Genomic DNA, 288,358 nt, shown 5'->3' on the forward strand with positions numbered 1-288,358 from the left:
AGCTGTCATTTATAACTCTGCAGGTTTGTGAATTACAGTGCCCCTGAGCTCCTTTCTTCAACTCGCTTTCTTGTGAGCTGGCCGCAACACCACAGGATGGCTTCAGGCCCTAGTCTTGTTCCGGCACGGCACGCTGAGCCTTTGGTTAATTCCTCTTCCTGGTGGGAAATGAGAGTTAAATTTGCCCGTCCAGACACCTCTAGCTAGTCTCTCATTGGTTCTCGCTATTCCTGTTCATCTTCCGCAGAAATTGCAAACTGGGCCAAACAGGAGGTTAAAGGGACTGACTCTCCAAGTCGGGAGAGTGTTAGTAAAGCGTCTGGAATGTTGCACCCGAGTACCAGGGTACGAAAACTGAGATATATTTGAACACGTCTCGCGATCACATGGTTGATCATACTCTAGGTTCCACATGCATGTTTTAGCTGAAGGAAGAATACCTTAAACCTGGGTAGTTGAAACCTGTGGAATGGGTACCATGCAATATGACTTCAAAGGGTCTTCATTTGCTCACCGAACCTCTCCAATCCTATCACTGCTGCGTTTATGCCCTTGTACACATGCTTGATTCTCTTTCGGAGACATAGCAATCCATAGGTTTTAAGATATTTACTAGTCAGGTACATTCTTAGGCATTTAATGTGCGGTGTTGAGTCCATTTCGTTGAGCAAGGAGTAGCTCTTGTCTATTCCATATTTGGCTTAAGGAACTTTATCTGTGCTCATTTCAGTCTCTGGTTTTATGCAGCACCCCAACTCACCTTCACCCTTAAGCAAGCATAAGTTGGTTTTCTAAATTTGAGACCCTGTTCTGTTCTGTAATTCAGTTCCTGTGTAGCCAAGTTTACATTCCGTGTATTACTGATATCTTATGATGTTTCTTTTTCTGTGTGACTTATTTCAGTTAGAATCATCATACCTGAATCCACTCATTGTGCTGCTAAGGGCCTGATGACATAGATTTCATTGCTGAGTGATATTCCTTTGTAAGTAAATACCACAACTTCTTTATCCATTTTTCACTTTCTGCGGTGTTGAACTTGTACTGTAAACGAGGTTCTTGTAAACAGAGGCGTCCCAAACTTTGGGGTGGCTGTGTCTTTTTGATTTTAATTTCCCTAAGCTATAGGACCATAAGTGGAAGTGCCCTAGGCTCTGTTGCTTTGTTTTTTAGATGTTTCAGGAAACACCATACACTTCTCCCGAGTGTCTGTTGGCAATTTACATCCCACCCATCAGCATAACAAGGCTCCCAGTTCTCCATGGCCTGTCCTGCCTTTCTGGATTTTACACTTTTTTCAGATGGCCCTTTTGACCTGGGGGAAGTGAGACTTCATTGTAGTGCAGATTTCCTTTGCAAGTTTGCTTGGTTGGCCAAAAAGGGCGTATGCGTTTTTTCCTGAATATATTCAGGAAAAAACGTATACGCCCTTTTGGGCCAAGTGCATCATTGTGGACGTTCTGCCTCTTTTCCTATGCTTTCAATGCAATTCCAGTCTACCTCCTGAAATCGGTTTCCTGCAATTCTGCCCCACTTTCAAGTCCTCTTGGCAGCCTTACTTCAGTATATTTTTGGACGATAGCTGTCATTTATAACTCTGCAGGTTTGTGAATTACAGTGCCCCTGAGCTCCTTTCTTCAACTCGCTTTTTGGTGAGCTGGCCGCAACACCGCAGGATGGCTTCAGGCCCTAATCTGGTTCCGGCATGGCACGCTGAGCCTTTGGTTAATTCCTCTTCCTGGTGGGAAATGAGAGTTAAATTTGCCCGTCCAGACACCTCCAGCTACTCTCTCATTGGTTCTCGCTATTCCTGTTCATCTTCCGCAGAAATTGCAAACTGGGCCAAACAGGAGGTTAAAGGGACTGACTCTCCAAGTCGGGAGAGTGTTAGTAAAGCGTCTGGAATGTTGCACCCGAGTACCAGGGTACGAAAACTGAGACATATTTGAACACATCTCGCGATCACATGGTTGATCATACTCTAGGTTCCACATGCATGTTTTAGCTGAAGGAAGAATACCTTAAACCTGGGTAGTTGAAACCTGTGGAATGGGTACCATGCAATATGACTTCAAAGGGTCTTCATTTGCTCACCGAACCTCTCCAATCCTATCACTGCTGCGTTTATGCCCCTGTACACATGCTTGATTCTCTTTCGGAGACATAGCAATCCATAGGTTTTAAGATACTTACTAGTCAGGTACATTCTTAGGCGTTTAATATGGGGTGTTGAGTCCATTTCGTTGAGCAAGGAGTAGCTCTTGTCTATTCCATATTTGGCTTAAGAACTTTATCTGTGCTCATTTCAATCTCTGGTTTTATGCAGCACCCCAACTCACCTTTCTCCTTAAGCAAGCATAAGTTCGTTTTCTAAATTTGAGACCCTGTTCTGTTTTGGAATTCAGTTCCTGTGTAACCAAGTTTACATTCCGTGTATTAGTGATATCTTATGATGTTTCTTTTTCTGTGTGACTTATTTCAGTTAGAATCATCGTACCTGAATCCACTCATTATGCTGCTACGGGCCTGATGACATAGATTTCATTGCTGAGTGATATTGCTTTGTAAGTAAATACCACAAATTCTTTATCCATTTTTCACTTTCTGCGGTGTTGAACTTGTACCGTAAATGAGGTTCTTGTAAACAGAGGCGTCCCAAACTTTGGGGTGGCTGTGTCTTTTTGATTTTAATTTCCCTAAGCTATAGGACCATAAGTGGAAGTGCCCTAGGCTCTGTTGCTTTGTTTTTTAGATGTTTCAGGAAACACCATACACTTCTCCCGAGTGTCTGTTGGCAATTTACATCCCACCCATCAGCATAACAAGGCTCCCAGTTCTCCATGGCCTGTCCTGCCTTTCTGGATTTTACACTTTTTTCAGATGGCCCTTTTGACCTGGGGGAAGTGAGACTTCATTGTAGTGCAGATTTCCATTGCAAGTTTGCTTGGTTGGCCAAAAAGGGCGTATGCGTTTTTTCCTGAATATATTCAGGAAAAAACGCATACGCCCTTTTGGGCCAAGTGCATCATTGTGGACGTTCAGCCTCTTTTCCTATGCTTTCAATGCAATTCCAGTCTACCTCCTGAAATCGGTTTCCTGCAATTCTGCCCCGCTTTCAAGTCCTCTTGGCAGCCTTACTTCAGTATATTTTTGGACGATAGCTGTCATTTATAATTCTGCAGGATTGTGAATTACAGTGCCCCTGAGCTCCTTTCTTCAACTCGCTTTCTGGTGAGCTGGCCGCAACACCGCAGGATGGCTTCAGGCCCTAATCTGGTTCTGGCATGGCACGCTGAGCCTTTGGTTATTTCCTCTTCCTGGTGGGAAATGAGAGTTAAATTTGCCCGTCAAGACACCTCCAGCTAGTCTCTCATTGGTTCTCGCTATTCCTGTTCATCTTCCGCAGAAATTGCAAACTGGGCCAAACAGGAGGTTAAAGGCGCTGACTCTCCAAGTGGGGAGAGTGTTAGTAAAGCGTCTGGAATGTTGCACCCGAGTACCAGGGGAGGAAAAGTGAGACATATTTGAACACGTCTCCCGTTCACACGGTTGATCATACTCTGGGTTCCACATGCATGTTTTAGCTGAAGGAAGAATACCTTAAACCTGGAGAGTTGAGACCCGTGTAATGGGTACCATGCAATATGACTTCAAAGGGTCTTCATTTGCTCACCGAACCTCTCCAATCCTATCACTGCTGCGTTTATGCCCCTGTACACACGCTTGATTCTCCTTTGGAGACATAGCAATCCATAGGTTTTAAGATACTTACTAGTCAGGTACATTCTTAGGCGTTTAATATCCGGTGTTGAGTCCATTTCGTTGAGTAAGGAGTAGCTCTTTTCTATTCCATATTTGGCTTAAGGAACTTTATCTGTGCTCATTTCAATCTCTGGTTTTATGCAGCACCCCAAATCACCTTTCCCCTTAAGTAAGCATAAGTTGGTTTTCTAAATTTGAGACCCTGTTCTGTTTTGGAATTCAGTTCCTGTGTAGCCAAGTTTACATTCCGTGTATTAGTGATATCTTATGATGTTTCTTTTTCTGTGTGACTTATTTCAGTTAGAATCATCGTACCTGAATCCACTCATTATGCTGCTACGGGCCTGATGACATAGATTTCATTGCTGAGTGATACTGCATTGTACGTAAGTACCACAAATTCTTTATCCATTTTTCACTTTCTGTGATATTGAACTTGCACGGTAAACGAGGTTCTTGTAAACAGAGGCGTCCCAAACTTTGGGGTGGCTGTGTCTTTTTGATTTTAATTTCCCTAAGCTATAGGACCATAAGTGGAAGTGCCCTAGGCTCTGTTGCTTTGTTTTTTAGATGTTTCAGGAAACACCATACACTTCTCCCGAGTGTCTGTTGGCAATTTACATCCCGCCCATCAGCATAACAAGGCTCCCAGTTCTCCATGGCCTGTCCTGCCTTTCTGGATTTTACACTTTTTTCAGATGGCCCTTTTGACCTGGGGGAAGTGAGACTTCATTGTAGTGCAGGTTTCCTTTGCAAGTTTGCTTGGTTGGCCAAAAAGGGCGTATGCGTTTTTTCCTGAATATATTCAGGAAAAAATGCATACGCCCTTTTTGGCCAAGTGCATCATTGTGGACGTTCTGCCTCTTTTCCTATGCTTTCAATGCAATTCCAGTCTACCTCCTGAAATCGGTTTCCTGCAATTCTGCCCCGCTTTCAAGTCCTCTTGGCAGCCTTACTTCAGTATATTTTTGGACGATAGCTGTCATTTATAACTCTGCAGGTTTGTGAATTACAGTGCCCCTGAGCTCCTTTCTTCAACTCACTTTCTTGTGAGCTGGCCGCAACACCGCAGGATGGCTTCAGGCCCTAATCTGGTGCCGGCACGGCACGTTGAGCCTTTGGTTAATTCCTCTTCCTGGTGGGAAATGAGAGTTAAATTTGCCCGTCCAGACACCTCCAGCTAGTCTCTCATTGGTTCTCGCTATTCCTGTTCATCTTCCGCAGAAATTGCAAACTGGGCCAAACAGGAGGTTAAAGGGACTGACTCTCCAAGTCGGGAGAGTGTTAGTAAAGTGTCTGGAATGTTGCACCCGAGTACCAGGGTATGAAAACTGAGACATATTTGAACACGTCTCGCGATCACATGGTTGATCATACTCTAGGTTCCACATGCATGTTTTAGCTGAAGAAAGAATACCTTAAACCTGGGTAGTTGAAACCCGTGGAATGGGTACCATGCAATATGACTTCAAAGGGTCTTCATTTGCTCACCGAACCTCTCCAATCCTATCACTGCTGCGTTTATGCCCCTGTACACATGCTTGATTCTCTTTCGGAGACATAGCAATCCATAGGTTTTAAGATACTTACTAGTCAGGTACATTCTTAGGCGTTTAATATGCGGTGTTGAGTCCATTTCGTTGAGCAAGGATTAGCACTTGTCTATTACATATTTGGCTTAAGGAACTTTATCTGTGCTCATTTCAATCTCTGGGTTTATGCAGCACCCCAACTCACCTTTCCCCTTAAGCAAGCATAAGTTGGTTTTCTAAATTTGAGACCCTGTTCTGTTTTGGAATTCAGTTCCTGTGTAGCCAAGTTTACATTCCGTGTATTAGTGATATCTTATGATGTTTCTTTTTCTGTGTGACTTATTTCAGTTAGAATCATCGTACCTGAATCCACTCATTGTGCTGCTAAGGGCCTGATGACATAGATTTCATTGCTGAGTGATACTGCATTGTACGTAAGTACCACAAGTTCTTTATCCATTTTTCACTTTCTGTGATATTGAACTTGTACGGTAAACGAGGTTCTTGTAAACAGAGGCGTCCCAAACTTTGGGGTGGCTGTGTCTTTTTGATTTTAATTTCCCTTAGCTATAGGACCATAAGTGGAAGTGCCCCAGGCTCTGTTGCTTTGTTTTTTAGATGTTTCAGGAAACACCATACACTTCTCCCGAGTGTCTGTTGGCAATTTACATCCCGCCCATCAGCATAACAAGGCTCCCAGTTCTCCATGGCCTGTCCTGCCTTTCTGGATTTTACACTTTTTTCAGATGGCCCTTTTGACCTGGGGGAAGTGAGACTTCATTGTAGTGCAGATTTCCTTTGCAAGTTTGCTTGGTTGGCCAAAAAGGGCGTATGCGTTTTTTCCTGAATATATTCAGGAAAAAACGCATACGCCCTTTTTGGCCAAGTGCATCGTTGTGGACGTTCTGCCTCTTTTCCTATGCTTTCAATGCAATTCCAGTCTACCTCCTGAAATCGGTTTCCTGCAATTCTGCCCCGCTTTGAAGTCCTCTTGGCAGCCTTACTTCAGTATATTTTTGGACGATAGCTGTCATTTATAACTCTGCAGGTTTGTGAATTACAGTGCCCCTGAGCTCCTTTCTTCAACTCACTTTCTTGTGAGCTGGCCGCAACACCGCAGGATGGCTTCAGGCCCTAATCTGGTTCCGGCACGGCACGTTGAGCCTTTGGTTAATTCCTCTTCCTGGTGAGAAATGAGAGTTAAATTTGCCCGTCCAGACACCTCCAGCTAGTCTCTCATTGGTTCTCGCTATTCCTGTTCATCTTCCGCAGAAATTGCAAACTGGGCCAAACAGGAGGTTAAAGGGACTTACTCTCCAAGTCGGAAGAGTGTTAGTAAAGCGTCTGGAATGTTGCACCCGAGTACCAGGGTATGAAAACTGAGACATATTTGAACACGTCTCCCGATCACATGGTTGATCATACTCTAGGTTCCACATGCATATTGTAGCTGAAGGAAGAATACCTTAAACCTGGAGAGTTGAGACCCGTGTAATGGGTACCATGCAATATGACTTCAAAGGGTCTTCATTTGCTCACCGAACCTCTCCAATCCTATCACTGCTGCGTTTATGCCCCTGTACACATGCTTGATTCTCTTTCGGAGACATAGCAATCCATAGGTTTTAAGATACTTACTAGTCAGGTACATTATTAGGCATTTAATATGGGGTGTTGAGTCCATTTCGTTGAGCAAGGAGTAGCTCTTGTCTATTCCATATTTGGCTTAAGGAACTTTATCTGTGCTCATTTCAATCTCTGGTTTTATGCAGCACCCCAACTCACCTTTCCCCTTAAGCAAGCATAAGTTGGTTTTCTAAATTTGAGACCCTGTTCTGTTTTGGAATTTAGTTCCTGTGTAGCCAAGTTTACATTCCGTGTATTAGTGATATCTTATGATGTTTCTTTTTCTGTGTGACTTATTTCAGTTAGAATCATCGTACCTGAATCCACTCATTATGCTGCTACGGGCCTGATGACATAGATTTCATTGCTGAGTGATACTGCATTGTACGTAAGTACCACAACTTTTTTATCCATTTTTCACTTTCTGTGATATTGAACTTGTATGGTAAACGAGGTTCTTGTAAACAGAGGCGTCCCAAACTTTGGGGTGTCTGTGTCTTTTTGATTTTAATTTCCCTAAGCTATAGGACCATAAGTGGGAATGCCCTAGGCTCTGTTGCTTTGTTTTTTAGATGTTTCAGGAAACACCATACACTTCTCCCGAGTGTCTGTTGGCAATTTACATCCCGCCCATCAGCATAACAAGGCTCCCAGTTCCCCATGGCCTGTGCTGCCTTTCTGGATTTTACACATTTTTCAGATGGCCCTTTTGACCTGGGGGAAGTGAGACTTCATTGTAGTGCAGATTTCCTTTGCAAGCTTGCTTGGTTGGCCAAAAAGGGCGTATGCGTTTTATCCTGAATATATTCAGGAAAAAACGCATACGCCCTTTTTGGCCAAGTGCATCATTGTGGACGTTCTGCCTCTTTTCCTATGCTTTCAATGCAATTCCAGTCTACCTCCTGAAATCGGTTTCCTGCAATTCTGTCCCGCTTTCAAGTCCTCTTGGCAGCCTTACTTCAGTATATTTTTGGACGATAGCTCTCATTTATAACTCTGCAGGTTTGTGAATTACAGTGCCCCTGAGCTCCTTTCTTCAATTCGCTTTCTGTTGAGCTAGCCGCAACACAACAGGATGGCTTCAGGCCCTAATGTGGTTCTGGCACGGCACGCTGAGCCTTTGGTTATTTCCTCTTCCTGGTGGGAAATGAGAGTTAAATTTGCCCGTCCAGACACCTCCAGCTAGTCTCTCATTGGTTCTCGCTATTCCTGTTCATCTTCCGCAGAAATTGCAAACTGGGCCTAACAGGAGGTTAAAGGCGCTGACTCTCCAAGTGGGGAGAGTGTTAGTAAAGCGTCTGGAATGTTACACCCGAGTACCAGGGGAGGAAAACTGAGACATATTTGAGCACGTCTCCCGTTCACACGGTTGATCATACTCTGGGTTCCACATGCATGTTTTAGCTGAAGGAAGAATACCTTAAACCTGGAGAGTTGAGACCCGTGTAATGGGTACCATGCAATATGACTTCAAAGGGTCTTCATTTGCTCACCGAACCTCTCCAATCCTATCACTGCTGCGTTTATGCCCCTGTACACACGCTTGATTCTCTTTTGGAGACATAGCAATCCATAGGTTTTAAGATACTTACTAGTCAGGTACATTCTTAGGCATTTAATGTGCGGTGTTGAGTCCATTTCGTTGAGCAAGGAGTAGCTCTTGTCTATTCCATATTTGGCTTAAGGAACTTTATCTGTGCTCATTTCAATCTCTGGTTTTATGCAGCACCCCAACTCACCTTTCCCCTTAAGCAAGCATAAGTTGGTTTTCTACATTTGAGACCCTGTTCTGTTCTGTAATTCAGCTCCTTTGTAGCCAAGTTTACATTCCGTGTATTACTGATATCTTATGATGTTTCTTTTTCTGTGTGACTTATTTCAGTTAGAATCATCGTACCTGTATCCACTCATTATGCTGCTAAGGGCCTGATGACATAGATTTCATTGCTGAGTGATATTGCTTTGTAAGTAAATACCACAACTTCTTTATCCATTTTTCACTTTCTGCGATGTTGAACTTCTACTGTAAATGAGGTTCTTGTAAACAGAGGCGTCCCAAACTTTGGGGTGGCTGTGTCTTTTTGATTTTAATTTCCCTAAGCTATAGGACCATAAGTGGAAGTGCCCTAGGCTCTGTTGCTTTGTTTTTTAGATGTTTCAGGAAACACCATACACTTCTCCCGAGTGTCTGTTGGCAATTTACATCCCGCCCATCAGCATAACAAGGCTCCCAGTTCTCCATGGCCTGTCCTGCCTTTCTGGATTTTACACTTTTTTCAGATGGCCCTTTTGACCGGGGGGAAGTGAGACTTCATTGTAGTGCAGATTTCCTTTGCAAGCTTGCTTGGTTGGCCAAAAAGGGCGTATGCGTTTTTTCCTGAATATATTCAGGAAAAAACGCATACGCCCTTTTTGGCCAAGTGCCTCATTGTGGACGTTCTGCCTCTTTTCCTATGCTTTCAATGCAATTCCAGTCTACCTCCTGAAATCGGTTTCCTGCAATTCTGCACCGCTTTCAAGTCCTCTTGGCAGCCTTACTTCAGTATATTTTTGGACGATAGCTGTCATTTATAACTCTGCAGGTTTGTGAATTACAGTGCCCCTGAGCTCCTTTCTTCAACTCGCTTTCTTTTGAGCTGGCCGCAACACCGCAGGATGGCTTCAGGCCCTAATCTGGTTCCGGCACGGCACGCACAGCCTTTGGTTATTTCCTCTTCCTGGTGGGAAATGAGAGTTAAATTTGCCCGTCCAGACACCTCCAGCTAGTCTCTCATTGGTTCTCCCTATTCCTGTTCATCTTCCGCAGAAATTGCAAACTGGGCCAAACAGGAGGTTAAAGGCGCTGACTCTCCAAGTGGGGAGAGTGTTAGTAAAGCGTCTGGAATGTTGCACCCGAGTACCAGGGGAGGAAAACTGAGACATATTTGAACACGTCTCCCGTTCACATGGTTGATCATACTCTGGGTTCCACATGCCTGTTTTAGCTGAAGGAAGAATACCTTAAACCTGGAGAGTTGAGACCCGTGTAATGGGTACCATGCAATATGACTTCAAAGGGTCTTCATTTGCTCACCGAACCTCTCCAATCCTATCACTGCTGCGTTTATGCCCCTGTACACACGCTTGATTCTCTTTCGGAGACATAGCAATCCATAGGTTTTAAGATACTTACTAGTCAGGTACATTCTTAGGCGTTTAATATGGGGTGTAGAGTCAATTTCGTTGAGCAAGGTGTAGCTCTTGTCTATTCCATATTTGGCTTAAGGAACTTTATCTGTGCTCATTTCAATCTCTGGTTTTATGCAGCATCCCAACTCACCTTTCCCCTTAAGCAAGCATAAGTTGGTTTTCTAAATTTGAGACCCTGTTCTGTTTTGGAATTCAGTTCCTGTGTAGCCAAGTTTACATTCCGTGTATTAGTGATATCTTATGATGTTTCTTTTTCTGTGTGACTTATTTCAGTTAGAATCATCGTACCTGAATCCACTCATTATGCTGCTACGGGTCTGATAACATAGATTTCATTGCTGAGTGATACTGCATTGTACGTAAGTACCACATGTTCTTTATCCATTTTTCACTTCCTGTGATATTGAACTTGTACGATAAATGAGGTTCTTGTAAACAGAGGCGTCCCAAACTTTGGGGTGGCTGTGTCTTTTTGATTTTAATTTCCCTAAGTTATAGGACCATAAGTGGAAGTACCCTAGGCTCTGTTGCTTTGTTTTTTAGATGTTTCAGGAAACACCATACACTTCTCCCGAGTGTCTGTTGGCAATTTACATCCCGCCCATCAGCATAACAAGTCTCCCAGTTCTCCATGGCCTGTCCTGCCTTTCTGGATTTTACACTTTTTTCAGATGGCCCTTTTGACCGGGGGGAAGTGAGACTTCATTGTAGTGCAGATTTCCTTTGCAAGTTTGCTTGGTTGGCCAAAAAGGGCGTATGCGTTTTTTCCTGAATATATTCAGGAAAAAACGCATACGCCCTTTATGGCCAAGTGCATCATTGTGGACGTTCTGCCTCTTTTCCTATGCTTTCAATGCAATTCCAGTCTACCTCCTGAAATCGGTTTCCTGCAATTCTGCCCCGCTTTCAAGTCCTCTTGGCAGCCTTACTTCAGTATATTTTTGGACGATAGCTGTCATTTATAACTCTGCAGGTTTGTGAATTACAGTGCCACTGAGCTCCTTTCTTCAACTCGCTTTCTTGTGAGCTGGCCGCAACACCGCAGGATGGCTTCAGGCCCTAATCTGGTTCCGGCATGGCACGCTGAGCCTTTGGTTAATTCCTCTTCCTGGTGGGAAATGAGAGTTAAATTTGCCCGTCCAGACACCTCCAGCTAGTCTCTCATTGGTTCTCGCTATTCCTGTTCATCTTCCGCAGAAATTGCAAACTGTGCCAAACAGGAGGTTAAAGGGACTGACTCTCCATGTCGGGAGAGTGTTAGTAAAGCGTCTGGAATGTTGCACCCGAGTACCAGGGTACGAAAACTGAGACATATTTGAACACGTCGCCCGATCACATGGTTGATCATACTCTAGGTTCCACATGCATGTTTTAGCTGAAGGAAGAATACCTTAAACCTGGGTAGTTGAAACCTGTGGAATGGGTACCATGCAATATGACTTCAAAGGGTCTTCATTTGCTCACCGAACCTCTCCAATCCTATCACTGCTGCGTTTATGCCCCTGTAAACATGCTTGATTCTCTTTCGGAGACATAGCAATCCATAGGTTTTAAGATATTTACTAGTCAGGTACATTCTTAGGCATTTAATGTGCGGTGTTGAGTCCATTTCGTTGAGCAAGGAGTAGCTCTTGTCTATTCCATATTTGGCTTAAGGAACTTTATCTGTGCTCATTTCAGTCTCTGGTTTTATGCAGCACCCCAACTCACCTTTACCCTTAAGCAAGCATAAGTTGGTTTTCTAAATTTGAGACCTTGTTCTGTTCTGTAATTCAGTTCCTGTGTAGCCAAGTTTACATTCCGTGTATTACTGATATCTTATGATGTTTCTTTTTCTGTGTGACTTATTTCAGTTAGAATCATCATACCTGAATCCACTCATTGTGCTGCTAAGGGCCTGATGACATAGATTTCATTGCTGAGTGATATTGCTTTGTAAGTAAATACCACAACTTCTTTATCCATTTTTCACTTTCTGCGATGTTGAACTTGTACTGTAATCGAGTTTCTTGTAAACAGAGGCGTCCCAGACATTGGGGTGGCTGTGTCTTTTTTATTTTAATTTCCCTAAGCTATAGGACCATAAGTGGAAGTGCCCTAGGCTCTGTTGCTTTGTTTTTTAGATGTTTCAGGAAACACCATACACTTTTCCCGAGTGTCTGTTGGCAATTTACATCCCGCCCATCAGCATCACAAGGCTCCCAGTTCTCCATGGCCTGTCCTGCCTTTCTGGATTTTACACTTTTTTCAGATGGCCTTTTTGACCGGGGGGAAGTGAGACTTCATTGTAGTGCAGATTTCCTTTGCAAGCTTGCTTGGTTGGCCAAAAAGGGCGTATGCGTTTTTTCCTGAATATATTCAGGAAAAAACGCATACGCCCTTTTTGGCCAAGTGCATCATTGTGGACGTTCTGCCTCTTTTCCTATGCTTTCAATGCAATTCCAGTCTACCTCCTGAAATCGGTTTCCTGCAATTCTGCCCGGCTTTCAAGTCCTCTTGGCAGCCTTACTTCAGTATATTTTTGGACGATAGCTGTCATTTATAACTCTGCAGGTTTGTGAATTACAGTGCCCCTGAGCTCCTTTCTTCAACTCGCTTTCTTGTGAGCTGGCCGCAACACCGCAGGATGGCTTCAGGCCCTAATCTGGTTCCGGCAGGGCACGCTGAGCCTTTGGTTATTTCCTCTTCCTGGTGGGAAATGAGAGTTAAATTTGCCCGTCCAGACACCTCCAGCTAGTCTCTCATTGGTTCTCGCTATTCCTGTTCATCTTCCGCAGAAATTGCAAACTGGGCCAAACAGGAGGTTAAAGGCGCTGACTCTCCAAGTGGGGAGAGTGTTAGTAAAGCGTCTGGAATGTTGCACCCGAGTACCAGGGGAGGAAAACTGAGACATATTTGAACACGTCTCCCGTTCACATGGTTGATCATACTCTGGGTTCCACATGCATGTTTTAGCTGAAGGAAGAATACCTTAAACCTGGAGAGTTGAGACCCGTGTAATGGGTACCATGCAATATGACTTCAAAGGGTCTTCATTTGCTCAACGAACCTCTCCAATCCTATCACTGCTGCGTTTATGCCCCTGTACACATGCTTGATTCACTTTCGGAGACATAGCAATCCATAGGTTTTAAGATACTTACTAGTCAGGTACATTCTTAGGCGTTTAATATGGGGTGTTGAGTCCATTTCATTGAGCAAGGAGTAGCTCTTGTCTATTCCATATTTGGCTTAAGGAACTTTATCTGTGCTCATTTCAATCTCTGGTTTTATGCAGCACCCCAACTCACCTTTCCCCTTAAGCAAGCATAAGTTGGTTTTCTAAATTTGAGACCCTGTTCTGTTCTGTAATTGAGTTCCTGTGTAGCCAAGTTTACATTCCGTGTATTAGTGATATCTTATGATGTTTCTTTTTCTGTGTGACTTATTTCAGTTAGAATCATCGTACCTGAATCCACTCATTATGCTGCTACGGGCCTGATGACATAGATTTCATTGCTGAGTGATACTGCATTGTACGTAAGTACCACAAGTTCTTTATCCATTTTTCACTTTCTGTGATATTGAACTTGTACGGTAAACGAGGTTCTTGTAAACAGAGGCGTCCCAAACTTTGGGGTGGCTGTGTCTTTTTGATTTTAATTTCCCTAAGCTATAGGACCATAAGTGGAAGTGCCCTAGGCTCTGTTGCTTTGTTTTTTAGATGTTTCAGGAAACACCATACACTTCTCCGGAGTGTCTGTTGGCAATTTACATCCCGCCCATCAGCCTAACAAGGCTCCCAGTTCTCCATGGCCTGTCCTGCCTTTCTGGATTTTACAATTTTTTCAGATGGCCCTTTTGACCGGGGCGAAGTGAGACTTCATTGTAGTGCAGATTTCCTTTGCAAGCTTGCTTGGTTGGCCAAAAAGGGCGTATGCGTTTTTTCCTGAATATATTCAGGAAAAAACGCATACGCCCTTTTTGGCCAAGTGTATCATTGTGGACGTTCTGCCTCTTTTCCTATGCTTTCAATGCAATTCCAGTCTACCTCCTGAAATCGGTTTCCTGCAATTCTGCCCTGCTTTCAAGTCCTCTTGGCAGCCTTACTTCAGTATATTTTTGGACGATAGCTGTCATTGATAACTCTGCAGGTTTGTGAATTACAGTGCCCCTGAGCTCCTTTCTTCAACTCGCTTTCTTGTGAGATGGCCGAAACACCGCAGGATGGCTTCAGGCCCTAATCTGGTTCCGGCACGGCACGCTCAGCCTTTGGTTATTTCCTCTTCCTGGTGGAAAATGAGAGTTAAATTTGCCCGTCCAGACACCTCCAGCTAGTCTCTCATTGGTTCTCCCTATTCCTGTTCATCTTCCACAGAAATTGCAAACTGGGCTAAACAGGAGGTTAAAGGCGCTGACTCTCCAAGTGGGGAAAGTGTTAGTAAAGCATCTGGAATGTTGCACACGAGTACCAGGGGAGGAAAACTGAGACATATTTGAACACGTCTCCCGTTCACACGGTTGATCATACTCTGGGTTCCACATGCATGTTTTAGCTGAAGGAAGAATACCTTAAACCTGGAGAGTTGAGACCCGTGTATTGGGTACCATGCAATATGACTTCAAAGGGTCTTCATTTGCTCACCGAACCTCTCCAATCCTATCACTGCTGCGTTTATGCCCCTGTAAACACGCTTGATTCTCTTTTGGAGACATAGCAATCCATAGGTTTTAAGATACTTAGTAGTCAGGTACATTCTTAGGCGTTTAATATGCGGTGTTGAGTCCATTTCGTTGAGCAAGGAGTAGCTCTTGTCTATTCCATATTTGGCTTAAGGAACTTTATCTGTGCTCATTTCAATCTCTGGTTTTATGCAGTACCCCAAATCACCTTTACCCTTAAGCAAGCATAAGTTGGTTTTCTAAATTTGATTCCCTGTTCTGTTTTGGAATTCAGTTCCTGTGTAGCCAAGTTTACATTCCGTGTATTAGTGATATCTTATGATGTTTCTTTTTCTGTGTGACTTATTTCAGTTAGAATCATCGTACCTGAATCCACTCATTATGCTGCTACGGGCCTGATGACATAGATTTCATTGCTGAGTGATACTGCGTTGTACGTAAGTACCACAAGTTCTTTATCCATTTTTCACTTTCTGTGATTTTGAACTTGTACGGTAAACGGGGTTCTTGTAAACAGAGGCGTCCCAAACTTTGGGGTGGCTGTGTCTTTTTGATTTTAATTTCCCTAAGCTATAGGACCATAAGTGGAAGTGCCCTAGGCTCTGTTGCTTTGTTTTTTAGATGTTTCAGGAAACACCATACACTTCTCCCGAGTGTCTGTTGGCAATTTACATCCCGCCCATCAGCATAACAAGGCTCCCAGTTCTCCATGGCCTGTCCTGCCTTTCTGGATTTTACACTTTTTTCAGATGGCCCTTTTGACCTGGGGGAAGTGAGACTTCATTGTAGTGCAGATTTCCTTTGCAAGCTTGCTTGGTTGGCCAAAAAGGGCGTATGCGTTTTTTCCTGAATATATTCAGGAAAAAACGCATACGCCCTTTTTGGCCAAGTGCATCATTGTGGACGTTCTGCCTCTTTTCCTATGCTTTCAATGCAATTCCAGTCTACCTCCTGAAATCGGTTTCCTGCAATTCTGCCCCGCTTTCAAGTCTTCTTGGCAGCCTTACTTCAGTATATTTTTGGACGATAGCTGTCATTTATCACTCTGCAGGTTTGTGAATTACAGTGCCCCTGAGCTCCTTTCTTCAACTCGCTTTCTGTTGAGCTGGCCGCAACACCACAGGATGGCTTCAGGCCCTAATGTGTTTCTGGCACGGCACGCTGAGCCTTTGGTTATTTCCTCTTCCTGGTGGGAAATGAGAGTTAAATTTGCCCGTCCAGACACCTCCAGCTAGTCTCTCATTGGTTCTCGCTATTCCTGTTCATCTTCCGCAGAAATTGCAAACTGGGCCAAACAGGAGGTTAAAGGCGCTGACACTCCAAGTGGGGAGAGTGTTAGTAAAGCGTCTGGAATGTTGCACCCGAGTACCAGGGTATGAAAACTGAGACATATTTGAACACGTCTCCCGATCACATGGTTGATCATACTCTAGGTTCCACATGCATGTTTTAGCTGAAGGAAGAATACCTTAAACCTGGGTAGTTGAAACCCGTGGAATGGGTACCATGCAATATGACTTCAAAGGGTCTTCATTTGCTCACCGAACCTCTCCAATCCTATCACTGCTGCGTTTATGCCCCTGTACACATGCTTGATTCTCTTTCGGAGACATAGCAATCCGTAGGTTTTAAGATACTTACTAGCCAGGTACATTCTTAGGCGTTTAATATGCAGTGTTGAGTCCATTTCGTTGAGCAAGGAGTAGCTCTTGTCTATTCCATATTTGGCTTAAGGAACTTTATCTGTGCTCATTTCAATCTCTGGTTTTATGCAGCACCCCAACTCACCTTTCCACTTAAGCAAGCATAAGTTGGTTTTCTAAATTTGAGACCGTGTTCTGTTCTGTAATTCAGTTCCTGTGTAGCCAAGTTTACATTCCGTGTATTACTGATATCTTATGATGTTTCTTTTTCTGTGTGACTTATTTCAGTTAGAATCATCATACCTGAATCCACTCATTGTGCTACTAAGGGCCTGATGACATAGATTTCATTGCTGAGTGATATTGCTTTGTAAGTAAATACCACAACTTCTTTATCCATTTTTCACTTTCTGCGATGTTGAACTTGTACTGTAAACGAGGTTCTTGTAAACAGAGCCGTTCCAAACTTTGGGGTGGCTGTGTCTTTTTGATTTTAATTTCCCTAAGCTATAGGACCATAAGTGGAAGTGCCCTAGGCTCTGTTGCTTTGTTTTTTAGATGTTTCAGGAAACACCATACACTTCTCCCGAGTGTCTGTTGGCAATTTACATCCCGCCCATCAGCATAACACGGCTCCCAGTTCTCCATGGCCTGTCCTGCCTTTCTGGATTTTACACTTTTTTCAGATGGCCCTTTTGACCGGGAGGAAGTGAGACTTCATTGTAGTGCAGATTTCCTTTGCAAGCTTGCTTGGTTGGCCAAAAAGGGCGTATGCGTTTTTTCCTGAATATATTCAGGAAAAAACGCATACGCCCTTTTTAGCCAAGTGCATCATTGTGGACGTTCTGCCTCTTTTCCTATGCTTTCAATGCAATTCCAGTCTACCTTCTGAAATCGGTTTCCTGCAATTCTGCCCCGCTTTCAAGTCCTCTTGGCAGCCTTACTTCAGTATATTTTTGGACGATAGCTGTCATTGATAACTCTGCAGGTTTGTGAATTACAGTGCCCCTGAGCTCCTTTCTTCAACTCGCTTTCTTTTGAGCTGGCTGCAACACCACAGGATGGCTTCAGGCCCTAATGTGGTTCTGGCACGGCACGCTGAGCCTTTGGTTATTTCCTCTTCCTGGTGGGAAATGAGAGTTAAATTTGCCCGTCCAGACACCTCCAGCTAGTCTCTCATTGGTTCTCGCTATTCCTGTTCATCTTCCGCAGAAATTGCAAACTGGGCCAAACAGGAGGTTAAAGGCGCTCACTCTCCAAATGGGGAGAGTGTTAGTAAATCGTCTGGAATGTTGCACCCGAGTACCAGGGTATGAAAACTGAGACATATTTCAACACGTCTCCCGATCACATGGTTGATTATACTCTAGGTTCCACATGCATATTGTAGCTGAAGGAAGAATACCTTAAACCTGGAGAGTTGAGACCCGTGTAATGGGTACCATACAATATGACTTCAAAGGGACTTCATTTGCTCACCGAACCTCTCCAATCCTATCACTGCTGCGTTTATGCCCCTGTAAATATGCTTGATTCTCTTTTGGAGACATAGCAATCCATAGGTTTTAAGATACTTACTAGTCAGGTACATTCTTAGGCGTTTAATATGCGGTGTTGAGTCCATTTCATTGAGCAAGGAGTAGCTCTTGTCTATTCCATATTTGGCTTAAGGAACTTTATCTGTGCTCATTTCAATCTCTGGTTTTATGCAGCACCCCAACTCACCTTTCCCCTTAAGCAAGCATAAGTTGGTTTTCTAAATTTGAGACCCTGTTCTGTTTTGGAATTTAGTTCCTGTGTAGCCATGTTTACATTCCGTGTATTAGTGATATCTTATGATGTTTCTTTTTCTGTGTGACTTATTTCAGTTAGAATCATCGTACCTGAATCCACTCATTATGCTGCTACGGGCCTGATGACATAGATTTCATTGCTGAGTGATACTGCATTGTACGTAAGTACCACATGTTCTTTATCCATTTTTCACTTTCTGTGATATTGAACTTGTATGGTAAACGAGGTTCTTGTAAACAGAGGCGTCCGAAACTTTGGGGTGGCTGTGTCTTTTTGATTTTAATTTCCCTAAGCTATAGGACCATAAGTGGGAGTGCCCTAGGCTCTGTTGCTTTGTTTTTTAGATGTTTCAGGAAACACCATACACTTCTCCCGAGTGTCTGTTGGCAATTTACATCCCGCCCATCAGCATAACAAGGCTCCCAGTTCTCCATGGCCTGTCCTGCCTTTCTGGATTTTACACTTTTTTCAGACGGCCCTTTTGACCTGGGGGAAGTGAGACTTCATTGTAGTGCAGATTTCCTTTGCAAGTTTGCTTGCTTGGCCAAAAAGGGCGTATGCGTTTTTTCCTGAAAATATTCAGGAAAAAACGCATACGCCCTTTTTGGCCAAGTGCATCATTGTGGACGTTCTGCCTCTTTTCCTATGCTTTCAATGCAATTCCAGTCTACCTCCTGAAATCGGTTTCCTGCAATTCTGCCCCGCTTTCAAGTCCTCTTGGCAGCCTTACTTCAGTATATTTTTGGACGATAGCTGTCATTTATAACTCTGCAGGTTTGTGAATTACAGTGCCCCTGAGCTCCTTTCTTCAACTCGCTTTCTGTTGAGCTGGCCGCAACACCACAGGATGGCTTCAGGCCCTAATGTGGTTCTGGCACGGCACGCTGAGCCTTTGGTTATTTCCTCTTCCTGGTGGGAAATGAGAGTTAAATTTGCCCATCCAGACACCTCCAGCTAGTCTCTCATTGGTTCTCGCTACTCCTGTTCATCTTCCGCAGAAATTGCAAACTGGGCCAAACAGGAGGTTAAAGGAACTGACTCTCCAAGTGGGGAGAGTGTTAGTAAAGCGTCTGGAATGTTGCACCCGAGTACCAGGGGAGGAAAACTGAGACATATTTGAACACGTCTCCCGTTCACACGGTTGATCATACTCTGGGTTCCACATGCATGTTTTAGCTGAAGGAAGAATACCTTAAACCTGGAGAGTTGAGACCCGTGTATTGGGTACCATGCAATATGACTTCAAAGGGTCTTCATTTGCTCACCGAACCTCTCCAATCCTATCACTGCTGCGTTTATGCCCCTTTAAACACGCTTGATTCTCTTTTGGAGACATAGCAGTCCATAGGTTTTAAGATACTTAGTAGTCAGGTACATTCTTAGGCGTTTAATATGCGGTGTTGAGTCCATTTCGTTGAGCAAGGAGTAGCTCTTGTCTATTCCATATTTGGCTTAAGGAACTTTATCTGTGCTCATTTCAATCTCTGGTTTTATGCAGTACCCCAAATCACCTTTCCCCTTAAGCAAGCATAAGTTGGTTTTCTAAATTTGAGACCCTGTTCTGTTTTGGAATTCAGTTCCTGTGTAGCCAAGTTTACATTCCGTGTATTAGTGATATCTTATGATGTTTCTTTTTCTGTGTGACTTATTTCAGTTAGAATCATCGTACCTGAATCCACTCATTATGCTGCTACGGGCCTGATGACATAGATTTCATTGCTGAGTGATACTGCATTGTACGTTAGTACCACAAGTTCTTTATCCATTTTTCACTTTCTGTGATTTTGAACTTGTACGGTAAACGGGGTTCTTGTAAACAGAGGCGTCCCAAACTTTGGGGTGGCTGTGTCTTTTTGATTTTAATTTCCCTAAGCTATAGGACCATAAGTGGAAGTGCCCTAGGCTCTGTTGCTTTGTTTTTTAGATGTTTCAGGAAACACCATACACTTCTCCCGAGTGTCTGTTGGCAATTTACATCCCGCCCATCAGCATAACAAGGCTCCCAGTTCTCCATGGCCTGTCCTGCCTTTCTGGATTTTACACTTTTTTCAGATGGCCCTTTTGACCGGGGGGAAGTGAGACTTCATTGTAGTGCAGATTTCCTTTGCAAGCTTGCTTGGTTGGCCAAAAAGGGCGTATGCGTTTTTTCCTGAATATATTCAGGAAAAAACGCATACGCCCTTTTTGGCCAAGTGCATCATTGTGGACGTTCTGCCTCTTTTCCTATGCTTTCAATGCAATTCCAGTCTACCTCCTGAAATCGGTTTCCTGCAATTCTGCCCCGCTTTCAAGTCCTCTTGGCAGCCTTACTTCAGTATATTTTTGGACGATAGCTGTCATTTATCACTCTGCAGGTTTGTGAATTACAGTGCCCCTGAGCTCCTTTATTCAACTCGCTTTCTGTTGAGCTGGCCGCAACACCACAGGATGGCTTCAGGCCCTAATGTGGTTCTGGCACGGCACGCTGAGCCTTTGGTTATTTCCTCTTCCTGGTGGGAAATGAGAGTTAAATTTGCCCGTCCAGACACCTCCAGCTAGTCTCTCATTGGTTCTCGCTATTCCTGTTCATCTTCCGCAGAAATTGCAAACTGGGCCAAACAGGAGGTTAAAGGCGCTGACACTCCAAGTGGGGAGAGTGTTAGTAAAGCGTCTGGAATGTTGCACCCGAGTACCAGGGTATGAAAACTGAGACATATTTGAACACGTCTCCCGATCACATGGTTGATCATACTCTAGGTTCCACATGCATGTTTTAGCTGAAGGAAGAATACCTTAAACCTGGAGAGTTGAGACCCGTGGAATGGGTACCATGCAATATGACTTCAAAGGGTCTTCATTTGCTCACCGAACCTCTCCAATCCTATCACTGCTGCGTTTATGCCCCTGTACACATGCTTGATTCTCTTTCTGAGACATAGCAATCCGTAGGTTTTAAGATACTTACTAGTCAGGTACATTCTTAGGCGTTTAATATGCAGTGTTGAGTCCATTTCGTTGAGCAAGGAGTAGCTCTTGTCTATTCCATATTTGGCTTAAGGAACTTTATCTGTGCTCATTTCAATCTCTGGTTTTATGCAGCACCCCAACTCACCTTTACCCTTAAGCAAGCATAAGTTGGTTTTCTAAATTTGAGACCGTGTTCTGTTCTGTAATTCAGTTCCTGTGTAGCCAAGTTTACATTCCGTGTATTACTGATATCTTATGATGTTTCTTTTTCTGTGTGACTTATTTCAGTTAGAATCATCATACCTGAATCCACTCATTGTGCTACTAAGGGCCTGATGACATAGATTTCATTGCTGAGTGATATTGCTTTGTAAGTAAATACCACAACTTCTTTATCCATTTTTCACTTTCTGCGATGTTGAACTTGTACTGTAAACGAGGTTCTTGTAAACAGAGCCGTTCCAAACTTTGGGGTGGCTGTGTCTTTTTGATTTTAATTTCCCTAAGCTATAGGACCATAAGTGGAAGTGCCCTAGGCTCTGTTGCTTTGTTTTTTAGATGTTTCAGGAAACACCATACACTTCTCCCGAGTGTCTGTTGGCAATTTACATCCCGCCCATCAGCATAACACGGCTCCCAGTTCTCCATGGCCTGTCCTGCCTTTCTGGATTTTACACTTTTTTCAGATGGCCCTTTTGACCGGGAGGAAGTGAGACTTCATTGTAGTGCAGATTTCCTTTGCAAGCTTGCTTGGTTGGCCAAAAAGGGCGTATGCGTTTTTTCCTGAATATATTCAGGAAAAAACGCATACGCCCTTTTTAGCCAAGTGCATCATTGTGGACGTTCTGCCTCTTTTCCTATGCTTTCAATGCAATTCCAGTCTACCTTCTGAAATCGGTTTCCTGCAATTCTGCCCCACTTTCAAGTCCTCTTGGCAGCCTTACTTCAGTATATTTTTGGACGATAGCTGTCATTGATAACTCTGCAGGTTTGTGAATTACAGTGCCCCTGAGCTCCTTTCTTCAACTCGCTTTCTTTTGAGCTGGCCGCAACACCACAGGATGGCTTCAGGCCCTAATGTGGTTCTGGCACGGCACGCTGAGCCTTTGGTTATTTCCTCTTCCTGGTGGGAAATGAGAGTTAAATTTGCCCGTCCAGACACCTCCAGCTAGTCTCTCATTGGTTCTCGCTATTCCTGTTCATCTTCCGCAGAAATTGCAAACTGGGCCAAACAGGAGGTTAAAGGCGCTCACTCTCCAAATGGGGAGAGTGTTAGTAAATCGTCTGGAATGTTGCACCCGAGTACCAGGGTATGAAAACTGAGACATATTTCAACACGTCTCCCGATCACATGGTTGATCATACTCTAGGTTCCACATGCATATTGTAGCTGAAGGAAGAATACCTTAAACCTGGAGAGTTGAGACCCGTGTAATGGGTACCATACAATATGAATTCAAAGGGACTTCATTTGCTCACCGAACCTCTCCAATCCTATCACTGCTGCGTTTATGCCCCTGTAAATATGCTTGATTCTCTTTTGGAGACATAGCAATCCATAGGTTTTAAGATACTTAATAGTCAGGTACATTCTTAGGCGTTTAATATGCGGTGTTGAGTCCATTTCATTGAGCAAGGAGTAGCTCTTGTCTATTCCATATTTGGCTTAAGGAACTTTATCTGTGCTCATTTCAATCTCTGGTTTTATGCAGCACCCCAACTCACCTTTCCCCTTAAGCAAGCATAAGTTGGTTTTCTAAATTTGAGACCCTGTTCTGTTTTGGAATTTAGTTCCTGTGTAGCCATGTTTACATTCCGTGTATTAGTGATATCTTATGATGTTTCTTTTTCTGTGTGACTTATTTCAGTTAGAATCATCGTACCTGAATCCACTCATTATGCTGCTACGGGCCTGATGACATAGATTTCATTGCTGAGTGATACTGCATTGTACGTAAGTACCACATGTTCTTTATCCATTTTTCACTTTCTGTGATATTGAACTTGTATGGTAAACGAGGTTCTTGTAAACAGAGGCGTCCGAAACTTTGGGGTGGCTGTGTCTTTTTGATTTTAATTTCCCTAAGCTATAGGACCATAAGTGGGAGTGCCCTAGGCTCTGTTGCTTTGTTTTTTAGATGTTTCAGGAAACACCATACACTTCTCCCGAGTGTCTGTTGGCAATTTACATCCCGCCCATCAGCATAACAAGGCTCCCAGTTCTCCATGGCCTGTCCTGCCTTTCTGGATTTTACACTTTTTTCAGACGGCCCTTTTGACCTGGGGGAAGTGAGACTTCATTGTAGTGCAGATTTCCTTTGCAAGTTTGCTTGCTTGGCCAAAAAGGGCGTATGCGTTTTTTCCGGAAAATATTCAGGAAAAAACGCATACGCCCTTTTTGGCCAAGTGCATCATTGTGGACGTTCTGCCTCTTTTCCTATGCTTTCAATGCAATTCCAGTCTACCTCCTGAAATCGGTTTCCTGCAATTCTGCCCCGCTTTCAAGTCCTCTTGGCAGCCTAACTTCAGTATATTTTTGGACGATAGCTGTCATTTATAACTCTGCAGGTTTGTGAATTACAGTGCCCCTGAGCTCCTTTCTTCAACTCGCTTTCTGTTGAGCTGGCCGCAACACCACAGGATGGCTTCAGGCCCTAATGTGGTTCTGGCACGGCACGCTGAGCCTTTGGTTATTTCCTCTTCCTGGTGGGAAATGAGAGTTAAATTTGCCCATCCAGACACCTCCAGCTAGTCTCTCATTGGTTCTCGCTACTCCTGTTCATCTTCCGCAGAAATTGCAAACTGGGCCAAACAGGAGGTTAAAGGGACTGACTCTCCAAGTGGGGAGAGTGTTAGTAAAGCGTCTGGAATGTTGCACCCGAGTACCAGGGGAGGAAAACTGAGACATATTTGAACACGTCTCCCGTTCACACGGTTGATCATACTCTGGGTTCCACATGCATGTTTTAGCTGAAGGAAGAATACCTTAAACCTGGAGAGTTGAGACCCGTGTATTGGGTACCATGCAATATGACTTCAAAGGGTCTTCATTTGCTCACCGAACCTCTCCAATCCTATCACTGCTGCGTTTATGCCCCTGTAAACACGCTTGATTCTCTTTTGGAGACATAGCAATCCATAGGTTTTAAGATACTTAGTAGTCAGGTACATTCTTAGGCGTTTAATATGCGGTGTTGAGTCCATTTCGTTGAGCAAGGAGTAGCTCTTGTCTATTCCATATTTGGCTTAAGGAACTTTATCTGTGCTCATTTCAATCTCTGGTTTTATGCAGTACCCCAAATCACCTTTCCCCTTAAGCAAGCATAAGTTGGTTTTCTAAATTTGAGACCCTGTTCTGTTTTGGAATTCAGTTCCTGTGTAGCCAAGTTTACATTCCGTGTATTAGTGATATCTTATGATGTTTCTTTTTCTGTGTGACTTATTTCAGTTAGAATCATCGTACCTGAATCCACTCATTATGCTGCTACGGGCCTGATGACATAGATTTCATTGCTGAGTGATACTGCATTGTACGTAAGTACCACAAGTTCTTTATCCATTTTTCACTTTCTGTGATTTTGAACTTGTACGGTAAACGGGGTTCTTGTAAACAGAGGCGTCCCAAACTTTGGGGTGGCTGTGTCTTTTTGATTTTAATTTCCCTAAGCTATAGGACCATAAGTGGAAGTGCCCTAGGCTCTGTTGCTTTGTTTTTTAGATGTTTCAGGAAACACCATACACTTCTCCGGAGTGTCTGTTGGCAATTTACATCCCGCCCATTAGCATAACAAGGCTCCCAGTTCTCCATGGCCTGTCCTGCCTTTCTGGATTTTACACTTTTTTCAGATGGCCCTTTTGACCGGGGGGAAGTGAGACTTCATTGTAGTGCAGATTTCCTTTGCAAGCTTGCTTGGTTGGCCAAAAAGGGCATATGCGTTTTTTCCTGAATATATTCAGGAAAAAACGCATACGCCCTTTTTGGCCAAGTGCATCATTGTGGACGTTCTGCCTCTTTTCCTATGCTTTCAATGCAATTCCAGTCTACCTCCTGAAATCGGTTTCCTGCAATTCTGCCCCGCTTTCAAGTCTTCTTGGCAGCCTTACTTCAGTATATTTTTGGACGATAGCTGTCATTTATCACTCTGCAGGTTTGTGAATTACAGTGCCCCTGAGCTCCTTTCTTCAACTCGCTTTCTGTTGAGCTGGCCGCAACACCACAGGATGGCTTCAGGCCCTAATGTGGTTCTGGCACGGCACGCTGAGCCTTTGGTTATTTCCTCTTCCTGGTGGGAAATGAGAGTTAAATTTGCCCGTCCAGACACCTCCAGCTAGTCTCTCATTGGTTCTCGCTATTCCTGTTCATCTTCCGCAGAAATTGCAAACTGGGCCAAACAGGAGGTTAAAGGCGCTGACACTCCAAGTGGGGAGAGTGTTAGTAAAGCGTCTGGAATGTTGCACCCGAGTACCAGGGTATGAAAACTGAGACATATTTGAACACGTCTCCCGATCACATGGTTGATCATACTCTAGGTTCCACATGCATGTTTTAGCTGAAGGAAGAATACCTTAAACCTGGGTAGTTGAAACCCGTGTATTGGGTACCATGCAATATGACTTCAAAGGGTCTTCATTTGCTCACTGAACCTCTCCAATCCTATCACTGCTGCGTTTATGCCCCTGTACACATGCTTGATTCTCTTTCGGAGACATAGCAATCCGTAGGTTTTAAGATACTTACTAGTCAGGTACATTCTTAGGCGTTTAATATGCAGTGTTGAGTCCATTTCGTTGAGCAAGGAGTAGCTCTTGTCTATTCCATATTTGGCTTAAGGAACTTTATCTGTGCTCATTTCAATCTCTGGTTTTATGCAGCACCCCAACTCACCTTTACCCTTAAGCAAGCATAAGTTGGTTTTCTAAATTTGAGACCGTGTTCTGTTCTGTAATTCAGTTCCTGTGTAGCCAAGTTTACATTCCGTGTATTACTGATATCTTATGATGTTTCTTTTTCTGTGTGACTTATTTCAGTTAGAATCATCATACCTGAATCCACTCATTGTGCTACTAAGGGCCTGATGACATAGATTTCATTGCTGAGTGATATTGCTTTGTAAGTAAATACCACAACTTCTTTATCCATTTTTCACTTTCTGCGATGTTGAACTTGTACTGTAAACGAGGTTCTTGTAAACAGAGCCATTCCAAACTTTGGGGTGGCTGTGTCTTTTTGATTTTAATTTCCCTAAGCTATAGGACCATAAGTGGAAGTGCCCTAGGCTCTGTTGCTTTGTTTTTTAGATGTTTCAGGAAACACCATACACTTCTCCCGAGTGTCTGTTGGCAATTTACATCCCGCCCATCAGCATAACACGGCTCCCAGTTCTCCATGGCCTGTCCTGCCTTTCTGGATTTTACACTTTTTTCAGATGGCCCTTTTGACCGGGAGGAAGTGAGACTTCATTGTAGTGCAGATTTCCTTTGCAAGCTTGCTTGGTTGGCCAAAAAGGGCGTATGCGTTTTTTCCTGAATATATTCAGGAAAAAACGCATACGCCCTTTTTAGCCAAGTGCATCATTGTGGACGTTCTGCCTCTTTTCCTATGCTTTCAATGCAATTCCAGTCTACCTTCTGAAATCGGTTTCCTGCAATTCTGCCCCGCTTTCAAGTCCTCTTGGCAGCCTTACTTCAGTATATTTTTGGACGATAGCTGTCATTGATAACTCTGCAGGTTTGTGAATTACAGTGCCCCTGAGCTCCTTTCTTCAACTCGCTTTCTGTTGAGCTGGCCGCAACACCACAGGATGGCTTCAGGCCCTAATGTGGTTCTGGCACGGCACGCTGAGCCTTTGGTTATTTCCTCTTCCTGGTGGGAAATGAGAGTTAAATTTGCCCGTCCAGACACCTCCAGCTAGTCTCTCATTGGTTCTCGCTATTCCTGTTCATCTTCCGCAGAAATTGCAAACTGGGCCAAACAGGAGGTTAAAGGCGCTCACTCTCCAAATGGGGAGAGTGTTAGTAAATCGTCTGGAATGTTGCACCCGAGTACCAGGGTATGAAAACTGAGACATATTTCAACACGTCTCCCAATCACATGGTTGATCATACTCTAGGTTCCACATGCATATTGTAGCTGAAGGAAGAATACCTTAAACCTGGAGAGTTGAGACCCGTGTAATGGGTACCATACAATATGACTTCAAAGGGACTTCATTTGCTCACCGAACCTCTCCAATCCTATCACTGCTGCGTTTATGCCCCTGTAAATATGCTTGATTCTCTTTTGGAGACATAGCAATCCATAGGTTTTAAGATACTTACTAGTCAGGTACATTCTTAGGCGTTTAATATGCGGTGTTGAGTCCATTTCATTGAGCAAGGAGTAGCTCTTGTCTATTCCATATTTGGCTTAAGGAACTTTATCTGTGCTCATTTCAATCTCTGGTTTTATGCAGCACCCCAACTCACCTTTCCCCTTAAGCAAGCATAAGTTGGTTTTCTAAATTTGAGACCCTGTTCTGTTTTGGAATTTAGTTCCTGTGTAGCCATGTTTACATTCCGTGTATTAGTGATATCTTATGATGTTTCTTTTTCTGTGTGACTTATTTCAGTTAGAATCATCGTACCTGAATCCACTCATTATGCTGCTACGGGCCTGATGACATAGATTTCATTGCTGAGTGATACTGCATTGTACGTAAGTACCACATGTTCTTTATCCATTTTTCACTTTCTGTGATATTGAACTTGTATGGTAAACGAGGTTCTTGTAAACAGAGGCGTCCGAAACTTTGGGGTGGCTGTGTCTTTTTGATTTTAATTTCCCTAAGCTATAGGACCATAAGTGGGAGTGCCCTAGGCTCTGTTGCTTTGTTTTTTAGATGTTTCAGGAAACACCATACACTTCTCCCGAGTGTCTGTTGGCAATTTACATCCCGCCCATCAGCATAACAAGGCTCCCAGTTCTCCATGGCCTGTCCTGCCTTTCTGGATTTTACACTTTTTTCAGACGGCCCTTTTGACCTGGGGGAAGTGAGACTTCATTGTAGTGCAGATTTCCTTTGCAAGTTTGCTTGCTTGGCCAAAAAGGGCGTATGCGTTTTTTCCTGAAAATATTCAGGAAAAAACGCATACGCCCTTTTTGGCCAAGTGCATCATTGTGGACGTTCTGCCTCTTTTCCTATGCTTTCAATGCAATTCCAGTCTACCTCCTGAAATCGGTTTCCTGCAATTCTGCCCCGCTTTCAAGTCCTCTTGGCAGCCTTACTTCAGTATATTTTTGGACGATAGCTGTCATTTATAACTCTGCAGGTTTGTGAATTACAGTGCCCCTGAGCTCCTTTCTTCAACTCGCTTTCTGTTGAGCTGGCCGCAACACCACAGGATGGCTTCAGGCCCTAATGTGGTTCTGGCACGGCACGCTGAGCCTTTGGTTATTTCCTCTTCCTGGTGGGAAATGAGAGTTAAATTTGCCCGTCCAGACACCTCCAGCTAGTCTCTCATTGGTTCTCGCTATTCCTGTTCATCTTCCGCAGAAATTGCAAACTGGGCCAAACAGGAGGTTAAAGGCGCTGACACTCCAAGTGGGGAGAGTGTTAGTAAAGCGTCTGGAATGTTGCACCCGAGTACCAGGGTATGAAAACTGAGACATATTTGAACACGTCTCCCGATCACATGGTTGATCATACTCTAGGTTCCACATGCATGTTTTAGCTGAAGGAAGAATACCTTAAACCTGGGTAGTTGAAACCCGTGGAATGGGTACCATGCAATATGACTTCAAAGGGTCTTCATTTGCTCACTGAACCTCTCCAATCCTATCACTGCTGCGTTTATGCCCCTGTACACATGCTTGATTCTCTTTCGGAGACATAGCAATCCGTAGGTTTTAAGATACTTACTAGTCAGGTACATTCTTAGGCGTTTAATATGCAGTGTTGAGTCCATTTCGTTGAGCAAGGAGTAGCTCTTGTCTATTCCATATTTGGCTTAAGGAACTTTATCTGTGCTCATTTCAATCTCTGGTTTTATGCAGCACCCCAACTCACCTTTACCCTTAAGCAAGCATAAGTTGGTTTTCTAAATTTGAGACCGTGTTCTGTTCTGTAATTCAGTTCTTGTGTAGCCAAGTTTACATTCCGTGTATTACTGATATCTTATGATGTTTCTTTTTCTGTGTGACTTATTTCAGTTAGAATCATCATACCTGAATCCACTCATTGTGCTACTAAGGGCCTGATGACATAGATTTCATTGCTGAGTGATATTGCTTTGTAAGTAAATACCACAACTTCTTTATCCATTTTTCACTTTCTGCGATGTTGAACTTGTACTGTAAACGAGGTTCTTGTAAACAGAGCCGTTCCAAACTTTGGGGTGGCTGTGTCTTTTTGATTTTAATTTCCCTAAGCTATAGGACCATAAGTGGAAGTGCCCTAGGCTCTGTTGCTTTGTTTTTTAGATGTTTCAGGAAACACCATACACTTCTCCCGAGTGTCTGTTGGCAATTTACATCCCGCCCATCAGCATAACACGGCTCCCAGTTCTCCATGGCCTGTCCTGCCTTTCTGGATTTTACACTTTTTTCAGATGGCCCTTTTGACCGGGAGGAAGTGAGACTTCATTGTAGTGCAGATTTCCTTTGCAAGCTTGCTTGGTTGGCCAAAAAGGGCGTATGCGTTTTTTCCTGAATATATTCAGGAAAAAACGCATACGCCCTTTTTAGCCAAGTGCATCATTGTGGACGTTCTGCCTCTTTTCCTATGCTTTCAATGCAATTCCAGTCTACCTTCTGAAATCGGTTTCCTGCAATTCTGCCCCGCTTTCAAGTCCTCTTGGCAGCCTTACTTCAGTATATTTTTGGACGATAGCTGTCATTGATAACTCTGCAGGTTTGTGAATTACAGTGCCCCTGAGCTCCTTTCTTCAACTCGCTTTCTGTTGAGCTGGCCGCAACACCACAGGATGGCTTCAGGCCCTAATGTGGTTCTGGCACGGCACGCTGAGCCTTTGGTTATTTCCTCTTCCTGGTGGGAAATGAGAGTTAAATTTGCCCGTCCAGACACCTACAGCTAGTCTCTCATTGGTTCTCGCTATTCCTGTTCATCTTCCGCAGAAATTGCAAACTGGGCCAAACAGGAGGTTAAAGGCGCTCACTCTCCAAATGGGGAGAGTGTTAGTAAATCGTCTGGAATGTTGCACCCGAGTACCAGGGTATGAAAACTGAGACATATTTCAACACGTCTCCCGATCACATGGTTGATCATACTCTAGGTTCCACATGCATATTGTAGCTGAAGGAAGAATACCTTAAACCTGGAGAGTTGAGACCCGTGTAATGGGTACCATACAATATGACTTCAAAGGGACTTCATTTGCTCACCGAACCTCTCCAATCCTATCACTGCTGCGTTTATGCCCCTGTAAATATGCTTGATTCTCTTTTGGAGACATAGCAATCCATAGGTTTTAAGATACTTACTAGTCAGGTACATTCTTAGGCGTTTAATATGCGGTGTTGAGTCCATTTCATTGAGCAAGGAGTAGCTCTTGTCTATTCCATATTTGGCTTAAGGAACTTTATCTGTGCTCATTTCAATCTCTGGTTTTATGCAGCACCCCAACTCACCTTTCCCCTTAAGCAAGCATAAGTTGGTTTTCTAAATTTGAGACCCTGTTCTGTTTTGGAATTTAGTTCCTGTGTAGCCATGTTTACATTCCGTGTATTAGTGATATCTTATGATGTTTCTTTTTCTGTGTGACTTATTTCAGTTAGAATCATCGTACCTGAATCCACTCATTATGCTGCTACGGGCCTGATGACATAGATTTCATTGCTGAGTGATACTGCATTGTACGTAAGTACCACATGTTCTTTATCCATTTTTCACTTTCTGTGATATTGAACTTGTATGGTAAACGAGGTTTTTGTAAACAGAGGCGTCCGAAACTTTGGGGTGGCTGTGTCTTTTTGATTTTAATTTCCCTAAGCTATAGGACCATAAGTGGGAGTGCCCTAGGCTCTGTTGCTTTGTTTTTTAGATGTTTCAGGAAACACCATACACTTCTCCCGAGTGTCTGTTGGCAATTTACATCCCGCCCATCAGCATAAGAAGGCTCCGAGTTCTCCATGGCCTGTCCTGCCTTTCTGGATTTTACACTTTTTTCAGACGGCCCTTTTGACCTGGGGGAAGTGAGACTTCATTGTAGTGCAGATTTCCTTTGCAAGTTTGCTTGCTTGGCCAAAAAGGGCGTATGCGTTTTTTCCTGAAAATATTCAGGAAAAAACGCATACGCCCTTTTTGGCCAAGTGCATCATTGTGGACGTTCTGCCTCTTTTCCTATGCTTTCAATGCAATTCCAGTCTACCTCCTGAAATCGGTTTCCTGCAATTCTGCCCCGCTTTCAAGTCCTCTTGGCAGCCTTACTTCAGTATATTTTTGGACGATAGCTGTCATTTATAACTCTGCAGGTTTGTGAATTACAGTGCCCCTGAGCTCCTTTCTTCAACTCGCTTTCTGTTGAGCTGGCCGCAACACCACAGGATGGCTTCAGGCCCTAATGTGGTTCTGGCACGGCACGCTGAGCCTTTGGTTATTTCCTCTTCCTGGTGGGAAATGAGAGTTAAATTTGCCCATCCAGACACCTCCAGCTAGTCTCTCATTGGTTCTCGCTACTCCTGTTCATCTTCCGCAGAAATTGCAAACTGGGCCAAACAGGAGGTTAAAGGGACTGACTCTCCAAGTGGGGAGAGTGTTAGTAAAGCGTCTGGAATGTTGCACCCGAGTACCAGGGTACGAAAACTGAGACATATTTGAACACGTCTCCCGATCACATGGTTGATCATACTCTAGGTTCCACATGCATGTTTTAGCTGAAGGAAGAATACCTTAAACCTGGGTAGTTGAAACCCGTGGAATGGGTACCATGCAATATGACTTCAAAGGGTCTTCATTTGCTCACCGAACCTCTCCAATCCTATCACTGCTGCGTTTATGCCCCTGTACACATGCTTGATTCTCTTTCGGAGACATAGCAATCCGTAGGTTTTAAGATACTTACTAGTCAGGTACATTCTTAGGCGTTTAATATGCGGTGTTGAGTCCATTTCGTTGAGCAAGGAGTAGCTCTTGTCTATTCCATATTTGGCTTAAGGAACTTTATCTGTGTTCATTTCAATCTCTGGTTTTATGCAGCACCCCAACTCACCTTTACCCTTAAGCAAGCATAAGTTGGTTTTCTAAATTTGAGACCCTGTTCTGTTCTGTAATTCAGTTCCTGTGTAGCCAAGTTTACATTCCGTGTATTACTGATATCTTATGATGTTTCTTTTTCTGTGTGAATTATTTCAGTTAGAATCATCATACCTGAATCCACTCATTGTGCTACTAAGGGCCTGATGACATAGATTTCATTGCTGAGTGATATTGCTTTGTAAGTAAATACCACAACTTCTTTATCCATTTTTCACTTTCTGCGATGTTGAACTTGTACTGTAAACGAGGTTCTTGTAAAGAGAGCCATTCCAAACTTTAGGGTGGCTGTGTCTTTTTGATTTTAATTTCCCTAAGCTATAGGACCATAAGTGGAAGTGCCCTAGGCTCTGTTGCTTTGTTTTTTAGATGTTTCAGGAAACACCATACACTTCTCCTGAGTGTCTTTGGCAATTTACATCCCGCCCATCAGCATAACAAGGCTCCCAGTTCTCCATGGCCTGTCCTGCCTTTCTAGATTTTACACTTTTTTCAGATGGCCCTTTTGACCTGGGGGAAGTGAGACTTCATTGTAGTGCAGATTTCCTTTGCAAGCTTGCTTGGTTGGCCAAAAAGGGCGTATGTGTGTTTTCCTGAATATATTCAGGAAAAAACGCATACGCCCTTTTTGGCCAAGTGCATCATTGTGGACGTTCTGCCTCTTTTCCTATGCTTTCAATGCAATTCCAGTCTACCTCCTGAAATCGATTTCCTGCAATTCTCCAGCGCTTCCAAGTCCTCTTGGCAGCCTTACTTCAGTATATTTTTGGACGATAGCTGTCATTGATAACTCTGCAGGTTTGTGAATTACAGTGCCCCTGAGCTCCTTTCTTCAACTCGCTTTCTTTTGAGCTGGCCGCAACACCACAGGATGGCTTCAGGCCCTAATGTGTTTCTGGCACGGCATGCTGAGCCTTTGGTTATTTCCTCTTCCTGGTGGGAAATGAGAGTTAAATTTGCCCGTCCAGACACCTCCAGCTAGTCTCTCATTGGTTCTCGCTATTCCTGTTCATCTTCCGCAGAAATTGCAAACTGGGCCAAACAGGAGGTTAAAGGTGCTGACTCTCCAAGTGGGGAGAGTGTTAGTAAAGCGTCTGGAATGTTGCACCCGAGTACCAGGGGAGGAAAACTGAGACATATTTGAACACGTCTCCCGATCACATGGTTGATCATACTCTAGGTTCCACATGCATATTGTAGCTGAAGGAAGAATACCTTAAACCTGGAGAGTTGAGACCCGTGTAATGGGTACCATACAATATGTCTTCAAAGGGACTTCATTTGCTCACCGAACCTCTCCAATCCTATCACTGCTGCGTTTATGCCCCTGTAAACACGCTTGATTCTCTTTTGGAGACATAGCAATCCATAGGTTTTAAGATACTTAGTAGTCAGGTACATTCTTAGGCGTTTAATATGCGGTGTTGAGTCCATTTCGTTGAGCAAGGAGTAGCTCTTGTCTATTCCATATTTGGCTTAAGGAACTTTATCTGTGCTCATTTCAATCTCTGGTTTTATGCAGCACCCCAACTCACCTTTCCCCTTAAGCAAGCATAAGTTGGTTTTCTAAATTTGAGACCCTGTTCTGTTTTGGAATTTAGTTCCTGTGTAGCCAAGTTTACATTCCTTGTATTAGTGATATCTTATGATGTTTCTTTTTCTGTGTGACTTATTTCAGTTAGAATCATCGTACCTGAATCCACTCATTATGCTGCTACGGGCCTGATGACATAGATTTCATTGCTGAGTGATACTGCATTGTACGTAAGTACCACATGTTCTTTATCCATTTTTCACTTTCTGTGATATTGAACTTGTATGGTAAACGAGGTTCTTGTAAACAGAGGCGTCCCAAACTTTGGGGTGGCTGTGTCTTTTTGATTTTAATTTCCCTAAGCTATAGGACCATAAGTGGGAGTGCCCTAGGCTCTGTTGCTTTGTTTTTTAGATGTTTCAGGAAACACCATACACTTCTCCCGAGTGTCTGTTGGCAATTTACATCCCGCCCATCAGCATAACAAGGCTCCCAGTTCTCCATGGCCTGTCCTGCCTTTCTGGATTTTACACTTTTTTCAGATGGCCCTTTTGACCTGGGGGAAGTGAGACTTCATTGTAGTGCAGATTTCCTTTGCAAGTTTGCTTGCTTGGCCAAAAAGGGCGTATGCGTTTTTTCCTGAATATATTCAGGAAAAAATGCATACGCCCTTTTTGGCCAAGTGCATCATTGTGGACGTTCTGCCTGTTTTCCTATGCTTTCAATGCAATTCCAGTCTACCTCCTGAAATCGGTTTCCTGCAATTCTGCCGCGCTTTCAAGTCCTCTTGGCAGCCTTACTTCAGTATATTTTTGGACGATAGCTGTCATTTATAACTCTGCAGGTTTGTGAATTACAGTGCCCCTGAGCTCCTTTCTTCAACTCGCTTTCTTTTGAGCTGGCCGCAACACCGCAGGATGGCTTCAGGCCCTAATCTGGTTCCGGCACGGCACGCTGAGCCTTTGGTTATTTCCTCTTCCTGGTGGGAAATGAGAGTTAAATTTGCCCGTCCAGACACCTCCAGCTAGTCTCTCATTGGTTCTCCCTATTCCTTTTCATCTTCCGCAGAAATTGCAAACTGGGCCAAACAGGACGTTAAAGGCGCTGACTCTCCAAGTGTGGAGAGTGTTAGTAAAGCGTCTGGAATGTTGCACCCGAGTACCAGGGGAGGAAACCTGAAACATATTTGAACACGTCTCCCGTTCACACGGTTGATCATACTCTGGGTTCCACATGCAAGTTTTAGCTGAAGGAAGAATAACTTAAAACTGGAGAGTTGAGACCTGTGTAATGGGTACCATACAATATGTCTTTAAAGGGACTTCATTTGCTCACCGAACCTCTCCAATCCTATCACTGCTGCGTTTATGCCCCTGTAAACACGCTTGATTCTCTTTTGGAGACATAGCAATCCATAGGTTTTAAGATACTTAGTAGTCAGGTACATTCTTAGGCGTTTAATATGCGGTGTTGAGTCCATTTCATTGAGCAAGGAGTAGCTCTTGTCTATTCCATATTTGGCTTAAGGAACTTTATCTGTGCTCATTTCAATCTCTGGTTTTATGCAGCACCCCAACTCACCTTTCCCCTTAAGCAAGCATAAGTTGGTTTTCTAAATTTGAGACCCTGTTCTGTTTTGGAATTTAGTTCCTGTGTAGCCAAGTTTACATTCCGTGTATTAGTGATATCTTATGATGTTTCTTTTTCTGTGTGACTTATTTCAGTTAGAATCATCGTACCTGAATCCACTCATTATGCTGCTACGGGCCTGATGACATAGATTTCATTGCTGAGTGATACTGCATTGTACGTAAGTACCACATGTTCTTTATCCATTTTTCACTTTCTGTGATATTGAACTTGTATGGTAAACGAGGTTCTTGTAAACAGAGGCGTCCGAAACATTGGGGTGGCTGTGTCTTTTTGATTTTAATTTCCCTAAGCTATAGGACCATAAGTGGGAGTGCCCTAGGCTCTGTTGCTTTGTTTTTTAGATGTTTCAGGAAACACCATACACTTCTCCCGAGTGTCTGTTGGCAATTTACATCCCGCCCATCAGCATAACAAGGCTCCCAGTTCTCCATGGCCTGTCCTGCCTTTCTGGATTTTACACTTTTTTCAGACGGCCCTTTTGACCTGGGGGAAGTGAGACTTCATTGTAGTGCAGATTTCCTTTGCAAGTTTGCTTGCTTGGCCAAAAAGGGCGTATGCGTTTTTTCCTGAAAATATTCAGGAAAAAACGCATACGCCCTTTTTGGCCAAGTGCATCATTGTGGACGTTCTGCCTCTTTTCCTATGCTTTCAATGCAATTCCAGTCTACCTCCTGAAATCGGTTTCCTGCAATTCTGCCCCGCTTTCAAGTCCTCTTGGCAGCCTTACTTCAGTATATTTTTGGACGATAGCTGTCATTTATAACTCTGCAGGTTTGTGAATTACAGTGCCCCTGAGCTCCTTTCTTCAACTCGCTTTCTGTTGAGCTGGCCGCAACACCACAGGATGGCTTCAGGCCCTAATGTGGTTCTGGCACGGCACGCTGAGCCTTTGGTTATTTCCTCTTCCTGGTGGGAAATGAGAGTTAAATTTGCCCATCCAGACACCTCCAGCTAGTCTCTCATTGGTTCTCGCTACTCCTGTTCATCTTCCGCAGAAATTGCAAACTGGGCCAAACAGGAGGTTAAAGGGACTGACTCTCCAAGTGGGGAGAGTGTTAGTAAAGCGTCTGGAATGTTGCACCCGAGTACCAGGGTACGAAAACTGAGACATATTTGAACACGTCTCCCGATCACATGGTTGATCATACTCTAGGTTCCACATGCATGTTTTAGCTGAAGGAAGAATACCTTAAACCTGGGTAGTTGAAACCCGTGGAATGGGTACCATGCAATATGACTTCAAAGGGTCTTCATTTGCTCACCGAACCTCTCCAATCCTATCACTGCTGCGTTTATGCCCCTGTACACATGCTTGATTCTCTTTCGGAGACATAGCAATCCGTAGGTTTTAAGATACTTACTAGTCAGGTACATTCTTAGGCGTTTAATATGCGGTGTTGAGTCCATTTCGTTGAGCAAGGAGTAGCTCTTGTCTATTCCATATTTGGCTTAAGGAACTTTATCTGTGTTCATTTCAATCTCTGGTTTTATGCAGCACCCCAACTCACCTTTACCCTTAAGCAAGCATAAGTTGGTTTTCTAAATTTGAGGCCCTGTTCTGTTCTGTAATTCAGTTCCTGTGTAGCCAAGTTTACATTCCGTGTATTACTGATATCTTATGATGTTTCTTTTTCTGTGTGAATTATTTCAGTTAGAATCATCATACCTGAATCCACTCATTGTGCTACTAAGGGCCTGATGACATAGATTTCATTGCTGAGTGATATTGCTTTGTAAGTAAATACCACAACTTCTTTATCCATTTTTCACTTTCTGCGATGTTGAACTTGTACTGTAAACGAGGTTCTTGTAAAGAGAGCCATTCCAAACTTTAGGGTGGCTGTGTCTTTTTGATTTTAATTTCCCTAAGCTATAGGACCATAAGTGGAAGTGCCCTAGGCTCTGTTGCTTTGTTTTTTAGATGTTTCAGGAAACACCATACACTTCTCCCGAGTGTCTTTGGCAATTTACATCCCGCCCATCAGCATAACAAGGCTCCCAGTTCTCCATGGCCTGTCCTGCCTTTCTAGATTTTACACTTTTTTCAGATGGCCCTTTTGACCGGGAGGAAGTGAGACTTCATTGTAGTGCAGATTTCCTTTGCAAGCTTGCTTGGTTGGCCAAAAAGGGCGTATGTGTGTTTTCCTGAATATATTCAGGAAAAAACGCATACGCCCTTTTTGGCCAAGTGCATCATTGTGGACGTTCTGCCTCTTTTCCTATGCTTTCAATGCAATTCCAGTCTACCTCCTGAAATCGATTTCCTGCAATTCTCCGGCGCTTCCAAGTCCTCTTGGCAGCCTTACTTCAGTATATTTTTGGACGATAGCTGTCATTGATAACTCTGCAGGTTTGTGAATTACAGTGCCCCTGAGCTCCTTTCTTCAACTTGCTTTCTTTTGAGCTGGCCGCAACACCACAGGATGGCTTCAGGCCCTAATGTGGTTCTGGCACGGCACGCTGAGCCTTTGGTTATTTCCTCTTCCTGGTGGGAAATGAGAGTTAAATTTGCCCGTCCAGACACCTCCAGCTAGTCTCTCATTGGTTCTCGCTATTCCTGTTCATCTTCCGCAGAAATTGCAAACTGGGCCAAACAGGAGGTTAAAGGTGCTGACTCTCCAAGTGGGGAGAGTGTTAGTAAAGCGTCTGAAATGTTGCACCCGAGTACCAGGGGAGGAAAACTGAGACATATTTGAACACGTCTCCCGATCACATGGTTGATCATACTCTAGGTTCCACATGCATATTGTAGCTGAAGGAAGAATACCTTAAACCTGGAGAGTTGAGACCCGTGTAATGGGTACCATACAATATGTCTTCAAAGGGACTTCATTTGCTCACCGAACCTCTCCAATCCTATCACTGCTGCGTTTATGCCCCTGTAAACACGCTTGATTCTCTTTTGGAGACATAGCAATCCATAGGTTTTAAGATACTTAGTAGTCAGGTACATTCTTAGGCGTTTAATATGCGGTGTTGAGTCCATTTCATTGAGCAAGGAGTAGCTCTTGTCTATTCCATATTTGGCTTAAGGAACTTTATCTGTGCTCATTTCAATCTCTGGTTTTATGCAGCACCCCAACTCACCTTTCCCCTTAAGCAAGCAAAAGTTGGTTTTCTAAATTTGAGACCCTGTTCTGTTTTGGAATTTAGTTCCTGTGTAGCCAAGTTTACATTCCGTGTATTAGTGATATCTTATGATGTTTCTTTTTCTGTGTGACTTATTTCAGTTAGAATCATCGTACCTGAATCCACTCATTATGCTGCTACGGGCCTGATGACATAGATTTCATTGCTGAGTGATACTGCATTGTACGTAAGTACCACATGTTCTTTATCCATTTTTCACTTTCTGTGATATTGAACTTGTATGGTAAACGAGGTTCTTGTAAACAGAGGCGTCCCAAACTTTGGGGTGGCTGTGTCTTTTTGATTTTAATTTCCCTAAGCTATAGGACCATAAGTGGGAGTGCCCTAGGCTCTGTTGCTTTGTTTTTTAGATGTTTCAGGAAACACCATACACTTCTCCCGAGTGTCTGTTGGCAATTTACATCCCGCCCATCAGCATAACAAGGCTCCCAGTTCTCCATGGCCTGTCCTGCCTTTCTGGATTTTACACTTTTTTCAGATGGCCCTTTTGACCTGGGGGAAGTGAGACTTCATTGTAGTGCAGATTTCCTTTGCAAGTTTGCTTGCTTGGCAAAAAAGTGCGTATGCGTTTTTTCCTGAATATATTCAGGAAAAAATGCATACGCCCTTTATGGCCAAGTGCATCATTGTGGACGTTCTGCTTCTTTTCCTATGCTTTCAATGCAATTCCAGTCTACCTCCTGAAATCGGTTTCCTGCAATTCTGCTCCGCTTTCAAGTCCTCTTGGCAGCCTTACTTCAGTATATTTTTGGACGATAGCTGTCATTTATAACTCTGCAGGTTTGTGAATTACAGTGCCCCTGAGCTCCTTTCTTCAACTCGCTTTCTTTTGAGCTGGCCGCAACACCGCAGGATGGCTTCAGGCCCTAATCTGGTTCCGGCACGGCACGCTGAGCCTTTGGTTATTTCCTCTTCCTGGTGGGAAATGAGAGTTAAATTTGCCCGTCCAGACACCTCCAGCTAGTCTCTCATTGGTTCTCCCTATTCCTGTTCATCTTCCGCAGAAATTGCAAACTGGGCCAAACAGGACGTTAAAGGTGCTGACTCTCCAAGTGTGGAGAGTGTTAGTAAAGCGTCTGGAATGTTGCACCCGAGTACCAGTGGAGGAAACCTGAAACATATTTGAACACGTCTCCCGTTCACACGGTTGATCATACTCTGGGTTACACATACATGTTTTAGCTGAAGGAAGAATAACTTAAACCTGGAGAGTTGAGACCTGTGTAATGGGTACCATGCAATATGACTTCAAAGGGTCTTCATTTGCTCACCGAACCTCTCCAATCCTATCACTGCTGCGTTTATGCCCCTGTACACACGCTTGATTCTCTTTTGGAGACATAGCAATCCATAGGTTTTCAGATACTTACTAGTCAGGTACATTCATAGGCGTTTAATATGGGGTGTTGAGTCCATTTCGTTGAGCAAGGATTAGCTCTTGTCTATTCCATATTTGGCTTAAGGAACTTTATCTGTGCTCATTTCAATCTCTGGTTTTATGCAGCACCCCAACTCACCTTTCCACTTAAGCAAGCATAAGTTGGTTTTCTAAATTTGAGACCCTGTTCTGTTTTGGAATTCAGTTCCTGTGTAGCCAAGTTTACATTCCGTGTATTACTGATATCTTATGATGTTTCTTATTCTGTGTGACTTATTTCAGTTAGAATCATCATACCTGAATCCACTCATTGTGCTGCTAAGGGCCTGATGACATAGATTTCATTGCTGAGTGATATTGCTTTGTAAGTAAATACCACAACTTCTTTATCCATTTTTCACTTTCTGCGATGTTGAACTTGTACTGTAAATGAGGTTCTTGTAAACAGAGCCGTTGCAAACTTTGGGGTGGCTGTGTCTTTTTGATTTTAATTTCCCTAAGCTATAGGAGCATAATTGGGAGTGCCCTAGGCTCTGTTGCTTTGTTTTTTAGATGTTTCAGGAAACACCATACACTTCTCCGGAGTGTCTGTTGGCAATTTACATCCCGCCCATCAGCATAACAAGGCTCCCAGTTCTCCATGGCCTGTCCTGCGTTTCTGGATTTTACACTTTTTTCAGATGGCCCTTTTGACCGGGGAGAAGTGAGACTTCATTGTAGTGCAGATTTCCTTTGCAAGCTTGCTTGGTTGGCCAAAAAGGGCGTATGCGTTTTTTCTTGAATATATTCAGGAAAAAACGCATACGCCCTTTTTGGCCAAGTGCATCATTGTGGACGTTCTGCCTCTTTTCCTATGCTTTCAATGCAATTCCAGTCTACCTCCTGAAATCGGTTTCCTGCAATTCTGACCCGCTTTCAAGTCCTCTTGGCAGCCTTACTTCAGTATATTTTTGGACGATAGCTGTCATTTATAACTCTGCAGGTTTGTGAATTACAGTGCCCCTGAGCTCCTTTCTTCAACTCGCTTTCTTGTGAGATGGCCGAAACACCGCAGGATGGCTTCAGGCTCTAATCTGGTTCCGGCACGGCACGCTCAGCCTTTGGTTATTTCCTCTTCCTGGTGGAAAATGAGAGTTAAATTTGCCCGTCCAGACACCTCCAGCTAGTCTCTCATTGGTTCTCCCTATTCCTGTTCATCTTCCACAGAAATTGCAAACTGGGCTAAAGAGGAGGTTAAAGGCGCTGACTCTCCAAGTGGGGAAAGTGTTAGTAAAGCATCTGGAATGTTGCACCCGAGTACCAGGGGAGGAAAACTGAGACATATTTGAACACGTCTCCCGTTCACACGGTTGATCATACTCTGGGTTCCACATGCATGTTTTAGCTGAAGGAAGAATACCTTAAACCTGGAGAGTTGAGACCCGTGTATTGGGTACCATGCAATATGACTTCAAAGGGTCTTCATTTGCTCACCGAACCTCTCCAATCCTATCACTGCTGCGTTTATGCCCCTGTACACACGCTTGATTCTCTTTTGGAGACATAGCAATCCATAGGTTTTAAGATACTTACTAGTCAGGTACATTCTTAGGCATTTAATATGGGGTGTTGAGTCCATTTCGTTGAGCAAGGAGTAGCTCTTGTCTATTCCATATTTGGCTTAAGGAACTTTATCTGTGCTCATTTCAATCTCTGGTTTTATGCAGCACCCCAACTCACCTTTCCCCTTAAGCAAGCATAAGTTGGTTTTCTACATTTGAGACCCTGTTCTGTCTTGGAATTCAGTTCCTCTGTAGCCAAGGTTACATTCCGTGTATTAGTGATATCTTATGATGTTTCTTTTTCTGTGTGACTTATTTCAGTTAGAATCATCGTACTTGAATCCACTCATTATGCTGCTATGGGCCTGATGACATAGATTTCATTGCTGAGTGATACTGCATTGTACGTAAGTACCACAAGTTCTTTATCCATTTTTCTCTTTTTGTTATACTGAACTTGTACGGTAAACGAGGTTCTTGTAAACAGAGGCGTCCCAAACTTTGGGGTGGCTGTGTCTTTTTGATTTTAATTTCCCTAAGCTATAGGACCATAAGTGGAAGTGCCCTAGGCTCTGTTGCTTTGTTTTTTAGATGTTTCAGGAAACACCATACACTTCTCCGGAGTGTCTTTGGCAATTTACATCCCGCCCATCAGCATAACAAGGCTCCCAGTTCTCCATGGCCTGTCCTGTCTTTCTGGATTTTACACTTTTTTCAGATGGCCCTTTTGACCGGGAGGAAGTGAGACTTCATTGTAGTGCAGATTTCCTTTGCAAGCTTGCTTGGTTGGCCAAAAAGGGCATATGCGTGTTTTCCTGAATATATTCAGGAAAAAACGCATATGCCCTTTTTGGCCAAGTGCATCATTGTGGACGTTCTGCCTCTTTTCCTATGCTTTCAATGCAATTCCAGTCTACCTCCTGAAATCGATTTCCTGCAATTCTCCGGCGCTTCCAAGTCCTCTTGGCAGCCTTACTTCAGTATATTTTTGGACGATAGCTGTCATTGATAACTCTGCAGGTTTGTGAATTACAGTGCCCCTGAGCTCCTTTCTTCAACTCGCTTTCTTTTGAGCTGGCCGCAACACCACAGGATGGCTTCAGGCCCTAATGTGGTTCTGGCACGGCACGCTGAGCCTTTGGTTATTTCCTCTTCCTGGTGGGAAATGAGAGTTAAATTTGCCCGTCCAGACACCTCCAGCTAGTCTCTCATTGGTTCTCGCTATTCCTGTTCATCTTCCGCAGAAATTGCAAACTGGGCCAAACAGGAGGTTAAAGGTGCTGACTCTCCAAGTGGGGAGAGTGTTAGTAAAGCGTCTGGAATGTTGCACCAGAGTACCAGGGGAGGAAAACTGAGACATATTTGAACACGTCTCCCGATCACAGGGTTGATCATACTCTAGGTTCCACATGCATATTGTAGCTGAAGGAAGAATACCTTAAACCTGGAGATTTGAGACCCGTGTAATGGGTACTATACAATATGTCTTCAAAGGGACTTCATTTGCTCACCGAACCTCTCCAATCCTATCACTGCTGCGTTTATGCCCCTGTAAACACGCTTGATTCTCTTTTGGAGACATAGCAATCCATAGGTTTTAAGATACTTAGTAGTCAGGTACATTCTTAGGCGTTTAATATGCGGTGTTGAGTCCATTTCGTTGAGCAAGGAGTAGCTCTTGTCTATTCCATATTTGGCTTAAGGAACTTTATCTGTGCTCATTTCAATCTCTGGTTTTATGCAGCACCCCAACTCACCTTTCCCCTTAAGCAAGCATAAGTTGGTTTTCTAAATTTGAGGCCCTGTTCTGTTTTGGAATTTAGTTCCTGTGTAGCCAAGTTTACATTCCTTGTATTAGTGATATCTTATGATGTTTCTTTTTCTGTGTGACTTATTTCAGTTAGAATCATCGTACCTGAATCCACTCATTATGCTGCTACGGGCCTGATGACATAGATTTCATTGCTGAGTGATACTGCATTGTACGTAAGTACCACATGTTCTTTATCCATTTTTCACTTTCTGTGATATTGAACTTGTATGGTAAACGAGGTTCTTGTAAACAGAGGCGTCCCAAACTTTGGGGTGGCTGTGTCTTTTTGATTTTAATTTCCCTAAGCTATAGGACCATAAGTGGAAGTGCCCTAGACTCTGTTGCTTTGTTTTTTAGATGTTTCTGGAAACACCATACACTTCTCCGGAGTGTCTGTTGGCAATTTACATCCCGCCCATCAGCATAAGAAGGCTCCGAGTTCTCCATGGCCTGTCCTGCCTTTCTGGATTTTACACTTTTTTCAGACGGCCCTTTTGACCTGGGGGAAGTGAGACTTCATTGTAGTGCAGATTTCCTTTGCAAGTTTGCTTGCTTGGCCAAAAAGGGCGTATGCGTTTTTTCCTGAAAATATTCAGGAAAAAACGCATACGCCCTTTTTGGCCAAGTGCATCATTGTGGACGTTCTGCCTCTTTTCCTATGCTTTCAATGCAATTCCAGTCTACCTCCTGAAATCGGTTTCCTGCAATTCTGCCCCGCTTTCAAGTCCTCTTGGCAGCCTTACTTCAGTATATTTTTGGACGATAGCTGTCATTTATAACTCTGCAGGTTTGTGAATTACAGTGCCCCTGAGCTCCTTTCTTCAACTCGCTTTCTGTTGAGCTGGCCGCAACACCACAGGATGGCTTCAGGCCCTAATGTGGTTCTGGCACGGCACGCTGAGCCTTTGGTTATTTCCTCTTCCTGGTGGGAAATGAGAGTTAAATTTGCCCATCCAGACACCTCCAGCTAGTCTCTCATTGGTTCTCGCTACTCCTGTTCATCTTCCGCAGAAATTGCAAACTGGGCCAAACAGGAGGTTAAAGGGACTGACTCTCCAAGTGGGGAGAGTGTTAGTAAAGCGTCTGGAATGTTGCACCCGAGTACCAGGGTACGAAAACTGAGACATATTTGAACACGTCTCCCGATCACATGGTTGATCATACTCTAGGTTCCACATGCATGTTTTAGCTGAAGGAAGAATACCTTAAACCTGGGTAGTTGAAACCCGTGGAATGGGTACCATGCAATATGACTTCAAAGGGTCTTCATTTGCTCACCGAACCTCTCCAATCCTATCACTGCTGCGTTTATGCCCCTGTACACATGCTTGATTCTCTTTCGGAGACATAGCAATCCGTAGGTTTTAAGATACTTACTAGTCAGGTACATTCTTAGGCGTTTAATATGCGGTGTTGAGTCCATTTCGTTGAGCAAGGAGTAGCTCTTGTCTATTCCATATTTGGCTTAAGGAACTTTATCTGTGTTCATTTCAATCTCTGGTTTTATGCAGCACCCCAACTCACCTTTACCCTTAAGCAAGCATAAGTTGGTTTTCTAAATTTGAGACCCTGTTCTGTTCTGTAATTCAGTTCCTGTGTAGCCAAGTTTACATTCCGTGTATTACTGATATCTTATGATGTTTCTTTTTCTGTGTGAATTATTTCAGTTAGAATCATCATACCTGAATCCACTCATTGTGCTACTAAGGGCCTGATGACATAGATTTCATTGCTGAGTGATATTGCTTTGTAAGTAAATACCACAACTTCTTTATCCATTTTTCACTTTCTGCGATGTTGAACTTGTACTGTAAACGAGGTTCTTGTAAAGAGAGCCATTCCAAACTTTAGGGTGGCTGTGTCTTTTTGATTTTAATTTCCCTAAGCTATAGGACCATAAGTGGAAGTGCCCTAGGCTCTGTTGCTTTGTTTTTTAGATGTTTCAGGAAACACCATACACTTCTCCTGAGTGTCTTTGGCAATTTACATCCCGCCCATCAGCATAACAAGGCTCCCAGTTCTCCATGGCCTGTCCTGCCTTTCTAGATTTTACACTTTTTTCAGATGGCCCTTTTGACCTGGGGGAAGTGAGACTTCATTGTAGTGCAGATTTCCTTTGCAAGCTTGCTTGGTTGGCCAAAAAGGGCGTATGTGTGTTTTCCTGAATATATTCAGGAAAAAACGCATACGCCCTTTTTGGCCAAGTGCATCATTGTGGACGTTCTGCCTCTTTTCCTATGCTTTCAATGCAATTCCAGTCTACCTCCTGAAATCGATTTCCTGCAATTCTCCAGCGCTTCCAAGTCCTCTTGGCAGCCTTACTTCAGTATATTTTTGGACGATAGCTGTCATTGATAACTCTGCAGGTTTGTGAATTACAGTGCCCCTGAGCTCCTTTCTTCAACTCGCTTTCTTTTGAGCTGGCCGCAACACCACAGGATGGCTTCAGGCCCTAATGTGTTTCTGGCACGGCATGCTGAGCCTTTGGTTATTTCCTCTTCCTGGTGGGAAATGAGAGTTAAATTTGCCCGTCCAGACACCTCCAGCTAGTCTCTCATTGGTTCTCGCTATTCCTGTTCATCTTCCGCAGAAATTGCAAACTGGGCCAAACAGGAGGTTAAAGGTGCTGACTCTCCAAGTGGGGAGAGTGTTAGTAAAGCGTCTGGAATGTTGCACCCGAGTACCAGGGGAGGAAAACTGAGACATATTTGAACACGTCTCCCGATCACATGGTTGATCATACTCTAGGTTCCACATGCATATTGTAGCTGAAGGAAGAATACCTTAAACCTGGAGAGTTGAGACCCGTGTAATGGGTACCATACAATATGTCTTCAAAGGGACTTCATTTGCTCACCGAACCTCTCCAATCCTATCACTGCTGCGTTTATGCCCCTGTAAACACGCTTGATTCTCTTTTGGAGACATAGCAATCCATAGGTTTTAAGATACTTAGTAGTCAGGTACATTCTTAGGCGTTTAATATGCGGTGTTGAGTCCATTTCGTTGAGCAAGGAGTAGCTCTTGTCTATTCCATATTTGGCTTAAGGAACTTTATCTGTGCTCATTTCAATCTCTGGTTTTATGCAGCACCCCAACTCACCTTTCCCCTTAAGCAAGCATAAGTTGGTTTTCTAAATTTGAGACCCTGTTCTGTTTTGGAATTTAGTTCCTGTGTAGCCAAGTTTACATTCCTTGTATTAGTGATATCTTATGATGTTTCTTTTTCTGTGTGACTTATTTCAGTTAGAATCATCGTACCTGAATCCACTCATTATGCTGCTACGGGCCTGATGACATAGATTTCATTGCTGAGTGATACTGCATTGTACGTAAGTACCACATGTTCTTTATCCATTTTTCACTTTCTGTGATATTGAACTTGTATGGTAAACGAGGTTCTTGTAAACAGAGGCGTCCCAAACTTTGGGGTGGCTGTGTCTTTTTGATTTTAATTTCCCTAAGCTATAGGACCATAAGTGGGAGTGCCCTAGGCTCTGTTGCTTTGTTTTTTAGATGTTTCAGGAAACACCATACACTTCTCCCGAGTGTCTGTTGGCAATTTACATCCCGCCCATCAGCATAACAAGGCTCCCAGTTCTCCATGGCCTGTCCTGCCTTTCTGGATTTTACACTTTTTTCAGATGGCCCTTTTGACCTGGGGGAAGTGAGACTTCATTGTAGTGCAGATTTCCTTTGCAAGTTTGCTTGCTTGGCCAAAAAGGGCGTATGCGTTTTTTCCTGAATATATTCAGGAAAAAATGCATACGCCCTTTTTGGCCAAGTGCATCATTGTGGACGTTCTGCCTGTTTTCCTATGCTTTCAATGCAATTCCAGTCTACCTCCTGAAATCGGTTTCCTGCAATTCTGCCGCGCTTTCAAGTCCTCTTGGCAGCCTTACTTCAGTATATTTTTGGACGATAGCTGTCATTTATAACTCTGCAGGTTTGTGAATTACAGTGCCCCTGAGCTCCTTTCTTCAACTCGCTTTCTTTTGAGCTGGCCGCAACACCGCAGGATGGCTTCAGGCCCTAATCTGGTTCCGGCACGGCACGCTGAGCCTTTGGTTATTTCCTCTTCCTGGTGGGAAATGAGAGTTAAATTTGCCCGTCCAGACACCTCCAGCTAGTCTCTCATTGGTTCTCCCTATTCCTTTTCATCTTCCGCAGAAATTGCAAACTGGGCCAAACAGGACGTTAAAGGCGCTGACTCTCCAAGTGTGGAGAGTGTTAGTAAAGCGTCTGGAATGTTGCACCCGAGTACCAGGGGAGGAAACCTGAAACATATTTGAACACGTCTCCCGTTCACACGGTTGATCATACTCTGGGTTCCACATGCAAGTTTTAGCTGAAGGAAGAATAACTTAAAACTGGAGAGTTGAGACCTGTGTAATGGGTACCATACAATATGTCTTTAAAGGGACTTCATTTGCTCACCGAACCTCTCCAATCCTATCACTGCTGCGTTTATGCCCCTGTAAACACGCTTGATTCTCTTTTGGAGACATAGCAATCCATAGGTTTTAAGATACTTAGTAGTCAGGTACATTCTTAGGCGTTTAATATGCGGTGTTGAGTCCATTTCATTGAGCAAGGAGTAGCTCTTGTCTATTCCATATTTGGCTTAAGGAACTTTATCTGTGCTCATTTCAATCTCTGGTTTTATGCAGCACCCCAACTCACCTTTCCCCTTAAGCAAGCATAAGTTGGTTTTCTAAATTTGAGACCCTGTTCTGTTTTGGAATTTAGTTCCTGTGTAGCCAAGTTTACATTCCGTGTATTAGTGATATCTTATGATGTTTCTTTTTCTGTGTGACTTATTTCAGTTAGAATCATCGTACCTGAATCCACTCATTATGCTGCTACGGGCCTGATGACATAGATTTCATTGCTGAGTGATACTGCATTGTACGTAAGTACCACATGTTCTTTATCCATTTTTCACTTTCTGTGATATTGAACTTGTATGGTAAACGAGGTTCTTGTAAACAGAGGCGTCCGAAACATTGGGGTGGCTGTGTCTTTTTGATTTTAATTTCCCTAAGCTATAGGACCATAAGTGGGAGTGCCCTAGGCTCTGTTGCTTTGTTTTTTAGATGTTTCAGGAAACACCATACACTTCTCCCGAGTGTCTGTTGGCAATTTACATCCCGCCCATCAGCATAACAAGGCTCCCAGTTCTCCATGGCCTGTCCTGCCTTTCTGGATTTTACACTTTTTTCAGACGGCCCTTTTGACCTGGGGGAAGTGAGACTTCATTGTAGTGCAGATTTCCTTTGCAAGTTTGCTTGCTTGGCCAAAAAGGGCGTATGCGTTTTTTCCTGAATATATTCAGGAAAAAACGCATACGCCCTTTTTGGCCAAGTGCATCATTGTGGACGTTCTGCCTGTTTTCCTATGCTTTCAATGCAATTCCAGTCTACCTCCTGAAATCGGTTTCCTGCAATTCTGCCGCGCTTTCAAGTCCTCTTGGCAGCCTTACTTCAGTATATTTTTGGACGATAGCTGTCATTTATAACTCTGCAGGTTTGTGAATTACAGTGCCCCTGAGCTCCTTTCTTCAACTCGCTTTCTGTTGAGCTGGCCGCAACACCACAGGATGGCTTCAGGCCCTAATGTGGTTCTGGCACGGCACGCTGAGCCTTTGGTTATTTCCTCTTCCTGGTGGGAAATGAGAGTTAAATTTGCCCGTCCAGACACCTCCAGCTAGTCTCTCATTGGTTCTCCCTATTCCTTTTCATCTTCCGCAGAAATTGCAAACTGGGCCAAACAGGACGTTAAAGGCGCTGACTCTCCAAGTGTGGAGAGTGTTAGTAAAGCGTCTGGAATGTTGCACCCGAGTACCAGGGGAGGAAACCTGAAACATATTTGAACACGTCTCCCGTTCACACGGTTGATCATACTCTGGGTTCCACATGCAAGTTTTAGCTGAAGGAAGAATAACTTAAAACTGGAGAGTTGAGACCTGTGTAATGGGTACCATACAATATGTCTTTAAAGGGACTTCATTTGCTCACCGAACCTCTCCAATCCTATCACTGCTGCGTTTATGCCCCTGTAAACACGCTTGATTCTCTTTTGGAGACATAGCAATCCATAGGTTTTAAGATACTTAGTAGTCAGGTACATTCTTAGGCGTTTAATATGCGGTGTTGAGTCCATTTCATTGAGCAAGGAGTAGCTCTTGTCTATTCCATATTTGGCTTAAGGAACTTTATCTGTGCTCATTTCAATCTCTGGTTTTATGCAGCACCCCAACTCACCTTTCCCCTTAAGCAAGCATAAGTTGGTTTTCTAAATTTGAGACCCTGTTCTGTTTTGGAATTTAGTTCCTGTGTAGCCAAGTTTACATTCCGTGTATTAGTGATATCTTATGATGTTTCTTTTTCTGTGTGACTTATTTCAGTTAGAATCATCGTACCTGAATCCACTCATTATGCTGCTACGGGCCTGATGACATAGATTTCATTGCTGAGTGATACTGCATTGTACGTAAGTACCACATGTTCTTTATCCATTTTTCACTTTCTGTGATATTGAACTTGTATGGTAAACGAGGTTCTTGTAAACAGAGGCGTCCGAAACATTGGGGTGGCTGTGTCTTTTTGATTTTAATTTCCCTAAGCTATAGGACCATAAGTGGGAGTGCCCTAGGCTCTGTTGCTTTGTTTTTTAGATGTTTCAGGAAACACCATACACTTCTCCCGAGTGTCTGTTGGCAATTTACATCCCGCCCATCAGCATAACAAGGCTCCCAGTTCTCCATGGCCTGTCCTGCCTTTCTGGATTTTACACTTTTTTCAGACGGCCCTTTTGACCTGGGGGAAGTGAGACTTCATTGTAGTGCAGATTTCCTTTGCAAGTTTGCTTGCTTGGCCAAAAAGGGCGTATGCGTTTTTTCCTGAAAATATTCAGGAAAAAACGCATACGCCCTTTTTGGCCAAGTGCATCATTGTGGACGTTCTGCCTCTTTTCCTATGCTTTCAATGCAATTCCAGTCTACCTCCTGAAATCGGTTTCCTGCAATTCTGCCCCGCTTTCAAGTCCTCTTGGCAGCCTTACTTCAGTATATTTTTGGACGATAGCTGTCATTTATAACTCTGCAGGTTTGTGAATTACAGTGCCCCTGAGCTCCTTTCTTCAACTCGCTTTCTGTTGAGCTGGCCGCAACACCACAGGATGGCTTCAGGCCCTAATGTGGTTCTGGCACGGCACGCTGAGCCTTTGGTTATTTCCTCTTCCTGGTGGGAAATGAGAGTTAAATTTGCCCATCCAGACACCTCCAGCTAGTCTCTCATTGGTTCTCGCTACTCCTGTTCATCTTCCGCAGAAATTGCAAACTGGGCCAAACAGGAGGTTAAAGGGACTGACTCTCCAAGTGGGGAGAGTGTTAGTAAAGCGTCTGGAATGTTGCACCCGAGTACCAGGGTACGAAAACTGAGACATATTTGAACACGTCTCCCGATCACATGGTTGATCATACTCTAGGTTCCACATGCATGTTTTAGCTGAAGGAAGAATACCTTAAACCTGGGTAGTTGAAACCCGTGGAATGGGTACCATGCAATATGACTTCAAAGGGTCTTCATTTGCTCACCGAACCTCTCCAATCCTATCACTGCTGCGTTTATGCCCCTGTACACATGCTTGATTCTCTTTCGGAGACATAGCAATCCGTAGGTTTTAAGATACTTACTAGTCAGGTACATTCTTAGGCGTTTAATATGCGGTGTTGAGTCCATTTCGTTGAGCAAGGAGTAGCTCTTGTCTATTCCATATTTGGCTTAAGGAACTTTATCTGTGTTCATTTCAATCTCTGGTTTTATGCAGCACCCCAACTCACCTTTACCCTTAAGCAAGCATAAGTTGGTTTTCTAAATTTGAGGCCCTGTTCTGTTCTGTAATTCAGTTCCTGTGTAGCCAAGTTTACATTCCGTGTATTACTGATATCTTATGATGTTTCTTTTTCTGTGTGAATTATTTCAGTTAGAATCATCATACCTGAATCCACTCATTGTGCTACTAAGGGCCTGATGACATAGATTTCATTGCTGAGTGATATTGCTTTGTAAGTAAATACCACAACTTCTTTATCCATTTTTCACTTTCTGCGATGTTGAACTTGTACTGTAAACGAGGTTCTTGTAAAGAGAGCCATTCCAAACTTTAGGGTGGCTGTGTCTTTTTGATTTTAATTTCCCTAAGCTATAGGACCATAAGTGGAAGTGCCCTAGGCTCTGTTGCTTTGTTTTTTAGATGTTTCAGGAAACACCATACACTTCTCCCGAGTGTCTTTGGCAATTTACATCCCGCCCATCAGCATAACAAGGCTCCCAGTTCTCCATGGCCTGTCCTGCCTTTCTAGATTTTACACTTTTTTCAGATGGCCCTTTTGACCGGGAGGAAGTGAGACTTCATTGTAGTGCAGATTTCCTTTGCAAGCTTGCTTGGTTGGCCAAAAAGGGCGTATGTGTGTTTTCCTGAATATATTCAGGAAAAAACGCATACGCCCTTTTTGGCCAAGTGCATCATTGTGGACGTTCTGCCTCTTTTCCTATGCTTTCAATGCAATTCCAGTCTACCTCCTGAAATCGATTTCCTGCAATTCTCCGGCGCTTCCAAGTCCTCTTGGCAGCCTTACTTCAGTATATTTTTGGACGATAGCTGTCATTGATAACTCTGCAGGTTTGTGAATTACAGTGCCCCTGAGCTCCTTTCTTCAACTTGCTTTCTTTTGAGCTGGCCGCAACACCACAGGATGGCTTCAGGCCCTAATGTGGTTCTGGCACGGCACGCTGAGCCTTTGGTTATTTCCTCTTCCTGGTGGGAAATGAGAGTTAAATTTGCCCGTCCAGACACCTCCAGCTAGTCTCTCATTGGTTCTCGCTATTCCTGTTCATCTTCCGCAGAAATTGCAAACTGGGCCAAACAGGAGGTTAAAGGTGCTGACTCTCCAAGTGGGGAGAGTGTTAGTAAAGCGTCTGAAATGTTGCACCCGAGTACCAGGGGAGGAAAACTGAGACATATTTGAACACGTCTCCCGATCACATGGTTGATCATACTCTAGGTTCCACATGCATATTGTAGCTGAAGGAAGAATACCTTAAACCTGGAGAGTTGAGACCCGTGTAATGGGTACCATACAATATGTCTTCAAAGGGACTTCATTTGCTCACCGAACCTCTCCAATCCTATCACTGCTGCGTTTATGCCCCTGTAAACACGCTTGATTCTCTTTTGGAGACATAGCAATCCATAGGTTTTAAGATACTTAGTAGTCAGGTACATTCTTAGGCGTTTAATATGCGGTGTTGAGTCCATTTCGTTGAGCAAGGAGTAGCTCTTGTCTATTCCATATTTGGCTTAAGGAACTTTATCTGTGCTCATTTCAATCTCTGGTTTTATGCAGCACCCCAAGTCACCTTTCCCCTTAAGCAAGCATAAGTTGGTTTTCTAAATTTGAGACCCTGTTCTGTTTTGGAATTTAGTTCCTGTGTAGCCAAGTTTACATTCCTTGTATTAGTGATATCTTATGATGTTTCTTTTTCTGTGTGACTTATTTCAGTTAGAATCATCGTACCTGAATCCACTCATTATGCTGCTACGGGCCTGATGACATAGATTTCATTGCTGAGTGATACTGCATTGTACGTAAGTACCACATGTTCTTTATCCATTTTTCACTTTCTGTGATATTGAACTTGTACGGTAAACGAGGTTCTTGTAAACAGAGGCGTCCCAAACTTTGGGGTGGCTGTGTCTTTTTGATTTTAATTTCCCTAAGCTATAGGACCATAAGTGGGAGTGCCCTAGGCTCTGTTGCTTTGTTTTTTAGATGTTTCAGGAAACACCATACACTTCTCCCGAGTGTCTGTTGGCAATTTACATCCCGCCCATCAGCATAACAAGGCTCCCAGTTCTCCATGGCCTGTCCTGCCTTTCTGGATTTTACACTTTTTTCAGATGGCCCTTTTGACCGGGGGGAAGTGAGACTTCATTGTAGTGCAGATTTCCTTTGCAAGTTTGCTTGCTTGGCCAAAAAGGGCGTATGCGTTTTTTCCTGAATATATTCAGGAAAAAATGCATACGCCCTTTTTGGCCAAGTGCATCATTGTGGACGTTCTGCCTGTTTTCCTATGCTTTCAATGCAATTCCAGTCTACCTCCTGAAATCGGTTTCCTGCAATTCTGCCGCGCTTTCAAGTCCTCTTGGCAACCTTACTTCAGTATATTTTTGGACGATAGCTGTCATTTATCACTCTGCAGGTTTGTGAATTACAGTGCCCCTGAGCTCCTTTCTTCAACTCGCTTTCTTTTGAGCTGGCCGCAACACCGCAGGATGGCTTCAGGCCCTAATCTGGTTCCGGCACGGCACGCTGAGCCTTTGGTTATGTCCTCTTCCTGGTGGGAAATGAGAGTTAAATTTGCCCGTCCAGACACCTCCAGCTAGTCTCTCATTGGTTCTCCCTATTCCTGTTCATCTTCCGCAGAAATTGCAAACTGGGCCAAACAGGACGTTAAAGGCGCTGACTCTCCAAGTGTGGAGAGTGTTAGTAAAGCGTCTGGAATGTTGCACCCGAGTACCAGGGGAGGAAACCTGAAACATATTTGAACACGTCTCCCGTTCACACGGTTGATCATACTCTGGGTTCCACATGCAAGTTTTAGCTGAAGGAAGAATAACTTAAAACTGGAGAGTTGAGACCTGTGTAATGGGTACCATACAATATGTCTTTAAAGGGACTTCATTTGCTCACCGAACCTCTCCAATCCTATCACTGCTGCGTTTATGCCCCTGTAAACACGCTTGATTCTCTTTTGGAGACATAGCAATCCATAGGTTTTAAGATACTTAGTAGTCAGGTACATTCTTAGGCGTTTAATATGCGGTGTTGAGTCCATTTCATTGAGCAAGGAGTAGCTCTTGTCTATTCCATATTTGGCTTAAGGAACTTTATCTGTGCTCATTTCAATCTCTGGTTTTATGCAGCACCCCAACTCACCTTTCCCCTTAAGCAAGCAAAAGTTGGTTTTCTAAATTTGAGACCCTGTTCTGTTTTGGAATTTAGTTCCTGTGTAGCCAAGTTTACATTCCGTGTATTAGTGATATCTTATGATGTTTCTTTTTCTGTGTGACTTATTTCAGTTAGAATCATCGTACCTGAATCCACTCATTATGCTGCTACGGGCCTGATGACATAGATTTCATTGCTGAGTGATACTGCATTGTACGTAAGTACCACATGTTCTTTATCCATTTTTCACTTTCTGTGATATTGAACTTGTATGGTAAACGAGGTTCTTGTAAACAGAGGCGTCCCAAACTTTGGGGTGGCTGTGTCTTTTTGATTTTAATTTCCCTAAGCTATAGGACCATAAGTGGGAGTGCCCTAGGCTCTGTTGCTTTGTTTTTTAGATGTTTCAGGAAACACCATACACTTCTCCCGAGTGTCTGTTGGCAATTTACATCCCGCCCATCAGCATAACAAGGCTCCCAGTTCTCCATGGCCTGTCCTGCCTTTCTGGATTTTACACTTTTTTCAGATGGCCCTTTTGACCTGGGGGAAGTGAGACTTCATTGTAGTGCAGATTTCCTTTGCAAGTTTGCTTGCTTGGCAAAAAAGTGCGTATGCGTTTTTTCCTGAATATATTCAGGAAAAAATGCATACGCCCTTTATGGCCAAGTGCATCATTGTGGACGTTCTGCTTCTTTTCCTATGCTTTCAATGCAATTCCAGTCTACCTCCTGAAATCGGTTTCCTGCAATTCTGCTCCGCTTTCAAGTCCTCTTGGCAGCCTTACTTCAGTATATTTTTGGACGATAGCTGTCATTTATAACTCTGCAGGTTTGTGAATTACAGTGCCCCTGAGCTCCTTTCTTCAACTCGCTTTCTTTTGAGCTGGCCGCAACACCGCAGGATGGCTTCAGGCCCTAATCTGGTTCCGGCACGGCACGCTGAGCCTTTGGTTATTTCCTCTTCCTGGTGGGAAATGAGAGTTAAATTTGCCCGTCCAGACACCTCCAGCTAGTCTCTCATTGGTTCTCCCTATTCCTGTTCATCTTCCGCAGAAATTGCAAACTGGGCCAAACAGGACGTTAAAGGTGCTGACTCTCCAAGTGTGGAGAGTGTTAGTAAAGCGTCTGGAATGTTGCACCCGAGTACCAGTGGAGGAAACCTGAAACATATTTGAACACGTCTCCCGTTCACACGGTTGATCATACTCTGGGTTCCACATACATGTTTTAGCTGAAGGAAGAATAACTTAAACCTGGAGAGTTGAGACCTGTGTAATGGGTACCATGCAATATGACTTCAAAGGGTCTTCATTTGCTCACCGAACCTCTCCAATCCTATCACTGCTGCGTTTATGCCCCTGTACACACGCTTGATTCTCTTTTGGAGACATAGCAATCCATAGGTTTTCAGATACTTACTAGTCAGGTACATTCATAGGCGTTTAATATGGGGTGTTGAGTCCATTTCGTTGAGCAAGGATTAGCTCTTGTCTATTCCATATTTGGCTTAAGGAACTTTATCTGTGCTCATTTCAATCTCTGGTTTTATGCAGCACCCCAACTCACCTTTCCACTTAAGCAAGCATAAGTTGGTTTTCTAAATTTGAGACCCTGTTCTGTTTTGGAATTCAGTTCCTGTGTAGCCAAGTTTACATTCCGTGTATTACTGATATCTTATGATGTTTCTTATTCTGTGTGACTTATTTCAGTTAGAATCATCATACCTGAATCCACTCATTGTGCTGCTAAGGGCCTGATGACATAGATTTCATTGCTGAGTGATATTGCTTTGTAAGTAAATACCACAACTTCTTTATCCATTTTTCACTTTCTGCGATGTTGAACTTGTACTGTAAATGAGGTTCTTGTAAACAGAGCCGTTGCAAACTTTGGGGTGGCTGTGTCTTTTTGATTTTAATTTCCCTAAGCTATAGGAGCATAATTGGGAGTGCCCTAGGCTCTGTTGCTTTGTTTTTTAGATGTTTCAGGAAACACCATACACTTCTCCGGAGTGTCTGTTGGCAATTTACATCCCGCCCATCAGCATAACAAGGCTCCCAGTTCTCCATGGCCTGTCCTGCGTTTCTGGATTTTACACTTTTTTCAGATGGCCCTTTTGACCGGGGAGAAGTGAGACTTCATTGTAGTGCAGATTTCCTTTGCAAGCTTGCTTGGTTGGCCAAAAAGGGCGTATGCGTTTTTTCTTGAATATATTCAGGAAAAAACGCATACGCCCTTTTTGGCCAAGTGCATCATTGTGGACGTTCTGCCTCTTTTCCTATGCTTTCAATGCAATTCCAGTCTACCTCCTGAAATCGGTTTCCTGCAATTCTGACCCGCTTTCAAGTCCTCTTGGCAGCCTTACTTCAGTATATTTTTGGACGATAGCTGTCATTTATAACTCTGCAGGTTTGTGAATTACAGTGCCCCTGAGCTCCTTTCTTCAACTCGCTTTCTTGTGAGATGGCCGAAACACCGCAGGATGGCTTCAGGCTCTAATCTGGTTCCGGCACGGCACGCTCAGCCTTTGGTTATTTCCTCTTCCTGGTGGAAAATGAGAGTTAAATTTGCCCGTCCAGACACCTCCAGCTAGTCTCTCATTGGTTCTCCCTATTCCTGTTCATCTTCCACAGAAATTGCAAACTGGGCTAAAGAGGAGGTTAAAGGCGCTGACTCTCCAAGTGGGGAAAGTGTTAGTAAAGCATCTGGAATGTTGCACCCGAGTACCAGGGGAGGAAAACTGAGACATATTTGAACACGTCTCCCGTTCACACGGTTGATCATACTCTGGGTTCCACATGCATGTTTTAGCTGAAGGAAGAATACCTTAAACCTGGAGAGTTGAGACCCGTGTATTGGGTACCATGCAATATGACTTCAAAGGGTCTTCATTTGCTCACCGAACCTCTCCAATCCTATCACTGCTGCGTTTATGCCCCTGTACACACGCTTGATTCTCTTTTGGAGACATAGCAATCCATAGGTTTTAAGATACTTACTAGTCAGGTACATTCTTAGGCATTTAATATGGGGTGTTGAGTCCATTTCGTTGAGCAAGGAGTAGCTCTTGTCTATTCCATATTTGGCTTAAGGAACTTTATCTGTGCTCATTTCAATCTCTGGTTTTATGCAGCACCCCAACTCACCTTTCCCCTTAAGCAAGCATAAGTTGGTTTTCTACATTTGAGACCCTGTTCTGTCTTGGAATTCAGTTCCTCTGTAGCCAAGGTTACATTCCGTGTATTAGTGATATCTTATGATGTTTCTTTTTCTGTGTGACTTATTTCAGTTAGAATCATCGTACTTGAATCCACTCATTATGCTGCTATGGGCCTGATGACATAGATTTCATTGCTGAGTGATACTGCATTGTACGTAAGTACCACAAGTTCTTTATCCATTTTTCTCTTTTTGTTATACTGAACTTGTACGGTAAACGAGGTTCTTGTAAACAGAGGCGTCCCAAACTTTGGGGTGGCTGTGTCTTTTTGATTTTAATTTCCCTAAGCTATAGGACCATAAGTGGAAGTGCCCTAGGCTCTGTTGCTTTGTTTTTTAGATGTTTCAGGAAACACCATACACTTCTCCGGAGTGTCTTTGGCAATTTACATCCCGCCCATCAGCATAACAAGGCTCCCAGTTCTCCATGGCCTGTCCTGTCTTTCTGGATTTTACACTTTTTTCAGATGGCCCTTTTGACCGGGAGGAAGTGAGACTTCATTGTAGTGCAGATTTCCTTTGCAAGCTTGCTTGGTTGGCCAAAAAGGGCATATGCGTGTTTTCCTGAATATATTCAGGAAAAAACGCATATGCCCTTTTTGGCCAAGTGCATCATTGTGGACGTTCTGCCTCTTTTCCTATGCTTTCAATGCAATTCCAGTCTACCTCCTGAAATCGATTTCCTGCAATTCTCCGGCGCTTCCAAGTCCTCTTGGCAGCCTTACTTCAGTATATTTTTGGACGATAGCTGTCATTGATAACTCTGCAGGTTTGTGAATTACAGTGCCCCTGAGCTCCTTTCTTCAACTCGCTTTCTTTTGAGCTGGCCGCAACACCACAGGATGGCTTCAGGCCCTAATGTGGTTCTGGCACGGCACGCTGAGCCTTTGGTTATTTCCTCTTCCTGGTGGGAAATGAGAGTTAAATTTGCCCGTCCAGACACCTCCAGCTAGTCTCTCATTGGTTCTCGCTATTCCTGTTCATCTTCCGCAGAAATTGCAAACTGGGCCAAACAGGAGGTTAAAGGTGCTGACTCTCCAAGTGGGGAGAGTGTTAGTAAAGCGTCTGGAATGTTGCACCAGAGTACCAGGGGAGGAAAACTGAGACATATTTGAACACGTCTCCCGATCACAGGGTTGATCATACTCTAGGTTCCACATGCATATTGTAGCTGAAGGAAGAATACCTTAAACCTGGAGATTTGAGACCCGTGTAATGGGTACTATACAATATGTCTTCAAAGGGACTTCATTTGCTCACCGAACCTCTCCAATCCTATCACTGCTGCGTTTATGCCCCTGTAAACACGCTTGATTCTCTTTTGGAGACATAGCAATCCATAGGTTTTAAGATACTTAGTAGTCAGGTACATTCTTAGGCGTTTAATATGCGGTGTTGAGTCCATTTCGTTGAGCAAGGAGTAGCTCTTGTCTATTCCATATTTGGCTTAAGGAACTTTATCTGTGCTCATTTCAATCTCTGGTTTTATGCAGCACCCCAACTCACCTTTCCCCTTAAGCAAGCATAAGTTGGTTTTCTAAATTTGAGACCCTGTTCTGTTTTGGAATTTAGTTCCTGTGTAGCCAAGTTTACATTCCTTGTATTAGTGATATCTTATGATGTTTCTTTTTCTGTGTGACTTATTTCAGTTAGAATCATCGTACCTGAATCCACTCATTATGCTGCTACGGGCCTGATGACATAGATTTCATTGCTGAGTGATACTGCATTGTACGTAAGTACCACATGTTCTTTATCCATTTTTCACTTTCTGTGATATTGAACTTGTATGGTAAACGAGGTTCTTGTAAACAGAGGCGTCCCAAACTTTGGGGTGGCTGTGTCTTTTTGATTTTAATTTCCCTAAGCTATAGGACCATAAGTGGAAGTGCCCTAGACTCTGTTGCTTTGTTTTTTAGATGTTTCTGGAAACACCATACACTTCTCCGGAGTGTCTGTTGGCAATTTACATCCCGCCCATCAGCATAACAAGGCTCCCAGTTCTCCATGGCCTGTCCTGCCTTTCTGGATTTTACACTTTTTTCAGATGGCCCTTTTGACCTGGGGGAAGTGAGACTTCATTGTAGTGCAGATTTCCTTTGCAAGTTTGCTTGCTTGGCCAAAAAGGGCGTATGCGTTTTTTCCTGAATATATTCAGGAAAAAACGCATACGCCCTTTTTGGCCAAGTGCATCATTGTGGACGTTCTGCCTCTTTTCCTATGCTTTCAATGCAATTCCAGTCTACCTCCTGTAATCGGTTTCCTGCAATTCTGCCCCGCTTTCAAGTCCTCTTGGCAGCCTTACTTCAGTATATTTTTGGACGATAGCTGTCATTTATAACTCTGCAGGTTTGTGAATTACAGTGCCCCTGAGCTCCTTTCTTCAACTCAATTTCTTGTGAGCTGGCCGCAACACCGCAGGATGGCTTCAGGCCCTAATCTGGTTCCGGCACGGCACGCTGAGCCTTTGGTTAATTGCTCTTCCTGGTGGGAAATGAGAGTTAAATTTGCCCGTCCAGACACCTCCAGCTAGTCTCTCATTGGTTCTCGCTATTCCTGTTCATCTTCCGCAGAAATTGCAAACTGGGCCAAACAGGAGGTTAAAGGGCCTGACTCTCCAAGTCGGGAGAGTGTTAATAAATCGTCTGGAATGTTGCACCCGAGTACCAGGGTATGAAAACTGAGACATATTTGAACACGTCTCCCGATCACATGGTTGATCATACTCTAGGTTCCACATGCATATTGTAGCTGAAGGAAGAATACCTTAAACCTGGAGAGTTGAGACCCGTGTAATGGGTACCATACAATATGACTTCAAAGGGACTTCATTTGCTCACCGAACCTCTCCAATCCTATCACTGCTGCGTTTATGCCCCTGTAAACACGCTTGATTCTCTTTTGGAGACCTAGCAATCCATAGGTTTTAAGATACTTACTAGTCAGGTACATTCTTAGGCGTTTAATATGCGGTGTTGAGTCCATTTCGTTGAGCAAGGAGTAGCTCTTGTCTATTCCATATTTGGCTTAAGGAACTTTATCTGTGCTCATTTCAATCTCTGGTTTTATGCAGCACCCCAACTCACCTTTCCCCTTAAGCAAGCATAAGTTGGTTTTCTAAATTTGAGACCCTGTTCTGTTTTGGAATTTAGTTCCTGTGTAGCCAAGTTTACATTCCGTGTATTAGTGATATCTTATGATGTTTCTTTTTCTGTGTGACTTATTTCAGTTAGAATCATCGTACCTGAATCCACTCATTATGCTGCTACGGGCCTGATGACATAGATTTCATTGCTGAGTGATACTGCATTGTACGTAAGTACCACATGTTCTTTATCCATTTTTCACTTTCTGTGATATTGAACTTGTATGGAAAACGAGGTTCTTGTAAACAGAGGCGTCCGAAACTTTGGGGTGGCTGTGTTTTTTTGATTTTAATTTCCCTAAGCTATAGGACCATAAGTGGGAGTGCCCTAGGCTCTGTTGCTTTGTTTTTTAGATGTTTCAGGAAACACCATACACTTCTCCCGAGTGTCTGTTGGCAATTTACATCCCGCCCATCGGCATAACAAGGCTCCAAGTTCTCCATGGCCTGTCCTGCCTTTCTGGATTTTACACTTTTTTCAGATGGCCCTTTTGACCTGGGGGAAGTGAGACTTCATTGTAGTGCAGATTTCCTTTGCAAGTTTGCTTGCTTGGCCAAAAAGGGCGTATGCGTTTTTTCCTGAATATATTCAGGAAAAAACGCATACGCCCTTTTTGGCCAAGTGCATCATTGTGGACGTTCTGCCTGTTTTCCTATGCTTTCAATGCAATTCCAGTCTACCTCCTGAAATCGGTTTCCTGCAATTCTGCCGCGCTTTCAAGTCCTCTTGGCAGCCTTACTTCAGTATATTTTTGGACGATAGCTGTCATTTATAACTCTGCAGGTTTGTGAATTACAGTGCCCCTGAGCTCCTTTCTTCAACTCGCTTTCTTTTGAGCTGGCCGCAACACCGCAGGATGGCTTCAGGCCCTAATCTGGTTCCGGCACGGCACGCTGAGCCTTTGGTTATTTCCTCTTCCTGGTGGGAAATGAGAGTTAAATTTGCCCGTCCAGACACCTCCAGCTAGTCTCTCATTGGTTCTCCCTATTCCTGTTCATCTTCCGCAGAAATTGCAAACTGGGCCAAACAGGACGTTAAAGGCGCTGACTCTGCAAGTGGGGAGAGTGTTAGTAAAGCGTCTGGAATGTTGCACCCGAGTACCAGGGGAGGAAACCTGAAACATATTTGAACACGTCTCCCGTTCACACGGTTGATCATACTCTGGGTTCCACATGCATGTTTTAGCTGAAGGAAGAATAACTTAAACCTGGAGAGTTGAGACCTGTGTAATGGGTACCATGCAATATGACTTCAAAGGGTCTTCATTTGCTCACCGAACCTCTCCAATCCTATCATTGCTGCGTTTATGCCCCTGTACACACGCTTGATTCTCTTTTGTAGACATAGCAATCCATAGGTTTTAAGATACTTAGTAGTCAGGTACATTCTTAGGCGTTTAATATGCGGTGTTGAGTCCATTTCGTTGAGCAAGGAGTAGCTCTTGTCTATTCCATATTTGGCTTAAGGAACTTTATCAGTGCTCATTTCAATCTCTGGTTTTATGCAGCACCCCAACTCACCTTTCCCCTTAAGCAAGCATAAGTTGGTTTTCTAAATTTGAGACCCTGTTCTGTTTTGGAATTTAGTTCCTGTGTAGCCAAGTTTACATTCCGTGTATTAGTGATATCTTATGATGTTTCTTTTTCTGTGTGACTTATTTCAGTTAGAATCATCGTACCTGAATCCACTCATTATGCTGCTACGGGCCTGATGACATAGATTTCATTGCTGAGTGATATTGCTTTGTAAGTAAATACCACAACTTCTTTATCCATTTTTCACTTTCTGCGATGTTGAACTTGTACTGTAAACGAGGTTCTTGTAAACAGAGCCGTTCCAAACTTTGGGGTGGCTGTGTCTTTTCGATTTTAATTTCCCTAAGCTATAGGACCATAAGTGGAAGTGCCCTAGGCTCTGTTGCTTTGTTTTTTAGATGTTTCAGGAAACACCATACACTTCTCCCGAGTGTCTGTTGGCAATTTACATCCCGCCCATCAGCATAACAAGGCTCCCAGTTCTCCATGGCCTGTCCTGCCTTTCTGGATTTTACACTTTTTTCAGATGGCCCTTTTGACCGGGGGGAAGTGAGACTTCATTGTAGTGCAGATTTCCTTTGCAAGCTTGCTTGGTTGGCCAAAAAGGGCGTATGCGTTTTTTCCTGAATATATTCAGGAAAAAACGCATACGCCCTTTTTGGCCAAGTGCATCATTGTGGACGTTCTGCCTCTTTTCCTATGCTTTCAATGCAATTCCAGTCTACCTCCTGAAATCGGTTTCCTGCAATTCTGCCCCGCTTTCAAGTCCTCTTGGCAGCCTTATTTTAGTATATTTTTGGACGATAGCTGTCATTTATGACTCTGCAGGTTTTTGAATTACAGTGCCCCTGAGCTCCTTTCTTCAACTCGCTTTCTTGTGACCTGGCCGCAACACCGCAGGATGGCTTCAGGCCATAATCTGTTTCTGGCACAGCACGCTGAGCCTTTGGTTAATTCCTCTTCCTGGTGGAAAATGAGAGTTAAATTTGCCCGTCCAGACACCTCCAGCTAGGCTCTCATTGGTTCTCGCTATTCCTGTTCATCTTCCGCAGAAATTGCAAACTGGGCCAAACAGGAGGTTAAAGGGACTGACTCTCCAAGTAGGGAGAGTGTTAGTAAAGCGTCTGGAATGTTGCACCCGAGTACCAGGGGAGGAATCCTGAGACATATTTGAACACGTCTCCCATTCACATGGTTGATCATACTCTGGGTTCCACATGCATGTTTTAGCTGAAGGAAGAATACCTTAAAGCTGGGTAGTTGAAACCCGTGGAATGGGTACCATGCAATATGACTTCAAAGGGTCTTCATTTGCTCACTGAACCTCTCCAATCCTATCACTGCTGCGTTTATGCCCCTGTACACATGCTTGATTCTCTTTCGGAGACATAGCACTCCATAGGTTTTAAGATACTTACTAGTCAGGTATATTCTTAGGCGTTTAATATGCGGTGTTGAGTCTGTTTAGTTGAGCAAGGAGTAGCTCTTGTCTATTCCATATTTGGCTTAAGGAACTTTATCTGTGCTCATTTCAATCTCTGGTTTTATGCAGCACCCCAACTCACCTTTCCCCTTAAGCAAGCATAAGTTGGTTTTCTAAATTTGAGACCCTGTTCTGTTCTGTAATTCAGTTCCTGTGTAGCCAAGTTTACATTCCGTGTATTACTGATATCTTATGATGTTTCTTTTTCTGTGTGACTTATTTCAGTTAGAATCATCATACCTGAATCCACTCATTGTGCTGCTAAGGGCCTGATGACATAGATTTCATTGCTGAGTGATATTGCTTTGTAAGTAAATACCACAACTTCTTTATCCATTTTTCACTTTCTGCGGTGTTGAAGTTGTACTGTAAACGAGGTTCTTGTAAACAGAGCCGTTGCAAACTTTGGGGTGGCTGTGTCTTTTTGATTTTAATTTCCCTAAGCTATAGGACCATAAGTGGAAGTGCCCTAGGCTCTGTTGCTTTGTTTTTTAGATGTTTCAGGAAACACCATACACTTCTCCCGAGTGTCTGCTGGCAATTTACATCCCGCCCATCAGCATAACAAGGCTCCCAGTTCTCCATGGCCTGTCCTGCCTTTCTGGATTTTACACTTTTTTCAGATGGCCCTTTTGACCAGGGGGAAGTGAGACTTCATTGTAGTGCAGATTTCCTTTGCAAGCTTGCTTGGTTGGCCAAAAAGGGCGTATGCGTTTTTTCCTGAATATATTCAGGAAAAAACGCATACGCCCTTTTTGGCCAAGTGCATCATTGTGGACGTTCTGCCTGTTTTCCTATGCTTTCAATGCAATTCCAGTCTACCTCCTGAAATCGGTTTCCTGCAATTCTGCCGCGCTTTCAAGTCCTCTTGGCAGCCTTACTTCAGTATATTTTTGGACGATAGCTGTCATTTATAACTCTGCAGGTTTGTGAATTACAGTGCCCCTGAGCTCCTTTCTTCAACTCGCTTTCTTTTGAGCTGGCCGCAACACCGCAGGATGGCTTCAGGCCCTAATCTGGTTCCGGCACGGCACGCTGAGCCTTTGGTTATTTCCTCTTCCTGGTGGGAAATGAGAGTTAAATTTGCCCGTCCAGACACCTCCAGCTAGTCTCTCATTGGTTCTCCCTATTCCTGTTCATCTTCCGCAGAAATTGCAAACTGGGCCAAACAGGACGTTAAAGGCGCTGACTCTCCAAGTGGCGAGAGTGTTAGTAAAGCGTCTGGAATGTTGCACCCGAGTACCAGGGGAGGAAACCTGAAACATATTTGAACACGTCTCCCGTTCACACGGTTGATCATACTCTGGGTTCCACATGCATGTTTTAGCTGAAGGAAGAATAACTTAAACCTGGAGAGTTGAGACCTGTGTAATGGGTACCATGCAATATGACTTCAAAGGGTCTTCATTTGCTCACCGAACCTCTCCAATCCTATCATTGCTGCGTTTATGCCCCTGTACACACGCTTGATTCTCTTTTGGAGACATAGCAATCCATAGGTTTTAAGATACTTAGTAGTCAGGTACATTCTTAGGCGTTTAATATGGGTTGTTGAGTCCATTTCGTTGAGCAAGGAGTAGCTCTTGTCTATTCCATATTTGGCTTAAGGAACTTTATCTGTGCTCATTTCAATCTCTGGTTTTATGCAGCACCCCAACTCACCTTTCCCCTTAAGCAAGCATAAGTTTGTTTTCTAAATTTGAGACCCTGTTCTTTTTTGGAATTCAGTTCCTGTGTAGCCAAGTTTACATTCCGTGTATTAGTGATAACTTATGATGTTTCTTTTTCTGTGTGACTTATTTCAGTTAGAATCATCGTACCTGAATCCACTCATTGTGCTGCTACGGGCCTGATGACATAGATTTCATTGCTGAGTGATACTGCATTGTACGTAAGTACCACAAGTTCTTTATCCATTTTTCACTTTCTGCGATTTTGAACTTGTACTGTAAACGAGGTTCTTGTAAACAGAGCCGTCCCAAACTTTGGGGTGGCTGTGTCTTTTTGATTTTAATTTCCCTAAGCTATAGGACCATAAGTGGAAGTGCCCTAGGCTCTGTTGCTTTGTTTTTTAGATGTTTCAGGAATCACCATACACTTCTCCCTAGTGTCTGTTGGCAATTTACATCCCGCCCATCAGCATAACAAGGCTCCCAGTTCTCCATGGCCTGTCCTGCCTTTCTGGATTTTACACTTTTTTCAGATGGCCCTTTTGACCGGCGGGAAGTGAGACTTCATTGTAGTGCAGATTTCCTTTGCAAGTTTGCTTGGTTGGCCAAAAAGGGCGTATGCGTTTTTTCCTGAATATATTCAGGAAAAAACGCATACGCCCTTTTTGGCCAAGTGCATCATTGTGGACGTTCTGCCTCTTTTCCTATGCTTTCAATGCAATTCCAGTCTACCTCCTGAAATCGGTTTCCTGCAATTCTGCCCCGCTTTCAAGTCCTCTTGGCAGCCTTACTTCAGTATATTTTTGGACGATAGCTGTCATTGATAACTCTGCAGGTTTGTGAATTACAGTGCCCCTGAGCTCCTTTCTTCAACTCGCTTTCTGGTGAACTGGCCGCAACACCGCAGGATGGCTTCAGGCCCTAATCTGGTTCCGGCATGGCACGCTGAGCCTTTGCTTAATTCCTCTTCCTGGTAGGAAATGAGAGTTAAATTTGCCCGTCCAGACACCTCCAGCTAGTCTCTCATTGGTTCTCGCTATTCCTGTTCATCTTCCGCAGAAATTGCAAACTGGGCCAAACAGGAGGTTAAAGGGACTGACTCTCCAAGTCGGGAGAGTGTTAGTAAAGCGTCTGAAATGTTGCACCCGAGTACCAGGGTACGAAAACTGAGACATATTTGAACACGTCTCCCGATCACATGGTTGATCATACTCTAGGTTCCACATGCATGTTTTAGCTGAAGGAAGAATACCTTAAACCTGGGTAGTTGAAACCTGTGGAATGGGTACCATGCAATATGACTTCAAAGGGTCTTCATTTGCTCACCGAACCTCTCCAATCCTATCACTGCTGCGTTTATGCCCCTGTACACACGCTTGATTCTGTTTTGGACACATAGCAATCCATAGGTTTTAAGATACTTACTAGTCAGGTACATTCTTAGGCGTTTAATATGGGGTGTTGAGTCCATTTCGTTGAGCAAGGAGTACCTCTTGTCTATTCCATATTTGGCTTAAGGAACTTTATCTGTGCTCATTTCAATCTCTGGTTTTATGCAGCACCCCAACTCACCTTTCCCCTTAAGCAAGCATAAGTTTGTTTTCTAAATTTGAGACCCTGTTCTGTTTTGGAATTCAGTTCCTGTGTAGCCAAGTTTACATTCCGTGTATTAGTGATAACTTATGATGTTTCTTTTTCTGTGTGACTTATTTCAGTTAGAATCATCGTACCTGAATCCACTCATTATGCTGCTACGGGCCTGATGACATAGATTTCATTGCTGAGTGATATTGCTTTGTAAGTAAATACCACAACTTCTTTATCCATTTTTCACTTTCTGCGATGTTGAACTTGTACTGTAAACGAGGTTCTTGTAAACAGAGCCGTCCCAAACTTTGGGGTGGCTGTGTCTTTTTGATTTTAATTTCCCTAAGCTATAGGACCATAAGTGGAAGTGCCCTAGGCTCTGTTGCTTTGTTTTTTAGATGTTTCAGGAAACACCATACACTTCTCCCGAGTGTCTGTTGGCAATTTACATCCCGCCCATCAGCATAACAAGGCTCCCAGATCTCCATGGCCTGTCCTGCCTTTCTGGATTTTACACTTTTTTCAGATGGCCCTTTTGACCGGCGGGAAGTGAGACTTCATTGTAGTGCAGATTTCCTTTGCAAGCTTGCTTGGTTGGCCAAAAAGGGCGTATGCGTTTTTTCCTGAATATATTCAGGAAAAAACGCATACGCCCTTTTTGGCCAAGTGCATCATTGTGGACGTTCTGCCTCTTTTCCTATGCTTTCAATGCAATTCCAGTCTACCTCCTGAAATCGGTTTCCTGCAATTCTGCCCCGCTTTCAAATCCTCTTGGCAGCCTTACTTCAGTATATTTTTGGACGATAGCTGTCATTTATAACTCTGCAGGTTTGTGAATTACAGTGACCCTGAGCTCCTTTCTTCAACTCGCTTTCTTTTGAGCTGGCCTCAACACCGCAGTATGGCTTCAGGACTTAATCTGGTTCCGGCACGGCACGCTGAGCCTTTGGTTATTTCCTCTTCCTGGTGGGAAATGAGAGTTAAATTTGCCCGTCCAGACACCTCCAGCTAGTCTCTCATTGGTTCTCCCTATTCCTGTTCATCTTCCGCAGACATTGCAAACTGGGCCAAACAGGAGGTTAAAGGCGCTGACTCTCCAAGTGGGGAGAGTGTTAGTAAAGTGTCTGGAATGTTGCACCCGAGTACCAGGGGAGGAAAACTGAGACACATTTGAACACGTCTCCCGTTCACACGGTTGATCATACTCTGGGTTCCACATGCATGTTTTAGCTGAAGGAAGAATACCTTAAACCTGGAGAGTTGAGACCCGTGGAATGGGTACCATGCAATATGACTTCAAAGGGTCTTCATTTGCTCACCGAACCTCTCCAATCCTATCACTGCTGCGTTTATGCCCCTGAACACACGCTTGGTTCTCTTTTGGAGACATAGCAATCCATAGGTTTTAAGATACTTACTAGTCAGGTACATTCTTAGGCGTTTAATATGGGGTGTTGAGTCCATTTCGTTGAGCAAGGAGTAGCTCTTGTCTATTCCATATTTGGCTTAAGGAACTTTATCTGTGCTCATTTCAATCTCTGGTTTTATGCAGCACCCCAACTCACTTTTCCCCTTAAGCAAGCATAAGTTGGTTTTCTAAACTTGAGACCCTGTTCTGTTTTGGAATTCAGTTCCTGTGTAGCCAAGTTTACATTCCATGTATTAGTGATATCTTATGATGTTTCTTTTTCTGTGTGACTTATTTCAGTTAGAATCATCGTACCTGAATCCACTCATTATGCTGCTACAGGCCTGATGACATAGATATCATTGCTGAGTGATACTGCATTGTACGTAAGTACCACAACTTCTTTATCTATTTTTCACTTTCAGTGATATTGAACTTGTACGGTAAACGAGGTTCTTGTAAACAGAGGCGTCCCAAATTTTGGGGTGGCTGTGTCTTTTTGATTTTAATTTCCCTAAGCTATAGGACCATAAGTGGAAGTGCCCTAGGCTCTGTTGCTTTGTTTTTTAGATGTTTCAGGAATCACCATACACTTCTCCGGAGTGTCTGTTGGCAATTTACATCCCGCCCATCAGCATAACAAGGCTCCCAGTTCTCCATGGCCTGTCCTGCCTTTCTGGATTTTACACTTTTTTCAGATGGCCCTTTTGACCGGGGGGAAGTGAGACTTCATTGTAGTGCAGATTTCCTTTGCATGCATGCTTGGTTGGCCAAACAGGGCGTATGCGTTTTTTCCTGAATATATTCAGGAAAAAACGCATACGCCCTTTTTGGCCAAGTGCATCATTGTGGACGTTCTGCCTCTTTTCCTATGCTTTCAATGCAATTCCAGTCTACCTCCTGAAATCGGTTTCCTGCAATTCTGCCCCGCTTTCAAGTCCTCTTGGCAGCCTTACTTCAGTATATTTTTGGACGATAGCTGTCATTTATAACTCTGCAGGTTTGTGCATTACAGTGCCCCTGAGCTCCTTTCTTCAACTCGCTTTCTGGTGAACTGGCCGCAACACCGCAGGATGGCTTCAGGCCCTAATCTGGTTCCGGCATGGCACGCTGAGCCTTTGCTTAATTCCTCTTCCTGGTAGGAAATGAGAGTTAAATTTGCCCGTCCAGACACCTCCAGCTAGTCTCTCATTGGTTCTCGCTATTCCTGTTCATCTTCCGCAGAAATTGCAAACTGGGCCAAACAGGAGGTTAAAGGGACTGACTCTCCAAGTCGGGAGAGTGTTAGTAAAGCGTCTGAAATGTTGCACCCGAGTACCAGGGTACGAAAACTGAGACATATTTGAACACGTCTCCCGATCACATGGTTGATCATACTCTAGGTTCCACATGCATGTTTTAGCTGAAGGAAGAATACCTTAAACCTGGGTAGTTGAAACCTGTGGAATGGGTACCATGCAATATGACTTCAAAGGGTCTTCATTTGCTCACCGAACCTCTCCAATCCTATCACTGCTGCGTTTATGCCCCTGTACACACGCTTGATTCTGTTTTGGACACATAGCAATCCATAGGTTTTAAGATACTTACTAGTCAGGTACATTCTTAGGCGTTTAATATGGGGTGTTGAGTCCATTTCGTTGAGCAAGGAGTAGCTCTTGTCTATTCCATATTTCGCTTAAGGAACTTTATCTGTGCTCATTTCAATCTCTGGTTTTATGCAGCACCCCAACTCACCTTTCCCCTTAAGCAAGCATAAGTTTGTTTTCTAAATTTGAGACCCTGTTCTGTTTTGGAATTCAGTTCCTGTGTAGCCAAGTTTACATTCCGTGTATTAGTGATAACTTATGATGTTTCTTTTTCTGTGTGACTTATTTCAGTTAGAATCATCGTACCTGAATCCACTCATTATGCTGCTACGGGCCTGATGACATAGATTTCATTGCTGAGTGATATTGCTTTGTAAGTAAATACCACAACTTCTTTATCCATTTTTCACTTTCTGCGATGTTGAACTTGTACTGTAAACGAGGTTCTTGTAAACAGAGCCGTCCCAAACTTTGGGGTGGCTGTGTCTTTTTGATTTTAATTTCCCTAAGCTATAGGACCATAAGTGGAAGTGCCCTAGGCTCTGTTGCTTTGTTTTTTAGATGTTTCAGGAAACACCATACACTTCTCCCGAGTGTCTGTTGGCAATTTACATCCCGCCCATCAGCATAACAAGGCTCCCAGATCTCCATGGCCTGTCCTGCCTTTCTGGATTTTACACTTTTTTCAGATGGCCCTTTTGACCGGCGGGAAGTGAGGCTTCATTGTAGTGCAGATTTCCTTTGCAAGCTTGCTTGTTTGGCCAAAAAGGGCGTATGCGTTTTTTCCTGAATATATTCAGGAAAAAACGCATACGCCCTTTTTGGCCAAGTGCATCATTGTGGACGTTCTGCCTCTTTTCCTATGCTTTCAATGCAATTCCAGTCTACCTCCTGAAATCGGTTTCCTGCAATTCTGCCCCGCTTTCAAGTCCTCTTGGCAGCCTTACTTCAGTATATTTTTGGACGATAGCTGTCATTTATAACTCTGCAGGTTTGTGAATTACAGTGCCCCTGAGCTCCTTTCTTCAACTCGTTTTCTTGTGAGCTGGCCGCAACACCGCAGGATGGCTTCAGGCCCTAATCTGGTTCCGGCACGGCACGCTGAGCCTTTGGTTATTTCCTCTTCCTGGTGGGAAATGAGAGTTAAATTTGCCCGTCCAGACACCTCCAGCTAGTCTCTCATTGGTTCTCCCTATTCCTGTTCATCTTCCGCAGACATTGCAAACTGGGCCAAACAGGAGGTTAAAGGCGCTGACTCTCCAAGTGGGGAGAGTGTTAGTAAAGCGTCTGGAATGTTGCACCCGAGTACCAGGGTACGAAAACTGAGACATATTTGAACACGTCTCCCGATCACATGGTTGATCATACTCTAGGTTCCACATGCATGTTTTAGCTGAAGGAAGAATACCTTAAAACTGGGTAGTTGAGACCCGTGGAATGGGTACCATGCAATATGACTTCAAAGGGTCTTCATTTGCTCACCGAACCTCTCCAATCCTATCACTGCTGCGTTTATGCCCCTGTACACATGCTTGATTCTCTTTCAGAGACATAGCAATCCGTAGGTTTTAAGATACTTACTAGTCAGGTACATTCTTAGGCGTTTAATATGCGGTGTTGAGTCCATTTCGTTGAGCAAGGAGTAGCTCTTGTCTATTCCATATTTGGCTTAAGGAACTTTATCTGTGTTCATTTCAATCTCTGGTTTTATGCAGCACCCCAACTCACCTTTACCCTTAAGCAAGCATAAGTTGGTTTTCTAAATTTGAGACCGTGTTCTGTTCTGTAATTCAGTTCCTGTGTAGCCAAGTTTACATTCCGTGTATTAGTGATATCTTATGATGTTTCGTTTTCTGTGTGACTTATTTCAGTTAGAATCATCGTACCTGAATCCACTCATTGTGCTGCTAAGTGCCTGATGACATAGATTTCATTGCTGAGTGATACTGCATTGTACGTAAGTACCACAAGTTCTTTATCCATTTTTCACTTTCTGTGATATTGAACTTGTACGGTAAACGAGGTTTTTGTAAACAGAGGCGTCCCAAACTTTGGGGTGGCTGTGTCTTTTTGATTTTAATTTCCCTTAGCTATAGGACCATAAGTGGAAGTGCCCTAGGCTCTGTTGCTTTGTTTTTTAGATGTTTCAGGAAACACCATACACTTCTCCCGAGTGTCTGTTGGCAATTTACATCCCGCCCATCAGCATAACAAGGCTCCCAGTTCTCCATGGCCTGTCCTGCCTTTCTGGATTTTACACTTTTTTCAGATGGCCCTTTTGACCGGGGGGAAGTGAGACTTCATTGTAGTGCAGATTTCCTTTGCAAGCTTGCTTGGTTGGCCAAAAAGGGCGTATGCGTTTTTTCCTGAATATATTCAGGAAAAAACGCATACGCCCTTTTTGGCCAAGTGCATCATTGTGGACGTTCTGCCTCTTTTCCTATGCTTTCAATGCAATTCCAGTCTACCTCCTGAAATCGGTTTCCTGCAATTCTGCCCCGCTTTCAAGTCCTCTTGGCAGCCTTACTTCAGTATATTTTTGGACGATAGCTGTCATTTATAACTCTGCAGGTTTGTGAATTACAGTGCCCCTGAGCTCCTTTCTTCAACTCGCTTTCTTTTGAGCTGGCCGCAACACCGCAGGATGGCTTCAGGCCCTAATCTGGTTCTGGCACGGCACCCTGAGCCTTTGGTTAATTCCTCTTCCTGGAGGGAAATGAGAGTTAAAATTGCCCGTCCAGACACCTCCAGCTAGTCTCTCATTGGTTCTCCCTATTCCTGTTCATCTTCCGCAGAAATTGCAAACTGGGCCAAACAGGAGGTTAAAGGCGCTGACTCTCCAAGTGGGGAGAGTGTTAGTAAAGCGTCTGGAATGTTGCACCCGAGTACGAGGGGAGGAAAACTGAGACATATTTGAACACGTCTCCCGTTCACACGGTTGATCATACTCGGGGTTCCACATGCATGTTTTAGCTGAAGGAAGAATACCTTAAACCTGGAGAGTTGAGACCCGTGTAATGGGTACCATGCAATATGACTTCAAAGGGTCTTCATTTGCTCACCGAACCTCTCCAATCCTATCACTGCTGCGTTTATGTCCCTGTACACACGCTTGATTCTCTTTTGGAGACATAGCAATCCATAGGTTTTAAGATACTTACTAGTCAGGTAGATTCTTAGGCATTTAATATGGGTTGTTGAGTCCATTTCGTTGAGCAAGGAGTAGCTCTTGTCTATTCCATATTTGGCTTAAGGAACTTTATCTGTGCTCATTTCAATCTCTGGTTTTATGCAGCACCCCAACTCACCTTTCCCCTTAAGCAAGCATAAGTTTGTTTTCTAAATTTGAGACCCTGTTCTTTTTTGGAATTCAGTTCCTGTGTAGCCAAGTTTACATTCCGTGTATTAGTGATAACTTATGATGTTTCTTTTTCTGTGTGACTTATTTCAGTTAGAATCATCGTACCTGAATCCACTCATTATGCTGCTACGGGCCTGATGACATAGATTTCATTGCTGAGTGATACTGCATTGTACGTAAGTACCACAAGTTCTTTATCCATTTTTCACTTTCTGCGATTTTGAACTTGTAGTGTAAACGAGGTTCTTGTAAACAGAGCCGTCCCAAACTTTGGGGTGGCTGTGTCTTTTTGATTTTAATTTCCCTAAGCTATAGGACCATAAGTGGAAGTGCCCTAGGCTCTGTTGCTTTGTTTTTTAGATGTTTCAGGAAACACCATACACTTCTCCCGAGTGGCTCTTGGCAATTTACATCCCGCCCATCAGCATAACAAGGCTCCGAGTTCTCCATGGCCTGTCCTGCCTTTCTGGATTTTACACTTTTTTCAGATGGCCCTTTTGACCTGGGGGAAGTGAGACTTCATTGTAGTGCAGGTTTCCTTTGCAAGCTTGCTTGGTTGGCCAAAAAGTGCGTATGCGTTTTTTCCTGAATATATTCAGGAAAAAACGCATACGCCCTTTTTGGCCAAGTGCATCATTGTGGACGTTCTGCCTCTTTTCCTATGCTTTCAATGCAATTCCAGTCTACCTCCTGAAATCGGTTTCCTGCAATTCTGCCCCGCTTTCAAGTCCTCTTGGCAGCCTTACTTCAGTATATTTTTGGACGATAGCTGTCATTTATAACTCTGCAGGTTTGTGAATTACAGTGCCCCTGAGCTCCTTTCTTCAACTCATTTTCTTGTGAGCTGGCCGCAACACCGCAGGATGGCTTCAGGCCCTAATCTGGTTCCGGCACTGCACGTTGAGCCTTTGGTTAATTCCTCTTCCTGGTGGGAAATGAGAGTTAAATTTGCCCGTCCAGACACCTCCAGCTAGTCTCTCATTGGTTCTCGCTATTCCTGTTCATCTTCCGCAGAAATTGCAAACTGGGCCAAACAGGAGGTTAAAGGGACTTACTCTCCAAGTCGGAAGAGTGTTAGTAAAGCGTCTGGAATGTTGCACCCGTGTACCAGGGTATGAAAACTGAGACATATTTGAACACGTCTCCCGATCACATGGTTGATCATACTCTAGGTTCCACATGCATATTGTAGCTGAAGGAAGAATACCTTAAACCTGGAGAGTTGAGACCCGTGTAATGGGTACCATGCAATATGACTTCAAAGGGTCTTCATTTGCTCACCGAACCTCTCCAATCCTATCACTGCTGCGTTTATGCCCCTGTACACATGCTTGATTCTCTTTCGGAGACATAGCAATCCATAGGTTTTAAGATACTTTCTAGTCAGGTACATTCTTAGACATTTAATATGGGGTGTTGAGTCCATTTCGTTGAGCAAGGAGTAGCTCTTGTCTATTCCATATTTGGCTTAAGGAAGTTTATCTGTGCTCATTTCAATCTCTGGTTTTATGCAGCACCCCAACTCACCTTTCCCCTTAAGCACGCATAAGTTGGTTTTCTAAATTTGAGACCCTGTTCTGTTTTGGAATTTAGTTCCTGTGTAGCCAAGTTTACATTCCGTGTATTAGTGATATCTTATGATGTTTCTTTTTCTGTGTGACTTATTTCAGTTAGAATCATCGTACCTGAATCCACTCATTATGCTGCTACGGGCCTGATGTCATAGATTTCATTGCTGAGTGATACTGCATTGTACGTAAGTACCACATGTTCTTTATCCATTTTTCACTTTCTGTGATATTGAACTTGTATGGTAAACGAGGTTCTTGTAAACAGAGGCGTCCCAAACATTGGGGTGGCTGTGTCTTTTTGATTTTAATTTCCCTAAGCTATAGGACCATAAGTGGGAGTGCCCTAGGCTCTGTTGCTTTGTTTTTTAGATGTTTCAGGAAACACCATACACTTCTCCGGAGTGTCTGTTGGCAATTTACATCCCGCCCATCAGCATAACAAGGCTCCGAGTTCTCCATGGCCTGTCCTGCCTTTCTGGATTTTACACTTTTTTCAGATGGCCCTTTTGACCTGGGGGAAGTGAGACTTCATTGTAGTGCAGATTTCCTTTGCAAGTTTGCTTGGTTGGCCAAAAAGTGCATATGCGTTTTTTCCTGAATATTTTCAGGAAAAAACGCATACGCCCTTTTTGGCCAAGTGCATCATTGTGGACGTTCTGCCTCTTTTCCTATGCTTTCAATGCAATTCCAGTCTACCTCCTGAAATCGGTTTCCTGCAATTCTGCCCCGCTTTCAAGTCCTCTTGGCAGCCTTACTTCAGTATATTTTTGGACGATAGCTGTCATTTATAACTCTGCAGGTTTGTGAATTACAGTGCCCCTGAGCTCCTTTCTTCAATTCGCTTTCTGTTGAGCTGGCCGCAACACCACAGGATGGCTTCAGGCCCTAATGTGGTTCTGGCACGGCACGCTGAGCCTTTGGTTATTTCCTCTTCCTGGTGGGAAATGAGAGTTAAATTTGCCCGTCCAGACACCTCCAGCTAGTCTCTCATTGGTTCTCGCTATTCCTGTTCATCTTCCGCAGAAATTGCAAACTGGGCCTAACAGGAGGTTAAAGGCGCTGACTCTCCAAGTGGGGAGAGTGTTAGTAAAGCGTCTGGAATGTTGCACCCGAGTACCAGGGTACGAAAACTGAGACATATTTGAACACGTCTCCCGATCACATGGTTGATCATACTCTAGGTTCCACATGCATGTTTTAGCTGAAGGAAGAATACCTTAAAACTGGGTAGTTGAAACCCGTGGAATGGGTACCATGCAATATGACTTCAAAGGGTCTTCATTTGCTCACCGAACCTCTCCAATCCTATCACTGCTGCGTTTATGCCCCTGTACACATGCTTGATTCTCTTTCAGAGACATAGCAATCCGTAGGTTTTAAGATACTTACTAGTCAGGTAAATTCTTAGGCGTTTAATATGCGGTGTTGAGTCCATTTCGTTGAGCAAGGAGTAGCTCTTGTCTATTCCATATTTGGCTTAAGGAACTTTATCTGTGTTCATTTCAATCTCTGGTTTTATGCAGCACCCCAACTCACCTTTACCCTTAAGCAAGCATAAGTTGGTTTTCTAAATTTGAGACCGTGTTCTGTTCTGTAATTCAGTTCCTGTGTAGCCAAGTTTACATTCCGTGTATTAGAGATATCTTATGATGTTTCTTTTTCTGTGTGACTTATTTCAGTTAGAATCATCGTACCTGAATCCACTCATTGTGCTGCTAAGTGCCTGATGACATAGATTTCATTGCTGAGTGATACTGCATTGTACGTAAGTACCACAAGTTCTTTATCCATTTTTCACTTTCTGTGATATTGAACTTGTACGGTAAACGAGGTTCTTGTAAACAGAGGCGTCCCAAACTTTGGGGTGGCTGTTTTTTTTGATTTTAATTTCCCTTAGCTATAGGACCATAAGTGGAAGTGCCCTAGGCTCTGTTGCTTTGTTTTTTAGATGTTTCAGGAAACACCATACACTTCTCCCGAGTGTCTGTTGGCAATTTACATCCCGCCCATCAGCATAACAAGGCTCCCAGTTCTCCATGGCCTGTCCTGCCTTTCTGGATTTTACACTTTTTTCAGATGGCCCTTTTGACCTGGGGGAAGTGAGACTTCATTGTAGTGCAGATTTCCTTTGCAAGTTTGCTTGGTTGGCCAAAAAGGGCGTATGCGTTTTTTCCTGAATATATTCAGGAGAAAACGCATACGCCCTTTTGGGCCAAGTGTATCATTTGGACGTTCTGCCTCTTTTCCTATGCTTTCAATGCAATTCCAGTCTACCTCCTGAAATCGGTTTCCTGCAATTCTGCCCCGCTTTCAAGTCCTCTTGGCAGCCTTACTTCAGTATATTTTTGGACGATAGGTGTCATTTATAACTCTGCAGGTTTGTGAATTACAGTGCCCCTGAGCTCCTTTCTTCAACTCACTTTCTTGTGAGCTGGCCGCAACACCGCAGGATGGCTTCAAGCCCTAATCTGGTTCCGGCACGGCACGCTGAGCCTTTGGTTAATTGCTCTTCCTGGTGGGAAATGAGAGTTAAATTTGCCCGTCCAGACACCTCCAGCTAGTCTCTCATTGGTTCTCGCTATTCCTATTCATCTTCCACAGAAATCGCAAACTGGGCCAAACAGGAGGTTAAAGGCGCTGACTCTCCAAGTGGGGAGAGTGTTAGTAAAGCGTCTGGAATGTTGCACCCGAGTACCAGGGGAGGAAAACTGAGACATATTTGAACACATCTCCCGTTGACACGGTTGATCATACTCTGGGTTCCACATGCATGTTTTAGCTGAAGGAAGAATACCTTAAACCTGGAGATTTGAGACCCGTGTTATGGGTACCATGCAATATGACTTCAAAGGGTCTTCATTTGCTCACCGAACCTCTCCAATCCTATCACTGCTGCGTTTATGCCCCTGTATACACGCTTGATTCTCCTTTGGAGACATAGCAATCCATAGGTTTTAAGATACTTACTAGTCAGGTACATTCTTAGGCGTTTAATATGGGGTGTTGAGTTCATTTCGTTGAGTAAGGAGTAGCTCTTTTCTATTCCATATTTGGCTTAAGGAACTTTATCTGTGCTCATTTCAATCTCTGGTTTTATGCAGCACCCCAACTCACCTTTCCCCTTAAGCAAGCATAAGTTGGTTTTCTAAATTTGAGACCCTGTTCTGTTTTGGAATTCAGTTCCTGTGTAGCCAAGTTTACATTCCGTGTATTAGTGATAACTTATGATGTTTCTTTTTCTGTGTGACTTATTTCAGTTAGAATCATCGTACCTGAATCCACTCATTGTGCTGCTAAGGGCCTGATGACATAGATTTCATTGCTGAGTGATACTGCATTGTACGTAAGTACCACAACTTCTTTATCCATTTTTCACTTTCAGTGATATTGAACTTGTACGGTAAACGAGGTTCTTGTAAACAGAGGCGTCCCAAATTTTGGGGTGGCTGTGTCTTTTTGATTTTAATTTCCCTAAGCTATAGGACCATAAGTGGAAATGCCCTAGGCTCTGTTGCTTTGTTTTTTAGATGTTTCAGGAAACACCATACACTTCTCCCGAGTGTCTGTTGTCAATTGACATCCCGCCCATCAGCATAACAAGGCTCCCAGTTCTCCATGGCCTGTCCTGCCTTTCTGGATTTTACACTTTTTTCAGATGGCCCTTTTGACCGGGGGGAAGTGAGACTTCATTGTAGTGCAGATTTCCTTTGCAAGCTTGCTTGGTTGGCCAAAAAGGGCGTATGCGTTTTTTCCTGAATATATTCAGGAAAAAACGCATACGCCCTTTTTGGCCAAGTGCATCATTGTGGACGTTCTGCCTCTTTTCCTATGCTTTCAATGCAATTCCAGTCTACCTCCTGAAATCGGTTTCCTGCAATTCTGCCCCGCTTTCAAGTCCTCTTGGCAGCCTTACTTCAGTATATTTTTGGACGATAGCTGTCATTTATAACTCTGCAGGTTTGTGAATTACAGTGCCCCTGAGCTCCTTTCTTCAACTCGCTTTCTTTTGAGCTGGCCGCAACACCGCAGGATGGCTTCAGGCCCTAATCTGGTTCTGGCACGGCACCCTGAGCCTTTGGTTAATTCCTCTTCCTGGTGGGAAATGAGAGTTAAATTTGCCCGTCCAGACACCTCCAGCTAGTCTCTCATTGGTTCTCCCTATTCCTGTTCATCTTCCGCAGAAATTGCAAACTGGGCCAAACAGGAGGTTAAAGGCGCTGACTCTCCAAGTGGGGAGAGTGTTAGTAAAGCGTCTGGAATGTTGCACCCGAGTACCAGGGGAGGAAAACTGAGACATATTTGAACACGTCTCCCGTTCACACGGTTGATCATACTCGGGGTTCCACATGCATGTTTTAGCTGAAGGAAGAATACCTTAAACCTGGAGAGTTGAGACCCGTGTAATGGGTACCATGCAATATGACTTCAAAGGGTCTTCATTTGCTCACCGAACCTCTCCAATCCTATCACTGCTGCGTTTATGTCCCTGTACACACGCTTGATTCTCTTTTGGAGACATAGCAATCCATAGGTTTTAATATACTTACTAGTCAGGTAGATTCTTAGGCATTTAATATGGGTTGTTGAGTCCATTTCGTTGAGCAAGGAGTAGCTCTTGTCTATTCCATATTTGGCTTAAGGAACTTTATCTGTGCTCATTTCAATCTCTGGTTTTATGCAGCACCCCAACTCACCTTTCCCCTTAAGCAAGCATAAGTTTGTTTTCTAAATTTGAGACCCTGTTCTTTTTTGGAATTCAGTTCCTGTGTAGCCAAGTTTACATTCCGTGTATTAGTGATAACTTATGATGTTTCTTTTTCTGTGTGACTTATTTCAGTTAGAATCATCGTACCTGAATCCACTCATTATGCTGCTACGGGCCTGATGACATAGATTTCATTGCTGAGTGATACTGCATTGTACGTAAGTACCACAAGTTCTTTATCCATTTTTCACTTTCTGCGATTTTGAACTTGTAGTGTAAACGAGGTTCTTGTAAACAGAGCCGTCCCAAACTTTGGGGTGGCTGTGTCTTTTTGATTTTAATTTCCCTAAGCTATAGGACCATAAGTGGAAGTGCCCTAGGCTCTGTTGCTTTGTTTTTTAGATGTTTCAGGAAACACCATACACTTCTCCCGAGTGGCTCTTGGCAATTTACATCCCGCCCATCAGCATAACAAGGCTCCCAGTTCTCCATGGCCTGTCCTGCCTTTCTGGATTTTACACTTTTTTCAGATGGCCCTTTTGACCTGGGGGAAGTGAGACTTCATTGTAGTGCAGGTTTCCTTTGCAAGCTTGCTTGGTTGGCCAAAAAGTGCGTATGCGTTTTTTCCTGAATATATTCAGGAAAAAACACAATCGCCCTTTTTGGCCAAGTGCATCATTGTGGACGTTCTGCCTCTTTTCCTATGCTTTCAATGCAATTCCAGTCTACCTCCTGAAATCGGTTTCCTGCAATTCTGCCCCGCTTTCAAGTCCTCTTGGCAGCCTTACTTCAGTATATTTTTGGACGATAGCTGTCATTTATAACTCTGCAGGTTTGTGAATTACAGTGCCCCTGAGCTCCTTTCTTCAACTCATTTTCTTGTGAGCTGGCCGCAACACCGCAGGATGGCTTCAGGCCCTAATCTGGTTCCGGCACTGCACGTTGAGCCTTTGGTTAATTCCTCTTCCTGGTGGGAAATGAGAGTTAAATTTGCCCGTCCAGACACCTCCAGCTAGTCTCTCATTGGTTCTCGCTATTCCTGTTCATCTTCCGCAGAAATTGCAAACTGGGCCAAACAGGAGGTTAAAGGGACTTACTCTCCAAGTCGGAAGAGTGTTAGTAAAGCGTCTGGAATGTTGCACCCGTGTACCAGGGTATGAAAACTGAGACATATTTGAACACGTCTCCCGATCACATGGTTGATCATACTCTAGGTTCCACATGCATGTTTTAGCTGAAGGAAGAATACCTTAAACCTGGAGAGTTGAGACCCGTGTAATGGGTACCATGCAATATGACTTCAAAGGGTCTTCATTTGCTCACCGAACCTCTCCAATCCTATCACTGCTGCGTTTATGCCCCTGTACACATGCTTGATTCTCTTTCGGAGACATAGCAATCCATAGGTTTTAAGATACTTACTAGTCAGGTACATTCTTAGGCATTTAATATGGGGTGTTGAGTCCATTTCGTTGAGCAAGGAGTAGCTCTTGTCTATTCCATATTTGGCTTAAGGAAGTTTATCTGTGCTCATTTCAATCTCTGGTTTTATGCAGCACCCCAACTCACCTTTCCCCTTAAGCACGCATAAGTTGGTTTTCTAAATTTGAGACCCTGTTCTGTTTTGGAATTTAGTTCCTGTGTAGCCAAGTTTACATTCCGTGTATTAGTGATATCTTATGATGTTTCTTTTTCTGTGTGACTTATTTCAGTTAGAATCATCGTACCTGAATCCACTCATTATGCTGCTACGGGCCTGATGACATAGATTTCATTGCTGAGTGATACTGCATTGTACGTAAGTACCACATGTTCTTTATCCATTTTTCACTTTCTGTGATATTGAACTTGTATGGTAAACGAGGTTCTTGTAAACAGAGGCGTCCCAAACATTGGGGTGGCTGTGTCTTTTTGATTTTAATTTCCCTAAGCTATAGGACCATAAGTGGGAGTGCCCTAGGCTCTGTTGCTTTGTTTTTTAGATGTTTCAGGAAACACCATACACTTCTCCGGAGTGTCTGTTGGCAATTTACATCCCGCCCATCAGCATAACAAGGCTCCGAGTTCTCCATGGCCTGTCCTGCCTTTCTGGATTTTACACTTTTTTCAGATGGCCCTTTTGACCTGGGGGAAGTGAGACTTCATTGTAGTGCAGATTTCCTTTGCAAGTTTGCTTGGTTGGCCAAAAAGTGCATATGCGTTTTTTCCTGAATATTTTCAGGAAAAAACGCATACGCCCTTTTTGGCCAAGTGCATCATTGTGGACGTTCTGCCTCTTTTCCTATGCTTTCAATGCAATTCCAGTCTACCTCCTGAAATCGGTTTCCTGCAATTCTGCCCCGCTTTCAAGTCCTCTTGGCAGCCTTACTTCAGTATATTTTTGGACGATAGGTGTCATTTATAACTCTGCAGGTTTGTGAATTACAGTGCCCCTGAGCTCCTTTCTTCAATTCGCTTTCTGTTGAGCTGGCCGCAACACCACAGGATGGCTTCAGGCCCTAATGTGGTTCTGGCACGGCACGCTGAGCCTTTGGTTATTTCCTCTTCCTGGTGGGAAATGAGAGTTAAATTTGCCCGTCCAGACACCTCCAGCTAGTCTCTCATTGGTTCTCGCTATTCCTGTTCATCTTCCGCAGAAATTGCAAACTGGGCCTAACAGGAGGTTAAAGGCGCTGACTCTCCAAGTGGGGAGAGTGTTAGTAAAGCGTCTGGAATGTTGCACCCGAGTACCAGGGTACGAAAACTGAGACATATTTGAACACGTCTCCCGATCACATGGTTGATCATACTCTAGGTTCCACATGCATGTTTTAGCTGAAGGAAGAATACCTTAAAACTGGGTAGTTGAAACCCGTGGAATGGGTACCATGCAATATGACTTCAAAGGGTCTTCATTTGCTCACCGAACCTCTCCAATCCTATCACTGCTGCGTTTATGCCCCTGTACACATGCTTGATTCTCTTTCAGAGACATAGCAATCCGTAGGTTTTAAGATACTTACTAGTCAGGTACATTCTTAGGCGTTTAATATGCGGTGTTGAGTCCATTTCGTTGAGCAAGGAGTAGCTCTTGTCTATTCCATATTTGGCTTAAGGAACTTTATCTGTGCTCATTTCAATCTCTGGTTTTATGCAGCACCCCAACTCACCTTTCCCCTTAAGCAAGCATAAGTTTGTTTTCTAAATTTGAGACCCTGTTCTTTTTTGGAATTCAGTTCCTGTGTAGCCAAGTTTACATTCCGTGTATTAGTGATAACTTATGATGTTTCTTTTTCTGTGTGACTTATTTCAGTTAGAATCATCGTACCTGAATCCACTCATTATGCTGCTACGGGCCTGATGACATAGATTTCATTGCTGAGTGATACTGCATTGTACGTAAGTACCACAAGTTCTTTATCCATTTTTCACTTTCTGCGATTTTGAACTTGTAGTGTAAACGAGGTTCTTGTAAACAGAGCCGTCCCAAACTTTGGGGTGGCTGTGTCTTTTTGATTTTAATTTCCCTAAGCTATAGGACCATAAGTGGAAGTGCCCTAGGCTCTGTTGCTTTGTTTTTTAGATGTTTCAGGAAACACCATACACTTCTCCCGAGTGGCTCTTGGCAATTTACATCCCGCCCATCAGCATAACAAGGCTCCGAGTTCTCCATGGCCTGTCCTGCCTTTCTGGATTTTACACTTTTTTCAGATGGCCCTTTTGACCTGGGGGAAGTGAGACTTCATTGTAGTGCAGGTTTCCTTTGCAAGCTTGCTTGGTTGGCCAAAAAGTGCGTATGCGTTTTTTCCTGAATATATTCAGGAAAAAACGCATACGCCCTTTTTGGCCAAGTGCATCATTGTGGACGTTCTGCCTCTTTTCCTATGCTTTCAATGCAATTCCAGTCTACCTCCTGAAATCGGTTTCCTGCAATTCTGCCCCGCTTTCAAGTCCTCTTGGCAGCCTTACTTCAGTATATTTTTGGACGATAGCTGTCATTTATAACTCTGCAGGTTTGTGAATTACAGTGCCCCTGAGCTCCTTTCTTCAACTCATTTTCTTGTGAGCTGGCCGCAACACCGCAGGATGGCTTCAGGCCCTAATCTGGTTCCGGCACTGCACGTTGAGCCTTTGGTTAATTCCTCTTCCTGGTGGGAAATGAGAGTTAAATTTGCCCGTCCAGACACCTCCAGCTAGTCTCTCATTGGTTCTCGCTATTCCTGTTCATCTTCCGCAGAAATTGCAAACTGGGCCAAACAGGAGGTTAAAGGGACTTACTCTCCAAGTCGGAAGAGTGTTAGTAAAGCGTCTGGAATGTTGCACCCGTGTACCAGGGTATGAAAACTGAGACATATTTGAACACGTCTCCCGATCACATGGTTGATCATACTCTAGGTTCCACATGCATGTTTTAGCTGAAGGAAGAATACCTTAAACCTGGAGAGTTGAGACCCGTGTAATGGGTACCATGCAATATGACTTCAAAGGGTCTTCATTTGCTCACCGAACCTCTCCAATCCTATCACTGCTGCGTTTATGCCCCTGTACACATGCTTGATTCTCTTTCGGAGACATAGCAATCCATAGGTTTTAAGATACTTACTAGTCAGGTACATTCTTAGGCATTTAATATGGGGTGTTGAGTCCATTTCGTTGAGCAAGGAGTAGCTCTTGTCTATTCCATATTTGGCTTAAGGAAGTTTATCTGTGCTCATTTCAATCTCTGGTTTTATGCAGCACCCCAACTCACCTTTCCCCTTAAGCACGCATAAGTTGGTTTTCTAAATTTGAGACCCTGTTCTGTTTTGGAATTTAGTTCCTGTGTAGCCAAGTTTACATTCCGTGTATTAGTGATATCTTATGATGTTTCTTTTTCTGTGTGACTTATTTCAGTTAGAATCATCGTACCTGAATCCACTCATTATGCTGCTACGGGCCTGATGACATAGATTTCATTGCTGAGTGATACTGCATTGTACGTAAGTACCACATGTTCTTTATCCATTTTTCACTTTCTGTGATATTGAACTTGTATGGTAAACGAGGTTCTTGTAAACAGAGGCGTCCCAAACATTGGGGTGGCTGTGTCTTTTTGATTTTAATTTCCCTAAGCTATAGGACCATAAGTGGGAGTGCCCTAGGCTCTGTTGCTTTGTTTTTTAGATGTTTCAGGAAACACCATACACTTCTCCGGAGTGTCTGTTGGCAATTTACATCCCGCCCATCAGCATAACAAGGCTCCGAGTTCTCCATGGCCTGTCCTGCCTTTCTGGATTTTACACTTTTTTCAGATGGCCCTTTTGACCTGGGGGAAGTGAGACTTCATTGTAGTGCAGATTTCCTTTGCAAGTTTGCTTGGTTGGCCAAAAAGTGCATATGCGTTTTTTCCTGAATATTTTCAGGAAAAAACGCATACGCCCTTTTTGGCCAAGTGCATCATTGTGGACGTTCTGCCTCTTTTCCTATGCTTTCAATGCAATTCCAGTCTACCTCCTGAAATCGGTTTCCTGCAATTCTGCCCCGCTTTCAAGTCCTCTTGGCAGCCTTACTTCAGTATATTTTTGGACGATAGGTGTCATTTATAACTCTGCAGGTTTGTGAATTACAGTGCCCCTGAGCTCCTTTCTTCAATTCGCTTTCTGTTGAGCTGGCCGCAACACCACAGGATGGCTTCAGGCCCTAATGTGGTTCTGGCACGGCACGCTGAGCCTTTGGTTATTTCCTCTTCCTGGTGGGAAATGAGAGTTAAATTTGCCCGTCCAGACACCTCCAGCTAGTCTCTCATTGGTTCTCGCTATTCCTGTTCATCTTCCGCAGAAATTGCAAACTGGGCCTAACAGGAGGTTAAAGGCGCTGACTCTCCAAGTGGGGAGAGTGTTAGTAAAGCGTCTGGAATGTTGCACCCGAGTACCAGGGTACGAAAACTGAGACATATTTGAACACGTCTCCCGATCACATGGTTGATCATACTCTAGGTTCCACATGCATGTTTTAGCTGAAGGAAGAATACCTTAAAACTGGGTAGTTGAAACCCGTGGAATGGGTACCATGCAATATGACTTCAAAGGGTCTTCATTTGCTCACCGAACCTCTCCAATCCTATCACTGCTGCGTTTATGCCCCTGTACACATGCTTGATTCTCTTTCAGAGACATAGCAATCCGTAGGTTTTAAGATACTTACTAGTCAGGTACATTCTTAGGCGTTTAATATGCGGTGTTGAGTCCATTTCGTTGAGCAAGGAGTAGCTCTTGTCTATTCCATATTTGGCTTAAGGAACTTTATCTGTGCTCATTTCAATCTCTGGTTTTATGCAGCACCCCAACTCACCTTTCCCCTTAAGCAAGCATAAGTTTGTTTTCTAAATTTGAGACCCTGTTCTTTTTTGGAATTCAGTTCCTGTGTAGCCAAGTTTACATTCCGTGTATTAGTGATAACTTATGATGTTTCTTTTTCTGTGTGACTTATTTCAGTTAGAATCATCGTACCTGAATCCACTCATTATGCTGCTACGGGCCTGATGACATAGATTTCATTGCTGAGTGATACTGCATTGTACGTAAGTACCACAAGTTCTTTATCCATTTTTCACTTTCTGCGATTTTGAACTTGTAGTGTAAACGAGGTTCTTGTAAACAGAGCCGTCCCAAACTTTGGGGTGGCTGTGTCTTTTTGATTTTAATTTCCCTAAGCTATAGGACCATAAGTGGAAGTGCCCTAGGCTCTGTTGCTTTGTTTTTTAGATGTTTCAGGAAACACCATACACTTCTCCCGAGTGGCTCTTGGCAATTTACATCCCGCCCATCAGCATAACAAGGCTCCGAGTTCTCCATGGCCTGTCCTGCCTTTCTGGATTTTACACTTTTTTCAGATGGCCCTTTTGACCTGGGGGAAGTGAGACTTCATTGTAGTGCAGGTTTCCTTTGCAAGCTTGCTTGGTTGGCCAAAAAGTGCGTATGCGTTTTTTCCTGAATATATTCAGGAAAAAACGCATACGCCCTTTTTGGCCAAGTGCATCATTGTGGACGTTCTGCCTCTTTTCCTATGCTTTCAATGCAATTCCAGTCTACCTCCTGAAATCGGTTTCCTGCAATTCTGCCCCGCTTTCAAGTCCTCTTGGCAGCCTTACTTCAGTATATTTTTGGACGATAGCTGTCATTTATAACTCTGCAGGTTTGTGAATTACAGTGCCCCTGAGCTCCTTTCTTCAACTCATTTTCTTGTGAGCTGGCCGCAACACCGCAGGATGGCTTCAGGCCCTAATCTGGTTCCGGCACTGCACGTTGAGCCTTTGGTTAATTCCTCTTCCTGGTGGGAAATGAGAGTTAAATTTGCCCGTCCAGACACCTCCAGCTAGTCTCTCATTGGTTCTCGCTATTCCTGTTCATCTTCCGCAGAAATTGCAAACTGGGCCAAACAGGAGGTTAAAGGGACTTACTCTCCAAGTCGGAAGAGTGTTAGTAAAGCGTCTGGAATGTTGCACCCGTGTACCAGGGTATGAAAACTGAGACATATTTGAACACGTCTCCCGATCACATGGTTGATCATACTCTAGGTTCCACATGCATATTGTAGCTGAAGGAAGAATACCTTAAACTTGGAGAGTTGAGACCCGTGTAATGGGTACCATGCAATATGACTTCAAAGGGTCTTCATTTGCTCACCGAACCTGTCCAATCCTATCACTGCTGCGTTTATGCCCCTGTACACATGCTTGATTCTCTTTCGGAGACATAGCAATCCATAGGTTTTAAGATACTTTCTAGTCAGGTACATTCTTAGACATTTAATATGGGGTGTTGAGTCCATTTCGTTGAGCAAGGAGTAGCTCTTGTCTATTCCATATTTGGCTTAAGGAAGTTTATCTGTGCTCATTTCAATCTCTGGTTTTATGCAGCACCCCAACTCACCTTTCCCCTTAAGCACGCATAAGTTGGTTTTCTAAATTTGAGACCCTGTTCTGTTTTGGAATTTAGTTCCTGTGTAGCCAAGTTTACATTCCGTGTATTAGTGATATCTTATGATGTTTCTTTTTCTGTGTGACTTATTTCAGTTAGAATCATCGTACCTGAATCCACTCATTATGCTGCTACGGGCCTGATGACATAGATTTCATTGCTGAGTGATACTGCATTGTACGTAAGTACCACATGTTCTTTATCCATTTTTCACTTTCTGTGATATTGAACTTGTATGGTAAACGAGGTTCTTGTAAACAGAGGCGTCCCAAACATTGGGGTGGCTGTGTCTTTTTGATTTTAATTTCCCTAAGCTATAGGACCATAAGTGGGAGTGCCCTAGGCTCTGTTGCTTTGTTTTTTAGATGTTTCAGGAAACACCATACACTTCTCCGGAGTGTCTGTTGGCAATTTACATCCCGCCCATCAGCATAACAAGGCTCCGAGTTCTCCATGGCCTGTCCTGCCTTTCTGGATTTTACACTTTTTTCAGATGGCCCTTTTGACCTGGGGGAAGTGAGACTTCATTGTAGTGCAGATTTCCTTTGCAAGTTTGCTTGGTTGGCCAAAAAGTGCATATGCGTTTTTTCCTGAATATTTTCAGGAAAAAACGCATACGCCCTTTTTGGCCAAGTGCATCATTGTGGACGTTCTGCCTCTTTTCCTATGCTTTCAATGCAATTCCAGTCTACCTCCTGAAATCGGTTTCCTGCAATTCTGCCCCGCTTTCAAGTCCTCTTGGCAGCCTTACTTCAGTATATTTTTGGACGATAGCTGTCATTTATAACTCTGCAGGTTTGTGAATTACAGTGCCCCTGAGCTCCTTTCTTCAATTCGCTTTCTGTTGAGCTGGCCGCAACACCACAGGATGGCTTCAGGCCCTAATGTGGTTCTGGCACGGCACGCTGAGCCTTTGGTTATTTCCTCTTCCTGGTGGGAAATGAGAGTTAAATTTGCCCGTCCAGACACCTCCAGCTAGTCTCTCATTGGTTCTCGCTATTCCTGTTCATCTTCCGCAGAAATTGCAAACTGGGCCTAACAGGAGGTTAAAGGCGCTGACTCTCCAAGTGGGGAGAGTGTTAGTAAAGCGTCTGGAATGTTGCACCCGAGTACCAGGGTACGAAAACTGAGACATATTTGAACACGTCTCCCGATCACATGGTTGATCATACTCTAGGTTCCACATGCATGTTTTAGCTGAAGGAAGAATACCTTAAAACTGGGTAGTTGAAACCCGTGGAATGGGTACCATGCAATATGACTTCAAAGGGTCTTCATTTGCTCACCGAACCTCTCCAATCCTATCACTGCTGCGTTTATGCCCCTGTACACATGCTTGATTCTCTTTCAGAGACATAGCAATCCGTAGGTTTTAAGATACTTACTAGTCAGGTACATTCTTAGGCGTTTAATATGCGGTGTTGAGTCCATTTCGTTGAGCAAGGAGTAGCTCTTGTCTATTCCATATTTGGCTTAAGGAACTTTATCTGTGTTCATTTCAATCTCTGGTTTTATGCAGCACCCCAACTCACCTTTACCCTTAAGCAAGCATAAGTTGGTTTTCTAAATTTGAGACCGTGTTCTGTTCTGTTATTCAGTTCCTGTGTAGCCAAGTTTACATTCCGTGTATTAGTGATATCTTATGATGTTTCGTTTTCTGTGTGACTTATTTCAGTTAGAATCATCGTACCTGAATCCACTCATTGTGCTGCTAAGTGCCTGATGACATAGATTTCATTGCTGAGTGATACTGCATTGTACGTAAGTACCACAAGTTCTTTATCCATTTTTCACTTTCTGTGATATTGAACTTGTACGGTAAACGAGGTTCTTGTAAACAGAGGCGTCCCAAACTTTGGGGTGGCTGTGTCTTTTTGATTTTAATTTCCCTTAGCTATAGGACCATAAGTGGAAGTGCCCTAGGCTCTGTTGCTTTGTTTTTTAGATGTTTCAGGAAACACCATACACTTCTCCCGAGTGTCTGTTGGCAATTTACATCCCGCCCATCAGCATAACAAGGCTCCCAGTTCTCCATGGCCTGTCCTGCCTTTCTGGATTTTACACTTTTTTCAGATGGCCCTTTTGACCGGGGGGAAGTGAGACTTCATTGTAGTGCAGATTTCCTTTGCAAGCTTGCTTGGTTGGCCAAAAAGGGCGTATGCGTTTTTTCCTGAATATATTCAGGAAAAAACGCATACGCCCTTTTTGGCCAAGTGCATCATTGTGGACGTTCTGCCTCTTTTCCTATGCTTTCAGTGCAATTCCAGTCTACCTCCTGAAATCGGTTTCCTGCAATTCTGCCCCGCTTTCAAGTCCTCTTGGCAGCCTTACTTCAGTATATTTTTGGACGATAGCTGTCATTTATAACTCTGCAGGTTTGTGAATTACAGTGCCCCTGAGCTCCTTTCTTCAACTCGCTTTCTTTTGAGCTGGCCGCAACACCGCAGGATGGCTTCAGGCCCTAATCTGGTTCTGGCACGGCACCCTGAGCCTTTGGTTAATTCCTCTTCCTGGAGGGAAATGAGAGTTAAAATTGCCCGTCCAGACACCTCCAGCTAGTCTCTCATTGGTTCTCCCTATTCCTGTTCATCTTCCGCAGAAATTGCAAACTGGGCCAAACAGGAGGTTAAAGGCGCTGACTCTCCAAGTGGGGAGAGTGTTAGTAAAGCGTCTGGAATGTTGCACCCGAGTACGAGGGGAGGAAAACTGAGACATATTTGAACACGTCTCCCGTTCACACGGTTGATCATACTCGGGGTTCCACATGCATGTTTTAGCTGAAGGAAGAATACCTTAAACCTGGAGAGTTGAGACCCGTGTAATGGGTACCATGCAATATGACTTCAAAGGGTCTTCATTTGCTCACCGAACCTCTCCAATCCTATCACTGCTGCGTTTATGTCCCTGTACACACGCTTGATTCTCTTTTGGAGACATAGCAATTCATAGGTTTTAAGATACTTACTAGTCAGGTAGATTCTTAGGCATTTAATATGGGTTGTTGAGTCCATTTCGTTGAGCAAGGAGTAGCTCTTGTCTATTCCATATTTGGCTTAAGGAACTTTATCTGTGCTCATTTCAATCTCTGGTTTTATGCAGCACCCCAACTCACCTTTCCCCTTAAGCAAGCATAAGTTTGTTTTCTAAATTTGAGACCCTGTTCTTTTTTGGAATTCACTTCCTGTGTAGCCAAGTTTACATTCCGTGTATTAGTGATAACTTATGATGTTTCTTTTTCTGTGTGACTTATTTCAGTTAGAATCATCGTACCTGAATCCACTCATTATGCTGCTACGGGCCTGATGACATAGATTTCATTGCTGAGTGATACTGCATTGTACGTAAGTACCACAAGTTCTTTATCCATTTTTCACTTTCTGCGATTTTGAACTTGTACTGTAAACGAGGTTCTTGTAAACAGAGCCGTCCCAAACTTTGGGGTGGCTGTGTCTTTTTGATTTTAATTTCCCTAAGCTATAGGACCATAAGTGGAAGTGCCCTAGGCTCTGTTGCTTTGTTTTTTAGATGTTTCAGGAAACACCATACACTTCTCCCGAGTGGCTCTTGGCAATTTACATCCCGCCCATCAGCATAACAAGGCTCCCAGTTCTCCATGGCCTGTCCTGCCTTTCTGGATTTTACACTTTTTTCAGATGGCCCTTTTGACCTGGGGGAAGTGAGACTTCATTGTAGTGCAGGTTTCCTTTGCAAGCTTGCTTGGTTGGCCAAAAAGTGCGTATGCGTTTTTTCCTGAATATATTCAGGAAAAAACGCATACGCCCTTTTTGGCCAAGTGCATCATTGTGGACGTTCTGCCTCTTTTCCTATGCTTTCAATGCAATTCCAGTCTACCTCCTGAAATCGGTTTCCTGCAATTCTGCCCCGCTTTCAAGTCCTCTTGGCAGCCTTACTTCAGTATATTTTTGGACGATAGCTGTCATTTATAACTCTGCAGGTTTGTGAATTACAGTGCCCCTGAGCTCCTTTCTTCAACTCATTTTCTTGTGAGCTGGCCGCAACACCGCAGGATGGCTTCAGGCCCTAATCTGGTTCCGGCACTGCACGTTGAGCCTTTGGTTAATTCCTCTTCCTGGTGGGAAATGAGAGTTAAATTTGCCCGTCCAGACACCTCCAGCTAGTCTCTCATTGGTTCTCGCTATTCCTGTTCATCTTCCGCAGAAATTGCAAACTGGGCCAAACAGGAGGTTAAAGGGACTTACTCTCCAAGTCGGAAGAGTGTTAGTAAAGCGTCTGGAATGTTGCACCCGTGTACCAGGGTATGAAAACTGAGACATATTTGAACACGTCTCCCGATCACATGGTTGATCATACTCTAGGTTCCACATGCATATTGTAGCTGAAGGAAGAATACCTTAAACCTGGAGAGTTGAGACCCGTGTAATGGGTACCATGCAATATGACTTCAAAGGGTCTTCATTTGCTCACCGAACCTCTCCAATCCTATCACTGCTGCGTTTATGCCCCTGTACACATGCTTGATTCTCTTTCGGAGACATAGCAATCCATAGGTTTTAAGATACTTTCTAGTCAGGTACATTCTTAGACATTTAATATGGGGTGTTGAGTCCATTTCGTTGAGCAAGGAGTAGCTCTTGTCTATTCCATATTTGGCTTAAGGAAGTTTATCTGTGCTCATTTCAATCTCTGGTTTTATGCAGCACCCCAACTCACCTTTCCCCTTAAGCACGCATAAGTTGGTTTTCTAAATTTGAGACCCTGTTCTGTTTTGGAATTTAGTTCCTGTGTAGCCAAGTTTACATTCCGTGTATTAGTGATATCTTATGATGTTTCTTTTTCTGTGTGACTTATTTCAGTTAGAATCATCGTACCTGAATCCACTCATTATGCTGCTACGGGCCTGATGACATAGATTTCATTGCTGAGTGATACTGCATTGTACGTAAGTACCACATGTTCTTTATCCATTTTTCACTTTCTGTGATATTGAACTTGTATGGTAAACGAGGTTCTTGTAAACAGAGGCGTCCCAAACATTGGGGTGGCTGTGTCTTTTTGATTTTAATTTCCCTAAGCTATAGGACCATAAGTGGGAGTGCCCTAGGCTCTGTTGCTTTGTTTTTTAGATGTTTCAGGAAACACCATACACTTCTCCGGAGTGTCTGTTGGCAATTTACATCCCGCCCATCAGCATAACAAGGCTCCGAGTTCTCCATGGCCTGTCCTGCCTTTCTGGATTTTACACTTTTTTCAGATGGCCCTTTTGACCTGGGGGAAGTGAGACTTCATTGTAGTGCAGATTTCCTTTGCAAGTTTGCTTGGTTGGCCAAAAAGTGCATATGCGTTTTTTCCTGAATATTTTCAGGAAAAAACGCATACGCCCTTTTTGGCCAAGTGCATCATTGTGGACGTTCTGCCTCTTTTCCTATGCTTTCAATGCAATTCCAGTCTACCTCCTGAAATCGGTTTCCTGCAATTCTGCCCCGCTTTCAAGTCCTCTTGGCAGCCTTACTTCAGTATATTTTTGGACGATAGCTGTCATTTATAACTCTGCAGGTTTGTGAATTACAGTGCCCCTGAGCTCCTTTCTTCAATTCGCTTTCTGTTGAGCTGGCCGCAACACCACAGGATGGCTTCAGGCCCTAATGTGGTTCTGGCACGGCACGCTGAGCCTTTGGTTATTTCCTCTTCCTGGTGGGAAATGAGAGTTAAATTTGCCCGTCCAGACACCTCCAGCTAGTCTCTCATTGGTTCTCGCTATTCCTGTTCATCTTCCGCAGAAATTGCAAACTGGGCCTAACAGGAGGTTAAAGGCGCTGACTCTCCAAGTGGGGAGAGTGTTAGTAAAGCGTCTGGAATGTTGCACCCGAGTACCAGGGTACGAAAACTGAGACATATTTGAACACGTCTCCCGATCACATGGTTGATCATACTCTAGGTTCCACATGCATGTTTTAGCTGAAGGAAGAATACCTTAAAACTGGGTAGTTGAAACCCGTGGAATGGGTACCATGCAATATGACTTCAAAGGGTCTTCATTTGCTCACCGAACCTCTCCAATCCTATCACTGCTGCGTTTATGCCCCTGTACACATGCTTGATTCTCTTTCAGAGACATAGCAATCCGTAGGTTTTAAGATACTTACTAGTCAGGTACATTCTTAGGCGTTTAATATGCGGTGTTGAGTCCATTTCGTTGAGCAAGGAGTAGCTCTTGTCTATTCCATATTTGGCTTAAGGAACTTTATCTGTGTTCATTTCAATCTCTGGTTTTATGCAGCACCCCAACTCACCTTTACCCTTAAGCAAGCATAAGTTGGTTTTCTAAATTTGAGACCGTGTTCTGTTCTGTTATTCAGTTCCTGTGTAGCCAAGTTTACATTCCGTGTATTAGTGATATCTTATGATGTTTCGTTTTCTGTGTGACTTATTTCAGTTAGAATCATCGTACCTGAATCCACTCATTGTGCTGCTAAGTGCCTGATGACATAGATTTCATTGCTGAGTGATACTGCATTGTACGTAAGTACCACAAGTTCTTTATCCATTTTTCACTTTCTGTGATATTGAACTTGTACGGTAAACGAGGTTCTTGTAAACAGAGGCGTCCCAAACTTTGGGGTGGCTGTGTCTTTTTGATTTTAATTTCCCTTAGCTATAGGACCATAAGTGGAAGTGCCCTAGGCTCTGTTGCTTTGTTTTTTAGATGTTTCAGGAAACACCATACACTTCTCCCGAGTGTCTGTTGGCAATTTACATCCCGCCCATCAGCATAACAAGGCTCCCAGTTCTCCATGGCCTGTCCTGCCTTTCTGGATTTTACACTTTTTTCAGATGGCCCTTTTGACCGGGGGGAAGTGAGACTTCATTGTAGTGCAGATTTCCTTTGCAAGCTTGCTTGGTTGGCCAAAAAGGGCGTATGCGTTTTTTCCTGAATATATTCAGGAAAAAACGCATACGCCCTTTTTGGCCAAGTGCATCATTGTGGACGTTCTGCCTCTTTTCCTATGCTTTCAGTGCAATTCCAGTCTACCTCCTGAAATCGGTTTCCTGCAATTCTGCCCCGCTTTCAAGTCCTCTTGGCAGCCTTACTTCAGTATATTTTTGGACGATAGCTGTCATTTATAACTCTGCAGGTTTGTGAATTACAGTGCCCCTGAGCTCCTTTCTTCAACTCGCTTTCTTTTGAGCTGGCCGCAACACCGCAGGATGGCTTCAGGCCCTAATCTGGTTCTGGCACGGCACCCTGAGCCTTTGGTTAATTCCTCTTCCTGGAGGGAAATGAGAGTTAAAATTGCCCGTCCAGACACCTCCAGCTAGTCTCTCATTGGTTCTCCCTATTCCTGTTCATCTTCCGCAGAAATTGCAAACTGGGCCAAACAGGAGGTTAAAGGCGCTGACTCTCCAAGTGGGGAGAGTGTTAGTAAAGCGTCTGGAATGTTGCACCCGAGTACGAGGGGAGGAAAACTGAGACATATTTGAACACGTCTCCCGTTCACACGGTTGATCATACTCGGGGTTCCACATGCATGTTTTAGCTGAAGGAAGAATACCTTAAACCTGGAGAGTTGAGACCCGTGTAATGGGTACCATGCAATATGACTTCAAAGGGTCTTCATTTGCTCACCGAACCTCTCCAATCCTATCACTGCTGCGTTTATGTCCCTGTACACACGCTTGATTCTCTTTTGGAGACATAGCAATCCATAGGTTTTAAGATACTTACTAGTCAGGTAGATTCTTAGGCATTTAATATGGGTTGTTGAGTCCATTTCGTTGAGCAAGGAGTAGCTCTTGTCTATTCCATATTTGGCTTAAGGAACTTTATCTGTGCTCATTTCAATCTCTGGTTTTATGCAGCACCCCAACTCACCTTTCCCCTTAAGCAAGCATAAGTTTGTTTTCTAAATTTGAGACCCTGTTCTTTTTTGGAATTCAGTTCCTGTGTAGCCAAGTTTACATTCCGTGTATTAGTGATAACTTATGATGTTTCTTTTTCTGTGTGACTTATTTCAGTTAGAATCATCGTACCTGAATCCACTCATTGTGCTGCTAAGGGCCTGATGACATAGATTTCATTGCTGAGTGATACTGCATTGTACGTAAGTACCACAACTTCTTTATCCATTTTTCACTTTCAGTGATATTGAACTTGTACGGTAAACGAGGTTCTTGTAAACAGAGGCGTCCCAAATTTTGGGGTGGCTGTGTCTTTTTGATTTTAATTTCCCTAAGCTATAGGACCATAAGTGGAAGTGCCCTAGGCTCTGTTGCTTTGTTTTTTAGATGTTTCAGGAAACACCATACACTTCTCCCGAGTGGCTCTTGGCAATTTACATCCCGCCCATCAGCATAACAAGGCTCCCAGTTCTCCATGGCCTGTCCTGCCTTTCTGGATTTTACACTTTTTTCAGATGGCCCTTTTGACCTGGGGGAAGTGAGACTTCATTGTAGTGCAGGTTTCCTTTGCAAGCTTGCTTGGTTGGCCAAAAAGTGCGTATGCGTTTTTTCCTGAATATATTCAGGAAAAAACGCATACGCCCTTTTTGGCCAAGTGCATCATTGTGGACGTTCTGCCTCTTTTCCTATGCTTTCAATGCAATTCCAGTCTACCTCCTGAAATCGGTTTCCTGCAATTCTGCCCCGCTTTCAAGTCCTCTTGGCAGCCTTACTTCAGTATATTTTTGGACGATAGCTGTCATTTATAACTCTGCAGGTTTGTGAATTACAGTGCCCCTGAGCTCCTTTCTTCAACTCATTTTCTTGTGAGCTGGCCGCAACACCGCAGGATGGCTTCAGGCCCTAATCTGGTTCCGGCACTGCACGTTGAGCCTTTGGTTAATTCCTCTTCCTGGTGGGAAATGAGAGTTAAATTTGCCCGTCCAGACACCTCCAGCTAGTCTCTCATTGGTTCTCGCTATTCCTGTTCATCTTCCGCAGAAATTGCAAACTGGGCCAAACAGGAGGTTAAAGGGACTTACTCTCCAAGTCGGAAGAGTGTTAGTAAAGCGTCTGGAATGTTGCACCCGTGTACCAGGGTATGAAAACTGAGACATATTTGAACACGTCTCCCGATCACATGGTTGATCATACTCTAGGTTCCACATGCATATTGTAGCTGAAGGAAGAATACCTTAAACCTGGAGAGTTGAGACCCGTGTAATGGGTACCATGCAATATGACTTCAAAGGGTCTTCATTTGCTCACCGAACCTCTCCAATCCTATCACTGCTGCGTTTATGCCCCTGTACACATGCTTGATTCTCTTTCGGAGACATAGCAATCCATAGGTTTTAAGATACTTACTAGTCAGGTACATTCTTAGGCATTTAATATGGGGTGTTGAGTCCATTTCGTTGAGCAAGGAGTAGCTCTTGTCTATTCCATATTTGGCTTAAGGAAGTTTATCTGTGCTCATTTCAATCTCTGGTTTTATGCAGCACCCCAACTCACCTTTCCCCTTAAGCACGCATAAGTTGGTTTTCTAAATTTGAGACCCTGTTCTGTTTTGGAATTTAGTTCCTGTGTAGCCAAGTTTACATTCCGTGTATTAGTGATATCTTATGATGTTTCTTTTTCTGTGTGACTTATTTCAGTTAGAATCATCGTACCTGAATCCACTCATTATGCTGCTACGGGCCTGATGACATAGATTTCATTGCTGAGTGATACTGCATTGTACGTAAGTACCACATGTTCTTTATCCATTTTTCACTTTCTGTGATATTGAACTTGTATGGTAAACGAGGTTCTTGTAAACAGAGGCGTCCCAAACATTGGGGTGGCTGTGTCTTTTTGATTTTAATTTCCCTAAGCTATAGGACCATAAGTGCGAGTGCCCTAGGCTCTGTTGCTTTGTTTTTTAGATGTTTCAGGAAACACCATACACTTCTCCGGAGTGTCTGTTGGCAATTTACATCCCGCCCATCAGCATAACAAGGCTCCCAGTTCTCCATGGCCTGTCCTGCCTTTCTGGATTTTACACTTTTTTCAGATGGCCCTTTTGACCTGGGGGAAGTGAGACTTCATTGTAGTGCAGATTTCCTTTGCAAGTTTGCTTGGTTGGCCAAAAAGTGCATATGCGTTTTTTCCTGAATATTTTCAGGAAAAAACGCATACGCCCTTTTTGGCCAAGTGCATCATTGTGGACGTTCTGCCTCTTTTCCTATGCTTTCAATGCAATTCCAGTCTACCTCCTGAAATCGGTTTCCTGCAATTCTGCCCCGCTTTCAAGTCCTCTTGGCAGCCTTACTTCAGTATATTTTTGGACGATAGCTGTCATTTATAACTCTGCAGGTTTGTGAATTACAGTGCCCCTGAGCTCCTTTCTTCAATTCGCTTTCTGTTGAGCTGGCCGCAACACCACAGGATGGCTTCAGGCCCTAATGTGGTTCTGGCACGGCACGCTGAGCCTTTGGTTATTTCCTCTTCCTGGTGGGAAATGAGAGTTAAATTTGCCCGTCCAGACACCTCCAGCTAGTCTCTCATTGGTTCTCGCTATTCCTGTTCATCTTCCGCAGAAATTGCAAACTGGGCCTAACAGGAGGTTAAAGGCGCTGACTCTCCAAGTGGGGAGAGTGTTAGTAAAGCGTCTGGAATGTTGCACCCGAGTACCAGGGTACGAAAACTGAGACATATTTGAACACGTCTCCCGATCACATGGTTGATCATACTCTAGGTTCCACATGCATGTTTTAGCTGAAGGAAGAATACCTTAAAACTGGGTAGTTGAAACCCGTGGAATGGGTACCATGCAATATGACTTCAAAGGGTCTTCATTTGCTCACCGAACCTCTCCAATCCTATCACTGCTGCGTTTATGCCCCTGTACACATGCTTGATTCTCTTTCAGAGACATAGCAATCCGTAGGTTTTAAGATACTTACTAGTCAGGTACATTCTTAGGCGTTTAATATGCGGTGTTGAGTCCATTTCGTTGAGCAAGGAGTAGCTCTTGTCTATTCCATATTTGGCTTAAGGAACTTTATCTGTGTTCATTTCAATCTCTGGTTTTATGCAGCACCCCAACTCACCTTTACCCTTAAGCAAGCATAAGTTGGTTTTCTAAATTTGAGACCGTGTTCTGTTCTGTAATTCAGTTCCTGTGTAGCCAAGTTTACATTCCGTGTATTAGTGATATCTTATGATGTTTCGTTTTCTGTGTGACTTATTTCAGTTAGAATCATCGTACCTGAATCCACTCATTGTGCTGCTAAGTGCCTGATGACATAGATTTCATTGCTGAGTGATACTGCATTGTACGTAAGTACCACAAGTTCTTTATCCATTTTTCACTTTCTGCGATATTGAACTTGTACGGTAAACGAGGTTCTTGTAAACAGAGGCGTCCCAAACTTTGGGGTGGCTGTGTCTTTTTGATTTTAATTTCCCTTAGCTATAGGACCATAAGTGGAAGTGCCCTAGTCTCTGTTGCTTTGTTTTTTAGATGTTTCAGGAAACACCATACACTTCTCCCGAGTGTCTGTTGGCAATTTACATCCCGCCCATCAGCATAACAAGGCTCCCAGTTCTCCATGGCCTGTCCTGCCTTTCTGGATTTTACACTTTTTTCAGATGGCCCTTTTGACCTGGGGGAAGTGAGACTTCATTGTAGTGCAGATTTCCTTTGCAAGTTTGCTTGGTTGGCCAAAAAGGGCGTATGCGTTTTTTCCTGAATATATTCAGGAGAAAACGCATACGCCCTTTTGAGCCAAGTGCATCATTTGGACGTTCTGCCTCTTTTCCTATGCTTTCAATGCAATTCCAGTCTACCTCCTGAAATCGGTTTCCTGCAATTCTGCCCCGCTTTCAAGTCCTCTTGGCAGCCTTACTTCAGTATATTTTTGGACGATAGGTGTCATTTATAACTCTGCAGGTTTGTGAATTACAGTGCCCCTGAGCTCCTTTCTTCAACTCACTTTCTTGTGAGCTGGCCGCAACACCGCAGGATGGCTTCAAGCCCTAATCTGGTTCCGGCACGGCACGCTGAGCCTTTGGTTATTTCCTCTTCCTGGTGGGAAATGAGAGTTAAATTTGCCCGTCCAGACACCTCCAGCTAGTCTCTCATTGGTTCTCCCTATTCCTGTTCATCTTCCGCAGAAATTGCAAACTGGGCCAAACAGGAGGTTAAAGGCGCTGACTCTCCAAGTGGGAGAGTGTTAGTAAAGCGTCTGGAATGTTGCACCCGAGTACCAGGGGAGGAAAACTGAGACATATTTGAACACGTCTCCCGTTCACACGGTTGATCATACTCTGGGTTCCACATGCATGTTTTAGCTGAAGGAAGAATCCCTTAAACCTGGAGAGTTGAGACCCGTGGAATGGGTACCATGCAATATGACTTCAAAGGGTCTTCATTTGCTCACCGAACCTCTCCAATCCTATCACTGCTGCCTTTATGCCCCTGTACACACGCTTGGTTCTCTTTTGGAGACATAGCAATCCATAGGTTTTAAGATACTTACTAGTCAGGTACATTCTTAGGCATTTAATATGGGGTGTTGAGTCCATTTCGTTGAGCAAGGAGTAGCACTTGTCTATTCCATATTTGGCTTAAGGAACTTTATCTGTGCTCATTTCAATCTCTGGTTTTATGCAGCACCCCAACTCACCTTTCCCCTTAAGCAAGCATAAGTTGGTTTTCTAAATTTGAGACCCTGTTCTGTTTTGGAATTCAGTTCCTGTGTAGCCAAGTTTACATTCCGTGTATTAGTGATAACTTATGATGTTTCTTTTTCTGTGTGACTTATTTCAGTTAGAATCATCGTACCTGAATCCACTCATTATGTTGCTACGGGCCTGATGACATAGATTTCATTGCTGAGTGATATTGCTTTGTAAGTAAATACCACAACTTCTTTATCCATTTTTCACTTTCTGCGATGTTGAACTTGTACTATAAACGAGGTTCTTGTAAACAGATCCGTCCCAAACTATGGGGTGGCTGTGTCTTTTTGATTTTAATTTCCCTAAGCTATAGGACCATAAGTGGAAGTGCCCTAGGATCTGTTGCTTTGTTTTTTAGATGTTTCAGGAAACACCATACACTTCTCCCAAGTGTCTGTTGGCAATTTACATCCCGCCCATCAGCATAACAAGGCTCCCAGTTATCCATGGCCTGTCCTGCCTTTCTGGATTTTACACTTTTTTCAGATGGCCCTTTTGACCTGGCGGAAGTGAGACTTCATTGTAGTGCAGATTTCCTTTGCAAGTATGCTTGGTTGGCCAAAAAGGGCGTATGCGTTTTTTCCTGAATATATTCAGGAAAAAACGCATACGCCCTTTTTGGCCAAGTGCATCATTGTGGACGTTCTGCCTCTTTTCCTATGCTTTCAATGCAATTCCAGTCTACCTCCTGAAATCGGTTTCCTGCAATTCTGCCCCGCTTTCAAGTCCTCTTGGCAGCCTTACTTCAGTATATTTTTGGACGACAGGTGTCATTTATAACTCTGCAGGTTTGTGAATTACAGTGCCCCTGAGCTCCTTTCTTCAACTCACTTTCTTGTGAGCTGGCCGCAACACCGCAGGATGGCTTCAGGCCCTAATCTGTTTCCGGCACGGCACTTTGAGCCTTTGGTTAATTCCTCTTCCTGGTGGGAAATGAGAGTTAAATTTGCCCGTCCAGACACCTCCAGCTAGTCTCTCATTGGTTCTCGCTATTCCTGTTCATCTTCCGCAGAAATTGCAAACTGGGCCAAACAGGAGGTTAAAGGGACTTACTCTCCAAGTCGGAAGAGTGTTAGTAAAGCGTCTGGAATGTTGCACCCGAGTACCAGGGTATGAAAACTGAGACATATTTGAACACGTCTCCCGATCACATGGTTGATCATACTCTAGGTTCCACATGCATATTGTAGCTGAAGGAAGAATACCTTAAACCTGGAGAGTTGAGACCCGTGTAATGGGTACCATACAATATGACTTCAAAGGGTCTTCATTTGCTCACCGAACCTCTCCAATCCTATCACTGCTGCGTTTATGCCCCTGTACACATGCTTGATTCTCTTTCGGAGACATAGCAATCCATAGGTTTTAAGATACTTACTAGTCAGGTACATTCTTAGGCATTTAATATGGGGTGTTGAGTCCATTTCGTTGAGCAAGGAGTAGCTCTTGTCTATTCCATATTTGGCTTAAGGAACTTTATCTGTGCTCATTTCAATCTCTGGTTTTATGCAGCACCCCAACTCACCATTCCCCTTAAGCAAGCATAAGTTGGTTTTCTAAATTTGAGACCCTGTTCTGTTTTGGAATTTAGTTCCTTTGTAGCCAAGTTTACATTCCGTGTATTAGTGATATCTTATGATGTTTCTTTTTCTGTGTGACTTATTTCAGTTAGAATCATCGTACCTGAAGCCACTCATTATGCTGCTACGGGCCTCATGACATAGATTTCATTGCTGAGTGATATTGCATTGTACGTAAGTACCACAACTTCTTTATCCATTTTTCACTTTCTGTGATATTGAACTTGTACCGTAAACGAGGTTCTTGTAAACAGAGCCGTCCCAAACTTTGGGGTGGCTGTGACTTTTTGATTTTAATTTCCCTAAGCTATAGGACCATAAATGGAAGTGCCCTAGGCTCTGTTGCTTTGTTTTTTAGATATTTCTGGAAACACCATACCCTTCTCCCTAGTGGCTGCTGGCAATCTACATCCCGCCCATCAGCATAACAAGGCTCCCAGTTCTCCATGGCCTGTCCTGGCTTTCTGGATTTTACACTTTTTTCAGATGGCCCTTTTGACCGGGGGGAAGTGAGACTTCATTGTAGTGCAGATTTCCTTTGCAAGCTTGCTTGGTTGGCCAAAAAGGGCGTATGCGTTTTTTCCCAGGAAAAAACGCATATGCCCTTTTTGGCCAAGTGCATCATTGTGGACGTTCTGCCTCTTTTCCTATGCTTTAAATGCAGTTCCAGTCTACCTCCTGAAATCGGTTTCCTGCAATTCTGCCCCGCTTTCAAGTCCTCTTGGCAGCCTTACTTCAGTATATTTTTGGACGATAGCTGTCATTTATAAGACTGCAGGTTTGTGAATTACAGTGCCCCTGAGCTCCTTTCTTCAACTCGCTTTCTTGTGAGCTGGCCGAAACACCGCAGGATTGCTTCAGGCCCTAATCTGGTTCCGGCACGGCACGCTGAGCCTTTGGTTAATTCCTCTTCCTGGTGGGAAATGAGAGTTAAATTTGCCCTTCCAGACACCTCCAGCTAGTCTCTCATTGGTTCTCCCTATTCCTGTTCATCTTCCGCAGAAATTGCAAACTGGACCAAACAGGAGGTTAAAGGCACTGACTCTCCAAGTCGGGAGAGTGTTCGTAAAGCGTCTGGAATGTTCCCCCCGAGTACCAGGGGATGAAAACTGAGACATATTTGAACACGTCTCCCGATCACACGGTTGATCATACTCTGGGTTCCACATGCATGTTTTAGCTGAAGGAAGAATCCCTTAAACCTGGAGAGTTGAGACCCGTGGAATGGGTACCATGCAATATGATTTCAAAGGGTCTTCATTTGCTCACCGAACCTCTCCAATCCTATCACTGTTGTGTTTATGCCCCTGTACACATGCTTGATTCTCTTTCGCAGACATAGCAATCCATAGGTTTTCAGATACTTACTAGTCAGGTACATTCTTAGGCGTTTAATATGGGGTGTTGAGTCCATTTCGTTGAGCAAGGAGTAGCTCTTGTCTATTACATATTTGGCTTAAGGAACTTTATCTGTGCTCATTTCAATCTCTGGTTTTATGCAGCACCCCGACTCACCTTTCCCTTAAGCAAGCATAAGTTCGTTTTCTAAATTTGAGACCCTGTTCTGTTTTGTAATTCAGTTCCTGTGTAGCTAAATTTACATTCCGTGTATTAGTGATATCTTATGATGTTTCGTTTTCTGTGTGACTTATTACAGTTAGAATCATCATACCTGAATCCACTCATGATGCTGCTATGTGCCTGATGACATAGATTTCATTGCTGAGTGATATTGCATTGTACGTAAGTACCACAACTTCTTTATCCATTTTTCACTTTCTGCGATATTGAACTTGTACCGTAAACGAGGTTCTTGTAAACAGAGCCGTCCCAAACTTTGGGGTGGCTGTGACTTTTTGATTTTAATTTCCCTAAGCTATAGGACCATAAGTGGAAGTGCCCTAGGCTCTGTTGCTTTGTTTTTTAGATATTTCTGGAAACACCATACCCTTCTCCCGAGTGGCTGCTGGCAATCTACATCCCGCCCATCAGCATAACAAGGCTCCCAGTTCTCCATGGCCTGTCCTTCCTTTCTGGATTTTACACTTTTTTCAGATGGCCCTTTTGACCGGGGGGACGTGAGACTTCATTATAGTGCAGATTTCCTTTGCAAGCTTGCTTGGTTGGCCAAAAAGGGCGTATGCGTTTTTTCCTGAATATATTCAGGTAAAAACGCATACGCCCTTTTTGGCCAAGTGCATCATTGTGGACGTTCTGCCTCTTTTCCTATGCTTTCAATGCAATTCCAGTCTACCTCCTGAAATCGGTTTCCTGCAATTCTGCCCCGATTTCAAGTCCTCTTGGCAGCCTTACTTCAGTATATTTTTGGACCATAGCTGTCATTTATAAGTCTGCAGGTTTGTGAATGACAATGCCCCTGTGCTCCTTTCTTCAACTCGCTTTCTTGTGAGCTGGCCGCAACACCGCAGGATTGCTTCAGGCCCTAATCTGGTTACGGCACGGCACGCTGAGCCTTTGGTTAATTCCTCTTCCTGGTGGGAAATGAGACTTAAATTTGCCCGTCCAGAAACCTCCAGCTAGTCTCTCATTGGTCCTCCCTGTTCCTCTTCATCTTCCGCAGACATTGCAAACTGGGCCAAACAGGAGGTTAAAGGCAGTGACTCTCCAAGTTGGGAGAGTGTTAGTAAAGCATCTGGAATGTTGTACCCGAGTACCAGGGGACGAAAACTGAGACATATTTGAACACGTCTCCCGATCACACGGTGGATCATACTCTGGGTTCCACATGCATGTTTTCGCTGAAGTAAGAATCCCTTAAACCTGGAGAGTTGTGACCCGTGGAATGGGTACCATGCAATATGACTTCAAAGGGTCTTCATTTGCTCACCGAACCTCTCCAATCCTATCACTGTTGTGTTTATGCCCCTGTACACATGCTTGATTCTCTTTCGCAGACATAGGAATCCATAGGTTTTAAGATACTTACTAGTCAGGTACATTCTTAGGCGTTTAATATGGGGTGTTGAGTCCATTTCGTTGAGCAAGGAGTAGCTCTTGTCTATTACATATTTGGCTTAAGGAACTTTATCTGTGCTCATTTCAATCTCTGGTTTTATGCAGCACCCCGACTCACCTTTCTCCTTAAGCAAGCATAAGTTGGTTTTCTAAATTTGAGACCCTGTTCTGTTTTGTAATTCAGTTCCTGTGTAGCCAAGTTTACATTCCGTGTATTAGTGATATCTTATGATGTTTGTTTTTCTGTGTGACTTATTTCAGTTAGAATCATCATACCTGAATCCACTCGTTATGCTGCTATGGGCCTGTTGACATAGATTTCATTGCTGAGTGATATTGCATTGTACATAAGTATCACAATTTCTTTATCCATTTTTCTCTTTCTGCGATATCGAACTTGTACCATAAAAGAGGTTCTTGTAAACAGAGCCGTCCCAAACTTTGGGGTGGCTGTGTCTTTTTGATTTTAATTTCCCTAAGCTATAGGACCATAAGTGGAAGTGCCCTAGGCTCTGTTGCTTTGTTTTTTAGATATTTCAGGAAACACCATACCCTTCTCCCCAGTGGCTTTTGGCAATTTACATCCCACACATCAGCATAACAAGGCTCCCAGTTCTCCATGGCCTGTCCTGCCTTTCTGGATTTAACACTTTTTTCAGATGGCCCTTTTGACCGGGGGGAAGTGAGACTTCATTGTAGTGCAGATTTCCTTTGCAAGCTTGCTTTGTTGGCCAAAAAGGGCGTATGCATTTTTTCCCAGGAAAAAACGCATATGCCCTTTTTGGCCAAGTGCATCATTGTGGACATTCAGCCTCTTTTCGTATGCTTTAAATGCAATTCCAGTCTACCTCCTGAAATTGGTTTCCTGCAATTCTGCTCCGCTTTCAAGTCCTCTTGGCAGCCTTACTTCAGTATATTTTTGGACGATAGCTGTCATTTATAAGTCTGCAGGTTTGTGAATTACAGTGCCCCTGAGCTCCTTTCTTCAACTCACTTTCTTGTGAGCTGGCCGCAACACCGCAGGATGGCTTCAGGCCCTAATCTGGTTCCGGCACGGCACGCTGAGCCTTTGGTTAATTGCTCTTCCTGGTGGGAAATGAGAGTTAAATTTGCCCGTCCAGACACCTCCAGCTAGTCTCTCATTGGTTCTCGCTATTCCTGTTCATCTTCCACAGAAATTGCAAACTGGGCCAAACAGGAGGTTAAAGGCGCTGACTCTCCAAGTGGGGAGAGTGTTAGTAAAGCGTTTGGAATGTTGCACCCGAGTACCAGGGGAGGAAAACTGAGACATATTTGAACACGTCTCCCGTTGACACGGTTGATCATACTCTGGGTTCCACATGCATGTTTTAGCTGAAGGAAGAATACCTTAAACCTGGAGAGTTGAGACCCGTGGAATGGGTACCATGCAATATGACTTCAAAGGGTCTTCATTTGCTCACCGAACCTCTCCAATCCTATCACTGCTGCGTTTATGCCCCTGTATACACGCTTGATTCTCCTTTGGAGACATAGCAATCCATAGGTTTTAAGATACTTACTAGTCAGGTACATTCTTAGGCGTTTAATATGCGGTGTTGAGTTCATTTCGTTGAGTAAGGAGTAGCTATTTTCTATTCCATATTTGGCTTAAGGAACTTTATCTGTGCTCATTTCAATCTCTGGTTTTATGCAGCACCCCAAATCACCTTTCCCCTTAAGCAAGCATAAGTTGGTTTTCTAAATTTGAGATCCTGTTCTGTTTTGGAATTCAGTTCCTGTGTAGCCAAGTTTACATTCCGTGTATTAGTGATAACTTATGATGTTTCTTTTTCTGTGTGACTTATTTCAGTTAGAATCATCGTACCTGAATCCACTCATTGTGCTGCTAAGGGCCTGATGACATAGATTTCATTGCTGAGTGATACTGCATTGTACGTAACTACCACAACTTCTTTATCCATTTTTCACTTTCAGTGATATTGAACTTGTACGGTAAACGAGGTTCTTGTAAACAGAGGCGTCCCAAACTTTGGGGTGGCTGTGTCTTTTTGATTTTAATTTCCCTAAGCTATAGGACCATAAGTGAAAGTGCCCTAGGCTCTGTTGCTTTGTTTTTTAGATGTTTCAGGAAACACCATACACTTCTCCCGAGTGTCTGTTGGCAATTTACATCCCGCCCATCAGCATAACAAGGCTCCCAGTTCTCCATGGCCTGTCCTGCCTTTCTGGATTTTACACTTTTTTCAGATGGCCCCTTTGACCGGGGGGAAGTGAGACTTCATTGTAGTGCAGATTTCCTTTGCAAGCTTGCTTGGTTGGCCAAAAAGGGCGTATGCGTTTTTTCCTGAATATATTCAGGAAAAAACGCATACGCCCTTTTTGGCCAAGTGCATCATTGTGGACGTTCTGCCTCTTTTCCTATGCTTTCAATGCAATTCCAGTCTACCTCCTGAAATCGGTTTCCTGCAATTCTGCCCCGCTTTCAAGTCCTCTTGGCAGCCTTACTTCAGTATATTTTTGGACGATAGCTGTCATTTATAACTCTGCAGGTTTGTGAATTACAGTGCCCCTGAGCTCCTTTCTTCAACTCGTTTTCTTGTGAGCTGGCCGCAACACCGCAGGATGGCTTCAGGCCCTAATCTGGTTCCGGCACGGCACGCCGAGCCTTTGGTTATTTCCTCTTCCTGGTGGGAAATGAGAGTTAAATTTGCCCATCCAGACACCTCCAGCTAGTCTCTCATTGGTTCTCCCTATTCCTGTTCATCTTCCGCAGAAATTGCAAACTGGGCCAAACAGGAGGTTAAAGGCGCTGACTCTCCAAGTGGGGAGAGTGTTAGTAAAGCGTCTGGAATGTTGCACCCGAGTACCAGGGGAGGAAAACTGAGACATATTTTAACACGTCTCCCGTTCACACGGTTGATCATACTCTGGGTTCCACATGCATGTTTTAGCTGAAGGAAGAATACCTTAAACCTGGAGAGTGGAGACCCGTGTAATGGGTACCATGCAATATGACTTCAAAGGGTCTTCATTTGCTCACCGAACCTCTCCAATCCTATCACTGCTGCGTTTATGCCCCTGTACACACGCTTGATTCTCTTTTGGACACATAGCAATCCATAGGTTTTAAGATACTTACTAGTCAGGTACATTCTTAGGCGTTTAATATGGGGTGTTGAGTCCATTTCGTTGAGCAAGGAGTAGCTCTTGTCTATTCCATATTTGGCTTAAGGAACTTTATCTGTGCTCATTTCAATCTCTGGTTTTATGCAGCACCCCAACTCACCTTTCCCCTTAAGCAAGCATAAGTTGGTTTTCTAAACTTGAGACCCTGTTCTGTTTTGGAATTCAGTTCCTGTGTAGCCAAGTTTACATTCCGTGTATTAGTGATATCTTATGATGTTTCTTTTTCTGTGTGACTTATTTCAGTTAGAATCATCGTACCTGAATCCACTCATTATGCTGCTACGGGCCTGATGACATAGATATCATTGCTGAGTGATACTGCATTTTACGTAAGTACCACAAGTTCTTTATCCATTTTTCACTTTCTGTGATATTGAACTTGTACTGTAAACTAGATTCTTGTAAACAGAGGCGTCCCAAACTTTGGGGTGGCTGTGTCTTTTTGATTTTAATTTCCCTAAGCTATAGGACCATAAGTGGAAGTGCCCTAGGCTCTGTTGCTTTGTTTTTTAGATGTTTCAGGAAACACCATACACTTCTCCCAAGTGTCTGTTGGCAATTTACATCCCGCCCATCAGCATAAGAAGGCTCCGAGTTCTCCATGGCCTGTCCTGCCTTTCTGGATTTTACACTTTTTTCAGATGGCCCTTTCGACCTGGCGGAAGTGAGACTTCATTGTAGTGCAGATTTCCTTTGCAAGTTTGCTTGGTTGGCCAAAAAGGGCGTATGCGTTTTTTCCTGAATATATTCAGGAAAAAATGCATACGCCCTTTTGGGCCAAGTGCATCATTGTGGACGTTCTGCCTCTTTTCCTATGCTTTCAATGCAATTCCAGTCTACCTCCTGAAATCGGTTTCCTGCAATTCTGCCCCGCTCTCAAGTCCTCTTGGCAGCCTTACTTCAGTATATTTTTGGACGATAGCTGTCATTTATAACTCTGCAGGTTTGTGAATTACAGTGCCCCTGAGCTCCTTTCTTCAACTCGCTTTCTTTTGAGCTGGCCGCAACACCGCAGGATGGCTTCAGGCCCTAATCTGGTTCCGGCACGGCACACTGAGCCTTTGGTTAATTCCTCTTCCTGGTGGGAAATGAGAGTTAAATTTGCCCGTCCAGACACCTCCAGCTAGTCTCTCATTGGTTCTCCCTATTCCTGTTCATCTTCCGCAGAAATTGCAAACTGGGCCAAACAGGAGGTTAAAGGCGCTGACTCTCCAAGTGGGAGAGTGTTAGTAAAGCGTCTGGAATGTTGCACCCGAGTACCAGGGGAGGAAAACTGAGACATATTTGAACACGTCTCCCGTTCACACGGTTGATCATACTCTGGGTTCCACATGCATGTTTTAGCTGAAGGAAGAATCCCTTAAACCTGGAGAGTTGAGACCCGTGGAATGGGTACCATGCAATATGACTTCAAAGGGTCTTCATTTGCTCACCGAACCTCTCCAATCCTATCACTGCTGCCTTTATGCCCCTGTACACACGCTTGGTTCTCTTTTGGAGACATAGCAATCCATAGGTTTTAAGATACTTACTAGTCAGGTACATTCTTAGGCATTTAATATGGGGTGTTGAGTCCATTTCGTTGAGCAAGGAGTAGCACTTGTCTATTCCATATTTGGCTTAAGGAACTTTATCTGTGCTCATTTCAATCTCTGGTTTTATGCAGCACCCCAACTCACCTTTCCCCTTAAGCAAGCATAAGTTGGTTTTCTAAATTTGAGACCCTGTTCTGTTTTGGAATTCAGTTCCTGTGTAGCCAAGTTTACATTCCGTGTATTAGTGATAACTTATGATGTTTCTTTTTCTGTGTGACTTATTTCAGTTAGAATCATCGTACCTGAATCCACTCATTATGCTGCTACGGGCCTGATGACATAGATTTCATTGCTGAGTGATATTGCTTTGTAAGTAAATACCACAACTTCTTTATCCATTTTTCACTTTCTGCGATGTTGAACTTGTACTATAAACGAGGTTCTTGTAAACAGATCCGTCCCAAACTATGGGGTGGCTGTGTCTTTTTGATTTTAATTTCCCTAAGCTATAGGACCATAAGTGGAAGTGCCCTAGGCTCTGTTGCTTTGTTTTTTAGATGTTTCAGGAAACACCATACACTTCTCCCAAGTGTCTGTTGGCAATTTACATCCCGCCCATCAGCATAACAAGGCTCCCAGTTATCCATGGCCTGTCCTGCCTTTCTGGATTTTACACTTTTTTCAGATGGCCCTTTTGACCTGGCGGAAGTGAGACTTCATTGTAGTGCAGATTTCCTTTGCAAGTTTGCTTGGTTGGCCAAAAAGGGCGTATGCGTTTTTTCCTGAATATATTCAGGAAAAAACGCATACGCCCTTTTTGGCCAAGTGCATCATTGTGGACGTTCTGCCTCTTTTCCTATGCTTTCAATGCAATTCCAGTCTACCTCCTGAAATCGGTTTCCTGCAATTCTGCCCCGCTTTCAAGTCCTCTTGGCAGCCTTACTTCAGTATATTTTTGGACGACAGGTGTCATTTATAACTCTGCAGGTTTGTGAATTACAGTGCCCCTGAGCTCCTTTCTTCAACTCACTTTCTTGTGAGCTGGCTGCAACACCGCAGGATGGCTTCAGGCCCTAATCTGTTTCCGGCACGGCACATTGAGCCTTTGGTTAATTCCTCTTCCTGGTGGGAAATGAGAGTTAAATTTGCCCGTCCAGACACCTCCAGCTAGTCTCTCATTGGTTCTCGCTATTCCTGTTCATCTTCCGCAGAAATTGCAAACTGGGCCAAACAGGAGGTTAAAGGGACTTACTCTCCAAGTCGGAAGAGTGTTAGTAAAGCGTCTGGAATGTTGCACCCGAGTACCAGGGTATGAAAACTGAGACATATTTGAACACGTCTCCCGATCACATGGTTGATCATACTCTAGGTTCCACATGCATATTGTAGCTGAAGGAAGAATACCTTAAACCTGGAGAGTTGAGACCCGTGTAATGGGTACCATGCAATATGACTTCAAAGGGTCTTCATTTGCTCACCGAACCTCTCCAATCCTATCACTGCTGCGTTTATGCCCCTGTACACATGCTTGATTCTCTTTCGGAGAGATAGCAATCCATAGGTTTTAAGATACTTACTAGTCAGGTACATTCTTAGGCATTTAATATGGGGTGTTGAGTCCATTTCGTTGAGCAAGGAGTAGCTCTTGTCTATTCCATATTTGGCTTAAGGAACTTTATCTGTGCTCATTTCAATCTCTGGTTTTATGCAGCACCCCAACTCACCATTCCCCTTAAGCAAGCATAAGTTGGTTTTCTAAATTTGAGACCCTGTTCTGTTTTGGAATTTAGTTCCTTTGTAGCCAAGTTTACATTCCGTGTATTAGTGATATCTTATGATGTTTCTTTTTCTGTGTGACTTATTTCAGTTAGAATCATCGTACCTGAATCCACTCATTATGCTGCTACGGGCCTGATGACATAGATTTCATTGCTGAGTGATATTGCATTGTACATAAGTACCACAACTTCTTTATCCATTTTTCACTTTCTGTGATATTGAACTTGTACCGTAAACGAGGTTCTTGTAAACAGAGCCGTCCCAAACTTTGGGGTGGCTGTGACTTTTTGATTTTAATTTCCCTAAGCTATAGGACCATAAGTGGAAGTGCCCTAGGCTCTGTTGCTTTGTTTTTTAGATATTTCTGGAAACACCATACCCTTCTCCCTAGTGGCTGCTGGCAATCTACATCCCGCCCATCAGCATAACAAGGCTCCCAGTTCTCCATGGCCTGTCCTGGCTTTCTGGATTTTACACTTTTTTCAGATGGCCCTTTTGACCGGGGGGAAGTGAGACTTCATTGTAGTGCAGATTTCCTTTGCAAGCTTGCTTGGTTGGCCAAAAAGGGCGTATGCGTTTTTTCCCAGGAAAAAACGCATATGCCCTTTTTGGCCAAGTGCATCATTGTGGACGTTCTGCCTCTTTTCCTATGCTTTAAATGCAGTTCCAGTCTACCTCCTGAAATCGGTTTCCTGCAATTCTGCCCTGCTTTCAAGTCCTCTTGGCAGCCTTACTTCAGTATATTTTTGGACGATAGCTGTCATTTATAAGACTGCAGGTTTGTGAATGACAGTGCCCCTGAGCTCCTTTCTTCAACTCGCTTTCTTGTGAGCTGGCCGAAACACCGCAGGATTGCTTCAGGCCCTAATCTGGTTCCGGCACGGCACGCTGAGCCTTTGGTTAATTCCTCTTCCTGGTGGGAAATGAGAGTTAAATTTGCCCGTCCAGACACCTCCAGCTAGTCTCTCATTGGTTCTCCCTATTCCTGTTCATCTTCCGCAGAAATTGCAAACTGGACCAAACAGGAGGTTAAAGGCACTGACTCTCCAAGTCGGGAGAGTGTTCGTAAAGCGTCTGGAATGTTCCCCCCGAGTACCAGGGGATGAAAACTGAGACATATTTGAACACGTCTCCCGATCACACGGTTGATCATACTCTGGGTTCCACATGCATGTTTTAGCTGAAGGAAGAATCCCTTAAACCTGGAGAGTTGAGACCCGTGGAATGGGTACCATGCAATATGACTTCAAAGGGTCTTCATTTGCTCACCGAACCTCTCCAATCCTATCACTGTTGTGTTTATGCCCCTGTACACATGCTTGATTCTCTTTCGCAGACATAGCAATCCATAGGTTTTCAGATACTTACTAGTCAGGTACATTCTTAGGCGTTTAATATGGGGTGTTGAGTCCATTTCGTTGAGCAAGGAGTAGCTCTTGTCTATTACATATTTGGCTTAAGGAACTTTATCTGTGCTCATTTCAATCTCTGGTTTTATGCAGCACCCCGACTCACCTTTCCCTTAAGCAAGCATAAGTTCGTTTTCTAAATTTGAGACCCTGTTCTGTTTTGTAATTCAGTTCCTGTGTAGCTAAATTTACATTCCGTGTATTAGTGATATCTTATGATGTTTCGTTTTCTGTGTGACTTATTACAGTTAGAATCATCATACCTGAATCCACTCATGATGCTGCTATGTGCCTGATGACATAGATTTCATTGCTGAGTGATATTGCATTGTACGTAAGTACCACAACTTCTTTATCCATTTTTCACTTTCTGCGATATTGAACTTGTACCGTAAACGAGGTTCTTGTAAACAGAGCCGTCCCAAACTTTGGGGTGGCTGTGACTTTTTGATTTTAATTTCCCTAAGCTATAGGACCATAAGTGGAAGTGCCCTAGGCTCTGTTGCTTTGTTTTTTAGATATTTCTGGAAACACCATACCCTTCTCCCGAGTGGCTGCTGGCAATCTACATCCCGCCCATCAGCATAACAAGGCTCCCAGTTCTCCATGGCCTGTCCTTCCTTTCTGGATTTTACACTTTTTTCAGATGGCCCTTTTGACCGGGGGGACGTGAGACTTCATTATAGTGCAGATTTCCTTTGCAAGCTTGCTTGGTTGGCCAAAAAGGGCGTATGCGTTTTTTCCTGAATATATTCAGGTAAAAACGCATACGCCCTTTTTGGCCAAGTGCATCATTGTGGACGTTCTGCCTCTTTTCGTATGCTTTCAATGCAATTCCAGTCTACCTCCTGAAATCGGTTTCCTGCAATTCTGCCCCGATTTCAAGTCCTCTTGGCAGCCTTACTTCAGTATATTTTTGGACCATAGCTGTCATTTATAAGTCTGCAGGTTTGTGAATGACAGTGCCCCTGAGCTCCTTTCTTCAACTCGCTTTCTTGTGAGCTGGCCGCAACACCGCAGGATGGCTTCAGGCCCTAATCTGGTTACGGCACGGCACGCTGAGCCTTTGGTTAATTCCTCTTCCTGGTGGGAAATGAGACTTAAATTTGCCCGTCCAGAAACCTCCAGCTAGTCTCTCATTGGTCCTCCCTGTTCCTCTTCATCTTCCGCAGACATTGCAAACTGGGCCAAACAGGAGGTTAAAGGCGCTGACTCTCCAAGTGGGGAGAGTGTTAGTAAAGCGTTTGGAATGTTGCACCCGAGTACCAGGGGACGAAAACTGAGACATATTTGAACACGTCTCCCGTTGACACGGTGGATCATACTCTGGGTTCCACATGCATGTTTTAGCTGAAGTAAGAATCCCTTAAACCTGGAGAGTTGAGACCCGTGGAATGGGTACCATGCAATATGACTTCAAAGGGTCTTCATTTGCTCACCGAACCTCTCCAATCCTATCACTGTTGTGTTTATGCCCCTGTACACATGCTTGATTCTCTTTCGCAGACATAGCAATCCATAGGTTTTCAGATACTTACTAGTCAGGTACATTCTTAGGCGTTTAATATGGGGTGTTGAGTCCATTTCGTTGAGCAAGGAGTAGCTCTTGTCTATTACATATTTGGCTTAAGGAACTTTATCTGTGCTCATTTCAATCTCTGGTTTTATGCAGCACCCCGACTCACCTTTCCCTTAAGCAAGCATAAGTTCGTTTTCTAAATTTGAGACCCTGTTCTGTTTTGTAATTCAGTTCCTGTGTAGCTAAATTTACATTCCGTGTATTAGTGATATCTTATGATGTTTCGTTTTCTGTGTGACTTATTACAGTTAGAATCATCATACCTGAATCCACTCGTGATGCTGCTATGTGCCTGATGACATAGATTTCATTGCTGAGTGATATTGCATTGTACGTAAGTACCACAACTTCTTTATCCATTTTTCACTTTCTGCGATATTGAACTTGTACCGTAAACGAGGTTCTTGTAAACAGAGCCGTCCCAAACTTTGGGGTGGCTGTGACTTTTTGATTTTAATTTCCCTAAGCTATAGGACCATAAGTGGAAGTGCCCTAGGCTCTGTTGCTTTGTTTTTTAGATATTTCTGGAAACACCATACCCTTCTCCCGAGTGGCTGCTGGCAATCTACATCCCGCCCATCAGCATAACAAGGCTCCCAGTTCTCCATGGCCTGTCCTTCCTTTCTGGATTTTACACTTTTTTCAGATGGCCCTTTTGACCGGGGGGACGTGAGACTTCATTATAGTGCAGATTTCCTTTGCAAGCTTGCTTGGTTGGCCAAAAAGGGCGTATGCGTTTTTTCCTGAATATATTCAGGTAAAAACGCATACGCCCTTTTTGGCCAAGTGCATCATTGTGGACGTTCTGCCTCTTTTCCTATGCTTTCAATGCAATTCCAGTCTACCTCCTGAAATCGGTTTCCTGCAATTCTGCCCCGATTTCAAGTCCTCTTGGCAGCCTTACTTCAGTATATTTTTGGACCATAGCTGTCATTTATAAGTCTGCAGGTTTGTGAATGACAATGCCCCTGTGCTCCTTTCTTCAACTCGCTTTCTTGTGAGCTGGCCGCAACACCGCAGGATTGCTTCAGGCCCTAATCTGGTTACGGCACGGCACGCTGAGCCTTTGGTTAATTCCTCTTCCTGGTGGGAAATGAGACTTAAATTTGCCCGTCCAGAAACCTCCAGCTAGTCTCTCATTGGTCCTCCCTGTTCCTCTTCATCTTCCGCAGACATTGCAAACTGGGCCAAACAGGAGGTTAAAGGCAGTGACTCTCCAAGTTGGGAGAGTGTTAGTAAAGCATCTGGAATGTTGTACCCGAGTACCAGGGGACGAAAACTGAGACATATTTGAACACGTCTCCCGATCACACGGTGGATCATACTCTGGGTTCCACATGCATGTTTTCGCTGAAGTAAGAATCCCTTAAACCTGGAGAGTTGTGACCCGTGGAATGGGTACCATGCAATATGACTTCAAAGGGTCTTCATTTGCTCACCGAACCTCTCCAATCCTATCACTGTTGTGTTTATGCCCCTGTACACATGCTTGATTCTCTTTCGCAGACATAGGAATCCATAGGTTTTAAGATACTTACTAGTCAGGTACATTCTTAGGCGTTTAATATGGGGTGTTGAGTCCATTTCGTTGAGCAAGGAGTAGCTCTTGTCTATTACATATTTGGCTTAAGGAACTTTATCTGTGCTCATTTCAATCTCTGGTTTTATGCAGCACCCCGACTCACCTTTCTCCTTAAGCAAGCATAAGTTGGTTTTCTAAATTTGAGACCCTGTTCTGTTTTGTAATTCAGTTCCTGTGTAGCCAAGTTTACATTCCGTGTATTAGTGATATCTTATGATGTTTGTTTTTCTGTGTGACTTATTTCAGTTAGAATCATCATACCTGAATCCACTCGTTATGCTGCTATGGGCCTGTTGACATAGATTTCATTGCTGAGTGATATTGCATTGTACATAAGTATCACAATTTCTTTATCCATTTTTCTCTTTCTGCGATATCGAACTTGTACCATAAAAGAGGTTCTTGTAAACAGAGCCGTCCCAAACTTTGGGGTGGCTGTGTCTTTTTGATTTTAATTTCCCTAAGCTATAGGACCATAAGTGGAAGTGCCCTAGGCTCTGTTGCTTTGTTTTTTAGATGTTTCAGGAAACACCATACCCTTCTCCCCAGTGGCTTTTGGCAATTTACATCCCACACATCAGCATAACAAGGCTCCCAGTTCTCCATGGCCTGTCCTGCCTTTCTGGATTTAACACTTTTTTCAGATGGCCCTTTTGACCGGGGGGAAGTGAGACTTCATTGTAGTGCAGATTTCCTTTGCAAGCTTGCTTTGTTGGCCAAAAAGGGCGTATGCATTTTTTCCCAGGAAAAAACGCATATGCCCTTTTTGGCCAAGTGCATCATTGTGGACATTCAGCCTCTTTTCGTATGCTTTAAATGCAATTCCAGTCTACCTCCTGAAATTGGTTTCCTGCAATTCTGCTCCGCTTTCAAGTCCTCTTGGCAGCCTTACTTCAGTATATTTTTGGACGATAGCTGTCATTTATAAGTCTGCAGGTTTGTGAATTACAGTGCCCCTGAGCTCCTTTCTTCAACTCACTTTCTTGTGAGCTGGCCGCAACACCGCAGGATGGCTTCAGGCCCTAATCTGGTTCCGGCACGGCACGCTGAGCCTTTGGTTAATTGCTCTTCCTGGTGGGAAATGAGAGTTAAATTTGCCCGTCCAGACACCTCCAGCTAGTCTCTCATTGGTTCTCGCTATTCCTGTTCATCTTCCACAGAAATTGCAAACTGGGCCAAACAGGAGGTTAAAGGCGCTGACTCTCCAAGTGGGGAGAGTGTTAGTAAAGCGTTTGGAATGTTGCACCCGAGTACCAGGGGAGGAAAACTGAGACATATTTGAACACGTCTCCCGTTGACACGGTTGATCATACTCTGGGTTCCACATGCATGTTTTAGCTGAAGGAAGAATCCCTTAAACCTGGAGAGTTGAGACCCGTGGAATGGGTACCATGCAATATGACTTCAAAGGGTCTTCATTTGCTCACCGAACCTCTCCAATCCTATCACTGCTGCCTTTATGCCCCTGTACACACGCTTGGTTCTCTTTTGGAGACATAGCAATCCATAGGTTTTAAGATACTTACTAGTCAGGTACATTCTTAGGCATTTAATATGGGGTGTTGAGTCCATTTCGTTGAGCAAGGAGTAGCACTTGTCTATTCCATATTTGGCTTAAGGAACTTTATCTGTGCTCATTTCAATCTCTGGTTTTATGCAGCACCCCAACTCACCTTTCCCCTTAAGCAAGCATAAGTTGGTTTTCTAAATTTGAGACCCTGTTCTGTTTTGGAATTCAGTTCCTGTGTAGCCAAGTTTACATTCCGTGTATTAGTGATAACTTATGATGTTTCTTTTTCTGTGTGACTTATTTCAGTTAGAATCATCGTACCTGAATCCACTCATTATGCTGCTACGGGCCTGATGACATAGATTTCATTGCTGAGTGATATTGCTTTGTAAGTAAATACCACAACTTCTTTATCCATTTTTCACTTTCTGCGATGTTGAACTTGTACTATAAACGAGGTTCTTGTAAACAGATCCGTCCGAAACTATGGGGTGGCTGTGTCTTTTTGATTTTAATTTCCCTAAGCTATAGGACCATAAGTGGAAGTGCCCTAGGCTCTGTTGCTTTGTTTTTTAGATGTTTCAGGAAACACCATACACTTCTCCCAAGTGTCTGTTGGCAATTTACATCCCGCCCATCAGCATAACAAGGCTCCCAGTTATCCATGGCCTGTCCTGCCTTTCTGGATTTTACACTTTTTTCAGATGGCCCTTTTGACCTGGCGGAAGTGAGACTTCATTGTAGTGCAGATTTCCTTTGCAAGTTTGCTTGGTTGGCCAAAAAGGGCGTATGCGTTTTTTCCTGAATATATTCAGGAAAAAACGCATACGCCCTTTTTGGCCAAGTGCATCATTGTGGACGTTCTGCCTCTTTTCCTATGCTTTCAATGCAATTCCAGTCTACCTCCTGAAATCGGTTTCCTGCAATTCTGCCCCGCTTTCAAGTCCTCTTGGCAGCCTTACTTCAGTATATTTTTGGACGACAGGTGTCATTTATAACTCTGCAGGTTTGTGAATTACAGTGCCCCTGAGCTCCTTTCTTCAACTCACTTTCTTGTGAGCTGGCTGCAACACCGCAGGATGGCTTCAGGCCCTAATCTGTTTCCGGCACGGCACATTGAGCCTTTGGTTAATTCCTCTTCCTGGTGGGAAATGAGAGTTAAATTTGCCCGTCCAGACACCTCCAGCTAGTCTCTCATTGGTTCTCGCTATTCCTGTTCATCTTCCGCAGAAATTGCAAACTGGGCCAAACAGGAGGTTAAAGGGACTTACTCTCCAAGTCGGAAGAGTGTTAGTAAAGCGTCTGGAATGTTGCACCCGAGTACCAGGGTATGAAAACTGAGACATATTTGAACACGTCTCCCGATCACATGGTTGATCATACTCTAGGTTCCACATGCATATTGTAGCTGAAGGAAGAATACCTTAAACCTGGAGAGTTGAGACCCGTGTAATGGGTACCATGCAATATGACTTCAAAGGGTCTTCATTTGCTCACCGAACCTCTCCAATCCTATCACTGCTGCGTTTATGCCCCTGTACACATGCTTGATTCTCTTTCGGAGACATAGCAATCCATAGGTTTTAAGATACTTACTAGTCAGGTACATTCTTAGGCATTTAATATGGGGTGTTGAGTCCATTTCGTTGAGCAAGGAGTAGCTCTTGTCTATTCCATATTTGGCTTAAGGAACTTTATCTGTGCTCATTTCAATCTCTGGTTTTATGCAGCACCCCAACTCACCATTCCCCTTAAGCAAGCATAAGTTGGTTTTCTAAATTTGAGACCCTGTTCTGTTTTGGAATTTAGTTCCTTTGTAGCCAAGTTTACATTCCGTGTATTAGTGATATCTTATGATGTTTCTTTTTCTGTGTGACTTATTTCAGTTAGAATCATCGTACCTGAATCCACTCATTATGCTGCTACGGGCCTGATGACATAGATTTCATTGCTGAGTGATATTGCATTGTACATAAGTACCACAACTTCTTTATCCATTTTTCACTTTCTGTGATATTGAACTTGTACCGTAAACGAGGTTCTTGTAAACAGAGCCGTCCCAAACTTTGGGGTGGCTGTGACTTTTTGATTTTAATTTCCCTAAGCTATAGGACCATAAGTGGAAGTGCCCTAGGCTCTGTTGCTTTGTTTTTTAGATATTTCTGGAAACACCATACCCTTCTCCCTAGTGGCTGCTGGCAATCTACATCCCGCCCATCAGCATAACAAGGCTCCCAGTTCTCCATGGCCTGTCCTGGCTTTCTGGATTTTACACTTTTTTCAGATGGCCCTTTTCACCGGGGGGAAGTGAGACTTCATTGTAGTGCAGATTTCCTTTTCAAGCTTGCTTGGTTGGCCAAAAAGGGCGTATGCGTTTTTTCCCAGGAAAAAACGCATATGCCCTTTTTGGCCAAGTGCATCATTGTGGACGTTCTGCCTCTTTTCCTATGCTTTAAATGCAGTTCCAGTCTACCTCCTGAAATCGGTTTCCTGCAATTCTGCCCTGCTTTCAAGTCCTCTTGGCAGCCTTACTTCAGTATATTTTTGGACGATAGCTGTCATTTATAAGACTGCAGGTTTGTGAATTACAGTGCCCCTGAGCTCCTTTCTTCAACTCGCTTTCTTGTGAGCTGGCCGAAACACCGCAGGATTGCTTCAGGCCCTAATCTGGTTCCGGCACGGCACGCTGAGCCTTTGGTTAATTCCTCTTCCTGGTGGGAAATGAGAGTTAAATTTGCCCGTCCAGACACCTCCAGCTAGTCTCTCATTGGTTCTCCCTATTCCTGTTCATCTTCCGCAGAAATTGCAAACTGGACCAAACAGGAGGTTAAAGGCACTGACTCTCCAAGTCGGGAGAGTGTTCGTAAAGCGTCTGGAATGTTCCCCCCGAGTACCAGGGGATGAAAACTGAGACATATTTGAACACGTCTCCCGATCACACGGTTGATCATACTCTGGGTTCCACATGCATGTTTTAGCTGAAGGAAGAATCCCTTAAACCTGGAGAGTTGAGACCCGTGGAATGGGTACCATGCAATATGACTTCAAAGGGTCTTCATTTGCTCACCGAACCTCTCCAATCCTATCACTGTTGTGTTTATGCCCCTGTACACATGCTTGATTCTCTTTCGCAGACATAGCAATCCATAGGTTTTCAGATACTTACTAGTCAGGTACATTCTTAGGCGTTTAATATGGGGTGTTGAGTCCATTTCGTTGAGCAAGGAGTAGCTCTTGTCTATTACATATTTGGCTTAAGGAACTTTATCTGTGCTCATTTCAATCTCTGGTTTTATGCAGCACCCCGACTCACCTTTCCCTTAAGCAAGCATAAGTTCGTTTTCTAAATTTGAGACCCTGTTCTGTTTTGTAATTCAGTTCCTGTGTAGCTAAATTTACATTCCGTGTATTAGTGATATCTTATGATGTTTCATTTTCTGTGTGACTTATTACAGTTAGAATCATCATACCTGAATCCACTCATGATGCTGCTATGTGCCTGATGACATAGATTTCATTGCTGAGTGATATTGCATTGTACGTAAGTACCACAACTTCTTTATCCATTTTTCACTTTCTGCGATATTGAACTTGTACCGTAAACGAGGTTCTTGTAAACAGAGCCGTCCCAAACTTTGGGGTGGCTGTGACTTTTTGATTTTAATTTCCCTAAGCTATAGGACCATAAGTGGAAGTGCCCTAGGCTCTGTTGCTTTGTTTTTTAGATATTTCTGGAAACACCATACCCTTCTCCCGAGTGGCTGCTGGCAATCTACATCCCGCCCATCAGCATAACAAGGCTCCCAGTTCTCCATGGCCTGTCCTTCCTTTCTGGATTTTACACTTTTTTCAGATGGCCCTTTTGACCGGGGGGACGTGAGACTTCATTATAGTGCAGATTTCCTTTGCAAGCTTGCTTGGTTGGCCAAAAAGGGCGTATGCGTTTTTTCCTGAATATATTCAGGTAAAAACGCATACGCCCTTTTTGGCCAAGTGCATCATTGTGGACGTTCTGCCTCTTTTCCTATGCTTTCAATGCAATTCCAGTCTACCTCCTGAAATCGGTTTCCTGCAATTCTGCCCCGATTTCAAGTCCTCTTGGCAGCCTTACTTCAGTATATTTTTGGACCATAGCTGTCATTTATAAGTCTGCAGGTTTGTGAATGACAATGCCCCTGTGCTCCTTTCTTCAACTCGCTTTCTTGTGAGCTGGCCGCAACACCGCAGGATTGCTTCAGGCCCTAATCTGGTTACGGCACGGCACGCTGAGCCTTTGGTTAATTCCTCTTCCTGGTGGGAAATGAGACTTAAATTTGCCCGTCCAGAAACCTCCAGCTAGTCTCTCATTGGTCCTCCCTGTTCCTCTTCATCTTCCGCAGACATTGCAAACTGGGCCAAACAGGAGGTTAAAGGCAGTGACTCTCCAAGTTGGGAGAGTGTTAGTAAAGCATCTGGAATGTTGTACCCGAGTACCAGGGGACGAAAACTGAGACATATTTGAACACGTCTCCCGATCACACGGTGGATCATACTCTGGGTTCCACATGCATGTTTTCGCTGAAGTAAGAATCCCTTAAACCTGGAGAGTTGTGACCCGTGGAATGGGTACCATGAAATATGACTTCAAAGGGTCTTCATTTGCTCACCGAACCTCTCCAATCCTATCACTGTTGTGTTTATGCCCCTGTACACATGCTTGATTCTCTTTCGCAGACATAGGAATCCATAGGTTTTAAGATACTTACTAGTCAGGTACATTCTTAGGCGTTTAATATGGGGTGTTGAGTCCATTTCGTTGAGCAAGGAGTAGCTCTTGTCTATTACATATTTGGCTTAAGGAACTTTATCTGTGCTCATTTCAATCTCTGGTTTTATGCAGCACCCCGACTCACCTTTCTCCTTAAGCAAGCATAAGTTGGTTTTCTAAATTTGAGACCCTGTTCTGTTTTGTAATTCAGTTCCTGTGTAGCCAAGTTTACATTCCGTGTATTAGTGATATCTTATGATGTTTGTTTTTCTGTGTGACTTATTTCAGTTAGAATCATCATACCTGAATCCACTCGTTATGCTGCTATGGGCCTGTTGACATAGATTTCATTGCTGAGTGATATTGCATTGTACATAAGTATCACAATTTCTTTATCCATTTTTCTCTTTCTGCGATATCGAACTTGTACCATAAAAGAGGTTCTTGTAAACAGAGCCGTCCCAAACTTTGGGGTGGCTGTGTCTTTTTGATTTTAATTTCCCTAAGCTATAGGACCATAAGTGGAAGTGCCCTAGGCTCTGTTGCTTTGTTTTTTAGATATTTCAGGAAACACCATACCCTTCTCCCCAGTGGCTTTTGGCAATTTACATCCCACACATCAGCATAACAAGGCTCCCAGTTCTCCATGGCCTGTCCTGCCTTTCTGGATTTTACACTTTTTTCAGATGGCCCTTTTGACCGGGGGGAAGTGAGACTTCATTGTAGTGCAGATTTCCTTTGCAAGCTTGCTTTGTTGGCCAAAAAGGGCGTATGCATTTTTTCCCAGGAAAAAACGCATATGCCCTTTTTGGCCAAGTGCATCATTGTGGACATTCAGCCTCTTTTCGTATGCTTTAAATGCAATTCCAGTCTACCTCCTGAAATTGGTTTCCTGCAATTCTGCTCCGCTTTCAAGTCCTCTTGGCAGCCTTACTTCAGTATATTTTTGGACGATAGCTGTCATTTATAAGTCTGCAGGTTTGTGAATTACAGTGCCCCTGAGCTCCTTTCTTCAACTCACTTTCTTGTGAGCTGGCCGCAACACCGCAGGATTGCTTCAGGCCCTAAACTGGTTCCGGCACGGCACGCTGAGCCTTTGGTTAATTCTTCTTCCTGGTGGGAAATGAGAGTTAAATTTGCCCGTCCAGACACCTCCAGCTAGTCTCTCATTGGTGCTCCCTATTCCTGTTCATCTTCCGCAGGAATTGCAAACTGGGCCAAACAGGAGGTTAAAGACACTGACTCTCTAAGTGGGGAGAGTGTTAGTAAAGCGTCTGGAATGTTGCACCCGAGTACCAAGGGACGAAAACTGAGACATATTTGAACACGTCTCCCGATCACACGGTGGATCATACTCTGGGTTCCACATGCATGTTTTAGCTGAAGGAAGAATCCCTTAAACCTGGAGAGTTGTGACCCGTGGAATGGGTACCATGCAATATGACTTCAAAGGTTCTTCATTTGCTCACCGAACCTCTCCAATCCTATCACTGTTGTGTTTATGCCCCTGTACACATGCTTGATTCTCTTTCGGAGACATAGCAATCCATAGGTTTTAAGATACTTACTAGTCAGGTACATTCTTAGGCGTTTAATATGGGGTGTTGAGTCCATTTCGTTGAGCAAGGAGTAGCTCTTGTCTATTACATATTTGGTTTAAGGAACTTTATCTGTGCTCATTTCAATCTCTGGTTTTATGCAGCACCCTGACTCACCTTTCCCCTTAAGCAAGCATAAGTTGGTTTTCTAAATTTGAGACCCTTTTCTGTTTTGTAATTCAGTTCCTGTGTAGCCAAGTTTACATTTCGTGTATTAGTGATATCTTATGATGTTTCTTTTTCTGTGTGATTTATTTCAGTTAGAATCATCATACCTGAATCCACTCATTATGCTGCTATGGGCCTGATGACATAGATTTCATTGCTGAGTGATATTGCATTCTACGTAAGTATCAGAACTTCTTTATCCATTTTTCTCTTTTTGCGATATTGAACTTGTACCTTGAACAAGGTTCTTGTAAACAGGGCCGTCCCAAACTTTCGAGTGGCTGTGTCTTTTTGATCTTAATTTCCCTAAGCTATAGGACCATAAGTGGAAGTGCCCTAGGCTCTGTTGCTTTGTTTTTTAGATGTTTCAGGACACACCATACACTTCTCCCGAGTGGCTGTTGGCAATTTACATCCCACCCATCAGCATAAAAAGGCTCCCAGTTCTCCATGGCCTGTCCTGCCTTTCTGGATTTTACAGTTTTTTCAGATGGCCCTTTTGACCGGGGGGAAGTGAGACTTCATTGTAGTGCAGATTTCCTTTGCAAGATTTCTTGGTTGGCCAAAAAGGGCGTATGCATTTTTTCCCAGGAAAAAACACATACGCCCTTTTTGGCCAAGTGCATCATTGTGGACATTCAGCCTCTTTTCGTATGCTTTAAATGCAATTCCAGTCTACCTCCTGAAATCGGTTTCCTGCAATTCTGCCCCGCTTTCAAGTCCTCTTGGCAGCCTTACTTCAGTATATTTTTGGACGATAGCTGTCATTTATAAGTCTGCAGGTTTGTGAATTACAGTGCCCCTGAGCTCCTTTCTTCAACTCGCTTTCTTGTGAGCTGGCCGCAACACCGCAGGATTGCTTCAGGCCCTAATCTGGTTCCGGCACGGCACGCTGAGCCTTTGGTTAATTTCTCTTCCTGGTGGGAAATGAGAGTTAAATTTGCCCGTCCAGACACCTCCAGCTAGTCTCTCATTGGTGCTCCCTATTCCTGTTCATCTTCCGCAGAAATTGCAAACTGGGCCAAACAGGAGGTTAAAGACACTGACTCTCTAAGTGGGGAGATTGTTAGTAAAGCGTCTGGAATGTTGCACCCGAGTACCAGGGGACGAAAACTGAGACATATTTGAACACGTCTCCCGATCACACGGTGGATCATACTCTGGGTTCCACATGCATGTTTTAGCTGAAGGAAGAATCCCTTAAACCTGGAGAGTTGTGACCCGTGGAATGGGTACCATGCAATATGATTTCAAAGGGTCTTCATTTGCTCACCGAACCTCTCCAATCCTATCACTGTTGTGTTTATGCCCCTGTACACATGCTTGATTCTCTTTCGCAGACATAGCAATCCATAGGTTTTAAGATACTTACTAGTCAGGTACATTCTTAGGCGTTTAATATGGGGTGTTGAGTCCATTTCGTTGAGCAAGGAGTAGCTCTTGTCTATTACATATTTGGCTTAAGGAACGTTATCTGTGCTCATTTCACTCTCTGGTTTTATGCAGCACCCCAACTCACCTTTCCCCTTAAGCAAGCATAAGTTGGTTTTCTAAATTTGAGACCATGTTCTGTTTTGTAATTCAGTTCCTGTGTAGCCAAGTTTACATGCCATGTATTAGTGATATCTTATGATGTTTCTTTTTCTGTGTGACTTATTTCAGTTAGAATCATCATACCTGAATCCACTCATTATGCTGCTATGGGCCTGATGACATAGATTTCATTGCTGAGTGATATTGCATTGTACGTAAGTATCAGAACTTCTTTATCCATTTTTCTCTTTTTGCGATATTGAACTTGTACCATGAACAAGGTTCTTGTAAACAGGGCCGTCCAAAACTTTGGGGTGGCTGTGTCTTTTTGATTTTAATTTCCCTAAGCTATAGGACCATAAGTGGAAGTGCCCTAGGCTCTGTTGCTTTTTTTTTTAGATATTTCAGGAAACACCATACCCTTCTCCCCAGTGGCTGTTGGCAATTTACATCCCAACCATCAGCATAACAAGGCTCCCAGTTCTCCATGGCCTGTCCTGCCTTTCTGGATTTTACACTGTTTTCAGATGACCCTTTTAACCGGGGGGAAGTGAGACTTCATTATAGTGCAGATTTCCTTTGCAAGCTTGCTTGGTTGGCCAAAAAGGGCGTATGCGTTTTTTCCTGAATATATTCAGGAAAAAACGCATACGCCCTTTTTGGCCAAGTGCATCATTGTGGACGTTCTGCCTCTTTTCCTATGCTTTCAATGCAATTCCAGTCTACCTCCTGAAATCGGTTTCCTGCAATTCTGCCCCGCTTTCAAGTCCTCTTGGCAGCCTTACTTCAGTATATTTTTGGACCATAGCTGTCATTTATAAGTCTGCAGGTTTGTGAATTACAGTGCCCCTGAGCTCCTTTCTTCAACTCGCTTTCTTGTGAGCTGGCCGCAACACCGCAGGATTGCTTCAGGCCCTAATCTGGTTCCGGCACGGCACGCTGAGCCTTTGGTTAATTTCTCTTCCTAGTGGGAAATGAGAGTTAAATTTGCCCGTCCAGACACCTCCAGCTAGTCTCTCATTGGTGCTCCCTATTCCTGTTCATCTTCCGCAGAAATTGCAAACTGGGCCAATCAGGAGGTTAAAAGCACTGACTCTCCAAGTCGGTAGAGTGTTCGTAAAGCATCTGGAATGTTGCACCCGAGGACCAGGGGACGAAAACTGAGACATATTTGAACACGTCTCCCGATCACACGGTTGATCATGCTCTGGGTTCCACATGCATGTTTTAGCTGAAGGAAGAATCCCTTAAACCTGGAGAGTTGAGACCCGTGGAATGGGTACCATGCAATATGACTTCAAAGGGTCTTCATTTGCTCACCGTACCTCTCCAATCCTATCACTGATGCGTTTATGCCCCTGTAAACTTGCTTGATTCTCTTTCGGAGACATAACAATCCATAGGTTTTAACATACTTACAAGTCAGGTACATTCTTAGGAGTTTAATATGGGATGTTGAGTCCATTTCATTGAGCAAGGAGTAGCTCTTGTCTATTACATATTTGGCTTAAGGAACTTTATCTGTGCTCATTTCAATCTCTGGTTTTATGCAGCACCCCGACTCACCTTTCCCCTTAAGCAAGCATAAGTTGGTTTTCTAAATTTGAGACCCTTTTCTGTTTTGTAATTCAGTTCCTGTGTAGCCAAGTTTACATTCCGTGTATTAGTGATATCTTATGATGTTTCTTTTTCTGTGTGATTTATTTCAGTTAGAATCATCATACCTGAATCCACTCATTATGCTGCTATGGGCCTGATGACATAGATTTCATTGCTGAGTGCTATTGCATTCTACGTAAGTATCAGAACTTCTTTATCCATTTTTCTCTTTTTGCGATATTGAACTTGTACCATGAACAAGGTTCTTGTAAACAGGGCCGTCCCAAACTTTGGAGTGGCTGTGTCTTTTTGATTTTAATTTTCCTAAGCTATAGGACCATAAGTGGAAGTGCACTAGGCTCTGTTGCTTTGTTTTTTAGATGTTTCAGGAAACACCATGCACTTCTCCCGAGTGGCTGTTGGCAATTTACATCCCACCCATCAGCATAACAAGGCTCCCAGTTCTCCATGGCCTGTCCTGCCTTTCTGGATTTTACACTTTTTTCAGATGGCCCTTTTGACCGGGGGGAAGTGAGACTTCATTGTAGTGCAGATTTGCTTTGCAAGCTTGCTTGGTTGGCCAAAAAGGGCGTATGCGTTTTTTCCTGAATATATTTAGGAAAAAACGCATACGCCCTTTTTGGCCAAGTGCATCATTGTGGACGTTCTGCCTCTTTTCCTATGCTTTCAATGCAATTCCAGTCTACCTCCTGAAATCGGTTTCCTGCAATTCTGCCCCGCTTTCAAGTCCTCTTGGCAGCCTTACTTCAGTATATTTTTGGACGATAGCTGTCATTTATAACTCTGCAGGTTTGTGAATTACAGTGCCCCTGAGCTCCTTTCTTCAACTCGCTTTCTTGTGAGCTGGCCGCAACACCGCAGGATGGCTTCAGGCCCTAATGAGGTTCCGGCACGGCACGCCGAGCCTTTGGTTATTTCCTCTTCCTGGTGGGAAATGAGAGTTAAATTTGCCCATCCAGACACCTCCAGCTAGTCTCTCATTGGTTCTCCCTATTCCTGTTCATCTTCCGCAGAAATTGCAAACTGGGCCAAACAGGAGGTTAAAGGCGCTGACTCTCCAAGTGGGGAGAGTGTTAGTAAAGCGTCTGGAATGTTGCACCCGAGTACCAGGGGAGGAAAACTGAGACATATTTGAACACGTCTCCCGTTCACACGGTTGATCATACTCTGGGTTCCACATGCATGTTTTAGCTGAAGGAAGAATACCTTAAACCTGGAGAGTGGAGACCCGTGTAATGGGTACCATGCAATATGACTTCAAAGGGTCTTCATTTGCTCACCGAACCTCTCCAATCCTATCACTGCTGCGTTTATGCCCCTGTACACACGCTTGATTCTCTTTTGGACACATAGCAATCCATAGGTTTTAAGATACTTACTAGTCAGGTACATTCTTAGGCGTTTAATATGGGGTGTTGAGTCCATTTCGTTGAGCAAGGAGTAGCTCTTGTCTATTCCATATTTGGCTTAAGGAACTTTATCTGTGCTCATTTCAATCTCTGGTTTTATGCAGCACCCCAACTCACCTTTCCCCTTAAGCAAGCATAAGTTGGTTTTCTAAACTTGAGACCCTGTTCTGTTTTGGAATTCAGTTCCTGTGTAGCCAAGTTTACATTCCGTGTATTAGTGATATCTTATGATGTTTCTTTTTCTGTGTGACTTATTTCAGTTAGAATCATCGTACCTGAATCCACTCATTATGCTGCTACGGGCCTGATGACATAGATATCATTGCTGAGTGATACTGCATTTTACGTAAGTACCACAAGTTCTTTATCCATTTTTCACTTTCTGTGATATTGAACTTGTACTGTAAACTAGATTCTTGTAAACAGAGGCGTCCCAAACTTTGGGGTGGCTGTGTCTTTTTGATTTTAATTTCCCTAAGCTATAGGACCATAAGTGGAAGTGCCCTAGGCTCTGTTGCTTTGTTTTTTAGATGTTTCAGGAAACACCATACACTTCTCCCAAGTGTCTGTTGGCAATTTACATCCCGCCCATCAGCATAACAAGGCTCCGAGTTCTCCATGGCCTGTCCTGCCTTTCTGGATTTTACACTTTTTTCAGATGGCCCTTTTGACCTGGCGGAAGTGAGACTTCATTGTAGTGCAGATTTCCTTTGCAAGTTTGCTTGGTTGGCCAAAAAGGGCGTATGCGTTTTTTCCTGAATATATTCAGGAAAAAACGCATACGCCCTTTTGGGCCAAGTGCATCATTGTGGACGTTCTGCCTCTTTTCCTATGCTTTCAATGCAATTCCAGTCTACCTTCTGAAATTGGTTTCCTGCAATTCTGCCCCGCTCTCAAGTCCTCTTGGCAGCCTTACTTCAGTATATTTTTGGACGATAGCTGTCATTTATAACTCTGCAGGTTTGTGAATTACAGTGCCCCTGAGCTCCTTTCTTCAACTCGCTTTCTTTTGAGCTGGCCGCAGCACCGCAGGATGGCTTCAGGCCCTAATGTGGTTCTGGCACGGCACACTGAGCCTTTGGTTAATTCCTCTTCCTGGTGGGAAATGAGAGTTAAATTTGCCCGTCCAGACACCTCCAGCTAGTCTCTCATTGGTTCTCCCTATTCCTGTTCATCTTCCGCAGAAATTGCAAACTGGGCCAAACAGGAGGTTAAAGGCGCTGACTCTCCAAGTGGGAGAGTGTTAGTAAAGCGTCTGGAATGTTGCACCCGAGAACCAGGGGAGGAAAACTGAGACATATTTGAACACGTCTCCCGTTCACACGGTTGATCATACTCTGGGTTCCACATGCATGTTTTAGCTGAAGGAAGAATACCTTAAACCTGGAGAGTTGAGACCCGTGGAATGGGTACCATGCAATATGACTTCAAAGGGTCTTCATTTGCTCACCGAACCTCTCCAATCCTATCACTGCTGCCTTTATGCCCCTGTACACACGCTTGGTTCTCTTTTGGAGACATAGCAATCCATAGGTTTTAAGATACTTACTAGTCAGGTACATTCTTAGGCATTTAATATGGGGTGTTGAGTCCATTTCGTTGAGCAAGGAGTAGCACTTGTTCTATTCCATATTTGGCTTAAGGAACTTTATCTGTGCTCATTTCAATCTCTGGTTTTATGCAGCACCCCAACTCACCTTTCCCCTTAAGCAAGCATAAGTTGGTTTTCTAAATTTGAGACCCTGTTCTGTTTTGGAATTCAGTTCCTGTGTAGCCAAGTTTACATTCCGTGTATTAGTGATATCTTATGATGTTTCTTTTTCTGTGTGACTTATTTCAGTTAGAATCATCGTACCTGAATCCACTCATTGTGCTGCTAAGGGCCTGATGACATAGATTTCATTGCTGAGTGATACTGCATTGTACGTAAGTACCACAACTTCTTTATCCATTTTTCACTTTCAGTGATATTGAACTTGTACGGTAAACGAGGTTCTTGTAAACAGAGGCGTCCCAAACTTTGGGGTGGCTGTGTCTTTTTGATTTTAATTTCCCTAAGCTATAGGACCATAAGTGGAAGTGCCCTAGGCTCTGTTGCTTTGTTTTTTAGATGTTTCAGGAAACACCATACACTTCTCCCGAGTGTCTGTTGGCAATTTATATCCCGCCCATCAGCATAACAAGGCTCCCAGTTCTCCATGGCCTGTCCTGCCTTTCTGGATTTTACACTTTTTTCAGATGGCCCTTTTGACCTGGGGGAAGTGAGACTTCATTGTAGTGCAGATTTCCTTTGCATGCATGCTTGGTTGGCCAAAAAGGGCGTATGCGTTTTTTCCTGAATATATTCAGGAAAAAACGCATACGCCCTTTTTGGCCAAGTGCATCATTGTGGACGTTCTGCCTCTTTTCCTATGCTTTCAATGCAATTCCAGTCTACCTCCTGAAATCGGTTTCCTGCAATTCTGCCCCGCTTTCAAGTCCTCTTGGCAGCCTTACTTCAGTATATTTTTGGACGATAGCTGTCATTTATAACTCTGCAGGTTTGTGAATTACAGTGCCCCTGAGCTCCTTTCTTCAACTTGCTTTCTGGTGAACTGGCCGCAACACCGCAGGATGGCTTCAGGCCCTAATCTGGTTCCGGCATGGCACGCTGAGCCTTTGCTTAATTCCTCTTCCTGGTAGGAAATGAGAGTTAAATTTGCCCGTCCAGACACCTCCAGCTAGTCTCTCATTGGTTCTCGCTATTCCTGTTCATCTTCCGCAGAAATTGCAAACTGGGCCAAACAGGAGGTTAAAGGGACTGACTCTCCAAGTCGGGAGAGTGTTAGTAAAGCGTCTGAAATGTTGCACCCGAGTACCAGGGTACGAAAACTGAGACATATTTGAACACGTCTCCCGATCACATGGTTGATCATACTCTAGGTTCCACATGCATGTTTTAGCTGAAGGAAGAATACCTTAAACCTGGGTAGTTGAAACCTGTGGAATGGGTACCATGCAATATGACTTCAAAGGGTCTTCATTTGCTCACCGAACCTCTCCAATCCTTTCACTGCTGCGTTTATGCCCCTGTACACACGCTTGATTCTGTTTTGGACACATAGCAATCCATAGGTTTTAAGATACTTACTAGTGAGGTACATTCTTAGGCGTTTAATATGGGGTGTTGAGTCCATTTCGTTGAGCAAGGAGTAGCTCTTGTCTATTCCATATTTGGCTTAAGGAACTTTATCTGTGCTCATTTCAATCTCTGGTTTTATGCAGCACCCCAACTCACCTTTCCCCTTAAGCAAGCATAAGTTGGTTTTCTAAATTTGAGACCCTGTTCTGTTTTGGAATTCAGTTCCTGTGTAGCCAAGTTTACATTCCGTGTATTAGTGATAACTTATGATGTTTCTTTTTCTGTGTGACTTATTTCAGTTAGAATCATCGTACCTGAATCCACTCATTATGCTGCTACGGGCCTGATGACATAGATTTCATTGCTGAGTGATATTGCTTTGTAAGTAAATACCACAACTTCTTTATCCATTTTTCACTTTCTGCGATGTTGAACTTGTACTGTAAACGAGGTTCTTGTAAACAGAGCCGTCCCAAACTTTGGGGTGGCTGTGTCTTTTTGATTTTAATTTCCCTAAGCTATAGGACCATAAGTGGAAGTGCCCTAGGCTCTGTTGCTTTGTTTTTTAGATGTTTCAGGAAACACCATACACTTCTCCAGAGTGTCTGTTGGCAATTTACATCCCGCCCATCAGCATAACAAGGCTCCCAGTTCTCCATGGCCTGTCCTGCCTTTCTGGATTTTACACTTTTTTCAGATGGCCCTTTTGACCGGCGGGAAGTGAGACTTCATTGTAGTGCAGATTTCCTTTGCAAGCTTGCTTGGTTGGCCAAAAAGGGCGTATGCGTTTTTTCCTGAATATATTCAGGAAAAAACGCATACGCCCTTTTTGGCCAAGTGCATCATTGTGGACGTTCTGCCTCTTTTCCTATGCTTTCAATGCAATTCCAGTCTACCTCCTGAAATCGGTTTCCTGCAATTCTGCCCCGCTTTCAAATCCTCTTGGCAGCCTTACTTCAGTATATTTTTGGACGATAGCTGTCATTTATAACTCTGCAGGTTTGTGAATTACAGTGCCCCTGAGCTCCTTTCTTCAACTCGCTTTCTTTTGAGCTGGCCTCAACACCGCAGTATGGCTTCAGGCCCTAATCTGGTTCCGGCACGGCACGCTGAGCCTTTGGTTATTTCCTCTTCCTGGTGGGAAATGAGAGTTAAATTTGCCCGTCCAGACACCTCCAGCTAGTCTCTCATTGGTTCTCCCTATTCCTGTTCATCTTCCGCAGAAATTGCAAACTGGGCCAAACAGGAGGTTAAAGGCGCTGACTCTCCAAGTGGGGAGAGTGTTAGTAAAGTGTCTGGAATGTTGCACCCGAGTACCAGGGTATGAAAACTGAGACATATTTGAACACGTCTCCCGATCACATGGTTGATCATACTCTAGGTTCCACATGCATATTGTAGCTGAAGGAAGAATACCTTAAACCTGGAGAGTTGAGACCCGTGTAATGGGTACCATGCAATATGACTTCAAAGGGTCTTCATTTGCTCACCGAACCTCTCCAATCCTATCACTGCTGCGTTTATGCCCCTGTACACATGCTTGATTCTCTTTCGGAGACATAGCAATCCATAGGTTTTAAGATACTTACTAGTCAGGTACATTCTTAGGCATTTAATATGGGGTGTTGAGTCCATTTCGTTGAGCAAGGAGTAGCTCTTGTCTATTCCATATTTGGCTTAAGGAACTTTATCTGTGCTCATTTCAATCTCTGGTTTTATGCAGCACCCCAACTCACCATTCCCCTTAAGCAAGCATAAGTTGGTTTTCTAAATTTGAGACCCTGTTCTGTTTTGGAATTTAGTTCCTTTGTAGCCAAGTTTACATTCCGTGTATTAGTGATATCTTATGATGTTTCTTTTTCTGTGTGACTTATTTCAGTTAGAATCATCGTACCTGAATCCACTCATTATGCTGCTACGGGCCTGATGACATAGATTTCATTGCTGAGTGATATTGCATTGTACGTAAGTACCACAACTTCTTTATCCATTTTTCACTTTCTGTGATATTGAACTTGTACCGTAAACGAGGTTCTTGTAAACAGAGCCGTCCCAAACTTTGGGGTGGCTGTGACTTTTTGATTTTAATTTCCCTAAGCTATAGGACCATAAGTGGAAGTGCCCTAGGCTCTGTTGCTTTGTTTTTTAGATATTTCTGGAAACACCATACCCTTCTCCCTAGTGGCTGCTGGCAATCTACATCCCGCCCATCAGCATAACAAGGCTCCCAGTTCTCCATGGCCTGTCCTGCCTTTCTGGATTTTACACTTTTTTCAGATGGCCCTTTTGACCGGGGGGAAGTGAGACTTCATTGTAGTGCAGATTTCCTTTGCAAGATTTCTTGGTTGGCCAAAAAGGGCGTATGCGTTTTTTCCCAGGAAAAAACGCATATGCCCTTTTTGGCCAAGTGCATCATTGTGGACGTTCTGCCTCTTTTCCTATGCTTTAAATGCAGTTCCAGTCTACCTCCTGAAATCGGTTTCCTGCAATTCTGCCCCGCTTTCAAGTCCTCTTGGCAGCCTTACTTCAGTATATTTTTGGACCATAGCTGTCATTTATAAGTCTGCAGGTTTGTGAATTACAGTGCCCCTGAGCTCCTTTCTTCAACTCGCTTTCTTGTGAGCTGGCCGCAACACCGCAGGATTGCTTCAGGCCCTAATCTGGTTCCGGCACGGCACGCTGAGCCTTTGGTTAATTTCTCTTCCTGGTGGGAAATGAGAGTTAAATTTGCCCGTCCAGACACCTCCAGCTAGTCTCTCATTGGTGCTCCCTATTCCTGTTCATCTTCCGCAGAAATTGCAAACTGGGCCAATCAGGAGGTTAAAAGCACTGACTCTCCAAGTCGGTAGAGTGTTCGTAAAGCATCTGGAATGTTGCACCCGAGGACCAGGGGACGAAAACTGAGACATATTTGAACACGTCTCCCGATCACACGGTTGATCATGCTCTGGGTTCCACATGCATGTTTTAGCTGAAGGAAGAATCCCTTAAACCTGGAGAGTTCAGACCCGTGGAATGGGTACCATGCAATATGACTTCAAAGGGTCTTCATTTGCTCACCGTACCTCTCCAATCCTATCACTGATGCGTTTATGCCCCTGTAAACTTGCTTGATTCTCTTTCGGAGACATAACAATCCATAGGTTTTAACATACTTACAAGTCAGGTACATTCTTAGGACTTTAATATGGGATGTTGAGTCCATTTCATTGAGCAAGGAGTAGCTCTTGTCTATTACATATTTGGCTTAAGGAACTTTATCTGTGCTCATTTCAATCTCTGGTTTTATGCAGCACCCCGACTCACCTTTCCCCTTAAGCAAGCATAAGTTGGTTTTCTAAATTTGAGACCCTTTTCTGTTTTGTAATTCAGTTCCTGTGTAGCCAAGTTTACATTCCGTGTATTAGTGATATCTTATGATGTTTCTTTTTCTGTGTGATTTATTTCAGTTAGAATCATCATACCTGAATCCACTCATTATGCTGCTATGGGCCTGATGACATAGATTTCATTGCTGAGTGCTATTGCATTCTACGTAAGTATCAGAACTTCTTTATCCATTTTTCTCTTTTTGCGATATTGAACTTGTACCATGAACAAGGTTCTTGTAAACAGGGCCGTCCCAAACTTTGGAGTGGCTGTGTCTTTTTGATTTTAATTTTCCTAAGCTATAGGACCATAAGTGGAAGTGCACTAGGCTCTGTTGCTTTGTTTTTTAGATGTTTCAGGAAACACCATACACTTCTCCCGAGTGGCTGTTGGCAATTTACATCCCACCCATCAGCATAACAAGGCTCCCAGTTCTCCATGGCCTGTCCTGCCTTTCTGGATTTTACACTTTTTTCAGATGGCCCTTTTGACCGGGGGGAAGTGAGACTTCATTGTAGTGCAGATTTGCTTTGCAAGCTTGCTTGGTTGGCCAAAAAGGGCGTATGCGTTTTTTCCTGAATATATTTAGGAAAAAACGCATACGCCCTTTTTGGCCAAGTGCATCATTGTGGACGTTCTGCCTCTTTTCCTATGCTTTCAATGCAATTCCAGTCTACCTCCTGAAATCGGTTTCCTGCAATTCTGCCCCGCTTTCAAGTCCTCTTGGCAGCCTTACTTCAGTATATTTTTGGACGATAGCTGTCATTTATAACTCTGCAGGTTTGTGAATTACAGTGCCCCTGAGCTCCTTTCTTCAACTCGCTTTCTTGTGAGCTGGCCGCAACACCGCAGGATGGCTTCAGGCCCTAATGAGGTTCCGGCACGGCACGCCGAGCCTTTGGTTATTTCCTCTTCCTGGTGGGAAATGAGAGTTAAATTTGCCCATCCAGACACCTCCAGCTAGTCTCTCATTGGTTCTCCCTATTCCTGTTCATCTTCCGCAGAAATTGCAAACTGGGCCAAACAGGAGGTTAAAGGCGCTGACTCTCCAAGTGGGGAGAGTGTTAGTAAAGCGTCTGGAATGTTGCACCCGAGTACCAGGGGAGGAAAACTGAGACATATTTGAACACGTCTCCCGTTCACACGGTTGATCATACTCTGGGTTCCACATGCATGTTTTAGCTGAAGGAAGAATACCTTAAACCTGGAGAGTGGAGACCCGTGTAATGGGTACCATGCAATATGACTTCAAAGGGTCTTCATTTGCTCACCGAACCTCTCCAATCCTATCACTGCTGCGTTTATGCCCCTGTACACACGCTTGATTCTCTTTTGGACACATAGCAATCCATAGGTTTTAAGATACTTACTAGTCAGGTACATTCTTAGGCGTTTAATATGGGGTGTTGAGTCCATTTCGTTGAGCAAGGAGTAGCTCTTGTCTATTCCATATTTGGCTTAAGGAACTTTATCTGTGCTCATTTCAATCTCTGGTTTTATGCAGCACCCCAACTCACCTTTCCCCTTAAGCAAGCATAAGTTGGTTTTCTAAACTTGAGACCCTGTTCTGTTTTGGAATTCAGTTCCTGTGTAGCCAAGTTTACATTCCGTGTATTAGTGATATCTTATGATGTTTCTTTTTCTGTGTGACTTATTTCAGTTACAATCATCGTACCTGAATCCACTCATTATGCTGCTACGGGCCTGATGACATAGATATCATTGCTGAGTGATACTGCATTTTACGTAAGTACCACAAGTTCTTTATCCATTTTTCACTTTCTGTGATATTGAACTTGTACTGTAAACTAGATTCTTGTAAACAGAGGCGTCCCAAACTTTGGGGTGGCTGTGTCTTTTTGATTTTAATTTCCCTAAGCTATAGGACCATAAGTGGAAGTGCCCTAGGCTCTGTTGCTTTGTTTTTTAGATGTTTCAGGAAACACCATACACTTCTCCCAAGTGTCTGTTGGCAATTTACATCCCGCCCATCAGCATAACAAGGCTCCGAGTTCTCCATGGCCTGTCCTGCCTTTCTGGATTTTACACTTTTTTCAGATGGCCCTTTTGACCTGGCGGAAGTGAGACTTCATTGTAGTGCAGATTTCCTTTGCAAGTTTGCTTGGTTGGCCAAAAAGGGCGTATGCGTTTTTTCCTGAATATATTCAGGAAAAAACGCATACGCCCTTTTGGGCCAAGTGCATCATTGTGGACGTTCTGCCTCTTTTCCTATGCTTTCAATGCAATTCCAGTCTACCTTCTGAAATTGGTTTCCTGCAATTCTGCCCCGCTCTCAAGTCCTCTTGGCAGCCTTACTTCAGTATATTTTTGGACGATAGCTGTCATTTATAACTCTGCAGGTTTGTGAATTACAGTGCCCCTGAGCTCCTTTCTTCAACTCGCTTTCTTTTGAGCTGGCCGCAGCACCGCAGGATGGCTTCAGGCCCTAATGTGGTTCTGGCACGGCACACTGAGCCTTTGGTTAATTCCTCTTCCTGGTGGGAAATGAGAGTTAAATTTGCCCGTCCAGACACCTCCAGCTAGTCTCTCATTGGTTCTCCCTATTCCTGTTCATCTTCCGCAGAAATTGCAAACTGGGCCAAACAGGAGGTTAAAGGCGCTGACTCTCCAAGTGGGAGAGTGTTAGTAAAGCGTCTGGAATGTTGCACCCGAGTACCAGGGGAGGAAAACTGAGACATATTTGAACACGTCTCCCGTTCACACGGTTGATCATACTCTGGGTTCCACATGCATGTTTTAGCTGAAGGAAGAATACCTTAAACCTGGAGAGTTGAGACCCGTGGAATGGGTACCATGCAATATGACTTCAAAGGGTCTTCATTTGCTCACCGAACCTCTCCAATCCTATCACTGCTGCCTTTATGCCCCTGTACACAGGCTTGGTTCTCTTTTGGAGACATAGCAATCCATAGGTTTTAAGATACTTACTAGTCAGGTACATTCTTAGGCATTTAATATGGGGTGTCGAGTCCATTTCGTTGAGCAAGGAGTAGCACTTGTCTATTCCATATTTGGCTTAAGGAACTTTATCTGTGCTCATTTCAATCTCTGGTTTTATGCAGCACCCCAACTCACCTTTCCCCTTAAGCAAGCATAAGTTGGTTTTCTAAATTTGAGACCCTGTTCTGTTTTGGAATTCAGTTCCTGTGTAGCCAAGTTTACATTCCGTGTATTAGTGATATCTTATGATGTTTCTTTTTCTGTGTGACTTATTTCAGTTAGAATCATCGTACCTGAATCCACTCATTTTGCTGCTAAGGGCCTGATGACATAGATTTCATTGCTGAGTGATACTGCATTGTACGTAAGTACCACAACTTCTTTATCCATTTTTCACTTTCAGTGATATTGAACTTGTACGGTAAACGAGGTTCTTGTAAACAGAGGCGTCCCAAATTTGGGGTGGCTGTGTCTTTTTGATTTTAATTTCCCTAAGCTATAGGACCATAAGTGGAAGTGCCCTAGGCTCTGTTGCTTTGTTTTTTAGATGTTTCAGGAAACACCATACACTTCTCCCGAGTGTCTGTTGGCAATTTACATCCCGCCCATCAGCATAACAAGGCTCCCAGTTCTCCATGGCCTGTCCTGCCTTTCTGGATTTTACACTTTTTTCAGATGGCCCTTTTGACCTGGGGGAAGTGAGACTTCATTGTAGTGCAGATTTCCTTTGCATGCATGCTTGGTTGGCCAAAAAGGGCGTATGCGTTTTTTCCTGAATATATTCAGGAAAAAACGGATACGCCCTTTTTGGCCAAGTGCATCATTGTGGACGTTCTGCCTCTTTTCCTATGCTTTCAATGCAATTCCAGTCTACCTCCTGAAATCGGTTTCCTGCAATTCTGCCCCGCTTTCAAGTCCTCTTGGCAGCCTTACTTCAGTATATTTTTGGACGATAGGTGTCATTTATAACTCTGCAGGTTTGTGAATTACAGTGCCCCTGAGCTCCTTTCTTCAACTCGCTTTCTGGTGAACTGGCCGCAACACCGCAGGATGGCTTCAGGCCCTAATCTGGTTCCGGCATGGCACGCTGAGCCTTTGCTTAATTCCTCTTCCTGGTAGGAAATGAGAGTTAAATTTGCCCGTCCAGACACCTCCAGCTAGTCTCTCATTGGTTCTCGCTATTCCTGTTCATCTTCCGCAGAAATTGCAAACTGGGCCAAACAGGAGGTTAAAGGGACTGACTCTCCAAGTCGGGAGAGTGTTAGTAAAGCGTCTGAAATGTTGCACCCGAGTACCAGGGTACGAAAACTGAGACATATTTGAACACGTCTCCCGATCACATGGTTGATCATACTCTAGGTTCCACATGCATGTTTTAGCTGAAGGAAGAATACCTTAAACCTGGGTAGTTGAAACCTGTGGAATGGGTACCATGCAATATGACTTCAAAGGGTCTTCATTTGCTCACCGAACCTCTCCAATCCTATCACTGCTGCGTTTATGCCCCTGTACACACGCTTGATTCTGTTTTGGACACATAGCAATCCATAGGTTTTAAGATACTTACTAGTCAGGTACATTCTTAGGCGTTTAATATGGGGTGTTGAGTCCATTTCGTTGAGCAAGGAGTAGCTCTTGTCTATTCCATATTTGGCTTAAGGAACTTTATCTGTGCTCATTTCAATCTCTGGTTTTATGCAGCACCCCAACTCACCTTTCCCCTTAAGCAAGCATAAGTTGGTTTTCTAAATTTGAGACCCTGTTCTGTTTTGGAATTCAGTTCCTGTGTAGCCAAGTTTACATTCCGTGTATTAGTGATAACTTATGATGTTTCTTTTTCTGTGTGACTTATTTCAGTTAGAATCATCGTACCTGAATCCACTCATTATGCTGCTACGGGCCTGATGACATAGATTTCATTGATGAGTGATATTGCTTTGTAAGTAAATACCACAACTTCTTTATCCATTTTTCACTTTCTGCGATGTTGAACTTGTACTGTAAATGAGGTTCTTGTAAACAGAGCCGTCCCAAACTTTGGGGTGGCTGTGTCTTTTTGATTTTAATTTCCCTAAGCTATAGGACCATAAGTGGAAGTGCCCTAGGCTCTGTTGCTTTGTTTTTTAGATGTTTCAGGAAACACCATACACTTCTCCAGAGTGTCTGTTGGCAATTTACATCCCGCCCATCAGCATAACAAGGCTCCCAGTTCTCCATGGCCTGTCCTGCCTTTCTGGATTTTACACTTTTTTCAGATGGCCCTTTTGACCGGCGGGAAGTGAGACTTCATTGTAGTGCAGATTTCCTTTGCAAGCTTGCTTGTTTGGCCAAAAAGGGCGTATGCGTTTTTTCCTGAATATATTCAGGAAAAAACGCATACGCCCTTTTTGGCCAAGTGCATCATTGTGGACGTTCTGCCTCTTTTCCTATGCTTTCAATGCAATTCCAGTCTACCTCCTGAAATCGGTTTCCTGCAATTCTGCCCCGCTTTCAAGTCCTCTTGGCAGCCTTACTTCAGTATATTTTTGGACGATAGCTGTCATTTATAACTCTGCAGGTTTGTGAATTACAGTGCCCCTGAGCTCCTTTCTTCAACTCGCTTTCTTTTGAGCTGGCCGCAACACCGCAGGATGGCTTCAGGCCCTAATCTGGTTCTGGCACGGCACCCTGAGCCTTTGGTTAATTCCTCTTCCTGGAGGGAAATGAGAGTTAAATTTGCCCGTCCAGACACCTCCAGCTAGTCTCTCATTGGTTCTCCCTATTCCTGTTCATATTCCGCAGAAATTGCAAACTGGGCCAAACAGGAGGTTAAAGGGACTGACTCTCCAAGTCGGGAGAGTGTTAGTAAAGCGTCTGGAATGTTGCACCCGAGTACCAGGGTACGAAAACTGAGACATATTTGAACACGTCTCCCGATCACATGGTTGATCATACTCTAGGTTCCACATGCATGTTTTAGCTGAAGGAAGAATACCTTAAACCTGGGTAGTTGAAACCTGTGGAATGGGTACCATGCAATATGACTTCAAAGGGTCTTCATTTGCTCACCGAACCTCTCCAATCCTATCACTGCTGCGTTTATGCCCCTGTACACATGCTTGATTCTCTTTCGGAGACATAGCAATCCATAGGTTTTAAGATATTTACTAGTCAGGTACATTCTTAGGCATTTAATGTGCGGTGTTGAGTCCATTTCGTTGAGCAAGGAGTAGCTCTTGTCTATTCCATATTTGGCTTAAGGAACTTTATCTGTGCTCATTTCAGTCTCTGGTTTTATGCAGCACCCCAACTCACCTTTCCCCTTAAGCAAGCATAAGTTGGTTTTCTAAACTTGAGACCATGTTCTGTTTTGGAATTCAGTTCCTGTGTAGCTAAGTTTACATTCCGTGTATTAGTGATATCTTATGATGTTTCTTTTTCTGTGTGACTTATTTCAGTTAGAATCATCGTACCTGAATCCACTCATTATGCTGCTACGGGCCTGATGACATAGATATCATTGCTGAGTGATACTGCATTTTACGTAAGTACCACAAGTTCTTTATCCATTTTTCACTTTCTGTGATATTGAACTTGTACTGTAAACTAGATTCTTGTAAACAGAGGCGTCCCAAACTTTGGGGTGGCTGTGTCTTTTTGATTTTAATTTCCCTAAGCTATAGGACCATAAGTGGAAGTGCCCTAGGCTCTGTTGCTTTGTTTTTTAGATGTTTCAGGAAACACCATACACTTCTCCCAAGTGTCTGTTGGCAATTTACATCCCGCCCATCAGCATAACAAGGCTTCGAGTTCTCCATGGCCTGTCCTGCCTTTCTGGATTTTACACTTTTTTCAGATGGCCCTTTTGACCGGGGGGAAGTGAGACTTCATTGTAGTGCAGATTTCCTTTGCAAGCTTGCTTGGTTGGCCAAAAAGGGCGTATGCGTTTTTTCCTGAATATATTCAGGAAAAAACGCATACGCCCTTTTGGGCCAAGTGCATCATTGTGGACGTTCTGCCTCTTTTCCTATGCTTTCAATGCAATTCCAGTCTACCTCCTGAAATCGGTTTCCTGCAATTCTGCCCCGCTTTCAAGTCCTCTTGGCAGCCTTACTTCAGTATATTTTTGGACGATAGCTGTCATTTATAACTCTGCAGGTTTGTGAATTACAGTGCCCCTGAGCTCCTTTCTTCAACTCGCTTTCTTGTGAGCTGGCCGCAACACCGCAGGATGGCTTCAGGCCCTAATCTGGTTCCGGCACGGCACGCTGAGCCTTTGGTTAATTGCTCTTCCTGGTGGGAAATGAGAGTTAAATTTGCCCGTCCAGACACCTCCAGCTAGTCTCTCATTGGTTCTCGCTATTCCTGTTCATCTTTCACAGAAATTGCAAACTGGGCCAAACAGGAGGTTAAAGGCGCTGACTCTCCAAGTGGGGAGAGTGTTAGTAAAGCGTCTGGAATGTTGCACCCGAGTACCAGGGGAGGAAAACTGAGACATATTTGAACACGTCTCCCGTTGACACGGTTGATCATACTCTGGGTTCCACATGCATGTTTTAGCTGAAGGAAGAATACCTTAAACCTGGAGAGTTGAGACCCGTGGAATGGGTACCATGCAATATGACTTCAAAGGGTCTTCATTTGCTCACCGAACCTCTCCAATCCTATCACTGCTGCGTTTATGCCCCTGTATACACGCTTGATTCTCCTTTGGAGACATAGCAATCCATAGGTTTTAAGATACTTACTAGTCAGGTACATTCTTAGGCGTTTAATATGGGGTGTTGAGTCCATTTCGTTGAGCAAGGAGTAGCTCTTGTCTATTCCATATTTGGCTTAAGGAACTTTATCTGTGCTCATTTCAATCTCTGGTTTTATGCAGCACCCCAACTCACCTTTCCCCTTAAGCAAGCATAAGTTGGTTTTCTAAACTTGAGACCCTGTTCTGTTTTGGAATTCAGTTCCTGTGTAGCCAAGTTTACATTCCGTGTATTAGTGATATCTTATGATGTTTCTTTTTCTGTGTGACTTATTTCAGTTAGAATCATCGTACCTGAATCCACTCATTATGCTGCTACGGGCCTGATGACATAGATATCATTGCTGAGTGATACTGCATTTTACGTAAGTACCACAAGTTCTTTATCCATTTTTCACTTTCTGTGATATTGAACTTGTACTGTAAACTAGATTCTTGTAAACAGAGGCGTCCAAAACTTTGGGGTGGCTGTGTCTTTTTGATTTTAATTTCCCTAAGCTATAGGACCATAAGTGGAAGTGCCCTAGGCTCTGTTGCTTTGTTTTTTAGATGTTTCAGGAAACACCATACACTTCTCCCAAGTGTCTGTTGGCAATTTACATCCCGCCCATCAGCATAACAAGGCTCCGAGTTCTCCATGGCCTGTCCTGCCTTTCTGGATTTTACACTTTTTTCAGATGGCCCTTTCGACCTGGCGGAAGTGAGACTTCATTGTAGTGCAGATTTCCTTTGCAAGTTTGCTTGGTTGGCCAAAAAGGGCGTATGCGTTTTTTCCTGAATATATTCAGGAAAAAATGCATACGCCCTTTTGGGCCAAGTGCATCATTGTGGACGTTCTGCCTCTTTTCCTATGCTTTCAATGCAATTCCAGTCTACCTCCTGAAATCGGTTTCCTGCAATTCTGCCCCGCTCTCAAGTCCTCTTGGCAGCCTTACTTCAGTATATTTTTGGACGATAGCTGTCATTTATAACTCTGCAGGTTTGTGAATTACAGTGCCCCTGAGCTCCTTTCTTCAACTCGCTTTCTTTTGAGCTGGCCGCAACACCACAGGATGGCTTCAGGCCCTAATCTGGTTCCGGCACGGCACACTGAGCCTTTGGTTAATTCATCTTCCTGGTGGGAAATGAGAGTTAAATTTGCCCGTCCAGACACCTCCAGCTAGTCTCTCATTGGTTCTCCCTATTCCTGTTCATCTTCCGCAGAAATTGCAAACTGGGCCAAACAGGAGGTTAAAGGCGCTGACTCTCCAAGTGGGAGAGTGTTAGTAAAGCGTCTGGAATGTTGCACCCGAGTACCAGGGGAGGAAAACTGAGACATATTTGAACACGTCTCCCGTTCACACGGTTGATCATACTCTGGGTTCCACATGCATGTTTTAGCTGAAGGAAGAATCCCTTAAACCTGGAGAGTTGAGACCCGTGGAATGGGTACCATGCAATATGACTTCAAAGGGTCTTCATTTGCTCACCGAACCTCTCCAATCCTATCACTGCTGCCTTTATGCCCCTGTACACACGCTTGGTTCTCTTTTGGAGACATAGCAATCCATAGGTTTTAAGATACTTACTAGTCAGGTACATTCTTAGGCATTTAATATGGGGTGTTGAGTCCATTTCGTTGAGCAAGGAGTAGCACTTGTCTATTCCATATTTGGCTTAAGGAACTTTATCTGTGCTCATTTCAATCTCTGGTTTTATGCAGCACCCCAACTCACCTTTCCCCTTAAGCAAGCATAAGTTGGTTTTCTAAATTTGAGACCCTGTTCTGTTTTGGAATTCAGTTCCTGTGTAGCCAAGTTTACATTCCGTGTATTAGTGATAACTTATGATGTTTCTTTTTCTGTGTGACTTATTTCAGTTAGAATCATCGTACCTGAATCCACTCATTATGTTGCTACGGGCCTGATGACATAGATTTCATTGCTGAGTGATATTGCTTTGTAAGTAAATACCACAACTTCTTTATCCATTTTTCACTTTCTGCGATGTTGAACTTGTACTATAAACGAGGTTCTTGTAAACAGATCCGTCCCAAACTATGGGGTGGCTGTGTCTTTTTGATTTTAATTTCCCTAAGCTATAGGACCATAAGTGGAAGTGCCCTAGGCTCTGTTGCTTTGTTTTTTAGATGTTTCAGGAAACACCATACACTTCTCCCGAGTGTCTGCTGGCAATTTACATCCCGCCCATCAGCATAACAAGGCTCCCAGTTCTCCATGGCCTGTCCTGGCTTTCTGGATTTTACACTTTTTTCAGATGGCCCTTTTGACCGGGGGGAAGTGAGACTTCATTGTAGTGCAGATTTCCTTTGCAAGCTTGCTTGGTTGGCCAAAAAGGGCGTATGCGTTTTTTCCCAGGAAAAAACGCATATGCCCTTTTTGGCCAAGTGCATCATTGTGGACGTTCTGCCTCTTTTCCTATGCTTTAAATGCAGTTCCAGTCTACCTCCTGAAATCGGTTTCCTGGCATTCTGCCCCGCTTTCAAGTCCTCTTGGCAGCCTTACTTCAGTATATTTTTGGACGATAGCTGTCATTTATAAGACTGCAGGTTTGTGAATTACAGTGCCCCTGAGCTCCTTTCTTCAACTCGCTTTCTTGTGAGCTGGCCAAAACACCGCAGGATTGCTTCAGGCCCTAATCTGGTTCCGGCACGGCACGCTGAGCCTTTGGTTAATTCCTCTTCCTGGTGGGAAATGAGAGTTAAATTTGCCCGTCCAGACACCTCCAGCTAGTCTCTCATTGGTTCTCCCTATTCCTGTTCATCTTCCGCAGAAATTGCAAACTGGACCAAACAGGAGGTTAAAGGCACTGACTCTCCAAGTCGGGAGAGTGTTCGTAAAGCGTCTGGAATGTTCCCCCCGAGTACCAGGGGATGAAAACTGAGACATATTTGAACACGTCTCCCGATCACACGGTTGATCATACTCTGGGTTCCACATGCATGATTTAGCTGAAGGAAGAATCCCTTAAACCTGGAGAGTTGAGACCCGTGGAATGGGTACCATGCAATATGACTTCAAAGGGTCTTCATTTGCTCACCGAACCTCTCCAATCCTATCACTGTTGTGTTTATGCCCCTGTACACATGCTTGATTCTCTTTCGCAGACATAGCAATCCATAGGTTTTCACATACTTACTAGTCAGGTACATTCTTAGGCGTTTAATATGGGGTGTTGAGTCCATTTCGTTGAGCAAGGAGTAGCTCTTGTCTATTACATATTTGGCTTAAGGAACTTTATCTGTGCTCATTTCAATCTCTGGTTTTATGCAGCACCCCGACTCACCTTTCCCTTAAGCAAGCATAAGTTCGTTTTCTAAATTTGAGACCCTGTTCTGTTTTGTAATTCAGTTCCTGTGTAGCTAAATTTACATTCCGTGTATTAGTGATATCTTATGATGTTTCGTTTTCTGTGTGACTTATTACAGTTAGAATCATCATACCTGAATCCACTCATGATGCTGCTATGTGCCTAATGACATAGATTTCATTGCTGAGTGATATTGCATTGTACGTAAGTACCACAACTTCTTTATCCATTTTTCACTTTCTGCGATATTGAACTTGTACCGTAAACGAGGTTCTTGTAAACAGAGCCGTCCCAAACTTTGGGGTGGCTGTGACTTTTTGATTTTAATTTCCCTAAGCTATAGGACCATAAGTGGAAGTGCCCTAGGCTCTGTTGCTTTGTTTTTTAGATATTTCTGGAAACACCATACCCTTCTCCCGAGTGGCTGCTGGCAATCTACATCCTGCCCATCAGCATAACAAGGCTCCCAGTTCTCCATGGCCTGTCCTTCCTTTCTGGATTTTACACTTTTTTCAGATGGCCCTTTTGACCGGGGGGAAGTGAGACTTCATTGTAGTGCAGATTTCCTTTGCAAGCTTGCTTTGTTGGCCAAAAAGGGCGTATGCATTTTTTCCCAGGAAAAAACGCATATGCCCTTTTTGGCCAAGTGCATCATTGTGGACATTCAGCCTCTTTTCGTATGCTTTAAATGCAATTCCAGTCTACCTCCTGAAATTGGTTTCCTGCAATTCTGCTCCGCTTTCAAGTCCTCTTGGCAGCCTTACTTCAGTATATTTTTGGACGATAGCTGTCATTTATAACTCTGCAGGTTTGTGAATTACAGTGCCCCTGAGCTCCTTTCTTCAACTCACTTTCTTGTGAGCTGGCCGCAACACCGCAGGATTGCTTCAGGCCCTAATCTGGTTCCGGCTCGGCACACTGACCCTTTGGTTAATTCCTCTTCCTGGTGGGAAATGAGAGTTAAATTTGCCCGTCCAGACACCTCCAGCTAGTCTCTCATTGGTGCTCCCTATTCCTGTTCATCTTCCGCAGGAATTGCAAACTGGGCCAAACAGGAGGTTAAAGACACTGACTCTCTAAGTGGGGAGAGTGTTAGTAAAGCGTCTGGAATGTTGCACCCAAGTACCAAGGGACGAAAACTGAGACATATTTGAACACATCTCCCGATCACACGGTGCATCATACTCTGGGTTCCACATGCATGTTTTAGCTGAAGGAAGAATCCCTTAAACCTGGAGAGTTGTGACCCGTGGAATGGGTACCATGCAATATGACTTCAAAGGGTCTTCATTTGCTCACCGAACCTCTCCAATCCTATCACTGTTGTGTTTATGCCCCTGTACACATGCTTGATTCTCTTTCGGAGACATAGCAATCCATAGGTTTTAAGATACTTCCTAGTCAGGTACATTCTTAGGCGTTTAATATGGGGTGTTGAGTCCATTTCGTTGAGCAAGGAGTAGCTCTTGTCTATTACATATTTGGTTTAAGGAACTTTATCTGTGCTCATTTCAATCTCTGGTTTTATGCAGCACCCCGACTCACCTTTCCCCTTAAGCAAGCATAAGTTGGTTTTCTAAATTTGAGACCCTTTTCTGTTTTGTAATTCAGTTCCTGTGTAGCCAAGTTTACATTTCGTGTATTAGTGATATCTTATGATGTTTCTTTTTCTGTGTGATTTATTTCAGTTAGAATCATCATACCTGAATCCACTCATTATGCTGCTATGGGCCTGATGACATAGATTTCATTGCTGAGTGATATTGCATTCTACGTAAGTATCAGAACTTCTTTATCCATTTTTCTCTTTTTGCGATATTGAACTTGTACCATGAACAAGGTTCTTGTAAACAGGGCCGTCCCAAACTTTGGAGTGGCTGTGTCTTTTTGATCTTAATTTCCCTAAGCTATAGGACCATAAGTGGAAGTGCCCTAGGCTCTGTTGCTTTGTTTTTTAGATGTTTCAGGACACACCATACACTTCTCCCGAGTGGCTGTTGGCAATTTACATCACACCCATCAGCATAAAAAGGCTCCCAGTTCTCCATGGCCTGTCCTGCCTTTCTGGATTTTACAGTTTTTTCAGATGGCCCTTTTGACCGGGGGGAAGTGAGACTTCATTGTAGTGCAGATTTCCTTTGCAAGATTTCTTGGTTGGCCAAAAAGGGCGTATGCATTTTTTCCCAGGAAAAAACACATACGCCCTTTTTGGCCAAGTGCATCATTGTGGACATTCAGCCTCTTTTCGTATGCCTTAAATGCAATTCCAGTCTACCTCCTGAAATCGGTTTCCTGCAATTCTGCCCCGCTTTCAAGTCCTCTTGGCAGCCTTACTTCAGTATATTTTTGGACGATAGCTGTCATTTATAAGTCTGCAGGTTTGTGAATTACAGTGCCCCTGAGCTCCTTTCTTCAACTCGCTTTCTTGTGAGCTGGCCGCAACACCGCAGGATTGCTTCAGGCCCTAATCTGGTTCCGGCACGGCACGCTGAGCCTTTGGTTAATTTCTCTTCCTGGTGGGAAATGAGAGTTAAATTTGCCCGTCCAGACACCTCCAGCTAGTCTCTCATTGGTGCTCCCTATTCCTGTTCATCTTCCGCAGAAATTGCAAACTGGGCCAAACAGGAGGTTAAAGACACTGACTCTCTAAGTGGGGAGATTGTTAGTAAAGCGTCTGGAATGTTGCACCCGAGTACCAGGGGACGAAAACTGAGACATATTTGAACACGTCTCCCGATCACACGGTGGATCATACTCTGGGTTCCACATGCATGTTTTAGCTGAAGGAAGAATCCCTTAAACCTGGAGAGTTGTGACCCGTGGAATGGGTACCATGCAATATGATTTCAAAGGGTCTTCATTTGCTCACCGAACCTCTCCAATCCTATCACTGTTGTGTTTATGCCCCTGTACACATGCTTGATTCTCTTTCGCAGACATAGCAATCCATAGGTTTTAAGATACTTACTAGTCAGGTACATTCTTAGGCGTTTAATATGGGGTGTTGAGTCCATTTCGTTGAGCAAGGAGTAGCTCTTGTCTATTACATATTTGGCTTAAGGAACGTTATCTGTGCTCATTTCAATCTCTGGTTTTATGCAGCACCCCAACTCACCTTTCCCCTTAAGCAAGCATAAGTTGGTTTTCTAAATTTGAGACCATGTTCTGTTTTGTAATTCAGTTCCTGTGTAGCCAAGTTTACATGCCATGTATTAGTGATATCTTATGATGTTTCTTTTTCTGTGTGACTTATTTCAGTTAGAATCATCATACCTGAATCCACTCATTATGCTGCTATGGGCCTGATGACATAGATTTCATTGCTGAGTGATATTGCATTGTACGTAAGTATCAGAACTTCTTTATCCATTTTTCTCTTTTTGCGATATTGAATTTGTACCATGAACAAGGTTCTTGTAAACAGGGCCGTCCCAAACTTTGGGGTGGCTGTGTCTTTTTGATTTTAATTTCCCTAAGCTATAGGACCATAAGTGGAAGTGCCCTAGGCTCTGTTGCTTTTTTTTTAGATATTTCAGGAAACACCATACCCTTCTCCCCAGTGGCTGTTGGCAATTTACATCCCACCCATCAGCATAACAAGGCTCCCAGTTCTCCATGACCTGTCCTGCCTTTCTGGATTTTACACTGTTTTCAGATGACCCTTTTAACCGGGGGGAAGTGAGACTTCATTATAGTGCAGATTTCCTTTGCAAGCTTGCTTGGTTGGCCAAAAAGGGCGTATGCGTTTTTTCCTGAATATATTCAGGAAAAAACGCATACGCCCTTTTTGGCCAAGTGCATCATTGTGGACGTTCTGCCTCTTTTCCTATGCTTTCAATGCAATTCCAGTCTACCTCCTGAAATCGGTTTCCTGCAATTCTGCCCCGCTTTCAAGTCCTCTTGGCAGCCTTACTTCAGTATATTTTTGGACCATAGCTGTCATTTATAAGTCTGCAGGTTTGTGAATTACAGTGCCCCTGAGCTCCTTTCTTCAACTCGCTTTCTTGTGAGCTGGCCGCAACACCGCAGGATTGCTTCAGGCCCTAATCTGGTTCCGGCACGGCACGCTGAGCCTTTGGTTAATTTCTCTTCCTGGTGCGAAATGAGAGTTAAATTTGCCCGTCCAGACACCTCCAGCTAGTCTCTCATTGGTGCTCCCTATTCCTGTTCATCTTCCGCAGAAATTGCAAACTTGGCCAATCAGGAGGTTAAAAGCACTGACTCTCCAAGTCGGTAGAGTGTTCGTAAAGCATCTGGAATTTTGCACCCGAGGACCAGGGGACGAAAACTGAGACATATTTGAACACGTCTCCCGATCACACGGTTGATCATGCTCTGGGTTCCACATGCATGTTTTAGCTGAAGGAAGAATCCCTTAAACCTGGAGAGTTCAGACCCGTGGAATGGGTACCATGCAATATGACTTCAAAGGGTCTTCATTTGCTCACCGTACCTCTCCAATCCTATCACTGATGCGTTTATGCCCCTGTAAACTTGCTTGATTCTCTTTCGGAGACATAACAATCCATAGGTTTTAACATACTTACAAGTCAGGTACATTCTTAGGAGTTTAATATGGGATGTTGAGTCCATTTCATTGAGCAAGGAGTAGCTCTTGTTTATTACATATTTGGCTTAAGGAACTTTATCTGTGCTCATTTCAATCTCTGGTTTTATGCAGCACCCCGACTCACCTTTCCCCTTAAGCAAGCATAAGTTGGTTTTCTAAATTTGAGACCCTTTTCTGTTTTGTAATTCAGTTCCTGTGTAGCCAAGTTTACATTCCGTGTATTAGTGATATCTTATGATGTTTCTTTTTCTGTGTGATTTATTTCAGTTAGAATCATCATACCTGAATCCACTCATTATGCTGCTATGGGCCTGATGACATAGATTTCATTGCTGAGTGATATTGCATTGTACGTAAGTATCAGAACTTCTTTATCCATTTTTCTCTTTTTGCGATATTGAACTTGTACCATGAACAAGGTTCTTGTAAACAGGGCCGTCCCAAACTTTGGGGTGGCTGTGTCTTTTTGATTTTAATTTCCCTAAGCTATAGGACCATAAGTGGAAGTGCCCTAGGCTCTGTTGCTTTTTTTTTTAGATATTTCAGGAAACACCATACCCTTCTCCCCAGTGGCTGTTGGCAATTTACATCCCACCCATCAGCATAACAAGGCTCCCAGTTCTCCATGGCCTGTCCTGCCTTTCTGGATTTTACACTGTTTTCAGATGACCCTTTTAACCGGGGGGAAGTGAGACTTCATTATAGTGCAGATTTCCTTTGCAAGCTTGCTTGGTTGGCCAAAAAGGGCGTATGCGTTTTTTCCTGAATATATTCAGGAAAAAACGCATACGCCCTTTTTGGCCAAGTGCATCATTGTGGACGTTCTGCCTCTTTTCCTATGCTTTCAATGCAATTCCAGTCTACCTCCTGAAATCGGTTTCCTGCAATTCTGCCCCGCTTTCAAGTCCTCTTGGCAGCCTTACTTCAGTATATTTTTGGACCATAGCTGTCATTTATAAGTCTGCAGGTTTGTGAATTACAGTGCCCCTGAGCTCCTTTCTTCAACTCGCTTTCTTGTGAGCTGGCCGCAACACCGCAGGATTGCTTCAGGCCCTAATCTGGTTCCGGCACGGCACGCTGAGCCTTTGGTTAATTTCTCTTCCTGGTGGGAAATGAGAGTTAAATTTGCCCGTCCAGACACCTCCAGCTAGTCTCTCATTGGTGCTCCCTATTCCTGTTCATCTTCCGCAGAAATTGCAAACTGGGCCAATCAGGAGGTTAAAAGCACTGACTCTCCAAGTCGGTAGAGTGTTCGTAAAGCATCTGGAATGTTGCACCCGAGGACCAGGGGACGAAAACTGAGACATATTTGAACACGTCTCCCGATCACACGGTTGATCATGCTCTGGGTTCCACATGCATGTTTTAGCTGAAGGAAGAATCCCTTAAACCTGGAGAGTTCAGACCCGTGGAATGGGTACCATGCAATATGACTTCAAAGGGTCTTCATTTGCTCACTGTACCTCTCCAATCCTATCACTGATGCGTTTATGCCCCTGTAAACTTGCTTGATTCTCTTTCGGAGACATAACAATCCATAGGTTTTAACATACTTACAAGTCAGGTACATTCTTAGGTGTTTAATATGGGATGTTGAGTCCATTTCATTGAGCAAGGAGTAGCTCTTGTCTATTACATATTTGGCTTAAGGAACTTTATCTGTGCTCATTTCAATCTCTGGTTTTATGCAGCACCCCGACTCACCTTTCCCCTTAAGCAAGCATAAGTTGGTTTTCTAAATTTGAGACCCTTTTCTGTTTTGTAATTCAGTTCCTGTGTAGCCAAGTTTACATTCCGTGTATTAGTGATATCTTATGATGTTTCTTTTTCTGTGTGATTTATTTCAGTTAGAATCATCATACCTGAATCCACTCATTATGCTGCTATGGGCCTGATGACATAGATTTCATTGCTGAGTGATATTGCATTGTACGTAAGTATCAGAACTTCTTTATCCATTTTTCTCTTTTTGCGATATTGAACTTGTACCATGAACAAGGTTCTTGTAAACAGGGCCGTCCCAAACTTTGGGGTGGCTGTGTCTTTTTGATTTTAATTTCCCTAAGCTATAGGACCATAAGTGGAAGTGCCCTAGGCTCTGTTGCTTTTTTTTTTAGATATTTCAGGAAACACCATACCCTTCTCCCCAGTGGCTGTTGGCAATTTACATCCCACCCATCAGCATAACAAGGCTCCCAGTTCTCCATGGCCTGTCCTGCCTTTCTGGATTTTACACTGTTTTCAGATGACCCTTTTAACCGGGGGGAAGTGAGACTTCATTATAGTGCAGATTTCCTTTGCAAGCTTGCTTGGTTGGCCAAAAAGGGCGTATGCGTTTTTTCCTGAATATATTCAGGAAAAAACGCATACGCCCTTTTTGGCCAAGTGCATCATTGTGGACGTTCTGCCTCTTTTCCTATGCTTTCAATGCAATTCCAGTCTACCTCCTGAAATCGGTTTCCTGCAATTCTGCCCCGCTTTCAAGTCCTCTTGGCAGCCTTACTTCAGTATATTTTTGGACCATAGCTGTCATTTATAAGTCTGCAGGTTTGTGAATTACAGTGCCCCTGAGCTCCTTTCTTCAACTCGCTTTCTTGTGAGCTGGCCGCAACACCGCAGGATTGCTTCAGGCCCTAATCTGGTTCCGGCACGGCACGCTGAGCCTTTGGTTAATTTCTCTTCCTGGTGGGAAATGAGAGTTAAATTTGCCCGTCCAGACACCTCCAGCTAGTCTCTCATTGGTGCTCCCTATTCCTGTTCATCTTCCGCAGAAATTGCAAACTGGGCCAATCAGGAGGTTAAAAGCACTGACTCTCCAAGTCGGTAGAGTGTTCGTAAAGCATCTGGAATGTTGCACCCGAGGACCAGGGGACGAAAACTGAGACATATTTGAACACGTCTCCCGATCACACGGTTGATCATGCTCTGGGTTCCACATGCATGTTTTAGCTGAAGGAAGAATCCCTTAAACCTGGAGAGTTCAGACCCGTGGAATGGGTACCATGCAATATGACTTCAAAGGGTCTTCATTTGCTCACCGTACCTCTCCAATCCTATCACTGATGCGTTTATGCCCCTGTAAACTTGCTTGATTCTCTTTCGGAGACATAACAATCCATAGGTTTTAACATACTTACAAGTCAGGTACATTCTTAGGAGTTTAATATGGGATGTTGAGTCCATTTCATTGAGCAAGGAGTAGCTCTTGTCTATTACATATTTGGCTTAAGGAACTTTATCTGTGCTCATTTCAATCTCTGGTTTTATGCAGCACCCCGACTCACCTTTCCCCTTAAGCAAGCATAAGTTGGTTTTCTAAATTTGAGACCCTTTTCTGTTTTGTAATTCAGTTCCTGTGTAGCCAAGTTTACATTCCGTGTATTAGTGATATCTTATGATGTTTCTTTTTCTGTGTGATTTATTTCAGTTAGAATCATCATACCTGAATCCACTCATTATGCTGCTATGGGCCTGATGACATAGATTTCATTGCTGAGTGCTATTGCATTCTACGTAAGTATCAGAACTTCTTTATCCATTTTTCTCTTTTTGCGATATTGAACTTGTACCATGAACAAGGTTCTTGTAAACAGGGCCGTCCCAAACTTTGGAGTGGCTGTGTCTTTTTGATTTTAATTTTCCTAAGCTATAGGACCATAAGTGGAAGTGCCCTAGGCTCTGTTGCTTTGTTTTTTAGATATTTCAGGAAACACCATACCCTTCTCCCCAGTGGCTGTTGGCAATTTACATCCCACCCATCAGCATAACAAGGCTCCCAGTTCTCCATGGCCTGTCCTGCCTTTCTGGATTTTACACTTTTTTCAGATGGCCCTTTTGACCGGGGGGAAGTGAGACTTCATTGTAGTGCAGATTTCCTTTGCAAGCTTGCTTGGTTGGCCAAAAAGGGCGTATGCATTTTATCCCAGGAAAAAACGCATACGTCCTTTTTGGCCAAGTGCATCATTGTGGACATTCAGCCTCTTTTCTTATGCTTTAAATGCAATTCCAGTCTACCTCCTGAAATCGGTTTCCTGCAATTCTGCTCCGCTTTCAAGTCCTCTTGGCAGCCTTACTTCAGTATATTTTTGGACGATAGGTGTCATTTATAACTCTGCAGGTTTGTGAATTACAGTGCCCCTGAGCTCCTTTCTTCAACTCACTTTCTTGTGAGCTGGCCGCAACACCGCAGGATTGCTTCAGGCCCTAATCTGGTTCCGGCAGGGCACGCTGAGCCTTTGGTTAATTCCTCTTCCTGGTGGGAAATGAGAGTTAAATTTGCCCGTCCAGACACCTCCAGCTAGTCTCTCATTGGTGCTCCCTATTCCTGTTCATCTTCCGCAGGAATTGCAAACTGGGCCAAACAGGAGGTTAAAGACACTGACTCTCTAAGTGGGGAGAGTGTTAGTAAAGCGTCTGGAATGTTGCACCCGAATACCAAGGGATGAAAACTGAGACATATTTGAACACGTCTCCCGATCACACGGTGGATCATACTCTGGGTTCCACATGCATGTTTTAGCTGAAGGAAGAATCCCTTAAACCTGGAGAGTTGTGACCCGTGGAATGGGTACCATGCAATATGACTTCAAAAGGTCTTCATTTGCTCACCGAACCTCTCCAATCCTATCACTGTTGTGTTTATGCCTCTGTACACATGCTTGATTCTCTTTCGCAGACATAGCAATCCATAGGTTTTAAGATACTTACTAGTCAGGTACATTCTTAGGCGTTTAATATGGGGTGTTGAGTCCATTTCGTTGAGCAAGGAGTAGCTCTTGTCTATTACATATTTGGCTTAAGGAACTTTATCTGTGCTCATTTCAATCTCTGGTTTTATGCAGCACCCCGACTCACCTTTCCCCTTAAGCAAGCATAAGTTGGTTTTCTAAATTTGAGACCCTTTTCTGTTTTGTAATTCAGTTCCTGTGTAGCCAAGTTTACATTTCGTGTATTAGTGATATCTTATGATGTTTCTTTTTCTGTGTGATTTATTTCAGTTAGAATCATCATACCTGAATCCACTCATTATGCTGCTATGGGCCTGATGACATAGATTTCATTGCTGAGTGATATTGCATTCTACGTAAGTATCAGAACTTCTTTATCCATTTTTCTCTTTTTGCGATATTGAACTTGTACCATGAACAAGGTTCTTGTAAACAGGGCCGTCCCAAACTTTGGAGTGGCTGTGTCTTTTTGATTTTAATTTACCTAATCTATAGGACCATAAGTGGAAGTGCCCTAGGCTCTGTTGCTTTGTTTTTTAGATGTTTCAGGAAACACCATACACTTCTCCCGAGTGGCTGTTGGCAATTTACATCCCACCCATCAGCATAACAAGGCTCCCAGTTCTCCATGGCCTGTCCTGCCTTTCTGGATTTTACACTTTTTTCAGATGGCCCTTTTGACCGGGGGGAAGTGAGACTTCATTGTAGTGCAGATTTCCTTTGCAAGCTTGCTTGGTTGGCCAAAAAGGGCGTATGAGTTTTTTCCTGAATATATTCAGGAAAAAACGCATACGCCCTTTTTGGCCAAGTGCATCATTGTGGACGTTCTGCCTCTTTTCCTATGCTTTCAATGCAATTCCAGTCTACCTCCTGAAATCGGTTTCCTGCAATTCTGCCCCGCTTTCAAGTCCTCTTGGCAGCCTTACTTCAGTATATTTTTGGACGATAGCTGTCATTTATAACTCTGCAGGTTTGTGAATTACAGTGCCCCTGAGCTCCTTTCTTCAACTCGCTTTCTTGTGAGCTGGCCGCAACACCGCAGGATTGCTTCAGGCCCTAATCTGGTTCCGGCACGGCACGCTGAGCCTTTGGTTAATTCCTCTTCCTGGTGGGAAATGAGACTTAAATTTGCCCGTCCAGACACCTCCAGCTAGTCTCTCATTGGTCCTCCCTGTTCCTCTTCATCTTCCGCAGAAATTGCAAACTGGGCCAAACAGGAGGTTAAAAACAGTGACTCTCCAAGTTGGGAGAGTGTTAGTAAAGCATCTGGAATGTTGCACCCGAGTACCAGGGGACGAAAACTGAGACATATTTGAACACGTCTCCCGATCACACGGTGGATCATACTCTGGGTTCCACATGCATGTTTTAGCTGAAGGAAAACTCCCTGAAACCTGGAGAGTTGTGACCCGTGGAATGGGTACCATGCCATATGACTTCAAAGGGTCTTCATTTGCTCACCGAACCTCTCCAATCCTATCACTGCTGCGTTTATGCACCTGTACACACGCTTGATTCTCTTTTGGACACATAGCAATCCATAGGTTTTCAGATACTTACTAGTCAGGTACATTCTTAGGCGTTTAATATGGGGTGTTGAGTCCATTTCATTGAGCAAGGAGTAGCTCTTGTCTATTACATATTTGGCTTAAGGAACTTTATCTGTGCTCATTTCAATCTCTGGTTTTATGCAGCACCCCAACTCACCTTTCCCCTTAAGCAAGCATAAGTTGGTTTTCTAAATTTGAGACCCTGTTCTGTTTTGGAATTCAGTTCCTGTGTAGCCAAGTTTACATTCCGTGTATTAGTGATATCTTATGATGTTTCTTTTTCTGTGTGACTTATTTCAGTTAGAATCATCATACCTGAATCCACTCATTATGCTGCTACAGGCCTGATGACATAGATTTCATTGCTGAGTGATATTGCATTGTACGTAAGTACCACAACTTCTTTATCCATTTTTCACTTTCTGCGATATTGAACTTGTACCATAAACGAGGTTCTTGTAAACAGAGCCGTCCCAAACTTTGGGGTTGCTGTGTCTGTTTGATTTTAATTTCCCTAAGCGATAGGACCATAAGTGGAAGTGCCCTAGGCTCTGTTGCTTTGTTTTTTAGATGTTTCAGGAAACACCATACACTTCTCCCGAGTGGCTGTTGGCAATTTACATCCCACCCATCAGCATAAAAAGGCTCCCAGTTCTCCATGGCCTGTCCTGTCTTTCTGGATTTTACACTTTTTTCAGATGGCCCTTTTGACCTGGGGGAAGTGAGACTTCATTGTAGTGCAGATTTCCTTTGCAAGCTTGCTTGGTTGGCCAAAAAGTGCGTATGCGTTTTTTCCCAGGAAAAAACGCATACGCCCTTTTTGGCCAAGTGCATCATTGTGGACGTTCTGCCTCTTTTCCTATGCTTTCAATGCAATTCCAGTCTACCTCCTGAAATCGGTATCCTGTAATTCTGCCGTGCTTTCAAGTCCTCTTAGCAGCCTTACTTCAATATATTTTTGGACGATAGCTGTCATTTATAAGTCTGCAGGTTTGTGAATTACAGTGCCCCTGAGGTCCTTTCTTCAACTCGCTTTCTTGTGAGCTGGCCGCAACACCGCATGATTGCTTCAGGCCCTAATCTGGTTTTGGCATGGCACGCTGAGCCTTCGGTTAATTCCTCTTCCTGGTGGGAAATGAGAGTTAAATTTGCCCGTCCAGACACCTCCAGCTTGTCTCTCATTGGTGCTCCCTATTCCTGTTCATCTTCCGCAGAAATTGCAAACTGGGCCAAACAGGAGGTTAAAGGCACTGACTCTCCAAGTGGGGAGAGTGTTAGTAAAGCGTCTGGAATGTTGCACCCGTGTACCAGGGGACGAAAACTGAGACATATTTGAACACGCCTCCCAATCACACGGTTGATCATACTCTGGGTTCCACGTGCATGTTTTAGCTGAAGGAAGAATACCTTAAACCTGGAGAGTTGAGACCCATGGAATGGGTACCATGCAATATGACTTCAAAGGGTCTGCATTTGCTCACCGAACCTCACCAATCTTATGAGCCCCAAGTGTTCAGCCTTATGTGTCAACCAGCTCTGGGTGTAGATATGGTAAATGCAGGTTGCCTCAGAAGCCTTGAATGAATTACTTAAGTATTGCTCTCTATTTCACTGTCATTGTGTTTTGTTTAAGAAATTTATTTTTAATATGGGATTTAGCTGATTTTCACTGCTTTAATGCCGCTGTACACACTCTTGATTGTCTTACAGAGATATATAAATCCATAGCTTTTATGATTCTTACTAGGCAGGTATATTCCTAGGCGTTGAATATGGGGTGTTGAGTCCATTTCGTTGAGCAAGGAGTAGCTCTTGTCTATTCCATATTTGGCTTATAGAACTTTATCTGTGCTCATTTCAATCTCTGGTTTTATGCAGCACCCCAACTCACCTTTCCCCTTAAGCAAGCATAAGTTGGTTTTCTAAATTTGAGACCCTGTTCTGTTTTGGAATTCAGTTACTGTGTAGCCAAGTCTACATTCCGTGTATTACTGATATCTTATGATGTTTCTTTCTCTGTGTGACTTATTTCAGTTAGATTCATCGTACTTAATCCACTCATTATGCTGCTACGGGCCTGATGACATAGATTTCATTGCTGAGTGATATTGCATTGTACATAAGTACCACAACTTCTTTATCCATTTTTCACTTTCTGCGATATTGAACTTGTACCGTATATGAGGTTCTTCTAAACAAAGCCATCCCAAACTTTGGGGTGGCTGTGTCTTTTTGATTTTAATTTCCCTAAACTATAGGACCATAAGTGGAAGTGCCCTAGGCTCTGTTGCTTTGTTTTTTAGATGTTTCAGGAAACACCATACACTTCTCCCGAGTGTCTGTTGGCAATTGACATCCCGCCCATCAGCATAACAAGGCTCCCAGTTCTCCAAGGCCTGTCCTGCGTTTCTGGATTTTACACTTTTTTCAGAGGGCCCTTTTGTCCGGGGAGAAGTGAGACTTCATTGTAGTGCAGATTTCCTTTGCAAGCTTGCTTGGTTTGCCAAAAAGGGCGTATGCGTTTTTTCCTGAATATATTCTGGAAAAAACGCATACGCCCTTTTTGGCCAAGTGCATCATTGTGGACGATCTGCCTCTTTTCCTATGCTTTCAATGCAATTCCAGTCTACCTCCTGAAATCGGTTTCCTGCAATTCTGCCGCGCTTTCAAGTCCTCTTGGCAGCCTTACTTCAGTATATTTTTGGACGATAGCTGTCATTTATCACTCTGCAGGTTTGTGAATTCCAGTGCCCCTGAGCTCCTTTCTTCATCTCGCTTTCATTTGAGCTGGCCGCAACACCGCAGGATGGCTTCAGGCCCTAATGTGGTTCTGGCACGGCACGCTGAGCCTTTGGTTATTTCCTCTTCCTGGTGGGAAATGAGAGTTAAATTTGCCCGTCCAGACACCTCCAGCTAGTCTCTCATTGGTTCTCACTATTCCTGTTCATCTTCCGCAGAAATTGCAAACTGCGCCAAACAGGAGGTTAAAGGCGCTAACTCTCCAAGTGGGGAGAGTGTTAGTAAAGCGTCTGGAATGTTGCACCCGAGTACCATGGGAGGAAAACTGAGACATATTTGAACACGTCTCCCGTTCACATGGTTGATCATACTCTGGGTTCCACATACATGTTTTAGCTGAAGGAAGAATACCTTAAAGCTGGAGAGTTGAGACCCGTGGAATGGGTACCATGCAATATGACTTCAAAGAGTCTTCATTTGCTCACCGAACCTCTCCAATCCTATCACTGCTGCGTTTATGCCCCTGTACACACGCTTGATTCTCTTTTGGAGACATAGCAATCCATAGGTTTTAAGATACTTACTAGTCAGGTACATTCTTAGGCGTTTAATATGGGGTGTTGAGTCCATTTCGTTGAGCAAGGAGTAGCTCTTGTCTATTCCATATTTGGCTTAAGGAACTTTATCTGTGCTCATTTCTATCTCTGGTTTTATGCAGCACCCCAACTCACCTTTCCCCTTAAGCAAGCATAAGTTGGTTTTCTAAAATTGAGACCCTGTTTTGTTTTGGAATTCAGTTCCTGTGTAGCCAAGTTTACATTCCGTGTATTAATGATATCTTATGATGTTTCTTTTTCTGTGTGACTTATTTCAGTTAGAATCATCGTACCTGAATCCACTCATTATGCTGCTACGGGCCTGATGACATAGATTTCATTGCTGAGTGATATTGCTTTGTAAGTAAATACCACAACTTCTTTATCCATTTTTCACTTTCTGCGATGTTGAACTTGTACTGTAAGCGAGGATCTTGTAATCAGAGCCATCCCAAACTTTGGGGTGGCTGTGTCTTTTTGACTTTAATTTCCCTAAGCTATAGGACCATAAGTGGAAGTGCCCTAGGCTCTGTTGCTTTGTTTTTTAGATGTTTCAGGAAACACCATACACTTCTCCCGAGTGTCTGTTGGCAATTTACATCCCGCCCATCAGCATAACAAGGCTCCCAGTTCTCCATGGCCTGTCCTGCCTTTCTGGATTTTACACTTTTTTCAGATGGCCCTTTTGACTGGGGGGAAGTGAGACTTCATTGTAGTGCAGATTTCCTTTGCAATCTTGTTTGGTTGGCCAAAAAGGGCGTATGCGTTTTTTCCTGAATATATTCAGGAAAAAACGCATACGCCCTTTTTGGCCAAGTGCATCATTGTGGACGTTCTGCCTCTTTTCCTATGCTTTCAATGCAATTCCAGTCTACCTCCTGAAATCGGTTTCCTGAAATTCTGCCCCACGTTCAAGACCTCTTGGCAGCCTTACTTCAGTATATTTTTGGACGATAGCTGTCATTTATAACACTGCAGGTTTGTGAATTACAGTGCCCCTGAGCTCCTTTCTTCAACTCGCTTTCTTGTGAGCTGGCCACAACACCGCAGGATGGCTTCAGGCCCTAATCTGGTTCCGGCACAGCACGCTGAGCCTTTGGTTATTTCCTCTTCCTGGAGGGAAATGAGAGTTAAATTTGCCCGTCCAGACACCTCCAGCTAGTCTCTCATTGGTTCTCCCTATTCCTGTTCATCTTCCGCAGAAATTGCAAACTGGGCCAAACAGGAGGTTAAAGGCGCTGACTCTCCAAGTGGGGAGAGTGTTAGTAAAGCGTCTGGAATGTTGCACCCGAGTACCAGGGGAGGAAACCGGAGACATATTTGAACACGTCTCCCGTTCACACGGTTGATCATACTCTGGGTTCCACATGCATGTTTTAGCTGAAGGAAGAATACCTTAAACCTGGAGAGTTGAGACCCGTGTAATGGGTACCATGCAATATGACTTCAAAGGGTCTTCATTTGCTCACCGAACCTCTCCAATCCTATCACTGCTGCGTTTATGCCCCTGTACACACGGTTGGTTCTCTTTTGGAGACATAGCAATCCATAGGTTTTAAGATACTTACTAGTCAGGTACATTCTTAGGCGTTTAATATGGGGTGTTGAGTCCATTTCGTTGAGCAAGGAGTAGCTCTTGTCTATTCCATATTTGGCTTAAGGAACTTTATCTGTGCTCATTTCAATCTCTGGTTTTATGCAGCACCCCGACTCACCTTTCCCCTTAAGCAAGCATAAGTTGGTTTTCTAAATTTGAGACCCTGTTCTGTTCTGTAATTCAGTTCCTGTGTAGCCAAGTTTACATTCCGTGTATTAGTGATATCTTATGATGTTTCTTTTTCTGTGTGACTTATTTCAGTTAGTATCATCGTACCTGAATCCACTCATTATGCTGCTACGGGCCTGATGACATAGATTTCATTGCTGAGTGATACTGCATTGTACGTAAGTACCACAAGTTCTTTATCCATTTTTCACTTTCTGTGATATTGAACTTGTATGGTAAACGAGGTTCTTGTAAACAGAGGCGTCCCAAACTTTGGGGTGGCTGTGTCTTTTTGATTTTAATTTCCCTAAGCTATAGGACCATAAGTGGAAGTGCCCTAGGCTCTGTTGCTTTGTTTTTTAGATGTTTCAGGAAACACCATACACTTCTCCCGAGTGTCTGTTGGCAATTTACATCCCGCCCATCAGCATAACAAGGCTCCCAGTTCTCCATGGCCTGTCCTGCCTTTCTGGATTTTACACTTTTTTCAGATGGCCCTTTTGACCTGGGGGAAGTGAGACTTTATTGTAGTGCAGATTTCCTTTGCAAATTTGCTTGGTTGGCCAAAAAGGGCGTATGCGTTTTTTCCTGAATATATTCAGGAAAAAACGCATACGCCCTTTTTGGCCAAGTGCATCATTGTGGACGTTCTGCCTCTTTTCCTATGCTTTCAATGCAATTCCAGTCTACCTCCTGAAATCGGTTTCCTGCAATTCTGCCGCGCTTTCAAGTCCTCTTGGCAGCCTTACTTCAGTATATTTTTGGACGATAGCTGTCATTTATAACTCTGCAGTTTTGTGAATTACAGTGCCCCTGAGCTCCTTTCTTCAAATCGCTTTCTTGTGACCTGGCCGCAACACCGCAGGATGGCGTCAGGCCCTAATCTGGTTCCGGCACGTCAAGCTGAGCCTTTGGTTAATTCCTCTTCCTGGTGGGAAATGAGAGTTAAATTTGCCCGTCCAGACACCTCCAGCTAGTCTCTCATTGGTTCTCGCTATTCCTGTTCATCTTCCGCAGAAATTGCAAACTAGGCCATACAGGAGGTTAAAGGGACTGAGTCTCCAAGTCGGGAGAGTGTTAGTAAAGCGTCTGTAATGTTGCACCCGAGTACCAGGGTACGAAAACTGAGACATATTTGAACGCGTCTCCCTATCACATGGTTGATCATACTCTAGGTTCCACATGCATGTTTTAGCTGAAGGAAGAATACCTTAAACCTGGGTAGTTGAAACCCGTGGAATGGGTACCATGCAATATGACTTCAAAGGGTCTTCATTTGCTCACCGAACCTCTCCAATCCTATCACTGCTGCGTTTATGCCCCTGTACACATGCTTGATTCTCTTTCGGAGACATAGCAATCCATAGGTTTTAAGATACTTACTAGTCAGGTACATTCTTAGGCGTTTAATATGGGGTGTTGAGTCCATTTCGTTGAGCAAGGAGTAGCTCTTGTCTATTCCATATTTGGCTTATAGAACTTTATCTGTGCTCATTTCAATCTCTGGTTTTATGCAGCACCCCAACTCACCTTTCCCCTTAAGCAAGCATAAGTTGGTTTTCTAAATTTGAGACCCTGTTCTGTTTTGGAATTCAGTTCCTGTGTAGCCAAGTGTACATTCCGTGTATTACTGATATCTTATGATGTTTCTTTCTCTGGGTGACTTATTTCAGTTAGATTCATCGTACTTAATCCACTCATTATGCTGCTACGGGCCTGATGACATAGATTCCATTGCTGAGTGATATTGCATTGTACATAAGTACCACAACTTCTTTATCCATTTTTCACTTTCTGCGATATTGAACTTGTACCGTATATGAGGTTCTTGTAAACAAAGCCATCCCAAACTTTCGGGTGGCTGTGTCTTTTTGATTTTAATTTCCCTAAACTATAGGACCATAAGTGGAAGTGCCCTAGGCTCTGTTGCTTTGTTTTTTAGATGTTTCAGGAAACACCATACACTTCTCCCGAGTGTCTGTTGGCAATTTACATCCCGCCCATCAGCATAACAAGGCTCCCAGTTCTCCAAGGCCTGTCCTGCGTTTCTGGATTTTACACTTTTTTCAGATGGCCCTTTTGTCCGGGGAGAAGTGAGACTTCATTGTAGTGCAGATTTCCTTTGCAAGCTTGCTTGGTTGGCCAAAAAGGGCGTATGCGTTTTTTCCTGAATATATTCTGGAAAAAACGCATACGCCCTTTTTGGCCAAGTGCATCATTGTGGACGTTCTGCCTCTTTTCCTATGCTTTCAATGCAATTCCAGTCTACCTCCTGAAATCGGTTTCCTGCAATTCTGCCCCGCTTTCAAGTCCTCTTGGCAGCCTTACTTCAGTATATTTTTGGACGATAGCTGTCATTTATAACTCTGCAGGTTTGTGAATTACAGTGCCCCTGAGCTCCTTTCTTCAACTCTCTTTCTTGTGAGCTGGCCGCAACACCGCAGGATGGCTTCAGGCCCTAATCTTGTTCCGGCACGGCACGCTGAGCCTTTGGTTAATTCCTCTTCCTGGTGGGAAATGAGAGTTAAATTTGCCCGTCCAGACACCTCCAGCTAGTCTCTCATTTGTTCTCGCTATTCGTGTTCATCTTCCGCAGAAATTGCAAACTGGGCCAAACAGGAGGTTAAAGGGACTGACTCTCGAAGTCGGGAGAGTGTTAGTAAAGCGTCTGGAATGTTGCACCCGAGTACCAGGGGAGGAAAACTGAGACATATTTGAACACGTCTCGCGATCACATGGTTGATCATACTCTAGGTTCCACATGCATGTTTTAGCTGAAGGAAGAATACCTTACACCTGGGTAGTTGAAACCCGTGGAATGGGTACCATGCAATATGACTTCAAAGGGTCTTCATTTGCTCACCAAACCTCACCAATCTTATGAGCCCCAAGTGTTCAGCCTTATATGTCACCCAGCTCTGGGTGTAGATATGGTAAATGCAGGTTGCCTCAGAAGCCTTGAATGAATTACTTAAGTATTGCTCTCTATTTCACTGTCATTGTGTTTTGTTCAAGAAATTTATTTTTAATATGGGATTTAGCTGATTTTCACTGCTTTAATGCCGCTGTACACACTCTTGATTCTCTTACAGAGATATATAAATCCATAGCTTTTATGATTCTTACTAGGCAGGTATATTCCTAGGCGTTGAATATGGGGTGTTGAGTCCATTTCGTTGAGCAAGGAGTAGCTCTTGTCTATTCCATATTTGGCTTATAGAACTTTATCTGTGCTCATTTCAATCTCTGGTTTTATGCAGCACCCCAACTCACCTTTCCCCTTAAGCAAGCATAAGTTGGTTTTCTAAAATTGAGACCCTGTTCTGTTCTGTAATTCAGTTCCTGTGTAGCCAAGTTTACATTCCGTGCATTAGTGATATCTTATGATGTTTCTGTTTCTGTGTGACTTATTTCAGTTAGAATCATCGTACCTGAATCCACTCATTATGCTGCTACGGGCCTGATGACATAGATTTCATTGCTGAGTGATATTGCTTTGTAAGTAAATACCACAACTTCTTTATCCATTTTTCACTTTCTGCGATGTTGAACTTGTACTGTAAACGAGGTTCTTGTAATCAGAGCCGTCCCAAACTTTGGGGTGGCTGTGTCTTTTTGATTTTAATTTCCCTAAGCTATAGGACCATAAGTGGAAGTGCCCTAGGCTCTGTTGCTTTGTTTTTTAGATGTTTCAGGAAACACCATACACTTCTCCCGAGTGTCTGTTGGTAATTTACATCCCGCCCATCAGCATAACAAGGCTCCCAGTTCTCCATGGCCTGTCCTGCCTTTCTGGATTTTACACTTTTTTGAGATGACCCTTTTGACCGGGGGGAAGTGAGACTTCATTGTAGTGCAGATTTCCTTTGCAAGCTTGCTTGGTTGGCCAAAAAGGGCGTATGCGTTTTTTCCTGAATATATTCAGGAAAAAACGCATACGCCCTTTTTGGCCAAGTGCATCATTGTGGACGTTCTGCCTCTTTTCCTATGCTTTCAATGCAATTCCAGTCTACCTCCTGAAATCGGTTTCCTGCAATTCTGCCCCGCTTTCAAGTCCTCTTGGCAGCCTTACTTCAGTATATTTTTGGACGATAGCTGTCATTTATAACTCTGCAGGTTTGTGAATTACAGTGCCCCTGAGCTCCTTTCTTCAACTCGCTTTCTTGTGAGCTGGCCGCAACACCGCAGGATGGCTTCAGGCCCTAATCTGGTTCCGGCACGGCACGCTGAGCCTTTGGTTAATTCCTCTTGCTGGAGGGAAATGAGAGTTAAATTTGCCCGTCCAGACACCTCCAGCTAGTCTCTCATTGGTTCTCCCTATTCCTGTTCATCTTCCGCAGAAATTGCAAACTGGGCCAAACAGGAGGTTAAAGGCACTGACTCTCCAAGTGGGGAGAGTGTTAGTAAAGCGTCTGGAATGTTGCACCCGAGAACCAGGGGAGGAAAACTGAGACATACTTGAACACGTCTCCCGTTCACATGGTTGATCATACTCTGGGTTCCACATGCATGTTTTAGCTGAAGGAAGAATACCTTAAACCTGGAGAGTTGAGACCCGTGGAATGGGTACCATGCAATATGACTTCAAAGGGTCTTCATTTGCTCACCGAACCTCTCCAATCCTATCACTGCTGCGTTTATGCCCCTGTACACACGCTTGATTCTCTTTTGGAGACATAGCAATCCATAGGTTTTAAGATACTTACTAGTCAGGTACATTCTTAGGCATTTAATATGGGGTGTTGTGTCCATTTCATTGAGCAAGGAGTAGCTCTTGTCTATTCCATATTTGGCTTAAGGAACTTTATCTGTGCTCATTTCAATCTCTGGTTTTATGCAGCACCCCAACTCACCTTTCCCCTTAAGCAAGCATAAGTTGGTTTTCTAAATTTGAGACCCTGTTCTGTTTTGGAATTCAGTTCATGTGTAGCCAAGTTTACATTCCGTGTATTAGTGATATCTTATGATGTTTCTTTTTCTGTGTGACTTATTTCAGTTAGAATCATCGTACCTGAATCCACTCATTATGCTGCTACGGGCCTGATGACATAGATTTCATTGCTGAGTGATATTGCTTTGTAAGTAAATACCACGACTTCTTCATCCATTTTTCACTTTCTGCGATGTTGAACTTGTACTGTAAACGAGGTTCTTGTAAACAGAGGCATCCCAAACTTTGGGGTGGCTGTGTCTTTTTGATTTTAATTTCCCTAAGCTATAGGACCATAAGTGGAAGTGCCCTAGGCTCTGTTGCTTTGTTTTTTAGATGTTTCAGGAAACACCATACACTTCTCCCGAGTGTCTGTTGGCAATTTACATCCCGCCCATCAGCATAACAAGGCTCCCAGTTCTCCATGGCCTGTCCTGCCTTTCTGGATTTTACACTTTTTTCAGATGGCCCTTTTGACCGGCGGGAAGTGAGACATCATTGTAGTGCAGATTTCCTTTGCAAGCTTGCTTGGTTGGCCAAAAAGGGCGTATGCGTTTTTTCCTGAATATATTCAGGAAAAAACGCATACGCCCTTTTTGGCCAAGTGCATCATTGTGGACGTTCTGCCTCTTTTCCTATGCTTTCAATGCAATTCCAGTCTACCTCCTGAAATCGGTTTCCTGCAATTCTGCCCCGCTTTCAAGTCCTCTTGGCAGCGTTACTTCAGTATATTTTTGGACGATAGCTGTCATTTATAACTCTGCAGTTTTGTGAATTACAGTGCCCCTGAGCTCCTTTCTTCAATTCGCTTTCTTGTGACCTGGCCGCAACACCGCAGGATGGCGTCAGGCCCTAATCTGGTTCCGGCACGTCAAGCTGAGCCTTTGGTTAATTCCTCTTCCTGGTGGGAAATGAGAGTTAAATTTGCCCGTCCAGACACCTCCAGCTAGTCTCTCATTGGTTCTCGCTATTCCTGTTCATCTTCCGCAGAAATTGCAAACTAGGCCATACAGGAGGTTAAAGGGACTGAGTCTCCAAGTCGGGAGAGTGTTAGTAAAGCGTCTGGAATGTTGCACCCGAGTACCAGGGTACGAAAACTGAGACATATTTGAACGCGTCTCCCTATCACATGGTTGATCATACTCTAGGTTCCACATGCATGTTTTAGCTGAAGGAAGAATACCTTAAACCTGGGTAGTTGAAACCTGTGGAATGGGTACCATGCAATATGACTTCAAAGGGTCTTCATTTGCTCACCGAACCTCTCCAATCCTATCACTGCTGCGTTTATGCCCCTGTACACACGCTTGATTCTCTTTCGGAGACATAGCAATCCATAGGTTTTAAGATACTTACTAGTCAGGTACATTCTTAGGCGTTTAATATGGGGTGTTGAGTCCATTTCGTTGAGCAAGCAGTAGCTCTTGTCTATTCCATATTTGGCTTAAGGAACTTTATCTGTGCTCATTTCAATCTCTGGTTTTATGCAGCACCCCAACTCACCTTTCTCCTTAAGCAAGCATAAGTTGGTTTTCTAAATTTGAGACCCTGTTCTGTTTTGGAATTCAGTTCCTGTGTGGCCAAGTTTACATTCCATGTATTAGTGATATCTTATGATTTTTCTATTTCTGTGTGACTTATTTCAGTTAGAATCATCGTACCTGAATCCACTCATTATGCTGCTACGGGCCTGATGACATAGATTTCATTGCTGAGTGATACTGCATTGTACGTAAGTACCACAAGTTCTTTATCCATTTTTCTCTTTCTGTGATATTGAACTTGTACGGTAAACGAGGTTCTTGTAAACAGAGGAGTCCCAAACTTTGGGGTGGCTGTGTCTTTTTGATTTTAATTTCCCTAAGCTATAGGACCATAAGTGGAAGTGCCCTAGGCTCTGTTGCTTTGTTTTCTAGATGTTTCAGGAAACACCATACACTTCTCCCAAGTGGCTGTTGGCAATTTACATCCCACCCATCAGCATAACAAGGCTCCCAGTTCTCCATGGCCTGTCCTGCCTTTCTGGATTTTACACTTTTTTCAGATGGCCCTTTTGACCGGGGGGATGTGAGACTTCATTGTAGTGCAGATTTCCTTTGCAAGCTTGCTTGGTTGGCCAAAAAGGGCGTATGCGTTTTTTCCTGAATATATTCAGGAAAAAACGCATACGCCCTTTTTGGCCAAGTGCATCATTGTGGACGTTCTGCCTCTTATCCTATGCTTTCAATGCAATTCCAGTCTACCTCCTGAAATCGGTTTCCTGCAATTCTGCCCCGCTTTCAAGTCCTCTTGGCAGCCTTACTTCAGTATATTTTTGGACGATAGCTGTCATTTATAACTCTGCAGGTTTGTGAATTACAGTGCCCCTGAGCTCCTTTCTTCAATTCGCTTTCTTGTGACCTGGCCGCAACACCGCAGGATGGTTTCAGGCCCTAATCTGGTTCCGGCACGGCACGCTGAGCCTTTGGTTATTACCTCTTCCTGGTGGGAAATGAGAGTTAAATTTGCCCGTCCAGACACCTCCAGCTAGTCTCTCATTGGTTCTCGCTATTCCTGTTCATCTTCCGCAGAAATTGCAAACTGGGCCAAACAGGAGGTTAAAGGGACTGACTCTCCAAGTGGGGAGAGTGTTAGTAAAGCGTCTGGAATGTTGCACCCGAGTACCAGGGTACGAAAACTGAGACATATTTGAACACGTCTCCCGATCACATGGTTGATCATACTCTAGGTTCCACATGCATGTTTTAGCTGAAGGAAGAATACCTTAAACCTGGGTAGTTGAAACCCGTGGAATGGGTACCATGCAATATGACTTCAAAGGGTCTGCGTTTGCTCACCGAACCTCACCAATCTTATGAGCCCCAAGTGTTCAGCCTTATGTGTCACCCAGCTCTGGGTGTAGATATGGTAAATGCAGGTTGCCTCAGAAACCTTGAATGAATTACTTAAGTATTGCTCTCTATTTCACTGTCATTGTGTTTTGTTTAAGAAATTTATTTTTAATATGGGATTTAGCTGATTTTCACTGCTTTAATGCCGCTGTACACACTCTTGATTCTCTTACAGAGATATATAAATCCATAGCTTTTATGATTCTTACTAGGCAGGTATATTACTAGGCGTTGAATATGGGGTGTTGAGTCCATTTCGTTGAGCAAGGAGTAGCTCTTGTCTATTCCATATTTGGCTTATAGAACTTTATCTGTGCTCATTTCAATCTCTGGTTTTATGCAGCACCCCAACTCACCTTTCCCCTTAAGCAAGCATAAGTTGGTTTTCTAAATTTGAGACCCTGTTCTGTTTTGGAATTCAGTTCCTGTGTAGCCAAGTTTACATTCCGTGTATTAGTGATATCTTATGATGTTTCTTTCTCTGTGTGACTTATTTCAGTTAGATTCATCGTACTTAATCCACTCATTATGCTGCTACGGGCCTGATGACATAGATTTCATTGCTGAGTGATATTGCATTGTACATAAGTACCACAACTTCTTTATCCATTTTTCACTTTCTGCGATATTGAACTTGTACCTTATATGAGGTTCTTCTAAACAAAGCCATCCCAAACTTTGGGGTGGCTGTGTCTTTTTGATTTTAATTTCCCTAAACTATAGGACCATAAGTGGAAGTGCCCTAGGCTCTGTTGCTTTGTTTTTTAGATGTTTCAGGAAACACCATACACTTCTCCCGAGTGTCTGTTGGCAATTTACATCCCGCCCATCAGCATAACAAGGCTCCCAGTTCTCCATGGCCTGTCCTGCCTTTCTGGATTTTACACTTTTTTCAGATGGCCCTTTTGACCGGGGGGAAGTGAGACTTCATTGTAGTGCAGATTTCCTTTGCAAGCTTGCTTGGTTGGCCAAAAAGGCCGTATGCGTTTTTTCCTGAATATATTCAGGAAAAAACGCATACGCCCTTTTTGGCCAAGTGCATCATTGTGGACGTTCTGCCTCTTTTCCTATGCTTTCAATGCAATTCCAGTCTACCTCCTGAAATCGGTTTCCTGCAATTCTGCCCCGCTTTCAAGTCCTCTTGGCAGCCTTACTTCAGTATATTTTTGGACGATAGCTGTCATTTATAACTCTGCAGGTTTGTGAATTACAGTGCCCCTGAGCTCCTTTCTTCAACTCGCTTTCTTGTGAGCTGGCCGCAACACCGCAGGATGGCTTCATGCCCTAATCTGGTTCCGGCACGGCACGCTGAGCCTTTGGTTAATTCCTCTTGCTGGAGGGAAATGAGAGTTAAATTTGCCCGTCCAGACACCTCCAGCTAGTCTCTCATTCGTTCTCCCTATTCCTGTTCATCTTCCGCAGAAATTGCAAACTGCGCCAAACAGGAGGTTAAAGGCGCTGACTCTCCAAGTGGGGAGAGTGTTAGTAAAGCGTCTGGAATGTTGCACCCGAGTACCAGGGGAGGAAAACTGAGACATATTTGAACACGTCTCCCGTTCACATGTTTGATCATACTCTGGGTTCCACATGCATGTTTTAGCTGAAGGAAGAATACCTTAAACCTGGAGAGTTGAGACCCGTGGAATGGGTACCATGCAATATGACTTCAAAGGGTCTTCATTTGCTCACCGAACCTCTCCAATCCTATCACTGCTGCATTTATGCCCCTGTACACATGCTTGATTCTCTTCCGGAGACATAGCAAACCATAGTTTTTAAGATACTTACTAGTCAGGTACATTCTTAGGCGTTTAATATGCGGTGTTGAGTCCATTTCGTTGAGCAACGAGTAGCTCTTGTCTATTCCATATTTGGCTTAAGGAACTTTATCTGTGCTCATTTCAATCTCTGGTTTTATGCAGCACCCCAACTCACCTTTCCCCTTAAGCAAGCATAAGTTGGTTTTCTAAATTTGAGACCCTGTTCCGTTCTGTAATTCAGTTCCTGTGTAGCCAAGTTTACATTCCGTGTATTACTGATATCTTATGATGTTTCATTTTCTGTGTGACTTATTTCAGTTAGAATCATCATACCTGAATCCACTCATTCTGCTGCTAAGGGCCTGATGACATAGATTTCATTGCTGAGTGATATTGCTTTGTAAGTAAATACCACAACTTCTTTATCCATTTTTCACTTTCTGCGATGTTGAACTTGTACTGTAAACGAGGTTCTTGTAAACAGAGCCGTTCCAAATTTTGGGGTGGCTGTGTCTTTTTGATTTTAATTTCCCTAATCTATAGGACCATAAGTGGAAGTGCCCTAGGCTCTGTTGCTTTGTTTTTTAGATGTTTCAGGAAACACCATACACTTCTCCCGAGTGTCTGTTGGCAATTTACATCCCGCCCATCAGCATAACAAGGCTCCCAGTTCTCCAAGGCCTGTCCTGCGTTTCTGGATTTTACACTTTTTTCAGATGGCCCTTTTGTCCGGGGAGAAGTGAGACTTCATTGTAGTGCAGATTTCCTTTGCAAGCTTGCTTGGTTGGCCAAAAAGGGCGTATGCGTTTTTTCCTGAATATATTCTGGAAAAAACGCATACGCCCTTTTTGGCCAAGTGCATCATTGTGGACGTTCTGCCTCTTTTCCTATGCTTTCAATGCAATTCCAGTCTACCTCCTGAAATCGGTTTCCTGCAATTCTGCCGCGCTTTCAAGTCCTCTTGGCAGCCTTACTTCAGTATATTTTTGGACGATAGCTGTCATTTATAACTCTACAGGTTTGTGAATTACAGTGCCCCTGAGCTCCTTTCTTCAACTCTCTTTCTTGTGAGCTGGCCGCAACACCGCAGGATGGCTTCAGGCCCTAATCTTGTTCCGGCACGGCACGCTGAGCCTTTGGTTAATTCCTCTTCCTGGTGGGAAATGAGAGTTAAATTTGCCCGTCCAGACACCTCCAGCTAGTCTCTCATTGGTTCTCGCTATTCGTGTTCATCTTCCGCAGAAATTGCAAACTGGGCCAAACAGGAGGTTAAAGGGACTGACTCTCCAAGTCGGGAGAGTGTTAGTAAAGCGTCTGGAATGTTGCACCCGAGTACCAGGGGAGGAAAACTGAGACATATTTGAAAACGTCTCGCGATCACATGGTTGATCATACTCTAGGTTCCACATGCATGTTTTAGCTGAAGGAAGAATACCTTAAACCTGGGTAGTTGAAACCCGTGGAATGGGTACCATGCAATATGACTTCAAAGGGTCTTCATTTGCTCACCAAACCTCACCAATCTTATGAGCCCCAAGTGGTCAGCCTTATATGTCACCCAGCTCTGGGTGTAGATATGGTAAATGCAGGTTGCCTCAGAAGCCTTGAATGAATTACTTAAGTATTGCTCTCTATTTCACTGTCATTGTGTTTTGTTTAAGAAATTTATTTTTAATGTGGGATTTAGCTGATTTTCACTGCTTTAATGCCGCTGTACACACTCTTGATTGTCTTACAGAGATATATAAATCCATAGCTTTTATGATTCTTACTAGGCAGGTATATTCCTAGGCGTTGAATATGGGGTGTTGAGTCCATTTCGTTGAGCAAGGAGTAGCTCTTGTCTATTCCATATTTGGCTTATAGAACTTTATCTGTGCTCATTTCAATCTCTGGTTTTATGCAGCACCCCAACTCACCTTTCCCCTTAAGCAAGCATAAGTTGGTTTTCTAAAATTGAGACCCTGTTCTGTTCTGTAATTCAGTTCCTGTGTAGCCAAGTTTACATTCCGTGCATTAGTGATATCTTATGATGTTTCTTTTTCTGTGTGACTTATTTCAGTTAGAATCATCGTACCTGAATCCACTCATTATGCTGCTACGGGCCTGATGACATAGATTTCATTGCTGAGTGATATTGCTTTGTAAGTAAATACCACAACTTCTTTATCCATTTTTCACTTTCTGCGATGTTGAACTTGTACTGTAAACGAGGTTCTTGTAATCAGAGCCGTCCCAAACTTTGGGGTGGCTGTGTCTTTTTGATTTTAATTTCCCTAAGCTATAGGACCATAAGTGGAAGTGCCCTAGGCTCTGTTGCTTTGTTTTTTAGATGTTTCAGGAAACACCATACACTTCTCCCGAGTGTCTGTTGGCAATTTACATCCCGCCCATCAGCATAACAAGGCTCCAAGTTCTCCATGGCCTGTCCTGCCTTTCTGGATTTTACACTTTTTTGAGATGACCCTTTTGACCGGGGGGAAGTGAGACTTCATTGTAGTGCAGATTTCCTTTGCAAGCTTGCTTGGTTGGCCAAAAAGGGCGTATGCGTTTTTCCTGAATATATTCAGGAAAAAACGCATACGCCCTTTTTGGCCAAGTGCATCATTGTGGACGTTCTGCCTCTTTTCCTATGCTTTCAATGCAATTCCAGTCTACCTCCTGAAATCGGTTTCCTGAAATTCTGCCCCGCTTTCAAGTCCTCTTGGCAGCCTTACTTCAGTATATTTTTGGACGATAGCTGTCATTTATAACTCTGCAGGTTTGTGAATTACAGTGCCCCTGAGCTCCTTTCTTCAACTCGCTTTCTTGTGAGCTGGCCGCAACACCGCAGGATGGCTTCAGGCCCTAATCTGGTTCCGGCACGGCACGCTGAGCCTTTGGTTAATTCCTCTTGCTGGAGGGAAATGAGAGTTAAATTTGCCCGTCCAGACACCTCCAGCTAGTCTCTCATTGGTTCTCCCTATTCCTGTTCATCTTCCGCAGAAATTGCAAACTGGGCCAAACAGGAGGTTAAAGGCACTGACTCTCCAAGTGGGGAGAGTGTTAGTAAAGCGTCTGGAATGTTGCACCCGAGAACCAGGGGAGGAAAACTGAGACATATTTGAACACGTCTCCCGTTCACATGGTTGATCATACTCTGGGTTCCACATGCATGTTTTAGCTGAAGGAAGAATACCTTAAACCTGGAGAGTTGAGACCCGTGGAATGGGTACCATGCAATATGACTTCAAAGGGTCTTCATTTGCTCACCGAACCTCTCCAATCCTATCACTGCTGCGTTTATGCCCCTGTACACACGCTTGATTCTCTTTTGGAGACATAGCAATCCATAGGTTTTAAGATACTTACTAGTCAGGTACATTCTTAGGCATTTAATATGGGGTGTTGTGTCCATTTCGTTGAGCAAGGAGTAGCTCTTGTCTATTCCATATTTGGCTTAAGGAACTTTATCTGTGCTCATTTCAATCTCTGGTTTTATGCAGCACCCCAACTCACCTTTCCCCTTAAGCAAGCATAAGTTGGTTTTCTAAATTTGAGACCCTGTTCTGTTTTGGAATTCAGTTCATGTGTAGCCAAGTTTACATTCCGTGTATTAGTGATATCTTATGATGTTTCTTTTTCTGTGTGACTTATTTCAGTTAGAATCATCGTACCTGAATCCACTCATTATGCTGCTACGGGCCTGATGACATAGATTTCATTGCTGAGTGATATTGCTTTGTAAGTAAATACCACAACTTCTTCATCCATTTTTCACTTTCTGCGATGTTGAACTTGTACTGTAAACGAGGTTCTTGTAAACAGAGGCATCCCAAACTTTGGGGTGGCTGTGTCTTTTTGATTTTAATTTCCCTAAGCTATAGGACCATAAGTGGAAGTGCCCTAGGCTCTGTTGCTTTGTTTTTTAGATGTTTCAGGAAACACCATACACTTCTCCCGAGTGTCTGTTGGCAATTTACATCCCGCCCATCAGCATAACAAGGCTCCCAGTTCTCCATGGCCTGTCCTGCCTTTCTGGATTTTACACTTTTTTCAGATGGCCCTTTTGACCGGCGGGAAGTGAGACATCATTGTAGTGCAGATTTCCTTTGCAAGCTTGCTTGGTTGGCCAAAAAGGGCGTATGCGTTTTTTCCTGAATATATTCAGGAAAAAACGCATACGCCCTTTTTGGCCAAGTGCATCATTGTGGACGTTCTGCCTCTTTTCCTATGCTTTCAATGCAATTCCAGTCTACCTCCTGAAATCGGTTTCCTGCAATTCTGCCCCGCTTTCAAGTCCTCTTGGCAGCGTTACTTCAGTATATTTTTGGACGATAGCTGTCATTTATAACTCTGCAGTTTTGTGAATTACAGTTCCCCTGAGCTCCTTTCTTCAATTCGCTTTCTTGTGACCTGGCCGCAACACCGCAGGATGGCGTCAGGCCCTAATCTGGTTCCGGCACGTCAAGCTGAGCCTTTGGTTAATTCCTCTTCCTGGTGGGAAATGAGAGTTAAATTTGCCCGTCCAGACACCTCCAGCTAGTCTCTCATTGGTTCTCGCTATTCCTGTTCATCTTCCGCAGAAATTGCAAACTAGGCCATACAGGAGGTTAAAGGGACTGAGTCTCCAAGTCGGGAGAGTGTTAGTAAAGCGTCTGGAATGTTGCACCCGAGTACCAGGGTACGAAAACTGAGACATATTTGAACGCGTCTCCCTATCACATGGTTGATCATACTCTAGGTTCCACATGCATGTTTTAGCTGAAGGAAGAATACCTTAAACCTGGGTAGTTGAAACCTGTGGAATGGGTACCATGCAATATGACTTCAAAGGGTCTTCATTTGCTCACCGAACCTCTCCAATCCTATCACTGCTGCGTTTATGCCCCTGTACACACGCTTGATTCTCTTTCGGAGACATAGCAATCCATAGGTTTTAAGATACTTACAAGTCAGGTACATTCTTAGGCGTTTAATATGGGGTGTTGAGTCCATTTCGTTGAGCAAGGAGTAGCTCTTGTCTATTCCATATTTGGCTTAAGGAACTTTATCTGTGCTCATTTCAATCTCTGGTTTTATGCAGCACCCCAACTCACCTTTCCCCTTAAGCAAGCATAAGTTGGTTTTCTAAATTTGAGACCCTGTTCTGTTTTGGAATTCAGTTCCTGTGTGGCCAAGTTTACATTCCATGTATTAGTGATATCTTATGATTTTTCTATTTCTGTGTGACTTATTTCAGTTAGAATCATCGTACCTGAATCCACTCATTATGCTGCTACGGGCCTGATGACATAGATTTCATTGCTGAGTGATACTGCATTGTACGTAAGTACCACAAGTTCTTTATCCATTTTTCTCTTTTTGTGATATTGAACTTGTACGGTAAACGAGGTTCTTGTAAACAGAGGAGTCCCAAACTTTGGGGTGGCTGTGTCTTTTTGATTTTAATTTCCCTAAGCTATAGGACCATAAGTGGAAGTGCCCTAGGCTCTGTTGCTTTGTTTTCTAGATGTTTCAGGAAACACCATACACTTCTCCCAAGTGGCTGTTGGCAATTTACATCCCACCCATCAGCATAACAAGGCTCCCAGTTCTCCATGGCCTGTCCTGCCTTTCTGGATTTTACACTTTTTTCAGATGGCCCTTTTGACCGGGGGGATGTGAGACTTCATTGTAGTGCAGATTTCCTTTGCAAGCTTGCTTGGTTGGCCAAAAAGGGCGTATGCGTTTTTTCCTGAATATATTCAGGAAAAAACGCATACGCCCTTTTTGGCCAAGTGCATCATTGTGGACGTTCTGCCTCTTTTCCTATGCTTTCAATGCAATTCCAGTCTACCTCCTGAAATCGGTTTCCTGCAATTCTGCCCCGCTTTCAAGTCCTCTTGGCAGCCTTACTTCAGTATATTTTTGGACGATAGCTGTCATTTATAACTCTGCAGGTTTGTGAATTACAGTGCCCCTGAGCTCCTTTCTTCAATTCGCTTTCTTGTGACCTGGCCGCAACACCGCAGGATGGTTTCAGGCCCTAATCTGGTTCCGGCACGGCACGCTGAGCCTTTGGTTATTACGTCTTCCTGGTGGGAAATGAGAGTTAAATTTGCCCGTCCAGACACCTCCAGCTAGTCTCTCATTGGTTCTCGCTATTCCTGTTCATCTTCCGCAGAAATTGCAAACTGGGCCAAACAGGAGGTTAAAGGGACTGACTCTCCAAGTGGGGAGAGTGTTAGTAAAGCGTCTGGAATGTTGCACCCGAGTACCAGGGTACGAAAACTGAGACATATTTGAACACGTCTCCCGATCACATGGTTGATCATACTCTAGGTTCCACATGCATGTTTTAGCTGAAGGAAGAATACCTTAAACCTGGGTAGTTGAAACCCGTGGAATGGGTACCATGCAATATGACTTCAAAGGGTCTGCGTTTGCTCACCGAACCTCACCAATCTTATGAGCCCCAAGTGTTCAGCCTTATGTGTCACCCAGCTCTGGGTGTAGATATGGTAAATGCAGGTTGCCTCAGAAACCTTGAATGAATTACTTAAGTATTGCTCTCTATTTCACTGTCATTGTGTTTTGTTTAAGAAATTTATTTTTAATATGGGATTTAGCTGATTTTCACTGCTTTAATGCCGCTGTACACACTCTTGATTGTCTTACAGAGATATATAAATCCATAGCTTTTATGATTCTTACTAGGCAGGTATATTCCTAGGCGTTGAATATGGGGTGTTGAGTCCATTTCGTTGAGCAAGGAGTAGCTCTTGTCTATTCCATATTTGGCTTATAGAACTTTATCTGTGCTCATTTCAATCTCTGGTTTTATGCAGCACCCCAACTCACCTTTCCCCTTAAGCAAGCATAAGTTGGTTTTCTAAATTTGAGACCCTGTTCTGTTTTGGAATTCAGTTCCTGTGTAGCCAAGTTTACATTCCGTGTATTACTGATATCTTATGATGTTTCTTTCTCTGTGTGACTTATTTCAGTTAGATTCATCGTACTTAATCCACTCATTATGCTGCTACGGGCCTGAAGACATAGATTTCATTGCTGAGTGATATTGCATTGTACATAAGTACCACAACTTCTTTATCCATTTTTCACTTTCTGCGATATTGAACTTGTACCGTATATGAGGTTCTTCTAAACAAACCCATCCCAAACTTTGGGGTGGCTGTGTCTTATTGATTTTAATTTCCCTAAACTATAGGACCATAAGTGGAAGTGCCCTAGGCTCTGTTGCTTTGTTTTTTAGATGTTTCAGGAAACACCATACACTTCTCCCGAGTGTCTGTTGGCAATTTACATCCCGCCCATCAGCATAACAAGGCTCCCAGTTCTCCATGGCCTGTCCTGCGTTTCTGGATTTTACACTTTTTTCAGATGGCCCTTTTGTCCGGGGAGAAGTGAGACTTCATTGTAGTGCAGATTTCCTTTGCAAGCTTGCTTGGTTGGCCAAAAAGGGCGTATGCATTTTTTCCTGAATATATTCAGGAAAAAACTCATACGCCCTTTTTGGCCAAGTGCATCATTGTGGACGTTCTGCCTCTTTTCCTATGCTTTCAATGCAATTCCAGTCTACCTCCTGAAATCGGTTTCCTGCAATTCTGCCGCGCTTTCAAGTCCTCTTGGCAGCCTTACTTCAGTATAGTTTTGGACGATAGCTGTCATTTATAACTCTGCAGGTTTGTGAATTACAGTGCCCCTGAGCTCCTTTCTTCATCTCGCTTTCATTTGAGCTGGCCGCAACACCGCAGGATGGCTTCAGGCCCTAATGTGGTTCTGGCACGGCACGCTGAGCCTTTGGTTATTTCCTCTTCCTGGTGGGAAATGAGAGTTAAATTTGCCCGTCCAGACACCTCCAGCTAGTCTCTCATTGGTTCTCACTATTCCTGTTCATCTTCCGCAGAAATTGCAAACTGGGCCAAACAGGAGGTTAAAGGGACTGACTCTCGAAGTCGGGAGAGTGTTAGTAAAGCGTCTGGAATGTTGCACCCGAGTACCAGGGTACGAACACTGAGACATATTTGAACACGTCTCGCGATCACATGGTTGATCATACTCTAGGTTCCACATGCATGTTTTAGCTGAAGGAAGAATACCTTAAACCTGGGTAGTTGAAACCCGTGGAATGGGTACCATGCAATATGACTTCAAAGGGTCTTCATTTGCTCACCGAACCTCTCCAATCCTATCACTGCTGCGTTTATGCCCCTGTACACATGCTTGATTCTCTTTCGGAGACATAGCAATCCATAGGTTTTAAGATACTTACTAGTCAGGTACATTCTTAGGCGTTTAATATGGGGTGTTGAGTCCATTTCGTTGAGCAAGGAGTAGCTCTTGTCTATTCCATATTTGGCTTAAGGAACTTTATCTGTGCTCATTTCAATCTCTGGTTTTATGCAGCACCCCAACTCAACTTTACCCTTAAGCAAGCATAAGTTGGTTTTCTAAATTTGAGACCCTGTTCTGTTCTGTAATTCAGTTCCTGTGTAGCCAAGTTTACATTCTGTGTATTAGTGATATCTTATGATGTTCCTTTTTCTGTGTGACTTATTTCAGTTAGAATCATCATACCTGAATCCACTCATTGTGCTGCTAAGGGCCTGATGACATAGATTTCATTGCTGAGTGATATTGCTTTGTAAGTAAATACCACAAGTTCTTTATCCATTTTTCACTTTCTGCGATGTTGAACTTGTACTGTAAACGAGGTTCTTGTAAACAGAGCCGTTCCAAACTTTGGGGTGGCTGTGTCTTTTTGATTTTAATTTCCCTAAGCTATAGGACCATAAGTGGAAGTGCCCTAGGCTCTGTTGCTTTGTTTTTTAGATGTTTCAGGAAACACCATACACTTCTCCCGAGTGTCTGTTGGCAATTTACATCCCGCCCATCAGCATAACAAGGCTCCCAGTTCTCCATGGCCTGTCCTGCCTTTCTGGATTTTACACTTTTTTCAGATGGCCCTTTTGACCGGCGGGAAGTGAGACATCATTGTAGTGCAGATTTCCTTTGCAAGCTTGCTTGGTTGGCCAAAAAGGGCGTATGCGTTTTTTCCTGAATATATTCAGGAAAAAACGCATACGCCCTTTTTGGCCAAGTGCATCATTGTGGACGTTCTGCCTCTTTTCCTATGCTTTCAATGCAATTCCAGTCTACCTCCTGAAATCGGTTTCCTGCAATTCTGCCCCGCTTTCAAGTCCTCTTGGCAGCGTTACTTCAGTATATTTTTGGACGATAGCTGTCATTTATAACTCTGCAGTTTTGTGAATTACAGTGCCCCTGAGCTCCTTTCTTCAATTCGCTTTCTTGTGACCTGGCCGCAACACCGCAGGATGGCGTCAGGCCCTAATCTGGTTCCGGCACGTCAAGCTGAGCCTTTGGTTAATTCCTCTTCCTGGTGGGAAATGAGAGTTAAATTTGCCCGTCCAGACACCTCCAGCTAGTCTCTCATTGGTTCTCGCTATTCCTGTTCATCTTCCGCAGAAATTGCAAACTAGGCCATACAGGAGGTTAAAGGGACTGAGTCTCCAAGTCGGGAGAGTGTTAGTAAAGCGTCTGGAATGTTGCACCCGAGTACCAGGGTACGAAAACTGAGACATATTTGAACGCGTCTCCCTATCACATGGTTGATCATACTCTAGGTTCCACATGCATGTTTTAGCTGAAGGAAGAATACCTTAAACCTGGGTAGTTGAAACCTGTGGAATGGGTACCATGCAATATGACTTCAAAGGGTCTTCATTTGCTCACCGAACCTCTCCAATCCTATCACTGCTGCGTTTATGCCCCTGTACACACGCTTGATTCTCTTTCGGAGACATAGCAATCCATAGGTTTTAAGATACTTACTAGTCAGGTACATTCTTAGGCGTTTAATATGGGGTGTTGAGTCCATTTCGTTGAGCAAGGAGTAGCTCTTGTCTATTCCATATTTGGCTTAAGGAACTTTATCTGTGCTCATTTCAATCTCTGGTTTTATGCAGCACCCCAACTCACCTTTCCCCTTAAGCAAGCATAAGTTGGTTTTCTAAATTTGAGACCCTGTTCTGTTTTGGAATTCAGTTCCTGTGTGGCCAAGTTTACATTCCATGTATTAGTGATATCTTATGATTTTTCTATTTCTGTGTGACTTATTTCAGTTAGAATCATCGTACCTGAATCCACTCATTATGCTGCTACGGGCCTGATGACATAGATTTCATTGCTGAGTGATACTGCATTGTACGTAACTACCACAATTTCTTTATCCATTTTTCTCTTTCTGTGATATTGAACTTGTACGGTAAACGAGGTTCTTGTAAACAGAGGAGTCCCAAACTTTGGGGTGGCTGTGTCTTTTTGATTTTAATTTCCCTAAGCTATAGGACCATAAGTGGAAGTGCCCTAGGCTCTGTTGCTTTGTTTTCTAGATGTTTCAGGAAACACCATACACTTCTCCCAAGTGGCTGTTGGCAATTTACATCCCACCCATCAGCATAACAAGGCTCCCAGTTCTCCATGGCCTGTCCTGCCTTTCTGGATTTTACACTTTTTTCAGATGGCCCTTTTGACCGGGGGGATGTGAGACTTCTTTGTAGTGCAGATTTCCTTTGCAAGCTTGCTTGGTTGGCCAAAAAGGGCGTATGCGTTTTTTCCTGAATATATTCAGGAAAAAACGCATACGCCCTTTTTGGCCAAGTGCATCATTTGGACGTTCTGCCTCTTTTCCTATGCTTTCAATGCAATTCCAGTCTACCTCCTGAAATCGGTTTCCTGCAATTCTGCCCCGCTTTCAAGTCCTCTTGGCAGCCTTACTTCAGTATATTTTTGGACGATAGCTGTCATTTATAACTCTGCAGGTTTGTGAATTACAGTGCCCCTGAGCTCCTTTCTTCAATTCGCTTTCTTGTGACCTGGCCACAACACCGCAGGATGGTTTCAGGCCCTAATCTGGTTCCGGCACGGCACGCTGAGCCTTTGGTTATTACCTCTTCCTGGTGGGAAATGAGAGTTAAATTTGCCCGTCCAGACACCTCCAGCTAGTCTCTCATTGGTTCTCGCTATTCCTGTTCATCTTCCGCAGAAATTGCAAACTGGGCCAAACAGGAGGTTAAAGGGACTGACTCTCCAAGTGGGGAGAGTGTTAGTAAAGCGTCTGGAATGTTGCACCCGAGTACCAGGGTACGAAAACTGAGACATATTTGAACACGTCTCCCGATCACATGGTTGATCATACTCTAGGTTCCACATGCATGTTTTAGCTGAAGGAAGAATACCTTAAACCTGGGTAGTTGAAACCCGTGGAATGGGTACCATGCAATATGACTTCAAAGGGTCTGCGTTTGCTCACCGAACCTCACCAATCTTATGAGCCCCAAGTGTTCAGCCTTATGTGTCACCCAGCTCTGGGTGTAGATATGGTAAATGCAGGTTGCCTCAGAAACCTTGAATGAATTACTTAAGTATTGCTCTCTATTTCACTGTCATTGTGTTTTGTTTAAGAAATTTATTTTTAATATGGGATTTAGCTGATTTTCACTGCTTTAATGCCGCTGTACACACTCTTGATTGTCTTACAGAGATATATAAATCCATAGCTTTTATGATTCTTACTAGGCAGGTATATTCCTAGGCGTTGAATATGGGGTGTTGAGTCCATTTCGTTGAGCAAGGAGTAGCTCTTGTCTATTCCATATTTGGCTTATAGAACTTTATCTGTGCTCATTTCAATCTCTGGTTTTATGCAGCACCCCAACTCACCTTTCCCCTTAAGCAAGCATAAGTTGGTTTTCTAAATTTGAGACCCTGTTCTGTTTTGGAATTCAGTTACTGTGTAGCCAAGTCTACATTCCGTGTATTACTGATATCTTATGATGTTTCTTTCTCTGTGTGACTTATTTCAGTTAGATTCATCGTACTTAATCCACTCATTATGCTGCTACGGGCCTGATGACATAGATTTCATTGCTGAGTGATATTGCATTGTACATAAGTACCACAACTTCTTTATCCATTTTTCACTTTCTGCGATATTGAACTTGTACCGTATATGAGGTTCTTCTAAACAAAGCCATCCCAAACATTGGGGTGGCTGTGTCTTTTTGATTTTAATTTCCCTAAACTATAGGACCATAAGTGGAAGTGCCCTAGGCTCTGTTGCTTTGTTTTTTAGATGTTTCAGGAAACACCATACACTTCTCCCGAGTGTCTGTTGGCAATTTACATCCCGCCCATCAGCATAACAAGGCTCCCAGTTCTCCATGGCCTGTCCTGCCTTTCTGGATTTTACACTTTTTTCAGATGGCCCTTTTGACCGGGGGGAAGTGAGACTTCATTGTAGTGCAGATTTCCTTTGCAAGCTTGCTTGGTTGGCCAAAAAGGCCGTATGCGTTTTTTCCTGAATATATTCAGGAAAAAACGCATACGCCCTTTTTGGCCAAGTGCATCATTGTGGACGTTCTGCCTCTTTTCCTATGCTTTCAATGCAATTCCAGTCTACCTCCTGAAATCGGTTTCCTGCAATTCTGCCCCGCTTTCAAGTCCTCTTGGCAGCCTTACTTCAGTATATTTTTGGACGATAGCTGTCATTTATAACTCTGCAGGTTTGTGAATTACAGTGCCCCTGAGCTCCTTTCTTCAACTCGCTTTCTTGTGAGCTGGCCGCAACACCGCAGGATGGCTTCAGGCCCTAATCTGGTTCCGGCACGGCACGCTGAGCCTTTGGTTAATTCCTCTTGCTGGAGGGAAATGAGAGTTAAATTTGCCCGTCCAGACACCTCCAGCTAGTCTCTCATTGGTTCTCCCTATTCCTGTTCATCTTCCGCAGAAATTGCAAACTGCGCCAAACAGGAGGTTAAAGGCGCTGACTCTCCAAGTGGGGAGAGTGTTAGTAAAGCGTCTGGAATGTTGCACCCGAGTACCAGGGGAGGAAAACTGAGACATATTTGAACACGTCTCCCGTTCACATGTTTGATCATACTCTGGGTTCCACATGCATGTTTTAGCTGAAGGAAGAATACCTTAAACCTGGAGAGTTGAGACCCGTGGAATGGGTACCATGCAATATGACTTCAAAGGGTCTTCATTTGCTCACCGAACCTCTCCAATCCTATCACTGCTGCGTTTATGCCCCTGTACACACGCTTGATTCTCTTTTGGAGACATAGCAATCCATAGGTTTTAAGATACTTACTAGTCAGGTACATTCTTAGGCGTTTAATATGGGGTGTTGAGTCCATTTCGTTGAGCAAGGAGTAGCTCTTGTCTATTCCATATTTGGCTTAAGGAACTTTATCTGTGCTCATTTCAATCTCTGGTTTTATGCAGCACCCCAACTCACCTTTCCCCTTAAGCAAGCATAAGTTGGTTTTCTAAAATTGAGACCCTGTTCTGTTTTGGAATTCAGTTCCTGTGTAGCCAAGGTTACATTCCGTGTATTAGTGATATCTTATGATGTTTCTTTTTCTGTGTGACTTATTTCAGTTAGAATCATCGTACCTGAATCCACTCATTATGCTGCTACGGGCCTGATGACATAGATTTCATTGCTGAGTGATATTGCTTTGTAAGTAAATACCACAACTTCTTTATCCATTTTTCACTTTCTGCGATGTTGAACTTGTACTGTAAGCGAGGTTCTTGTAATCAGAGCCGTCCCAAACTTTGGGGTGGCTGTGTCTTTTTGATTTTAATTTCCCTAAGCTATAGGACCATAAGTGGAAGTGCCCTAGGCTCTGTTGCTTTGTTTTTTAGATGTTTCAGGAAACACCATACACTTCTCCCGAGTGTCTGTTGGCAATTTACATCCCGCCCATCAGCATAACAAGGCTCCCAGTTCTCCATGGCCTGTCCTGCCTTTCTGGATTTTACACTTTTTTCAGATGGCCCTTTTGACCTGGGGGAAGTGAGACTTTATTGTAGTGCAGATTTCCTTTGCAAATTTGCTTGGTTGGCCAAAAAGTGCGTATGCGTTTTTTCCTGAATATATTCAGGAAAAAACGCATACGCCCTTTTTGGCCAAGTGCATCATTGTGGACGTTCTGCCTCTTTTCCTATGCTTTCAATGCAATTCCAGTCTACCTCCTGAAATCGGTTTCCTGCAATTCTGCCCCGCTTTCAAGTCCTCTTGGCAGCCTTACTTCAGTATATTTTTGGACCATAGCTGTCATTTATAAGTCTGCAGGTTTGTGAATTACAGTGTCCCTGAGCTCCTTTCTTCAATTCGCTTTCTTGTGACCTGGCCGCAACACCGCAGGATGGCGTCAGGCACTAATCTGGTTCCGGCACGTCAAGCTGAGCCTTTGGTTAATTCCTCTTCCTGGTGGGAAATGAGAGTTAAATTTGCCCGTCCAGACACCTCCAGCTAGTCTCTCATTGGTTCTCGCTATTCCTGTTTATCTTCCGCAGAAATTGCAAACTAGGCCATACAGGAGGTTAAAGGGACTGAGTCTCCAAGTCGGTAGAGTGTTAGTAAAGCGTCTGGAATGTTGCACCCGAGTACCAGGGTACAAAAACTGAGACATATTTGAACGCGTCTCCCTATCACATGGTTGATCATACTCTGGGTTCCACATGCATGTTTTAGCTGAAGGAAGAATACCTTAAACCTGGGTAGTTGAAACCCGTGGAATGGGTACCATGCAATATGACTTCAAAGGGTCTTCATTTTCTCACCGAACCTCTCCAATCCTATCACTGCTGCGTTTATGCCCCTGTACACACGCTTGATTCTCTTTCGGAGACAAGCAATCCATAGGTTTTAAGATACTTACTAGTCAGGTACATTCTTAGGCGTTTAATATGGGGTGTTGAGTCCATTTCGTTGAGCAAGGAGTAGCTCTTGTCTATTCCATATTTGGCTTAAGGAACTTTATCTGTGCTCATTTCAATCTCTGGTTTTATGCAGCACCCCAACTCACCTTTCCCCTTAAGCAAGCATAAGTTGGTTTTCTAAATTTGAGACCCTGTTCTGTTTTGGAATTCAGTTCCTGTGTAGCCAAGTTTACATTCCGTGTATTAGTGATATCTTATGATTTTTCTATTTCTGTGTGACTTATTTCAGTTAGAATCATCGTACCTGAATCCACTCATTATGCTCCTACGGGCCTGATGACATAGATTTCATTGCTGAGTGATACTGCATTGTACGTAAGTACCACAAGTTCTTTATCCATTTTTCTCTTTCTGTGATATTGAACTTGTACGGTAAACGAGGTTCTTGTAAACAGAGGAGTCCCAAACTCTGGGGTGGCTGTGTCTTTTTGATTTTAATTTCCCTAAGCTATAGGACCATAAGTGGAAGTGCCCTAGGCTCTGTTGCTTTGTTTTCTAGATGTTTCAGGAAACACCATACACTTCTCCCAAGTGGCTGTTGACAATTTACATCCCGCCCATCAGCATAACAAGGCTCCCAGTTCTCCATGGCCTGTCCTGCCTTTCTGGATTTTACACTTTTTTCAGATGGCCCTTTTGACCGGGGGGATGTGAGACTTCATTGTAGTGCAGATTTCCTTTGCAAGCTTGCTTGGTTGGCCAAAAAGGGCGTATGCGTTTTTTCCTGAATATATTCAGGAAAAAACGCATACGCCCTTTTTGGCCAAGTGCATCATTGTGGACGTTCTGCCTCTTTTCCTATGCTTTCAATGCAATTCCAGTCTACCTCCTGAAATCGGTTTCCTGCAATTCTGCCCCGCTTTCAAGTCCTCTTGGCAGCCTTACTTCAGTATATTTTTGGACTTTAGCTGTCATTTATAACTCTGCAGGTTTGTGAATTACAGTGCCCCTGAGCTCCTTTCTTCAATTCGCTTTCTTGTGACCTGGCCGCAACACCGCAGGATGGTTTCAGGCCCTAATCTGGTTCCGGCACGGCACGCTGAGCCTTTGGTTAATTCCTCTTCCTGGTGGGAAATGAGAGTTAAATTTGCCCGTCCAGACACCTCCAGCTAGTCTCTCATTGGTTCTCGCTATTCCTGTTCATCTTCCGCAGAAATTGCAAACTGGGCCAAACAGGAGGTTAAAGGGACTGACTCTCCAAGTGGGGAGAGTGTTAGTAAAGCGTCTGGAATGTTGCACCCGAGTACCAGGGTACGAAAACTGAGACATATTTGAACACGTCTCCCGATCACATGGTTGATCATACTCTAGGTTCCACATGCATGTTTTAGCTGAAGGAAGAATACCTTAAACCTGGGTAGTTGAAACCCGTGGAATGGGTACCATGCAATATGACTTCAAAGGGTCTGCATTTGCTCACCAAACCTCACCAATCTTATGAGCCCCAAGTGTTCAGCCTTATATGTCACCCAGCTCTGGGTGTAGATATGGTAAATGCAGGTTACCTCAGAAGCCTTGAATGAATTACTTAAGTATTGCTCTCTATTTCACTGTCATTGTGTTTTGTTTAAGAAATTTATTTTTAATATGGGATTTAGCTGATTTTCACTGCTTTAATGCCGCTGTACACACTCTTGATTCTCTTACAGAGATATATAAATCCATAGCTTTTATGATTCTTACTAGGCAGGTATATTCCTAGGCGTTGAATATGGGGTGTTGAGTCCATTTCGTTGAGCAAGGAGTAGCTCTTGTCTATTCCATATTTGGCTTATAGAACTTTATCTGTGCTCATTTCAATCTCTGGTTTTATGCAGCACCCCAACTCACCTTTCCCCTTAAGCAAGCATAAGTTGGTTTTCTAAAATTGAGACCCTGTTCTGTTCTGTAATTCAGTTCCTGTGTAGCCAAGTTTACATTCCGTGTATTAGTGATATCTTATGATGTTTCTTTTTCTGTGTGACTTATTTCAGTTAGAATCATCGTACCTGAATCCACTCATTATGCTGCTACGGGCCTGATGACATAGATTTCATTGCTGAGTGATATTGCTTTGTAAGTAAATACCACAACTTCTTTATCCATTTTTCACTTTCTGCGATGTTGAACTTGTACTGTAAACGAGGTTCTTGTAATCAGAGCCGTCCCAAACTTTGGGGTGGCTCTGTCTTTTTGATTTTAATTTCCCTAAGCTATAGGACCATAAGTGGAAGTGCCCTAGGCTCTGTTGCTTTGTTTTTTAGATGTTTCAGGAAACACCATACACTTCTCCCGAGTGTCTGTTGGCAATATACATCCCGCCCATCAGCATAACAAGGCTCCCAGTTCTCCATGGCCTGTCCTGCCTTTCTGGATTTTACACTTTTTTCAGATGACCCTTTTGACCGGGGGGAAGTGAGACTTCATTGTAGTGCAGATTTCCTTTGCAAGCTTGCTTGGTTGGCCAAAAAGGGCGTATGCGTTTTTTCCTGAATATATTCAGGAAAAAACGCATACGCCCTTTTTGGCCAAGTGCATCATTGTGGACGTTCTGCCTCTTTTCCTATGCTTTCAATGCAATTCCAGTCTACCTCCTGAAATCGGTTTCCTGAAATTCTGCCCCGCTTTCAAGTCCTCTTGGCAGCCTTACTTCAGTATATTTTTGGACGATAGCTGTCATTTATAACTCTGCAGGTTTGTGAATTACAGTGCCCCTGAGCTCCTTTCTTCAACTCGCTTTCTTGTGAGCTGGCCGCAACACCGCAGGATGGTTTCAGGCCCTAATCTGGTTCTGGCACGGCACGCTGAGCCTTTGGTTAATTCCTCTTGCTGGAGGGAAATGAGAGTTAAATTTGCCCGGCCAGACACCTCCAGCTAGTCTCTCATTGGTTCTCGCTATTCCTGTTTATCTTCCGCAGAAATTGCAAACTGGGCCAAACAGGAGGTTAAAGGCGCTGACTCTCCAAGTGGGGAGAGTGTTAGTAAAGCGTCTGGAATGTTGCACCCGAGTACCAGGGGAGGAAAACTGAGATATATTTGAACACGTCTCCCGTTCACATGGTTGATCATACTCTGGGTTCCACATGCATGTTTTAGCTGAAGGAAGAATACCTTAAACCTGGAGAGTTGAGACCCGTGGAATGGGTACCATGCAATATGACTTCAAAGGGTCTTCATTTGCTCACCGAACCTCTCCAATCCTATCACTGCTGCGTTTATGCCCCTGTACACACGCTTGGTTCTCTTTTGGAGACATAGCAATCCATAGGTTTTAAGATACTTACTAGTCAGGTACATTCTTAGGCGTTTAATATGGGGTGTTGAGTCCATTTCGTTGAGCAAGGAGTAGCTCTTGTCTATTCCATATTTGGCTTAAGGAACTTTATCTGTGCTCATTTCAATCTCTGGTTTTATGCAGCACCCCAACTCACCTTTCCCCTTAAGCAAGCATAAGTTGGTTTTCTAAATTTGAGACCCTGTTCTGTTTTGGAATTCAGTTCCTGTGTAGCCAAGTTTACATTCCGTGTATTAGTGATATCTTATGATGTTTCTTTTTCTGTGTGACTTATTTCAGTTAGTATCATCGTACCTGAATCCACTCATTATGCTGCTACGGGCCTGATGACATAGATTTCATTGCTGAGTGATACTGCATTGTACGTAAGTACCACAAGTTCTTTATCCATTTTTCACTTTCTGTGATATTGAACTTGTATGGTAAACGAGGTTCTTGTAAACAGAGGCGTCCCAAACTTTGGGGTGGCTGTGTCTTTTTGATTTTAATTTCCCTAAGCTATAGGACCATAAGTGGAAGTGCCCTAGGCTCTGTTGCTTTGTGTTTTAGATGTTTCAGGAAACACCATACACTTCTCCCGAGTGTCTGTTGGCAATTTACATCCCGCCCATCAGCATAACAAGGCTCCCAGTTCTCCATGGCCTGTCCTGCCTTTCTGGATTTTACACTTTTTTCAGATGGCCCTTTTGACCTGGGGGAAGTGAGACTTTATTGTAGTGCAGATTTCCTTTGCAAATTTGCTTGGTTGGCCAAAAAGTGCGTATGCGTTTTTTCCTGAATATATTCAGGAAAAAACGCATACGCCCTTTTTGGCCAAGTGCATCATTGTGGACGTTCTGCCTCTTTTCCTATGCTTTCAATGCAATTCCAGTCTACCTCCTGAAATCGGTTTCCTGCAATTCTGCCCCGCTTTCAAGTCCTCTTGGCAGCCTTACTTCAGTATATTTTTGGACGATAGCTGTCATTTATAACTCTGCAGTTTTGTGAATTACAGTGCCCCTGAGCTCCTTTCTTCAATTCGCTTTCTTGTGACCTGGCCGCAACACCGCAGGATGGCGTCAGGCCCTAATCTGGTTCCGGCACGTCAAGCTGAGCCTTTGGTTAATTCCTCTTCCTGGTGGGAAATGAGAGTTAAATTTGCCCGTCCAGACACCTCCAGCTAGTCTCTCATTGGTTCTCGCTATTCCTGTTCATCTTTCGCAGAAATTGCAAACTAGGCCATACAGGAGGTTAAAGGGACTGAGTCTCCAAGTCGGGAGAGTGTTAGTAAAGCGTCTGGAATGTTGCACCCGAGTACCAGGGTACGAAAACTGAGACATATTTGAACGCATCTCCCTATCACATCGTTGATCATACTCTAGGTTCCACATGCATGTTTTAGCTGAAGGAAGAATACCTTAAACCTGGGTAGTTGAAACCCGTGGAATGGGTACCATGCAATATGACTTCAAAGGGTCTGCATTTGCTCACCAAACCTCACCAATCTTATGAACCCCAAGTGTTCAGCCTTATATGTCACCCAGCTCTGGGTGTAGATATGGTAAATGCAGGTTGCCTCAGAAGCCTTGAATGAATTACTTAAGTATTGCTCTCTATTTCACTGTCATTGTGTTTTGTTTAAGAAATTTATTTTTAATATGGGATTTAGCTGATTTTCACTGCTTTAATGCCGCTGTACACACTCTTGATTCTCTTACAGAGATATATAAATCCATAGCTTTTATGATTCTTACTAGGCAGGTATATTCCTAGGCGTTGAATATGGGGTGTTGAGTCCATTTCGTTGAGCAAGGAGTAGCTCTTGTCTATTCCATATTTGGCTTATAGAACTTTATCTGTGCTCATTTCAATCTCTGGTTTTATGCAGCACCCCAACTCACCTTTCCCCTTAAGCAAGCATAAGTTGGTTTTCTAAAATTGAGACCCTGTTCTGTTCTGTAATTCAGTTCCTGTGTAGCCAAGTTTACATTCCGTGTATTAGTGATATCTTATGATGTTTCTTTTTCTGTGTGACTTATTTCAGTTAGAATCATCGTACCTGAATCCACTCATTATGCTGCTACGGGCCTGATGACATAGATTTCATTGCGGAGTGATATTGCTTTGTAAGTAAATACCACAACTTCTTTATCCATTTTTCACTTTCTGCGATGTTGAACTTGTACTGTAAACGAGGTTCTTGTAATCAGAGCCGTCCCAAACTTTGGGGTGGCTGTGTCTTTTTGATTTTAATTTCCCTAAGCTATAGGACCATAAGTGGAAGTGCCCTAGGCTCTGTTGCTTTGTTTTTTAGATGTTTCAGGAAACACCATACACTTCTCCCGAGTGTCTGTTGGCAATTTACATCCCGCCCATCAGCATAACAAGGCTCCCAGTTCTCCATGGCCTGTCCTGCCTTTATGGATTTTACACTTTTTTCAGATGACCCTTTTGACCGGGGGGAAGTGAGACTTCATTGTAGTGCAGATTTCCTTTGCAAGCTTGCTTGGTTGGCCAAAAAGGGCGTATGCGTTTTTTCCTGAATATATTCAGGAAAAAACGCATACGCCCTTTTTGGCCAAGTGCATCATTGTGGACGTTCTGCCTCTTTTCCTATGCTTTCAATGCAATTCCAGTCTACCTCCTGAAATCGGTTTCCTGAAATTCTGCCCCGCTTTCAAGTCCTCTTGGCAGCCTTATTTCAGTATATTTTTGGACGATAGCTGTCATTTATAACTCTGCAGGTTTGTGAATTACAGTGCCCCTGAGCTCCTTTCTTCAACTCGCTTTCTTGTGACCTGGCCGCAACACCGCAGGATGGCTTCAGGCCCTAATCTGGTTCCGGCACGGCACGCTGAGCCTTTGGTTAATTCCTCTTGCTGGAGGGAAATGAGAGTTAAATTTGCCCGTCCAGACACCTCCAGCTAGTCTCTCATTGGTTCTCCCTATTCCTGTTCATCTTCCGCAGAAATTGCAAACTGGGCCAAACAGGAGGTTAAAGGCGCTGACTCTCCAAGTGGGGAGAGTGTTAGTAAAGCGTCTGGAATGTTGCACCCGAGTACCAGGGGAGGAAAACTGAGACATATTTGAACACGTCTCCCGTTCACACGGTTGATCATACTCTGGGTTCCACATGCATGTTTTAGCTGAAGGAAGAATACCTTAAACCTGGAGAGTTGAGACCCGTGTAATGGGTACCATGCAATATGACTTCAAAGGGTCTTCATTTGCTCACCGAACCTCTCCAATCCTATCACTGCTGCGTTTATGCCCCTGTACACACGCTTGGTTCTCTTTTGGAGACATAGCAATCCATAGGTTTTAAGATACTTACTAGTCAGGTACATTCTTAGGCGTTTAATATGGGGTGTTGAGTCCATTTCGTTGAGCAAGGAGTAGCTCTTGTCTATTCCATATTTGGCTTAAGGAACTTTATCTGTGCTCATTTCAATCTCTGGTTTTATGCAGCACCCCAACTCACCTTTCCCCTTAAGCAAGCATAAGTTGGTTTTCTAAATTTGAGACCCTGTTCTGTTTTGGAATTCAGTTCCTGTGTAGCCAAGTTTACATTCCGTGTATTAGTGATATCTTATGATGTTTCTTTTTCTGTGTGACTTATTTCAGTTAGTATCATCGTACCTGAATCCACTCATTATGCTGCTACGGGCCTGATGACATAGATTTCATTGCTGAGTCATACTGCATTGTACGTAAGTACCACAAGTTCTTTATCCATTTTTCACTTTCTGTGATATTGAACTTGTATGGTAAACGAGGTTCTTGTAAACAGAGGCGTCCCAAACCTTGGGGTGGCTGTGTCTTTTTGATTTTAATTTCCCTAAGCTATAGGACCATAAGTGGAAGTGCCCTAGGCTCTGTTGCTTTGTGTTTTAGATGTTTCAGGAAACACCATACACTTCTCCCGAGTGTCTGTTGGCAATTTACATCCCGCCCATCAGCATAACAAGGCTCCCAGTTCTCCATGGCCTGTCCTGCCTTTCTGGATTTTACACTTTTTTCAGATGGCCCTTTTGACCTGGGGGAAGTGAGACTTTATTGTAGTGCAGATTTCCTTTGCAAATTTGCTTGGTTGGCCAAAAAGTGCGTATGCGTTTTTTCCTGAATATATTCAGGAAAAAACGCATACGCCCTTTTTGGCCAAGTGCATCATTGTGGACGTTCTGCCTCTTTTCCTATGCTTTCAATGCAATTCCAGTCTACCTCCTGAAATCGGTTTCCTGCAATTCTGCCCCGCTTTCAAGTCCTCTTGGCAGCCTTACTTCAGTATATTTTTGGACGATAGCTGTCATTTATAACTCTGCAGTTTTGTGAATTACAGTGCCCCTGAGCTCCTGTCTTCAATTCGCTTTCTTGTGACCTGGCCGCAACACCGCAGGATGGCGTCAGGCCCTAATCTGGTTCCGGCACGTCAAGCTGAGCCTTTGGTTAATTCCTCTTCCTGGTGGGAAATGAGAGTTAAATTTGCCCGTCCAGACACCTCCAGCTAGTCTCTCATTGGTTCTCGCTATTCCTGTTCATCTTCCGCAGAAATTGCAAACTAGGCCATACAGGAGGTTAAAGGGACTGAGTCTCCAAGTCGGGAGAGTGTTAGTAAAGCGTCTGGAATGTTGCACCCGAGTACCAGGGTACGAAAACTGAGACATATTTGAACGCGTCTCCCTATCACATGGTTGATCATACTCTAGGTTCCACATGCATGTTTTAGCTGAAGGAAGAATACCTTAAACCTGGGTAGTTGAAACCCGTGGAATGGGTACCATGCAATATGACTTCAAAGGGTCTGCATTTGCTCACCGAACCTCTCCAATCCTATCACTGCTGCGTTTATGCCCCTGTACACACGCTTGATTCTCTTTCGGAGACATAGCAATCCATAGGTTTTAAGATACTTACTAGTCAGGTACATTCTTAGGCGTTTAATATGGGGTGTTGAGTCCATTTCGTTGAGCAAGGAGTAGCTCTTGTCTATTCCATATTTGGCTTAAGGAACTTTATCTGTGCTCATTTCAATCTCTGGTTTTATGCAGCACCCCAACTCACCTTTCCCCTTAAGCAAGCATAAGTTGGTTTTCTAAATTTGAGACCCTGTTCTGTTTTGGAATTCAGTTCCTGTGTAGCCAAGTTTACATTCCGTGTATTAGTGATATCTTATGATTTTTCTATTTCTGTGTGACTTATTTCAGTTAGAATCATCGTACCTGAATCCACTCATTATGCTGCTACGGGCCTGATGACATAGATTTCATTGCTGAGTGATACTGCATTGTATGTAAGTACCACAAGTTCTTTATCCATTTTTCTCTTTCTGTGATATTGAACTTGTACGGTAAACGAGGTTCTTGTAAACAGAGGAGTCCCAAACTTTGGGGTGGCTGTGTCTTTTTGATTTTAATTTCCCTAAGCTATAGGACCATAAGTGGAAGTGCCCTAGGCTCTGTTGCTTTGTTTTCTAGATGTTTCAGGAAACACCATACACTTCTCCCAAGTGGCTGTTGACAATTTACATCCCGCCCATCAGCATAACAAGGCTCCCAGTTCTCCATGGCCTGTCCTGCCTTTCTGGATTTTACACTTTTTTCAGATGGCCCTTTTGACCCGGGGGATGTGAGACTTCATTGTAGTGCAGATTTCCTTTGCAAGCTTGCTTGGTTGGCCAAAAAGGGCGTATGCGTTTTTTCCTGAATATATTCAGGAAAAAACGCATACGCCCTTTTTGGCCAAGTGCATCATTGTGGACGTTCTGCCTCTTTTCCTATGCTTTCAATGCAATTCCAGTCTACCTCCTGAAATCGGTTTCCTGCAATTCTGCCCCGCTTTCAAGTCCTCTTGGCAGCCTTACTTCAGTATATTTTTGGACGATAGCTGTCATTTATAACTCTGCAGGTTTGTGAATTACAGTGCCCCTGAGCTCCTTTCTTCAATTCGCTTTCTTGTGACCTGGCCACAACACCGCAGGATGGTTTCAGGCCCTAATCTGGTTCCGGCACGGCACGCTGAGCCTTTGGTTAATTCCTCTTCCTGGTGGGAAATGAGAGTTAAATTTGCCCGTCCAGACACCTCCAGCTAGTCTCTCATTGGTTCTCGCTATTCCTGTTCATCTTCCGCAGAAATTGCAAACTGGGCCAAACAGGAGGTTAAACGGACTGACTCTCCAAGTGGGGAGAGTGTTAGTAAAGCGTCTGGAATGTTGCACCCGAGTACCAGGGTACGAAAACTGAGACATATTTGAACGCGTCTCCTTATCACATGGTTGATCATACTCTAGGTTCCACATGCATGTTTTAGCTGAAGGAAGAATACCTTAAACCTGGGTAGTTGAAACCCGTGGAATGGGTACCATGCAATATGACTTCAAAGGGTCTTCATTTGCTCACCGAACCTCTCCAATCCTATCACTGCTGCGTTTATGCCCCTGTACACACGCTTGATTCTCTTTCGGAGACATAGCAATCCATAGGTTTTAAGATACTTACTAGTCAGGTACATTCTTAGGCGTTTAATATGGGGTGTTGAGTCCATTTCATTGAGCAAGGAGTAGCTCTTGTCTATTCCATATTTGGCTTAAGGAACTTTATCTGTGCTCATTTCAATCTCTGGTTTTATGCAGCACCCCAACTCACCTTTCCCCTTAAGCAAGCATAAGTTGGTTTTCTAAATTTGAGACCCTGTTCTGTTTTGGAATTCAGTTCCTGTGTAGCCAAGTTTACATTCCGTGTATTACTGATATCTTATGATGTTTCTTTCTCTGTGTGACTTATTTCAGTTAGATTCATCGTACTTAATCCAGTCATTATGCTGCTACGGGCCTGATGACATAGATTTCATTGCTGAGTGATATTGCATTGTACATAAGTACCACAACTTCTTTATCCATTTTTCACTTTCTGCGATATTGAACTTGTACCGTATATGAGGTTCTTGTAAACAAAGCCATCCCAAACTTTGGGGTGGCTGTGTCTTTTTGATTTTAATTTCCATAAACTATAGGACCATAAGTGGAAGTGCCCTAGGCTCTGTTGCTTTGTTTTTTAGATGTTTCAGGAAACACCATACACTTCTCCCGAGTGTCTCTTGGCAATTTACATCCCGCCCATCAGCATAACAAGGCTCCCAGTTCTCCAAGGCCTGTCCTGCGTTTCTGGATTTTACACTTTTTTCAGATGGCCCTTTTGTCCGGGGAGAAGTGAGACTTCATTGTAGTGCAGATTTCCTTTGCAAGCTTGCTTGGTTGGCCAAAAAGGGCGTATGCGTTTTTTCCTGAATATATTCAGGAAAAAACGCATACGCCCTTTTTGGCCAAGTGCATCATTGTGGACGTTCTGCCTCTTTTCCTATGCTTTCAATGCAATTCCAGTCTACCTCCTGAAATCGGTTTCCTGCAATTCTGCCGCACTTTCAAGTCCTCTTGGCATCCTTACTTCAGTATATTTTTGGATGATAGCTGTCATTTATAACTCTGCAGGTTTGTGAATTACAGTGCCCCTGAGCTCCTTTCTTCATCTCGCTTTCATTTGAGCTGGCCGCAACACCGCAGGATGGCTTCAGGCCCTAATGTGGTTCTGGCACGGCACGCTGAGCCTTTGGTTATTTCCTCTTCCTGGTGGGAAATGAGAGTTAAATTTGCCCTTCCAGACACCTCCAGCTAGTCTCTCATTGGTTCTCGCTATTCCTGTTCATCTTCCGCAGAAATTGCAAACTGGGCCAAACAGGAGTTTAAAGGGACTGACTCTCCAAGTCGGGAGAGTGTTAGTAAAGCGTCTGGAATGTTGCACCCGAGTACCAGGGTATGAAAACTGAGACATATTTGAACACGTCTCCCGATCACATGGTTGATCATACTCTAGGTTCCACATGCATGTTGTAGCTGAAGGAAGAATACCTTAAACCTGGAGAGTTGAGACCCGTGGAATGGGTACCATGCAATATGACTTCAAAGGGACTTGATTTGCTCACCGAACCTCTCCAATCCTATCACTGCTGCATTTATGCCCCTTTAAACACGCTTGATTCTCTTTTGGAAACATAGCAATCCATAGGTTTTAAGATACTTACTAGTCAGGTACATCCTTAGGCGTTTAATATGCGGTGTTGAGTCCATTTCGTTGAGCAAGGAGTAGCTCTTGTCTATTCCATATTTGGCTTAAGGAAGTTTATCTGTGCTCATTTCAATCTCTGGTTTTATGCAGCACCCCAACTCACCTTTCCCCTTAAGCAAGCATAAGTTGTTTTTCTAAATTTGAGACCCTGTTCTGTTTTGGAATTCAGTTCCTGTGTAGCCAAGTTTACATTCCGTGTATTAGTGATATCTTATGATGTTTCTTTTTCTGTGTGACTTATTTCAGTTAGAATAATCGTACCTGAATCCACTCATTATGCTGCTACGGGCCTGATGACATAGATTTCATTGCTGAGTGATACTGCATTGTACGTAAGTACCACAAGTTCTTTATCCATTTTTCACTTTCTGTGATATTGAACTTGTACGGTAAACGAGGTTCTTGTAAACAGAGGCGTCCCAAACTTTGGGGTGGCTGTGTCTTTTTGATTTTAATTTCCCTAAGCTATAGGACCATAACTGGAAGTGCCCTAGGCTCTGTTGCTTTGTTTTTTAGATGTTTCAGGAAACACCATACACTTCTCCGGAGTGTCTGTTGGCAATTTACATCCCGCCCATCAGCATAACAAGCCTCCCAGTTCTCCATGGCCTGTCCTGCCTTTCTGGATTTTACACTTTTTTCAGATGGCCCTTTTGACCTGGGGGAAGTGAGACTTCATTGTAGTGCAGGTTTCCATTGCAAGTTTGCTTGGTTGGCCAAAAAGGGCGTATGGGTTTTTTCCTGAATATATTCAGGAAAAAACGCATACGCCCTTTTTGGCCAAGTGTATCATTGTGGACGTTCTGCCTCTTTTCCTATGCTTTCAATGCAATTCCAGTCTACCTCCTGAAATCGGTTTCCTGCAATTCTGCCCCGCTTTCAAGTCCTCTTGGCAGCCTTACTTCAGTATATTTTTGGACGATAGCTGTCATTTATAACTCTGCAGGTTTGTGAATTACAGTGCCCCTGAGCTCCTTTCTTCAACTCGCTTTCTTTTGAGCTGGCTGCAACACCGCAGGATGGCTTCAGGCCCTAATCTGGTTCCGGCATGGCACGCTGAGCCTTTGGTTATTTCCTCTTCCTGGTGGGAAATGAGAGTTAAATTTGCCCGTCCAGACACCTCCAGCTAGTCTCTCATTGGTTCTCGCTATTCCTGTTCATCTTCCGCAGAAATTGCAAACTGGGCCAAACAGGAGGTTAAAGGCGCTGACTCTCCAAGTGGGGAGAGTGTTAGTAAAGCGTCTGGAATGTTGCACCCGAGTACCAGGGTACGAAAACTGAGACATATTTGAACACGTCTCCCGATCACATGGTTGATCATACTCTGGGTTCCACATGCATGTTTTAGCTGAAGGAAGAATAGCTTAAACCTGGAGAGTTGAGACCCGTGTAATGGGTACCATGCAATATGACTTCAAAGGGTCTTCATTTGCTCACCGAACCTCTCCAATCCTATCACTGCTGCGTTTATGCCCCTGTACACACGCTTGATTCTCTTTTGGAGACATAGCAATCCATAGGTTTTAAGATACTTACTAGTCAGGTACATTCTTAGGCGTTTAATATGGGGTGTTGAGTCCATTTCGTTGAGCAAGGAGTAGCTCTTGTCTATTCCATATTTGGCTTAAGGAACTTTATCTGTGCTCATTTCAATCTCTGGTTTTATGCAGCACCCCAACTCACCTTTCCCCTTAAGCAAGCATAAGTTGGTTTTCTAAATTTGAGTCACTGTTCTGTTTTGGAATTCAGTTCCTGTGTAGCCAAGTTTACATTCCGTGTATTAGTGATATCTTATGATGTTTCTTTTTCTGTGTCACTTATTTCAGTTAGAATCACCATACCTGAATCCACTCATTGTGCTACTAAGGGCCTGATGACATAGATTTCATTGTTGATTGATATTGCTTTGTAAGTAAATACCACAACTTCTTTATCCATTTTTCACTTTCTGCGATGTTGAACTTGTACTGTAAACGAGGTTCTTGTAAACAGAGCCGTTGCAAACTTTGGGATGGCTGTGTCTTTTTGATTTTAATTTCCCTAAGCTATAGGACCATAAGTGGAAGTGCCCTAGGCTCTGTTGCTTTGTTTTTTAGATGTTTCAGGAAACACCATACACTTCTCCCGAGTGTCTGTTGGCAATTTACATCCCGCCCATCAGCATAACAAGGCTCCCAGTTCTCCATGGCCTGTCCTGCCTTTCTGGATTTTACACTTTTTTCAGATGGCCCTTTTGACCGGGGGGATGTGAGACTTCATTGTAGTGCAGATTTCCTTTGCAAGCTTGCTTGGTTGGCCAAAAAGGGCGTATGCGTTTTTTCTTGAATATATTCAGGAAAAAACGCATACGCCCTTTTTGGCCAAGTGCATCATTGTGGACGTTCTGCCTCTTTTCCTATGCTTTCAATGCAATTCCAGTCTACCTCCTGAAATCGGTTTCCTGCAATTCTGCCCCGCTTTCAAGTCCTCTTGGCAGCCTTACTTCAGTATATTTTTGGACGATAGCTGTCATTTATAACTCTGCAGGTTTGTGAATTACAGTGCCCCTGAGCTCCTTTCTTCAATTCGCTTTCTTGTGACCTGGCCACAACACCGCAGGATGGTTTCAGGCCCTAATCTGGTTCCGGCACGGCACGCTGAGCCTTTGGTTAATTCCTCTTCCTGGTGGGAAATGAGAGTTAAATTTGCCCGTCCAGACACCTCCAGCTAGTCTCTCATTGGTTCTCGCTATTCCTGTTCATCTTCCGCAGAAATTGCAAACTGGGCCAAACAGGAGGTTAAACGGACTGACTCTCCAAGTGGGGAGAGTGTTAGTAAAGCGTCTGGAATGTTGCACCCGAGTACCAGGGTACGAAAACTGAGACATATTTGAACGCGTCTCCTTATCACATGGTTGATCATACTCTAGGTTCCACATGCATGTTTTAGCTGAAGGAAGAATACCTTAAACCTGGGTAGTTGAAACCCGTGGAATGGGTACCATGCAATATGACTTCAAAGGGTCTTCATTTGCTCACCGAACCTCTCCAATCCTATCACTGCTGCGTTTATGCCCCTGTACACACGCTTGATTCTCTTTCGGAGACATAGCAATCCATAGGTTTTAAGATACTTACTAGTCAGGTACATTCTTAGGCGTTTAATATGGGGTGTTGAGTCCATTTCATTGAGCAAGGAGTAGCTCTTGTCTATTCCATATTTGGCTTAAGGAACTTTATCTGTGCTCATTTCAATCTCTGGTTTTATGCAGCACCCCAACTCACCTTTCCCCTTAAGCAAGCATAAGTTGGTTTTCTAAATTTGAGACCCTGTTCTGTTTTGGAATTCAGTTCCTGTGTAGCCAAGTTTACATTCCGTGTATTACTGATATCTTATGATGTTTCTTTCTCTGTGTGACTTATTTCAGTTAGATTCATCGTACTTAATCCAGTCATTATGCTGCTACGGGCCTGATGACATAGATTTCATTGCTGAGTGATATTGCATTGTACATAAGTACCACAACTTCTTTATCCATTTTTCACTTTCTGCGATATTGAACTTGTACCGTATATGAGGTTCTTGTAAACAAAGCCATCCCAAACTTTGGGGTGGCTGTGTCTTTTTGATTTTAATTTCCATAAACTATAGGACCATAAGTGGAAGTGCCCTAGGCTCTGTTGCTTTGTTTTTTAGATGTTTCAGGAAACACCATACACTTCTCCCGAGTGTCTCTTGGCAATTTACATCCCGCCCATCAGCATAACAAGGCTCCCAGTTCTCCAAGGCCTGTCCTGCGTTTCTGGATTTTACACTTTTTTCAGATGGCCCTTTTGTCCGGGGAGAAGTGAGACTTCATTGTAGTGCAGATTTCCTTTGCAAGCTTGCTTGGTTGGCCAAAAAGGGCGTATGCGTTTTTTCCTGAATATATTCAGGAAAAAACGCATACGCCCTTTTTGGCCAAGTGCATCATTGTGGACGTTCTGCCTCTTTTCCTATGCTTTCAATGCAATTCCAGTCTACCTCCTGAAATCGGTTTCCTGCAATTCTGCCGCACTTTCAAGTCCTCTTGGCAGCCTTACTTCAGTATATTTTTGGATGATAGCTGTCATTTATAACTCTGCAGGTTTGTGAATTACAGTGCCCCTGAGCTCCTTTCTTCATCTCGCTTTCATTTGAGCTGGCCGCAACACCGCAGGATGGCTTCAGGCCCTAATGTGGTTCTGGCACGGCACGCTGAGCCTTTGGTTATTTCCTCTTCCTGGTGGGAAATGAGAGTTAAATTTGCCCTTCCAGACACCTCCAGCTAGTCTCTCATTGGTTCTCGCTATTCCTGTTCATCTTCCGCAGAAATTGCAAACTGGGCCAAACAGGAGTTTAAAGGGACTGACTCTCCAAGTCGGGAGAGTGTTAGTAAAGCGTCTGGAATGTTGCACCCGAGTACCAGGGTATGAAAACTGAGACATATTTGAACACGTCTCCCGATCACATGGTTGATCATACTCTAGGTTCCACATGCATGTTGTAGCTGAAGGAAGAATACCTTAAACCTGGAGAGTTGAGACCCGTGGAATGGGTACCATGCAATATGACTTCAAAGGGACTTGATTTGCTCACCGAACCTCTCCAATCCTATCACTGCTGCATTTATGCCCCTTTAAACACGCTTGATTCTCTTTTGGAAACATAGCAATCCATAGGTTTTAAGATACTTACTAGTCAGGTACATCCTTAGGCGTTTAATATGCGGTGTTGAGTCCATTTCGTTGAGCAAGGAGTAGCTCTTGTCTATTCCATATTTGGCTTAAGGAAGTTTATCTGTGCTCATTTCAATCTCTGGTTTTATGCAGCACCCCAACTCACCTTTCCCCTTAAGCAAGCATAAGTTGTTTTTCTAAATTTGAGACCCTGTTCTGTTTTGGAATTCAGTTCCTGTGTAGCCAAGTTTACATTCCGTGTATTAGTGATATCTTATGATGTTTCTTTTTCTGTGTGACTTATTTCAGTTAGAATCATCGTACCTGAATCCACTCATTATGCTGCTACGGGCCTGATGACATAGATTTCATTGCTGAGTGATACTGCATTGTACGTAAGTACCACAAGTTCTTTATCCATTTTTCACTTTCTGTGATATTGAACTTGTACGGTAAACGAGGTTCTTGTAAACAGAGGCGTCCCAAACTTTGGGGTGGCTGTGTCTTTTTGATTTTAATTTCCCTAAGCTATAGGACCATAAGTGGAAGTGCCCTAGGCTCTGTTGCTTTGTTTTTTAGATGTTTCAGGAAACACCATACACTTCTCCGGAGTGTCTGTTGGCAATTTACATCCCGCCCATCAGCATAACAAGCCTCCCAGTTCTCCATGGCCTGTCCTGCCTTTCTGGATTTTACACTTTTTTCAGATGGCCCTTTTGACCTGGGGGAAGTGAGACTTCATTGTAGTGCAGGTTTCCATTGCAAGTTTGCTTGGTTGGCCAAAAAGGGCGTATGGGTTTTTTCCTGAATATATTCAGGAAAAAACGCATACGCCCTTTTTGGCCAAGTGTATCATTGTGGACGTTCAGCCTCTTTTCCTATGCTTTCAATGCAATTCCAGTCTACCTCCTGAAATCGGTTTCCTGCAATTCTGCCCCGCTTTCAAGTCCTCTTGGCAGCCTTACTTCAGTATATTTTTGGACGATAGCTGTCATTTATAACTCTGCAGGTTTGTGAATTACAGTGCCCCTGAGCTCCTTTCTTCAACTCGCTTTCTTTTGAGCTGGCTGCAACACCGCAGGATGGCTTCAGGCCCTAATCTAGTTCCGGCATGGCACGCTGAGCCTTTGGTTATTTCCTCTTCCTGGTGGGAAATGAGAGTTAAATTTGCCCGTCCAGACACCTCCAGCTAGTCTCTCATTGGTTCTCGCTATTCCTGTTCATCTTCCGCAGAAATTGCAAACTGGGCCAAACAGGAGGTTAAAGGCGCTGACTCTCCAAGTGGGGAGAGTGTTAGTAAAGCGTCTGGAATGTTGCACCCGAGTACCAGGGTACGAAAACTGAGACATATTTGAACACGTCTCCCGATCACATGGTTGATCATACTCTGGGTTCCACATGCATGTTTTAGCTGAAGGAAGAATAGCTTAAACCTGGAGAGTTGAGACCCGTGTAATGGGTACCATGCAATATGACTTCAAAGGGTCTTCATTTGCTCACCGAACCTCTCCAATCCTATCACTGCTGCGTTTATGCCCCTGTACACACGCTTGATTCTCTTTTGGAGACATAGCAATCCATAGGTTTTAAGATACTTACTAGTCAGGTACATTCTTAGGCGTTTAATATGGGGTGTTGAGTCCATTTCGTTGAGCAAGGAGTAGCTCTTGTCTATTCCATATTTGGCTTAAGGAACTTTATCTGTGCTCATTTCAATCTCTGGTTTTATGCAGCACCCCAACTCACCTTTCCCCTTAAGCAACCATAAGTTGGTTTTCTAAATTTGAGTCACTGTTCTGTTTTGGAATTCAGTTCCTGTGTAGCCAAGTTTACATTCCGTGTATTAGTGATATCTTATGATGTTTCTTTTTCTGTGTCACTTATTTCAGTTAGAATCACCATACCTGAATCCACTCATTGTGCTACTAAGGGCCTGATGACATAGATTTCATTGTTGATTGATATTGCTTTGTAAGTAAATACCACAACTTCTTTATCCATTTTTCACTTTCTGCGATGTTGAACTTGTACTGTAAACGAGGTTCTTGTAAACAGAGCCGTTGCAAACTTTGGGATGGCTGTGTCTTTTTGATTTTAATTTCCCTAAGCTATAGGACCATAAGTGGAAGTGCCCTAGGCTCTGTTGCTTTGTTTTTTAGATGTTTCAGGAAACACCATACACTTCTCCCGAGTGTCTGTTGGCAATTTACATCCCGCCCATCAGCATAACAAGGCTCCCAGTTCTCCATGGCCTGTCCTGCCTTTCTGGATTTTACACTTTTTTCAGATGGCCCTTTTGACCGGTGGGAAGTGAGACTTCATTGTAGTGCAGATTTCCTTTGCAAGCTTGCTTGGTTGGCCAAAAAGTGCGTATGCGTTTTTTCCTGAATATATTCAGGAAAAAACGCATACGCCCTTTTTGGCCAGTGCATCATTGTGGACGCTCTGCCTCTTTTCCTATGCTTTCAATGCAATTCCAGTCTACCTCCTGAAATCGGTTTCCTGCACTTCTGCCCCGCTTTCAAGTCCTCTTGGCAGCCTTACTTCAGTATATTTTTGGACGATAGCTGTCATTTATAACTCTGCAGGTTTGTGAATTACAGTGCCCCTGAGCTCCTTTCTTCAACTCGCTTTCTTGTGAGCTGGCCGCAACACCGCAGGATGGCTTCAGGCCCTAATCTGGTTCTGGCACGGCACGCTCAGCCTTTGGTTATTTACTCTTCCTGGTGGGAAATGAGAGTTAAATTTGCCAGTCCAGACACCTCCAGCTAGTCTCTCATTGGTTCTCGCTATTCCTGTTTATCTTCCGCAGAAATTGCAAACTGGGCCAAACAGGAGGTTAAAGGGACTGACTCTCCAAGTCGGGAGAGTGTTAGTAAAGCGTCTGGAATGTTGCACCCGAGTACCAGGGTACGAATACTGAGACATATTTGAAAACGTCTCGCGATCACATGGTTGATCATACTCTGGGTTCCACATGCATGTTTTAGCTGAAGGAAGAATACCTTAAACCTGGGTAGTTGAAACCTGTGGAATGGGTACCATGCAATATGACTTTAAAGGGTCTTCATTTGCTCACCGAACCTCTCCAATCCTATCACTGCTGCGTTTATGCCCCTGTACACATGCTTGATTGTCTTTCGGAGACATAGCAATCCATAGGTTTTAAGATATTTACTAGTCAGGTACATTCTTAGGCATTTAATGTGCGGTGTTGAGTCCATTTCGTTGAGCAAGGAGTAGCTCTTGTCTATTCCATATTTGGCTTAAGGAACTTTATCTGTGCTCATTTCAGTCTCTGGTTTTATGCAGCACCCCAACTCACCTTTACCCTTAAGCAAGCATAAGTTGGTTTTCTAAATTTGAGACCCTGTTCTGTTTTGGAATTCAGTTCCTGTGTAGCCAAGTTTACATTCCGTGTATTACTGATATCTTATGATGTTTCTTTTTCTGTGTGACTTATTTCAGTTAGAATCATCATACCTGAATCCACTCATTGTGCTGCTAAGGGCCTGATGACATAGATTTCATTGCTGAGTGATATTGCTTTGTAAGTAAATACCACAACTTCTTTATCCATTTTTCACTTTCTGCGATGTTGCACTTGTACTGTAAACGAGGTTCTTGTAAACAGAGCCGTTCCAAACTTTGGGGTGGCTGTGTCTTTTTGATTTTAATTTCCCTAAGCTATAGGACCATAAGTGGAAGTGCCCTAGGCTCTGTTGCTTTGTTTTTTAGATGTTTCAGGAAACACCATACACTTCTCCCGAGTGTCTGTTGGCAATTTACATCCCGCCCATCAGCATAACAAGGCTCCCAGTTCTCCATGGCCTGTCCTGCCTTTCTGGATTTTACACTTTTTTCAGATGGCCCTTTTGACCGGGGGGAAGTGAGACTTCATTGTAGTGCAGATTTCCTTTGCAAGCTTGCTTGGTTGGCCAAAAAGGGCGTATGCGTTTTTTCCTGAATATATTCAGGAAAAAACGCATACGCCCTTTTTGGCCAAGTGCCTCATTGTGGACGTTCTGCCTCTTTTCCTATGCTTTCAATGCAATTCCAGTCTACCTCCTGAAATCGGTTTCCTGCAATTCTGCACCGCTTTCAAGTCCTCTTGGCAGCCTTACTTCAGTATATTTTTGGACGATAGCTGTCATTTATAACTCTGCAGGTTTGTGAATTACAGTGCCCCTGAGCTCCTTTCTTCAACTCGCTTTATTTTGAGCTGGCCGCAACACCGCAGGATGGCTTCAGGCCCTAATCTTGTTCCGGCACGGCACGCACAGCCTTTGGTTATTTCCTCTTCCTGGTGGGAAATGAGAGTTAAATTTGCCCGTCCAGACACCTCCAGCTAGTCTCTCATTGGTTCTCCCTATTCCTGTTCATCTTCCACAGAAATTGCAAACTGGGCCAAACAGGAGGTTAAAGGCGCTGACTCTCCAAGTGGGGAGAGTGTTAGTAAAGCGTCTGGAATGTTGCACCCGAGTACCAGGGGAGGAAAACTGAGACATATTTGAACACGTCTCCCGTTCATATGGTTGATCATACTCTGGGTTCCACATGCATGTTTTAGCTGAAGGAAGAATACCTTAAACCTGGGTAGTTGAAACCCGTGGAATGGGTACCATGCAATATGACTTCAAAGGGTCTGCATTTGCTCACCGAACCTCACCAATCTTATGAGCCCCAAGTGTTCAGCCTTATGTGTCACCCAGCTCTGGGTGTAGATATGGTAAATGCAGGTTGCCTCAGAAACCTTGAATGAATTACTTAAGTATTGCTCTCTATTTCACTGTCATTGTGTTTTGTTTAAGAAATTTATTTTTAATATGGGATTTAGCTGATTTTCACTGCTTTAATTGCACTGTACACACTCTTGATTCTCTTACAGAGATATATAAATCCATAGCTTTTATGATTCTTACTAGGCAGGTATATTCCTAGGCGTTGAATATGGGGTGTTGAGTCCATTTCGTTGAGCAAGGAGTAGCTCTTGTCTATTCCATATTTGGCTTATAGAACTTTATCTGTGCTCATTTCAATCTCTGGTTTTATGCAGCACCCCAACTCACCTTTCCCCTTAAGCAAGCATAAGTTGGTTTTCTAAATTTGAGACCCTGTTCTGTTTTGGAATTCAGTTCCTGTGTAGCCAAGTTTACATTCCGTGTATTACTGATATCTTATGATGTTTCTTTCTCTGTGTGACTTATTTCAGTTAGATTCATCGTACTTAATCCACTCATTATGCTGCTACGGGCCTGATGACATAGATTTCATTGCTGAGTGATATTGCATTGTACATAAGTACCACAACTTCTTTATCCATTTTTCACTTTCTGCGATATTGAACTTGTACCGTATATGAGGTTCTTCTAAACAAAGCCATCCCAAACTTTGGGGTGGCTGTGTCTTATGGATTTTAATTTCCCTAAACTATAGGACCATAAGTGGAAGTGCCCTAGGCTCTGTTGCTTTGTTTTTTAGATGTTTCAGGAAACACCATACACTTCTCCCGAGTGTCTGTTGGCAATTTACATCCCGCCCATCAGCATAACAAGGCTCCCAGTTCTCCAAGGCCTGTCCTGCGTTTCTGGATTTTACACTTTTTTCAGATGGCCCTTTTGTCCGGGGAGAAGTGAGACTTCATTGTAGTGCAGATTTCCTTTGCAAGCTTGCTTGGTTGGCCAAAAAGGGCGTATGCGTTTTTTCCTGAATATATTCTGGAAAAAACGCATACACCCTTTTTGGCCAAGTGCATCATTGTGGACGTTCTGCCTCTTTTCCTATGCTTTCAATGCAATTCCAGTCTACCTCCTGAAATCGGTTTCCTGCAATTCTGCCGCGCTTTCAAGTCCTCTTGGCAGCCTTACTTCAGTATATTTTTGGACGATAGCTGTCATTTATAACTCTGCAGGTTTGTGAATTACAGTGCCCCTGAGCTCCTTTCTTCATCTCGCTTTCATTTGAGCTGGCCGCAACACCGCAGGATGGCTTCAGGCCCTAATGTGGTTCTGGCACGGCACGCTGAGCCTTTGGTTATTTCCTCTTCCTGGTGGGAAATGAGAGTTAAATTTGCCCGTCCAGACACCTCCAGCTAGTCTCTCATTGGTTCTCACTATTCCTGTTCATCTTCCGCAGAAATTGCAAACTGGGCCAAACAGGAGGTTAAAGGGACTGACTCTCGAAGTCGGGAGAGTGTTAGTAAAGCGTCTGGAATGTTGCACCCGAGTACCAGGGTACGAACACTGAGACATATTTGAACACGTCTCGCGATCACATGGTTGATCATACTCTAGGTTCCACATGCATGTTTTAGCTGAAGGAAGAATACCTTAAACCTGGGTAGTTGAAACCCGTGGAATGGGTACCATGCAATATGACTTCAAAGGGTCTTCATTTGCTCACCGAACCTCTCCAATCCTATCACTGCTGCGTTTATGCCCCTATACACATGCTTGATTCTCTTTCGGAGACATAGCAATCCATAGGTTTTAAGATACTTACTAGTCAGGTACATTCTTAGGCGTTTAATATGGGGTGTTGAGTCCATTTCGTTGAGCAAGGAGTAGCTCTTGTCTATTCCATATTTGGCTTAAGGAACTTTATCTGTGCTCATTTCAATCTCTGGTTTTATGCAGCACCCCAACTCAACTTTACCCTTAAGCAAGCATAAGTTGGTTTTCTAAATTTGAGACCCTGTTCTGTTCTGTAATTCAGTTCCTGTGTAGCCAAGTTTACATTCTGTGTATTAGTGATATCTTATGATGTTCCTTTTTCTGTGTGACTTATTTCAGTTAGAATCATCATACCTGAATCCACTCATTGTGCTGCTAAGGGCCTGATGACATAGATTTCATTGCTGAGTGATATTGCTTTGTAAGTAAATACCACAACTTCTTTATCCATTTTTCACTTTCTGCGATGTTGAACTTGTACTGTAAACGAGGTTCTTGTAAACAGAGCCGTTCCAAACTTTGGGGTGGCTGTGTCTTTTTGATTTTAATTTCCCTAAGCTATAGGACCATAAGTGGAAGTGCCCTAGGCTCTGTTGCTTTGTTTTTTAGATGTTTCAGGAAACACCATACACTTCTCCGGAGTGTCTGTTGGCAATTTACATCCCGCCCATCAGCATAACAAGGCTCCCAGTTCTCCATGGCCTGTCCTGCCTTTCTGGATTTTACACTTTTTTCAGATGGCCCTTTTGACCGGGGGGAAGTGAGACTTCATTGTAGTGCAGATTTCCTTTGCAAGCTTGCTTGGTTGGCCAAAAAGGGCGTATGCGTTTTTTCCTGAATATATTCAGGAAAAAACGCATACGCCCTTTTTGGCCAAGTGCATCATTGTAGACATTCTGCCTCTTTTCCTATGCTTTCAATGCAATTCCAGTCTACCTCCTGAAATCGGTTTCCTGCAATTCTGCCCCGCTTTCAAGTCCTCTTGGCAGCCTTACTTCAGTATATTTTTGGACGATAGCTGTCATTTATAACTCTGCAGGTTTGTGAATTACAGTGCCCCTGAGCTCCTTTCTTCAACTCGCTTTCTTGTGAGCTGGCCGCAACAACGCAGGATGGCTTCAGGCCCTAATCTGGTTCCGGCACGGCACGCTGAGCCTTTGGTTAATTCCTCTTCCTGGTGGAAAATGAGAGTTACATTTGCCCGTCCAGACACCTCCAGCTAGTCTCTCATTGGTTCTCGCTATTCCTGTTCATCTTCCGCAGAAATTGCAAACTGGGCCAAACAGGAGGTTAAAGGGACTGACTCTCCAAGTCGGGAGAGTGTTAGTAAAGCGTCTGGAATGTTGCACCCGAGTACCAGGGTATGAAAACTGAGACATATTTGAACACGTCTCCCGATCACATGGTTGATCATACTCTGCGTTCCACATGCATGTTCTAGCTGAAGGAAGAATACCTTAAAGCTGGGTAGTTGAAACCTGTGGAATGGGTACCATGCAATATGACTTCAAAGGGTCTTCATTTGCTCACCGAACCTCTCCAATCCTATCACTGCTGCGTTTATGCCCCTGTACACACGCTTGATTCTCTTCCGGAGACATAGCAAACCATAGGTTTTAAGATACTTACTAGTCAGGTACATTCTTAGGCGTTTAATATGCGGTGTTGAGTCCATTTCGTTGAGCAACGAGTAGCTCTTGTCTATTCCATATTTGGCTTAAGGAAGTTTATCTGTGCTCATTTCAATCTCTGGTTTTATGCAGCACCCCAACTCACCTTTCCCCTTAAGCAAGCATAATTTGGTTTTCTAAATTTGAGACCCTGTTCTGTTCTGTAATTCAGTTCCTGTGTAGCCAAGTTTACATTCCGTGTATTACTGATATCTTATGATGTTTCATTTTCTGTGTGACTTATTTCAGTTAGAATCATCATACCTGAATCCACTCATTCTGCTGCTAAGGGCCTGATGACATAGATTTCATTGCTGAGTGATACTGCATTGTACATAAGTACCACAACTTCTTTATCCATTTTTCACTTTCTGCGATATTGAACTTGTACCGTATATGAGGTTCTTGTAAACAAAGCCATCCCAAACTTTGGGGTGGCTGTGTCTTTTTGATTTTAATTTCCATAAACTATAGGACCATAAGTGGAAGTGCCCTAGGCTCTGTTGCTTTGTTTTTTAGATGTTTCAGGAAACACCATACACTTCTCCCGAGTGTCTCTTGGCAATTTACATCCCGCCCATCAGCATAACAAGGCTCCCAGTTCTCCAAGGCCTGTCCTGCGTTTCTGGATTTTACACTTTTTTCAGATGGCCCTTTTGTCCGGGGAGAAGTGAGACTTCATTGTAGTGCCGATTTCCTTTGCAAGCTTGCTTGGTTGGCCAAAAAGGGCGTATGCGTTTTTTCCTGAATATATTCTAGAAAAAACGCATACGCCCTTTTTGGCCAAGTGCATCATTGTGGACGTTCTGCCTCTTTTCCTATGCTTTCAATGCAATTCCAGTCTACCTCCTGAAATCGGTTTCCTGCAATTCTGCCGCACTTTCAAGTCCTCTTGGCAGCCTTACTTCAGTATATTTTTGGATGATAGCTGTCATTTATAACTCTGCAGGTTTGTGAATTACAGTGCCCCTGAGCTCCTTTCTTCATCTCGCTTTCATTTGAGCTGGCCGCAACACCGCAGGATGGCTTCAGGCCCTAATGTGGTTCTGGCACGGCACGCTGAGCCTTTGGTTATTTCCTCTTCCTGGTGGGAAATGAGAGTTAAATTTGCCCTTCCAGACACCTCCAGCTAGTCTCTCATTGGTTCTCACTATTCCTGTTCATCTTCCGCAGAAATTGCAAACTGGGCCAAACAGGAGGTTAAAGGGACTGACTCTCGAAGTCGGGAGAGTGTTAGTAAAGCGTCTGGAATGTTGCACCCGAGTACCAGGGTACGAAAACTGAGACATATTTGAACACGTCTCGCGATCACATGGTTGATCATACTCTAGGTTCCACATGCATGTTTTAGCTGAAGGAAGAATACCTTAAACCTGGGTAGTTGAAACCCGCGGAATGGGTACCATGCAATATGAATTCAAAGGGTCTTCATTTGCTCACCGAACCTCTCCAATCCTATCACTGCTGCGTTTATGACCCTGTACACATGCTTGATTCTCTTTCGGAGACATAGCAATCCGTAGGTTTTAAGATACTTACTAGTCAGGTACATTCTTAGGCGTTTAATATGCGGTGTTGAGTCCATTTCGTTGAGCAAGGAGTAGCTCTTGTCTATTCCATATTTGGCTTAAGGAACTTTATCTGTGTTCATTTCAATCTCTGGTTTTATGCAGCACCCCAACTCACCTTTACCCTTAAGCAAGCATAAGTTGGTTTTCTAAATTTGAGACCCTGTTCTGTTCTGTAATTCAGTTCCTGTGTAGCCAAGTTTACATTCCGTGTATTACTGATATCTTATGATGTTTCTTTTTCTGTGTGACTTATTTCAGTTAGAATCATCATACCTGAATCCACTCATTGTGCTGCTAAGGGCCTGATGACATAGATTTCATTGCTGAGTGATATTGCTTTGTAAGTAAATACCACAACTTCTTTATCCATTTTTCACTTTCTGCGATGTTGAACTTGTACTGTAAACGAGGTTCTTGTAAACAGAGCCGTTCCAAACTTTGGGGTGGCTGTGTCTTTTTGATTTTAATTTCCCTAAGCTATAGGACCATAAGTGGAAGTGCCCTAGGCTCTGTTGCTTTGTTTTTTAGATGTTTCAGGAAACACCATACACTTCTCCCGAGTGTCTGTTGGCAATTTACATCCCGCCCATCAGCATAACAAGGCTCCCAGTTCTCCATGGCCTGTCCTGCCTTTCTGGATTTTACACTTTTTTCAGATGGCCCTTTTGACCGGGGGGAAGTGAGACTTCATTGTAGTGCAGATTTCCTTTGCAAGCTTGCTTGGTTGGCCAAAAAGGGCGTATGCGTTTTTTCCTGAATATATTCAGGAAAAAACGCATACGCCCTTTTTGGCCAAGTGCATCATTGTGGACGCTCTGCCTCTTTTCCTATGCTTTCAATGCAATTCCAGTCTACCTCCTGAAATCGATTTCTTGCAATTCTGCCGCGCTTTCAAGTCCTCTTGGCAGCCTTACTTCAGTATATTTTTGGACGATAGCTGTCATTTATAACTCTGCAGGTTTGTGAATTACAGTGCCCCTGAGCTCCTTTCCTCAACTCACTTTCTTGTGAGCTGGCCGCAACACCGCATGATGGCTTCAGGCCCTAATCTGGTTCCGGCACGGCACGCTGAGCCTTTGGTTAATTCCTCTTCCTGGTGGGAAATGAGAGTTAAATTTGCCCGTCCAGACACCTCCAGCTAGTCTCTCATTGGTTCTCGCTATTCCTGTTCATCTTCCGCAGAAATTGCAAACTGGGCCAAACAGGAGTTTAAAGGGACTGACTCTCCAAGTCGGGAGAGTGTTAGTAAAGCGTCTGGAATGTTGCACCCGAGTACCAGGGTATGAAAACTGAGACATATTTGAACACGTCTCCCGATCACATGGTTGATCATACTCTAGGTTCCACATGCATGTTGTAGCTGAAGGAAGAATACCTTAAACCTGGAGAGTTGAGACCCGTGTAATGGGTACCATGCAATATGACTTCAAAGGGACTTCATTTGCTCACCGAACCTCTCCAATCCTATCACTGCTGCATTTATGCCCCTTTAAACACGCTTGATTCTCTTTTGGAAACATAGCAATCCATAGGTTTTAAGATACTTACTAGTCAGGTACATTCTTAGGCGTTTAATATGCGGTGTTGAGTCCATTTCGTTGAGCAAGGAGTAGCTCTTGTCTATTCCATATTTGGCTTAAGGAAGTTTATCTGTGCTCATTTCAATCTCTGGTTTTATGCAGCACCCCAACTCACCTTTCCCCTTAAGCAAGCATATCTTGGTTTTCTAAATTTGAGACCCTGTTCTGTTTTGGAATTCAGTTCCTGTGTAGCCAAGTTTACATTCCGTGTATTAGTGATATCTTATGATGTTTCTTTTCCTGTGTGACTTATTTCAGTTAGAATCATCGTACCTGAATCCACTCATTATGCTGCTACGGGCCTGATGACATAGATTTCATTGCTGAGTGATACTGCATTGTACGTAAGTACCACATGTTCTTTATCCATTTTTCACTTTCTGTGATATTGAACTTGTATGGTAAACGAGGTTCTTGTAAACAGAGGCGTCCCAAAATTTGGGGTGGCTGTGTCTTTTTGATTTTAATTTCCCTAAGCTATAGGACCATAAGTGGAAGTGCCCTAGGCTCTGTTGCTTTGTTTTTTAGATGTTTCAGGAAACACCATACACTTCTCCCGAGTGTCTGTTGGCAATTTACATCCCGCCCATCAGCATAACAAGGCTCCCAGTTCTCCATGGCCTGTCCTGCCGTTCTGGATTTTACACTTTTTTCAGATGGCCCTTTTGACCTGGGGGAAGTGAGACTTCATTGTAGTGCAGATTTCCTTTGCAAGTTTGCTTGCTTGGCCAAAAAGGGCGTATGCGTTTTTTCCTGAATATATTCAGGAAAAAACGCATACGCCCTTTTTGGCCAAGTGCATCATTGTGGACGTTCTGCCTCTTTTCCTATGCTTTCAATGCAATTCCAGTCTACCTCCTGAAATCGGTTTCCTGCAATTCTGCCCCGCTTTCAAGTCCTCTTGGCAGCCTTAGTTCAGTATATTATTGGACGATAGCTGTCATTTATAACTCTGCAGGTTTGTGAATTACAGTGCCCCTGAGCTCCTTTCTTCAACTCGCTTTCTTTTGAGCTGCCCGCAACACCGCAGGATGGCTTCAGGCCCTAATCTGGTTCCGGCACGGCACGCTGAGCCTTTGGTTATTTCCTCTTCCTGTTGGGAAATGAGAGTTAAACTTGCCCATCCAGACACCTCCAGCTAGTCTCTCATTGGTTCTCCCTATTCCTGTTCATCTTCCGCAGAAATTGCAAACTGGGCCAAACAGGACGTTAAAGGCGCTGACTCTCCAAGTGGGGAGAGTGTTAGTAAAGCGTCTGGAATGTTGCACCCGAGTACCAGGGGAGGAAACCTGAGTCATATTTGAACATGTCTCCCGTTCACATGGTTGATCATACTCTGGGTTCCACATGCATGTTTTAGCTGAAGGAAGAATACCTTAAACCTGGGTAGTTGAAACCCGTGGAATGGGTACCATGCAATATGACTTCAAAGGGTCTTCATTTGCTCACCGAACCTCTCCAATCCTATCACTGCTGCGTTTATGCCCCTGTACACACGCTTGATTCTCTTTCGGAGACATAGCAATCCGTAGGTTTTAAGATACTTACTAGTCAGGTACATTCTTAGGCGTTTAATATGCGGTGTTGAGTCCATTTTGTTGAGCAAGGAGTAGCTCTTGTCTATTCCATATTTGGCTTAAGGAACTTTATCTGTGCTCATTTCAATCTCTGGTTTTATGCAGCACCCCAACTCACCTTTCCCCTTAAGCAAGCATAAGTTGGTTTTCTAAATTTGAGACCCTGTTCTGTTTTGGAATTCAGTTCCTGTGTAGCCAAGTTTACATTCCGTGTATTAGTGATATCTTATGATGTTTCTTTTTCTGTGTGACTTATTTCAGTTAGAATCATCGTACCTGAATCCACTCATTATGCTGCTACGGGCCTGATGACATAGATTTCATTGCTGAGTGATACTGCATTGTACGTAAGTACCACAAGTTCTTTATCCATTTTTCACTTTCTGTGATATTGAACTTGTACGGTAAACGAGGTTCTTGTAAACAGAGGCGTCCCAAACTTTGGGGTGGCTGTGTCTTTTTGATTTTAATTTCCCTAAGCTATAGGAGCATAAGTGGAAGTGCCCTAGGCTCTGTTGCTTTGTTTTTTAGATGTTTCAGGAAACACCATACACTTCTCCCGAGTGTCTGTTGGCAATTTACATCCCGCCCATCAGCATAACAAGCCTCCCAGTTCTCCATGGCCTGTCCTGCCTTTCTGGATTTTACACTTTTTTCAGATGGCCCTTTTGACCTGGGGGAAGTGAGACTTCATTGTAGTGCAGGTTTCCATTGCAAGTTTGCTTGGTTGGCCAAAAAGGGCGTATGGGTTTTTTCCTGAATATATTCAGGAAAAAACGCATACGCCCTTTTTGGCCAAGTGTATCATTGTGGACGTTCAGCCTCTTTTCCTATGCTTTCAATGCAATTCCAGTCTACCTCCTGAAATCGGTTTCCTGCAATTCTGCCCTGCTTTCAAGTCCTCTTGGCAGCCTTACTTCAGTATATTTTTGGACGATAGCTGTCATTTATAACTCTGCAGGTTTGTGAATTACAGTGCCCCTGAGCTCCTTTCTTCAACTCGCTTTCTTTTGAGCTGGCTGCAACACCGCAGGATGGCTTCAGGCCCTAATCTGGTTCCGGCATGGCACGCTGAGCCTTTGGTTATTTCCTCTTCCTGGTGGGAAATGAGAGTTAAATTTGCCCGTCCAGACACCTCCAGCTAGTCTCTCATTGGTTCTCGCTATTCCTGTTCATCTTCCGCAGAAATTGCAAACTGGGCCAAACAGGAGGTTAAAGGCGCTGACTCTCCAAGTGGGGAGAGTGTTAGTAAAGCGTCTGGAATGTTGCACCCGAGTACCAGGGTACGAAAACTGAGACATATTTGAACACGTCTCCCGATCACATGGTTGATCATACTCTGGGTTCCACATGCATGTTTTAGCTGAAGGAAGAATAGCTTAAACCTGGAGAGTTGAGACCCGTGTAATGGGTACCATGCAATATGACTTCAAAGGGTCTTCATTTGCTCACCGAACCTCTCCAATCCTATCACTGCTGCGTTTATGCCCCTGTACACACGCTTGATTCTCTTTTGGAGACATAGCAATCCATAGGTTTTAAGATACTTACTAGTCAGGTACATTCTTAGGCGTTTAATATGGGGTGTTGAGTCCATTTCGTTGAGCAAGGAGTAGCTCTTGTCTATTCCATATTTGGCTTAAGGAACTTTATCTGTGCTCATTTCAATCTCTGGTTTTATGCAGCACCCCAACTCACCTTTCCCCTTAAGCAAGCATAAGTTGGTTTTCTAAATTTGAGTCACTGTTCTGTTTTGGAATTCAGTTCCTGTGTAGCCAAGTTTACATTCCGTGTATTAGTGATATCTTATGATGTTTCTTTTTCTGTGTGACTTATTTCAGTTAGAATCACCATACCTGAATCCACTCATTGTGCTACTAAGGGTCTGATGACATAGATTTCATTGCTGATTGATATTGCTTTGTAAGTAAATACCACAACTTCTTTATCCATTTTTCACTTTCTGCGATGTTGAACTTGTACTGTAAACGAGGTTCTTGTAAACAGAGCCGTTGCAAACTTTGGGATGGCTGTGTCTTTTTGATTTTAATTTCCCTAAGCTATAGGACCATAAGTGGAAGTGCCCTAGGCTCTGTTGCTTTGTTTTCTAGATGTTTCAGGAAACACCATACACTTCTCCCGAGTGTCTGTTGGCAATTTACATCCCGCCCATCAGCATAACAAGGCTCCCAGTTCTCCATGGCCTGTCCTGCCTTTCTGGATTTTACACTTTTTTCAGATGGCCCTTTTGACCGGGGGGAAGTGAGACTTCATTGTAGTGCAGATTTCCTTTGCAAGCTTGCTTGGTTGGCCAAAAAGTGCGTATGCGTTTTTTCCTGAATATATTCAGGAAAAAACGCATACGCCCTTTTTGGCCAGTGCATCATTGTGGACGCTCTGCCTCTTTTCCTATGCTTTCAATGCAATTCCAGTCTACCTCCTGAAATCGGTTTCCTGCACTTCTGCCCCGCTTTCAAGTCCTCTTGGCAGCCTTACTTCAGTATATTTTTGGACGATAGCTGTCATTTATAACTCTGCAGGTTTGTGAATTACAGTGCCCCTGAGCTCCTTTCTTCAACTCGGTTTCTTGTGAGCTGGCCGCAACACCGCAGGATGGCTTCAGGCCCTAATCTGGTTCTGGCACGGCACGCTCAGCCTTTGGTTATTTACTCTTCCTGGTGGGAAATGAGAGTTAAATTTGCCAGTCCAGACACCTCCAGCTAGTCTCTCATTGGTTCTCGCTATTCCTGTTTATCTTCCGCAGAAATTGCAAACTGGGCCAAACAGGAGGTTAAAGGGACTGACTCTCCAAGTCGGGAGAGTGTTAGTAAAGCGTCTGGAATGTTGCACCCGAGTACCAGGGTACGAAAACTGAGACATATTTGAAAACGTCTCGCGATCACATGGTTGATCATACTCTAGGTTCCACATGCATGTTTTAGCTGAAGGAAGAATACCTTAAACCTGGGTAGTTGAAACCTGTGGAATGGGTACCATGCAATATGACTTCAAAGGGTCTTCATTTGCTCACCGAACCTCTCCAATCCTATCACTGCTGCGTTTATGCCCCTGTACACATGCTTGATTGTCTTTCGGAGACATAGCAATCCATAGGTTTTAAGATATTTACTAGTCAGGTACATTCTTAGGCATTTAATGTGCGGTGTTGAGTCCATTTCGTTGAGCAAGGAGTAGCTCTTGTCTATTCCATATTTGGCTTAAGGAACTTTATCTGTGCTCATTTCAGTCTCTGGTTTTATGCAGCACCCCAACTCACCTTTACCCTTAAGCAAGCATAAGTTGGTTTTCTAAATTTGAGACCCTGTTCTGTTTTGGAATTCAGTTCCTGTGTAGCCAAGTTTACATTCCGTGTATTAGTGATATCTTATGATGTTTCTTTTTCTGTGTCACTTATTTCAGTTAGAATCATCATACCTGAATCCACTCATTGTGCTGCTAAGGGCCTGATGACATAGATTTCATTGCTGAGTGATATTGCTTTGTAAGTAAATACCACAACTTCTTTATCCATTTTTCACTTTCTGCGATGTTGAACTTGTACTGTAAACGAGGTTCTTGTAAACAGAGCCGTTCCAAACTTGGGGTGGCTGTGTCTTTTTGATTTTAATTTCCCTAAGCTATAGGACCATAAGTGGAAGTGCCCTAGGCTCTGTTGCTTTGTTTTTTAGATGTTTCAGGAAACACCATACACTTCTCCCGAGTGTCTGTTGGCAATTTACATCCCGCCCATCAGCATAACAAGGCTCCCAGTTCTCCATGGCCTGTCCTGCCTTTCTGGATTTTACACTTTTTTCAGATGGCCCTTTTGACCGGGGGGAAGTGAGACTTCATTGTAGTGCAGATTTCCTTTGCAAGCTTGCTTGGTTGGCCAAAAAGGGCGTATGCGTTTTTTCCTGAATATATTCAGGAAAAAACGCATACGCCCTTTTTGGCCAAGTGCCTCATTGTGGACGTTCTGCCTCTTTTCCTATGCTTTCAATGCAATTCCAGTCTACCTCCTGAAATCGGTTTCCTGCAATTCTGCACCGCTTTCAAGTCCTCTTGGCAGCCTTACTTCAGTATATTTTTGGACGATAGCTGTCATTTATAACTCTGCAGGTTTGTGAATTACAGTGCCTCTGAGCTCCTTTCTTCAACTCGCTTTATTTTGAGCTGGCCACAACACCGCAGGATGGCTTCAGGCCCTAATCTTGTTCCGGCACGGCACGCACAGCCTTTGGTTATTTCCTCTTCCTGGTGGGAAATGAGAGTTAAATTTGCCCGTCCAGACACCTGCAGCTAGTCTCTCATTGGTTCTCCCTATTCCTGTTCATCTTCCGCAGAAATTGCAAACTGGGCCAAACAGGAGGTTAAAGGCGCTGACTCACCAAGTGGGGAGAGTGTTAGTAAAGCGTCTGGAATGTTGCACCCCAGTACCAGGGGAGGAAAACTGAGACATATTTGAACACGTTTCCCGTTCATATGGTTGATCATACTCTGGGTTCCACATGCATGTTTTAGCTGAAGGAAGAATACCTTAAACCTGGAGAGTTGAGACCCGTGGAATGGGTACCATGCAATATGACTTCAAAGGGTCTTCATTTGCTCACCGAACCTCTCCAATCCTATCACTGCTGCGTTTATGCCCATGTACACACGCTTGATTCTCTTTCGGAGACATAGCAATCCATAGGTTTTAAGATACTTACTACTCAGGTACATTCTTAGGCGTTTAATATGGGGTGTTGAGTCCATTTCGTTGAGCAAGGTGTAGCTCTTGTCTATTCCATATTTGGCTTAAGGAACTTTATCTGTGCTCATTTCAATCTCTGGTTTTATGCAGCACCCCAACTCACCTTTCTCCTTAAGCAAGCATAAGTTGGTTTTCTAAATTTGAGACCCTGTTCTGTTTTGGAATTCAGTTCCTGTGTAGCCAAGTTTACATTCCGTGTATTAGTGATATCTTATGATGTTTCTTTTTCTGTGTGACTTATTTCAGTTAGAATCATCGTACCTGAATCCACTCATTATGCTGCTACGGGCCTGATGACATAGATTTCATTGCTGAGTCATAGTGCATTGTACGTAAGTACCACAAGTTCTTTATCCATTTTTCACTTGCTGTGATATTGAACTTGTACGGTGAATGAGGTTCTTGTAAACAAAGGCGTCCCAAACTTTGGGGTGGCTGTGTCTTTTTGATTTTAATTTCCCTAAGCTATAGGACCATAAGTGGAAGTGCCCTAGGCTCTGTTGCTTTGTTTTTTAGATGTTTCAGGAAACACCATACACTTCTCCCGAGTGTCTGTTGGCAATTTACATCCCGCCCATCAGCATAACAAGGCTCCCAGTTCTCCATGGCCTGTCCTGCCTTTATGGATTTTACACTTTTTTCAGATGGCCCTTTTGACCGGGGGGAAGTGAGACTTCATTGTAGTGCAGATTTCCTTTGCAAGCTTGCTTGGTTGGCCAAAAAGGGCGTATGCGTTTTTTCCTGAATATATTCAGGAAAAAACGCATACGCCCTTTTTGGCCAAGTACATCATTGTGGACGTTCTGCCTCTTTTCCTATGCTTTCAATGAAATTCCAGTCTACCTCCTGAAATCGGTTTCCTGCAATTCTGCCCCGCTTTCAAGTCCTCTTGGCAGCCTTACTTCAGTATATTTTTGGACGATAGCTGTCATTTATAACTCTGCAGGTTTGTGAATTACAGTGCCCCTGAGCTCCTTTCTTCAACTCGCTTTCTTGTGAGCTGGCCGCAACACCGCAGGATGGCTTCAGGCCCTAATCTGGTTCCGGCATGGCACGCTGAGCCTTTGGTTAATTCCTCTTCCTGGTGGGAAATGAGAGTTAAATTTGCCCGTCCAGACACCTCCAGCTAGTCTCTCATTGGTTCTCGCTATTCCTGTTCATCTTCCGCAGAAATTGCAAACTGGCCCAAACAGGAGGTTAAAGGGACTGACTCTCCAAGTGGGGAGAGTGTTAGTAAAGCGTCTGGAATGTTGCACCCGAGTACCCGGGTACGAAAACTGAGACATATTTGAAAACGTCTCCCTACCACATGGTTGATCATAATCTAGGTTCCACATGCATGTTTTAGCTGAAGGAAGAATACCTTAAACCTGGGTAGTTGAAACCTGTGGAATGGGTACCATGCAATATGACTTCAAAGGGTCTTCATTTGCTCACCGAACCTCTCCAATCCTATCACTGCTGCATTTATGCCCCTGTACACACGCTTGATTCTCTTTCGGAGACATAGCAATCCGTAGGTTTTAAGATATTTACTAGTCAGGTACATTCTTAGGCATTTAATGTGCGGTGTTGAGTCCATTTCGTTGAGCAAGGAGTAGCTCTTGTCTATTCCATATTTGGCTTAAGGAACTTTATCTGTGCTCATTTCAGTCTCTGGTTTTATGCAGCACCCCAACTCACCTTTACCCTTAAGCAAGCATAAGTTGGTTTTCTAAATTTGAGACCCTGTTCTGTTTTGGAATTCAGTTCCTGTGTAGCCAAGTTTACATTCCGTGTATTACTGATATCTTATGATGTTTCTTTTTCTGTGTGACTTATTTCAGTTAGAATCATCATACCTGAATCCACTCATTGTGCTGCTAAGGGCCTGATGACATAGATTTCATTGCTGAGTGATATTGCTTTGTAAGTAAATACCACAACTTCTTTATCCATTTTTCACTTTCTGCGATGTTGAACTTGTACTGTAAACGAGGTTCTTGTAAACAGAGCCGTTCCAAACTTTGGGGTGGCTGTGTCTTTTTGATTTTAATTTCCCTAAGCTATAGGACCATAAGTGGAAGTGCCCTAGGCTCTGTTGCTTTGTTTTTTAGATGTTTCAGGAAACACCATACACTTCTCCCGAGTGTCTGTTGGCAATTGACATCCCGCCCATCAGCATAACAAGGCTCCCAGTTCTCCATGGCCTGTCCTGCCTTCCTGGATTTTACACTTTTTTCAGATGGCCCTTTTGACCGGGGGGAAGTGAGACTTCATTGTAGTGCAGATTTCCTTTGCAAGCTTGCTTGGTTGGCCAAAAAGGGCGTATGCGTTTTTTCCTGAATATATTCAGGAAAAAACGCATACGCCCTTTTTGGCCAAGTGCTTCATTGTGGACGTTCTGCCTCTTTTCCTATGCTTTCAATGCAATTCCACTCTACCTCCTGAAATCGGTTTCCTGCAATTCTGCCCCGCTTTCAAGTCCTCTTGGCAGCCTTACTTCAGTATATTTTTGGACGATAGCTGTCATTTATAACTCTGCAGGTTTGTGAATTACAGTGCCCCTGAGCTCCTTTCTTCAACTCGCTTTCTTGTGACCTGGCCGCAACACCGCAGGATGGCTACAGGCCCTAATCTGGTTACGGCACGGCACGCTGAGCCTTTGGTTAATTCCTCTTCCTGGTGGGAAATGAGAGTTAAATTTGCCCGTCCAGACACCTCCAGCTAGTCTCTCATTGGTTCTCCCTATTCCTGTTCGTCTTCCACAGAAATTGCAAATTGGGCCAAACAGGAGGTTAAAGGCGCTGACTCTCTAAGTGGGGAGAGTGTTAGTAAAGCGTCTGGAATGTTGCACCCGAGTACCAGGGGAGGAAAACTGAGACATATTTGAACACGTCTCCCGTTCACACGGTTGATCATACTCTGGGTTCCACATGCATGTTTTAGCTGAAGGAAGAATAGCTTAAACCTGGAGAGTTGAGACCCCTGTAATGGGTACCATGCAATATGACTTCAAAGGGTCTTCATTTGCTCACCGAACCTCTCCAATCCTATCACTGCTGCATTTATGCCCCTGTACACATGCTTGATTCTCTTTCAGAGACATAGCTATCCATAGGTTTTAAGATACTTACTAGTCAGGTACATTCTTAGGCGTTTAATATGGGGTGTTGAGTCCATTTCGTTGAGCAAGGAGTAGCTCTTGTCTATTCCATATTTGGCTTAAGGAACTTTATCTGTGCTCATTTCAATCTCTGGTTTTATGCGGCACCCCAACTCACCTTTACCCTTAAGCAAGCATAAGTTGGTTTCCTGAATTTGAGACCCTGTTCTGTTTTGGAATTCAGTTCCTGTGTAACCAAGTTTACATTCCGTGTATTAGTGATATCTTATGATGTTTCTTTTTCTGTGTGACTTATTTCAGTTAGAATCATCGTACCTGAATCCACTCATTATGCTGCTAAGGGCCTGATGACATAGATTTCATTGCTGAGTGATATTGCTTTGTAAGTAAATACCAAAAATTCTTTATACATTTTTCACTTTCTGTGATACTGAACTTGTACGATAAACGAGGTTCTTGTAAACAGAGGCGTCCCAAACTTTGGGGTGGCTGTGTCTTTTTGATTTTAATTTCCCTAAGCTATAGGACCATAAGTGGAAGTGCCCTAGGCTCTGTTGCTTTGTTTTTTAGATGTTTCAGGAAACACCATACACTTCTCCCGAGTGTCTGTTGGCAATTTACATCCCGCCCATCAGCATAACAAGGCTCCCAGTTCTCCATGGCCTGTCCTGCCTTTCTGGATTTTACACTTTTTTCAGATGGCCCTTTTGACCGGGGGGAAGTGAGACTTCATTGTAGTGCAGATTTCCTTTGCAATCTTGCTTGGTTGGCCAAAACGGGCGTATGCGTTTTTTCCTGAATATATTCAGGAAAAAACGCATACGCCCTTTTTGGCCAAGTGCTTCATTGTGGACGTTCTGCCTCTTTTCCTATGCTTTCAATGCAATTCCAGTCTACCTCCTGAAATCGGTTTCCTGCAATTCTGCCCCGCTTTCAAGTCCTCTTGGCAGCCTTACTTCAGTATATTTTTGGACGATAGCTGTCATTCATAACTCTGCAGGTTTGTGAATTACAGTGCCCCTGAGCTCCTTTCTTCAACTCTCTTTCTTGTGAGCTGGCCGCAACACCGCAGGATGGCTTCAGGCCCTAATCTTGTTCCGGCACGGCACGCTGAGCCTTTGGTTAATTCCTCTTCCTGTTGGGAAATGAGAGTTAAATTTGCCCGTCCAGACACCTCCAGCTAGTCTCTCATTGGTTCTCCCTATTCCTGTTCATCTTCCGCAGAAATTGCAAACTGGGCCAAACAGGAGGTTAAAGGCGTTGACTCTCCAAGTGGGGAGAGTGTTACTAAAGCGTCTGGAATGTTGCACCCGAGTACCAGGGGAGGAAAACTGAGACATATTTGAACACGTCTCCCGTTCACACGGTTGATCATACTCTGGGTTCCACATGCATGTTTTAGCTGAAGGAAGAATAGCTTAAACCTGGAGAGTTGAGACCCCTGTAATGGGTACCATGCAATATGACTTCAAAGGGTCTTCATTTGCTCACCGAACCTCTCCAATCCTATCACTGCTGCATTTATGCCCCTGTACACATGCTTGATTCTCTTTCAGAGACATAGATATCCATAGGTTTTAAGATACTTACTAGTCAGGTACATTCTTAGGCGTTTAATATGGGGTGTTGAGTCCATTTCGTTGAGCAAGGAGTAGCTCTTGTCTATTCCATATTTGGCTTAAGGAACTTTATCTGTGCTCATTTCAATCTCTGGTTTTATGCAGCACCCCAACTCACCTTTACCCTTAAGCAAGCATAAGTTGGTTTCCTGAATTTGAGACCCTGTTCTGTTTTGGAATTCAGTTCCTGTGCAACCAAGTTTACATTCCGTGTATTAGTGATATCTTATGATGTTTCTTTTTCTGTGTGACTTATTTCAGTTAGAATCATCGTACCTGAATCCACTCATTATGCTGCTAAGGGACTGATGACATAGATTTCATTGCTGAGTCATATTGCTTTGTAAGTAAATACCACAAATTCTTTATACATTTTTCACTTTCTGTGATACTGAACTTGTACGGTAAACGAGGTTCTTGTAAACAGAGGCGTCCCAAACTTTGGGGTGGCTGTGTCTTTTTGATTTTAATTTCCCTAAGCTATAGGACCATAAGTGGAAGTGCCCTAGGCTCTGTTGCTTTGTTTTTTAGATGCTTCAGGAAACACCATACACTTCTCCCGAGTGTCTGTTGGCAATTTACATCCCGCCCATCAGCATAACAAGGCTCCCAGGTCTCCATGGCCTGTCCTGCCTTTCTGGATATTACACTTTTTTCAGATGGCCCTTTTGACCGGGGGGAAGTGAGACTTCATTGTAGTGCAGATTTCCTTTGCAAGCTTGCTTGGTTGGCCAAAAAGGGCGTATGCGTTTTTTCCTGAATATATTCAGGAAAAAACGCATACGCCCTTTTTGGCCAAGTGCATCATTGTGGACGTTCTGCCTCTTTTCCTATGCTTTCAATGCAATTCCAGTCTACCTCCTGAAATCGGTTTCCTGCAATTCTGCCCTGCTTTCAAGTCCTCTTGGCAGCCTTACTTCAGTATATTTTTGGACGATAGCTGTCATTTATAACTCTGCAGGTTTGTGAATTACAGTGCCCCTGAGCTCCTTTCTTCAACTCGCTTTCTTGTGAGCTGGCCGCAACACCGCAGGATGGCTTCAGGCCCTAATCTTGTTCCGGCACGGCACGCTGAGCCTTTGGTTAATTCCTCTTCCTGGTGGGAAATGAGAGTTAAATTTGCCCGTCCAGACACCTCCAGCTAGTCTCTCATTGGTTCTCGCTATTCCTGTTCATCTTCCGCAGAAATTGCAAACTGGGCCAAACAGGAGGTTAAAGGGACTGACTCTCCAAGTCGGGAGAGTGTTAGTAAAGCGTCTGGAATGTTGCACCCGAGTACCAGGGTACGAAAACTGAGACATATTTGAAAACGTCTCGCGATCACACGGTTGATCATACTCTAGGTTCCACATGCATGTTTTAGCTGAAGGAAGAATACCTTAAACCTGGGTAGTTGAAACCTGTGGAATGGGTACCATGCAATATGACTTCAAAGGGTCTTCATTTGCTCACCAAACCTCTCCAATCCTATCACTGCTGCGTTTATGCCCCTGTACACACGCTTGATTCTCTTTCGGAGACATAGCAATCCATAGGTTTTAAGATATTTACTAGTCAGGTACATTCTTAGGCATTTAATGTGCGGTGTTGAGTCCATTTCGTTGAGCAAGGAGTAGCTCTTGTCTATTCCATATTTGGCTTAAGGAACTTTATCTGTGCTCATTTCAGTCTCTGGTTTTATGCAGCACCCCAACTCACCTTTACCCTTAAGCAAGCATAAGTTGGTTTTCTAAATTTGAGACCCTGTTCTGTTTTGGAATTCAGTTCCTGTGTAGCCAAGTTTACATTCCGTGTATTAGTGATATCTTATGATGTTTCTTTTTCTGTGTCACTTATTTCAGTTAGAATCATCATACCTGAATCCACTCATTGTGCTGCTAAGGGCCTGATGACATAGATTTCATTGCTGAGTGATATTGCTTTGTAAGTAAATACCACAACTTCTTTATCCATTTTTCACTTTCTGCGATGTTGAACTTGTACTGTAAACGAGGTTCTTGTAAACAGAGCCGTTCCAAACTTTGGGGTGGCTGTGTCTTTTTGATTTTAATTTCCCTAAGCTATAGGACCATAAGTGGAAGTGCCCTAGGCTCTGTTGCTTTGTTTTTTAGATGTTTCAGGAAACACCATACACTTCTCCCGAGTGTCTGTTGGCAATTTACATCCCGCCCATCAGCATAACAAGGCTCCCAGTTCTCCATGGCCTGTCCTGCCTTTCTGGATTTTACACTTTTTTCAGATGGCCCTGTTAACCGGGGGGAAGTGAGACTTCATTGTAGTGCAGATTTCCTTTGCAAGCTTGCTTGGTTGGCCAAAAAGGGCGTATGCGTTTTTTCCTGAATATATTCAGGAAAAAACGCATACGCCCTTTTTGGCCAAGTGCTTCATTGTGGACGTTCTGCCTCTTTTCCTATGCTTTCAATGCAATTCCAGTCTACCTCCTGAAATCGGTTTCCTGCAATTCTGCCCCGCTTTCAAGTCCTCTTGGCAGCCTTACTTCAGTATATTTTTGGACGATAGCTGTCATTCATAACTCTGCAGGTTTGTGAATTACAGTGCCCCTGAGCTCCTTTCTTCAACTCTCTTTCTTGTGAGCTGGCCGCAACACCGCAGGATGGCTTCAGGCCCTAATCTTGTTCCGGCATGGCACGCTGAGCCTTTGGTTAATTCCTCTTCCTGGTGGGAAATGAGAGTTAAATTTGCCCGTCCAGACACCTCCAGCTAGTCTCTCATTGGTTCTCCCTATTCCTGTTCATCTTCCGCAGAAATTGCAAACTGGGCCAAACAGGAGGTTAAAGGCGTTGACTCTCCAAGTGGGGAGAGTGTTAGTAAAGAGTCTGGAATGTTGCACCCGAGTACCAGGGGAGGAAAACTGAGACATATTTGAACACGTCTCCCGTTCACACGGTTGATCATACTCTGGGTTCCACATGCATGTTTTAGCTGAAGGAAGAATACCTTAAACCTGGAGAGTTGAGACCCGTGTAATGGGTACCATGCAATATGACTTCAAAGGGTCTTCATTTGCTCACCGAACCTCTCCAATCCTATCACTGCTGCGTTTATGCCCCTGTACACACGCTTGATTCTCTTTTGGAGACATAGCAATCCATAGGTTTTAAGATACTTACTAGTCAGGTACATTCTTAGGCGTTTAATATGGGGTGTTGAGTCCATTTCGTTGAGTAAGGAGTAGCTCTAGTCTATTCCATATTTGGCTTAAGGAACTTTATCTGTGCTCATTTCAATCTCTGGTTTTATGCAGCACCCCAACTCACCTTTCCCCTTAAGCAAGCATAAGTTGGTTTTCTAAATTTGAGACCCTGTTCTGTTTTGGAATTCAGTTCCTGTGTAGCCAAGTTTACATTCCGTGTATTAGTGATATCTTATGATGTTTCTTTTTCTGTGTGACTTATTTCAGTTAGAATCATCATACCTGAATCCACTCATTGTGCTGCTACGGGCCTGATGACATAGATTTCATTGCTGAGTCATACTGCATTGTACGTAAGTACCACAAGTTCTTTATCCATTTTTCACTTTCTGTGATATTGAACTTGTATGGTAAACGAGGTTCTTGTAAACAGAGGCGTCCCAAACTTTAGGGTGGCTGTGTCTTTTTGATTTTAATTTCCCTAAGCTATAGGACCATAAGTGGAAGTGCCCTAGGCTCTGTTGCTTTGTTTTTTAGATGTTTCAGGAAACACCATACACTTCTCCCGAGTGTCTGTTGGCAATTTACATCCCGCCCATCAGCATAACAAGGCTCCCAGCTCTCCATGGCCTGTCCTGCCTTTCTGGATTTTACACTTTTTTCAGATGGCCCCTTTGACCTGGGGGAAGTGAGACTTCATTGTAGTGCAGATTTCCTTTGCAAGTTTGCTTGGTTGGCCAAAAAGGGCGTATGCGTTTTTTCCTGAATATATTCAGGAAAAAACGCATACGCCCTTTTTGGCCAAGTGCATCATTGTGGACGTTCTGCCTCTTTTCCTATGCTTTCAATGCAATTCCAGTCTACCTCCTGAAATCGGTTTCCTGCAATTCTACCCCGCTTTCAAGTCCTCTTGGCAGCCTTACTTCAGTATATTTTTGGACGATAGCTGTCATTTATAACTCTGCAGGTTTGTGAATTACAGTGCCCCTGAGCTCCTTTCTTCAACTCGCTTTCTTGTGACCTGGCCGCAACACCGCAGGATGGCTACAGGCCCTAATCTGGTTTTGGCATGGCACGCTGAGCCTTTGGTTAATTCCTCTTCCTGGTGGGAAATGAGAGTTAAATTTGCCCGTCCAGACACCTCCAGCTAGTCTCTCATTGGTTCTCCCTATTCCTGTTCATCTTCCACAGAAATTGCAAACTGGGCCAAACAGGAGGTTAAAGGCGCTGACTCTCTAAGTGGGGAGAGTGTTAGTAAAGCGTCTGGAATGTTGCACCCGAGTACCAGGGGAGGAAAACTGAGACATATTTGAACACGTCTCCCGTTCACACGGTTGATCATACTCTGGGTTCCACATGCATGTTTTAGCTGAAGGAAGAATAGCTTAAACCTGGAGAGTTGAGACCCGTGTAATGGGTACCATGCAATATGACTTCAAAGGGTCTTCATTTGCTCACCGAACCTCTCCAATCCTATCACTGCTGCGTTTATGCCCATGTACACACGCTTGATTCTCTTTCGGAGACATAGCAATCCATAGGTTTTAAGATACTTACTAGTCAGGTACATTCTTAGGCGTTTAATATGGGGTGTTGAGTCCATTTCGTTGAGCAAGGTGTAGCTCTTGTCTATTCCATATTTGGCTTAAGGAACTTTATCTGTGCTCATTTCAATCTCTGGTTTTATGCAGCACCCCAACTCACCTTTCCCCTTAAGCAAGCATAAGTTGGTTTTCTAAATTTGAGACCCTGTTCTGTTTTGGAATTCAGTTCCTGTGTAGCCAAGTTTACATTCCGTGTATTAGTGATATCTTATGATGTTTCTTTTTCTGTGTGACTTATTTCAGTTAGAATCATCGTACCTGAATCCACTCATTATGCTGCTACGGGCCTGATGACATAGATTTCATTGCTGAGTCATACTGCATTGTACGTAAGTACCACAAGTTCTTTATCCATTTTTCACTTGCTGTGATATTGAACTTGTACGGTAAATGAGGTTCTTGTAAACAAAGGCGTCCCAAACTTTGGGGTGGCTGTGTCTTTTTGATTTTAATTTCCCTAAGCTATAGGACCATAAGTGGAAGTGCCCTAGGCTCTGTTGCTTTGTTTTTTAGATGTTTCAGGAAACACCATACACTTCTCCCGAGTGTCTGTTGGCAATTTACATCCCGCCCATCAGCATAACAAGGCTCCCAGTTCTCCATGGCCTCTCCTGCCTTTCTGGATTTTACACTTTTTTCAGATGGCCCTTTTGACCGGGGGGAAGTGAGACTTCATTGTAGTGCAGGTTTCCTTTGCAAGCTTGCTTGGTTGGCCAAAAAGGGCGTATGCGTTTTTTCCTGAATATATTCAGGAAAAAACGCATACGCCCTTTTTGGCCAAGTGCATCATTGTGGACGTTCTGCCTCTTTTCCTATGCTTTCAATGCAATTCCAGTCTACCTCCTGAAATCGGTTTCCTGCAATTCTGCCGCGCTTTCAAGTCCTCTTGGCAGCCTTACTTCAGTATATTTTTGGACGATAGCTGTCATTTATAACTCTGCAGGTTTGTGAATTACAGTGCCCCTGAGCTCCTTTCTTCAACTCGCTTTCTTGTGAGCTGGCCGCAACACCGCAGGATGGCTTCAGGCCCTAATCTGGTTCCGGCACGGCACGCTGAGCCTTTGGTTAATTCCTCTTACTGGTGGGAAATGAGAGTTAAATTTGCCCGTCCAGACACCTCCAGCTAGTCTCTCATTGGTTCTCACTATTCCTGTTCATCTTCCGCAGAAATTGCAAACTGGGCCAAACAGGAGGTTAAAGGGACTGACTCTCCAAGTCGGGAGAGTGTTAGTAAAGCGTCTGGAATGTTGCACCCGAGTACCAGGGTACGAAAACTGAGACATATTTGAAAACGTCTCGCGATCACACGGTTGATCATACTCTAGGTTCCACATGCATGTTTTAGCTGAAGGAAGAATACCTTAAACCTGGGTAGTTGAAACCTGTGGAATGGGTACCATGCAATATGACTTCAAAGGGTCTTCATTTGCTCACCGAACCTCTCCAATCCTATCACTGCTGCGTTTATGCCCCTGTACACATGCTTGATTCTCTTTCGGAGACATAGCAATCCATAGGTTTTAAGATACTTACTAGTCAGGTACATTCTTAGGCGTTTAATATGCGGTGTTGAGTCCATTTTGTTGAGCAAGGAGTAGCTCTTGTCTATTCCATATTTGGCTTAAGGAACTTTATCTGTGCTCATTTCAATCTCTGGTTTTATGCAGCACCCCAACTCACCTTTCCCCTTAAGCAAGCATAAGTTGGTTTTCTAAATTTGAGACCCTGTTCTGTTTTGGAATTCAGTTCCTGTGTAGATAAGTTTACATTCCGTGTATTACTGATATCTTATGATGTTTCTTTTTCTGTGTGACTTATTTCAGTTAGAATCATCGTACGTGAATCCACTCATTATGCTGCTACGGGCCTGATGACATAGATTTCATTGCTGAGTAATACTGCATTGTACGTAAGTACCACAAGTTCTTTATCCATTTTTCACTTTCTGTGATATTGAACTTGTACGGTAAACGAGGTTCTTGTAAACAGAGGCGTCCCAAATTTTGGCGTGGCTGTGTCTTTTTTATTTTAATTTCCCTAAACTATAGGACCATAAGTGGAAGTGCCCTAGGCTCTGTTGCTTTGTTTTTCAGATGTTTCAGGAAACACCATACACTTCTCCCAAGTGTCTGTTGGCAATTTACATCCCGCCCATCAGCATAACAAGGCTCCCAGTTCTCCATGGCCTGTCCTGCCTTTCTGGATTTTACACTTTTTTCAGATGGCCCTTTTGACCTTGGGGAAGTGAGACTTCATTGTAGTGCAGATTTCCTTTGCAAATTTGCTTGCTTGGCCAAAAAGGGCGTATGCGTTTTTTCCTGAATATATTCAGGAAAAAACGCATACGCCCTTTTTGGCCAAGTGCATCATTGTGGACGTTCTGCCTCTTTTCCTATGCTTTCAATGCAATTCCAGTCTACCTCCTGAAATCGGTTTCCTGCAATTCTGCCCCGCTTTCAAGTCCTCTTGGCAGCCTTACTTCAGTATATTTTTGGACGATAGCTGTCATTTATAACTCTGCAGGTTTGTGAATTACACTGCCCCTGAGCTCCTTTCTTCAACTCGGTTTCTTGTGAGCTGGCCGCAACACCGCAGGATGGCTTCAGGCCCTAATCTGGTTCCGGCATGACACGCTGAGCCTTTGGTTAATTCCTCTTCCTGGTGGGAAATGAGAGTTAAATTTGACCGTCCAGACACCTCCAGCTAGTCTCTCATTGGTTCTCCCTATTCCTGTTCATCTTCCGCAGAAATTGCAAACTGGGCCAAACAGGAGGTTAAAGGGACTGACTCTCCAAGTCGGGAGAGTGTTAGTAAAGCGTCTGGAATGTTGCACCCGAGTACCAGGGTACGAAAACTGAGACATATTTGAACACGTCTCGCGATCACATGGTTGATCATACTCTAGGTTCCACATGCATGTTTTAGCTGAAGGAAGAATACCTTAAACCTGGGTAGTTGAAACCTGTGGAATGGGTACCATGCAATATGACTTCAAAGGATCTTCATTTGCTCACCGAACCTCTCCAATCCTATCACTGCTGCGTTCATGCCCCTGTACACATGCTTGATTCTGTTTCGGAGACATAGCAATCCATAGGTTTTAAGATATTTACTAGTCAGGTACATTCTTAGGCATTTAATGTGCGGTGTTGAGTCCATTTCATTGAGCAAGGAGTAGCTCTTGTCTATTCCATATTTGGCTTAAGGAACTTTATCTGTGCTCATTTCAGTCTCTGGTTTTATGCAGCACACCAACTCACCTTTACCCTTAAGCAAGCATAAGTTGGTTTTCTAAATTTGAGACCCTGTTCTGGTCTGTAATTCAGTTCCTGTGTAGCCAAGTTTACATTCCGTGTATTACTGATATCTTATGATGTTTCTTTTTCTGTGTCACTTATTTCAGTTAGAATCATCATACCTGAATCCACTCATTGTGCTGCTAAGGGCCTGATGACATAGATTTCATTGCTGAATGATATTGCTTTGTAAGTAAATACCACAACTTCTTTATCCATTTTTCACTTTCTGCGATATTGAACTTGTACTGTAAACGAGGTTCTTGTAAACAGAGCCGTTCCAATCTTTGGAGTGGCTGTGTCTTTTTGATTTTAATTTCCCTAAGCTATAGGACCATAAGTGGAAGTGCCCTAGGCTCTGTTGCTTTGTTTTTTAGATGTTTCAGGAAACACCATACACTTCTGCCGAGTGTCTGTTGGCAATTTGCATCCCGCCCATCAGCATAACAAGGCTCCCAGTTCTCCATGGCCTGTCCTGCCTTTCTGGATTTTACACTTTTTTCAGATGGCCCTTTTGACCGGGGGGAAGTGAGACTTCATTGTAGTGCAGATTTCCTTTGCAAGCTTGCTTGGTTGGCCAAAAAGGGCGTATGCGTTTTTTCCTGAATATATTCAGGATAAAACGCATACGCCCTTTTTGGCCAAGTGCATCATTGTGGACGTTCTGCCTCTTTTCCTATGCTTTCAATGCAATTCCAGTCTACCTCCTGAAATCGGTTTCCTGCAATTCTGCCCCGCTTTCAAGTCCTCTTGGCAGCCTTACTTCAGTATATTTTTGGACGATAGCTGTCATTTATAACTCTGCAGGTTTGTGCATTACAGTGCCCCTGAGCTCCTTTCTTCAACTCGCTTTCTTGTGAGCTGGCCGCAACACCGCAGGATGGCTTCAGGCCCTAATCTTGTTCCGGCACGGCACGCTGAGCCTTTGGTTAATTCCTCTTCCTGGTGGGAAATGAGAGTTAAATTTGCCCGTCCAGACACCTCCAGCTAGTCTCTCATTGGTTCTCCCTATTCCTGTTCATCTTCCGCAGAAATTGCAAACTGGGCCAAACAGGAGGTTAAAGGCGTTGACTCTCCAAGTGGGGAGAGTGTTAGTAAAGAGTCTGGAATGTTGCACCCGAGTACCAGGGGAGGAAAACTGAGACATATTTGAACACGTCTCCCATTCACACGGTTGATCATACTCTGGGTTCCACATGCATGTTTTAGCTGAAGGAAGAATACCTTAAACCTGGAGAGTTGAGACCCGTGTAATGGGTACCATGCAATATGACTTCAAAGGGTCTTCATTTGCTCACCGAACCTCTCCAATCCTATCACTGCTGCGTTTATGCCCCTGTACACACGCTTGATTCTCTTTTGGAGACATAGCAATCCATAGGTTTTAAGATACTTACTAGTCAGGTACATTCTTAGGCGTTTAATATGGTGTATTGAGTCCATTTCGTTGAGTAAGGAGTAGCTCTAGTCTATTCCATATTTGGCTTAAGGAACTTTATCTGTGCTCATTTCAATCTCTGGTTTTATGCAGCACCCCAACTCACCTTTCCCCTTAAGCAAGCATAAGTTGGTTTTCTAAATTTGAGACCCTGTTCTGTTTTGGAATTCAGTTCCTGTGTAGCCAAGTTTACATTCCGTGTATTACTGATATCTTATGATGTTTCTTTTTCTGTGTGACTTATTTCAGTTAGAATCATCGTACCTGAATCCACTCATTGTGCTGCTACGGGCCTGATGACATAGATTTCATTGCTGAGTCATACTGCATTGTACGTAAGTACCACAAGTTCTTTATCCATTTTTCACTTTCTGTGATATTGAACTTGTATGGTAAACGAGGTTCTTGTAACCAGAGGCGTCCCAAACTTTAGGGTGGCTGTGTCTTTTTGATTTTAATTTCCCTAAGCTATAGGACCATAAGTGGAAGTTCCCTAGGCTCTGTTGCTTTGTTTTTTAGATGTTTCAGGAAACACCATACACTTCTCCCGAGTGTCTGTTGGCAATTTACATCCCGCCCATCAGCATAACAAGGCTCCCAGTTCTCCATGGCCTGTCCTGCCTTTCTGGATTTTACACTTTTTTCAGATGGCCCTTTTGACCGGGGGGAAGTGAGACTTCATTGTAGTGCAGATTTCCTTTGCAAGTTTGCTTGGTTGGCCAAAAAGGGCGTATGCGTTTTTTCCTGAATATATTCAGGAAAAAACGCATACGCCCTTTTTGGCCAAGTGCATCATTGTGGACGTTCTGCCTCTTTTCCTATGCTTTCAATGCAATTCCAGTCTACCTCCTGAAATCGGTTTCCTGCAATTCTGCCCCGCTTTCAAGTCCTCTTGGCAGCCTTACTTCAGTATATTTTTGGACGATAGCTGTCATTTATAACTCTGCAGGTTTGTGAATTACAGTGCCCCTGAGCTCCTTTCTTCAACTCGCTTTCTTGTGACCTGGCCGCAACACCGCAGGATGGCTACAGGCCCTAATCTGGTTCTGGCACGGCACGCTGAGCCTTTGGTTAATTCCTCTTCCTGGTGGGAAATGAGAGTTAAATTTGCCCGTCCAGACACCTCCAGCTAGTCTCTCATTGGTTCTCCCTATTCCTGTTCATCTTCCACAGAAATTGCAAATTGGGCCAAACAGGAGGTTAAAGGCGCTGACTCTCCAAGTGGGGAGAGTGTTAGTAAAGCGTCTGGAATGTTGCCCCCGATTACCAGGGGAGGAAAACTGAGACATATTTGAACACGTCTCCCATTCACACGGTTGATCATACTCTGGGTTCCACATGCATGTTTTAGCTGAAGGAAGAATAGCTTAAACCTGGAGAGTTGAGACCCCTGTAATGGGTACCATGCAATATGACTTCAAAGGGTCTTCATTTGCTCACCGAACCTCTCCAATCCTATCACTGCTGCATTTATGCCCCTGTACACATGCTTGATTCTCTTTCATAGACATAGCTATCCATAGGTTTAAAGATACTTACTAGTCAGGTACATTCTTAGGCGTTTAATATGGGGTGTTGAGTCCATTTCGTTGAGCAAGGAGTAGCTCTTGTCTATTCCATATTTGGCTTAGGGAACTTTATCTGTGCTCATTTCAATCTCTGGTTTTATGCAGCACCCCAACTCACCTTTCCCCTTAAGCAAGCATAAGTTGGTTTTCTAAATTTGAGACCCTGTTCTGTTTTGGAATTCAGTTCCTGTGTAGCCAAGTTTACATTCCGTGTATTAGTGATATCTTATGATGTTTCTTTTTCTGTGTGACTTATTTCAGTTAGAATCATCGTACCTGAATCCACTCATTATGCTGCTAAGGGCCTGATGACATAGATTTCATTGCTGAGTGATATTGCTTTGTAAGTAAATACCACAACTTCTTTATCCATTTTTCACTTTCTGTGATACTGAACTTGTACGGTAAACGAGGTTCTTGTAAACAGAGGCGTCCCAAACTTTGGGGTGGCTGTGTCTTTGATTTTAATTTCCCTAAGCTATAGGACCATAAGTGGAAGTGCTCTAGGCTCTGTTGCTTTGTTTTTTAGATGTTTCAGGAAACACCATACACTTCTCCCGAGTGTCTGTTGGCAATTTACATCCCGCCCATCAGCATAACAAACCTCCCAGTTCTCCATGGCCTGTTCTGCCTTTCTGGATTTTACACTTTTTTCTGATGCCCGTTTGACCGGGGGGATGTGAGACTTCATTGTAGTGCAGATTTCCTTTGCAAGCTTGCTTGGTTGGCCAAAAAGGGCGTATGCGTTTTTTCCTGAATATATTCAGGAAAAAACGCATACGCCCTTTTTGGCCAAGTGCATCATTGTGGATGCTCTGCCTCTTTTCCTATGCTTTCAATGCAATTCCAGTCTACCTCCTGAAATCGGTTTCCTGCAATTCTGCCCCGCTTTCAAGTCCTCTTGGCAGCCTTACTTCAGTATATTTTTGGATGATAGCTGTCATTTATAACTCTGCAGGTTTGTGAATTACAGTGCCCCTGAGCTCCTTTCTTCAACTCGCCCTCTTGTGAGCTGGCGGCAACACCGCAGGATGGCTTCAGGCCCTAATCTGGTTCCGGCACGGCACGCTGAGCCTTTGGTTAATTCCTCTTCCTGGTGGGAAATGAGAGCTAAATTTGCCCGTCCAGACACCTCCAGCTAGTCTGTCATTGGTTCTCGCTATTCCTGTTCATCTTCCGCAGAAATTGCAAACTGGGCCAAACAGGAGGTTACAGGCGCTGACTCTCCAAGTGGGGAGAGTGTTAGTAAAGCGTCTGGAATGTTGCACCCGAATACCAGGGGAGGAAAACTGAGACATATTTGAACACGTCTCCCGATCACATGGTTGATCATACTCTGGGTTCCACATGCATGTTTTAGCTGAAGGAAGAATACCTTAAACCTGGAGAGTTGAGACCCGTGTAATGGGTACCATGCAATATGACTTCAAAGGGTCTTCATTTGCTCACCGAACCTCTCCAATCCTATCACTGCTGCGTTTATGCCCCTGTACACATGCTTGATTCTCTTTCGGAGACATAGCAATCCATAGGTTTTAAGATACTTACTAGTCAGGTACATTCTTAGGCGTTTAATATGCGGTGTTGAGTCCATTTCGTTGAGCAAGGAGTAGCTCTTCTCTATTCCATATTTGGCTTAAGGAACTTTATCTGTGCTCATTTCAATCTCTGGTTTTATGCAGCACCCCAACTCACCTTTCCCCTTAAGCAAGCATAAGTTGGTTTTCTAAATTTGAGACCCTGTTCTGTTTTGGAATTCAGTTCCTGTGTAGATAAGTTTACATTCCGTGTATTACTGATATCTTATGATGTTTCTTTTTCTGTGTGACTTATTTCAGTTAGAATCATCGTACGTGAATCCACTCATTATGCTGCTACGGGCCTGATGACATAGATTTCATTGCTGAGTGATACTGCATTGTACGTAAGTACCACAAGTTCTTTATCCATTTTTCACTTTCTGTGATATTGAACTTGTACGGTAAACGAGGTTCTTGTAAACAGAGGCGTCCCAAATTTTGGCGTGGCTGTGTCTTTTTGATTTTAATTTCCCTAAACTATAGGACCATAAGTGGAAGTGCCCTAGGCTCTGTTGCTTTGTTTTTTAGATGTTTCAGGAAACACCATACACTTCTCCCAAGTGTCTGTTGGCAATTTACATCCCACCCATCAGCATAACAAGGCTCCCAGTTCTCCATGGCCTGTCCTGCCTTTCTGGATTTTACACTTTTTTCAGATGGCCCTTTTGACCTTGGGGAAGTGAGACTTCATTGTAGTGCTGATTTCCTTTGCAAATTTGCTTGCTTGGCCAAAAAGGGCGTATGCGTTTTTTCCTGAATATATTCAGGAAAAAACGCATACGCCCTTTTTGGCCAAGTGCATCATTGTGGACGTTCTGCCTCTTTTCCTATGCTTTCAATGCAATTCCAGTCTACCTCCTGAAATCGGTTTCCTGCAATTCTGCCCCGCTTTCAAGTCCTCTTGGCAGCCTTACTTCAGTATATTTTTGGACGATAGCTGTCATTTATAACTCTGCAGGTTTGTGAATTACACTGCCCCTGAGCTCCTTTCTTCAACTCGCTTTCTTGTGAGCTGGCCGCAACACCGCAGGATGGCTTCAGGCCCTAATCTGGTTCCGGCATGGCACGCTGAGCCTTTGGTTAATTCCTCTTCCTGGTGGGAAATGAGAGATAAATTTGACCGTCCAGACACCTCCAGCTAGTCTCTCATTGGTTCTCCCTATTCCTGTTCATCTTCCGCAGAAATTGCAAACTGGGCCAAACAGGAGGTTAAAGGGACTGACTCTCCAAGTCGGGAGAGTGTTAGTAAAGCGTCTGGAATGTTGCACCCGAGTACCAGGGTACGAAAACTGAGACATATTTGAACGCGTCTCGCGATCACATGGTTGATCATAGTCTAGGTTCCACATGCATGTTTTAGCTGAAGGAAGAATACCTTAAACCTGGGTAGTTGAAACCTGTGGAATGGGTACCATGCAATATGACTTCAAAGGATCTTCATTTGCTCACCGAACCTCTCCAATCCTATCACTGCTGCGTTCATGCCCCTGTACACATGCTTGATTCTGTTTCGGAGACATAGCAATCCATAGGTTTTAAGATATTTACTAGTCAGGTACATTCTTAGGCATTTAATGTGCGGTGTTGAGTCCATTTCATTGAGCAAGGAGTAGCTCTTGTCTATTCCATATTTGGCTTAAGGAACTTTATTTGTGCTCATTTCAGTCTCTGGTTTTATGCAGCACACCAACTCACCTTTACCCTTAAGCAAGCATAAGTTGGTTTTCTAAATTTGAGACCCTGTTCTGGTCTGTAATTCAGTTCCTGTGTAGCCAAGTTTACATTCCGTGTATTACTGATATCTTATGATGTTTCTTTTTCTGTGTGACTTATTTCAGTTAGAATCATCATACCTGAATCCACTCATTGTGCTGCTAAGGGCCTGATGACATAGATTTCATTGCTGAGTGATATTGCTTTGTAAGTAAATACCACAACTTCTTTATCCATTTTTCACTTTCTGCGATATTGAACTTGTACTGTAAACGAGGTTCTTGTAAACAGAGCCGTTTCAATCTTTGGGGTGGCTGTGTCTTTTTGATTTTAATTTCCCTAAGCTATAGGACCATAAGTGGAAGTGCCCTAGGCTCTGTTGCTTTGTTTTTTAGATGTTTCAGGAAACACCATACACTTCTGCCGAGTGTCTGTTGGCAATTTGCATCCCGCCCATCAGCATAACAAGGCTCCCAGTTCTCCATGGCCTGTCCTGCCTTTCTGGATTTTACACTTTTTTCAGATGGCCCTTTTGACCGGGGGGAAGTGAGACTTCATTGTAGTGCAGATTTCCTTTGCAAGCTTGCTTGGTTGGCCAAAAAGGGCGTATGCGTTTTTTCCTGAATATATTCAGGATAAAACGCATACGCCCTTTTTGGCCAAGTGCATCATTGTGGACGTTCTGCCTCTTTTCCTATGCTTTCAATGCAATTCCAGTCTACCTCCTGAAATCGGTTTCCTGCAATTCTGCCCCGCTTTCAAGTCCTCTTGGCAGCCTTACTTCAGTATATTTTTGGACGATAGCTGTCATTTATAACTCTGCAGGTTTGTGCATTACAGTGCCCCTGAGCTCCTTTCTTCAACTCGCTTTCTTGTGAGCTGGCCGCAACACCGCAGGATGGCTTCAGGCCCTAATCTTGTTCCGGCACGGCACGCTGAGCCTTTGGTTAATTCCTCTTCCTGGTGGGAAATGAGAGTTAAATTTGCCCGTCCAGACACCTCCAGCTAGTCTCTCATTGGTTCTCCCTATTCCTGTTCATCTTCCGCAGAAATTGCAAACTGGGCCAAACAGGAGGTTAAAGGCGTTGACTCTCCAAGTGGGGAGAGTGTTAGTAAAGAGTCTGGAATGTTGCACCCGAGTACCAGGGGAGGAAAACTGAGACATATTTGAACACGTCTCCCATTCACACGGTTGATCATACTCTGGGTTCCACATGCATGTTTTAGCTGAAGGAAGAATACCTTAAACCTGGAGAGTTGAGACCCGTGTAATGGGTACCATGCAATATGACTTCAAAGGGTCTTCATTTGCTCACCGAACCTCTCCAATCCTATCACTGCTGCGTTTATGCCCCTGTACACACGCTTGATTCTCTTTTGGAGACATAGCAATCCATAGGTTTTAAGATACTTACTAGTCAGGTACATTCTTAGGCGTTTAATATGGTGTGTTGAGTCCATTTCGTTGAGTAAGGAGTAGCTCTAGTCTATTCCATATTTGGCTTAAGGAACTTTATCTGTGCTCATTTCAATCTCTGGTTTTATGCAGCACCCCAACTCACCTTTCCCCTTAAGCAAGCATAAGTTGGTTTTCTAAATTTGAGACCCTGTTCTGTTTTGGAATTCAGTTCCTGTGTAGCCAAGTTTACATTCCGTGTATTACTGATAACTTATGATGTTTCTTTTTCTGTGTGACTTATTTCAGTTAGAATCATCGTACCTGAATCCACTCATTGTGCTGCTACGGGCCTGATGACATAGATTTCATTGCTGAGTCATACTGCATTGTACGTAAGTACCACAAGTTCTTTATCCATTTTTCACTTTCTGTGATATTGAACTTGTATGGTAAACGAGGTTCTTGTAAACAGAGGCGTCCCAATCTTTAGGGTGGCTGTGTCTTTTTGATTTTAATTTCCCTAAGCTATAGGACCATAAGTGGAAGTTCCCTAGGCTCTGTTGCTTTGTTTTTTAGATGTTTCAGGAAACACCATACACTTCTCCCGAGTGTCTGTTGGCAATTTACATCCCGCCCATCAGCATAACAAGGCTCCCAGTTCTCCATGGCCTGTCCTGCCTTTCTGGATTTTACACTTTTTTCAGATGGCCCTTTTGACCGGGGGGAAGTGAGACTTCATTGTAGTGCAGATTTCCTTTGCAAGTTTGCTTGGTTGGCCAAAAAGGGCGTATGCGTTTTTTCCTGAATATATTCAGGAAAAAACGCATACGCCCTTTTTGGCCAAGTGCATCATTGTGGACGTTCTGCCTCTTTTCCTATGCTTTCAATGCAATTCCAGTCTACCTCCTGAAATCGGTTTCCTGCAATTCTGCCCCGCTTTCAAGTCCTCTTGGCAGCCTTACTTCAGTATATTTTTGGACGATAGCTGTCATTTATAACTCTGCAGGTTTGTGAATTACAGTGCCCCTGAGCTCCTTTCTTCAACTCGCTTTCTTGTGACCTGGCCGCAACACCGCAGGATGGCTACAGGCCCTAATCTGGTTCTGGCACGGCACGCTGAGCCTTTGGTTAATTCCTCTTCCTGGTGGGAAATGAGAGTTAAATTTGCCCGTCCAGACACCTCCAGCTAGTCTCTCATTGGTTCTCCCTATTCCTGTTCATCTTCCACAGAAATTGCAAATTGGGCCAAACAGGAGGTTAAAGGCGCTGACTCTCCAAGTGGGGAGAGTGTTAGTAAAGCGTCTGGAATGTTGCCCCCGATTACCAGGGGAGGAAAACTGAGACATATTTGAACACGTCTCCCATTCACACGGTTGATCATACTCTGGGTTCCACATGCATGTTTTAGCTGAAGGAAGAATAGCTTAAACCTGGAGAGTTGAGACCCCTGTAATGGGTACCATGCAATATGACTTCAAAGGGTCTTCATTTGCTCACCGAACCTCTCCAATCCTATCACTGCTGCATTTATGCCCCTGTACACATGCTTGATTCTCTTTCAGAGACATAGCTATCCATAGGTTTAAAGATACTTACTAGTCAGGTACATTCTTAGGCGTTTAATATGGGGTGTTGAGTCCATTTCGTTGAGCAAGGAGTAGCTCTTGTCTATTCCATATTTGGCTTAGGGAACTTTATCTGTGCTCATTTCAATCTCTGGTTTTATGCAGCACCCCAACTCACCTTTCCCCTTAAGCAAGCATAAGTTGGTTTTCTAAATTTGAGACCCTGTTCTGTTTTGGAATTCAGTTCCTGTGTAGCCAAGTTTACATTCCGTGTATTAGTGATATCTTATGATGTTTCTTTTTCTGTGTGACTTATTTCAGTTAGAATCATCGTACCTGAATCCACTCATTATGCTGCTAAGGGCCTGATGACATAGATTTCATTGCTGAGTGATATTGCTTTGTAAGTAAATACCACAACTTCTTTATCCATTTTTCACTTTCTGTGATACTGAACTTGTACGGTAAACGAGGTTCTTGTAAACAGAGGCGTCCCAAACTTTGGGGTGGCTGTGTCTTTTTGATTTTAATTTCCCTAAGCTATAGGACCATAAGTGGAAGTGCTCTAGGCTCTGTTGCTTTGTTTTTTAGATGTTTCAGGAAACACCATACACTTCTCCCGAGTGTCTGTTGGCAATTTACATCCCGCCCATCAGCATAACAAACCTCCCAGTTCTCCATGGCCTGTTCTGCCTTTCTGGATTTTACACTTTTTTCTGATGCCCGTTTGACCGGGGGGATGTGAGACTTCATTGTAGTGCAGATTTCCTTTGCAAGCTTGCTTGGTTGGCCAAAAAGGGCGTATGCGTTTTTTCCTGAATATATTCAGGAAAAAACGCATACGCCCTTTTTGGCCAAGTGCATCATTGTGGACGCTCTGCCTCTTTTCCTATGCTTTCAATGCAATTCCAGTCTACCTCCTGAAATCGGTTTCCTGCAATTCTGCCCCGCTTTCAAGTCCTCTTGGCAGCCTTACTTCAGTATATTTTTGGATGATAGCTGTCATTTATAACTCTGCAGGTTTGTGAATTACAGTGCCCCTGAGCTCCTTTCTTCAACTCGCCCTCTTGTGAGCTGGCCGCAACACCGCAGGATGGCTTCAGGCCCTAATCTGGTTCCGGCACGGCATGCTGAGCCTTTGGTTAATTTCTCTTCCTGGTGGGAAATGAGAGATAAATTTGCCCGTCCAGACACCTGCAGCTAGTCTGTCATTGGTTCTCGCTATTCCTGTTCATCTTCCGCAGAAATTGCAAACTGGGCCAAACAGGAGGTTAAAGGCGCTGACTCTCCAAGTCGGGAGAGTGTTAGTAAAGCGTCTGGAATGTTGCACCCGAGTACCAGGGTACGAAAACTGAGACATATTTGAACACGTCTCCCGATCACATGGTTGATCATACTCTAGGTTCCACATGCATGTTTTAGCTGAAGGAAGAATACCTTAAACCTGGGTAGTTGAAACCTGTGGAATGGGTACCATGCAATATGACTTCAAAGGGTCTTCATTTGCTCACCGAACCTCTCCAATCCTATGACTGCTGCGTTTATGCCCCTGTACACATGCTTCATTCTCTTTCGGAGACATAGCAATCCATAGGTTTTAAGATACTTACTAGTCAGGTACATTCTTAGGCGTTTAATATGCGGTGTTGAGTCTATTTCGTTGAGCAAGGAGTAGCTCTTGTCTATTCCATATTTGGCTTAAGGAACTTTATCTGTGCTCATTTCAATCTCTGGTTTTATGCAGCACCCCAACTCACCTTTCCCCTTAAGCAAGCATAAGTTGGTTTTCTAAATTTGAGACTCTGTTCTGTTTTGGAATTCAGTTCCTGTGTAGCCAAGTTTACATTCCGTGTATTAGTGATATCTTATGATGTTTCTTTTTCTGTGTGACTTATTTCAGTTAGAATCATCGTACCTGAATCCACTCATTATGCTGCTAAGGGCCTGATGACATAGATTTCATTGCTGAGTGATATTGCTTTGTAAGTAAATACCACAACTTCTTTATCCATTTTTCACTTTCTGCGATGTTGAACTTGTACTGTAAACGAGGTTCTTGTAAACAGAGCCGTTCCAAACTTTGGGGTGGCTGTGTCTTTTTGATTTTAATTTCCCTAAGCTATAGGACCATAAGTGGAGTGCCCTAGGCTCTGTTGCTTTGTTTTTTAGATGTTTCAGGAAACACCATACACTTCTCCCGAGTGTCTGTTGGCAATTTACATCCCGCCCATCAGCATAACAAGGCTCCCAGTTCTCCATGGCCTGTCCTGCCTTTCTGGATTTTACACTTTTTTCAGATGGCCCTTTTGACCGGGGGGAAGTGAGACTTCATTGTAGTGCAGATTTGCTTTGCAAGCTTGCTTGGTTGGCCAAAAAGGGCGTATGCGTTTTTTCCTGAATATATTCAGGAAAAAACGCATACGCCCTTTTTGGCCAAGTGCATCATTGTGGACGTTCTGCCTCTTTTCCTATGCTTTCAATGCAATTCCAGTCTACCTCCTGAAATCGGTTTCCTGCAATTCTGCCCCGCTTTCAAGTCCTCTTGGCAGCCTTACTTCAGTATATTTTTGGACGATAGCTGTCATTGATAACACTGCAGTTTTGTGCATTACAGTGCCCCTGAGCTCCTTTCTTCAACTCGCTTTCTTGTGAGCTGGCCGCAACACCGCAGGATGGCTTCAGGCCCTAATCTGGTTCCGGCACGGCACGCTGAGCCTTTGGTTATTTCCTCTTCCTGGTGGGAAATGAGAGTTAAATTTGCCCGTCCAGACACCTCCAGCTAGTCTCTCATTGGTTCTCCCTATTCCTGTTCATCTTCCGCAGAAATTGCAAACTGGGCCAAACAGGAGGTTAAAGGCGCTGACTCTCCAAGTGGGGAGAGTGTTAGTAAAGCGTCTGGAATGTTGTACCCGAGTACCAGGGGAGGAAAACTGAGACATATTTGAACACGTCTCCCGATCACACGGTTGATCATACTCTGGGTTCCACATGCATGTTTTAGCTGAAGGAAGAATACCTTAAACCTGGAGAGTTGAGACCCGTGTAATGGGTACCATGCAATATGACTTCAAAGGGTCTTCATTTGCTCACCGAACCTCTCCAATCCTATCACTGCTGCGTTTATGCCCCTGTACACACGCTTGATTCTCTTTTGGAGACATAGCAATCCATAGGTTTTAAGATACTTACTAGTCAGGTACATTCTTAGGCGTTTAATATGGGGTGTTGAGTCCATTTCGTTGAGCAAGGAGTAGCTCTTGTCTATTCCATATTTGGCTTAAGGAACTTTATCTGTGCTCATTTCAATCTCTGGTTTTATGCAGCACCCCAACTCACCTTTCCCCTTAAGCAAGCATAAGTTGGTTTTCTAAATTTGAGACCCTGTTCTGTTTTGGAATTCAGTTCCTGTGTAGCCAAGTTTACATTCCGTGTATTAGTGATATCTTATGATGTTTCTTTTTCTGTGTGACTTATTTCAGTTAGAATCATCGTACCTGAATCCACTCATTATGCTGCTAAGGGCCTGATGACATAGATTTCATTGCTGAGTGATATTGCTTTGTAAGTAAATACCACAACTTCTTTATACATTTTTCACTTTCTGTGATACTGAACTTGTACGGTAAACGAGGTTCTTGTAAACAGAGGCGTCCCAAACTTTGGGGTGGCTGTGTCTTTTTGATTTTAATTTCCCTAAGCTATAGGACCATAAGTGGAAGTGCCCTAGGCTCTGTTGCTTTGTTTTTTAGATGTTTCAGGAAACACCATACACTTCTCCCGAGTGTCTGTTGGCAATTTACATCCCGCCCATCAGCATAACAAGGCTCCCAGTTCTCCATGGCCTCTCCTGCCTTTCTGGATTTTACACTTTTTTCAGATGGCCCTTTTGACCGGGGGGAAGTGAGACTTCATTGTAGTGCAGATTTCCTTTGCAAGCTTGCTTGGTTGGCCAAAAAGGGCGTATGCGTTTTTTCCTGAATATATTCAGGAAAAAACGCATACGCCCTTTTTGGCCAAGTGCATCATTGTGGACGTTCTGCCTCTTTTCCTATGCTTTCAATGCAATTCCAGTCTACCTCCTGAAATCGGTTTCCTGCAATTCTGCCCCGCTTTCAAGTCCTCTTGGCAGCCTTACTTCAGTATATTTTTGGACGATAGCTGTCATTTATAACTCTGCAGGTTTGTGAATTACAGTGCCCCTGAGCTCCTTTCTTCAACTCGCTTTCTTTTGAGCTGGCCGCAACACCGCAGGATGGCTTCAGGCCCTAATCTGGTTCCGGCACGGCACGCTGAGCCTTTGGTTAATTCCTCTTCCTGGTGGGAAATGAGAGTTAAATTTGCCCGTCCAGACACCTCCAGCTAGTCTCTCATTGGTTCTCGCTATTCCTGTTCATCTTCCGCAGAAATTGCAAACTGGGCCAAACAGGAGGTTAAAGGAACTGACTCTCCAAGTCGGGAGAGTGTTAGTAAAGCGTCTGGAATGTTGCACCCGAGTACCAGGGTACGAAAACTGAGACATATTTGAACACGTCTCCCGTTCACACGGTTGATCATACTCTGGGTTCCACATGCATGTTTTAGCTGAAGGAAGAATACCTTAAACCTGGAGAGTTGAGACCCGTGTAATGGGTACCATGCAATATGACTTCAAAGGGTCTTCATTTGCTCACCGAACCTCTCCAATCCTATCACTGCTGCGTTTATGCCCCTGTACACACGCTTGATTCTCTTTTGGAGACATAGCAATCCATAGGTTTTAAGATACTTACTAGTCAGGTACATTCTTAGGCGTTTAATATGGGGTGTTGAGTCCATTTCGTTGAGTAAGGAGTAGCTCTAGTCTATTCCATATTTGGCTTAAGGAACTTTATCTGTGCTCATTTCAATCTCTGGTTTTATGCAGCACCCCAACTCACCTTTCCCCTTAAGCAAGCATAAGTTGGTTTTCTAAATTTGAGACCCTGTTCTGTTTTGGAATTCAGTTCCTGTGTAGCCAAGTTTACATTCCGTGTATTAGTGATATCTTATGATGTTTCTTTTTCTGTGTGACTTATTTCAGTTAGAATCATCGTACCTGAATCCACTCATTATGCTGCTACGGGCCTGATGACATAGATTTCATTGCTGAGTCATACTGCATTGTACGTAAGTACCACAAGTTCTTTATCCATTTTTCACTTGCTGTGATATTGAACTTGTACGGTAAATGAGGTTCTTGTAAACAGAGGCGTCCCAAACTTTGGGGTGGCTGTGTCTTTTTGATTTTAATTTCCCTAAGCTATAGGACCATAAGTGGAAGTGCCCTAGGCTCTGTTGCTTTGTTTTTTAGATGTTTCAGGAAACACCATACACTTCTCCCGAGTGTCTGTTGGCAATTTACATCCTGCCCATCAGCATAACAAAGCTCCCAGTTCTCCATGGACTGTCCTGCCTTTCTGGATTTTACACTTTTTTCTGATGCCCGTTTGACCAGTGGGATGTGAGACTTCATTGTAGTGCAGATTTCCTTTGCAAGCTTGCTTGGTTGGCCAAAAAGGGCGTATGCGTTTTTTCCTGAATATATTCAGGAAAAAACGCATACGCCCTTTTTGGCCAAGTGCATCATTGTGGACGCTCTGCCTCTTTTCCTATGCTTTCAATGCAATTCCAGTCTACCTCCTGAAATCGGTTTCCTGCAATTCTGCCTCGCTTTCAAGTCCTCTTGGCAGCCTTACTTCAGTATATTTTTGGACGATAGCTATCATTTATAACTCTGCAGGTTTGTGAATTACAGTGCCCCTGAGCTCCTTTCTTCAACTCGCTTTCTTGTGAGCTGGCCGCAACACCGCAGGATGGCTTCAGGCCCTAATCTGGTTTCGGCACGGCACGCTGAGCCTTTGGTTATTTCCTCTTCCTGGTGCGAAATGAGAGTTAAATTTGCCCGTCCAGACACCTCCAGCTAGTCTCTCATTGGTTCTCCCTATTCCTGTTCATCTTCCGCAGAAATTGCAAACTGGGCCAAACAGGAGGTTAAAGGGACTGACTCTCCAAGTCGGGAGAGTGTTAGTAAAGCGTCTGGAATGTTGCACCCGAGTACCAGGGTACGAAAACTGAGACATATTTGAACACGTCTCGCGATCACATGGTTGATCATACTCTAGGTTCCACATGCATGTTTTAGCTGAAGGAAGAATACCTTAAACCTGGGTAGTTGAAACCTGTGGAATGGGTACCATGCAATATGACTTCAAAGGGTCTTCATTTGCTCACCGAACCTCTCCAATCCTATCACTGCTGCGTTTATGCCCCTGTACACATGCTTGATTCTCTTTCGGAGACATAGCAATCCATAGGTTTTAAGATATTTACTAGTCAGGTACATTCTTAGGCATTTAATGTGCGGTGTTGAGTCCATTTCGTTGAGCAAGGAGTAGCTCTTGTCTATTCCATATTTGGCTTAAGGAACTTTATCTGTGCTCATTTCAGTCTCTGGTTTTATGCAGCACCCCAACTCACCTTTCCCCTTAAGCAAGCATAAGTTGGTTTTCTAAATTTGAGACCGTGTTCTGTTCTGTAATTCAGTTCCTGTTTAGCCAAGTTTACATTCCGTGTATTACTGATATCTTATGATGTTTCTTTTTCTGTGTGACTTATTTCAGTTAGAATCATCATATCTGAATCCACTTATTGTGCTGCTAAGTGCCTGATGACATAGATTTCATTGCTGAGTGATATTGCTTTGTAAGTAAATACCACAACTTCTTTATCCATTTTTCACTTTCTGCGATGTTGAACTTGTACTGTAAACGAGGTTCTTGTAAACAGAGCCGTTCCAAACTTTGGGGTGGCTGTGTCTTTTTGATTTTAATTTCCCTAAGCTATAGGACCATAAGTGGAAGTGCCCTAGGCTCTGTTGCTTTGTTTTTTAGATGATTCAGGAAACACCATACACTTCTCACGAGTGTCTGTTGGCAATTTACATCCCGCCCATCAGCATAACAAGGCTCCCAGTTCTCCATGGCCTGTCCTGCCTTTCTGGATTTTACACTTTTTTCAGATGGCCCTTTTGACCGGGGGGAAGTGAGACTTCATTGTAGTGCAGATTTCTTTGCAAGCTTGCTTGGTTGGCCAAAAACGGCGTATGCGTTTTTTCCTGAATATATTCAGGAAAAAACACATACGCCCTTTTTGGCCAAGTGCATCATTGTGGACGTTCTGCCTCTTTTCCTATGCTTTCAATGCAATTCCAGTCTACCTCCTGAAATCGGTTTCCTGCAATTCTGCCCCGCTTTCAAGGCCTCTTGGCAGCCTTACTTCAGTATATTTTTGGACGATAGCTGTCATTTATAACTCTGCAGGTTTGTGAATTACAGTGCCCCTGAGCTCCTTTCTTCAACTCGCTTTCTTGTGACCTGGCCGCAACACCGCAGGATGGCTTCAGGCCCTAATCTGGTTCTGGCACGGAACGCTGAGCCTTTGGTTATTTCCTCTTCCTGGTGGGAAATGAGAGTTAAATTTGCCCGTCCAGACACCTCCAGCTAGTCTCTCATTGGTTCTCGCTATTCCTGTTCATCTTCCGCAGAAATTGCAAACTGGGCCAAACAGGAGGTTAAAGGCGCTGACTCTCCAAGTGGGGAGATTGTTAGTAAAGCGTCTGGAATGTTGCACGCGAGTACCAGGGGAGGAAAACTCAGACATATTTGAACACGTCTCCCGTTCACATGGTTGATCATACTCTGGGTTCCACATGCATGTTTTAGCTGAAGGAAGAATACCTTAAACCTGGAGAGTTGAGACCCGTGAAATGGGTACCATGCAATATGACTTCAAAGGGTCTTCATTTGCTCACCGAAACTCTCCAATCCTATCACTGCTGCGTTTATGCCCCTGTACACACGCTTGATTCTCTTTTGGAGACATAGCAATCCATAGGTTTTAAGATACTTACTAGTCAGGTACATTCTTAGGCGTTTAATATGGGGTGTTGAGTCCATTTCGTTGAGTAAGGAGTAGCTCTTGTCTATTCCATATTTGGCTTAAGGAACTTTATCTGTGCTCATTTCAATCTCTGGTTTTATGCAGCACCCCATCTCACCTTTCCCCTTAAGCAAGCATAAGTTGGTTTTCTAAATTTGAGACCCTGTTCTGTTTTGGAATTCAGTTCCTGTGTAGCCAAGTTTACATTCCGTGTTTTAGTGATATCTTATGATGTTTCTTTTTCTGTGTGACTTATTTCAGTTAGAATCATCGTACCTGAATCCACTCATTGTGCTGCTACGGGCCTGATGACATAGATTTCATTGCTTAGTCATACTATATTGTACGTAAGTACCACAAGTTCTTTATCCATTTTTCACTTTCTGTGATACTGAACTTGTATGGTAAACGAGGTTCTTGTAAACAGAGGCGTCCCAAACTTTGGGGTGGCTGTGTCTTTTTGATTTTAATTTCCCTAAGCTATAGGACCATAAGTGGAAGTGCCCTAGGCTCTGTTGCTTTGTTTTTTAGATGTTTCAGGAAACACCATACACTTCTCCGGAGTGTCTGTTGGCAGTTTACATCCCGCCCATCAGCATAACAAGGCTCCTAGTTCTCCATGGCCTGTCCTGCCTTTCTGGATTTTACACTTTTTTCAGATGGCCCTTTTGACCGGGGGGAAGTGAGACTTCATTGTAGTGCAGATTTCCTTTGCAAATTTGCTTGGTTGGCCATAAAGGGCGTATGCGTTTTTTCCTGAATATATTCAGGAAAAAACGCATACGCCCTTTTTGGCCAGGTGCATCATTGTGGACGTTCTGCCTCTTTTCCTATGCTTTCAATGCAATTCCAGTCTACCTCCTGAAATCGGTTTCCTGCAATTCTGCCCCGCTTTCAAGTCCTCTTGGCAGCCTTACTTCAGTATATTTTTGGATGATAGCTGTCATTTATAACTCTGCAGGTTTGTGAATTACAGTGCCCCTGAGCTCCTTTCTTCAACTCGCCCTCTTGTGAGCTGGCCGCAACACCGCAGGATGGCTTCAGGCCCTAATCTGGTTCCGGCACGGCATGCTGAGCCTTTGGTTAATTCCTCTTCCTGGTGGGAAATGAGAGATAAATTTGCCCGTCCAGACACCTGCAGCTAGTCTGTCATTGGTTCTCGCTATTCCTGTTCATCTTCCGCAGAAATTGCAAACTGGGCCAAACAGGAGGTTAAAGGGACTGACTCTCCAAGTCGGGAGAGTGTTAGTAAAGCGTCTGGAATGTTGCACCCGAGTACCAGGGTACGAAAACTGAGACATATTTGAACACGTCTCCCGATCACATGGTTGATCATACTCTAGGTTCCACATGCATGTTTTAGCTGAAGGAAGAATACCTTAAACCTGGGTAGTTGAAACCTGTGGAATGGGTACCATGCAATATGACTTCAAAGGGTCTTCATTTGCTCACCGAACCTCTCCAATCCTATGACTGCTGCGTTTATGCCCCTGTACACATGCTTCATTCTCTTTCGGAGACATAGCAATCCATAGGTTTTAAGATACTTACTAGTCAGGTACATTCTTAGGCGTTTAATATGCGGTGTTGAGTCTATTTCGTTGAGCAAGGAGTAGCTCTTGTCTATTCCATATTTGGCTTAAGGAACTTTATCTGTGCTCATTTCAATCTCTGGTTTTATGCAGCACCCCAACTCACCTTTCCCCTTAAGCAAGCATAAGTTGGTTTTCTAAATTTGAGACCCTGTGCTGTTTTGGAATTCAGTTCCTGTGTAGCCAAGTTTACATTCCGTGTATTACTGATATCTTATGATGTTTCTTTTTCTGTGTGACTTATTTCAGTTAGAATCATCATACCTGAATCCACTCATTGTGCTGCTAAGGGCCTGATGACATAGATTTCATTGCTGAGTGATATTGCTTTGTAAGTAAATACCACAACTTCTTTATCCATTTTTCACTTTCTGCGATGTTGAACTTGTACTGTAAACGAGGTTCTTGTAAACAGAGCCGTTCCAAACTTTGGGGTGGCTGTGTCTTTTTGATTTTAATTTCCCTAAGCTATAGGACCATAAGTGGAGTGCCCTAGGCTCTGTTGCTTTGTTTTTTAGATGTTTCAGGAAACACCATACACTTCTCCCGAGTGTCTGTTGGCAATTTACATCCCGCCCATCAGCATAACAAGGCTCCCAGTTCTCCATGGCCTGTCCTGCCTTTCTGGATTTTACACTTTTTTCAGATGGCCCTTTTGACCGGGGGGAAGTGAGACTTCATTGTAGTGCAGATTTCCTTTGCAAGCTTGCTTGGTTGGCCAAAAAGGGCGTATGCGTTTTTTCCTGAATATATTCAGGAAAAAACGCATACGCCCTTTTTGGCCAAGTGCATCATTGTGGACGTTCTGCCTCTTTTCCTATGCTTTCAATGCAATTCCAGTCTACCTCCTGAAATCGGTTTCCTGCAATTCTGCCCCGCTTTCAAGTTCTCTTGGCAGCCTTACTTCAGTATATTTTTGGACGATAGCTGTCATTTATAACTCTGCAGGTTTGTGAATTACAGTGCCCCTGAGCTCCTTTCTTCAACTCGCTTTCTTGTGACCTGGCCGCAACACCGCAGGATGGCTACAGGCCCTAATCTGGTTTTGGCATGGCACGCTGAGCCTTTGGTTAATTCCTCTTCCTGGTGGGAAATGAGAGTTAAATTTGCCCGTCCAGACACCTCCAGCTAGTCTCTCATTGGTTCTCCCTATTCCTGTTCATCTTCCGCAGAAATTGCAAACTGGGCCAAACAGGAGGTTAAAGGCGTTGACTCTCCAAGTGGGGAGAGTGTTAGTAAAGAGTCTGGAATGTTGCACCCGAGTACCAGGGGAGGAAAACTGAGACATATTTGAACACGTCTCCCGTTCACACGGTTGATCATACTCTGGGTTCCACATGCATGTTTTAGCTGAAGGAAGAATACCTTAAACCTGGAGAGTTGAGACCCGTGTAATGGGTACCATGCAATATGACTTCAATGGGTCTTCATTTGCTCACGGAACATCCCCAATCCTATCACTGCTGCGTTTATGCCCCTGTACACACGCTTGATTCTCTTTTGGAGACATAGCAATCCATAGGTTTTAAGATACTTACTAGTCAGGTACATTCTTAGGCGTTTAATATGGTGTGTTGAGTCCATTTCGTTGAGTAAGGAGTAGCTCTAGTCTATTCCATATTTGGCTTAAGGAACTTTATCTGTGCTCATTTCAATCTCTGGTTTATGCAGCACCCCAACTCACCTTTCCCCTTAAGCAAGCATAAGTTGGTTTTCTAAATTTGAGACCGTGTTCTGTTCTGTAATTCAGTTCCTGTTTAGCCAAGTTTACATTCCGTGTATTACTGATATCTTATGATGTTTCTTTTTCTGTGTGACTTATTTCAGTTAGAATCATCATATCTGAATCCACTTATTGTGCTGCTAAGTGCCTGATGACATAGATTTCATTGCTGAGTGATATTGCTTTGTACGTAAATACCACAACTTCTTTATCCATTTTTCACTTTCTGCGAAGTTGAACTTGTACTGTAAACGAGGTTCTTGTAAACAGAGCCGTTGCAAACTTTGGGGTGGCTGTGTCTTTTTGATTTTAATTTCCCTAAGCTATAGGACCATAAGTGGAAGTGCCCTAGGCTCTGTTGCTTTGTTTTTTAGATGATTCAGGAAACACCATACACTTCTCACGAGTGTCTGTTGGCAATTTACATCACGCCCATCAGCATAACAAGGCTCCCAGTTCTCCATGGCCTGTCCTGCCTTTCTGGATTTTACACTTTTTTCAGATGGCCCTTTTGACCGGGGGGAAGTGAGACTTCATTGTAGTGCAGATTTCTTTGCAAGCTTGCTTGGTTGGCCAAAAAGGGCGTATGCGTTTTTTCCTGAATATATTCAGGAAAAAACACATACGCCCTTTTTGGCCAAGTGCATCATTGTGGACGTTCTGCCTCTTTTCCTATGCTTTCAATGCAATTCCAGTCTACCTCCTGAAATCGGTTTCCTGCAATTCTGCCCCGCTTTCAAGGCCTCTTGGCAGCCTTACTTCAGTATATTTTTGGACGATAGCTGTCATTTATAACTCTGCAGGTTTGTGAATTACAGTGCCCCTGAGCTCCTTTCTTCAACTCGCTTTCTTGTGACCTGGCCGCAACACCGCAGGACGGCTTCAGGCCCTAATCTGGTTCTGGCACGGAACGCTGAGCCTATGGTTATTTCCTCTTCCTGGTGGGAAATGAGAGTTAAATTTGCCCGTCCAGACACCTCCAGCTAGTCTCTCATTGGTTCTCGCTATTCCTGTTCATCTTCCGCAGAAATTGCAAACTGGGCCAAACAGGAGGTTAAAGGCGCTGACTCTCCAAGTGGGGAGATTGTTAGTAAAGCGTCTGGAATGTTGCACGCGAGTACCAGGGGAGGTACACTGACACATATTTGAACACGTCTCCCGTTCACATGGTTGATCATACTCTGGGTTCCACATGCATGTTTTAGCTGAAGGAAGAATACCTTAAACCTGGAGAGTTGAGACCCGTGAAATGGGTACCATGCAATATGACTTCAAAGGGTCTTCATTTGCTCACCGAACCTCTCCAATCCTATCACTGCTGCGTTTATGCCCCTGTACACACGCTTGATTCTCTTTTGGAGACATAGCAATCCATAGGTTTTAAGATACTTACTAGTCAGATACATTCTTAGGCGTTTAATATGGGGTGTTGAGTCCATTTCGTTGAGTAAGGAGTAGCTCTTGTCTATTCCATATTTGGCTTAAGGAACTTTATCTGTGCTCATTTCAATCTCTGGTTTTATGCAGCACCCCATCTCAACTTTCCCCTTAAGCAAGCATAAGTTGGTTTTCTAAATTTGAGACCCTGTTCTGTTTTGGAATTCAGTTCCTGTGTAGCCAAGTTTACATTCCGTGTTTTAGTGATATCTTATGATGTTTCTTTTTCTGTGTGACTTATTTCAGTTAGAATCATCGTACCTGAATCCACTCATTGTGCTGCTACGGGCCTGATGACATAGATTTCATTGCTTAGTCATACTATATTGTACGTAAGTACCACAAGTTCTTTATCCATTTTTCACTTTCTGTGATACTGAACTTGTACGGTAAACGAGGTTCTTGTAAACAGAGGCGTCCCAAACTTTGGGGTGGCTGTGTCTTTTTGATTTTAATTTCCCTAAGCTATAGGACCATAAGTGGAAGTGCCCTAGGCTCTGTTGCTTTGTTTTTTAGATGTTTCAGGAAACACCATACACTTCTCCGGAGTGTCTGTTGGCAGTTTACATCCCGCCCATCAGCATAACAAGGCTCCTAGTTCTCCATGGCCTGTCCTGCCTTTCTGGATTTTACACTTTTTTCAGATGGCCCTTTTGACCGGGGGGAAGTGAGACTTCATTGTAATGCAGATTTCCTTTGCAAATTTGCTTGGTTGGCCATAAAGGGCGTATGCGTTTTTTCCTGAATATATTCAGGAAAAAACGCATACGCCCTTTTTGGCCAGGTGCATCATTGTGGACGTTCTGCCTCTTTTCCTATGCTTTCAATGCAATTCCAGTCTACCTCCTGAAATCGGTTTCCTGCAATTCTGCCCCGCTTTCAAGTCCTCTTGGCAGCCTTACTTCAGTATATTTTTGGATGATAGCTGTCATTTATAACTCTGCAGGTTTGTGAATTACAGTGCCCCTGAGCTCCTTTCTTCAACTCGCCCTCTTGTGAGCTGGCCGCAACACCGCAGGATGGCTTCAGGCCCTAATCTGGTTCCGGCACGGCATGCTGAGCCTTTGGTTAATTCCTCTTCCTGGTGGGAAATGAGAGATAAATTTGCCCGTCCAGACACCTGCAGCTAGTCTGTCATTGGTTCTCGCTATTCCTGTTCATCTTCCGCAGAAATTGCAAACTGGGCCAAACAGGAGGTTAAAGGGACTGACTCTCCAAGTCGGGAGAGTGTTAGTAAAGCGTCTGGAATGTTGCACCCGAGTACCAGGGTACGAAAACTGAGACATATTTGAACACGTCTCCCGATCACATGGTTGATCATACTCTAGGTTCCACATGCATGTTTTAGCTGAAGGAAGAATACCTTAAACCTGGGTAGTTGAAACCTGTGGAATGGGTACCATGCAATATGACTTCAAAGGGTCTTCATTTGCTCACCGAACCTCTCCAATCCTATGACTGCTGCGTTTATGCCCCTGTACACATGCTTCATTCTCTTTCGGAGACATAGCAATCCATAGGTTTTAAGATACTTACTAGTCAGGTACATTCTTAGGCGTTTAATATGCGGTGTTGAGTCTATTTCGTTGAGCAAGGAGTAGCTCTTGTCTATTCCATATTTGGCTTAAGGAACTTTATCTGTGCTCATTTCAATCTCTGGTTTTATGCAGCACCCCAACTCACCTTTACCCTTAAGCAAGCATAAGTTGGTTTTCTAAATTTGAGACCCTGTTCTGTTCTGTAATTCAGTTCCTGTGTAGCCAAGTTTACATTCCGTGTATTACTGATATCTTATGATGTTTCTTTTTCTGTGTGACTTATTTCAGTTAGAATCATCATACCTGAATCCACTCATTGTGCTGCTAAGGGCCTGATGACATAGATTTCATTGCTGAGTGATATTGCTTTGTAAGTAAATACCACAACTTCTTTATCCATTTTTCACTTTCTGCGATGTTGAACTTGTACTGTAAACGAGGTTCTTGTAAACAGAGCCGTTCCAAACTTTGGGGTGGCTGTGTCTTTTTGATTTTAATTTCCCTAAGCTATAGGACCATAAGTGGAGTGCCCTAGGCTCTGTTGCTTTGTTTTTTAGATGTTTCAGGAAACACCATACACTTCTCCCGAGTGTCTGTTGGCAATTTACATCCCGCCCATCAGCATAACAAGGCTCCCAGTTCTCCATGGCCTGTCCTGCCTTTCTGGATTTTACACTTTTTTCAGATGGCCCTTTTGACCGGGGGGAAGTGAGACTTCATTGTAGTGCAGATTTCCTTTGCAAGCTTGCTTGGTTGGCCAAAAAGGGCGTATGCGTTTTTTCCTGAATATATTCAGGAAAAAACGTATACGCCCTTTTTGGCCAAGTGCATCATTGTGGACGTTCTGCCTCTTTTCCTATGCTTTCAATGCAATTCCAGTCTACCTCCTGAAATCGGTTTCCTGCAATTCTGCCCCGCTTTCAAGTCCTCTTGGCAGCCTTACTTCAGTATATTTTTGGACGATAGCTGTCATTTATAACTCTGCAGGTTTGTGAATTACAGTGCCCCTGAGCTCCTTTCTTCAACTCGCTTTCTTGTGACCTGGCCGCAACACCGCAGGATGGCTACAGGCCCTAATCTGGTTTTGGCATGGCACGCTGAGCCTTTGGTTAATTCCTCTTCCTGGTGGGAAATGAGAGTTAAATTTGCCCGTCCAGACACCTCCAGCTAGTCTCTCATTGGTTCTCCCTATTCCTGTTCATCTTCCGCAGAAATTGCAAACTGGGCCAAACAGGAGGTTAAAGGGGCTGACTCTCCAAGTCGGGAGAGTGTTAGTAAAGCGTCTGGAATGTTGCACCCGAGTACCAGGGTACGAAAACTGAGACATATTTGAACACGTCTCGCGATCACATGGTTGATCATACTCTAGGTTCCACATGCATGTTTTAGCTGAAGGAAGAATACCTTAAACCTGGGTAGTTGAAACCTGTGGAATGGGTACCATGCAATATGACTTCAAAGGGTCTTCATTTGCTCACCGAACCTCTCCAATCCTATCACTGCTGCGTTTATGCCCCTGTACACATGCTTGATTCTCTTTCGGAGACATAGCAATCCATAGGTTTTAAGATATTTACTAGTCAGGTACATTCTTAGGCATTTAATGTGCGGTGTTGAGTCCATTTCGTTGAGCAAGGAGTAGCTCTTGTCTATTCCATATTTGGCTTAAGGAACTTTATCTGTGCTCATTTCAGTCTCTGGTTTTATGCAGCACCCCAACTCACCTTTCCCCTTAAGCAAGCATAAGTTGGTTTTCTAAATTTGAGACCGTGTTCTGTTCTGTAATTCAGTTCCTGTTTAGCCAAGTTTACATTCCGTGTATTACTGATATCTTATGATGTTTCTTTTTCTGTGTGACTTATTTCAGTTAGAATCATCATATCTGAATCCACTTATTGTGCTGCTAAGTGCCTGATGACATAGATTTCATTGCTGAGTGATATTGCTTTGTAAGTAAATACCACAACTTCTTTATCCATTTTTCACTTTCTGCGATCTTGAACTTGTACTGTAACCGAGGTTCTTGTAAACAGAGCCGTTGCAAACTTTGGGGTGGCTGTGTCTTTTTGATTTTAATTTCCCTAAGCTATAGGACCATAAGTGGAAGTGCCCTAGGCTCTGTTGCTTTGTTTTTTAGATGATTCAGGAAACACCATACACTTCTCCCGAGTGTCTGTTGGCAATTTACATCCCGCCCATCAGCATAACAAGGCTCCCAGTTCTCCATGGCCTGTCCTGCCTTTCTGGATTTTACACTTTTTTCAGATGGCCCTATTGACCGGGGGGAAGTGAGACTTCATTGTAGTGCAGATTTCTTTGCAAGCTTGCTTGGTTGGCCAAAAAGGGCGTATGCGTTTTTTCCTGAATATATTCAGGAAAAAACGCATACGCCCTTTTTGGCCAAGTGCATCATTGTGGACGTTCTGCCTCTTTTCCTATGCTTTCAATGCAATTCCAGTCTACCTCCTGAAATCGGTTTCCTGCAATTCTGCCCCGCTTTCAAGGCCTCTTGGCAGCCTTACTTCAGTATATTTTTGGACGATAGCTGTCATTTATAACTCTGCAGGTTTGTGAATTACAGTGCCCCTGAGCTCCTTTCTTCAACTCGCTTTCTTGTGACCTGGCCGCAACACCGCAGGATGGCTTCAGGCCCTAATCTGGTTCCGGCACGGAACGCTGAGCCTTTGGTTATTTCCTCTTCCTGGTGGGAAATGAGAGTTAAATTTGCCCGTCCAGACACCTCCAGCTAGTCTCTCATTGGTTCTCGCTATTCCTGTTCATCTTCCGCAGAAATTGCAAACTGGGCCAAACAGGAGGTTAAAGGCACTGACTCTCCAAGTGGGGAGATTGTTACTAAAGCGTCTGGAATGTTGCACGCGAGTACCAGGGGAGGAAAACTGAGACATATTTGAACACGTCTCCCGTTCACATGGTTGATCATACTCTGGGTTCCACATGCATGTTTTAGCTGAAGGAAGAATACCTTAAACCTGGAGAGTTGAGACCCGTGAAATGGGTACCATGCAATATGACTTCAAAGGGTCTTCATTTGCTCACCGAACCTCTCCAATCCTATCACTGCTGCGTTTATGCCCCTGTACACATGCTTGATTCTCTTTTGGAGACATAGCAATCCATAGGTTTTAAGATACTTACTAGTCAGGTACATTCTTAGGCGTTTAATATGGGGTGTTGAGTCCATTTCGTTGAGTAAGGAGTAGCTCTTGTCTATTCCATATTTGGCTTAAGGAACTTTATCTGTGCTCATTTCAATCTCTGGTTTTATGCAGCACCCCATCTCACCTTTCCCCTTAAGCAAGCATAAGTTGGTTTTCTAAATTTGAGACCCTGTTCTGTTTTGGAATTCAGTTCCTGTGTAGCCAAGTTTACATTCCGTGTTTTAGTGATATCTTATGATGCTTCTTTTTCTGTGTGACTTATTTCAGTTAGAATCATCGTACCTGAATCCACTCATTGTGCTGCTACGGGCCTGATGACATAGATTTCATTGCTGAGTGATACTGCATTGTACGTAAGTACCACAAGTTCTTTATCCATTTTTCACTTTCTGTGATATTGAACTTGTACGGTAAACGAGGTTCTTGTAAACAGAGGCATCCCAAACTTTGGGGTGGCTGTGTCTTTTTGATTTTAATTTCCCTAAGCTATAGGACCATAAGTGGAAGTGCCCTAGGCTCTGTTGCTTTGTTTTTTAGATGTTTCAGGAAACACCATACACTTCTCCCGAGTGTCTGTTGGCAATTTACATCCCGCCCATCAGCATAACAAGGCTCCCAGTTCTCCATGGCCTGTCCTGCCTTTCTGGATTTTACACTTTTTTCAGATGGCCCTTTTGACCTGGGGGAAGTGAGACTTCATTGTAGTGCAGATTTCCTTTGCAAATTTGCTTGCTTGGCCAAAAAGGGCGTATGCGTTTTTTCCTGAATATATTCAGGAAAATACGCATACGCCCTTTTTGGCCAAGTGCATCATTGTGGACGTTCTGCCTCTTTTCCTATGCTTTCAATGCAATTCCAGTCTACCTCCTGAAATCGGTTTCCTGCAATTCTGCCGCGCTTTCAAGTCCTCTTGGCAGCCTAACTTCAATATATTTTTGGACGATAGCTGTCATTTATATCTCTGCAGGTTTGTGAATTACAGTGCCCCTGAGCTCCTTTCTTCAACTCGCTTTCTTTTGAGCTGGCCGCAACACCGCAGGATAGCTTCAGGCCCTAATCTTGTTCCGGCACGGCACGCTGAGCCTTTGGTTATTTCCTCTTCCTGGTGGGAAATGAGAGTTAAATTTGCCCGTCAAGACACCTCCAGCTAGTCTCTCATTGGTTCTCGCTATTCCTGTTCATCTTCCGCAGAAATTGCAAACTGGGCCAAACAGGAGGTTAAAGGCGCTGACTCTCCAAGTGGGGAGAGTGTTAGTAAAGCGTCTGGAATGTTGCACCCGAGTACCAGGGTACGAAAACTGAGACATATTTGAACACGTCTCCCGTTCACACAGTTGATCATACTCTGGGTTCCACATGCATGTTTTAGCTGAAGGAAGAATACCTTAAACCTGGAGAGTTGAGACCCGTGTAATGGGTACCATGCAATATGACTTCAAAGGGTCTTCATTTGCTCACCGAACCTCTCCAATCCTATCACTGCTGCGTTTATGCCCCTGTACACATGCTTGATTCTCTTTCGGAGACATAGCAATCCATAGGTTTTAAGATACTTACTAGTCAGGTACATTCTTAGGCGTTTAATATGCGGTGTTGAGTCCATTTCGTTGAGCAAGGAGTAGCTCTTGTCTATTCCATATTTGGCTTAAGGAACTTTATCTGTGTTCATTTCAATCTCTGGTTTTATGCAGCACCCCAACTCACCTTTACCGTTAAGCAAGCATAAGTTGGTTTTCTAAATATGAGACCCTGTTCTGTTCTGTAATTCAGTTTGTGTGTAGCCAAGTTTACATTCCGTGTATTACTGATATCTTATGATGTTTCTTTTTCTGTGTGACTTATTTCAGTTAGAATCATCATACCTGAATCCACTCATTGTGCTGCTAAGGGCTTGATGACATAGATTTCATTGCTGAGTGATATTGCTTTGTAAGTAAATACCACAACTTCTTTATCCATTTTTCACTTTCTGCGATGTTGAACTTGTACTGTAAACGAGGTTCTTGTAAACAGAGCCGTTCCAAACTTTGGGGTGGCTGTGTCTTTTTGATTTTAATTTTCCTAAGCTATAGGACCATAAGTGGAAGTGCCCTAGGCTCTGTTGCTTTGTTTTTTAGATGTTTCAGGAAACACCATACACTTCTCCCTAGTGTCTGTTGGCAATTTACATCCCGCCCATCAGCATAACAAGGCTCCCAGTTCTCCATGGCCTGTCCTGCCTTTCTGGATTTTACACTTTTTTCAGATGGCCCTTTTGACCTGGGGGAAGTGAGACTTCATTGTAGTGCAGATTTCCTTTGCAAATTTGCTTGCTTGGCCAAAAAGGGCGTATGCGTTTTTTCCTGAATATATTCAGGAAAAAACGCATACGCCCTTTTTGGCCAAGTGCATCATTGTGGACGTTCTGCCTCTTTTCCTATGCTTTCAATGCAATTCCAGTCTACCTCCTGAAATCGGTTTCCTGCAATTCTGCCGCGCTTTCAAGTCCTCTTGGCAGCCTAACTTCAGTATATTTTTGGACGATAGCTGTCATTTATATCTCTGCAGGTTTGTGAATTACAGTGCCCCTGAGCTCCTTTCTTCAACTCGCTTTCTTTTGAGCTGGCCGCAACACCGCAGGATAGCTTCAGGCCCTAATCTTGTTCCGGCACGGCACGCTGAGCCTTTGGTTATTTCCTCTTCCTGGTGGGAAATGAGAGTTAAATTTGCCCGTCAAGACACCTCCAGCTAGTCTCTCATTGGTTCTCGCTATTCCTGTTCATCTTCCGCAGAAATTGCAAACTGGGCCAAACAGGAGGTTAAAGGCGCTGACTCTCCAAGTGGGGAGAGTGTTAGTAAAGCGTCTGGAATGTTGCACCCGAGTACCAGGGTACGAAAACTGAGACATATTTGAACACGTCTCCCGTTCACACAGTTGATCATACTCTGGGTTCCACATGCATGTTTTAGCTGAAGGAAGAATACCTTAAACCTGGAGAGTTGAGACCCGTGTAATGGGTACCATGCAATATGACTTCAAAGGGTCTTCATTTGCTCACCGAACCTCTCCAATCCTATCACTGCTGCGTTTATGCCCCTGTACACATGCTTGATTCTCTTTCGGAGACATAGCAATCCATAGGTTTTAAGATACTTACTAGTCAGGTACATTCTTAGGCGTTTAATATGCGGTGTTGAGTCCATTTCGTTGAGCAAGGAGTAGCTCTTGTCTATTCCATATTTGGCTTAAGGAACTTTATCTGTGTTCATTTCAATCTCTGGTTTTATGCAGCACCCCAACTCACCTTTACCGTTAAGCAAGCATAAGTTGGTTTTCTAAATATGAGACCCTGTTCTGTTCTGTAATTCAGTTTGTGTGTAGCCAAGTTTACATTCCGTGTATTACTGATATCTTATGATGTTTCTTTTTCTGTGTGACTTATTTCAGTTAGAATCATCATACCTGAATCCACTCATTGTGCTGCTAAGGGCCTGATGACATAGATTTCATTGCTGAGTGATATTGCTTTGTAAGTAAATACCACAACTTCTTTATCCATTTTTCACTTTCTGCGATCTTGAACTTGTACTGTAAACGAGGTTCTTGTAAACAGAGCCGTTGCAAACTTTGGGGTGGCTGTGTCTTTTTGATTTTAATTTCCCTAAGCTATAGGACCATAAGTGGAAGTGCCCTAGGCTCTGTTGCTTTGTTTTTTAGATGATTCAGGAAACACCATACACTTCTCACGAGTGTCTGTTGGCAATTTACATCCCGCCCATCAGCATAACAAGGCTCCCAGTTCTCCATGGCCTGTCCTGCCTTTCTGGATTTTACACTTTTTTCAGATGGCCCTTTTGACCGGGGGGAAGTGAGACTTCATTGTAGTGCAGATTTCTTTGCAAGCTTGCTTGGTTGGCCAAAAAGGGCGTATGCGTTTTTTCCTGAATATATTCAGGAAAAAACGCATACGCCCTTTTTGGCCAAGTGCATCATTGTGGACGTTCTGCCTCTTTTCCTATGCTTTCAATGCAATTCCAGTCTACCTCCTGAAATCGGTTTCCTGCAATTCTGCCCCGCATTCAAGGCCTCTTGGCAGCCTTACTTCAGTATATTTTTGGACGATAGCTGTCATTTATAACTCTGCAGGTTTGTGAATTACAGTGCCCCTGAGCTCCTTTCTTCAACTCGCTTTCTTGTGACCTGGCCGCAACACCGCAGGATGGCTTCAGGCCCTAATCTGGTTCCGGCACGGAACGCTGAGCCTTTGGTTATTTCCTCTTCCTGGTGGGAAATGAGAGTTAAATTTGCCCGTCCAGACACCTCCAGCTAGTCTCTCATTGGTTCTCGCTATTCCTGTTCATCTTCCGCAGAAATTGCAAACTGGGCCAAACAGGAGGTTAAAGGCACTGACTCTCCAAGTGGGGAGATTGTTACTAAAGCGTCTGGAATGTTGCACGCGAGTACCAGGGGAGGAAAACTGAGACATATTTGAACACGTCTCCCGTTCACATGGTTGATCATACTCTGGGTTCCACATGCATGTTTTAGCTGAAGGAAGAATACCTTAAACCTGGAGAGTTGAGACCCGTGAAATGGGTACCATGCAATATGACTTCAAAGGGTCTTCATTTGCTCACCGAACCTCTCCAATCCTATCACTGCTGCGTTTATGCCCCTGTACACACGCTTGATTCTCTTTTGGAGACATAGCAATCCATAGGTTTTAAGATACTTACTAGTCAGGTACATTCTTAGGCGTTTAATATGGGGTGTTGAGTCCATTTCGTTGAGTAAGGAGTAGCTCTTGTCTATTCCATATTTGGCTTAAGGAACTTTATCTGTGCTCATTTCAATCTCTGGTTTTATGCAGCACCCCATCTCACCTTTCCCCTTAAGCAAGCATAAGTTGGTTTTCTAAATTTGAGACCCTGTTCTGTTTTGGAATTCAGTTCCTGTGTAGCCAAGTTTACATTCCGTGTTTTAGTGATATCTTATGATGTTTCTTTTTCTGTGTGACTTATTTCAGTTAGAATCATCGTACCTGAATCCACTCATTGTGCTGCTACGGGCCTGATGACATAGATTTCATTGCTGAGTGATACTGCATTGTACGTAAGTACCACAAGTTCTTTATCCATTTTTCACTTTCTGTGATATTGAACTTGTACGATAAACGAGGTTCTTGTAAACAGAGGCATCCCAAACTTTGGGGTGGCTGTGTCTTTTTGATTTTAATTTCCCTAAGCTATAGGACCATAAGTGGAAGTGCCCTAGGCTCTGTTGCTTTGTTTTTTAGATGTTTCAGGAAACACCATACACTTCTCCCGAGTGTCTGTTGGCAATTTACATCCCGCCCATCAGCATAACAAGGCTCCCAGTTCTCCATGGCCTGTCCTGCCTTTCTGGATTTTACACTTTTTTCAGATGGCCCTTTTGACCGGGGGGAAGTGAGACTTCATTGTAGTGCAGATTTCCTTTGCAAGCTTGCTTGGTTGGCCAAAAAGGGCGTATGCGTTTTTTCCTGAATATATTCAGGAAAAAACGCATACGCCCTTTTTGGCCAAGTGCATCATTGTGGACGTTCTGCCTCTTTTCCTATGCTTTCAATGCAATTCCAGTCTACCTCCTGAAATCGGTTTCCTGCAATTCTGCCCCGCTTTCAAGTCCTCTTGGCAGCCTTACTTCAGTATATTTTTGGACGATAGCTGTCATTTATAACTCTGCAGGTTTGTGAATTACAGTGCCCCTGAGCTCCTTTCTTCAACTCACTTTCTTGTGAGCTGGCCGCAACACTGCAGGATGGCTTCAGGCCCTAATCTGGTTCCGGCACGGCACGCTGAGCCTTTGGTTAATTCCTCTTCCTGTTGGGAAATGAGAGTTAAATTTGCCCGTCCAGACACCTCCAGCTAGTCTCTCATTGGTTCTCGCTATTCCTGTTCATCTTCCGCAGAAATTGCAAACTGGGCCAAACAGGAGGTTAAAGGGACTGACTCTCCAAGTCGGGAGAGTGTTAGTAAAGCGTCTGGAATGTTGCACCCAAGTACCAGGGTACGAAAACTGAGACATATTTGAACACGTCTCCCGTTCACACGGTTGATCATACTCTGGGTTCCACATGCATGTTTTAGCTGAAGGAAGAATACCTTAAACCTGGAGAGTTGAGACCCGTGTAATGGGTACCATGCAATATGATTTCAAAGGGTCTTCATTTGCTCACCGAACCTCTCCAATCCTATCACTGCTGCGTTTATGCCCCTGTACACATGCTTGATTCTGTTTCGGAGACATAGCAATCCATAGGTTTTAAGATACTTACTAGTCAGGTACATTCTTAGGCGTTTAATATGCGGTGTTGAGTCCATTTCGTTGAGCAAGGAGTAGCTCTTGTCTATTCCATATTTGGCTTAAGGAACTTTATCTGTGTTCATTTCAATATCTGGTTTTATGCAGCACCCCAACTCACCTTTACCCTTAAGCAAGCATAAGTTGGTTTTCTAAATTTGAGACCCTGTTCTGTTCTGTAATTCAGTTTGTGTGTAGCCAAGTTTACATTCCGTGTATTACTGATATCTTATGATGTTTCTTTTTCTGTGTGACTTATTTCAGTTAGAATCATCATACCTGAATCCACTCATTGTGCTGCTAAGGGCTTGATGACATAGATTTCATTGCTGAGTGATATTGCTTTGTAAGTAAATACCACAACTTCTTTATCCATTTTTCACTTTCTGCAATGTTGAACTTGTACTGTAAACGAGGTTCTTGTAAACAGAGCCGTTCCAAACTTTGGGGTGGCTGTGTCTTTTTGATTTTAATTTTCCTAAGCTATAGGACCATAAGTGGAAGTGCCCTAGGCTCTGTTGCTTTGTTTTTTAGATGTTTCAGGAAACACCATACACTTCTCCCTAGTGTCTGTTGGCAATTTACATCCCGCCCATCAGCATAACAAGGCTCCCAGTTCTCCATGGCCTGTCCTGCCTTTCTGGATTTTACACTTTTTTCAGATGGCCCTTTTGACCTGGGGGAAGTGAGACTTCATTGTAGTGCAGATTTCCTTTGCAAATTTGCTTGCTTGGCCAAAAAGGGCGTATGCGTTTTTTCCTGAATATATTCAGGAAAAAACGCATACGCCCTTTTTGGCCAAGTGCATCATTGTGGACGTTCTGCCTCTTTTCCTATGCTTTCAATGCAATTCCAGTCTACCTCCTGAAATCGGTTTCCTGCAATTCTGCCGCGCTTTCAAGTCCTCTTGGCAGCCTAACTTCAGTATATTTTTGGACGATAGCTGTCATTTATATCTCTGCAGGTTTGTGAATTACAGTGCCCCTGAGCTCCTTTCTTCAACTCGCTTTCTTTTGAGCTGGCCGCAACACCGCAGGATAGCTTCAGGCCCTAATCTTGTTCCGGCACGGCACGCTGAGCCTTTGGTTATTTCCTCTTCCTGGTGGGAAATGAGAGTTAAATTTGCCCGTCAAGACACCTCCAGCTAGTCTCTCATTGGTTCTCGCTATTCCTGTTCATCTTCCGCAGAAATTGCAAACTGGGCCAAACAGGAGGTTAAAGGCGCTGACTCTCCAAGTGGGGAGAGTGTTAGTAAAGCGTCTGGAATGTTGCACCCGAGTACCAGGGTACGAAAACTGAGACATATTTGAACACGTCTCCCGTTCACACAGTTGATCATACTCTGGGTTCCACATGCATGTTTTAGCTGAAGGAAGAATACCTTAAACCTGGAGAGTTGAGACCCGTGTAATGGGTACCATGCAATATGACTTCAAAGGGTCTTCATTTGCTCACCGAACCTCTCCAATCCTATCACTGCTGCGTTTATGCCCCTGTACACATGCTTGATTCTCTTTCGGAGACATAGCAATCCATAGGTTTTAAGATACTTACTAGTCAGGTACATTCTTAGGCGTTTAATATGCGGTGTTGAGTCCATTTCGTTGAGCAAGGAGTAGCTCTTGTCTATTCCATATTTGGCTTAAGGAACTTTATCTGTGTTCATTTCAATCTCTGGTTTTATGCAGCACCCCAACTCACCTTTACCGTTAAGCAAGCATAAGTTGGTTTTCTAAATATGAGACCCTGTTCTGTTCTGTAATTCAGTTTGTGTGTAGCCAAGTTTACATTCCGTGTATTACTGATATCTTATGATGTTTCTTTTTCTGTGTGACTTATTTCAGTTAGAATCATCATACCTGAATCCACTCATTGTGCTGCTAAGGGCCTGATGACATAGATTTCATTGCTGAGTGATATTGCTTTGTAAGTAAATACCACAACTTCTTTATCCATTTTTCACTTTCTGCGATGTTGAACTTTTACTGTAAATGAGGTTCTTGTAAACAGAGCCGTCCCAAACTTTGGGGTGGCTGTGTCTTTTTGATTTTAATTTCCCTAAGCTATAGGACCATAAGTGGAAGTGCCCTAGGCTCTGTTGCTTTGTTTTTTAGATGTTTCAGGAAACACCATACACTTCTCCCCAGTGTCTGTTGGCAATTTACATCCCGCCCATCAGCATAACAAGGCTCCCAGTTCTCCATGGCCTGTCCTGCCTTTCTGGATTTTACACTTTTTTCAGATGGCCCTTTTGACCGGGGGGAAGTGAGACTTCATTGTAGTGCAGATTTCCTTTGCAAGCTTGCTTGGTTGGCCAAAAAGGGCGTATGCGTTTTTTCCTGAATATATTCAGGAAAAAACGCATACGCCCTTTTTGGCCAAGTGCATCATTGTGGACGCTCTGCCTCTTTTCCTATGCTTTCAATGCAATTCCAGTCTACCTCCTGAAATCGGTTTCCTGCAATTCTGCCCCGCTTTCAAGTCCTCTTGGCAGCCTTACTTCAGTATATTTTTGGACGATAGCTGTCATTTATAACTCTGCAGGTTTGTGAATTACAGTGCCCCTGAGCTCCTTTCTTCAACTCACTTTCTTGTGAGCTGGCCGCAACACTGCAGGATGGCTTCAGGCCCTAATCTGGTTCCGGCACGGCACGCTGAGCCTTTGGTTAATTCCTCTTCCTGTTGGGAAATGAGAGTTAAATTTGCCCGTCCAGACACCTCCAGCTAGTCTCTCATTGGTTCTCGCTATTCCTGTTCATCTTCCGCAGAAATTGCAAACTGGGCCAAACAGGAGGTTAAAGGGACTGACTCTCCAAGTCGGGAGAGTGTTAGTAAAGCGTCTGGAATGTTGCACCCAAGTACCAGGGTACGAAAACTGAGACATATTTGAACACGTCTCCCGTTCACACGGTTGATCATACTCTGGGTTCCACATGCATGTTTTAGCTGAAGGAAGAATACCTTAAACCTGGAGAGTTGAGACCCGTGTAATGGGTACCATGCAATATGATTTCAAAGGGTCTTCATTTGCTCACCGAACCTCTCCAATCCTATCACTGCTGCGTTTATGCCCCTGTACACATGCTTGATTCTGTTTCGGAGACATAGCAATCCATAGGTTTTAAGATACTTACTAGTCAGGTACATTCTTAGGCGTTTAATATGCGGTGTTGAGTCCATTTCGTTGAGCAAGGAGTAGCTCTTGTCTATTCCATATTTGGCTTAAGGAACTTTATCTGTGTTCATTTCAATATCTGGTTTTATGCAGCACCCCAACTCACCTTTACCCTTAAGCAAGCATAAGTTGGTTTTCTAAATTTGAGACCCTGTTCTGTTCTGTAATTCAGTTTGTGTGTAGCCAAGTTTACATTCCGTGTATTACTGATATCTTATGATGTTTCTTTTTCTGTGTGACTTATTTCAGTTAGAATCATCATACCTGAATCCACTCATTGTGCTGCTAAGGGCTTGATGACATAGATTTCATTGCTGAGTGATATTGCTTTGTAAGTAAATACCACAACTTCTTTATCCATTTTTCACTTTCTGCAATGTTGAACTTGTACTGTAAACGAGGTTCTTGTAAACAGAGCCGTTCCAAACTTTGGGGTGGCTGTGTCTTTTTGATTTTAATTTTCCTAAGCTATAGGACCATAAGTGGAAGTGCCCTAGGCTCTGTTGCTTTGTTTTTTAGATGTTTCAGGAAACACCATACACTTCTCCCGAGTGTCTGTTGGCAATTTACATCCCGCCCATCAGCATAACAAGGCTCCCAGTTCTCCATGGCCTGTCCTGCCTTTCTGGATTTTACACTTTTTTCAGATGGCCCTTTTGACCTGGGGGAAGTGAGACTTCATTGTAGTGCAGATTTCCTTTGCAAATTTGCTTGCTTGGCCAAAAAGGGCGTATGCGTTTTTTCCTGAATATATTCAGGAAAAAACGCATACGCCCTTTTTGGCCAAGTGCATCATTGTGGACGTTCTGCCTCTTTTCCTATGCTTTCAATGCAATTCCAGTCTACCTCCTGAAATCGGTTTCCTGCAATTCTGCCGCGCTTTCAAGTCCTCTTGGCAGCCTAACTTCAGTATATTTTTGGACGATAGCTGTCATTTATATCTCTGCAGGTTTGTGAATTACAGTGCCCCTGAGCTCCTTTCTTCAACTCGCTTTCTTTTGAGCTGGCCGCAACACCGCAGGATAGCTTCAGGCCCTAATCTTGTTCCGGCACGGCACGCTGAGCCTTTGGTTATTTCCTCTTCCTGGTGGGAAATGAGAGTTAAATTTGCCCGTCAAGACACCTCCAGCTAGTCTCTCATTGGTTCTCGCTATTCCTGTTCATCTTCCGCAGAAATTGCAAACTGGGCCAAACAGGAGGTTAAAGGCGCTGACTCTCCAAGTGGGGAGAGTGTTAGTAAAGCGTCTGGAATGTTGCACCCGAGTACCAGGGTACGAAAACTGAGACATATTTGAACACGTCTCCCGTTCACACAGTTGATCATACTCTGGGTTCCACATGCATGTTTTAGCTGAAGGAAGAATACCTTAAACCTGGAGAGTTGAGACCCGTGTAATGGGTACCATGCAATATGACTTCAAAGGGTCTTCATTTGCTCACCGAACCTCTCCAATCCTATCACTGCTGCGTTTATGCCCCTGTACACATGCTTGATTCTCTTTCGGAGACATAGCAATCCATAGGTTTTAAGATACTTACTAGTCAGGTACATTCTTAGGCGTTTAATATGCGGTGTTGAGTCCATTTCGTTGAGCAAGGAGTAGCTCTTGTCTATTCCATATTTGGCTTAAGGAACTTTATCTGTGTTCATTTCAATCTCTGGTTTTATGCAGCACCCCAACTCACCTTTACCGTTAAGCAAGCATAAGTTGGTTTTCTAAATATGAGACCCTGTTCTGTTCTGTAATTCAGTTTGTGTGTAGCCAAGTTTACATTCCGTGTATTACTGATATCTTATGATGTTTCTTTTTCTGTGTGACTTATTTCAGTTAGAATCATCATACCTGAATCCACTCATTGTGCTGCTAAGGGCTTGATGACATAGATTTCATTGCTGAGTGATATTGCTTTGTAAGTAAATACCACAACTTCTTTATCCATTTTTCACTTTCTGCGATGTTGAACTTGTACTGTAAACGAGGTTCTTGTAAACAGAGCCGTTCCAAACTTTGGGGTGGCTGTGTCTTTTTGATTTTAATTTTCCTAAGCTATAGGACCATAAGTGGAAGTGCCCTAGGATCTGTTGCTTTGTTTTTTAGATGTTTCAGGAAACACCATACACTTCTCCCTAGTGTCTGTTGGCAATTTACATCCCGCCCATCAGCATAACAAGGCTCCCAGTTCTCCATGGCCTGTCCTGCCTTTCTGGATTTTACACTTTTTTCAGATGGCCCTTTTGACCTGGGGGAAGTGAGACTTCATTGTAGTGCAGATTTCCTTTGCAAATTTGCTTGCTTGGCCAAAAAGGGCGTATGCGTTTTTTCCTGAATATATTCAGGAAAAAACGCATACGCCCTTTTTGGCCAAGTGCATCATTGTGGACGTTCTGCCTCTTTTCCTATGCTTTCAATGCAATTCCAGTCTACCTCCTGAAATCGGTTTCCTGCAATTCTGCCGCGCTTTCAAGTCCTCTTGGCAGCCTAACTTCAGTATATTTTTGGACGATAGCTGTCATTTATATCTCTGCAGGTTTGTGAATTACAGTGCCCCTGAGCTCCTTTCTTCAACTCGCTTTCTTTTGAGCTGGCCGCAACACCGCAGGATAGCTTCAGGCCCTAATCTTGTTCCGGCACGGCACGCTGAGCCTTTGGTTATTTCCTCTTCCTGGTGGGAAATGAGAGTTAAATTTGCCCGTCAAGACACCTCCAGCTAGTCTCTCATTGGTTCTCGCTATTCCTGTTCATCTTCCGCAGAAATTGCAAACTGGGCCAAACAGGAGGTTAAAGGCGCTGACTCTCCAAGTGGGGAGAGTGTTAGTAAAGCGTCTGGAATGTTGCACCCGAGTACCAGGGTACGAAAACTGAGACATATTTGAACACGTCTCCCGTTCACACAGTTGATCATACTCTGGGTTCCACATGCATGTTTTAGCTGAAGGAAGAATACCTTAAACCTGGAGAGTTGAGACCCGTGTAATGGGTACCAAGCAATATGACTTCAAAGGATCTTCATTTGCTCACCGAACCTCTCCAATCCTATCACTGCTGCGTTTATGCCCCTGTACACATGCTTGATTCTCTTTCGGAGACATAGCAATCCATAGGTTTTAAGATACTTACTAGTCAGGTACATTCTTAGGCGTTTAATATGCGGTGTTGAGTCCATTTCGTTGAGCAAGGAGTAGCTCTTGTCTATTCCATATTTGGCTTAAGGAACTTTATCTGTGTTCATTTCAATCTCTGGTTTTATGCAGCACCCCAACTCACCTTTACCGTTAAGCAAGCATAAGTTGGTTTTCTAAATATGAGACCCTGTTCTGTTCTGTAATTCAGTTTGTGTGTAGCCAAGTTTACATTCCGTGTATTACTGATATCTTATGATGTTTCTTTTTCTGTGTGACTTATTTCAGTTAGAATCATCATACCTGAATCCACTCATTGTGCTGCTAAGGGCCTGATGACATAGATTTCATTGCTGAGTGATATTGCTTTGTAAGTAAATACCACAACTTCTTTATCCATTTTTCACTTTCTGCGATGTTGAACTTTTACTGTAAATGAGGTTCTTGTAAACAGAGCCGTCCCAAACTTTGGGGTGGCTGTGTCTTTTTGATTTTAATTTCCCTAAGCTATAGGACCATAAGTGGAAGTGCCCTAGGCTCTGTTGCTTTGTTTTTTAGATGTTTCAGGAAACACCATACACTTCTCCCCAGTGTCTGTTGGCAATTTACATCCCGCCCATCAGCATAACAAGGCTCCCAGTTCTCCATGGCCTGTCCTGCCTTTCTGGATTTTACACTTTTTTCAGATGGCCCTTTTGACTGGGGGGAAGTGAGACTTCATTGTAGTGCAGATTTCCTTTGCAAATTTGCTTGGTTGGCCATAAAGGGCGTATGCGTTTTTTCCTGAATATATTCAGGAAAAAACGCATACGCCCTTTTTGGCCAGGTGCATCATTGTGGACATTCTGCCTCTTTTCCTATGCTTTCAATGCAATTCCAGTCTACCTCCTGAAATCGGTTTCCTGCAATTCTGCCCCGCTTTCAAGTCCTCTTGGCAGCCTTACTTCAGTATGTTTTTGGATGATAGCTGTCATTAATAACTCTGCAGGTTTGTGAATTACGGTGCCCCTGAGCTCCTTTCTTCAACTCGGTTTCTTGTGAGCTGGCCGCAACACCGCAGGATGGCTTCAGGCCCTAATCTGGTTCCGGCATGGCACGCTGAGCCTTTGGTTAATTCCTCTTCCTGTTGGGAAATGAGAGTTAAATTTGCCCGTCCAGACACCTCCAGCTAGTCTCTCATTGGTTCTCGCTATTCCTGTTCATCTTCCGCAGAAATTGCAAACTGGGCCAAACAGGAGGTTAAAGGGACTGACTCTCCAAGTCGGGAGAGTGTTAGTAAAGCGTCTGGAATGTTGCACCCGAGTACCAGGGTACGAAAACTGAGACATATTTGAACACGTCTCGCGATCACATGGTTGATCATACTCTAGGTTCCACATGCATGTTTTAGCTGAAGGAAGAATACCTTAAACCTGGGTAGTTGAAACCTGTGGAATGGGTACCATGCAATATGACTTCAAAGGATCTTCATTTGCTCACCGAAACTCTCCAATCCTATCACTGCTGCGTTTATGCCCCTGTACACATGCTTGATTCTCTTCCGGAGACATAGCAATCCATAGGTTTCAAGATACTTACTAGTCAGGTACATTTTTAGGCGTTTAATATGTGGTGTTGAGTCCATTTCGTTGAGCAAGGAGTACCTCTTGTCTATTACATATTTGGCTTAAGGAACTTTATCTGTTCTCATTTCAATCTCTGGTTTTATGCAGCACCCCAACTCACCTTTCCGCTTAAGCAAGCATAAGTTGGTTTTCTAAATTTGAGACCGTGTTCTGTTCTGTAATTCAGTTCCTGTGTAGCCAAGTTTACATTCCATGTATTACTTATATCTTATGATGTTTCTTTTTCTGTGTGACTTATTTCAGTTAGAATCATCGTACCTGAATCCACTCATTATGCTGCTAAGGGCCTGATGTCATAGATTTCATTGCTGAGTGATATTGCTTTGTAAGTAAATACCACAACTTCTTTATCCATTTTTCACTTTCTGCGATGTTGAACTTGTACTGTAAACGAGGTTCTTGTAAACAGAGGCGTCCCAAACTTTGGGGTGGCTGTGTCTTTTTGATTTTAATTTCCCTAAGCTATAGGACCATAAGTGGAAGTGCCCTAGGCTCTGTTGCTTTGTTTTTTAGATGTTGCAGGAAACACCATACACTTCTCCCGAGTGTCTGTTGGCAATTGACATCCCGCCCATCAGCATAACAAGGCTCCCAGTTCTCCATGGCCTGTCCTGCCTTTCTGGATTTTACACTTTTTTCAGATGGCCCTTTTGACCGGGGGGAAGTGAGACTTCATTGTAGTGCAGATTTCCTTTGAAAGCTTGCTTGGTTGGCCAAAAAGGGCGGATGCGTTTTTTCCTGAATATATTCAGGAAAAAACGCATCCGCCCTTTTTGGCCAAGTGTATCATTGTGGACGTTCTGCCTCTTTTCCTATGCTTTCAATGCAATTCCAGTCTACCTCCTGAAATCGGTTTCCTGCAATTCTGCCCCGCTTTCAAGGCCTCTTGGCAGCCTTACTTTAGTATATTTTTGGACGATAGCTGTCATTTATAACTCTGCAGGTTTGTGAATTACAGTGCCCCTGAGCTCCTTTCTTCAACTCGCTTTCTTGTGACCTGGCCGCAACACCACAGGATGGCTTCAGGCCCTAATCTTGTTCCAGCACGGCACGCTGAGCCTTTGGTTAATTCCTCTTCCTGGTGGGAAATGAGAGATAAATTTGCCCGTCCAGACACCTCCAGCTAGTCTCTCATTGGTTCTCGCTATTCCTGTTCATCTTCCACAGAAATTGCAAACTAGGCCAAACAGGAGGTTAAAGGGACTAACTCTCCAAGTCGGGAGAGTGTTAGTAAAGGGTCTGGAATGTTGCACCCGAGTACCAGGGTATGAAAAATGAGACATATTTGAACACATCTCCCGATCACATGGTTGATCATACTCTAGGTTCCACATGCATGTTTTAGCTGAAGGAAGAATACCTTAAACCTGGGTAGTTGATACCTGTGGAATGGGTACCATGCAATATGACTTCAAAGGGTCTTCATTTGCTCACCGAACCTCTCCAATCCTATCACTGCTGCATTTATGCCCCTGTAAACATGCTTGATTCTCTTTCGGAGACATAGCAATCCATAGGTTTTAAGATACTTACTAGTCAGGTACATTCTTAGGCATTTAATATGCGGTGTTGAGTCCATTTCGTTGAGCAAGGAGTAGCTCTTGTCTATTCCATATTTGGCTTAAGGAACATTATCTGTGCTCATTTCAATCTCTGGTTTTATGCAGCACCCCAACTCACCTTTCCCCTTAAGCAAGCATAAGTTGGTTTTCTAAATTTGAGACCCTGTTCTGTTGTGGAATTCAGTTCCTGCGTAGCGAAGTTTACATTCCATGTATTAGTGATATCTTATGATGTTTCTTTTTCTGTGTGACTTATTTCAGTTAGAATCATCGTACCTGAATCCACTCATTATGCTGCTACGGGCCTGATGACATAGATTTCATTGCTGAGTGATACTGCATTGTACGTAAGTACCACAAGTTCTTTATCCATTTTTCACTTTCTGTGATATTGAACTTGTACGGTATACGAGGTTCTTGTAAACAGAGGCATCCCAAACTTTGGGGTGGCTGTGTCTTTTTGATTTTAATTTCCCTAAGCTATAGGACCATAAGTGGAAGTGCCCTAGGCTCTGTTGCTTTGTTTTTTAGATGTTTCAGGAAACACCATACACTTCTCCCGAGTGTCTGTTGGCAATTTACATCCCGCCCATCAGCATAACAAGGCTCCCAGTTCTCCATGGCCTGTCCTGCCTTTCTGGATTTTACACTTTTTTCAGATGGCCCTTTTGACCGGGGGGAAGTGAGACTTCATTGTAGTGCAGATTTCCTTTGCAAGCTTGCTTGGTTGGCCAAAAAGGGCGTATGCGTTTTTTCCTGAATATATTCAGGAAAAAACGCATACGCCCTTTTTGGCCAAGTGCATCATCGTGGACGTTCTGCCTCTTTTCCTATGCTTTCAATGCAATTCCAGTCTACCTCCTGAAATCGGTTTCCTGCAATTCTGCCCCGCTTTCAAGTCCTCTTGGCAGCCTTACTTCAGTATATTTTTGGACGATAGCTGTCATTTATAACTATGCAGGTTTGTGAATTACAGTGCCCCTGAGCTCCTTTCTTCAACTCACTTTCTTGTGAGCTGGCCGCAACACTGCAGGATGGCTTCAGGCCCTAATCTGGTTCCGGCACGGCACGCTGAGCCTTTGGTTAATTCCTCTTCCTGTTGGGAAATGAGAGTTAAATTTGCCCGTCCAGACACCTCCAGCTAGTCTCTCATTGGTTCTCGCTATTCCTGTTCATCTTCCGCAGAAATTGCAAACTGGGCCAAACAGGAGGTTAAAGGGACTGACTCTCCAAGTCGGGAGAGTGTTAGTAAAGCGTCTGGAATGTTGCACCCAAGTACCAGGGTACGAAAACTGAGACATATTTGAACACGTCTCCCGTTCACACAGTTGATCATACTCTGGGTTCCACATGCATGTTTTAGCTGAAGGAAGAATACCTTAAACCTGGAGAGTTGAGACCCGTGTAATGGGTACCATGCAATATGACTTCAAAGGGTCTTCATTTGCTCACCGAACCTCTCCAATCCTATCACTGCTGCGTTTATGCCCCTGTACACATGCTTGATTCTCTTTCGGAGACATAGCAATCCATAGGTTTTAAGATACTTACTAGTCAGGTACATTCTTAGGCGTTTAATATGCGGTGTTGAGTCCATTTCGTTGAGCAAGGAGTAGCTCTTGTCTATTCCATATTTGGCTTAAGGAACTTTATCTGTGTTCATTTCAATCTCTGGTTTTATGCAGCACCCCAACTCACCTTTACCCTTAAGCAAGCATAAGTTGGTTTTCTAAATTTGAGACCCTGTTCTGTTCTGTAATTCAGTTTGTGTGTAGCCAAGTTTACATTCCGTGTATTACTGATATCTTATGATGTTTCTTTTTCTGTGTGACTTATTTCAGTTAGAATCATCATACCTGAATCCACTCATTGTGCTGCTAAGGGCCTGATGACATAGATTTCATTGCTGAGTGATATTGCTTTGTAAGTAAATACCACAACTTCTTTATCCATTTTTCACTTTCTGCAATGTTGAACTTGTACTGTAAACGAGGTTCTTGTAAACAGAGCCGTTCCAAACTTTGGGGTGGCTGTGTCTTTTTGATTTTAATTTTCCTAAGCTATAGGACCATAAGTGGAAGTGCCCTAGGCTCTGTTGCTTTGTTTTTTAGATTTTTCAGGAAACACCATACACTTCTCCCTAGTGTCTGTTGGCAATTTACATCCCGCCCATCAGCATAACAAGGCTCCCAGTTCTCCATGGCCTGTCCTGCCTTTCTGGATTTTACACTTTTTTCAGATGGCCCTTTTGACCTGGGGTAAGTGAGACTTCATTGTAGTGCAGATTTCCTTTGCAAATTTGCTTGGTTGGCCAAAAAGGGCGGATGCGTTTTTTCCTGAATATATTCAGGAAAAAACGCATACGCCCTTTTTGGCCAAGTGCATCATTGTGGACGTTCTGCCTCTTTTCCTATGCTTTCAATGCAATTCCAGTCTACCTCCTGAAATCGGTTTCCTGCAATTCTGCCGCGCTTTCAAGTCCTCTTGGCAGCCTTACTTCAGTATATTTTTGGACGATAGCTGTCATTTATAACTCTGCAGGTTTGTGAATTACAGTGTCCCTGAGCTCCTTTCTTCAACTCGCTTTCTTGTGACCTGGCCGCAACACCGCAAGATGGCTTCAGGCCCTAATTTGGTTCCAGCACGGCATGCTCAGCCTTTGGTTATTTCCTCTTCCTGGTGGGAAATGAGAGTTAAATTTGCCCGTCCAGACACCTCCAGCTAGTCTCTCATTGGTTCTCGCTATTCCTGTTCATCTTCCGCAGAAATTGCAAACTGGGCCAAACAGGAGGTTAAAGGGACTGACTCTCCAAGTCGGGAGAGTGTTAGTAAAGCGTCTGGAGTGTTGCACCCGAGTACCAGGGTATGAAAACTGAGACATATTTGAACACGTCTCCCGATCACATGGTTGATTATACTCTGGGTTCCACATGCATGTTCTAGCTGAAGGAAGAATACCTTAAACCTGGGTAGTTGAAACCTGTGGAATGGGTACCATGCAATATGACTTCAAAGGGTCTTCATTTGCTCACCGAACCTCTCCAATCCTATCACTGCTGCGTTTATGCCCCTGTACACATGCTTGATTCTCTTCCGGAGACAAAGCGATTCATAGGTTTTAAGATACTTACTAGTCAGGTACATTCTTAGGCGTTTAATATGCGGTGTTGAGTCCATTTCATTGAGCAAGGAGTAGCTCTTGTCTATTCCATATTTAGCTTAAGGAACTTTATCTGTGCTCATTTCAATCTCTGGTTTTATGCAGCACCCCAACTCACCTTTACCCTTAAGCAAGCATAAGTTGGTTTTCTAAATTTGAGACCCTGTTCTGTTCTGTAATTCAGTTCCTGTGTAGCCAAGTTTACATTCCGTGTATTAGTGATATCTTATGATGTTTCTTTTTCTGTGTGACTTATTTCAGTTAGAATCATCATACCTGAATCCACTCATTGTGCTGCTAAGGGCCTGATGACATAGATTTCATTGCTGAGTGATATTGCTTTGTAAGTAAATACCACAACTTCTTTATCCATTTTTCACTTTCTGCGGTGTTGAACTTGTACTGTAAACGAGGTTCTTGTAAACAGAGCCGTTCCACACTTTGGGGTGGCTGTGTCTTTTTGATTTTAATTTCCCTAATCTCTAGGACCATAAGTGGAAGTGCCCTAGGCTCTGTTGCTTTGTTTTTTAGATGTTTCAGGAAACACCATACACTTCTCCCCAGTGTCTGTTGGCAATTTACATCCCTCCCATCAGCATAACAAGGCTCCCAGTTCTCCATGGCCTGTCCTGCCTTTCTGGATTTTACACTTTTTTCAGATGGCCCTTTTTACCGGGGGGAAGTGAGACTTCATTGTAGTGCAGATTTCCTTTGCAAGCTTGCTTGGTTGGCCAAAAAGGGCGTATGCGTTTTTTCCTGAATATATTCAGGAAAAAACGCATACGCCCTTTTTGGCCAAGTGCATCATTGTGGACGTTCTGCCTCTTTTCCTATGCTTTCAATGCAATTCCAGTCTACCTCCTGAAATCGGTTTCCTGCAATTCTGCCCCGCTTTCAAGTCCTCTTGGCAGCCTTACTTCAGTATATTTTTGGACGATAGCTGTCATTTATAACTCTGCAAGTTTGTGCATTACAGTGCCACTGAGCTCCTTTCTTCAACTCGCTTTCTTGTGAGCTGGCCGCAACACCGCAGGATGGCTTCAGGCCCTAATCTGGTTCCGGTACGGCACGCTGAGCCTTTGGTTAATTCCTCTTCCTGGTGGGAAATGAGAGTTAAATTTGCCCGTCCAGACACCTCCAGCTAGTCTCTCATTGGTTCTCGCTATTCCTGTTCATCTTCCGCAGAAATTGCAAACTGGGCCAAACAGGAGGTTAAAGGCGCTGACTCTTCTGGTGGGGAGAGTGTTAGTAAAGTGTCTGGAATGTTGCACCCGAGTACCAGGGGAGGAAAACTGAGACATATTTGAACACGTCTCCCGTTCACACGGTTGATCATACTCTGGGTTCCTCATGCATGTTTTAGCTGAAGGAAGAATACCTTAAACCTGGAGAGTTGAGACCCGTGTAATGGGTACCATGCAATATGACTTCAAAGGGTCTTCATTTGCTCACCGAACCTCTCCAATCCTATCACTGCTGCGTTTATGCCCCTGTACACACGCTTGATTCTCTTTTGGAGACATAGCAATCCATAGGTTTTAAGATACTTACTAGTCAGGTACATTCTTAGGCGTTTAATATGGGGTGTTGAGTCCATTTCGTTGAGCAAGGAGTAGCTCTTGTCTATTCCATATTTGGCTTAAGGAACTTTATCTGTTCTCATTTCAATCTCTGATTTTATGTAGCACCCCAACTCACCTTTCCCCTTAAGCAAGCATAAGTTGGTTTTCTAAATTTGAGACCCTGTTCTGTTTTGGAATTCAGTTCCTGTGTAGCCAAGTTTACATTCCATGTATTAGTGATATCTTATGATGTTTCTTTTCCTGTGTGACTTATTTCAGTTAGAATCATCGTACCTGAATCCACTCATTATGCTGCTACGGGCCTGATGACATAGATTTCATTGCTGAGTGATACTGCATTGTATGTAAGTACCACAAGTTCTTTATCCATTTTTCACTTTCTGTTATATTGAACTTGTACGGTAAATGAGGTTCTTGTAAACAGAGGCGTCCGAAACATTGGGGTGGCTGTGTCTTTTTGATTTTAATTTCCCTAAGCTATAGGACCATAAGTGGAAGTGCCGTAGGCTCTGTTGCTTTCTGTTTTAGATGTTTCAGGAAACACCATACACTTCTCCCCAGTGTCTGTTGGCAATTTACATCCAGCCCATCAGCATAACAAGGCTCCCAGTTTTCCATGGCCTGTCCTGCCTTTCTGGATTTTACACTTTTTTCTGATGCCTGTTTGACCGGGGGGATGTGAGACTTCATTGTAGTGCAGATTTCCTTTGCAAGCTTGCTTGGTTGGCCAAAAAGGGCGTATGCGTTTTTTCCTGAGTATATTCAGGAAAAAACGCATACGCCCTTTTTGGCCAGGTGCATCATTGTGGACGTTCTGCCTCTTTTCCTATGCTTTCAATGCAATTCCAGTCTACCTCCTGAAATCGGTTTCCTGCAATTCTGCCCCGCTTTCAAGTCCTCTTGGCAGACTTACTTCAGTATATTTTTGGATGATAGCTGTCATTTATAACTCTGCAGGTTTGTGAATTACGGTGCCCCTGAGCTCCTTTCTTCAACTCGGTTTCTTGTGAGCTGGCCGCAACACCGCAGGATGGCTTCAGGCCCTAATCTTGTTCCGGCATGGCACGCTGAGCCTTTGGTTAATTCCTCTTACTGGTGGGAAATGAGAGTTAAATTTGACCGTCCAGACACCTCCAACTAGTCTCTCATTGGTTCTCCCTATTCCTGTTCATCTTCCGCAGAAATTGCAAACTGGGCCAAACAGGAGGTTAAAGGGACTGACTCTCCAAGTCGGGAGAGTGTTAGTAAAGCGTCTGGAATGTTGCACCCGAGTACCAGGGTACGAAAACTGAGACATATTTGAACACGTCTCGCGATCACATGGTTGATCATACTCTAGGTTCCACATGCATGTTTTAGCTGAAGGAAGAATACCTTAAACCTGGGTAGTTGAAACCTGTGGAATGGGTACCATGCAATATGACTTCAAAGGATCTTCATTTGCTCACCGAAACTCTCCAATCCTATCACTGCTGCGTTTATGCCCCTGTACACATGCTTGATTCTCTTCCGGAGACATAGGAATCCATAGGTTTCAAGATACTTACTAGTCAGGTACATTTTTAGGCGTTTAATATGTGTTGTTGAGTCCATTTCGTTGAGCAAGGAGTACCTCTTGTCTATTACATATTTGGCTTAAGGAACTTTATCTGTTCTCATTTCAATCTCTGGTTTTATGCAGCACCCCAACTCACCTTTCCGCTTAAGCAAGCATAAGTTGGTTTTCTAAATTTGAGACCGTGTTCTGTTCTGTAATTCAGTTCCTGTGTAGCCAAGTTTACATTCCATGTATTACTTATATCTTATGATGTTTCTTTTTCTGTGTGACTTATTTCAGTTAGAATCATCGTACCTGAATCCACTCATTATGCTGCTAAGGGCCTGATGACATAGATTTCATTGCTGAGTGATATTGCTTTGTAAGTAAATACCACAACTTCTTTATCCATTTTTCACTTTCTGCGATGTTGAACTTGTACTGTAAACGAGGTTCTTGTAAACAGAGGCGTCCCAAACTTTGGGGTGGCTGTGTCTTTTTGATTTTAATTTCCCTAAGCTATAGGACCATAAGTGGAAGTGCCCTAGGCTCTGTTGCTTTGTTTTTTAGATGTTTCAGGAAACACCATACACTTCTCCCGAGTGTCTGTTGTCAATTGACATCCCGCCCATCAGCATAACAAGGCTCCCAGTTCTCCATGGCCTGTCCTGCCTTTCTGGATTTTACACTTTTTTCAGATGGCCCTTTTGACCGGGGGGAAGTGAGACTTCATTGTAGTGCAGATTTCCTTTGCAAGCTTGCTTGGTTGGCCAAAAAGGGCGGATGCGTTTTTTCCTGAATATATTCAGGAAAAAACGCATCCGCCCTTTTTGGCCAAGTGTATCATTGTGGACGTTCTGCCTCTTTTCCTATGCTTTCAATGCAATTCCAGTCTACCTCCTGAAATCGGTTTCCTGCAATTCTGCCCCGCTTTCAAGTCCTCTTGGCAGCCTTACTTCAGTATATTTTTGGACGATAGCTGTCATTTATAACTCTGCAGGTTTGTGAATTACAGTGCCCCTGAGCTCCTTTCTTCAACTCGCTTTCTTGTGACCTGGCCGCAACACCACAGGATGGCTTCAGGCCCTAATCTTGTTCCAGCACGGCACGCTGAGCCTTTGGTTAATTCCTCTTCCTGGTGGGAAATGAGAGATAAATTTGCCCGTCCAGACACCTCCAGCTAGTCTCTCATTGGTTCTCGCTATTCCTGTTCATCTTGCACAGAAATTGCAAACTAGGCCAAACAGGAGGTTAAAGGGACTAACACTCCAAGTCGGGAGAGTGTTAGTAAAGGGTCTGGAATGTTGCACCCGAGTACCAGGGTATGAAAAATGAGACATATTTGAACACATCTCCCGTTCACACGGTTGATCATACTCTGGGTTCCACATGCATGTTTTAGCTGAAGGAAGAATACCTTAAACCTGGAGAGTTGAGACCCGTGTAATGGGTACCATGCAATATGACTTCAAAGGGTCTTCATTTGCTCACCGAACCTCTCCAATCCTATCACTGCTGCGTTTATGCCCCTGTACACATGCTTGATTCTCTTTCAGAGACATAGCAATCCATAGGTTTTAAGATACTTACTAGTCAGGTACATTCTTAGGCGTTTAATATGCGGTGTTGAGTCCATTTCGTTGAGCAAGGAGTAGCTCTTGTCTATTCCATATTTGGCTTAAGGAACTTTATCTGTGTTCATTTCAATCTCTGGTTTTATGCAGCACCCCAACTCACCTTTACCCTTAAGCAAGCATAAGTTGGTTTTCTAAATTTGAGACCCTGTTCTGTTCTGTAATTCAGTTTGTGTGTAGCCAAGTTTACATTCCATGTATTAGTGATATCTTGTGATGTTTCTTTTTCTGTGTGACTTATTTCAGTTAGAATCATCGTTCCTGAATCCACTCATTATGCTCCTACGGGCCTGATGACATAGATTTCATTGCTGAGTGATACTGCATTGTATGTAAGTACCACAAGTTCTTTATCCATTTTTCACTTTCTGTTATATTGAACTTGTACGGTAAATGAGTTTCTTGTAAACACAGGCGTCTGAAACTTTGGGGTGGCTGTGTCTTTTTGATTTTAATTTCCCTAAACCATAGGACCATAAGTGGAAGTGCCCTAGGCTCTGTTGCTTTGTGTTTTAGATGTTTCAGGAAACACCATACACTTCTCCCGAGTGTCTTTTGGCAATTTACATCCCGCCCATCAGCATAAGAAGGCTCCCAGTTCTCCATGGCCTGTCCTGCCTTTCTGGATTTTACACTGTTTTCAGATGGCCCTTTTGACCTGGGGGAAGTGAGACTTCATTGTAGTGCAGATTTCCTTTGCAAGTTTGCTTGGTTGGCCAAAAAGGGCGTATGCGTTTTTTCCTGAATATATTCAGGAAAAAACGCATACGCCCTTTTTGGCCAAGTGCATCATTGTGGACGTTCTGCCTCTTTTCCTATGCTTTCAATGCAATTCCAGTCTACCTCCTGAAATCGGTTTCCTGCAATTCTGCCCCGCTTTCAAGTCCTCTTGGCAGCCTTACTTCAGTATATTTTTGGACGATAGCTGTCATTTATAACTCTGCAGGTTTGTGAATTACAGTGCCCCTGAGCTCCTTTCTTCAACTCGCTTTCTTGTGAGCTGGCCGCAACACCGCAGGATGGCTTCAGGCCCTAATCTGGTTCCGGCACGGCACGCTGAGCCTTTGGTTAATTCCTCTTCCTGGTGGGAAATGAGAGTTAAATTTGCCCGTCCAGACACCTCCAGCTAGTCTCTCATTGGTTCTCGCTATTCCTGTTCATCTTCCACAGAAATCGCAAACTGGGCCAAACAGGAGGTTAAAGGGACTGACTCTCCAAGTCGGGAGAGTGTTAGTAAAGCGTCTGGAATGTTGCACCCGAGTACCAGGGTACGCAAACTGAGACATATTTGAACACGTCTCCCGATCACATGGTTGATCATACTCTGGGTTCCAAATGCATGTTTTAGCTGAAGGAAGAATACCTTAAACCTGGGTAGTTGAAACCCGTGGAATGGGTACCATGCAATATGACTTCAAAGGGTCTTCATTTGCTCACCGAACCTCTCCAATCCTATCACTGCTGCGTTTATGCCCCTGTACACATGCTTGATACTCTTTCGGAGACATAGCAATCCATAGGTTTTAAGATACTTACTAGTCAGGTACATTCTTAGGCGTTTAATATGGGGTGTTGAGTCCATTTCGTTGAGCAAGGAGTAGCTTTTGTCTACTCCATATTTGGCTTAAGGAACTTTATCTGTGCTCATTTCAATCTCTGGTTTTATGCAGCACCCCAACTCACCTTTTCCTTTAAGCAAGCATAAGTTGGTTTTCTAAATTTGATACCCTGTTCTGTTCTGTAATTCAGTTCCCGTGTAGCCAAGTTTACATTCCATGTATTACTGATATCTTATGATGTTTCTTTTTCTGTGTGACTTATTTCAGTTAGAATCATCATACCTGAATCCACTCATTGTGCTGCTAAGGGCCTGATGACATAGATTTCATTGCTGAGTGATATTGCTTTGTAAGTAAATACCACAACTTCTTTATCCATTTTTCACTTTCTGTGATTTTGAACTTTTACTGTAAACGAGGTTCTTGTAAACAGAGCCGTTCCACACTTTGGGGTGGCTGTGTCTTTTTGATTTTAATTTCCCTAATCTCTAGGACCATAAGTGGAAGTGCCCTAGGCTCTGTTGCTTTGTTTTTTAGATGTTTCAGGAAACACCATACACTTCTCCCGAGTGTCTGTTGGCAATTTACATCCCGCCCATCAGCATAACAAGGCTCCCAGTTCTCCATGGCCTGTCCTGCCTTTCTGGATTTTACACTTTTTTCACATGGCCCTTTTGACCGGGGGGATGTGAGACTTCATTGTAGTGCAGATTTCCTTTGCAAGCTTGCTTGGTTGGCCAAAAAGGGCGTATGCGTTTTTTCCTGAATATATTCAGGAAAAAACGCATACGCCCTTTTTGGCCAAGTTCATCATTGTGGACGTTCTGCCTCTTTTCCTATGCTTTCAATGCAATTCCAGTCTACCTCCTGAAATCGGTTTCCTGCAATTCTGCCCCGCTTTCAAGTCCTCTTGGCAGCCTTACTTCAGTATATTTTTGGACGATAGCTGTCATTTATAACTCTGCAGGTTTGTGCATTACAGTGCCACTGAGCTCCTTTCTTCAACTTGCTTTCTTGTGAGCTGGCCGCAACACCGCAGGATGGCTTCAGGTCCTAATCTGGTTCTGGCACGGCACGCTGAGCCTTTGGTTAATTCCTCTTCCTGGTGGGAAATGAGAGTTAAATTTGCCCGTCCAGACACCTCCAGCTAGTCTCTCATTGGTTCTCCCTATTCCTGTTCATCTTCCGCAGAAATTGCAAACTGGGCTAAACAGGAGGTTAAAGGCGCTAACTCTCCAAGTGGGGAGAGTGTTAGTAAAGCGTCTGGAATGTTGCACCCGAGTACCAGGGGAGGAAAACTGAGACATATTTGAACACGTCTCCCGTTCACATGGTTGATCATATTCTGGGTTCCACATGCATGTTTTAGCTGAAAGAAGAATCCCTTAAACCTGGAGAGTTGAGACCCGTGGAATGGGTACCATGCAATATGACTTCAAAGGGTCTTCATTTGCTCACCGAACCTCTCCAATCCTATCACTGCTGCGTTTATGCCCCTGTACACACGCTTGATTCTCTTTTGGAGACATAGCAATCCATAGGTTTTAAGATACTTACTAGTCAGGTACATTCTTAGGCGTTTAATATGGGGTGTTGAGTCCATTTCCTTGAGCAAGGAATAGCTCTTGTCTATTCCATATTTGGCTTAAGGAACTTTATCTGTGCTCATTTCAATCTCTGGTTTTATGCAGCACCCCAACTCACCTTTCCCCTTAAGCAAGCATAAGTTGATTTTCTAAAATTGAGACCCTGTTCTGTTTTGGAATTCAGTTCCTGTGTAGCCAAGTTTACATTCCGTGTATTAGTGATATCTTATGATGTTTCTTTTTCTGTGTGACTTACTTCAGTTAGAATCATCGTACCTGAATCCACTCATTATGCTGCTACGGGCCTGATGACATAGATTTCATTGCTGAGTGATATTGCTTTGTAAGTAAATACCACAACTTCTTTATCCATTTTTCACTTTCTGCGATTTTGAACTTTTACTGTAAACGAGGTTCTTGTAAACAGAGCCGTTCCACACTTTGAGGTGGCTGTGTCTTTTTGATTTTAATTTCCCTAATCTCTAGGAGCATAAGTGGAAGTGCCCTAAGCTCTGTTGCTTTGTTTTTTAGATGTTTCAGGAAACACCATATACTTCTCCCAAGTGTCTGTTGGCAATTGACATCCCGCCCATCAGCATAACAAGGCTCACAGTTCTCCATGGCCTGTCCTGCCTTTCTGGATTTTACACTTTTTTCAGATGGCCCTTTTGACCGGGGGGAAGTGAGACTTCATTGTAGTGGAGATTTCCTTTGCAAGCTTGCTTGGTTGGCCAAAAAGGGCGTATGCGTTTTTTCCTGAATATATTCAGGAAAAAACGCATACGCCCTTTTTGGCCAAGTGCATCATTGTGGACGTTCTGCCTCTTTTCCTATGCTTTCAATGCAATTCCAGTCTACCTCCTGAAATCGGTTTCCTGCAATTCTGCCCCGCTTTCAAGTCCTCTTGGCAGCCTTACTTCAGTATATTTTTGGACGATAGCTGTCATTTATAACTCTGCAGGTTTGTGCATTACAGTGCCACTGAGCTCCTTTCTTCAACTCGCTTTCTTGTGAGCTGGCCGCAACACCGCAGGATGGCTTCAGGCCCTAATCTGGTTCCGGCACGGCACGCTGTGCCTTTGGTTAATTCCTCTTCCTGGTGGGAAATGAGAGTTAAATTTGCCCGTCCAGACACCTCCAGCTAGTCTCTCATTGGTTCTCCCTATTCCTGTTCATCTTCCGCAGAAATTGCAAACTGGGCCAAACAGGAGGTTAAAGGCGCTGACTCTTCTGGTGGGGAGAGTGTTAGTAAAGTGTCTGGAATGTTGCACCCGAGTACCAGGGGAGGAAAACTGAGACATATTTGAACACGTCTCCCGTTCACACGGTTGATCATACTCTGGGTTCCACATGCATGTTTTAGCTGAAGGAAGAATACCTTAAACCTGGAGAGTTGAGACCCGTGGAATGGGAACCATGCAATATGACTTCAAAGGGTCTTCATTTGCTCACCGAACCTCTCCAATCCTATCACTGCTGCGTTTATGTCCCTGTACACACGCTTGATTCTCTTTCGGAGACATAGCAATCCATAGGTTTTAAGATACTTACTAGTCAGGTACATTCTTAGGCGTTTAATATGGGGTGTTGAGTCCATTTCGTTGAGCAAGGAGTAGCTCTTGTCTATTCCATATTTGGCTTAAGGAACTTTATCTGTGCTCATTTCAATCTCTGGTTTTATGCAGCACCCCAACTCACCTTTCCCCTTAAGCAAGCATAAGTTGGTTTTCTAAAATTGAGACCCTGTTCTGTTTTGGAATTCAGTTCCTGTGTAGCCAAGTTTACATTCCGTGTATTAGTGATATCTTATGATGTTTCTTTTTCTGTGTGACTTATTTCAGTTAGAATCATCGTACCTGAATCCACTCATTATGCTGCTACGGGCCTGATGACATAGATTTCATTGCTGAGTGATATTGCTTTGTAAGTAAATACCACAAGTTCTTTATCCATTTTTCACTTTTTGCGATGTTGAACTTGTACTGTAAACGACGTTCTCGTAAACAGAGCCGTTCCAAA

This window comes from Grampus griseus, assembly GCF_964374135.1.
Source record: "Grampus griseus genome assembly, chromosome: 7".
Lineage (NCBI taxonomy): Eukaryota > Metazoa > Chordata > Mammalia > Artiodactyla > Delphinidae > Grampus > Grampus griseus.